Source organism: Diplotaxodon limnothrissa, linkage group LG10 (genome assembly GCF_057381915.1).
Source record: "Diplotaxodon limnothrissa isolate DT_005_m linkage group LG10, D_limnothrissa_male_GT1.1, whole genome shotgun sequence".
NCBI lineage: Eukaryota > Metazoa > Chordata > Actinopteri > Cichliformes > Cichlidae > Diplotaxodon > Diplotaxodon limnothrissa.
This window is the reverse complement of record NC_140605.1, coordinates 2,273,820-2,535,264: the sequence shown is the minus strand read 5'-3', so window position 1 is coordinate 2,535,264 and position 261,445 is coordinate 2,273,820. Positions and strand designations below refer to the sequence as shown.

Here is a 261,445-nt window from a genome sequence, read left to right as displayed (position 1 = left end):
CAGGTGCACACAGGAAAAAGTGTCACACTCATTAACTGGCAACCCAAATGAATACAATTTGAATTTAAGCACACAACAGATATGAAACAGAACTCCTGTGTGCGTGCGTCCTTAGATCGATGCGGTGTATCTGCAGAAGGCATTTAATGAACATATGAATTATTGAAAGCATATGTATGGAGTAGCAGAGAATGTGGAGATTAAAGGCCTGCATGGAAATGAAATATGTTAAATACCACAGATCTTTGTCACTGGTAGTAACTGTAACAGCTGTAACAGAAGACATTGTTCCCTCAGCTGAGCAAAAGATGAGTCCACACATTCTATAACCGCTGGGTCAATATCACGTAACCCACCTCAGGCGGCTTTAGCAGTAAAATGGACCACGGTGGGACAAAGGTGTGTTTATGAAATAGCTTCCTGACTTCATGGCTTTGTTGCAGAGACCGTTCTCCTGCTTTCTCGGAGCATATATGAGACAGCGTGGGACTTCAGGACATTTGGAAAGCACATGTGTAAAGCCTTTCGGTGGCAGTGTGGTGTGGCTTGTCAAGTTCCTCCAGTGAACTTTTCCATCTCTGCTCTGTGTTTCAAAACCAGGGTATGATGTCACAGTGCAGCAACACAGGCCCAGCCCCTCCTTTTCACCTGAATAGAGGGAGGAGCTGTGCTGAGCTAGACGAGGGGAAAAACAAGGAAGAGCCCACAAGTAGGTAGGTGGTGTGTGAGTGTACACTTCCTCTGATTTTGTGGTTGGAGTCAAAGAAGAAAAAGGAGTTTACCCTGCTTGCGGGTTTCTCAACATGGATATGGATATCCCGGATTCTCCACACGGGAATATGGGGCTGTTAAGGACCTTTGATTCCTCTGAGTTTGGAAGCTGGGAGAAAATAGGCTCAGGTGGATTTGGACAAGTATACAAAGTCCGGCATGTACAGTGGAAAACATGGCTGGCTATCAAGTGCCCTCCCTGCCTTCATGTGGATGATAAGTAAGTCACAGCTGTTTAGTGTTCATCTTTTCCTGGTGTTGATGAAAAAAGTAGTATTGTCCTCTGGCATAGTTCAGATGCTTCCTGTGTTTTTGGTCTTTCTAAGTTCCGGATGTAGAAATCAGTCTGAACCAGGTCCTTTTATGTCAGCGTGATCGTTTGAAGAAATCTCTGGGCAAATGCTAGACGCAGGCATGAGAAAGTGAACACCAGATAATGTGTGACTCATCCTCTGCCAGCCTAGAAACACTGTGGGGGCTGTAAAGGTGCCTCAACGCTAAGCAAGAGGGCATGTTTGGATATTTCGACACTGCTGAGTTGTGTTGGAGGGAGCACTGACATGCAGGTTGATCTCTGGGGCAGCTCCACAGTGCTGAGAGCTGTTTGCTTTTCCTGCTATGAAAGCTTAACTGCTGATCTCCCCAATAAACAGTGTTGTGGACATTTCAATAGGTGGGCAGAATGGTCTACAAGTTACATCACCATCTAGAATTCTCTTTCATACTTCAGACTGATAAATCCCTCGTTTGCTCTGCCGGGATCTCACAAATGAAAGGAAAATTAGTGAGCTGTACATTTCTCGAGTGTGTTTGAGGCTGACCTGCCTCAAACCAGCTTTGGAAGAAGAGAAGTTTCCATTTCCATGTAACTCTGCGTACACAAACTGACTTCATCAGCCACACATTAGAAATATTAACTGACAAGATCCATTCATCCATTTTCTTCCCCTTATCCACTTCAGGGTCACAGGGGGGCTGGAGCCTAGCCCAGCTGCTGATTGGTGATAAGACCTCTTCATTTAAAAAAAAAAAAAGTTGGTTTATTGATATAAATCATCACTGACATCAATCCTCAGCTACACTGATGCAACAAAGATAGATTTTCTTATCTAGTCACTGTGACCAAAACAGGAACTTTGACGACGTGACGACTTCCCCCCAAACCTGCGGTGCGACTTATAGCATCCGATGAGGCTGAACCAAAGATACTATCACCCTCAAACATCTGCAGAGCGCATAAACAGTCATTTGACTGCGACCGTCGTTCAGCCACACATAACATCCAGGACTCAAAGCCACCTTTGTGTGCCTGTGTCGCAGGCTGCCACTGTGTGGCACAGACAATACGAGAAGCCGCAGAACCGGTCTTACCGGGCCTCTCTGTTAAAACAGGGACATTGTTTGGTTCAGCAGAGCCGCTGAGCAGCACTTTGGATTAGATGAAGTACTTCGCAAACAAGCGCTAGCCCGTTCTTCCATGACATGTTTGATTATTCCTACCAGGCAGATTCGGGGAGATCCGTACCTCCTTCACTTGTACTGCCACAAAGAACTATTATAACCAGACACACACTTCTTTATATATATATTTTTAATTAATGACAAACTATGTTTCGAACTTTCTTATGTTCGTCTAATTTCTTTTCGTTGATGATACCTTTGCAGGAACAATCTAGAAAGAGTGGTCCATGCTTTTATTACTTCACGGCTGGACTACTGTAATTCCCTCTATGCTGGCCTAGATCGTTCCTGTCTACATCGCCTTCAACTGGTGCAGAACGCTGCCGCTCGCCTGTTGACCGGTTCAAAAAAAAGAGACCACATCACTCCGGTTCTCTGCTCTCTCCACTGGCTCCCAGTTGCTTTTAGGATTGATTTTAAAATCTTACTGCTGGCTTTTAAGGTTTTAAATGGCACTGCACCTTCTTACCTGTCAGAACTCCTTAGTACTTATCGCCCCAGGAGATCTTTGAGGTCAGCCGATCTGATGCTTTTAGATGTTCCCAGGTATAAATTAAAGACAAAGGGAGAGAGGGCGTTTGCTGTGGCTGCACCCAGACTGTGGAACAGTTTACCTCCTCACGTCAGATTCTCCAAAAGCCTAGAAACTTTTAAAACTGCTCTTAAAACTCACCTCTTTTCATTGGCTTTTAGAAAGGTTTAATTTATTCGTTTATTTATTTTTTATTTGATCAGCGAGGTGTTTTACGAAATTGTGTTCTATTGTATTTTTATCTGTATTTACTGTACAGCACTTTGGTCAGCCTTGGTTGTTTTTAAATGTGCTCTATAAATAAACTTGACTTGACTTGACTAGAAAAACAGAAGCCCTACTCCAGCTCTGCCTCTGGAGCACATTCCTACAAATAAACTCATGAACAGTGATTTATCTCTCTCTCATCAAGAGGCTCCATTTTAAAAGCAACCTTTGCTTAAGGCATGCAGTGAGGTCATGAATGGCCCACACAATTGTGTTTGAGGTATGTCAGCAGGCCCGGCAGACTGATAAGGGGCACTGTGCACAAAGGTTGAGCGGCAGAGAACAAGAGCTGGGTTTGAGCTCCACATGCTCTGCAGACCAAGGTGGACTGTCTTGAGCAGAACCACCAGCCGGGGAAGACCTGGATTATAGTTGTATACAGAGGTCACGCCTCTACACCCTTCAAGGTTAATGTTCATAAATATTTGGCATAGCTAAGAGCTCAGTAAGGATGATGTGTGATGTGCAGGAATTTTGGTTAGGACAAAAAGTTATACCAACTATTGCAGCTTAATGAGCAAAGCGTGACTTCAAAGTCATCATGTTAATGTTTTATGGGAGGGCAGGTTTGATAGATAAGCATGAGTCGAGGAATGTGTGAGCCTTTGTTTTAAAAAAGCGATCACCCAAATAACTTCAAAACAGATTTCAGCTGCGGCACCCCCACCCTCCCCCAAACCCCCAGGATGAGTGGATGAGTGGAAAAGCAGCAGTAAACTGGTGGATGTTTTTTTGCACTGTTAAGAACTGCTGGGTCACCCTCAGCGACAGAGCCTGGTTCAGGAAACGCAATAAAATGCAGTGTTGTGTAGTCCGTGATCTTTTATTTTTATTTTCCTCCTTGAACACAGGGATCGTTCCGAGCTGCTCGAGGAAGCTAAAAAGATGGAGGCAGCCAAGTTCCGATACATCCTGCCTGTGTACGGGATCTGTGAAGACCCCCAGGGGCTGGTCATGGAGTACATGGAGACCGGCTCACTGGAGACCCTGCTGGCCAATGAGCCGCTGCCCTGGGAGCTCCGCTTTCGCATCATCCACGAGACTGCGGTGGGAATGAACTTCCTGCACTGCATGAACCCACCGCTGCTCCATCTGGACCTGAAGCCGGCCAACATCCTGCTGGATGCTCACTATCACGTCAAGGTAGAGAGTTTGTGATGAAGCTTAGAAGGGAGGAAACACACGCACACAGTTTGTTGTGATCTGTAGTTTTGACCCAGGTGTGTGTTTGTTGTTGTTTGCACGATCCTTTTGCTTTCTGTAATTTGTAATGGAATAAGCAACTATGGAAATCTACAGTATGTTTATGGAAATGTGATGATGTCATGTTTTAATGCTAGAAGAAAGCTCAGACATGAAGTGAAACCACAGCCCTCTTTGTTTTAAAACTGTTTGTTTGGCACTTTCAGGAGAAATCCCAGTCATGAGGTGCTTTTCTGCTCCCCTTCATCATTCTTAAATTAGTCCTGCACATGTTTTTTGTCTACAGGTGTCTCCTAGCCTCTGTCCAACCAAAACAGCAAAGCTGTACTAAGAGTAATGGGTGGGAACCGTCATTTCTAGTGTTTAATACCTGGATGTAAACACCTCACCTGGGCTTGTCCCAACAGGATTAATTTAGCTCCTATTAAATCTCCTTGTCTGTGTGTGTGTATGTGTGTGTGGGTGTGCACTCCCCAACACAAATCTGAAGGGCCTCTCCTCTCCTGCAGGCTGGGACATGGCTGGGTTGCCCTCATCATACCGCTGAGTGCACATAATAAGAGCTTAGCAGCCTGTCATAGTCAGCGGGCAAAGTTAGTCATCACTGCCGTGGTGTTTCATGAGAAAGGCAGAGGGGTTGCTCTGTTGGAGGGTCTTATCTGATCTCTTTCTGTCTCAGATATCTGATTTTGGGCTGGCCCGCTGGAACGGCTTGTCACGGGCTGATGACATCAGTAGAGACGGCTTCTGCGGCACTATTGCCTACCTTCCTCCTGAGAGCATCATAGAGAAGGACAGAGTGTCGGACACCAAGCACGATGTTTACAGGTTGGGCTTTTTTTTTTCATGCACTTTGCATGCAAGCTTTTTGTGTGAACGCAGGGTTTTTTTTGTTGTTGTTGGGACATTTTGTGTGTTCAGTTAAGCTCTGACTCACACTAAGATTAATCACATGGATTTGGTATGATACTTTGTCTGTTAAGGGAAATAAGTAACTTATTCCTACAGTGGAAATGGAAATTTCATTCCCTAAAGTAGAACTTGTAGAGTAGGGTAAATGTACTTTATTTACACAGTCTTCTGCTGCACAACCTGACATCTCAGACCTATTCCATGAAAGATTTATATATATTTATATGTATATTTTTGCCTGTTTTCCAGTTTCTCCATCGTGATCTGGGGGATTCTCACACAGAAGAAACCCTATCAAGGTGAGCCATCCAACAAGATGTCCATCCAACCGTGTCTTTTATGATCACCAATGTCAGTCTGATAGTTTAGCTAGAACAGCAGGTCTAGTAGTTCGTGTGGCATGCCTCCCCTACCTCTGTAACATCTGTAAACAATCAGTAACAAATAAAAGGTCCATGATGAGTTTGAGAAAACAGGTCAGCGTTGTTATCATCAGAAAACCTTTTTTTTAAATTTCCCCTCAACTTAGTGTCTCCCCATTTTCCACTGGAGTGGCTCTGCTTGACAGATGGACCATAAATGTACTCAATAGAAATACTTTTTTCTCTAGTTTGGCCACAAGAGATGGCTGAACTGGCTAAATAAGTTATTAACAAGTTTGCTTATTTATAACAGAAGCTCTAAACTCCAATTCTACACAATCTTCTACTTAATAAATCGACTTTCAATCTAGTTGTATCATTTTACTTGCTGGAATCGACTCTCTAAATTTCCAGTTAACACAAGGTAAAAATAGTTGCACCTTTCAAGGTGTGTGTGTGTGTGTGTGGCTCTGCACACAGAAGCTGTAGTTCGTGTTTACTCTGTAAATTCCAGAGGAGGCAGGTGGACAGGGCCAGACTGGCAAGCACGATGTTTTTTTCCCAGGCGTATCAGGTAGCAGTTCACTTTCTGAAGCCCGGTGCCAAGGTGAGGTAGCTGGGTTGGCACTGGCACCGCCTCTGTTGATCCAGATATAATTAAAAAGTGATAAGTGGCCTGGTTACCATCCCTTCCCGTTTTCCTCCTCCACCTGCAAAGGGTATTACGGCTACAATAGGAGGTGAAGTAGCTGTAAAGCCTCCACCTGTTTGTTCTGAATCACTGACTTGGCTGATCCCACATTCAGATAGAATTGGCTAGACGAGGAGCTCGGAGTGCTTCCGTGGGAAACAACAGACCACGCACTTCTCTTTCTGAGGACGATGGCGACGATAAAGAAGCGATGATGGCATAACGATAGACGCTGGTTCTATGTGTCATTACCAGAAAAAGCATTATAGCAGACTCAGACCACGTGACCACGTGCTTTTTGAGTGAAACAAAAAGGACTTTTAGAAACTGAAGTACTGCATGATTTTGCCCCTCAGGAGAGAACAATATCCTGCAGATCATGGTGAAGGTGGTGAAAGGGGTGCGTCCAGACCTGGGAGCGGTGCCACGATGTCGACCTTCAGCCTGCACAGGCTTCCTGACCCTCATGCAGCGATGCTGGGCCACAAAGCCCGAAGCCAGACCCAGCTTCCAGGGTAGGTTGTGCCTCTACCTGCTAACAAACAGTGGTCAACCCTCGTTAGCACTATAGGAATGAGCTTGTCCCTTGAACTGCACACTCTGTTCCCTCACTGGCTGTGTGAAAGGCAGTGCTATGGCGCTCTTCTTCCTTTTTGTATTGCATAATCCCATCCCTGCTGTTAATGCAACCTGACCTTGAGACGTTGTTGTTCCAGAAATCACATCTGAAGCCGAGGAGCTCTGCTCTAAACCTCAGGAGGAACCCAAATCACCCAGGTTATCAACATCTGACCCAGAGCCCATGACCCCTAAAGCACTCACGGGTGACCAGGTACGATACGACGGCGAAGCTTTTACTGCTTTTACATGACGAAGCTACATGTCAATGTTCTTTTTGTTTTTTCTAAGACATAGCCATGTACTCTCTTACACATTTTAGCCTGAATTTAAAACGTGACCCCTCTCAGTGGTTCTATACTTCAGTCTCTCTCAGCTGATGTGTTCTGCCATTAATATTTAACTACTCATCCAGACAACGAGAGGCTTATCTTTACAGAGCTCCAGACATAATTCTTATGTTTGATCCTGACCAATCATTGCATCACATACGAGGAATGTAGACTGATGGCATTGTTAAAACTCTGTGTGCTGTTGTGTACGTGACTGGAAACAAACATCCTGTTCACAGGAACTGATGGCTCCTATCAGTAGTGTTTAGATAAATCAGCTGTGTGAACTTTCACACCCATTTCGTATGTGTTACACACTGTATACTGTAACATTGTGTCAAACCGCACTACCCTACCTGCCTTTTTTGCTCTACAGGTTAATGACAACAAGCCAGTGCGTCCAAAGTCAGCCATGTTACCCGAGAAGGATTACAGCCTGTCTGAGCTTCTGAGCCAGGTGGATTCTGGGATCTCTAGGAGCTTTGATCGCGTGAAGGAGGACAGCTGTCACAGCAAAGAGAGCACCTGCAAGAGACTGTCTGGGATTTCCTCTGCAGATTCTGCCTTCTCGTCCCAAGACTCTATCACGCTGTCTTTTGAGAAAGAAGGCACATACGGTAAGCATGCATCAAAGACCTCTCCTGTGAATTATATAAAGTAACACGAAAAAATGTATCATTATTTATCACTTTTCCTCCTTACTGCTCAGATTCTGCTGAGGTCCAGAAACGAAAACTGTGTGAGGCCATCAGGAACAAAGACACTGCCAAGCTGATGAAGATCCTCCAGCCTCAGGATGTCGACCTTCTCCTTGACGGAGGAGACAGTCTGCTCCACCATGCCATCAACTTGGGTAACGAGGAGGCTGTCAAATTCCTCCTCCTGAACAACGCAAATCCTAACCTCGCCAACGGCCGCGGCTCCACACCCCTTCACCTGGCCACAGAGAAGCACCTGAAGTCACTGGCAGAGCTTCTGCTCGGCCGGCGCAGCACCAATGTGAATGCCAAAGACGAGGACCAGTACACAGCTTTGCACTGGGCAGCCCAAAATGGCGACGAGGCTATCACGCGCCTGTTGCTCGACCGGGCGGCGGCCATCAACGAGACCGACGGACAGGGACGCACGCCAGCTCACGTGGCCTGCCAGCATGGCCAGGAAAATGTGTTCAGGGTGCTGCTGAGCCGTGGTGCTGATGTTCAGATCAAGGGCAAGGACAACTGGACGCCGCTCCACTATGCTGCCTGGCAAGGGCATCTGGGCATCGTCAAACTGCTGGTTAAGCAAGCCGGCGCCGACGTAGATGGTCAAACGACAGATGGGCGCACGCCGCTGCACCTGGCTTCTCAGAGGGGGCAGTATCGAGTGGCACGGATCCTGATTGAGCTGGGAGCCGACGTCCACATGACATCAGTTGGATCAAAGACGCCGCTACATGTGGCGGCTGAAACGGGTCACACCAGCACCTCTCGGCTCTTGATCAAACACCAGGCAGATATCAATGCTCAGAGCGCCCACGGACTCACTCCCCTCCACCTAGCCTCCCAGCGGGGCCACCTGCCCACAGTCAAGATGCTGATAGAAGAAGGGGCAGACCCCTACAAAGCTAACAGCGCCCTACGCACGCCCTGCCACATGGCGGCAGAGGGTGGACACTGTGAAGTCCTGAAAGAGCTGCTCAATCACTGTCCAGACGGTGGCAGCCTGTCAGATGAGCAGGGCCTCAGCCCTTTACACCTGGCGGTGCAGGGCGGACACTCGAACATCATTACTATGCTGCTGCCGCAGGACTGCCAGGACTTAGTTACAGAGAGCTCTGTGCAACCAGCAGCCGAAGAGCCCGCACCAGCAGAAGCTAGGCACCTCCAGAGGAAAGTTGTCATTCTCAAACTGACGGAGCACGGTGACAAAGACTGCCCACAATCCATCAGTGCACACTGTGCCTCCGCTCCCTGCTAACAGGAGCAAAAACACTGTACAGGACTGTTTTGGTTTGGTGTTTTTCCATGCTAATCCTCTGCTGCCTCACAAATAGGCATGGGATAGTATTCCAGTCTTTTAATTTTTTTAATTGTGCCCTACAAGCACTGTAATATTGTTGTAAATACATACTGTAAATAGAAAGTATTAATACCATTTTGTGTTTGAATTAAAAATGTTGTTTACTTTTTTTTTTTTACCTAACAAACACATTTTGGTTTCTTTTGTTTTCTTTGTACGTAACAAGCATGTGTCCCGTGTCCTCTTGGAATCCTTTTACACGATCATTACTGCAGCTGGCATGCCTGTAAGTTATTTTTAATAGATTCACAAAAACTGACTCATCGAGCGTTTTAGGAAAAAAGCATTCAGTGTTCTTCAACTTGTTACATATCAGTGCAACATCCATTAAACATCTGAAAATCTTTTGTTGGACCCTGGTGTTTGTTTCCTTTTTGCATTTTGTAAGAAAGAAGATCAAATAAAAACGACATGCATGAAAAGTCAGACGTGGTAAGATCAAACTAACTATAGTTCCTCGTGCTTTAATGGTTAGCTAAATTGTGCATAATTTTCAAGGTAATGTTTGTGCAATAGCCCAATTTATCTCCATGTTCTTAAATCTTTTGCAGCGAGAGAAAGCACAGATTTAACTCGTTCACTCAAAATGGGAACGAAACTTTGATAGCATCAACACGAGTGTTTGTGCAACAAAGTCATTCCACTCTCCTCCACAACATATCTTTTGTGCAGTCTTGTTCCTCTAAAGCAAAATTCAAGAAGTGCTTTCTGAGAAGGTTCTCTCGACAGCTCGTGTCGTGTTTCGCAGTCGGCGGGTCTCTGCCGACTGCTCCAGCTGCACGTGTGCAGGCATTATAAGCCTTATGTCAGGCGCAGTTGGCGTGTCTGCATCTGCAGCCTCACCTGGAGTGTTATTATTATTTTTATGCCTCAGCTCTGCTGAGGAGCATATTCAGCTTGGCGCAGACCATGGGAACTGCCCCTGAGGGGGATCACAGGCTCCAAGATGATGAATGAGCGAGAAGGGGCGCTGATGTGCTACCTGCAATTCCAGCCTGTTGGCTAATTCCTCAGACCACTTTAACTTTTCATCGTACTCTAAAGCTAACATGCCACTGCTGATGCCTCAAGGGCTCAGCTTTTTGTAACCAGAGAAACATTGCGGCTGGCTGATATAATTGTTCTGGGTTTTTTTAAGCTCATGTTTGCAGAGACCCAGAAAATGAGCCTGTTAAATATCTGCAACGTGATGTCTCTGCTTTGTGTACATAGCACTCTGTCTTATGCGTTGCTTGGTGATGCGTCTCATCTTCAGATAATCTTCTCTTGTTGCCCAATCGCAGCATCCAGTTAAGTTTGTGTTGGACAATAACTTACAGTATTGCTTTTTCACCCACTCTGGAGTTTCAGAATAAAACACTCAAAATAACTATTAGCAATGACCGGCTATTTTTAGCTGAGTTTGTTTTGTAGGTGTTCTCTGTTGGCCCATGTATTAAGCAGCGTGTGTAGTTATGTGAAGAATGCAACGCATATAACTCGCTGAGCTCAGCTTTGTGGCTGTCAGCGTGTTCAACTTGTTCAAACCAGAAGTGACCCCGAGTAGGTTTGCAGAAATTTCATAAGGGGATATCAAACGTGAGGAAAGCCAGCTTCAAATGTTTGGACGAGGAATAATATTACACTACCCAAAACTGTCTGACCTGTAAGCATCTACGGCACTAAAACATATGTTATTGTGTTCATTCAGAACAAATTCAGATTAGAGAAAGATGTCTAGCCATCCACTTTATTCTGCTCATCCAATTCAGGGTTGCAGGGGAGCTTAAGCCTATACCAGCTGCCAAAGGGCAAGAGGCAGGGGACGCCCTTCTGTGTGAAACCATTCACACCTATGTGACCTATCTACTTAGAATCACCAGTTAACCTAACCCCACTAACTGCATGTCATTGGACAGTGGGAAGAAGCCAGAGTACGTGGAGAGAACACACAAAACTCCTCACAGAAAGGCCCTGGTCAGACAGCAGATTCAAACTAGGACCTTCTTGCTATGAGGCAATGGCAGTAACCTTCATGCTGCCCAAGCAATGTGTGTTTAATCTAAATTAGTTCATCTTCAGTTACTTAACAGCAATAAGCTTTCTATTCTTGTTGGTGTTACTGAATGCTGACCAGGCAATTAGACCGTACGGACTGACTCCAGGTTAAAGAGCGAGCAATAAAGAAAGAAGCAGCATTCTGCAAATAACAACACCAACAAATTCCTAACATAAGGCAAGGCAAGGCAAGTTTATTTGTATAGCACAATTCAACAACAAGGTGATTCAAAGTGCTTTACAGAGACATTAGAAACAAGAACAAATAAAAAGCATGATTTAAAATTGATTAAAACAAGCAAATAAACTAACTAATTAACAGACAAACAAACAAACAAACAACAGTATATAAAATCAAAACAGATAAAATCAGAACAGTAGATAAAATCAGTAGTTAAATGTAAGTTTTGAAATTTAAGCTTAAAGTGTGGATTTGGTGCTTTATTCAAATGCAGCTGAGAACAGGTGAGTCTTCAACCTGGATTTAAATAAACTGAGTGTTTCAGCTGATCTGAGGCTTTCTGGGAGTTTGTTCCAGATATAAGGAGCATAAAAGCTGAATGCAGCTTCTCCGTGTCTGGTTCTGACTCTGGGAACTGATAAAAGACCGGATCCAGATGACCTGAGGGATCTGGATGGTTCATACTGGGTCAGGAGGTCATTGATGTATTTTGGTCCTAAACCATTCAGAGCTTTATAGGCCAGCATCAGAACTTTAAAGTCTATCCTCTGACGGACAGGCAGCCAGTGTAAGGACCTCAGAGCTGGACTGATGTGGTCCACTTTTTTGGTCTTAGTGAGGACTCGAGCAGCAGAGTTCTGAATGAGCTGTAGTTGTCTGACTGATTTTTTAGGTAGACCTGTAAAGATGCTGTTACAGTAATCAAGCCTACTAAAGATGAATGCATGGACTAGTTTTTCCAGGTCCTGTTGAGACATCAGATCTTTTATCCTTGATATATTCTTGAGGTGATAGTAAGCTGACTTTGTTATTGTCTTAATGTGTTTTTCTAAGTTTAGGTCTGCATCCATCACTACACCCAAATTTCTCGCCTGGTTTGTGGTTTTTAGGTGTATAGATTGAAGTTCTCTGGTGACCTGTAATCGTTTTTCTTTGGCGCCAAAGACTATTACCTCAGTTTTGTTTTTGTTTAGCTGGAGAAAATTGTGGCACAACCAGTCATTGATTTCCTCAATGCATTTACCAAGAGCCTGTACAGGGCCTCGGTCTCCTGGTGACATTGTGATATATATTTGTGTGTCATCTGCATAGCTGTGATAGTTTATTTTGTTGTTGTTTATAATCTGTGCCAGTGGGAGCATGTAGATGTTAAACAGAAGGGGTCCCAAGATGGAACCTTGGGGAACTCCACATGTGATACTTGTCTGCTCAGATGTGAAGTTACCTATTGATACAAAGTATTTCCTGTTTTCTACGTATGTTTTGAACCAGTTTAGTACAGTTCCTGAAAGACCTGTCCAGTTCTCCAGTCGTTTGAGTAATATGTTGTGGTCAACTGTATCAAATGCTGCACTGAGATCCAGTAAAACTAGGACTGACATTTTTCCACTGTCTGTATTCAGACATATGTCATTAAACACTTTGGTCAGAGCGGTTTCAGTGCTGTGGTTCTGTCTAAAACCTGACTGGAAGGCATCGTAGCAATTATTCTGTTTTAAGAAGTAACTGAGCTGTTGAGAAACTGCTTTTTCAATGATCTTACTTAAAAACGGGAGATTTGAGATCGGCCTGTAGTTGTTCATTTGTGTCTTGTCAAGATTGTCCTTTTTCAGTATAGGTTTGATTACAGCAGTTTTTAGTGATTCTGGAAACACACCTGATAATAAAGAAAAGTTGACGATCTGTAACAGGTCTGACTCTAAAGTCTTTGAGACCTTTTTGAAAAAACTTGCAATATATATATATATATATGCAGATACACAGCGATCATTTACATTCAAAGGAGAGCCCTCGATTTGTTTTTATTTAACCTTAAATCTTGTTCCAGTGAACCCTCCAGTCTCAAGTCCTCAAAACGCTGGAGTCGAGCCCAGAGAAGAGGAACTAACTGCCTGACTGATTAAATGCCTCCCCTCAAATATCCCCTGACCAGTCTGACACACCCGTTTCCACACAATGCAAAGGACCCTATCTGAAATACTAGGAAAAAAAAGACACTAAAATCCAAAGATTAGAACGTTATCTGGCCCTAAACGGAGATTATGAACTGGCAGGATGCCGCTTAACTGTCAGAGACAGAGCGCCGAGATAGATCGTAACCAAATACAGTCTCAGTGATGACAAACTTGCAGTCAAACAAGGAAGACTGAGAGGAAGATTGATATGTATCCATCTTTGTGTTACTTTATTGTGATACTTGGCTGAACTGTGAATTTTGATTCTTCTGCATTATTGGTTTTTGGGAATTTTTTATGCCTCTGAATTTAAGTTGAATTGCTCAAACAGGAGACGATCAGAGCTCTGAGGAGAGTTGTGCTCAACCTCTTCCTGTTCACAGGCCTGGACAGGAAACTCACAGGCAAAGAGCTTTGACCGTGTTTTTTTAGAAGCAGTCTCTGAAGAAGAAGTCTGACTCATCGTTGTATTCTTTATGAACCGGTGGGACAGCCTTCACAGCACCAGTATAATATTACTGGGTACACCAGTTTAGATATCGCTAAATATAGATATGAGGTTTAATTATGAACATGTTAAAACACCAAAACCAAAGCAAAGCCTGTATTTACAGATATACACACATGTAGTGTGTAAGTAGTGGGTCAAAGGTCATTCTACGTTGCAAAAAGAAAAATTTGTGCTGCTTTTAAACTGGGTCATGCTTGGACACGCTTCAGTTTCACTCAATCCGGTCCACAGCTTCACTCCTCACACAGAGATGCAAAATCTTTTAGTGAAGTAAGGACACGCTTCCCCTCTCAAACTGTCATCTGCTTTAAAAGAGTTTAGAAAATGATGAGGAAATAGATAAAAATACACAATAATTCAAGCAGTCAAACCGGTAAACAGAAAACGTGAGTGATTTGTGCTCCAGAATGTGTTTAGCTTTAGTCAGTAACTTGATATTAAAATGCCTTTTGGAACTTTATGGATGTTTTATGAAACTTCAGGCTTATTTTATGCCACTGTTCCGGCGTCCCCGTCATCTATATGTATCTGAACTTGTGTTACAATTAGAGAATCGCATAATTGTAGTTTTACTTTGATTTAATGATTCTGATGATGAATGTAATGCATTTCTTTTCCCAACAAAGCAGAGTGGCTGGACAAGGTGGGAACTAATACTACCGCATAGAACAAACAGAACTTGTTTGTCAGTAGTGTAAAGCATGCACGGGTGTATGACAGAGCCTTAAAAACGTCTCCTTTTTTCTTATGCATCCTGTAGCTAAGCGCTAATTCAGGAATCTGGTATATAAATCCGGGCAGTGAGCAAAAGATAACAGGTTTTAGCAGACAGGAGGAAGCTTTGATAACCCAGCTCACAGGCCCAGGTGTAGGTCATGCAGCCAATAGCTCCTTTAATCAGCTCCTGTAAAACAGAGCACAACCCGCAACACAAAAACCAAAACAGACACTTTGTCCTTACGGGTTGTGTGACAACCTGTAGGAACAAAGTGTCTGAGGCGGGATTCCCATCGGGAACCTGGACAGCACCTGAATCAAACATCCTTAACCTTGTCCCCCCTTATTTATACTAGTAAATTCAAAATATTTACTCGTTACAATTTTATCATACTCACCAAATTTACAGCAGCAACAACCCAGCCAGCATGTCCCACTCGGTGACTCAGCAACTCCAGTGCCTGGAGAAGCACTTTTAAAGTTAGTTTGCTGACGCAGAATACCACACATAGTTCGTCTTAGCCTTTAAAAGTAAAGTCAGAGCAAACACAGATGAAACATTCTTACAAAATCTATAACTGCAGTGACCCATGGAGCCCAGAAGAAGCACAAACCTCTTCCTGGTTGCCAAAAATGGATTTTGTTCAGTAGCAGAGTCCCGCAGAATGCCGACAGGTAGAAACTTATACACAACCAGACCAGCAAATGAGGAAGGTTTCTCCCATCAGCACAGCTGAAACATGCAGTTGCACCATTTCCCGTGTTTCAAAGACCTGTGAAACCCTGGTGTAAAATAATTTACTCAGATTGAAATGACAGAAGTGCATTTCTCTCCAAACTCTGGAAATGGGTAATGCCTGGGGTAGGTCAGGTGCCTCACCCGTCTTAGTTGTAAGTGTTATGGAAATCCAAATACCAAAATACCCCATGTCACACATCACTTCTATAACTTCAGGGACATCAGGTATCTCTGCATCTGTGCTAAATGCCACAGTCTGAGTTGGTCTTCCAAGCTATCAGCTAAATGAGCATCAGACTGTTTGCTTTATGCTTACAGGGCGAATCCTACCCTGGGGCACTAAATGCAGATTACTCATGCAATGAGGAGAAAGCCAAGGCCCAGGAGAGACACAGGCCAGACCGTCAGCATTTATGTTACTCATACTGAGCCTAAACCTTTCCAGTTAATTTCATTGATATTTTAGTTTTTGTTTTTCAGTTTAATTTCTCATTGCTGCTCAGAAGCCAACCCAGCCGCAGGGTCAGATGATTCAGCGGTGCCCAATGAGCCTGCAGAATGCAGCTTTTTTTGATCATGAATATGCAAATTCTCATGACCAACTGGCCTCCCAGCCCATTTTTCCTTCAGTGGGCTGGTTTCAGTCATTATGCAAATGTCCTGTTTATAAGATTGGCGAAACCTGCAGTCAGCTGAGACTGAAGACGTCACCTGGATGAGTGACGAAACGTTTCTCCCACTGAAAACGTCCGGATGAACAGAATCAACCTTTGGGGATTTCCTTACCTGGATGATTGAGCGTGCATCAAGACAGAACAATGGATGGAAAACAGCTGGAACCTCACACAACCAAACAGCAGCACTGACATTTTAACTGCCTAAAAGAGAATAAACGGCTCATAGGCCTAACAGGGACAGAACAGTAGCAACCTCATACAAACAGGTGTAGGCACAACCAAGCTCCAAACACACAAAGCACAAGGCAAAGACAGCTCGGTGACCATAACTTCTTACAAAACGGTGTTTTACGAGTCACTACAGCTACTCCAATAAACTCATAACTCTCTGCTCACCACCTGTCAGGGTCTCCGGGAGAACCAGATTATACCCTTGTAAGTCCAAGCTGGTCAACAGCAGATTGCCAGACCACAGCGACACTATCACCAGCACTGTTAACCATTTCAAAACAAAAAGTCAGAGTTTGCCTGTTGAGCAAAGTAGATGTGAAGCCAATTGTTCCACAAAGCTAATTGTGTCACAGTACGGCAAAACAGAGGCAGACAGGATGATGTAGAACCGGGTGGAGAAAAATGTGTTTGTCAGTAGCAAACAGCAGGCACGAGCTGCTACAACACAAACTTAGCTGAGTTGCTTTAACCAAGGAAACCAAATCAAAGCAGTGAGCAAAGAAGGGAGCCTTTATAACCAAGCTCACTGGCCCCAGGTGTAGCACATGCAGCCAATCAGCCCCGGCAGAACGACACAAACCACAACAGAGACGCGTAGTTTCTAGGCAGCTGTCACAGTTGTTAACATCACTTTTATGTCATCACATACTTTAGCAAACAATGTGAGATCTTTGTAAAAGACACTAAGGGTAATTCTACTAACAGGCATATATCAGTATTCTGACATATTACAAGCACTGTAACAGTGCATGGTTTGATATTTTAGATTTAATAGATGAACTTTGTACGGGGCAAGGCCGTGCATCATGATGTTTGTGGGAGCATGCCTCTTTGAACTGTCAAAAGTGAAGCAAAGAGATAGATGTAGTCTGTGCCCATCACTCATTCATGCTTATAGTCAAAATATTGGAGATAGGGATCTTTCTGGCATGCTGACATGTACAAGGCCCCAGCAAGGTCAAGGCTGTTTGCATATATCTCTGACCTTTGCGTCTCAGACTGCTGGGTCGTCTGTAAGAGAGCCTGTGCACTACTGAAAAGAGAAAAGGATCTCTTAAAGGATTTTGCCTGCTCTTGCCCACAGTTTGAAGGAAGTCATCATGCCGGTAAAGCTGACCAACCAGTGCTAATCCCCAGAACTTTGATTAATGTGAGGGATTTGTATTGTTTGTCGTGGTTTAAGATGGACCTAAATTAGTTAACTTTACTGTCTTTGCACAGAGCACGTGTAAAAAGTCTCCTGTGACTCCTTTGAACAGGCACACCACACGCTAGTATTTATTAAACGTCTTATATACTGGTGATGTTAACTAATTCTAGGATTGCGGGAGCTGATTTGTACCTGCTTTGATTTGTATCCACCTTTTCCTTTTTTAAACAAAAGTTCTTCTGCAGCAGTTTTGAATCATGATCAAAACAAATGTTCGCTTCAGTGGCCACTGGAACATAAAACACTGCATGCATATAATCACCAGTTCAATCAGATTTTTTTTTTTAACTATGAAAACGTTTGCTTTCTTTCTCCTTTTGCTTCCCTTGGAAATGATAAATCTCCCACCATCTTTGGTGTTGTGGAATTCTCCAGTAGCTTTCAGGACTGTTCCTGATTTACAAAATCACAAAAGTTATTTGTTTTTCTTCCTGTTGGTTTGTCATGTCTTCTGTTAAGCCTTGAGTCTGTTCTGGTACCTCACGCCCTGATGGATAAAGGATTAAGTCATTCTCTGCCATCACATTAGTCATGTAGCCCGGGGCAAAGGAAACCTCCCTAGGGCTCACACTCCATTATGCTAAGGTACAGCCAAACGGTTACAATAAAATGAAGGCATTAGTCGTCCTTTTTAGTGACAGGATGTTGCACAAGCTATTGTCCATAATATCTGCTAGGCCAAATTGTGTCCTTACGCCTGTATACAGCCTGCTTGCCAAAGTTCAGCCACAGCTGCAGAAAGCACACTTTAGCCATTTCCACAGGCAAAACTCAAAAATCAGGGATTCAAGTATACTGAGCAAAGAGGGAAAAGCTCGCTAGTTTCTCTGTGACATGGAGTTACAGCCCCGTAATATCGAGATGCTGAGTAGCAGGTGTAACGTAAATAAAACCAGAATGCAATGAAGTGCAAACCCCATAAAACTTTATTTTATTTACAACAGAACATAGAAGACATATCAAAAGTTTAAAGTGAGAAAATGTATGATTTTATTTTGAATTAAATAGAAGCAAAGTGTCTCAAAAAAGTTGGGACAGGTTTGTGTTAAACAGTGTGGAGCATCCCAAACAAAGGATTGCAGGAAGGCCAGTTCAGCACACAGTCTGCTGTAATAGATGCAGCGAGCTTTTTAGCACTGTCCTCCTAAAATATGTACAAAAAATAAAAAATAAAAAAACATCACCTGGATGGGAGTATATGTTACACCTGTATAGACCTTAAAGTGCTGATGGCGGCTTTCCGGATGTGAAAACCGTTGATTCAATAAGCACAAATGCACCACCATGCAGTCAGAGATGCAGGCATTTGAACAAGGCTTTTTTTTTTAGCACAAAAGACTTCAGTTTGAATGAGCTTTGAGTCAGAGTGGCATTTCTGCATCGTGTTCATATATGGCTTCTTCCTTACATGTCCTTGCAGGCTGGCTGTAGCCTGCATCTGTGAATGGCACTGCTTTGTTGAAATGTTCCTGAGCCCGTGCAGAGATTCCCACAGCAGTGCTACCTGAGGGCCGAACATCACGGGCATCCAGTATTGATTGTTGGCCTTTCCCTTGCACACAGACATTTCTCCAGACTCCCAGGACATTTTGATCATGTTATGTACTGCAGATGATCAGATATACATAATCTTTACAATTTTGCTTTAAGATACATTTTTCTGAAACGGTTCCACAATTTGTAAATGAAGTGGTGTTTTTTTCAGGCTTCTGCACATCTTTACTTTTGAGCAAACATCTGAGAGATTCAGTCATCCTACTGACCTGCTGCCAGTTCACTTAATTAGTTGCAAAATGTTCCTCCTACTGTGGCTTTTTAGGACCACTTACCTTTACAGCCACCTTTCTGTTTCTGATCATTCAAAATTGATAAACCTGCAGATTGTCATCCGTTCTGTTTTTGTTTGGGTTTTACTCAGCGTCCTTCTTGGAACTGGGGTTGTAAAAATGATGCCATCATGGGTGACAGGGTTATGTGTTAGGCTTTTATTATAAATGTATTAAGATTAAGAACATTAAAGTGATTAAATGACTTTGACAGATTTCCATAAACATACCAGATGCCACTAACGCAGCCCAGAAAGTCTACAGAATCACAGCTGCCCGCACAGACTAGTACGTTTGATCAGCGAGTGCCTGAAAGACTGCAAGACTTCCTTCTTGTCAGGTGTGTGGCTGCTCCTTTGTTTGACGATGACAGGGACTTTTTGGATTGGCTGAGTCACAGCTCATTGCACTGTCTGATCAACAGATCAGCAACAAAGCCCTCATAAAGCACAGAACATTTACTGTGATGCAAGTGATGCAAGCCCTTTATCCACACACTGGCAGATAAAAAGTGGACAAAGACTGTAAACACTACAAAGGGAACAGCATTTTTTTAAGCAGAATTATTCTGCTAGGTCTATTAAACTGTTGGCTGTTAGCAGGCAAACATCTGTTATTTGCTGCACGACTGGCTGCTGAGAGCATGACGCTCACACTGTGTGCTAAAGACTGTTTTCTCCCCCGCACTACTTTTTTTCTTCCATCTGTCCCCTTATTCTAACCTCACAGAACTCGCCGAACAAGCTCAGCCATCACGTCTCTTGAGAAGTGAGGCAAGCTGCAACATGTGGATGTAGCCTCTGGTAAATGTGGGCTCGCTCAGCACTGATGAATAAGATTTATGGTTAACCAGGCGATGAATGTACCACTAAAATGTCACGAAACCACTCAAAGATGCAGAGGAGACCATTTTTATATGTTTATTATATTACTTAGCTGAGTTGTAGTGAAATTATCTGTCTGATAAAAGCATACTGTCAGGGAAAAGCAGTTTCTTGGAAAACATGAGACTGAGGGCGCTGAATGCAGCAAGGTTAAAGTCCACACTGGGGGGGGGGGGGGGGGGGGGGGGGGGGGGGGGCATATGTGAAACAGAAAACATGCCCATGTCGCCACAGAGTAACCCACGTACTGCCACTGTGTCAACACATCTCCCTCCTGTTTGCTAATGGAGCAGCTTGGGGACATGTCAGGATTTGCTCCTTGATGACATCAGTCTTACTTGACTCTGCCTTTGCAATGCACTGACGTGTTTCATTACAAATGGAGTCTGAACTGCAGAAGCACCGCTGATGATGTTAGGTCTGGTGTGACTCGTGACTCCTGACAGAGCATGTGAACGCTGCACTACAGCAAGGTGCTGTAGTGCAGCGTTCACATGCTCCCTCACACACAATTGCATATATAAAAGCTGTGAGTGACTTAACTAGACAGTAAAGTGGCTTCACAGATGACTGTGCTGAGGGGTGCCAGGCGCACTCAAACTTCAGCTGGACTGAATGTATACAGCGTTAAGACAGAGCGTGCTTGGTGGCTGTATATGTCTGCGCAGTCTGAGGAACACGTAGGAGCCACATTTGGTGTGCAACATAATATAGTATATGTGCTACTGTGTTTATTCTGTCCTTTAACTTCCTTGTTATTATATTATGTTAGACAGGCAGAGTTATTTCATTTTATACCTGCTTTACTGGCATTAATGCAAAAAAACAAGGAAGAGCAGTTTTGAGACGGTTGTAATACCGTCTCTTTGGCCAGGAGATGGTGCAAACTCTTTGTCAGAGGTGACTCTTGCAGGATTATTACAACATTCCAGCAGTCTCCAGCACTATCTGTCAAACTTCACTCAACTGTTTTCTTTTTGTTTGTTTTATAGCAGTATTGTGTAAAAGTCTTCAGCCAACTCTTATTTCTTAATGTTTTGCTTGGAGTGAGACAGACTTTGTTTTTCTCCAGGTTTTCTAACATCTTTCTTTGGAAGTTGGCTGTTTTTTTTAATAACAACAACAACAATAATAATAATAATGTATACTTTATGTTAACTTAAGCAAGTTAACACAGACCTGTGAATCATTCTAGCAAAAAGATGCACCTGACTGCACCATCTACTGTTTGCTGACACGTCATCAGAAATGCAAGTTTCAGTCTTAAAGAATCAAACAGCGAGAAAAAGCTGAGTTATGCAAGATTACAGAACTGGACTGAAAATCAGTGGCAAGAGGTCTGTTGTGGAAATTTTGGTCAGTATGTCCGGAGGAAGTCAGGAGAGAGTTTCAAGTTTATATAGCACTTTTAAAAACAACAGTTATTGACCAAAGTACTGTACAATAACACAGTCAAGGCAGAAGACGAAGAAGAAGATCAGCAAGACATATAGGGGCTTGGCCATGTAACGTCTTAAAAACAAGTGTTAAAATGTTTAAATCAATTGGAAAGCTGACTGGCAGCCAATGTAATGATGCAAGTATGGGAGATATGTGATCCCACTTGCACGTCCCAGTTAGGAGCCCCGCTGCAGCGTTTTGGAATAGCTGCAGTCGGCCAATTAATGTAGCGGTAATACCAGAATAGAGGCTATTACAGAAGTCGAGACGAGATGAGGGCAAGGATCGCTTTCTCAAAATCTCTGAAGCAGAGAAAAGGCTTAACTTTAAGATGAAACAAGCTAGTCTTGATTACGTTATTTATCTGTTTGTCAAATTGCTGTCAAAGATCACTCCTAAATTTGTTGCAGATGATTTTTTATAGATCTCTAGATGGCCAAGGTCAAGATGGTCACAAGCACCGAAAACAATGACCTCAGTTTTCTGCTCATTTAGGTTGAGAAAATGTAGCGCCATCCATGCCTTAATGTCTTCCAGACAATCAAACAGACCCTTCAGAGGATTCACAGATTTTCGTCACAGGGGAACGTAAATCTGAGTCATCTGCGTAGCAATGGAACGAGATATCATATTTTTTTTAAATTGAGCCCATCGGAAGCATGTAGATTGAAAAACCGGCTGGGCCAAGGCTAGAGCCCACAAGAAAGCACGGTCTTTGGGTATAATGAGTCTCTGAGTTTAACAGAGAAGGTTCGATTAGATAGGTAGGATTTAAACCATTCCAAAACAATCCCTTTTATTCCAATATGTTGTTCCAGTCTAGAGATGAGAAGGCTGCGATCTACTGTATCAAAAGCAGCACTGAGATCTAATAATATTAGGATGGCAGGGTCTCCTGAGTCAGTAAAAGTTAAAAGCTCATTAAAACTCTGTAAAAGAGCAGTTTCAGTGCTGTGGTGAGTTTTAAAACCAGACTGGAACACTTCGCCAATGTTGTGTTGATCTAAAAAGGCCTGGAGCTGGATAAGGACGATTTTCTACAGAACTTTTGACAAAAAGGGCAATTTAGAAATTGGTCTGTAATTTGATAAAATTGTTGCGTCCAGATTCTGCATTTTAAGGATGGGTTCCACCACAGCATGTTTAAAATCAGAGGGGACGGACCCAGACTGCTATTAACAATAGAAAGCAAACATGTGTCAAAAACTTCTTTCAGTAAGCTAGGTGGAATAATATCCAAAATACATTTTGAGGGCTTCAGGTTCAGAATCAGAATCGTGTTTATTGGCCAAGTATATGTGCAGACACATACAAGGAATTTGGTTCCGGTATGGTGGCTCTCAAGCACAGCAATGTAACACACACACACACACACACACACACACACACACACACACACACACACACACACACACACACACACACACACACGTGTCTATATATACATTACACATGCATACACATACATACACAAGCTGTGTAAACCAACTATAAATAACGAATCTAAACTTGTATACATGAAATACAGAAATCAATGAGGTGGAATGAATACTACAAAATGTACATAAGGTGCAGCTGCAGTCTGGCAGTGGAAGCAGTGTGACAGGTCAACTGTTTAGGAGGGAGATGGCGAGGGGAAAGAAACTGTTCCTGTGTCGGGTGGTCCTGGTCTGCAGGCTTCTGTACCGTCTGCCAGAGGGCAGCAGATCAAAAAGTCTGTGTGCAGGGTGTGAGGGGTCTGTGATGATTTTCCCTGCCCGTTTCCTGGTTCTTGAGAGGTACAGATCCTGGATGGAGGGCAGGGGGGCGCCGATGATCCTTTCTGCTGCCCGTACAGTCCGCTGCAGTCTGCTCCTGTCCTGTTTAGTGGCTGCTCCATACCAGACTGTGATGGAGGAGCACAGGACAGACTCAATGACCAGTGTAGAACTGGATCAGCAGCTCCTGTGGGAGACTGTACTTCCACAGTTGTCTCAGGAAGTACATCCTCTGCTGGGTCTTTTTGAGGATGGAGTTGATGTTGGTCTCCCACTTCAGGTCCTGGGAGATGGTTGTACCCAGGAACTTGAAGATCTTCACAGTCGACACAGGGCTGTCTGATATGGTGAGGGGGAGCAGAGTTGAGGGATGTCTCCTGAAGTCCACTGTCATCTCTACAGTCTTAAATGTGTTCAGCTCCAGATTGTGCTGACTGCACCAGAGTACCAGCCGCTCAACTTCCTGCCGGTATGCAGACTCATCACCATCCTGAATGAGGCCGATGACGGTGGGGTCATCTGCAAACTTTAGGAGTTTAACAGCTGAGTTCTTGGAGGTGCAGTCGTTAGTGTAGAGGGAGAACAGTAGGGGTGAGAGGACACATCCTTGAGGGACCGGGTTTCAGAGGTGATCTCCCCCAGCCTCACTTGTTGCTTTCTGTCTGTCAGGAAGCTGGTGATCCACTGACAGGTAGCTGGTGACACGCTGAGCTGGGAGAGTTTGGAGGAGAGAAGTTCAGGCACAATGGTGTTAAAAGCCGAACTAAAGTCCACAAACGGGACCCTGGCATAAGTTCCCGGGCGGTTGAGGGTCCAGCTGGTGGCCTGTAATGTCTTTCAGATGGGCTAACACCAGTCGTTCGAAGGATTTCATGACCACAGACGTCAAGGCGACAGGTCTGTAGTCATTCAGTCCTGTGATGGGGATCTGTTGAAGATGCGAGTAAAGATGGGAGCCAGCTGTTCAGCACAGGTTTTGAGGCAGGAGGGTGAGACGCAGTCTGGTCCGGAGGCTTTCCTGGGCTTCTGTTTCTGGAATAGTCGGCTCACATCCTCAGTGTGTATTCTGAGTTTCAGTGAGGAGGAAAGGGGGGTGAGAGGTGTGGTGGAGGTCGTTGAGTCTTTGTTGGGGAGGGGGAGGGTGAAGGGGGGAGAGGTGGAAGGTGTGTTGGGGGTCAATGTCTGAAGCAATGTGAGGGGAGGGTGGGGCGTGGGAGTCTGTCTGTCTCAAACCTGCAGTAGAAAGTGTTTAACTCGTTGGCCAGGTCTTTGTTTGCTTCAATAGTGGGTGGGGGCGTCTGTAGCTGGTGATTTCCTGCAGGCCCCTCCACACTGACGCAGGGTCGTTGGCTGAGAGCCGTTCTTCCAGCTTCTGGGAGTAGATGCTTTTAGCTGCTTTGATCTCCTGTGTGTTCCTGGCTTGCTTGTACAGGGCCCTGTCACCACTTCTGTAGGCGTCCTCCTTGGCCTTACGAAGATGTTGGAGTTTAGGAGTGAACCATGGGTCATTGTTGTTGTATGTGCAAAAGGTCTTTGTTGGTACACACACGTCTTCACAGAAACTGATGTATGATGTCACAGTGTCCGTCAGCTCATCCAGCATCTCAGATGCAGCATCAAAAACAGTCCAATCAGTGGAGTCAAAACAGTCCTGCAGTTCCTGCTTTGCTGTGTTAGTCCACTTCTTCACAGTTTTGACTACAGGCTTCGCACGTTTGAGTTTTTGCCTATAAACTGGAATAAGATGGACCATGCAGTGATCAGAATGTCCCAAAGCTGCCCGGGGCACAGAGCGATAGGCATCTTTTAGAGTGGTGTAACAGTGATCCAGTATGATGTTGTCCCTGGTGGGGCAGTCTATATGCTGTCTGTATTTAGGGAGTTCGTGGTTTAGGTTTGCTCTGTTAAAATCCCCAAGAATAATTATAAAGGAGTCCGGGAATTTCCTCTCCAGGGTAGTAATCTGGTCAGCCAGCTCGCACAGTGCGTTGTTTGCGTTGGCCTGTGGAGGGATGTAAACTCCGACCAGCATGAAGGAAGAAAACTCCTGCGGTGAATAAAACGGTTTACAATTGATGAAAAAACTTTCAAGTTGCTGACTACTTCATTAAGTAATGCAGGGGACACTGGCTCGAAGTAGACGGCTGAGGTCCAAAATGGGAGGGATGATGTGAGACCTAATGTCTACAATTTTATTAATAAAGAATCTCATTAGATTCTCAGATGTTATGTTCGCTGCTATATGAAAATCACTGGGAGGATTAAGAACAAAATTTATAATACCAAATAAAATACGAGGTTTATGATAGTTGTTGAGAGGTACAACAGTGAGTGTCTACAACAATTTGTAAAATATGGTGGAGGCTCTGTGATAGTCTGGGGCTGCATTTCAGCCAGTGGTGATGGGGGTCTCTTCAAAACTGATAGAACTGTGAACACGTAAAGGTAGCATCCAGTACTAACCAACCACACAAAACTATCCTGATTGGCAATGAAGAAGTACTTTACTGTGTATAGCAGCCAAAGAGAAAAAACAACTTCAGTCAAGAAAATAAATACATCACATAACAAAATAGAAAATTACACTAAAGAATGAGTTCAACGTAAACAGATTTTTTAAATTAATGATCTGCATGGTTGGGTTTTTTTTTTTATGGTAAAGGTCTTCCATTAGTTACCCTTCCTGATACAACCATCCAAATTTATCCAGGCTTGGTACTGACACTAGGAGCACACTGGCTTATCACTTCTACCTCTTCTTAAAGTCAATAAAGAGTTCTTTTACTGATGGCATGAAGTTGGCTTTAATGTTAGTTGTAAGATCTTGGGGTTGTTACAGCTTCACCTTGATCACAAACTACGCCACCGTCAAACTAAAACATAACATAAAATCCAATGAGATAGTAAGACGAGTGAATTAAAGACATAAAATGATCTATATAACATACAAACATACCTCGCTGGCTGACCCATGCTTTGAGGCAGAAATGAGCACTTTACAGATACTTTTAAGAAACAACTTTCTCTGAATTAAATTGGCTTCTCTTGCTTCAACTTGCCATGCTCACACATCAACATGGGCGTGCATCTCCCTCAGGTGCACCAGTGGAACCAAAATGCAGTACAATAGTTCCTACATGAGAATTTTCACAATAAATGACCTAATGGCATATAAAATATGCATAGTGCAAAACAAAATACATTAACTGAAAGTAAGGCAGTAAAACTGGCTTGTGGCACCCATGGTTGAGAAAAGTCCCAAACATAAATCCACCGCCAGCAGCAGCCTGAACTGTTGATAGAGGGCAGGATGGATCCTTTCATGCTGTTTACACCAAATTCTAACCCTACCCTCTAAATGTCACATAAAAAATTAAGATTAATCAGAACAGGCGATGTTTTTCTTTTCTTCTATTGTCCAATTTTGGTGCAGTATATAGCCTCAATTTCCCATGCTTAGCTGCCAGGAGTGGCACACAGTGTGACCTTTCAAGATTTGATATGTTGTGCATTCAGAGATGCTCTTCTGCACACTTTAGTTGAAACGGGTGGTTTCTTTAGTTACTGTACTTTACTGACAAGGTATTTCTGCTCAGAGAACTGCTGCTTACTGGTTATTTTTCAGACCATTCCTGGTGAGCCACGAGATTGCTGCGCGGGAAAATCCCAGCAGTAGTTCCTTAAATACTCACACCCACCAGTCTAACACATAAATGCATAAACAACCATGCCACATTCAAAGTCTCATTAATCACCTTTCTTGCCCATTCTAAAGCCTGATTTGAACTTAGACAGCTAGTCTTGACCACACCAACATGCCCAAAAGCACTGCAATGAGACTGGTTGATTAGATATTTCTGTTAAAAGAGCAGCCTTATTTCATGTTATTATCAAAATGTCACGAAACAAAGTGAACAGGATGAGTGAAAACGTAATACCAGTGACATGTGAAGCCTACAGCAGCTTGCCATTATAGCAGTTTTTATAGTGATACAGTCACAGTTCCTTGAGAACATACAGAAGGGCTGAAAAGGGGATCACAGCCTTTCAATTAACAGTAACTGAAAAAACGAACCGAAAGCATCAGTGATGATACATAAATATATTCAGGGTCTAATCACACTGTCCTTTCATTTCTGCTTCAGAGAAAAGAAAAGTTATTTTTGTGGAGCAGGTAAATCAAAGCTCAAAACACTATTAAATGCTTTCATGTAGACCTGGAAGCAGAAACTCATTATGTTCTCATTGGATAAATGACATTACAAGGTCCTATGCTTTAACTTTGGCTAGGAGTTTATCTCCTACTGAAATGGGTTTGTTTTGGCATAATTATAGATGATCAGTGTTAGACTGACATGAACAGTTTCCATCAAAGGCATTGGGGTGTACAGTAAGGTTTATCGGCTGACATTACTGTGCCTATTAACTGTTTTTAAAACAAAGTACAAATACAGAGGCACAGACCCAGCGTTCTGCATGTCAAAGCCAAGACTGTTTTCTTTAGCGTTTCCATTTTCTGTCATATATTTTGGGGGAAGTGAGACCAGAGTTGCCCTCGCAGTGCTATAAATGGCTGTTCCACTAGGTCTTCACGCTGGAATTTCCCGCGTGTGACTTCACGTGAAGGAGAATAAAAACAGAAACTAGCAAACAACGCGAGAGTCGCCTAAAACAAAAGTATATAGACTCGGACAAACCGTTAAACGAAGACAAAATGCTTTTCTGTTCCCTTTTTATAGTTATCCCTGTGTTTATCTAGAAAAATCACGTCTTCTACCTAACGCTGAACTGTTTTGATGACGCAAGAAAGGCGTAGATATACTTTGATCATAGGGGTGCATGTATGATATTATTGCAATACGCCATTTGTGTAATAAGACTATTGTACTTATGGGCGTTAGTTATGTTTTTAATATTATAGAGTATCAGTATTTTTTTTGTCTGTGTTAATACTAGAGCCAGAACACTTAATCCTTGAACTCTAAGTTATTCATTTCACCCCTCGCATAAACTAGTGGTTCGTTCCGCGGAGGGGGGGTTTAGAGGTTCCTGTAGCTTCTCTGGATTTGCCGTGACGCGCAGCCTCGTCCTGTGTTTGGGTGCTTTACTCGGGTATAGGAGAACCGTGGAGTACACATAAACTAGGACTAGCTGTCCGGAGCGGATCTTGAAGATCAAGGTGAGTTTCACAAAAGTGGAGTCCTAAAATAGTGGCGGTGTTGTCGTTAAAATGAGTCCATCGGTGTTTAACAACGCCAAATAACGGTCACGAATCAGCCAGACTGAAGTACTCGGAGGATGCCAGTGTGCTGCTAGCTTAACTTCTTGTTAGCAGGAATTTGTTAAACGGTACTTAAAAGGTCGCTCGGGTTACTTTGAGCTGCCAGCATTTGAGGTAGCATTCTGCAGGCCGTTTAAACTACCGACGGGAAGAAAAATGGGCATTGGTGAAGGTTAACTGTGCTTCCAACAGACTGGAAAGTTCAGGTAGAAAACCATTGGCTATTCTGTTGATTCACAGCTGAAGGTCTGCTAATGGTCTTAATCCTGTGTTAGCGTTAGAAATTTAACGTAGTGAACTGGGAGTGCTTGTAGATGTACGTATAATTTTTTGGTTATATGACATGTTAATTATAAAACTCAAAGTTTTAGATGTTTTTGTGTGTGTTGTCTACTGGGATTGGTGTTGTTAACGTTGCTTAGCTTGTTTTCTGTCCTTGATTAATATTTACGTCGTGTTACGACACACGGAGACAAATAGAACAAACAATAGGGTTTCTTTTAGGTTATTTACAAAACATTTTAAATGATTCCAGCTCTACTGGATGATCATATATGTTGTTGCATGTTCTCGGATCAGTTGTTGAGTGAATCCCGCTATCTCGTCCAGTTGTAAAAGGTATTTACTGTGTGGAGACAAACCCCATAATAACTAAAATATTCAGTGCAGAGATCCAAAGGCACATTAATAATCATTCACTCTTTTTGTCTGATGTTGTGCCAAAAAGTAATTGCCAGTATTTAAACCGAGTATATCACCTACAACAACATAGGTTATTGAATAATGTCCTCGAACAACATTCCTGTCAGAAGGTAGAAGCTGCGATCAGTTTTTGGTGAAAGGACTTTTAACAGCTCTATAAATCTATTTTAAATGGCAAAAAAGGGGACTGGATTCATTGTCAAAGGAGCTTTCAAAGAAAAGCGTCTGGACTTCTTTAAGTTGCTTGAAAACGTTTCACCTCTAATCCGAGAAGCTTCTTCAGTTCTAAGGTCAAATGGTGGAGAGTCCCAGATATAAACCTAGTGGGAGTGACCCCCCACAGAGGGACAAAAGGACCCCCTGATGATCCTCTAATCGCCTGAGCCAAGGTGTGAAATTGGGTGTGGGACCCAATCAGCCAGAGTTTCGGCTGATTGGGACCCCCCCCCCCCCCCCACATGCATACATCATTATTAGCTTTTTTCACAGACTTATTGTAATGTTCCTTGAGCTATGCTTGTTATATCTTCAGACAGAGAATCCACAAATTCTTTGAATTCTGAAGCTGAAATTAGTGGCTACAACTCAGTCAACAGAAGAAATATGAAAAAGAGCCTTTGTTTTTGTCTTGAGTTTTGTTGGATTTCTTATGAAATCAAACCTGCCAGTGGGAGAAGTTTTCTTCCACTCTGTCACTGTATTCATGATGTCCTGATTACATGATCCAGAACGTAATCATTGTTGTTATTACTTCTGTCCAGCAGAGGTTTTAAATAGAGCTTATAGTGCAGTCAGAAATCCTCTCCTTTAAAAGGAGCTGAGAAAGCTCAGCATAAGATTGCGCAGTCTTGGCAAAGGCCTTGACTTTCCATGCTCTGGCTAAATGTTACTAGGTGTGGAGGCCTTAGTCTTGGGGCATTGCAGAGCTGAAAGCTGAAAGCTCTCTGCCTGGAGTTTTCCCGTTGAGACCTACAGACAAGAAGGGGTGAAACACGTCTGGTGGCCAGAGCTCTGTCAGCATTGTTTGTTGGGGCTCTTTTTTTTTTTTTCAATCAAACCAAGTGAACTAATCTAAGAGAGCCAGGTCCCTCCTCTGGTAGCAGCTGACAAACGAGCGTACCAACAAGACCAAACAAACTGTGACCAATGAGACTAAAGTTAATTTAGATAATGTTACAAAATAACTGTGCAAAAAATGCCCGGTGGTGTTTCAAGATGGTTACTAATTGGCAAGTTTGTTGTTTTGCTTCTGTTCTTTGTTTTTTTCCCAAGAGGAAGTTTTCAGTCACCTAATGGAGTACTTGTAATTTTGAGTAAAGTTACTGAACATCAGTCTAAACAACTGCGAAGAAAGGATTGGGTAGTTTACATTACTTGCTTGTGTTCATTGTTATATGTGTTTCTAGAGTGTCCTGACATATTTCCCACTGAGACAACAGTTGTTTTAAGACCGGGCCATTAATGTTTGTATTGTTGGTTCAGTGTGGAGGGGTTGGAGCATGTTCACACAGTGTTAAGAGAGTGACTGGCATTTTTAATCTAGCACTTCAGTGATCACATGACCATTTTATCATTTTGGGTCATCATTTTTCTATCATCAACTAAAGATGTATTAAAAAGGACACTGTCCCTTTTACTGTATCTGCACCAAAAATAGTTTAGACCCCCAAAAAAACCATTCCTCCCGACCAAAAAGTACATTTTTAATAAGTTTATATGAAAGTGTGACCTAATTACTAAGAAATACACTTAGAGGTTGTGCATGCTAACCGTGTTATCTGTCACTGATTGTTTGAACACAGGCACACTATGGATGAAGAGGAACAGTTTGTTAACATTGATCTGAATGATGACAATATCTGCAGCGTCTGTAAGCTAGAGACAGAAACGGGGACCTTGTCTTTCTGCCACGTCTGCTTTGAACTCAGCATTGAAGGTAAGGCTGTGGGCTGCTTGCGTGTTCACCAACAAAGTGCTATGGGGGGAAAAGAAAAGAGCTGCCTGCTTTTTTCAAAAAAACATTTTTAAGTGTGACCTTTTCTTAATTGCCACACACTGTCTGTCTGATGGGATTCTGAATTTGCCTTTGTCTTAATGTCCAGCAATTTCAGAGCTTTTATCAACAGGCATGAATATATCAGTGCTGCTCTTAGTTTCTAAGACGTTTTGGATTATGTAGAATCATCCAGATTCTTCTGCGGTCATCACTTCCCATCATGGCAAATATGCCTGCACCAGTTGTTGCGATAAAGTCTGAGAGCCTTTCAGTTTTTCATCGGTTTGATGTCTTATAGGATTGCCTGTCACAGTCGCTTCTTTTATCCTCTCTAGAAACAATGTATAAGCTACATGTGCAGGGTAATGGGACTGCACGACCGAAGCCCTAAGTATGGCAGGCTGTCGTGATTCTCCCGTTTGATGTGCCACTCCAACTCAAGAGCATGTGTTTGAAGTTTTTTCATGTCTTAATTAATGAGTGGCCTATTTGAGGAAGAATAGGGAATCAAAAGGGATTGGACATGCCTCTCATTTGGCACTCGTCTCACAGATGCACAAAGGCTCTTGTTGAAGTGTGTGTATATTTTTTATCTACATATATTGTGATTGTGTATGATGTGTTAAACAGCTATAGAGGATTCTGGGAACTGCCCGAGTGCTTCTATATATATCATTTTGAGATGGGCTGGATTGTTTTGCTCACTTAGGCTGTCTTTGCATATTCTATTTCAGGATGTTGAGTCCAAGTACTAAAAGTCTATCCCCAAATCTGAGGTGTCCTTTGGCACTGGATGTGTCAGAAAAAACCCCTCTCAGATTCAGTTTTTTGGGGTGCAAGTTTTGACATCAGCATGTGTAGCATTGAAATGGCTGTTATGTAACTGTCGGATATGCTGGGAGAAAAGGTAGAGTTTGCAGACAAGCACGTGTTTCTGGTGCAGCTAAGCATATCATTGGTCAGAGAAAAGCCTGCCAAGCTTCATGTGGCCACTTTCGGCATGGCTGATTGGAAACTAAAGCCTAGCCATGTGCTCGCTGACTGCTCATGTAGACTTAATAGCCATAGCTCCCATTCATCCTGCGCCACTGTTTGTTAAAAGAGAAGAAGCAAGGCTACAATTTACTCAACGGCAAATCTGTTAACTCTGATAAACATGAGTCTATATACACCTTCATAGTGGTGTTTATCTCTTTTATACACACACACACACACACACACACACCCCAGAGCCCTTGTGTCCCAGGTCACATCAGGTCACATCATGCTATCACTATCATTCATTGGCTCATTCATGTTGGCTCTGAATATTCAATAAACAGCAGAGTCAGAATTATTTGTTTTTGTTTGTTTATTTATTTACTTTTTTGTGTTAGATAGAGGCCACTTTGTATGTATTACTTTCTACATGAACAGAATATTAACAGAATTATCAAGTAAATTTATTGGTGTGGTTCAAGAAAATGCCATCACCCCAAAGAGCTTTTTTTAAAAAAAATTTTTATTTTATGAACAAAGATAAGTGTTTTCTACAGGCCACACAGCAGGCAGACTTGTAGCTGGCTGAAACTAAATGGTGACAAATGCTGGTTTCAGATGTAGATGGATAGAGATCAAGTCTTTCTGTGTCAAAAATGATATTTTTAGACCAGGTGATTGTGTGAAGATGAGCCACCACATGCACAGTCCAATTGCATCTAAGGAGAAGGGTTTATTTTTTACTTAAACGCACCACATTTGGAGAAGACTGATTTGGTACTGCACTTTTGCAAAGCTGAGTGACCATTAGGGTACACGTGACCCGAAGAATGCTGAAATTTTTCCACAATATTCTATTTATTTTTTTTTTAACATTTTGACCACAGCTGAACATTTTTGTAAAATCAATCAAGTTGCCCTTTTTTTTCTGCAGATGTTTTTATTTTAAAAAAAAAATGTTTCACTGCACAGTGTGGTGGTGACACTCACCACAACTTGACACTGCCACATTGTAGCTAAGCAGTAGCAAAAGAATCCACTATGAGTTACACTCAAGTATTCTTTTCAGTCCACATCCTCCCACAGATGTGATTACAGATACGCATGAAGTGGTGTTGTTCAGACATGTCCGGCAGCTGCTGACATGCAGAGTATTCATGACTGTTGTTGGATAGTGTGCACCAACAAGTCAGTAATGTTGAAACTTTGTCATTTCCAGGCGTCAGTATATTGTGTTCCCTATTTAAAGGCACTTTTGTGCGGCGTTGTTTATCACCAAAATCGCCAATGGTAGCAGCGGGTGCAGATATAAATGTAAATCCTGTTTGTGGCTAAGACTTTGTTCACAGTTTAAAGTCAAATGAATGGACAGGAAGTGCAGTCTTTGTATCTCCAAGTAGCTGTTTCCTGAGGAAATCACTTTGGCCTGCATCTGCTTGTTCTATGAGAAAGCATCAAACAAAATTTTGTACGTATTTATATACTGCTCAACCTGTACTTAGGTTAACACGTCTTATTTACAGTGTTTCCTTTCCTTTTTCTTACTATACCATCTGAGCGGTATTCTAGCCCTGAGCGTCAACACGTTGCAGCAGAGAACAAGGGGGTGACTGCAGTCCCACACCCAGAGCCAGCCAATTACTACTTATGTTCTGTGGAAGAGCTGTTTCATGTTAAAAGAATGTGCATATTTCAGAGGAAGTTTTATAATTAGGACATCTTTATAACCGCTCAGACTAACCTGTCAATAACCAAACCCAGAAATGCCAGTGATACCAAAGATTATAAGATGACTAAGAGAGCCAGAGGGAGGGCTGGGCCATATTATAGTGTTCACGATAATACCGGTACAATGTTAGGCAACGATAAGAAAATGAAATATCGCGATAAAATATGGGTAAAACGCACATGTGCAGTGCCTTTGTTTTCATACGCACATGGCCGATTGTTGAGTGAAACGGATGAACCAGAATTGGTTTGTAAAAATGGTGCAGCTTCAGTGATGTGGAACTGGTTTGGTGTTTGTCCGTCAGATACACAACAAAGCACTTTTCTTTTTTTTAAATTTTTCTTTTTTTTTTTTTTGTACAACATGCAAGCGGGCCATCGTTATTGCCGTATTTGTTGGACTAAGGTGCTCGTAAATCTGGGAGTAATCTGGGTCCTAAACTCCGTTCTCTTAGGGTCCCAAAGCCAAACGAGCATCACTGAGAGTTAAAAACTGTCTAAATCCAATTCATCTTTAATAAAACGATCAGCATTGCTGCTTTACCAGGTGAAACTATGAAGTTTAACATCCAGGCATCCATGAAAACAGAATTTATTACATTTAACGGAGTTAGAAGTTAGCAGGAAGCTAGCGGAAGTTAGCTCGCTAGTTTCGCTAGTTACCTAAGCATGATATAGCATGTTCTGAGAGATTTCTGAAAACATTCAAACGTACAGCTCTGCTATCACTTCCAACATAAATGAAGACAGGAAACTAAACAGCAGTGACGTTTGTAGGGTTACTGAAGTTGGGCTAGCTGGTATATAATGATGTTCTACGTGATCGCTAGCTACACAGCTATGTTAGCATAACATAAACAGTGAAGCTGCAGGATGAACGCCAACCTTTTTCCCCTCGAAAAAAGTTAACGTGAGGGTTCCTGGTGGTTAGGGACAAATGCAATCGCATGGCAGGATGCTGTAAACGGACCAAACTTCAGTCAGGAGAACAACTGAGATAATCCATCCACAATGCGAGGTTAGTCATTAATATACTGCAACAACATGGGAATAGAGCAGCTGCCAGAGAACGCAGCATTAATGAATCAATGGTACAGAAGTGGAGGAAGCAAGAAGAATGAGTTGAGGAAAGTTTGATTTATCTGACTGTTTTGCTTAATGTGCCTTATAATCCTGTGCACCTTATGGTCCGAAAAATATATATTATCGTCAGTTATATGTTATCGCAAATTTTCAAATATATATTGTGATAAATATTTTTGGCCATATCGCCCTGCTCGAGCCAGAGGTCCCTTTCAGTTGTGGCATACTGGTATAAATGTTGGTTTGGTCGTCAGATGTCTATTCTAATTTTAATTACACAACTAATTATTATCACATGTGATCTCTAAAGGACCACATTAAAGGAGCAGAGTACCTTTGGCTGTTATGGTATCGCACACTTTCTATTAATATATTGTGCAAGCTGTGATCTGTAAATACCTGAGAGAACTGACAAAAGGTGGATAGGTGAATATTTTCTATCCAGCCCCCATCACAGACGGTTTCTTGTTATTGGACTCCTGTGGCTCCGTGTCAGACGATCAGTCTGCTGAACCGTCACGTTCAGCTGGAACCCAGAACCATTTCTTTATTTTTTCTTATATAATTCTGAGTGTATTCAAGTCGGGTGTTATTATTATACCAGACTTTATTAGGGCTTGGAATGAATAAAGATCAAATTCCTACACCGAAAGGCTGGAATATATTAGACGGTGCTGATTCTGACTGCAGCATGCTTCTATAAACGGCTCATTTATTGTGGGTGAACTCTTCACCCTGGGGTGTATTGAGAGGCCCAATTATGTTGCAGCCTGTGGTAGCTGTTTGATTGAACACAGCTGGGGTCCAGATATTTGCTGAACCCACGGCGTGGTCTACTAGTTTTGTACTAATACATGGGTTTGAATGAACAGGCTCTTTTTAAATCAGAATCAGAATCAGAAAGGGTTTTATTGCCAAATGTTGATCGGGTTTACAACATTAGGAAATTGCTGCGGTGCTTCAGTGCAAACATACTGTTATAAATACTGTTATAAATTAAGCTTAAATAGACATGAAAATAAAAATGAGAATAAGAATTAAAAGTGCTAAGTAGATAGATAGATATGTATATATCTATCTGAATGCAGGTGGTGATCAGTGCCAAACATGGAATGATGCAGTGAACACAGCGTAGGGTCATGTGTTAGTGGTGGGAACAGTCATACGTTTATTGTTCATGTGTCCAACAGCAGAGGGGAAGAAACTGTTCTTATGGCGAGAGGTTCTGGTGCGAATGGACCGGAGCCTCCTGCCTGAGGGGAGCAGGTCAAACAGACTGTGTCCAGGGTGAGAAGGGTCAGCTGAGATCCGAGCTGCACGCCGCAGTGTCCTGGAGGTGTACAGGTCCTGCAGAGATGGGAGTCTGCAGCCAATCACCTTCTCAGCAGAGCGCACAACACGCTGCAGTCTCTGTTTGTCCCTGATAGTGGCTCCAGCGTACCACACGGTGATGGAGGAGGTGAGGATGGACTCGATGATTGCGGTGTAGAATTGCATCATCGTCCGTGTTGGCAGGTTGAATTTCTTCAGCTGCCTCAGGAAGTACATCCTCTGCTGGGCTTTCTTAATGACGGAGGTGATGGTGGGCTCCCACTTCAGGTCCTGGGTGATGGTGGTACCCAGGAAGCGGAATGAGTCCACAGAGGTGATGGGGGTGTCAGTCAGGATGATGGGGGGAGTGGAGCTGTGTGCTTCCTGAAGTCCACAATAATCTCCACTGTCTTCTGGGCATTCAGCACCAGGTTGTTGTGGCTGCACCAGGACACCAGACGTTCAACCTCCCTCCTGTAGGCAGACTCGTCCCCGTCCGAGATGAGTCCGATAACGGTGGTGTCATCTGCAAACTTGATTAGCTTGACAGACTGGTGGGTGGAGGTGCAGCAGTTAGTATACAGGGAGAAGAGCAGGGGAGAAAGAACACAGCCCTGAGGGGAGCCGGTGCTGATGGTCCGGGAGTCCGAGACATTCTTTCCCAGCCTCACATGCTGTTTCCTGTCCGTCAGGAAGTCAGTGATCCACCGGCAGATGGGATCAGGCACATTCATCTGGGAAAGCTTGCCTCGGAGATGGTCTGGAAGGATGGTGTTGAAGGCAGAGCTGAAGTCCACAAACAGGATCCTGGCGTAGGTTCCTGGGGAGTCCAGATGCTGCAGGATGAAGTGTAGGGCCATGTTGATGGCGTCATCTACAGACCTGTTGGCTCTGTATGCAAACTGCAGGGGGTCCAGGAGGGGGGCCGTGAGGGTCTTGAGATAGGAGAGAACCAGGCGCTCAAAAGACTTCATGACCACAGATGTCAGAGCCACGGGTCTGTAGTCATTTAGTCCAGTGATCCTAGGTTTCTTGGGGACAGGGATTATGGTAGAGGACTTGAAGCAGGCAGGCACATGACATGCCTGCAGTGAGGAGTTGAAAATGCCAGAAAACACTGGGGCCAGCTCGTTTGCACAGTGTCTGAGGGTGGCAGGAGACACACCGTCTGGGCCGGGAGCTTTCCGAGCATTCAGACTCTTAAACTGCTTCCTCACATCTGCTTCATGAATATGAAGAGTTGTGGTGGGAGGAGGTGGTGTGAAATCCTCTTTTGTGTGGGGTGAGGAGGGGGGTGTTGTAGGTGAAGTGTTTGAAGGTGGTGATGGCTCTATGGAGGGGGGAGAGGTGGGGGAATTAGTGTCCAAAGTGTCTCTATTGTTGGGGCCGTTGGAGGTGTGAAGGCTGCCTGATGGCTCGTCAAAACGGCAGTAAAAGTCGTTAAGGGTGTTGGCCAAGAGCAAGTCATCAGTGGAGTGGGGGGTTTTAGGCTTGTAGTTTGTGATATTCCTAAAACGTTTCCACACAGAGGCCGAGTCATTCTCTGAGATCTGCTGCTGCATCTTCTCAGAGTGCTGATGTTTAGCAATGTCCACTTCTTTAGTGAACCTGTACTTGGCCTCTCTGTAGCAGTCCCTGTCTCCGCTTCTGAACGCCTTTCTCTTTTCCAGCCACAGTTTTTTGAGTTTAGGAGTAAACCAGGGTTTGTCATTGTTATAACTCACCCTGGTGTGTGATGGCACGATGCTGTCCTCACAGAAGTGGATATAGGAGGTGACAGTGTCCGTAAACTCGTCCAAGCTGTTAGAAGCAGCCTTCATTGTGTCCCAGTCTGTAGACTCCAAACACGTGCGAAGCTCCTCCACAGCCTCGTTGCTCCACAGTTTTTTGGTCCTCACGACAGGTTTGGAGAGCTTCAGCCTCTGTCTGTACGCAGGGATTAGGTGGCCTTAAGTCTCCTTTAGCCTGACATAAATTGCCTCATGGTGTTTAAACCAGCACATTTCTGTAGTATGAATAAGTAACTCTGATCTTTCTCCACCTTGTGTGGTGTGCATGTAAGGTATAATCCTCGTTTCAGCCACAGTTAACAGACAGTGCTTTAAAAATGATAGAAAATAGTGTACATGGGCCATTATTAGGGCTGCCACAAACCATTATTTTGATAGTCGACTAGTCACCGATTATATTTGCGATTAGTCAACTAATCAGATCATCATCCATTGGACGTAAAACGTACAGCTTATTGCACCAGCAGCATCTGCTCTTATATAACTATCATTAGCTTACAGCTTTAAGTGTTTAAGGTCTGTGCTAACTAAAAATAAAGAAAAGATGATAGTTTATTAAATTTTAATGAAATTTGCAGATTGTTTCGGTGAAGTTTAATAAACTCAGCCGTCTGCTCCTTGCTATCTAAAATATAACAGGACACCGGAGTAAATTCTCGAGCATCTCACACTTCTGATAATCAGCTGTCTGCTTGACGTTTATTCAGCTGTGCAAAAACTATAACTTTAATCTCAGCCAAACCGATTTACTCAGGAATAAATAAAATACTAAAAAAGCCAAACAATAACATTTTTAAGTTATCTAAGTGACTTATATATCCTGTTTAACCTGAGTAGTGAAAGACGGCGGTGGGTTTGAAACCGATTTGCCGGGAGTCCGGTGTTCTCACGGCTCTAATGAGCGTTAAACCCCGGCTAGCTATCGAGCTAGTGGGTAACAGACGTCTCCGAAAATGTCGGAGCGCTTTTGAAAATATGCGGTGTCTTGATAAACTGAGCAGATATTTGAGGTTTACACAGCTACATTCTCGCCTAAAAATATGTTAGCCATTATGCTTATGTTGTTAAACAAATTAATCAGCATTTGTCATGCATCAATATCCTTTTCCATGAACAGTTTGTTCTTTATTTTCTGGAATCCGAGTACTTGTTAAACGTGGAGTTTGTGTTTGAATGTATGATTGTTAGTTCACAACAGTGTCTGCATAAACATAGTTTAGGCATAAGAAATGTTGCTCTCCCTGCCACTCACTGTACTGTGTGCACAGTGTGACTGTAAGCCTCAGGGTAAAAGAGACACGCCTTGAACAGAAGCATTCCTGATCTATATTTAGTTGATTTATATTAATAATAATTAGGGCTGCTCGATTATGGCAAAAATGATAATCACGATTATTTTCACTGAAATTGAGATCACGATTATTTGACGATATTTATTTAACCCTTTAAGACCTACCATAGAACCAAGTCCACCAGAGCTTATATATATATTTTTTTTTTTACATGCTGTAGTGCCATTTGTGGGAGCATTTCAAGTTGCTATACAACAATACAACTGTTATAGCCCATATTTTAATAATATGTATGCATTAAGTCCATAGTAATTACATAAATTGCAAAAAAGTGCAATAAACTACAAAAAAAATTTAAAATCGCTTTTGTTTTGTTTACATATATTTCTACTTGGAGAAATTTAAGAGGTTTATCCCTCAAAACTTTAAATACAATAGAGTTGCAAAAAAATAGTTTCCCACCACAGGAAATTTATTTTGAGTGTCTTCATAGTTTTATTTTGGAGATACAGCAATTTTTATATACTGCAGGAAAAACAAAAAACAATCCTATGATGCAAATTTGCAAAGAAAACAGCATGTGCATCATTTCACTGTGGGAAGTGTTACGAACAGCTGATAGGAACGGCAAAGCGTGTTTCTGGAATATTATGTTTTTGTTCCTGCAAGCGCTTTTTATGCAATTTTTGCAAAGCTATATGTGGAACGAAACCGTGACCGAGGACAAGCTGATGGCATCAGATGTAAGTACAACTCCTCCGGTTTCATATGCAAAACAAATTATTGCGCTAGCTTACACGGTTCAGGTTCTACAGGGATTTAAAAATAGTTACGCAAAACGGAGCGTGCTGCTCTGACCGGCTTTAAAGGGTTAACAATAACTTTAAAAAAATAATATAAAATGGTGTGCAACACCACTGAAGTTTTTTTTTTTTTTTTTTTAACTCTCTTTTCAACCAACAGCAGTCACTCTCCTCTCCAAATAACTTCTGCTTAGCTTTCCGAGCTTCCCTCGGGTCCTCTTAATCAGCGGTCTCCACCCTTTTTTGCGCCACGGACCGGTTTATGCCCGACAATATTTTCACAGACGGCCTTTAAGGTGTCGCGGATAAATGAGGGAGGGGCTAATAATCGGCTCAGTCATTTTTAATGATCGTTGAAAGCCCAGATCGTAATCGTGATTAAAATTCGATTAATTGAGCAGCCCTAATAATAATAATAATAATAATAATAACGGTAATGAACAAGGTCACATTGTGCTGTAGTCTGTTTTTCAACGTTGGCAACAAAACACACACAAAATAAATAAGTCTTTTAAACATGTTTGGATCATGTGCAACTTCCTTACTGTTTTGTTTTTCTGAGCAAATTCTAAGTTTGTTTGTTGTTGGGTTTTTTTTGGTTTTTTTTAATGGCCGCCATACTTGTGGAAATAGAGTTGTGCGCATGAGTGCTTGTAGGTTTCTGTAATCGTATCTGTGTCTTCCAGGCTGAAACAGTTGCTGTTGTTTCGGTTAGATGGGGTTTCCTGCACCTGTGATGGCAGCTAGTCTGTAGGAAGCACTGCAGGACATCTGTAGTGGTTAACATGTAGTCTGAGTTCACGAGTCATTGAGTTCGTTGTTGTTGCCGTGTGCAGCTGCTGACAACACGTTTTCCTAAGCAGTGGCATGCAGCTCTTATTGACACCTCACCATCAGTGACCTGTGTGCCGCTGTCTCCATGCCAACTCCCAACACGTTATTAAAGTGTGTCAAGGATTGAGTGGGCAGGCGGCTCAGAAGTTTGATGAAACAGACATTACTAATATATCACATACTATCCGTATAATGTTCTGCAAACATGTATCATTGAGTTTTCTTTCCCTGATGGAAACCACAAGAACAAATCTGTAAGTGCAGGTCAGAGTTCAGTTTGGCCAAAACGTTTGCCACTAAAAGAAGCTGGCCTGTCAAACAGAGGAAGTAATATCTCTGTGGTTTTGTCTTGTTCCCCAACTTTTCTGAATGCTTGTTTTCCTTGTGACTAAAACCTTGTGATTTAGTTGTAAAGTGTTTGAGTTCTACTGAAACGTAATCCTTGTCTTAAAGGAAACTCTTTCCCACCTGCCTGAAGTCTGATTATTTGATTTTAATGAAACAAGCTACCTGAGTTCTGATTCGGGTGTGGGTCTGAATTGCCTGATTCTACTTTTGTATAATTATTTGTAGGCAGGGATTACTGATTACAGGCCTGGATTTGTTCATTAAACTTCAGCTTGCGTTTGTGCTTTTGTCTACGACAGTTTAACTTCACCCCTTCCCAGACGAGCAGACCAAAACAAGTCCATTGGTCATCAGTGTGACTAATGTCTCTGGATGTCACAGCCTAACAATGTTGAATCACCTCCAGTGAATAGTCTGTGTGTGCCTGTGGCTGTGTGTGCAGCCATGAAAGACAGTAGCGCTAAGCTGCTTAGCTGGTGTGAGGTCTTTTGCTGGTGGTGCACGGCCCTGGTTGTGTGCCAATGATTTTTCTGCTGGCAAGTGGTAGTCACTGTTTTTGTGGACATCCAAAGGCTAAGACTGATCAGATAAATCCATGGCTGTGTGACTGGCACAAAGTTCTGTGTCTGAAGAGTCATTGACTATTTGTTAGACAATTATTCACGCACTCGCACGACTCAAAACTCTGATAATATTTGGTTCCCTCATAAGACTAATCCATTGCAAACATCTGACTTTTTAGGCACTCGGTGTCAAAACCGAACTACGCTGAAGCTAAGAATAGATTTGTGCCACACAGTTGTGTAATGGTCTAAAACCTTCCTATGTGCTAAGGCATTTAAGGTCTATTAATGCAGTCTGTCCCAAATTAGGGATGAACTATTTGATGTGATTCCACAAGGTTACAAAACAGAAGCTTTCAAAAGATACCAAAAGCACTGCCTACAAACAAATTTGTGCAGAAAAATATTTTTGTCTTCCTTTTCATGTGAGCTGCTTCTGTTTTATATAACTCTAGGCAGAAAACTGACTTTTACAATTCATACAACATGCAGCCTCAAACCACTAAAACCAAAATTCTCTTGGTAAATTTTCAGCCAGCATGCTTTATGTCTGTCTTTGCACAACTTTGCTTACTGTCTCTGCTTTTATACATAAAGTTTCCTTTTCTCATGTTAGTTTTGCTAGTTGTTGTTGTTGTTGTTGTTCTCAAAGCCAGTTTTTACAATGACAAATAACTCAACTCTCTGTGTTGACTTCATTAATATTTTCTCTCCATTTCAGTCATTAACATCAGTATGGGTTCTCTTCTTACTTAGACTAAGTGGAATTTGTTGAACCAGCATCTGTGTGTGTGTGTGTGTGTGTGTGTGTGTGTGTGTGTTGCCTTACGTTGTTTTGCATGTGTGTAACTTTAGAGCAGCCCTGCACTACAAACGCCAAACATGAGGCTTATGAGTGAGTGTGTCTGCTGTGGTCGTGTCGTGTAGTGAAAACAGTGACCTGGCTGCTGGTAAAGTGCAGAGAGGCGCTTGTGAGGTAAATGTCTCTGTGTGAGCTTCTAAATCGAGATGAACAACAGTGACTAATCTCCTCACCTCAGACTCCAGCACATATGCCTGTCTACTGAGAAATAGAGGCTGTAAGAAGAAGGTCACCTCTCCATCTCTCTAAAACACACACACACACACACACACACACACACACACACACACACACACACACACACACACACACACACACACACACTGTGTTAACGCTTTCTCTTTCACCGTCAGCCTCCCATTGTTTATAAAGCCACACTCAGCTTAGAGCTGGGCGATATATCGAGTTTTTAAAACATATCGATATATTTTTATACGAGATATAAGATGTGACAATATCCTTTATATCGATATAGACTATGTTACGTTATAATTATAGTTGTGGAGCCGCAAGTTTGCCTCTCTTTCGTCCACTTTTGTCTCTACGCAACGTTACTCCGCCTCGCCTTCACTGAAGACAACTCCCCCTCCTACCCCATCGCTTCACGTGCAGGCAGCGACAAGATGGACACGGCAAATCTCCGTTAACGAGTTACTGCGCATCGCCCCATGCGTGGGGCTGGACGGCGTCAACGTGCTAACGAGCTAAACATGCTAACGAGCTAACAGCGCTAACCCTAAAATCCTTTCATTCTCTCAAAAGTTGATAGCGCGCCTTATGTATGAATTCTGGTTGTGCTTGATGGCCGCGAACCGATTTTATGTGGAACACAGCGCTCAGCAATCTGTCACAAATGTTTGAGTACGACTTTGGTAAGCTACGGAGCTGCACCGCTTGATAGATTGTCGGCGCATTACGGCTACCGAAGAGCTTCGCGGAGTGATACGTACTGTGCTTCAACGTAATATTACCCTACTGTGTATAAGGACCATAAATGGCACCTGTAAGAGACGTGGTTATGAAGTGGATTTCAAACTCCAGGCTGTCAGTCACACAGCAAAACTTGGAAATAGAGCTGCTGTGAAATCTGTCTGTCTTTGTTACTATGCTCAGCGTCTTTTAGTTTACATTTTGACTGCACAATTGTGAGCTCTTTGTTTAGCACAAAAACAACCTTGTTTTCTTTTATTTATGGAGCATGATTATTTAATGAATGCTCATAATTTAATTTTGAGTAATTTTTCATGTACATCTGTGCTGTATGTTAATAAAAGTGCCTGTGTGACATCTGGGACACAGCTTTGACTAAGAACTCTCTTTTTGTTCTTACTTTATGGCTTAAAAAAATATATATCGAGATATATATCTTATATCTCCATCCAGCTAAAAAATATCGAGATATGAATTTTGGGTCATATCGCCCAGCCCTAACTCAGAGGTTATTACAGTTGTGTTCTACTTATTTGGAGTAATTTCCTGTTACACGCAAAACTGAGCACAGTGTGACCCTCTTTTAATTTTTGGATCCATGAAACATTACATTTTATGTGTAAAGGTAACCACAAGGAATGCAGAATTAATTATTTTACACCAGGGAATGCATCTTTTTAGTCTCTTTTTCAACAAGTGCTGTATTGTGCAGTTTTTCAAGCTAAAATGGGTTAAAGAAGCTAAAATGTAGTCACTGCTGGGTAGTGAAGTCATAAAAATATTGTTTGACAGAAGCAGGCACAGGTAAGTCTCATGAATTAATGTAAATGAAGTGCTGCTTCATATGGACAGAGAGACCAATTTCCTCTCATGAATCCTCCGGCTTTAAAAAAATGCTTTATATTTGCATTGAGACTGAGTTAATCTATTATCCCTCCCATCTCGAGCTCTACTGGCTAATCCACTGAGCACTAAGCAGCTTTTACTGAGAGATTGTGGCAGGTCAGTCTGTCAGTTTTAGCTTGCTTTCATACTAGTTTACTTCTTACTTTTATTTGCTGTGGCAAGTTCAGTAGGTTATTAATCCAACAGAATATGGTATACATGCAACATGATTTAAGGCATAAGCTAAAATAGCAGTTACTCTGTCTTCTTGCATTAGCAGGAGGCAGAAAGAGCTTTCTGACAGTATTGTTTCTACTGCATGTGGTAGATTTGGTGTGTGTGTCTGTGTGTCTGTAAGCTTTTGAAGCAGTATGCGGTGGCTGCAATGAAGAAAAGCTGGCATGCTAACATTCTCAGAACTGAGGTTTTCACTGCAGCGTTTCCTGCTGCAGACAACGGACACTCTGCAGATGTTACTTATTAATGTTAATAATTTAGCGTCCAGCCTAGCAGCCCCAGATCAGTGGCGTTTTACTGGCCTTCAGGGGGAAAAAGTCTCTTTATCTTTATAATTATTTTATATCTATAATAGTCTAAATCTGCAAAATAATGTGACTGAAGCCTTGAAATAAACACGATTCAGTACACATGCATGGGGTGGTTGGCTCACAGCAATAGAAAGTGGGACGGCTGCTGCAACACATTATATCAGACTAGTTAACAGTTCATGTTTCTTTTTTTCTTTTTTCTGTAGCTCTACTGTAAGTTTATTTAAGGGCAGCTTTTTCCCACTAAAGGTTTTTATGGTGGTTACAAGAACAAGCACTGCTGTTTCACATGCTAGGAAAACAGGTTTGTCTCCACTTCACCTGAGCTCACTCAATAACGGCTCTTCTTACAATAGAAGCTTTAGCTGACTGTCGTTTTGCACTGTGTCATTGCGTTTGTCGTCGTCTTATTGACTCCCTGCTTTGTCCGTGTGAATGCAGGTGTCTCCTCTGCTACCTTGTTGCACTCCAAGTCCCTGCGAGGCCACAGAGACTGCTTTGAGAAATGTCATCTCATCGCCAACCAGAAGCTGTCACGATCCAAGGTCTCCCGGAGTGCCTACGAGGGCATGAAGCTGGCCCTCAGCCAGAAACTGAACCGCATCATTCAGTACGCCCAGAACAAAGACTCTGTCTCCTCCAGTGGCCCGAACAGACGGGGGGCTAAGCTTCTGTGTTACGGCCAGCAAAATGACCGCAAGCTGCTCCCCCAGTCAGACGCCCAGGTGCCCCGCTACACGCCCTGCTGGGACACCGGCAAATCAACAGGGCCGGCTGACTACACGATGGGTATGCTGGAGCGCCACACAGCCGAGGAGCTAGGACTGCTGCAGGAGTCGCATTCTGACGTTTGGTCCAACGACAGCAGGAGAGGTCTTCACAGCCGGAAGCCATCAGGAGGACAGCAGCGCGCGCACCAGGGTCACAGCAGAGAAGAGTGTAAGCACATTTCTTCTTTTCACAAACAAACTTTAGCAGACTTTGGTTTTATCAAATTGGAGTTGAAGCAGTGGAACGTTTATGCTTTTCTTCTTCTTCTTCTTCTTCTTTTAAAAAAGAAAAATACATCTGTCAGCAGACAAGGAAAGCTGCTCTCGCCTCTCACATTATTCAGTTTTATCTTCAAAAACCTCAGCGTGTACAACAGCAGAACGTTTTTACTGTCCTTCATCTTCCTCTTAGCTGTGATCTCTCCAGAGAGAGGTTAATTTTCCTCTAACCTCGAGATAGGCTGTGTCCTTGGCTGCTTCACGTCTCATCTCCAGTAAAGCTGTTTATAACTACAGATCCTGCAGGATGTGACTGAGCCTGTTAGAGGCCAGCAGTTTTCAAATTCTCTGCTTATAAGTGAAAGATGACAGGCAGTTCACAGGTACACTGTTTAAACTGTGGATATTTCCGCAGGAGAACAGCATCACCCTCTGACACTTGAGATGGCACAGACCTTTGCAGTTATTTAAACAGAGCAAATGAAGTTTTAGTGCGTATTATTTACAATTTCTGACATCGACAAGTAGCACAAGTGTTGCAGCATGTTTAAAGTCTATTCTTATTCTAAATGACATCCACTGTGCTCACACACCATTAAAAGTGATCTCTTTTCTTTTAGTGACTGAAATGAGTGTGGATGAGCTCCATCAGCTAAATGCCCAGCTACTCCTGCAGATTCAGAGTAAGTGGTTTTTACTGATATCCTGATTGAACAGCTCCTTTCACAGAAGGCTCAGCAGTCATAGTCATCTATATTTTAAGCATTTTTAAAAACCTTTGCTTCAGTGTGAAATCCTCCTCTCTGATAAATCCCCACATGAGATTTTTGGTGCCCTCAGGAAAAAAGCTGCTCTAGTGAAAGGGTCTTTTTAATTCCCAGTCTGACTTTTAGCTCCCCGATTCAGAACATAATACTCAATAAATTAGTGCCTGAAATAGACTAAAAGGCTTCTGGTCAACACATCATCTCCTTGAATCCACTGCCGGCTCTGTTAGAGCCATTGTTTGCTGCTTATCTCAGCTTTCTTATCTCAAGAGGTCCAGCGCACCATGTGACCTCTGAGTGACCTATCACACAGCTGCTTAAATGAGCAGCTTAATCATTATTAAACTGTCATGTTATTTTTTTTTCTTGATTCTTTTGGATGAGTAAAATTATCATTCTTCTTGCTGCCAAGAGGCAAATTACCTGAGCTAATGTGAGATATTGTCCTCCCAACGTCCTAGTGGGAGCATGTCCTGCACATTTTTGTTCACCCTTTAAGAGCAGTCACTTCCACAAATGTACCCACAGCAGATGGGGATGTTAATTGCTCATGTTTAATAATTTGAAAGACTACATAAGCCCGCCCGCGACTTAATGATCTGGTGTGTGTGTGTGTGTGTGTGTGTGTGTGCCTTGTGAATAAAAATGCTGATCCCCTCTATCCACCCCTCCTCTCTCTCTTCACAGAGGTCTTTGAGGAGTTGACAGTTGCCGTGCAGGAGAAAGACTCGCTGGCATCTGAGCTGCACGTGCGTCACATTGCCATCGAACAGCTCTTTAAAAATTGCGCCAAGCTGCCCTGGCTGCACATTAGCAGGGCCGGGGTCAAGGCCAGCAGCAGCAGCACTGTGGAGTGAGGTGCTGGGAGGTGGCTTTTGATTGGCTGCTGGGAGGAAACAGACGAACACTTCAGACTGCAGAATGCAGAACGTGTAACCTGGAGGACACTAGAGCAACATTAAGGGCTGGACTGACATGGTGTTTGTTTTCATGGTTGGAGTGATGATGCGAGGTTTAAAGGTGATTTTCTGCTCTGAATTCCAGCCGAACCGAGTTCACATGAGATGTTAGCAGCAGGTAAAAAGCAGCACAGAGGTTCCTGGGACTGGATGAGGCTGTTTTTAATGGACAAGATCACGTTTTTAATTTCAAATATGTTATTATTTTCAAAGACTGAAAAACAGTTTTAAAATGTTCCAAACACATTTGTTATCATCGTACTTTTGTTTTAGTTTTCTGACACATTTCAGTTTTACAGTGGATTTTCCTTTCTTTTGTTTTGGATTCTGAGAGTTTGATTCTGTTTGTTTGTTTGTTTGTTTTTTTGGATGATTTCAAATGAACAGTGACCGTCCCAATCATACTATAAGCCACTGCCAGCAGTTTGATTATTAATGTCATGGAAAGCCCCAACAAGTTAGCATCTACTGACAGTATTATGGGTTGAAATGTCTATTGTAAAGTTGACTACAGACTACGACCGTAACTGGCAAAGTTTCAAATAGTTATACGTGTCACTACAAGCAGTGGCAAGTACTTATATGTGTCTGCTTGCCACACTTATTCCAAATAAGACATTATGAAAAATGGCTACGGGTCATTTCTCATCTGGAAATGTGCACGATGACACCAAGAGCATCAGTTTGTAAAAGACAAATCAGAGTATCTGAAATCCTAAAAGTGAAAACTTTTGATTTAATTCAGCTTCTGGGTTTATTGGAACTATTCTTGCTGACAGGATTTGCTCACTGTATAATACAAAGCTGTGTTTTTTGTTTTTTAACCATTGTGTATGAGAGGCTATGCACTGAATGGAAGTGAACAGGCTGCCAAACCAAAGTTTCTATTTGTTCTGTTTTGTGTGTGAATTACAAACGTTTGATTTTTGAACAGCTTTTGAAACAATTCGTTCCTGTGTGTATTCAGCGTATGTGTTCTTATTTATCTTCACTGTTACGTTGGCTTGCCCTCTCATGTGTTAAAGAGCTAAGTTGATGTCATAGCAACACATATGGGATAGTCTGCTGTACCCTGTGTCTCTGCAGGTCCCTAAACAAGTCAACGAGAGATGTAGAGACAGTTTTTGATTTAGTATGTTCTTCAGGACCCTATGCAAAGAAGGAGACAAATAAATGAGAAGCCTTATAAATATGAAATATATATTGATTATAGGTGTTTCAGGGCTCACAGAGCTACTCAAAATATAATAAGCTGGGAAAGGACAAGGTTAGAGTGATGTTTAGAAAAACTCAGCATTGTAAGTGTTGTGCGTTCTCTTTGTAAGAGATTAAATGTGTTTAGCCCATTTTGGGGTTTAAAAGACTTTATCTCCATTTTAAATTGTAGTCTTGGTTTTAGTTGGATACCTGTGTTCAGTGCTTGAGAGAGTGAATATTTAGATTCCTGGTCCTAAAGCTCAGTCCTTAAGTCTTTGGTTTTTGGGGTTTTTGTTATGTGTGTTTTGCTTGTGAATGCTGTGTTTTTGCGTGCTACAGAAACATGCCTGGGCTCGTGCCCCTGCTCAGCAGGAAACTCTAGCTGCCTGATTTTGATCTCTTGTTCTTTTTTTTTGGTGGTTTTATGATCTTCTACTGTTACCATACCTGAAATACTTCCACTCTCTTTATTTAGACTGGACTGTTGATTTGTTCTCTGATTTTGAAAATCTCTGCATTTGTGGTATTTTTGTGATTTTTCTCTTTTATTTATTGTGTGCATTTTATGGATCTTACACGGATTAAGTGGTTTGTGCTTAAGTGACCATTTGTATATTTTGTTTTTGCAAAATAAAATAAAAACTATTTTTATTACATGCTAGAACATGGTATTGTTTTCTTCATTGTAGCCACTGCAGCATGGACAAAGAAAAGTTACGGCTGGGTTAATGATGGCTAGAGACTAATATATACACATAAGCTCTTAATGGCATTGGGTGAGAGATGAAGATGGATTTCCTCCGTTACTTAAAATGTAAATGATTCAGTCAAATAAGGAATGCTAACTTCTTTTTTCATTTATTTCACTAGATCGTTTATTTTGAGCATATGCATACAGATTTATACAGGAAGGAAAATAGTGTCCCGTAGTACAACAGGTGCTCAAAAAGTCGTGGGAAGAAGTAACACTTGTGTAGTCCCTTCGCTCAGTCATATGGTTGTGCAGCTGCTTCCTGAGTATATTTAATACATGGTTTAACAATAACTTGTCACATTGGAAATATCTATATTGAAAATGCATCTTGTATACAGGAATATAGGATATAAATGCATTGAGAGAACTGGAAACCATTGTTCCCACTGAACAGTGACCACAAGACATTCTAGGTGATATTGATCCAGACAGCAGCTTTTTCAATCATCAAGACTATTTTTATTTGTTACCAGGATAAGCAACTAAATGAAATTACAAATACAGATCAGATGTTAATAAGTCATACTAATAGCAGAAATCTTTATGCCATTTTTAAAACACAATGCATCACAAAACCCACAAGAATAACTTCTTACTGTGCAACATTTTATTTTATTTTACATAACCAATTCAGTTGTCTTATTTCAAATTTTAGTGAGCTGAGCAAAAATTATAAATACTCCTGTGTGAAGCAGTCAGGGCAAATGTGGCTGTCCTGTATATATGAACATGCTGGAGGACAGTTAATAACATGGGCGTGCACACGTCTGCATGCGATGTACAGTTTGAGAATATTGAAGTGAAATGTTCATTTATTTTATTTTGTGTTATTTTATAACATTCTGGGAATCTAATTTTCATAAACAGCCATGCCACCAAAAGCTCTATGGAACGCCAGGACTGCCATAATGAATTAATTAAATACACCATTAAATAATTAATTAAATGTGGCAATAATTAATTAAAATTGGAATTAATTAAATAAATAGTTATGACACATGTAATTAATTAATTATTGACACATTTAATTAATTATTTATGTATTTCACATTTTAATTAATTATTGACACATTTAATTAATTAATTATTGACACATTTAATTAATTATTTATGTATTTCACATTTTAATTAATTATTGACACATTTCATTAATTATTGACACATTTAATTAATTATTTAATGATATATTTATTTATTTCATTTTGGCAGTCCTGACGCCTGGCTCTCGTCATGAAATAATTTTATCTGTCAGCCTCACTCATCAAACTCAGGGGGCGGGGTTAACGCTGATCGAGTCAAAACCATTGCTTTGGCCTGGTGGCCATTGTTTCTAGCACACAACAACCGGCATGTGGAAGCTAACAGAACTGAGCTTTGAAAAACCCTGTTTGTGTGTTACCAAATACCGTTTTAATATTTTTTTAGCCGAGAATGTAGTGGTTTAATCTTCATGTGTCTGGTCGGTTTGTCAAGATACAGCCTCTTTGCAAAAGTGTTTCGATGATTTCGGAGATGTCTGCCCAGTCTCACGGCAAAGCGTGGGATAGACCCGCTCACCTCGCAAGCAATCCCACCGACAAAGCGCAGGCCCCGGTACACAGCTGTAGTAACCCCCGCTGACTTCTTTTACTGAGGTTATATTTATCGATGTTTTATTTCCTGATGTTCTTATGTGTCCTACGTGTTTCAGTCGCCAATTCTGAATTATAACTAACATTAAAAACATGTTTAAGGAGGAGAGAGAGCAAATTAATCTGTTTAACATCTGATCTTTGGGTTTTTGTTCAGTAATCAGCGTGACCTGTGTATAAACACATAAAAGAGATAACGTTGGTGTTTCCGACATGTAGTAACTGCTGGCTTTAACTGTACAAAGGTTGTTCGACACTATGAAACACATACAGACTTCATGATGTTCGGCTAATATTTTTATTGTGAATATTAATCATGCTGACCTCGCTCTGTACACCACGCAGCGAGGTCAGCATATCCACGATATCCTCAGCTCCATGAGTTAACACAAAGTTTCCCAGCTGACTATCTAACTGCCAACTATTCCAGAGACGTGAAAATATACAGCATAAAGAAAAGTGTAAGAGACTCAGCAGCAGATTAGAATAACAGTTATACATTTAATAAATCACCAAATGAATCCAAGAAACGAGCAAACCTGTTCCGACAATTTGAATTTGTATTCCCTCAGCTGCAGACTCGCTGCTGTTTAAATGTTTGAAAAGGAAGATTAGATATAAACAACGTCAAACATAGACTCAGTCTGCCTTCACATTTGATATGAGGCCAGCACGTATAGTGGCCTCAGCAGGCTATTACTGAAATACACATGCTATATCATAAACTATGATATAAACAGGGAGGTCCTATTAACATGTTTAGTTTTAAAGGACACCTTCCTGCCTTTAGTCTCATTCATGAGCAGTATTAGTTTTCTTCTAACATCCAGAAGTCTGCACAATGTGTTTCATAGTTTGTAACAAGCCTTTGACAGGTAAACATAACATGACCGAAAAAGCAAAAAAAAAAAGAAAAAAAAAAGAGAGAGAGTGTTGACATAAGAAGAGAAAATGCTCTCAATTATGGAGACAGACAAATGGTTCATTTATGTTTGATGTGTGTTTATTCCTCCCTAAATATCGTCGGTGAAGTTCGCCATGCACGTCAGATTTTCCTGCGCATTTTTATACCTCTGCCAACAGAGAGAGAAAAAAAATCACATTCTAACAGACAGCTGGTGCTTAGAATACAGTTGAATAACTATTAAAAAACAGATGATATTTAGATGATAGTTCAGTCTAACACATGTGCCAGTGAACCATTAAACGTCTGTGAAACTATGCAGTTATGAAACGTAACTTTAACCTCAGCCAAACCGATTTGCTCAGTTGTAAATAAAACAGCGAAGTAAACGTGACCCGACAGACAGAACCTGAGTGAATGAAGTCCAGCGTTTAACCACTGAGAGCTAAAACTCAGCTGAGGTTTGAAAGCTGTGTGCCGGTGATTGGACATCAGCCGCTGATGAAGTGCTCTGTAAGGAAACGAGCTCCAGCAGCTCTGCGCTCGGGGAAAACACTATATTTACTTATCTTGTGCAGAAAAATGCGCTGACATTGCGTTATATCGAGCACCGGCTGCCCAGTTAAACTGTGACTATCACCAGGTAACTAGGCGTGTTTCTTGAATTAGCAGCAGGTGTTAAACAGCTGACAGATGAGGAGGAGGATGCATGCAGGTAAACTGAGGGTCTGCTGAGCTGATCGCTGGTTTCGTGAGAAAAATGTCAGCTCGTTCTTTATGTTACAGAAGCACAGAGACACAAGACCAGGCGGAAAGAGACGATCGTTCGGTGAAAATGAGAATCTGCGAATGCAACATGTGGAACACGGAGAGTGGAATATGTAAACAAACCGGTTAACGTAACCCCCTCGGTGCACTCTGCATGCTAACTGTTAGCAGAGCTAGTGAAATCTCTGAAAACATCTGAGCACTTTTGCAAGCATGTTCTATGTTGACAACCTGACCAGACATACGTCGCGACATTCGCGGCTAAAACACTGTTAAAAGTGTAGCTGGTGACAGAAAAACGGGGTATTTTAAAACTACACCACCACCATTGCTGCTTGTGATTTGATCTGCATTCTGGGATAACTGGCTGCCCCAAGTCTACACAAGCAATCGATTTTCTAGGATCGACCTGTTTTGACTTACTTTGCACGGCAACCAATCAAATGTTAGAGAAGCTGCATGGGCAGCGTTAACCCCGCCCCCTGAGTTTGATGGGTGAGGCTGACAGATAAAATTATTTCATGACGAGAGCCAGGCGTCAGGACTGCCAAAATGAAATAAATAAATATATCATTAAATAATTAATTAAATGTGTCAATAATTAATTAAATGTGTCAATAATTAATTAAAATGTGAAATACATAAATAATTAATTAAATGTGTCAATAATTAATTAATTACATGTGTCAATAATTAATTAAAATGTGAAATACATAAATAATTAATTAAATGTGTCAATAATTAATTAATTACATGTGTCATAACTATTTATTTAATTAATTAATTCCAATTTTAATTAATTATTGCCACATTTAATTAATTATTTAATGGTGTATTTAATTAATTCATTATGGCAGTCCTGGCGTTCCATAAAAAGTACCTTTGGATTTGAAGCTGATGAATGCATAGACAACGTGAGACAAAGTGCTGGTTCCAGTCTGGGGTTCTGTAGAGGTCTAGCGCACTCAAGTGGGCGAATGGGCGTATTACGTCAAGCAATGCCGCTAAAAAGGGTTATTTCCAGGAAATGGATGCGACAATCCCTGACTCAGCGTTGTGTTAAAAAGTAAATTTAAAAACAAACAAACCCCAGAACTTTAAACTTTTAAAGTCTTTAAAAATAAAAACTATCAAATTGTTATTGTTACTCATTATCACACGTTGTATCATACATAGTTGGTGTATCATAAACTGCAGCTTTTACTAATTTTAATAGCTTCCCATGGCAACCCGCAGTTAAACTATAAATTAATCTTTTGCTTCTGAGCCACACGAAGAACTACTTTCTCTTTCTTCAGTGTTAAGATGAAATTACATCAGAGGATGTAACCACAGTAATAATAAGCAACAAACACATACCTCACCATCAGTCATAACAATCACGTGAATGACTCATTATGTAAGACGGGCATACACTCGACCAATGAACGCGCTATATTGAGTTGGATGGAACCAATAAAAATTATCCGTGGGCGGGGATTGGGTTGTAAAGGGCGGAGTTAATAACAAAAACTGACGGGTTCTTCTGTTGCTTCCTCCTGTTAAGCATCCGTTTTAGTCCGCATGTCGGTGTAGACCACAAGGAGAGGTTAGTGAAATGTTTTACATATTTAGTCTATATTCGAACCTATTAATATAAGCGTTTTTAGGATACAAATATATTTTTTGTAGGATACAAATATATTTTTTGAGTTTGTAGATTTCATCGCCAAATTTATAATGCTGTTGTTAGCAGCATGACCACGTTAGCAGTGTTGCTAATGCTAACAGGTCCACAACGTCTTGAAGGAATAATATCCTTACGCTTTTATTAACAGGCTGTAATTACCAGTGGGGATATAGTTATCATAACGATAACTTAAACCTCAGCTGAAGTTAACTTAAACGCTACTTGGGCCTTATCGTGTTCCGTTTCCGTAAATAGCGCATTTAGAGCAGTAGCTCGTGTTATGGAACGAGGCAAGTGCGTGGCTAAATGGAACCTGTGCGTCTCAGCCCGCCTTTCTCTGGTTCGAACCGTTAACCGAAGGCAGCAGGGCATAAACAAAAGGATGTCCACATTTTAAACTAAAGATGTTTCCTACAACAGCAGGTGTTGCCACGTGAACACAGGCGTATTGTTGATACCGAGGGAGTTTTGGCATTGGATATACAGAATAGTTAAAACGGTCAAACCACCTAAAATAGTGCAGTGATAGACTGTAAAGTGGAATTAGTTTTTTCCAATTTGGGCATCAGAAAACATTTTGTAGGTAGGATCTACACCTGTATATCTATTTTGTTTTACATGATCTGTCACATGCCTTTCATTACAGAAGCTGTCCATACGTGATGAAACACTTGTAAAATATGAGGAGAGAGATTGCAGCTGTGGTGTTCTTTCTGAAGAGGCTTGTGAAAAAGGGGGAGAAGTTGGAAGCGGAGATGGTCGAGCTGTTTGTTGAGAGGCTGGCTGTGGCACTGCAGGAGAAGTTTAAGGGGCACTGGTATCCTGAAAACCCCAGCAAGGGACAAGCATACAGGTGGGGCTGCTCTGGGATGCAAATGAGTAAAACTCGGATTGTTCTGGTGGCACGTTTAAGCTGAAGGCAGTTTATGTTGTGTGTGTGCTTTGAAGGTGCATCCGAGTGAACAGATTTCACAAGCAGGATCCAGAGCTCCTTCGGGCCTGTCGTGAGAGTGGTATCCAGTACAGTGACCTGGGACTTCCTCGTGAACTCACATTGTGGGCGGACCCTGGGGAGGTTTGTTGCAGGTGAGATTAAGAGTTTGTAAATCTTGTACGCTTAAATGTGCTTCGGTTGATTGCTTTCTCATTAATCTAAACCTGGTATCACTCAATAATTAAGGCAAACTGGTTTTTAACGTGAGATGACCCATTCACGTTAATCTTCCTCACATGCTTCATGCGCAGTGGTGAAAGAGGCTGTAAATACAGTTTCATTAACCCCAAGGCTTTCCTGTGATTTCAAACGAGACTACTGGCAACAAGAAAACACTATCTTTATGAAACAGCAGTTAAACATTTTGTTGAAACTTGGATATAAACTGGTGGCTTTGTTTAATTTAAAAAAAAATCTTTTACCTGCATTTATCGTTATTAGATGCTTATGAACAAAGACGGCGCTTCTTGTTTTGTAATATGCTTTCCCTAAACTCTTCTAAAGAAAACCGTTCTTAAACAAATTTCCTACTAAGTGTTTAATTAAAGGTAATAATTATTGATGTCTCTCCTAATTATTAGGTATGGTGAGCAAAATCCTTGCTTCTCGGTTGCCACTTTCTCAAGTGACGATGAGGATGGCAAAGATGTTTCAAAGAAGGTGACCAGTGCACTGGAGAGGGTGACATCAGACTACCACTCTGGTTCCTCTTCAGATGAGGAGAGTGCCCGCACTTCTCCCCTCACTATCCCCAGCAGATGCTCTGCTTCCCAGGTATTCTGTCATGAAATGAGGGCTGCCTACATTCACATATATTCTGTCTTTTATGAGAGGAAACATTTTGCTGCTGTCAATGAATATTTGAGTGCACACACAAAGCAAGACTCCTGATAACACAGGCTAATGATTCTGAACAGGAGACACTGCAGTAAGCACTCTGGCTAAATGGTTAGCCAAGGCCTGGATGAATTGTTTTAAAGAATATTTCATGCATGAAGTTGGTGAATGATGGTGTATGTTTGCATGCCAAATTTGCACCTATGCTTCTTGGGTTCAGCTTCAGCCCATAAATGATCAAAATTATACTTGATCAACTGAGTGAAGGAGCCAGGTGATAATGATAAATGATAACCATTTCAACAATGAAAACTTGGTCAACTAATAGTCCTCTTACACTAGTACCTACTTGACTTGGTCAAGCTTGATGATCTAGCTACAGTATTATGACTGTTTTTTGGTTTGTCCACTATAATTGGCAGCTTATATATATGTAACTTATTTATTTTTCCTCTTTTTATTCGTTTAAGAAAATGAATCCATGTGCTCCTATATGGCATCCCAAAAAGATGGTACCAGGAAAAGGTCATATCCCTCCACAGCCCCACTACAGCTACAGGCCTCGGAATAGAGCCCCACACAGTTTGAGGAACAACCTGTGGGTCCCTCCTGTGTACAGGAGAGGGCCTGGATATTGGGAAACACACAAAAATCTGGCACATTGTTACAGTTAGGAATCATGGTGCTTATTGTTCACACTGGACATTAAACCTGAAGGCAACTTTAATATGACTGACCATTTGTTGTTGTTTCTTTTTAAACATGAACTTTTTATAAATGTTTTTTTGACAAAGTCTGTTTTGCACTTTAGACTATTTGTTATAGTTGGAGGAAATCACTTGTATTAAATTAGATATTGATATTGGAATACTACACGTATAGTCTTGAAGTACTGTATTTTTACTAAGGGAAATGTTTATGTTTGCCACTGACTGTCCTTTGTGATAAAGTGTTTTATTTATTCATAGTGAAGAGTTGTGTCAGAAGTAAAGGCTTAAATTTATGGAGTTTTATTAAATACTTCTAGCATCACAACACACACTTTGATTTTCTCCCCTATACTGTGTTACCTTCTGTTTGTCTTTGTGTTGCCACCTATCAACTTGCTACCAATCAGTGCAAATATCACACTTTCTTTTAACTCTATTGATTTTTAAAAAAATTATTATTATTGTTCCCTCTGTATGTTTTGGTGTCAACTAGAAAATACTCAAACCCGCACACACAGTGTCTCGCCCTGGTGTTGTGTGTATGAGGTCCAATATCAGGACAGAAATTCTGGCTTTTCGGGCAAAGAGCTGTTGCTCAGTTCCTAACTGATCTCAACTAAATGTTGCGTGACTCTTCAGTCACATTCAATAACAGACCTGAGACATACATATTAAAATGGTCACAGATGTGGGGGATGTGACGAAATCTTTTGAGCATCAGCTAACCTGCTGGATGGGGCTCCTACACCAGCGGCAGACTGAAACATTGCACAGCACAGTTTGACAGCTGCTCTCTTATTTGCAAGGGGATTCCACAGTGGGCCCTCTCCTTGCTTGATTTGGTGGAAAAAAATCAAGATATTTGTCTCTGCAGGGGATCAAACCTGTGATCTTTTACTTAATAGGCAAATGTGTAAACTAGATAAACATTTTTCAGAGGATGTGATGTAATAGTAATCATATCAGGGTAAATATTTTGGTAAACACACCTTTGTGGTACAGGTTTAATTGTTTTTACTGGCATAGCCAGGGTGACGGTCACACACAGGGATAGTTCCTCTGGCCTGAAAAGAAAAAGATGTTTCCACAAGTCATTGCATGTTAGTTATGTTTATAGTTTCCTAATGATGAAGTTACTTAAAACTGCAGGCACTCTGGCTGATAACCTGCCATTAGCTCTACAGTCAATTTCTATATATAATTAATAATTGTCATATTCTGCTGTGCACTTATTTAATTTTAGAAGATTCAATGTCAGGACAGATGTGAAACTGAAAATAAGCTTTTAATGCTGATAGTTCAGTGCAAAAAAGATAAAGGAACAGAGCGAGGAGACAAAACTACATGGATGACGTGACAATGACAGAACAGAGGCAGAGGGTTTTATTTTAGTTTATTCTATGCTGTTTTATCTTGTTTTGGGTTGTTTTTGGGGGTTTTTTAATATAGGGCTGTTTTAATTTTTATGTATTTTGTGTTTTATTTATTTATTTTTGCTGTTTTGTGTTATTCTATTGCTTTTAACTTATTTTCTGTACAGCACTTTGGTCCTGTGCTGGGGATTTTAAAGTGCTTTATGAATAAAATTGGATTGGAGAGGGAACAGAAAAACAAAGGACCTAAATAACCTTCAGAGCCATCACTATCAAGAACTGAAGACTCATCATACGGGACTTCTAAATACAATGAACTAAACTAAAGCAACAACACTACAAATAGTAAGAAGAGTAAGTGAATATCAACGGCAGCAAAGACAACTAATGAACCAAACCCAAAAACTCAAAACCACGATCCAGGGACCATGACAATGACCAACACAAAGTAACACATCACTGATCGATGTGCAAAGCTGGGAGAGACTCACTCCAAAAGACTTGCAGCTGTAAGTGCTGATGGTTGGACAGAATATTGGTTCTTCATGTTTGATGTGCAAATATCGATTAACACATTTATTAATTTTTTCTCTAATTTAGTACATTTAAAACACAAGAGTGTGATACATTTTTACAATGAAAATTAATTACAAAGCCAACAGCCTTTCCAGAGAGACCCACTGATGTAACGTCACCTTCCTCTGCTGTAAAACCTCACATCAAAACTGCTTTCTGTAAGAATATGTAGAACATCAGAGCTCAGAAGCCCAACCTGTAGGAGGACTCCAGGGCTGCCACAATACAACAGGGCTCCTTTTAGCCCTCCTCCTGCACCAGTTATCATTATTACAGAGTACCCGAAGACCTTAAGGGGAAGAAGAAGGAGTCTTCTGAAAACTTAGTAAAACTCAATGTAAAGCCCACAGAAACCGATCCCGTGTTTCAGAACAAATACCTAATAACTTCTGACAAAGAAGACCTGAATAATTTAGCAATAATTCTAAATATAAAAACAAAAAACCCTACGTGTATTTCAGCTGTTTATTTCTGCCACCTGGAAACATCTGAAGCTGTGGTGGGGAGGAGGTCAGTAAACAAACAGCAACTCTTAACACACACTGATCTACTTCGGTGTGCACCTCTGTCCTATCTGGCACAGGTTCCCAGTCTGTCACAGGCCTAACACAGAAAGATCACCATTCAGTCATGGCCAAATTAGAACGACAAGCTAACCTAATGTGCATGATTTGAACTGTGTGAGGAAGCTGGAGCATCCAGACACAACCAGTGCAGGCACAAGGAGAACAGGAAGCAGGAACCCGCTTCCTGTGAGGTGACAGTGCTAACCACTGCCCCACTGTTTCATGTTATACACAACATTATTTTTAATTGAAATTGTACAGTACTGTGTCTCTTTTTAAAGTGATCTTGAGCAATACTGTTCCAGATTCCCTGGAGGTCTTTCAAAGTTTACTTTGGACATTGGCTATTTTTTCGCTTATTTTCAGTCCAGTCGTTGTGCCTGACCATTTTCAGAGGAAGGTTAACAAACAATTTAAAATTGTATCTTTAGGAACTCTATTACTACCAGCCACGTGAGATATGCAAAATCACACAAGACCTGGACTAAAAATCAGTGGCGACGACGATGTTATGGGGAGATTAATCCACACTTGAAATTTTAGTTTAAACTGTGTTTAATATGTTTGAAGCTCAGGAGAGAAGTACAACAGTGAGTCTACAGAAATCTGTAAAACACGGTAGAGATCAAAGCCTGGAGAACTATTTCTGAACACTACTTAAAGAAGTTACAGGAAAGCTTGTCTGGGAGAGTTAAGTCTGTGTTGAAAAATAAAGGTTGTCAAACATTGACTTTCAAGCTTTTCAGAAACTCTCTTGTTAGCTTACATACTGTATTTTCTATTTATTTGTGCACTTGTTTCAAAGCTGCTGCAGTGCAGTGTAAAGAAATGACAGTGGTTCATGACATGTGGTATTTCTTTTGATTTCAGATTAGTTTGGATCTTATTAACATATTTGCTTTTTCTTATTCAATCAATTTGCTACACGTTTGCTGTGTTTAACTTATTTTTTAACTGTGGTCACAAATATATTTCCCAGTTTGTGTATTCCTCACACATGTGAGGCTTTTGCTCAAGTTTTGTCTGGTTGTCTCTTATAGTGTGTCTTTTGCCTCCTCTCCTTCTTCTCTTCCCTTTCATCCCAAATTGGTCACGGCGGACGGCTGCCCCTGTTCAAAGGGAGTTTTTCCTCCCCACTTTCACCAAGTGCTTGCTCATCATGATCATCTGATTGTTGGTTTCAACATAAAGCACCTTGAGGCAACAGTTTACCTGATGCTATATAAATATAATGACGGTCATTCCAGCTGGATGGCAGGGAGTCAAGTTGTGGAATGTAGCTGAGAACTGTTACTCAAATGTTTTACAGTACAAAATGTGTCATCGTACTTCTGCTCTACTACATTTCCCGATCATTTATTAACAGCTTTAGTTGCTTACTTATTTTGCAGATTATTAAAGATTATATTCTACATAAAACTGCCCAGCTCAATATAAGTAATTAAAATAATTTTCAGCTGAACAATACAATCAAGAATTCACTGCCATCATCCTTACTTGAGTATGTCTTGAGGCTAAATTTCTTGTACTGTTACTTAAGTAGTCTTGTGATTTATTTATTTCGTTTATTTTTATTTTTATTTTTAACTAAAGTAATGTTGTACGATTGTCAATTGTTGGACTCTGTATCCAATATTTTATATGTCAGTTCTCTTCCAGCACATCGTCTTGTGGTTTCACAAAATAAACTTCCGTGAAGAAAAGTTCCCTGATTGACTGAAGCGGAATCTTTAGAGAACCATTGAAGGAAAGGTCCGTGAGGGCCTCTGGCTGGGACACACACAGAGTAGTGCCGTTGTACCGTAAATCATTCTTCAAAGATCCAGCGGATAAGAAGACACGGGCAGGTTGAGCGAACCGTAGCATGGGCACCGGCAGGGGGCGTCGCTGGTCGTGGGATGGATAGGCCAAGCGGCGGTCACGTGACGCAGTGCGGCGCGCTTCGCTGTGCACCTGCACAGAGTGGAGGACAAGGAGGAGGCGGTGTGGAGTTTGGATGCTGTGTCGGGGCTGAGCTGCCGAGTCTCACTTCAAATTCAGCACAAGTTCTTCACCAAGTTTCACTGAACAAGCGGCGGAATAGTTGAGCAGGAATGGAGCTTTCAGCGGCCCGGTTGTGTGTCTCACTGTTGAGCCTCTTCGCAGGTAAGTTTGTCGACTGAGCTGAAGCTGAGCTACTTTGACTCTAATGAATATTTCTGTGAACCGGGCTCGGAGCGGTCAGACGTGTACAACAACGCTAGCCGTTGACGTGGACACCGAAACTCGTGTTTTTTCGACGAGTTGAAAGGCGCATGATTTTTAAAAGTCGTGTTTTTCAGTGGTTCGACTTGATGACGAAGCTGTAACTTTAGCGGTTAAACACAAAGCACTTCCCAACAGAGCTAGCTGTGACCCAAGGTCAGTTTAGTTGTGTTACAAGCAGAACAAACGAACTGCGAAAGCAGGTTTAAAGTGAAACAGTTAAGTAATCAAACTGAAGTAACTGTGAAAAACATGTCTGTTTTCTGACGAACAGCATTTCAGTCGTTTGTGGTCATATCTCATCTCAGTGACCAGTAAGAGACAGTGGTTTAGTTCACACTTTTAATCAGCTTTACCCAGTGGCTGTGTTTTGTACCTGAGCTGAATGCTCTTTAAAAAAATGTGCTGAACTGGGATTTTAAATGCTCCCGTTAACGAGCGGGGGGATTATTTTATATGAAAAAAAGGACATTTCCCCGGTGCCAAAAATCAGTGTATTTCCCTCCGTGCGTCCATTTCTTTTGGGTTATCGTCGCGTGGCTAACACAATAGCTTGATCCGCTTTTAAACCTGTGGCTGCAGGACTTCAAAGTGCTGCCCCCCCCCGTATGCCATCTGCCCTTACCCCCCAGCCCCAAATCCGGTATCACGCCAACTTGAGCGCATGTTTGCTGCTGCTGTGACGGCTTCCTTCACGTCGGTATCATTTATTTATGGTTTTTAACGCCTCACTGCCAGGACTCTGCTTTGTTGGCCGTTTAGTCCTAGTGACCCTCAGCTCAAAGGGTTTATGTTGTTCTGTTGACAGTGTGTGTGAAACCTCTGATTAGTGTCAATGGTCAACAGTGGACTCCAGTTTTTCTTCACCTTGTTACAGTTTAACCAGCTTGGGCTGTTTCCTCTTAAGGCTTTGTGCATTTGAAATAATGTATCTGGCTGTGCATGATTTCATTTCTAAAACATTTTGTGATGTTATTTGGGTTGCTAGTTGTTACCATCAAAACGAAACCAAATGATACACGAGAATTCATGAGAATTCATCTCATATCTGCATTAGAACGAGTTTCCGTGTTATTTAGGCTCATGGTGTGGGTATAGCTGTTTAGTGTGCTGGAATTTACACTGAAACTAACAAGTGGCTCCACCTACTCTAAACAATAATGTGAAACTTGAGTTCAATATGCTGTGGTACTTAGTGAAAACATTTCTGATCTTTTGATGGGAAGCCACAGAGTCTTGGTCAAGGCATTGCAATCCAGTTGGCTTGTTAGTGAGAGAATTAAATTGTAATAAAGCAATCCTTTATTTAGGATTTCCTAGTCTCTCTCTCCGTATAAAAGCTGTGAGAGTCACAGTGTAATATTAAGGTTTGCATAGTGTGCTGTTTAGCCTTTTGTCCCATCATTCAGTCTTGTGTCTACACCAGTTTGGCTCATTAACATCTTAATGGCACCATAGTCTCGTTATGGGGTCGCTGTTCCACTTCATCAGACAAGAACAGTATCCGGCGGGCTCAAAACATTCTTTGATTGGCTTAGAAATCCACCATAAATGTGCTCACCTCACTTTAATGGCAAAAATAACAAGTGGGGTCTTTCTGCTCCATTTTCTCTGTCCTATTTATATGTGGCTCTTCGTGAGCTATAAAGGGTTGACAAAAGTAATGCGTTTGTAATAGGAAGTCTAAGTCATTTAAATTGTACCATTTATCATCAGGGAATAAGAAGAATCCAAACTTTGGTATCAGATTTTATAATGGCATTAAATGTGGACATGTTTTTCTATTTTTCAAGGTGTATATGTGAGCTATATACACAATATGATCATAAATAAATCAGATAAATATTAGGGTTGTGGTAGTGCTCTTGAATGAAAAAGAATACATCTTTTCTAGATAAATTCTAGATAAATCTATGGGGAAAAGAAATCAGAGATCAAATAAATGAAAATGACACTTTGAACTTGGCTCAGATGATTGTAGGATTATACATATATATTATATAATGAGGAAACGGTCAGTATTTGGAACCAATACACATTTCCAGTAAAAATGATGGTGTCAAATTTGAATGTAATACTATTTAAATCATTTTAATGTTGTGTATTAACATAGCAGAGAACCTGTCATTTAAAACCAGGCTGGTGCTTATTACCTAAATGGTTGAATATATATGCTGTCATAAACTGGGATAGTAGCTGTGCTGTAATATTTGTTTATAGTGTTGTCAGCGTTTATACTCCCAAACATGATTATGTCATTGTTTCTTGGTCAACATCTCAGGGTCTGCCAATGAAACTGAATCTGGTACATTTGATAGTTGGATGCAAGAGTTCATATTAATTCATGTTTTCTACCTTCTAAACCAAAATTTAAAAAAACAAACAAAAAGTCAATGGCAATAAAAGTGATGGCGTCATAATGTCAGATTGACCAGTTTGTCTGTTCTGCTGTTGTTACGTCTGTTACCCTCCTTCGTTTTCTTTAATTCGCTGTTCTAGTACTTTCAGTTTTAACTTTAATTTAGCTGCTTGCTAACTGAAGTGTAATTTTATGGTCCTGCAAATTGTCCGTGTGCTTGCATGTTTCCGTTTGGATGGGATGTGCTCACACGGAGTCCTCCAAGGATTCGCTGGAAGCGTGTGATGTATGCATCTGCCAAATGCTGATTGGTTGAGAAGTGGGCCAGAATACGAAAAGGGAGTATTTGCTGGGAGTCGTGGGGGGAAAAATAAAAATCGAAGATCATTAAAATACAACATGGAGAGCACAGACAGTGGCTGCAGTGGACAGTTTTCATTGTTTTTAATACTCGCTTTCACTTTCAGCTTTTTGTTTTAACTTTGCTGTTCTCTGTGGCTGACTGACAGACCGACAACAGTACAAGCAAGAGTAACCACAGACCACTTAGACCACATACTTTCTACACTGCCTCCATCTGACAGCAGCGCTCTCTGCAGGGAAACACTCCATCACCTGGACTGCAAGCGGACAGCGAATGCACTAATCCTGCTGGACTGCTAGCTATGGCTGGGCCATATTATACTGTTCACGGTAATACCGGTACAATGTTAGGCAACGATAAGAAAATAAAACATCGCGATAGAATATGGGTAAATGCGCAGTGCCTTTGTTTTCATACACACATGGCCGAAAAAGCATGGGGGCAACGGAGAATGAGAAGGGAGAAAGTGGATCGTTGAGTGAAACGGATGAAATAGAATTGGTTTGTAAAAATGGTGCAACTTCAGTGATGTGGAACTGGTTTGGTGTTTGTCCATCAGATACACAACAAAGCACTTTTTTTTGTACAATATGCAAGCAGGCCATCGTTATTGCTGTATTTGTCGGACTAAGGTGCTCGTAAATCTGGGAGTAATCTGGGTCCTAAACGCCGTCATCTTCAGGTCTCAAAGTCAAACGAACACTGCAGCATCACTGAGAGTTAAAAACTGTCTAAATTCTTTCATCTTTAATAAAACGATCAGCATTGCTGCTTTACCAGGTGAAACTATGAAGTTTAACATCCAGGCATCCATGAAAACAGAATTTATTACATTTAACGGAGTTAGAAGTTAGCAGGGAGTTAGCGGAAGTTAGCTCGCTAGTTTCGCTAGTTACCTAAGCATGATATAGCATGTTCTGACTGAGAGATTTCTGAAACAAATTCAAACGTACAGCTCTGCTATCACTTCCAACATAAATGAAGACAGGAAACTAAACAGCAGTGACGTTTGTAGGGTTACTGAAGTTGGGCTAGCTGGTATATAATGATGTGCTACGTGATCGCTAGCGACACAGCTATGTTAGCATAACATAAACAGTGAAGCTGGAGGATGAACGCTAACACTTTTCCACTCGATAAAAGTTAACATGAAGGTTCCCGATGGTTAGAGACAAATGCAATCACATGGCAGGATGCTGTAAACGGACCAAACTTCAGTCAGGAGAACAACTGAGATAATCCATCCACAAACGAGGTTAGTCATTAATATACTGCAACAACATGGGAATAGAGCAGCTGTGATAGAATACAGCATTAATGAATCAATGGTACAGAAGTGGAGGAAGCAAGAAGAATGAGTTGAATAAAGTTTGATTTATCTGACTGCTTTGTTTCACTTAATGTGTCTTATAATCTCGTGCACCTTATGGTCCGAAAAATACGTATTTGACTTTTCTATTTGGCACACTGCAGTTTAATGTTGCAAAGCACCTCTTTTTAACTTCAGTGGATAATATACATGGTTATGCTCAGGATATGTCAGCCTATTTCTACTGGAAATGCCTTTTGGTTAAACTTTCAGCGAGGAATTTGCATTTGCACTGTTAAATTTTTATATGGCTTTAATGCACATAAAAAAACAGCTGCTTGTTTAAGTGAAAATAAATGGATGTTTTTTTTGTGCTTGTAAAGTTGTGGAGTTGTATTTTGTCGTGTCTCGCATCAATTATATACCAGTTATATCGTTATTGCAAATTTTCAAATGTATATCGTGATAAATATTTTTGGCCATATCGCCCTGCTCTACTGCTAGCATAACCAAATACTCTGATTTGTGGTGATGGCTTGTGCTTTTTGTTTACAAGCAGGATGCTTCGACTAGAGAGGCAGTTTATTAGTTACAGCACGATGTTAGATTCACTTTAGATGTTACTGCCGTTACAAGTGGCCTGACAGCAAGCCTGTTAATCATGTTTTAAGGCCTCCGTCATGCTGCATTGGCAGTCTGCAGGTGTTGCCCAGAGTTTTGCGCATCTACCGTTGTTGGTGTCGATATCTACTGCTCACTGTGGGCATTTTTTGTTTTTGTGAAACTTCTGGTAATGCAGGCTACTCTTTTCATGCTGTCAACGTTTCTGTCAGCACCGTCAGTCAGCTGTAACACAAATGTTTTGGACTTGTGTTCTCATTTTGAAACAGAAAAAATAGATTAATGTTTGGTTCCGAGAAAACTGAAGCCTAATTTAAGGTGATTTTGTTGGTTGTAAAGTCCTCAAACTGCTTGACAACGAGTTCAAAACGAAACTGAAGCCAATCGGCAGCGAGGGAAGCGTCTGTGCAGGTTGTCCAGAAATTTCTTGGCAATCACAGAGCACAGAATTATGCTGAGCTCGTGTGCAATGCTGAGAGCATACCACCGAACTGAAGATGCAGTTTTTACATTCTGATCGCAACTTTGTCCACCAAACCTAGGCGATGTCGGTGACGAGCATGGGGAGTGATTCTAATTAAGATGTACAAGGTTGGCTTTTGTAGTTGGTGTTGGTACAAGCAAGTGCTTTAGACGTTTCTGCATAAAGTGACAGATACATGTTACCATGTCTCTGGTATCACCCACTGGTTTGTTTTCAGAATGAACCACATTAAAACAATTTAACTGGAAATGGTTAAAATTCCAGTTATTATGTTGATATATTGCCATATTCAAAAGTGACAAAACAACAACAGTGTGTGTCTCTAATTCCTGACACGCACAAGCTTAAATTGAATGTGTTCCCTGTAGCAAACAAATATTTTTTGCAGTGTGCACTACAAAGTAAGCAGCATTGGTTTGTTTGGCAGACGGCACTCCAGACGTTTTTCTGAAGTGTGTTTGTATTTTGGATTTATGCAGAAATCACCATTAATCTCTTAGTGTTGTCTGTGCCTGTTTCTGTCTGTTGGTGTAATGATAGGACTGAATGAATGTATGTTTGTATGTTCCCCATCTCCTCCAAGACGAATTTGTACATATTTAAAGTACGCATGGGTTTGCTACTGTGTATAATATAAGCACGTGTCCTACTGTGCTTCAGCCATGAGATCTTAAAATGATTTAATGCAAAGTGTTTGTAAAAATTAAGTACAAATGAGAAATACTCATGGGTAAATCACAGGATAAGATAACAATTATATTTGAAACGCTAAGTGTTGTGAGGCTCGGAGGTTTCATACTGAAGACACAGTTTGCATGCCGTTAGCACCCAGTGGAGCTCAAATCACATCTCTAAAATCACCATAAGCCTTTCATGTGTGTGAGGTTTTCCATTTACATCTCTGTGACAGATCAGACGAATAAGTCTGAGGAGGAATGATGTTATCAGTGTCCTGGAGTTTAGTTTGTGGCTGCCAGCTGTTTCTCGGGGTCTTGTGTGTTTATCCTGTTCCTGCAGCACCAGGTAACAGCGTGCTCCATCCATAAGCCGTGTGAGTTGGACACATTTGGACATACAGCAGAACAGCAATACCTTCATTATTTATTTAGAATAAATGAAGTCATGGATTGAACAGGAGCTGATGCTGTGTACTGTACTTTAGACAGGTGCGCTAGCACATACTAAGTCTTGGTGCATAAACTACAGTTTAATACTCTTAATTCTCATGACTGAAGGAAGGAAAAGAAGGAAAACAGTATTTAGAAAATAAATAAAAATAAACGATGGCGCTCAGGGAGATTGGCTCACTGATTGGCTGGTTGCAGTTGGAAATAAGCCATTAGTGTCAATGCTGCAGAGAAGAAAATAGCTTGTTTCTTAGCTCATCAGGGAAACAGTTTTTGTCATAGGTGAAAACAGTGTCCTTAGCTCTCTCTGACAATGGTCATTTATTTGCTTTGGTTACATAACCTGTTGATTTGGATTTGGCAGTCTACACTCTGCATGTCTCGCACAGTCCGAGTAGTCATTCTTCCAGGAAAGGTATTAGAAGCCTTCCCTGGTACTCTCTCAACCCCCTCCACTCCTCGCTTGACCCAGACAAAAGTGACTTTACTCTTGTTTGGGTCAAGAGTGAGGCCACTGCCATAAAACAGAATAAAGCACAAAGCAACCTTGTAAAAATGTGAGCGGGACGGGCACAGAAGGGAGTTACCTGATAAGCCTATAACCAAAGGCCGAGACAAGAGCCTGGTTGCTTGGTTACCTTTTGAAAACAGACACGGGGAGTGCGTGCGTGCGTGCGTGCGTGCGTGCGTGCGTGCGTGCGTGCGTGCGTGCGTGCGTGCGTGCGTGCGTGCGTGCGTGCGTGCGTGCGTGTCTAAATCCAGCCTCCCTCTTCTGTATATGGATCCTCTTTTATAGCAGATCGAAACTCCTATTTCAGATTCATCTAAATGTCTTGAAACGTTCACTGTTATTAGGATAATATCTGTTGTCACTTTTACGTAAAGCTATGACAGTGGCAGCACAACCTGATCCATTATCAGCTCACACAGACAGTAATGACTGGAGGTCAACCTCGTCGTGACCCGTCAGTCTAACGCCACTCCCTGCCTCCCATTGGCTGAAACGTGTTGCAGTCGCCGTTTTTCTATTCAGCCGAGCGCCTTCCCCACCCAAAGCCCCTTGTCCTTGGAAATGAAGCAGGGGCACGTAGAATCGGATTACACTCCAGGGACACTGGTGTGTCCTCCACAATCTCACGATGGGGATGGCCGCGCATGAATATTCACAGCCCACACGTTAATATTTTAGCATGCCAGCCCTGTGCAGGCTCCCGCTCACCTACGTAGAAGTGTGAAATACTGAGCCCACCTTTACCTCGCCACATTACCTCTCTTCTAGCTTCCATTTCGTATCTGAATTATTAAATGAACAAATTATTGCCGGCTAGAGAATAAATGAAAATGATTAATAGTGGTGCCTGTTTGAGAGTCCTGTTAATGGGTGTGAGAGCACTTTGTATTCAGAGCTCATTGCTTTTTCACAGGGTTGAGAGTGAAGCTGCGTTCTGGGGCTGCTGCCAAAGCATTCTTGTAGGAAGATATATTGGCAAGGTTTATCTTGAACCCTTGGTCATAAAGTCAGTATTACACTGACGGATCATCGTCATCTTGTGTAGCCTCTGTCCAGCTTCTATAACACTTTGGCGTGTCAGTGTTGACATGGCATCATCAGCTGCATTACTTCAGTTCTATTATTCATTGTCCAATAATTGATTTGCTGGACTATGTTGTTCAGCTAATTCATTTGAAAAGCTGAGGGTGAATGTTTAATATTTTTGCTCAGTAAATTGTAACGTTGCGTACCCTGTAAGCTCTTAGAAAAAAACTGCAATGAATTGTATACATGTTATAAATAAAGCATAGGGGTTTGAAGGCTAAGGATGATAGGAGAGAGGGCAAGTAATCGAATGATCCAAGCTTGGCTAAACCTGAATACTTCAAATGTCAGCGCTAATTAGCTCCATGAGATGAGATGAGCATGTGGATGCTGACGTTTGTCTCAGACTTATAACATTAGCAAATGTTTTAGTGCAGTTTCTTTGTCTTATGTGGGATGCTCTCATTTTTACAGCAAGTTAGCTGGAACTATGAATCACCATCAATTCATGGCACTAACTATAGCAAAGTAAAATGTCCAAGATAAAGACAATGTTGGACAATACCTCCCACCCACTCCATGACATGCTGGCCAATCACAGGAGCACGCTCAGTGAGAGACTGAGATTACCCATAATGCTCCACTGAACGACACAGGAAGTCATTCCTGCCCGTGGCCACCTCCCTGTACAACTCCTCCATCTAACACACTGTAAACACTGGAATAGTTACAGCCTTTTTGCACACGCTCGTTTCTACTCAGTAATGTTGCTGTCGACATTCTTGATCATTATTTATAATCACTTCTGTCAATCTTTGATATTTATTAGGAATTATTATTAAATCTGTAACATATTGTATTGAATAGTCTAGTCCAGGGGTCCCTGAGGGCCGGTGTCCTGCAGGTTTTAGATCTCACCCTGGGTCAACACACCTGAATCACATGATTAGTTCATTACCAGGCCTCTGGAGAACTTCAAGGCATGTTGAGGAGGTCATTTATCCATTTAAATCAGCTGTGTTGGATCAAGGACACGTCTAAAACCTGCAGGACACCGGCCCTCGTGGGCTGGGATTGGGGACCCCTGGTCTAGTCTGTTACTGTACTGGAGCAACTGTAACCCACATAATGTCCTTAGGGATTAATAAAGTATGCTGATTCTGAAATTGGTCTTCTTTAATCATTTAGTGCGAGTGCATCTCTTAGAAGAAAAATATAAATAAAAATTGGGCCAAAATTAAATCAGCAGGGCAGTGGTTTCACTTTTACACCGTGTATATATTTCTGTTCATTAAAACTTCTTTGGAGTAAAATGATATCTTTATTCATCTGGCCTAAGTGCATTTCCTGAGTAGTTAAATTTCCACGTCCTGTCATGATCCCTGGAGTCTTTAGAAAGTCTTTTGGCTCGTTGCACCGTTTGAAATATCATTGTCTGCCCTTTGTGTCTACCTGTTGTCAGCACACAGCCTCTTGCTGTCCATGTAACCTGTTAGTTAAAACAAGGTCACAGTAGTGCCGATACTCTCCGCTCCGAGTCCATCGGTCATCATCGCCGTGTCGCACCGTTAGGGGGATAACCCTTAAAGCACCATCCACGACCGAAAGCACTAGTCCTATTTTTCTCCCCACATTACAGGTTCATATCCTTTTTGTTTTTGCATAACACTTTGAGCTAGACGTCTCATTGAGGGTACACAGTGTGGCAGACAGACCCCCAGGGTGCTGCAGGTAGTGGTGTGCAGCTTGTTCTAGCTTGCTTGCTAGGTAGATGTCAGCTCGACTCTACGTGTGCTTGAACCTCTGACAGATTCTGTGTGCGGTGGTAAAATAACAGGCCTATTGTGGTGTACTACTATATATTAAAAAAGTCTCCTTATCTTGTAAAGCAGACTTGGAAATTCACTACGGCGATACATTTTCCTCCTCAGCTGTGGTTTACAGTAGATGTATCATTTCCGAGATTAACATTGTGTATTGTTTTGTGTATGTCACATTATTATCAGCTAATGTGCAGGCATTGTCTTACACAGAGCTGGGTTGTGGGGCGATGATTATATTTTGTCCTCCAGCAGCGTTGCCCTCCCCCTCTTCTCCTCTAAGAACATTAGAGTTAATTGTGTGTCTAATCTTGAAAAATATTATGGCTCAGGAAAAAAGCTCCATAAGCAGAAGGTGGGGTGATTTTTGAGAGGTGGGAGAGGGGGTGAAGCAGCTGTTGAAGGAGCCATTTTTAGCACCTCGTCTCATTGAAAAACATTACGCATTGCCAGCTGCAGGTACGGTGAAAAAGGCAAATAAGTGGTGTCTGGAGAGAGCCTCTTTCTTCATTCGCTCCCACTTTTTTTTGCTCCCTGTGGTGCTGATTTCCAAGTGTGTCTTTGTCTGGCATTTAATCATCTTGTCAAATTATATACTTATGCTAATAACTCCAGTCCATGGAAAAAATTGATTTGTAATAAAAGCAAATGCGTGTTATCCTGATCGAAGCAGTTGTTACAGTGCTGCGATGGCTTGTATTTGACATTTGTGAATAATATTGAAGCAGTCGTGTGGTGAAATTTTATGACAAAGTCCCAATCTTGTTACGAGCGTTAAAGGAGAATTGATACAAAGAGGCACAGAATTAGATCCAGGAAATAAATCCAATTTGTTGTGACATTCGTTGCCTCATTATCGAGCTGGTGCTAAACCGAAGCCAAAGACTGTAATGAAAAATGTCAGAATCTCTAAAGAGGCCAAGTATTGTGTTTTATGGCATCAAATGAACGTCACCCCTTCAGACCCAGCTGAGATTATATCTCTCGGCTGGCCTGGGAACGCCTTGTTGTTCCCCCGGACAAGCTGGAGGAGGAGCTGGAGGAGGAGCTGGGCTTCTCTGCTTAGGCTGCTGCCCCCGTGACCCAGCCCTGGATAAGCGGAAGAAGATGGATGGATGTAATGTTTGGGTCGAAGAGATAATTAATATTAGATCAGACTAATCGAGTTCATCTTTGGATAAGGATCAGATAATGATAATGCAGTTTGATCTTCCCATGTAGGTGTGATTGACCTTTTCTTTATCTCGAGGGGCATTGTGTTATATAAAGGAAAAGAGGGCTGGTTTCAACTGGTGTGTTTCTGTTACGGTAGGGAAGTTGTGAATGTTGTGATTGTTTTATGAATTCAACAGGTCTTCATCGCATTTAAATAGGGATGGGTATCGAAAACCGGTTCTTGTTGAGAACCGGTTCCCACTGTTTCAATTCCTTGGAATCGTTTGCCACTTTTATAAACGATTCCCTTATCGATTCCAGTCGCCCCGAATGACGTCATCACGTTGAGTAGCGTCTTTTACCCAGTAGGAAACACAGCGCCTGAGCGGCACAAACGCTCAAAAGTTTGGTTACACTTTATGAGAAAGGATGACAACAGGGCAACGTGCAATACTTGCAAAGTAGAGATTTCATCAAAGGGAGGAAACACTACGAACATGCAAAAGCATTTGCTCAAAAAACACGCGATTGCGTTCAACGAATGTCGTGTTTTTGATCCGCTCCGGACTAGCGAAGCTCAACCCAGCAGCAGCGGTAGCGTTTCCACGTCCTCTCCCGTTAATACTGCAGGTAACTAATCAATTAGCATTGCACATTATGTTAGCGCGATTTACCTTATTACAAAACCTGCTATTACTGTGCATTTAGTGACCATGATGAGAGACACAGAGTCTGGCTGGCTCAGATGCTGGCAGTTCTCACTGCAGTCTACCGGTAGCGTCTCCTTTCAGGCAGGATAGACGAATGTCACCGAGCAGTGTCTAAGTTTGTGGTCAAAGGCTTGCACCCATTTGCCACAGCAGATGCCCCCGATTTCACTTTGGTAAGTGAATGTGTTTAATTGTAGGCAGGGACATTACTGTATATTCTTGTAATTGCTACAGAATAATTTATGTTAAACTTTGTTATTGCTACAGGAGAATATTTATTTTATTATTTTACATATACATTTTTTTTCCTGGGGACCCTGTGACACCCCATTGAAGAGCCGTAGGCTGTGGATCTCTTAAGATCTCACTGTTGGGTTTGTAAGGCCATGTTACTCCTAAATTTCTATCTTGTTCAAAGAGAAGATATAAAACACAGTTCTAAGCTAATCGACCTTAGTGTTCTCCTTTTTAAAAAAAAAGAATCGATAAGAGAATCGATAAAGAATCGAATCGTTAAACAGAATCGAAAATGGAATCGGAATCGTTAAAATCTTATCAGTACCCATCCCTACATTTAAATGACATTCATTTGCTTGCTATGGTTTTATAACCAGGTGTCCAGAACGAGTGTGGCTGTCTGCCATCTCCTCTCTCTCCCAGTAATATTCATTAAAACTGTCTGCTCAACCTCTTCTTCCTCTCAAGTCATTACTTCTGGCTCTTTGTTGGATGTACAGGTATGATGACCAGGACATCTGTTACAGTTGGAATAGAAAAGGCTAAGTGTCCGAACCACAGCAAGGTCAGCGAGCCACAACAGACATTTAATTCCTGCGTTGCATCTTACCGCCATGCCAGGAAATCGACAGCTTGCCCAGCTGCCCTCTGGAGAGATGAGACTGAACTGACATTGGCTCTGTGACTGGCTGGTTTATGATGGTCAGAACTCACATTACTGCACAACCTTAATTAAATGCTGCTGTTTTAATAAGCAGTCACAAAGGGGCAGCCCGGCTGCAGTTGTTGCTGGTAAGTTCCTGAGAAACCAGCTGTTAAGTGTCTTAATGGAGCCCATGTATAATTCATAGGCACATGCAGAGGTGCGTAGCTGGCTGGCCTGCTATGAGTGGCTGATAATTGCAAGAAGAAAAGACCCATCACCAAATCTCCAGTCACACCGGCACACACGGCACCCAGCTCCTTTAAAAAGTGGCAGGGGAGCATCACCTCCACATTTATTTCATTTGAGACAAGATTTATAAATGACAGCTGAAGCTATAACACAACTCAGCAGCTAGACCTGTAGATTAATGACCTGTGAACACATAAAATAGATCCTCTGTCTGCCTTCAATGTCACCCAACATTTTGTCAACTAATACAGCCTTTAGACAGCAGTCCTATGGTGTTCAGCCCACGTTGGTTCCTTACAGCTCTGAAGCTGTGGGACATCGATCCAGCAAGGAAAACTCATACTTGTGTTAGGTGTGTTTCCTTATACATCGCTGCCCAGCTGGGCCTCCCAGATGGATGTGTCTGAACTGTAGAGCTTTGCTTGTACCAGAAAACTTCTACAGTTTGCTAGTTTAAACTTTTCCACACCAAGGTAGGTAAACAGTTGTGTAGATTGTCCTTCACTGACATAATCTACTGTAGCTGTAAGCCTGTTCGAGATGCCCTTATAAGCAGTGTTTGGCTGCAAGTACAGTCTACTCAGGGTTCAGACCTCTTTAGATGTCATCAGGAGCCATCGGGGAGTTTGCTTCTGAGGCAGGTTTCAGGCGGAAACACTCTGCTGCACTCACTGCACACTGAGCTGACCTTGACAAATCTTCTGCAGGTGGAAGCTTGTTTGTAGCATTTTTTCCCTTTTTCCACACAAGTCAGAGGCATGGAAACAGTTACAACTTGGAAATCAAAACAAAAACTTTGAGATGCTGTACTCCTTAGTTTCTTATCAACAACTGACCTTTTAAAATAAGACAACTAGTAAATCATCCATGCAAGAGAAAAATGAAGATATGGTGGAAAATATACCTGAGTATATGTGTGGGACACACTGCACTTGGTTAGCAATCGCTGCAAATGGAAATCAGGAATGTGCAACAAAATTCCATTCATGTTTTTAAAGCGGGTGATGGAAAGTTAAGAAACAACCACAGTGGCCTGTGGGCTGTCGGCACATGGTTTGGCGTGTTTAATGACTTGTTTATTAAAAATAGCGCTGTAAAGAAACATATCTGAGGGGTGCACTGTGGAGCGCGTTCGACAAAGCCAGGCTTTCTTTGCATCAGCTGGCTTATCAAAAGCTAAACTCCAGCCAGAGATGATGAGTGGTTGTTATCAACTTTCAGTGTTAGCCCAGGCTTTCTGCTTCCAGCTCAGATAAAAGGAACATCTACTTCTGCACAAAATAAACAGATTGAGACAGACAAGACTCGCTCATGAAGAATATAAAACATTCTTGCAAAAATCTCCCCGGGGTAAAAGATGCTAACGCATTCCTCTCATTTTATATTATACCACTGAGTTGCTTTATTTTGGACAAATGACAGTAAATGTTCCTTCCTTGTTTAAAAAAAACAGTTATCAAGGAAAATGCAGCTGTTCCCAAATCAAAATGAAGTGAATTCCTGAGGATTCCAGCTTTGAGTCAGTTGTCTTCTCTTTTTAAAGCCCTCTGGGTGGAGAATATTACAGTAAATTAGAAGCAGAAATACAGCATTTGTTACAAATAACGTATGTTAATTTATTTGTTGCTTTTTCATTGTAATCTTGCAGAGATAAGAGAGGTGTGTGCAGTCTCTGCTTCATGCTGTGAAGTCCAGTTTAATGTGGGCTCAACAAATATCGATAGAAAATGTGCCTGATGTTTTCTAAAGAAGTTTCTATTTATTTTATTTCTAATTAGCTGCCAAATTACATAACTGCAGCTCGTAGCGTTCCTCCTGGAATATTAGATGTGCTCAAATCTGAGCTCTGCTTCTTTGAATGGGTTTATCTCGACTGTCCAGACTCTCTGCTTCTCTTTGAGTTTGACGGGGTTATCTCACGCCTGCGTAAAGAACTCAACATGGAGAGTAAATGTCTTCATGCTATGTCATAACAACATTTGTAGGCTTTCCTCTTTTGTACTGGATCGCTGAACTAGTGCTGTGAGTTATTTTTAACATTCCCAGTTGTGTCCTGTCACTTAACGATGTATGTCAACAGGAGCGGTCGTTTGGAGCTCTCTCCTCATGTCGAGGCTGAGAGTGTGAGCTCTGGGCATGAATAAACCCAGCAGTCGTGGTTAAGCTGTAACAACTGACAGTGTTTGCCTGCAGCTTCCTACAGGGCCCACCACTCAGGTGCCTCGACTACACCTGCCTTCAAAACCTCACACTGAAGAAGACACTACAGCATTGAAGTATCAGGTCTGTGTTTATTTCCTGCGCTGAGCAAAAACTGAGAAAAGAAGGAGGATTATCTGTCTTATCTTTTAACAGCAGCCTTATCTGGATGTCCTGCAGCGCAGTTTCCCCCACACAGAGGACAGGAAGAGACTGTCTGTGTTGTTACACTTTCACAAAGACCTCATTCTGCCTGGTCAGGGCTGCTTTGGACAGGATGAGAGGGTTTAGTCAGAAGGGAAGTTAAAACTGCATTTGAAAAGGAATTGATGTTTTAGCAGTTATTACAAAGTACTTTTTTTCATGTGCTTTTTTCGCCGGAGTCCTCGGGCAACTTTCAACACCAATCAAATATGCTTTGAATAGATTGCACTGCAGTTGGCCCCGTTGCCTGTGAACAGCCCAGTGTGGGCTGGATATGCAACACATTTGAAACTGTGTACTTGTTCAGTGTCCAGAAGACCACCATCGTGTAATGTCCTTCAGGCAGGAGACCTAATTTTAGACCAGAACCTGGAGGAAATGGCATGAGCGTACCCAATGACAGCCTCCAGAAACAGCCATACGTTTCTCTGCGCTGCACTGAAAATAACTCGATACTTTAATCTAACATAGCAGAGGACAAATGTGATGCATTCAAAATGTCAGCTGAAATTCTGGTCTTTTACATCGCTGGTATATCAGCTTTCTGAGGAGACTGTGGTCAGATTTAAAGTTTTAAAACATGCTGCACTCCTCCTTGGATGAACAAGGGAGGAATCCAGGAATTCATTTGAAGTCATTTCTGTTTGAATTCTTGTTGTTTTTTAGCCGTTTCTGCACCGTCTGCAGTCTGGACCGACACCTTAATCCTTTTAATGGTTTAGGAGTGCACCGTAGGAGTCTTTAAGTCTCAGTAGGTCTTTACTTAACATACATGTTGTTTATGTGTGGCTGATTTATCCAAGCAGCTTTAAGTTGAGCAAAAACGGCATCTCTGCATTGAAGCCGGTACGGTGGGAATTGTTCTCAGAAGAATGAGGAAATATTTCAAGTCAGACTGAAGTTCTTCTTACTCTTTGTTATTACTCCCACTGAGCATGTTACAGTCATCCACCTCACCTCAGACTGAGCGATGAAACTGCTGATCTCTGAATTTTCCCACCTGGAGTTTTTTGGTGGAATTCCATCACTAATGATTGTGAAAGCAGGCTGGTTGTAATCCCTAATTTAGCTCAGTGTTTCAGGAGAAATGTTCTAGCGCGATGTTCACGCTCTGTTGCTTTAAGCTGACTTCTTGAGTGTTCACCTCTCTCACATAATGAATCACACCCATGAGAAAACCTTTGTTTCGTTCACGCGCATATTTTTGTCGTTTTCTGCATTGCAAGTGCTCGTGCGTGCGTTTGCGTGTTCTATAAGCCATCGAATCTGAATTGGCTTTTAAAGCTGTCTGCCCATCAACAGTCTGAATGTAGTAGTTGCATCTGCTGCGATTGTGTCTCAGTGTTTGATCAGCAGCGCTGCCTCCTGATCGCAGCTGGCTTTGTGCCCTGGGGCCCGGACAAAGGCGGGGGTGCCGGCAGAGGCCTGGTCTCTATCAGACATTTTATTTGTTTAGGGGGTCGAATAGGCAGCAGCATGGCCGTCCCCCGCTCGCATTCATAGAAACTCCTGTGTCAGGAGAGAGACACCCCATCAGTATATCCCACTGAGACATGTGGTTTTCATTTTGTTGTTCATAGTAAGCTGCTGGAAGCTTAGAAGACAAATACCTCCCTTCTATAAACATTGGCGTTTTTCCCCCAGCAGCCTCACCCAACCCTCATTTGTTATGTATTGCATTAAAAAGGTTTTGCTTCACATTCTTAACTGAACGTGTCAGTAAAGAGTATTGTGAAAATCAATGAAACACTGCGGCCATATTTGTATCCGGGCTGTACAGTAGACAAACGACGCATATTTTAACACGTGCAGCAGATGCAGGTTTGATGTTGTTGTTTAGCAACACGTACCTAACACACATGCCATCATTAACCACGGGCTCATGATTGATTTAAATCCTTCAGCTGATCCGCGGCATCTCTTCCTCCACTAATGGGAAGTAAATGTCAGCAGAAACGCATGAATGCGCGTGTGCTGTCATGAGGCATATTTCTGTTTTGCACCCTTTCTCAAGTCATGCAAAATGCTTTCATGTGTTAACTAATTGCTTGCAGAGATTGTTTTTTTGCCCCTTGCAAAATTAGTGGTACATGATTTTGTAATTATCCCTCTGGCTTCTGCGACTGGGAAAAAGTGTTCCTGCTGTTTCAGTGCAACAGCTATGTTTGCATCCAGGTGAAGGGTTTTTATTTTGTTGTTTTTATACCAAGACCCACCAAATGCGCTTGAAGCAGCTTTTATTATTTAGCTCCACTGTGTTTTGCCTCTTTAATGTTTTACTTTCCTCCTCACATGGCTACTCTGGCACATTTGTTAATGTTTCCCACGAGGATGTTATCAGTGGGTTATCTGTGTGCTGCTCCTTGGACTGGCGTATTGCCTATCAGCTTTATGGCATAGCCAGGCCCCACACTGTCACCACCTCACTCTGTCACTGGGCTTCGACAAATCCTGAAGGACACAGGCCTTTTATGTGTGTCCCTGTATGTGCCTGAGTCGGTTTCTACAGGTCTCAGAGATGGTGGAGATGATGGGCACTGTTATCTGACTCTTCAGACTGCTTGAGTTAATTTGCTCTCTTCTCACATGGGGTGTAGGGAGGAGGGGATTTGGAATGGGCCAGTATTGCTTTTAAAGCTTCGCATGTAGCTTTGCAGTAGTTCAGGATTGCAGAGAGTTAAGAAAATCCCCCATCCTGAACTTTGGAAAGGGGATTTTGGTGTCCACACATGCTTAGGAATTCTATGAGTGGTTCCAAGCCTGTGATGACAACTTAATTGTCCATTAAGGACAGAGCTAACGGAAATTGTCCTTTGTGGTCCCTTTCTTCTTTTGTTGCTTCCTTCCCATAGTTCCTTTATTCCCTCAGTAATTTAACATCGGTAATGGTGAGAGTCCAAATGAACTTAAATGTACGTGAAAAATAAAATCATTATTAGGGCTGCCACAAACGATTATTTTGATAGTCGACTAGTCACCGATTATTTTTGCGATTAGTCGACTAATCAGATCCATTGGACGTAAAACGTACAGCTTATTGCACCAGCAGCATCTGCTCTTATATAACTAGCATTAGCTTACAGCTTTAAGTGTTTAAGGTATGTGCTAACTAAAAATAAAGACAAGATGATAGTTTATTAAATTTTAATGAAATTTGCAGATTGTTTCGGTGAAGTTTAATAAACTCCTTGCTATCTAAAATATAACAGGACACCGGAGTAAATTCTGGAGCATCTCACACTTCTGATGATCAGCTGTCTGCTTGACGTTTATTCAGCTGTGTAAAAACTATAACTTTAATCTCAGCCAAACCGATTTACTCAGGAACAAATAAAACACTGAAAAAAGCCAAACAATAACATTTTTAAGTTATCTAAGTGACTTATATATCATGTTTAACCTGAGTAGCGAAAGACGGCGGTGGGTTTGAAAACGATTTGCCGGGAGTCCGGTGTTCTCACGGCTCTAGTTAGCCTAGCCCCCGGCTAGCTATCGAGCTAGTGGGTAACAGACGTCTCCGAAAACGTCGGAGCGCTTTTGAAAATATGCGGTGTCTTGATAAACTGAGCCGATATTTGAGGTTTACACAGCTACATTCTCGCCTAAAAATATGTTAAACGTGTATTTTGTGACCCAGAAAGAATAATAAGAGTAACATTAAAACTAACTAGCTGCCGCCATTGTTGGAAACTGAGCAGGGCCGCGCTATGAATTCTGGGACACAGCTTCTTCTTCGGGGTTTAACGGCAGCTGGCATCGTTGTACATGCAGTGCTGCCATCTTCTGTTTCAGTCCGTTATTACACTCTTAAATCCTGCTACTTATTCCTGCGTCTTTTGGGATCTTACAAAGCTTCAAACGACGCGTCGACTATTAAATCAGTCGTCGACGATTTTGATAGTCGACGTAATCGTGACTAGTCGACTAATCGTGGCAGCCCTAGTCATCATCCTTAATCTGTTTTGAGCGGTTGAGTGATGTCATAAAATACCAGGATTGTTGGTCAGCCTCGCTTTTATAATTGCAGTAATTAAGAATTAGCGCCACATTAAATGCGCATAGACGGGTCACTAAATGGAAGCTTCACAGATACTGTATTAACCGCATCCCCCATAGGCTTGTGTAAAAGCTGTCAGACGACTGAGTAAAGTGCCTGTCATTCGTCACCCCTTCATCATTTAATGTCCAATTATGTCAAAACAGCCTTTAGGTCTTCCGCAATGGGGATTGATGCCTACTCTATGTGGCAAGTGGAGCTTTCAGGCTGCATTACGGCACAATCAGTATGGTTCAACAGTCCCAGCCCTCTGCAACACTACATAAACTCCTGCCAAGCTCGCTCTCAGGGCACCCACATTGCTTCAAATTGAATAGCTCCAGCGGGAATACTAGGGCGAGCATTCAGAGCCGCCTTTTTTGAGCTGCAACCAAGTTATGAAGTTATCCTCTGCCATTCCCAACATAATTGATGTTCGTCAGCATTGTCACAGGGGATCGGCTTGCCTGTTTATGATGGGTAAAGCGTCTGTGCGGTTTAATGTGCTCATTCCAGAGCCCCACAGACTGCAAATGTACTGTAATGAATTGCTAATGTTCATCCCACCGTCATTGCCTCGCTGGAAAAATGTGCCACGTTTTTCAAAAGCTCTGTCGCCGCTGTTTGTTTGTTCTTGCGCATGAGATTATTTTCCTTTCACTCGGTTGGAAATAATACTTTTTAAGATTGTTTTAATGTTTGTTTTTGTGGTTTCCAATGAGCTCGACATATTCCACCCACAGTGCTGCTTATGAGGAAAAAATGTAAATTCATACATGCATGTCTTATTTGTCAGATTGTTTCCTCTGCCATGCACTCTTATATGTGTGTTTTAGCAGCAGGCTGCAATACATCAGACTTGATTGAAATATCAAAACACTTTAAGCTTACGTCAAACCAAATGATAGTGTAACTGCATTAAGGATATGCAAACCTTAAAGAAAGTAAATCTCACTGCAGCGTCATTCACCTCCTTCGTCTAGCCAGGCTTTATTTGTAGCTGTAGTGACTGAAATAGTTGCTGCCTTTATCTCTCAGACTTCACAAGAAGCTTATGGTGCACTCTGACCTGTGCCAAGACTGAGGGTCTTTAGTTTGGGTCAGGAGATGTTAGCTTAGCAAATGGCGGAGCTGCTCTTTGCACCACATGTTGTCTAGAAGAGGGGAAGAAAGAAAAAACTATAAAAGTGATAGTCATGCTTTGAAATTATGCACATGAGAAGCTAATCTGTTCTGACTTCAGATTAGGTTAGTAGTGGACGTTGCTGAGATTTATTATCTTAGAATTATCTTGAATTATATAGATTAAAATAGAGAAATTAAGTTGAAATGTGTAAATATAAAAAATTTGCCTTTTTCCATTTCTTTAAAAACATGTCTTTCATTTCTTTTGTGCATTTGAGTCTGAAAGTATATCATTCGAGGATACATTCACAGTCCTGAGTCACGGCGTTGGTGAGAGGTTACAGCTGTGGGTCGTCTGCTAATCGGAAGTTTTGCGGTTCAATCCCTGCTCCTCTAATCTGCGTTTAGAAGTATCCCCGGGGAAGATACTGAAGTAAGAAAGCGCTTTGAGTGCTCAAATGAGTGAGTGATGAGTGTTCTGCTGGAGGTTTCTTCCTGTTAAAAGGGAGTTTTTCCTTCCCACTGTCGCCAAAGTGCTTGCTCATAGGGGTCATATGATTGTTGGGTTTTTCTCTGTATGTATTATGGTAGGGTCTACCTTACAATATAAAGCGCCTTGAGGCGACTGCTGTTGTGATTTGGTGCTGTGTAATTAAAATTGAATTGAATTCAAGTAGAGTAGAAAACCGTTGTATAAATATCAGTCTATTCAAATATATACTGAGCTACTTCAGGTCGAAGGACTTCTGTGATTGTCACACGTTGGTTGGTGAAGTCCATTTAAAAACTGGATGTGAAGTAAGCAGCTGTTCTGCTGAGAATCCAAGAGACACATTTCCATCACACGATGGGCCCATCCTAAAACCTGCTTTATCGTTTTATTTTATTTTCACACTAATGAGAAGCATTAAAGCAAAAAAAAATCTAGAAAGCTTGTCTTGTCTTTTGCCTGTAGACTCAGTGTAATCATAACCAGAGACGTGTTTGTAGAGATGAAGAGTACAGAGTCCGAGACTCCTCCTGTTAAAGGGGACACTGATGGACAGCTGCTAATGTTGAGTTAGCGAGTGGGTGAATGAGGAAGCGCTGTATGGCCTGGCAAACTGACTGAAGTCTGTACTATGAGCCGGTGTCTGCACTGCTACTTTGTAATGAAACCACGTGGATGTCTGAGTCGGTTCGAGCCGCATAAACACTTTCAAATGCTGAAGTAACATCAACTTCTTTTTATGAATCTTCCTGCCGTGTCCTCCTACTTAACCTCTTTCTACCTCTCTTTACCACACTCGCTGGCTCGCTCACTTTCCCCCTCGCTTCCTCCCATGCAGTCTTTTAAGCACCACGGCAACCTTCTCGGAGGGATTGGTTGCCAGGAGACAGGATTCGCTCCCCATTGTATGCTGACAAAGGTGGCGGTGAGGTGGGGGGGTTACAATCAGCAGGACTGTGGCGAGTTGGAGGCCTGTGGGACTGGCGCTTTACAATTACGGGTGTGTTGGAGACAGAGGCTGGGAGGGACAGAGAGGGGGATGAGTGAGTGAGATAGTGGTAGTGGGGGGGTACAGGGTGGAGCACGCTGACACCCTAAATTCCTTCTGCTCATTCATTCCTGGTCTCCCAGTAACCATGCTGGGTGTGCTGCGTCAGACAGTGAGTCGCTCACAGAGACGCAGACAGTCACGAATAGTTATTAGGATAGACTTTAATTAGCCAGCATGCACTCCCTCATTGCTCAGCTCTCCTCCTACATGCACACACAGCACACATCTTACTACAATGGCAGACTCTGAGCTCAAGGAAATAAATCTGTGGCTGGAGTCTTTGCATGACTGCGTTTACAACCAGCCCATTTTTCATAGTTTTCCTTGGAATTTAATGATGGCCTTCCTTATCACTCGATTATATTACCCTCAGGGAAGAAGGCCTGTTTACTTTTGCTCTGCTGCTGTTTCTCTTAATAAACACTGAAGCTCATCCTATATAAGCCGATGATTGTATACAGCACCGCTGCAGACTTTGACCTCAGTGAGATCATATCTGTTCTGATTGTGGTGTTTCACATCCTGAATACAGTATATGTTGCTCAACACTGTGTGAGCTGCAAACAGTGTGGTGTGTCTTGTGACATAAGGCATTTTTTTTCCTGTTGGTAATGTTGAAATTAGAGCAGGGCGATATGGCCAAAAATATTTATCACGATATATATTTGAAAATTTGCGATAACGATATAACTGACGATATAATTGATGCGAGACAAAATACAACTCCACAACATTACTAGCGCAAAAAGACAACCTTCCATTTATTTTCACTTAAACAAGAAGCTGGTTTTTATGTACATTAAAGCTTTATAAAAACGTAACAGTGCAAATGCAAATTCCTTGCTGAAAGTTTAACCAAAAGGCATTTCCAGTAGAAATGTGCTGACATATCCTGAGCATAACCATGTATAATATCCACTGAAGTTAAAAAGAGGTGCTTTGCAACATTAAACTGCAGTGTGCAGTACGCATTTTTCGGACCATAAGGTGCACAGGATTATAAGGCACATTAAGCGAAACAAAGCAGTCAGATAAATCAAACTTTATTAAACTCATTCTTCTTGCTTCCTCCACTTCTGTACCATTGATTCATTAATGTTGAATTCTCTGGCAGCGGCTCTATTCCCATGTTGTTGCAGTCTATTAATGACTAACCTCGTATTGTGGATGGATTATCTCAGTTGTTCTCCTGACTGAAGTTTGGTCCGTTTACAGCATCCTGCCATGCGATTGCATTTGTCTCTAACCATGAAGAACCTTCACGTTAACTTTTATAAGTGGAAAAGTGTTAGTGTTCGTCCTCCAGCTTCACTGTTTATGTTATGCTAACATAGCTGTGTCGCTAGCGATCATGTAGCACATCATTATATACCAGCTAGCCCAACTTCAGTAACCCTACAAACGTCACTGCTGTTTAGTTTCCTGTCTTCATTTATGTTGGAAGTGATAGCAGAGCTGTACGTTTGATTTTTTTCAGAAATCTCTCAGTCAGAACATGCTATATCATGCTTAGGTAACTAGCGAAACTAGCGAGCTAACTTCCGCTAGCTTCCTGCTAACTTCTAACTCCGTTAAATGTAATAACTTTTGTTTTCATGGATGCCTGGAAGTTAAACTTCATAGTTACACCTGGTAAAGCAGCAATGCTGATCGTTTTATTAAAGATGAAAGAATTTAGACAGTTTTTAACTCTTAGTGATGCTGCAGTGTTCGTTTGACCTGAAGCATACGGAGTTTAGGACCCAGATTACTCCCAGATTTAAGAGCATCTTAGTCCGACAAATATGACAATAACAACGGCCGCTTGCATGTTCTGCAAAAAAATGTGCTTTGTCGTGTATCTGACGGACAAACACCAAACCAGTTCCACATCACGGAAGTTGCACCATTTTTACAAACCAATTCTGGTTCATCTGTTTCACTCAACAATCGGCCATGTGCGTATGAAAACAAAGGCACTGCGCATGCGCGTTTTACTCCCATTCTATCGCGATATTTCATTTTCCTATCGTTGCCTAACATTATACCGGTATTACCGTGAACGGTATAATATGGCCCAGCCCTAGTTGAAATCATAACAATGAGCTCAACTGAGATGTCCTAGTGTATTTCTAATACACCCAGTGGGTAAATATTATTGATTTGTGGTCTTAAAGGCCCTGAAAACATCTTTTCACACTCACGGCTCAGTTAAAGTTTTTATGTATGGGGCAGATTCTTGTCAGTGATTGAAAGAAGATGGGGCCCAGCTAACGTGATGCCATATGCTGTGAGCTGTCGCACTCACAAGTCCTGATGTAGCAGATTGTCTGATTTTAAAGATGTTTCAGAGCTTTATTTTCAGCACATGCTTTGATCTAATTTGTTTTGTCATTTTTGGGCCGCATCAAACAACATGTTAGCATGCGGCCGTGAGTATGTGCATGAGCTGCACTGTTGTGTGCATGTTGTGTGTACACGGAAACACGGCTTTAATCAGACACAGGTGAAGCCAGTAAACTGCTGCATCCCTACTTGTGACATTCATCATCATCTATCACTTTTAGAAAGGTAGAAATCTCCCGTGCATGCTGCCTCTTACATCAAATCCAGTCTGTTTTTTGCTTTCATTAAGTCTAAAACTGTCATTTACCCGCGAGAGATCTCTGCTGGCGACCTGAGCGGCGCCGCTTCTACATACGCAGACTCTGCTGTTAGCTACAATAGCAGGAGGAAATAAAAGCTCAAATTCACTGCAGCTCATGGCAACTAGACCAACAAGTCTATTGCAATATGGCAAAACTCATGGGCACACCCCGGCTCTCTCCATTGTTTTATGTCTAAATGAAGCTTTGGAAAACAGTGACATGGAAGAGACGCTTGGATGACACTCTGGCGCTTCAACAGATCATTAAAGCTAGTTACGTTACACATTTAATGTCTGAAAAGGGCTTATGAATACTCAGATTACCTTATTTGCATTGCACTTCCTCTACTGGAGTTTATACTTCCTGAAGCAGGATTAAATGGATTTATATCATTGTTGGGGGGGGAAGCTGTGTCTGCATGTTGGGCTTGATGAAGAATTAAGAATACACTACCTGTGTTTTCTTTATCATAACATATTCTGTAGCCTATCACAGAATATGTTGTCATGGAGGTGTACAGGCAATCAAATGTGTCTGCCCGTTGAAGGTAAAATATCCTGAAATGGCATTTTTTCTCATTTGTGTGGTGCGTAATGAAAAAGGCCTCTAGCTGCACTGTAATTGAAACAAATGCTACCCAAGGCTCCAGATAGCTGCCATCGATTCAACAGGTGCATCATTACTCATCAGAGAAAGCAGTCGCTGCGATAAACCATTCCAGCTGATTGTTTTTCTCTCCTCTCTAAGCAACTTTAAAATGTGCTGCAGCTTCTTTAAGTGTTTGATGAATCGACACGGCGTTCCTTAATGCAGATGCCAGGCTGAGTATCCGCTTTGACAGTGACAGACACATATCTAGCTTTTCTCTATTTTGCTTCCCATTTCTCGTGCTTCTGCTGAAGGCGGCGGATCGTTCCCATCAAGGGCATCTGTCAAAATCTGTGGGCCGAAACAACCAGCTGCAGCCCCGGTGGCCATGGGAATAAAACTGAGCTTGTGCTATCATATCAAGTGCTCACATTCTCTGAGCTTCAGCAGTAGTGGGTTGGAGTCAGATTGTGACACTCTGTATGTGTTTAAGTTTCATTCTTTCGTCTGCCACAGGGGCATGAAGCCACTGAGGGATGGGGACTTGACTTGTAGCTAACGCTTTCTTTACCTTGAGAGCCTGGAAAACATATTTCCCCTGCAGTGAGCTGTCTCGATGTTAGAATTGCCACAATAGATATCCTGGTTAACCCTACTGTATGATGACATTGAAACGTCGGGGTTAGGCATCCGCGATCAGCTGGTTTGGATAACAGAATACTTTGAAGGTTAAACGATAAATTGTAGTGGTCGTAGTAACATCTACACCTTGGAAGCTGATTTTTTTTTTCCTTCCTTTGATTTTAATTTTTGCTGTTAATGTGTGTAAACAGTTGCCAGGTTTGGCTGCTGTTCCACCAAATACGTGTGCAGATTAGTCCGCTCCATCTGTCAGTTAGTATATGAAAGGAGCTAAAATGAGATGCAGATGTCACTATGGACCCAGCAGATACATTTAGTTACATGTGTTTGATGCTATTTTGCAGTATTTTTAAGTGTAACACGTTTAAAGCACTTTTTCGCAGCAACATATTGAGATAATTTTTTTTTTTTAAGAAGTTCTCCCCCTGCTCGTTGGTTGGACGGTGGCAAGCTGTCAGAAGGATTTTAATACATTGAGGCGGCATGTGACAACTCCAGTCTCTATGGGCTGTGCTCCTGCTGGAGCTTAAATCTCTTATTGAATAAAAAATCTTAACCCAGATGATGTCGCCCTGGAAATTATGTTTATTCATTCTAAGAATAAATGCTTAAGAGGCTGCTTCAGTTTGTCGTTATTATTATTATCACCATTCGTTCAGCTAAGCTACGATCTGCTGCGTTAGTCTTGCTTTACATTGTGCAGATGTAAAGAATATATATATCTGAGACAAAGAAAGATACAAACATGACATGAGTTGTAAAGAACAGAAAAGCAAAAATAATTTCTTTTGCTGTTTTATATTTATTTTTTGTTTTTCTGTCAGTAAATTTAAACCCTTTATGCTGTGATGCAGTGTTTTTAGCACAAGGCTTGCTCTCTTTACTGAAGCTTAGTGCAGTCACCCTTATCACAGACTCTAAGCTCTTTGGTCTCAGAATAAAAACTCCTGTCCTAATTATGAAAAACATGCTTTATTCTCATTTTTTCTTTCAGATGATGTTAAACAGAATATAAAGTCACCTCCAAAACTGTCAGTAAGCTCACAGTTAACAGCTCTTGCAAACGTAGTTGTCCTTGTGTTATTGTATATGTTGCCATTTGTGACTTTAATTAATGTTCTTTGCTTCCAGGGTTGACCTCAGGTCTAGAGATCACATCATCTTCAGCGTCTACGCCCACAGAGGCGGCCAGCGGACAGAGCGTGAAGCTGGATTGCCAGTTCACTCTGGCTTCTGAAGATTCTGGACCGCTGGATATTGAATGGAGCTTGGTGGCGTCTGACAACCAGAAAGACGACCAAGTGGTAAGTGTTTTAAAATGAAAATATGTGTGTGCTGTCCTTAATTCACGACGGTCTCTGGGCTATGAAAAGAGCTTGGGAAGCTTGAAGCCCTGACAGCACGTGGAGATCCTCCATTTAATGGCAGCCTCGTTCAGTGTTTAAATGTGAAGCCATGAGGAATATTAACTATGTCTGAATGAAAGAATGCCATCACTTTAACAGATGAAGCCAGCGGAGTGCCTGAAACAGCCTTTAGAGATGGTTTCTACTGTGGGACGGTCCTCTCCCGTGGCTCTCTGCTCTGCCACCTGTCACAAAGCTTTTTCATCCCTCTCTCCTTTTTTTCCTCCTTCCCTTGCGTTCTATGGCTTTTTTGTGAGCCAAATGTTATAAATGGGTCACAGCCTCATCATTAGGCATCTCTGTCCTCCACCCACTGTTGTTTCTGTCTGCAGTCCCAACCAGCCCCCCTCTCAGTCAGGTAGAACTGACTGTCTGCACAGTTTTGCCTTTAACTCTGTTTCTTTTTGCTGTGGCTCATTAGCTGGAGTGTGGGAGGAAATACACGTTCCTAGTATATTTGTGATTGTCATGATGAAAGCTCATTGCGAGCACTTTCAGCATGTCTCGTTTTTGTATGAACTGGCCTCTTCCTTGTGTCTGAATACAGCTGCAGAAATATATCAAATATCCCCAAAAAGCCTTTGATTCCACAGTTTATTGTCTTTATTACGTGCCATTTTGCTGGCTCCAGTGTCCACATGTGTTAATGTTTCCAAACCTTTGGAGGGATTTGGACAAGTCGGACGTCTCTCTCTGAACATATTTGTTCTCCTTGACCTATCAGATTTTTCTCGCTACATACGCACGCTCAGATTTGTGTAGCCGTTAACCAACGTGAAGTCGTGCGCACAGTAAATTCTTTGTAATTAGTGGCGTGTTAACTCCAAATTGCCATTTTTAATATATGTGACAGTGTTGAATAGAATTAGGCCAACCTGCTAAGAGCAAAGCTGCCGGGCCAGTCGGAGCAATGAAAGTTTTTAGCCAGAGGCTCAGAACCTTTGCTCACCTGAGCTGTGGAAATCCAAACAAAGGGAAAGGCTGCTGTCAGATAATATTTTTAAATGGAGAACTAGTCTGTAAGATCAGGACACAAGGCCGGGGTTGTATGGCATGTGTGGCATATGCCAGTGACCTCATTTGAAGCTTTTGTTCACATTAATGTGCTTTATGTTTGAGCTTTTCTCAGCATCGATGTAGTGGCAGCGCCTTTTATTTGACACATCCTACATATCGTCAGGATCTTTTTCAGGGTGGTGAAGCATAGCTAATGCATCCTGCTTTGTTAGGCCTCAGTGTGAGATGCCAGACATGCCTACAGTATCAGTCATTTGCATTTGGCTCTCATTGCCTGGCTACAGAGCTGCTGAAGGGAGGGCGTGCCCTGACTGAGTATTCACCACCAACGTGAAAACAACAGCAACAGAAAACAATTACGAAACCTGATGTCAGCAGAGAAAGAGCACGCAGCTCTATCACACAACCTGCTTCCTTTATCTTTGAGTGTAACAGCAGAGCCTTTTGTTTGTTGACGTTATTGAAACGGGAATTTCTGTATATTGAAGGATTTGTGTGTAAAAATGTGACAAGGTTTGGTGAAAGTTGAATCGTTTCTATTCAGAAGCTCATGGACGTGTTTTGTTGGACATCTTCAGGTAGAGGTTGAGCGCTAACCTCGTGAATCGGTTTGAGCTCGTCCCCTGAAAGGTGGCGGCGGCAGCACGTTGAGCCATCCGAGTCAGCAGCCTCAGTGGGAGCGCAGAGACAGAAGGGTGCTCCCCTTCAGCTATGCAGGTTGTTTAGATCATACAGGTATTGCTGCTGTGTGCTTTGCCTCTCAAATGAGCTGCAGCTTTTCCTCTTTCACTCCCCGAGTAACAGCGTCACATGACGATGATGTCATCTCAACGTGTGCTCCGTGAAACTGGCCAGTAGAGCTCTTCTTACCTCTGCAGCGGCCTACCGTTCAGTCACATTGAATGGTAGGCCAGCTGGCGCTTGCATCGTTACACAGCCTACCTGTTGTGAGATGCAGCACTTCTGTCCTTCTCCAGCTGGTCTAGTCATTTGCCCTTTAAGGTTTCATGATCTTTTTTTTTTTTTTATTATTCTCAAGGTTATTGTGCAGTTTATTTCTTTATTATTTTAGCTGGAGGTGTGCATGTGCATAAGTACTCCCATCTGTGAAGTAGTTGAGCCCAAGTGAGAGCTCTTGTCTGGCTGAGCTCGGGGCAATTTAATTTCCTCTTCACCGTGGTCTCATCTCGCCCATCTCTGTTATTGCTGCTGATGTTGTGATCCCCAGTGAAGTCAGAAGGATAGGTTTTCCTCCCCTGAGAGCCAAGAGGAATTTTACCACAATTACCTGTTTACATGGCTAATACGTACAAGATGAACACAGCGGGCACTGCGAGTTCGCCTGTCTCGAGAAGCCAGGCGTCCAGTTGGGAATTGAGAGGCAGGGCGAGTCGGCGTAGGCACATTAGAAGCTCGCTGACTCGTTCCCTTTGTTTTGTGCCTTGTGCTTCCTTTCAGTGCTCTGCTTCCTCTGATAGGTTCATTATTCCTCCTCTCCTCCTGCCGCCTTAACTTTCTCTCTGCTCGTCTCCACTCTGGGGTATTGCTGTGTCTGCTGTTGATCATGGCACAGAAAAGCCTGCTGATGACTGTCTCCATGGAAATGTGTAGAAGATGCCAGCGTCTGTGAAAGAGACTGAAAATTCTTTTCATTGTTTGTGTTTCTTGTAGCCTCTGTTCTTTTTCTGTGTGTTTCTGTTCCCCCCTCCACTATCTGCCCACTTCTAGCTACAAAGCCTCTCATTAGCTCCACCTGGCCTTTATTTCTAGGCATTTCCTTGCTGCTTTCAAGACCCAGACAGTTGTGTGCGTGTGTGTGGTGAAGTGGTTGGATAGAATTGGGAGCTTTGTTGACACAGCAGGTGTTGATTTAGCTCCACAGTGCTGGCTTTGTTTGTTCCACCTTCATTCTTCTTACGCACAGAAAGGGCAAAACAGCAGAGGCTGGCAGGCTGAAGGGCAGCCAGAGATAAGAGACTGTCCTTTATTGCTTCTGTGCATTTCAGCTGGTTCAGTAAACAAAGCCAATGCTTGCAGGAAGTAAACAACTTTCGTCTCAGCGGCTTTGTTCACTTTCTTTTTCTAGCAGAGTCTGTTTTATGTTTTCTTTGGTTTAAATGTGAATCTTTCCTTTGCTTTATTTCCAAAACAGATCATTTTGTACTCTGGCGACAGAGCCTACGAGGACTACGATACACCCGTCAAAGGTCGGGTCCACTTCAATTCGCCCGATCCGAAGAATGGCGACGCCTCAATCAACGTTCTAACGGTGAAGTCAACGGACACCGGCACCTACCAGTGCAAAGTGAAGAAGGCCCCTGGTGTCCGCAACAAGAAAATGCAGCTGCTTGTTATGGGTATGTAGGACGCTCACATTAGCATCAGGCTAGCAGTGTCCTAGCACTGTTTTTCCCTCACAGGGTCAATTCTCTCTGCCTCTGCTGTGGAAACGCAGCAGATCATACGCCCTTTGTCCACTTTGGCTGTTTTGATGTAATCCTTCCTAAGAGAGCATGACCTTCCCTGTGGCTGTAGAGCATTGCCCCTACGCTCGCCGCGATGGTGTCTAAAAGGATTATTCAGACATTCGAAAATATTTTTTTCTGTATTTTACCCATTTTAATACCTGCTTTGTACAATTATAACGTCAGTCAGGAAAAGTTATGCTTTTCCACTTAGAAACCTTAATTAACGGCTGAGCTAGCGACTGCATTGCTAATTAATGAAAAATTCCACTGTTACAAATCAGGCTGAAAGGAAGTGAATGCGCTCAGCTGTTGTTTTTATTGCACAGAGTGAGATGGGTGACACATCATAGTTGTATAAGTCAGTCCCGAGGCAAACACACTCACAGTGGCCTCACTGGTCAGTCAGGCAGCTAAATGATGTTGAAAGTGAATCGCCTCCCGAAACCAGCTCGCTATTTGCATGTGGGGAAAAACAGCCTACACGTGTAACACTAGTGTGTGTGTGTGTGTGTGTGTGTGTGTGTGTGTGTTGTGGGATAAGCTGTGTATTTAGCTGCTGTGGAAGCTCTGTTATCAGCACAGTTTCTGTTCTAAAGATAGCTCCAGAAATGGCTGCCTCTCCCGCTGACGCGATATCGTGAAGAAAAGCGAGCGCACCGCACCGACTAGCTCAACCAGAAAAACACGAGTTGGTGAGAAGCAAACTTGTGATGCTGCAGCACAAAGCAGTTCTCTAATAAAGGGTGAATGCTGCAGATAATTTGGCCAAAAAATGTGGCAGCATCTGACTCGAGAGGCATCGACGAGGCCTTCGGGGGGGCAAACAGAAAAACTTAGTCACTGCTTGAGTCGTCGCTAATACGTTTGACTGCGCATATGCTGTGATAGCTTCTCCTGCCAGCTATGCTTCTACATTTTTCACCAGTGAGGGAGATTTTTAAATTCTCATTTATTTGAAATTTTGGTTAGTGTTTGAAAAAAACAGCCTAGTGTCGTATGAAACAGGCTGCATGCAGCACAGGCAGTGGTTGATCTTATGATGCATGAACTAGAGATGGACCGATCTGATATTACGTATCGGTATCGGTCCGATACTGACCTAAATGACTGGATCGGATATCGGAGAAAAATAAAAAATGTAATCCGATCCATTAAATATCACGAAAGCACCTCACAAAACTTGCAACACGCCGTAACTCACCTCAGAACGTTAGCACTCGGAGCAGTATGCATCACGTGATAGAGCGGCTGTGGCATGCGGGACCTGTCGGTGCTCTGGATAGCATTTGGAGCTTCGCTAGCAACCCGGCATTTCATCTCCGACAAAGTTATCCCGAGAGAAGTAAAGCAAGTGTGTAAGTCCATCTCTGAATGTTTGTAAAGCATTCCTGCGTTAAGCTTAACAAGCGACTGCCTCTCCTGCTGCTACTTCAATCGTGAAACTGCTTAACGATCAGCTGATCGGCTTTTCTGTCGCGAGTCCGTGACTCTAGTTTGCTTTTGGCCCACTTTGCACCAGAAAGAGGAAACCAGCGGCTGAACAACAGCAGCACGTTTAAGCTTGATCAGCTATTGTTAGAATGTATTTAATATTACTTTCTACACCAGGATCTTTTTCTACGTAGCTGACGGCTGGTAACTGTGCAGGGGCGGATCTAGCAAAGTTTAGCCAGGGGGGCCAATAGGGCATTAACAGGGAAAAGGGGGCACAAAGACATACTTTTCTTTCTTATTCTCATTTAAAATGTCTAGCTTTTAATAAATAATTATCTGACACCCAAAGTTTTAATTTGATGTAAAATGAATAGAAGTCCATTACTGTATATAGTGACTATTAAGTCTAATATATATACCCTAGTAAGCTATAGTACTTTTTCCTTTGGGAAGGTACCATCTGTGCAGTCTGCAATTTTGTTGAAGAAAGATGTTGAATCTATTTAATATTTCTTGAAAAATAATTGATTTCTGTGCATTTTTTTTCCACACTGCATCAAATTAAGGTTGATTACGTCGATTAAGCATCATGAGGTGGAGCGTGAGGGGTGGTTCCCTATTTTTTATTTATTTATTTTTGTTGTTGCTGGGAGTTGGAACCCTATTAGTTAGGTTGCTTAATATTTATGCTAAGTACTCTTTAAAATACCAGAATAGGGAGGATGGTGTAGGTTTAAGTTTATTAGATTGATCAGTATTGCTGAACTATAAATATTTTTTTTTTGCATACAGGTATAACAGAATAGCTTTAGTGTAGTTGTTGTTTTAAACTTGAGTATGAACTTATACAAAATGCAGCAAGATATTTAAAAAACAGTTTTGTTGATTAAAAAAACACTATATCGGATTCATATCGGTATCGGCAGATATCCAAATTTATGATATCGGTATCGGTATCGGACATAAAAAAGTGGTATCGTGCCATCTCTAGCATGAACCTGCTGTGTTTTATCCACCTGTTTCTACAGATCTGTTACAGTTACACTGCCTCCTGTTAAAGTATTAACGAAACGTACGCTGCTGTTCTAGCTATCCTCCTTATTTTAATCATTTGACTTGTTCATTCTGAGCTGCTGTGGATAAGGGCATCGGCTAATGAATAAACATGTAGTGAGGCTGAAATCCAGATAGCTTTAGCTGCGAGTGTTTGTGTGTGTTTGAGAGACCGCTCGAGGCTACAGGAGCTGACAGGCTGCTAGTTGTTGACCCCAGGGGTAGAGGATGTTAAAAGGAGAGGTGAGGACATCTTGCCTGCTCTGCATTTTACCTTGAGGTTGATGTTGTCACGAGGTGGATGGTCCCCAAGAGCAGGGCAGACGTGCACATGTGTGTCTGTGTGCATGAACATAAGCCGACCTGAGTATATCTACTGGGTTTTGCCGTGGTTTGTCACGATCGCTGCCATGCGCGCACACATGCTCACACCTGCAGTGTACATGGTGTCCAGGTGCTGTGCACAGGGTAGCATGCCTCGTTGTGTATTCTCCTCCGGTTGCAGCAGGACATTGAAGTTAACAGGAGGAGAGTACCCACCTGCAGTTCAGCGCTGCACGTCAGCATCTCTAACAACTGTTTCTGACTAGGCCCCGCCTATGCTCTCGGCAGCCAATCACTCGGCCCTGCCCGTGTTCAGACAATCCTCATCACATCCAGCTCAAAGCTCAACAGCCGATCTCATTAATTCAGTCTGCCTGGCCCGCGAGTCGCTTATATTTCACTTTACCGTTCCACATTTAGCAAAGTTATTTGTGAAGCGGTGCATCTCCTGTCTGTAATGCATACCAAGATCTGTTTTTCTCTTTTCCACACACCTTGTGCACATAATAAATCTGTTCATTTAACGCAGTAGGGCCGCCTGTATCGCGTTGTCTCTGTGCTCTTCCAGCCTCCTTTTGACCTCATCATTCAGGAGAATGAAATCGGCTCAAAGGACAGAAGCCCTAAAAAAAGAGGAGCTGTGCGTTTCAACGCTCAGATGTGTTGACTTGACTTTCACCTTTAAAAGACGCTTTTAAAAATGTCATAACTCACTGACATTTACTGTGTGTGTGTGTGTGTGTGTGTGTGAGCGAGCGAATGTGTGTCTGCAGCAAAGTGCAGGCCAGAGACTTGGGAGCCACGCAGCCTTGGCGTCCATCACTCTACCATCTGTCCATTAGCACCTGCTTCATGTGTGCTCTCCTGCTTTCTGTTTTACCCCCTCTAACCTCGCCCTGTCTGTTTATTAGATCGGGAGGGGCACTCAGTGCTGTCAGTGTACTGTTAATCCTTATGGTTATGCCTGCTAAGCTCCTCCCTTCCCGCCTGGCACCTGGTTCAGATCTGTAGAGCCCCGCTCCAGACGCCATTACAGCACCGTGAAGTCGGCGTCCTGACAGTGAACACAGAGCACAGTCTGTGGCCTTAGATTTCCTCTGTCCAAACATTACCCGTCACTTTCTCTCCCTCCTCTCACTCACCGCGTGTCTGGGCTTGTTTTCGAATCAGTCTCATCTCTTACCAACACCCCGACTGAACGACAGCACACGTGTGCTTGCGTGTCCACTGACGCAGCGCCTTTCTTCCACACGATTATCCTGAGTGACAGCTCTTAATAACTACAGATGTATCAATTACTCTGATTACTGCTCTAATTTGTCAGATGGGCGCTGCTTTGAGTGAGGGAGGAAACTCAACTTTAGAGCTACACAATACACAGACGCACACTGTAAGATTGGAAAATCACTGGGTTGGCTTCCTCTGCCTCTTTGCTCTCCACAGAGAAGCCGTCCAAGCCCAGGTGCTACACTGAGGGCTCCACACATGAAGGCAAAGACGTTGTGCTGAGGTGCACATCTGATGCAGGAAGCAAACCCATGAAATACAGCTGGGAGAAGACTACTGGCAGCAAAGTGCTGCCCGCCTCCTCAGTGCTGGGTAATGCAGCTTTTTACAAGGTCAAACCGTTTAAAGGTCCTGCACATAACTGTTTGTGTTTAACTCTGTCATTTTTCACTGTTTGTTTAGATCCTGTGTCAGGCACAGTCAACGTGAAGAATGCATCTGCCAGTGCATCTGGCACGTATCGCTGCACCGCTACCAATCGCGTTGGCGCCGAGCAGTGCGTGCTCGATCTCAGCGTGACAGCTAGTGAGTACCCAACCGTCTTAATTAGTGTCTATTCAGTCCATTTCACATGTAGAGCTTCCTGTATTCTGGTGTTTAATGATCAGGTTTGGAATAGTCGGAGCAGAAGTTTAAAAGGTTTTCCCAAGGTTATACCCCGTGAGCTGCTCTCGCTTTTAGGACAGCGTTTATACCTACATCAAGGGTGGGGAACTCGAGGGTCGGTGTCCTGCAGGTTTTAGACGTGTCCTTGATCCAACACAGCTGATTTAAACGGCTATACAACCTACTCAACATGTCTCGAAGGTCTCCAGAGGCCTGGTAATGAAAACAGTTGATTCAGGTGTGCTGACTCAGGGTGAGATCTAAAACCTGCAGGACGCCGAGTTCCCCACCCTGACCTATGTTAACAGTATAAACTGTTAAAAAAGGAGGAAAAATCAACACCGACCATCTTGTTGGAATCTTTAGGATGGTGAATATGACAACGTGCTATTTGTTCAAGACAAAAACAGGTCACCATGGCATTAAAATGTATTTATAACATAATTATAGATCGATGTCATTCTTCCTCTTATCAAGTTGTAGAATAGTCTGTAAATCTTTAAAACACGGGGGAGGACGTCAGTGATGTAAATCCTATATATAAACACTTTGCACCTTAATTTCTGTGCTTATTTGCTTTGTTGATATTCAGTAAAAGTTGCTGATTTTATTACTGATCAAATAATCTTCTTGCTTACAGGACAACTGTTACTTATTCTACTGACTCTGTCCTGTTTTGCAGTTGAGTCGGGCTTTGTTGTCTTGTTTTTATTGGTTTGTTCTTTTTAAATGTTAGTGTAAAAAGTGTTTGTGGGAAAACTGCTGTTGCTGTAGCGTGTGTCACTAGATTATGAAAAGTTTTCCTCAACATACAAAGTAAAGGTGAGTGCATGAAAAGCCTCCAAGGTTATTATAACAGGAAACGGATTGCCAGGTCAGCAGGTCAACCATCAGTCAAGTGCAAAGTCTGATGAATTCTGCCTTTGAAAGACGGAATATTAGAGCGACGTGTTGCTGCCGTGCAGGAACGTGGAGCCTTCATTTATGATGTTATTAGATTTCTCCATCGCAGCTTTTGTTAAATCTCACTGAGCCACAGTGTGTGTCTGTGTGTGTGCGTGTGTGTGTGTTAATGAGAGTGTGTATGAAGTACTCGTTCTTCTGATCGTCAAACACCACGCTATGGTTTTGTTTACATTTCACTGGAAACCCAGATGTGCTGTCAGCAAACACAGTTTCCATCACATGGATGCCAACAAGGATATTTTGTTCAGTTCAGCACGTTTCGTGTGTTTCATGTGCTTTATGTGCCTGATTAGGATGACATGCTTGTTATGACTCACGAGTACTCTGCTACACCCAGCACCTTAACCCTCTCCCTTCTTTGTGTCGTCCAGTCCCGAATACTGCCGGCATCGTCGCGGGATCCATAATCGCTGTCCTGTTGATCCTCCTCATCATCGCCATTATCCTGTTCTGCTTCTGCCGTGCCCGTAACAGGAAAAAGTACGAGAAGGAAATCTGCAACGAGATAAGGTACTCGATGAGATTTGGCCCTCAGATGCACACAGCTCCAATCTGATGGATTAATATTTTGTATTACTGTCTAGTGTTTGGTGTGAGAGGTGGAGCGTGTCAAGGTTACGTAATGTTGGATTACAGGGGGCGCCAAAAATGCCATAGGTAACCTGTGATTATTGGTGTCGGCTCAGCGTGTAGCATGATTGGTAGTCATCCACACACACACACACACACACACACACACACACACAACGACCGTGGAAATGGTTTTTATCTCTCAGTGTTTTTATTTTTTTTACCCCTCCTCAAATAAACAGCTGTGGTAATCAGTTTGAAAGCTTTGTTCGTTCTGTGCGTCCTGCTTCGTGTTGCTGCCGGCTGCCCTCCCCCTCAGCCCCCCCCTCCGCCACAGCCACCTACTCTAACTCCCCTCGACGTCCGACTCTTCGTCCGGCCTGTGGGCTCTGCACCATCGCTCTGCCGTGGAATGAATCTGTCTTACACCACAATGTGACACCGCTCGCGCTGTAGGACACAAAGGATTAGACCAACAGTCCTGTCTCGCGCACGCAGACACACATTTGCTGAAACGCCACAGCATGAAAGTACGGACTAAACAAGCGCCGGCCCCTCAGGCTCAGTTTGATTGAGCATTTAACTGGATTATTGCTGCTTATTAGCTGTTAATGTGGTGGCAGAGGGAGTCGAGGGCATGGCTGTGTTTGGATGCTCGGCTCAGTCTCTCCAGGCTTTCGCAGTCGGCGTGACTGAGCTGCGGAGACGATGCCTGACCAGCTGACTTCAATTATTTGCCCTTATTATCGAGTCAAGTCATGTTTCATTTTTAAATGACTCGCAGTCGATTCGTTATGTTCCTCGCTGTTCCTACCTGTGGACTTTCTCTTGATTTGCAGGGCATCACAAAATCATTCTCAGTGTATTTGACACCAAGTCCACGATGACGAGTTTCCAGGTTTGTTGTCTAAACGTGCTGCTGTCTGTTTCCCCCCCTCAGAGAGGATGTGCCCCCTCCCAAGAGTCGCGCTTCAACTGCTCGAAGCTTCACTGTGGCCAGCCAGCGCTCCTCACTGGGCTCCATGTCGCCTTCCAACCTGCACGAGTATGCCCTGAAGCCTCAGTACGACAAGATTCCCTCATCAGAGGAGTACGACAGGCCTCCGAGCCAGGCTCCGGTGCTGCCGCCCTCGGCCGGCAAGATGGCCGGCTACAACCTGAGTCGCATGGGGGGCATCCCTGTCATGGTTCCTGCCCAGACGAGGGACGGTTCAATCGTCTAGCGGATCGTCTTCACGGGAAAGGACTGTGCAAAGAGAGGATGGAACGGAAGGAAGCGGGACAAAAGCTGGGATGGATGCACTCGCCTGATTTTTAGCTCTTTATTATTTACATACGGGAATATTCTCTGCTTATGGAGACCCGGCTCTGCTGTGGTGCTGAGAAGAGAATTTGAGTTGTGCACAACAGAGTAAATGAAGTTTTTATCAAATGCAAAAACATACAAAAAAACTTTTATGAATTTTGTCTCCTGGACGTAAAGTTAGCGTGGGTATAAAGCAGACCGGCAAAGTAAATATCTATTGTATATATGCATGTTTTTTTTGTTTAGTTTCTGTTTCCTGTCTGTTTTTTAAACATACATGGCCCCTGCTGTAGAGTTGTACTGTATGTTTAAAACAGATCCAGGCCCCTGAGTGGCCTGCTGTACAGCTGTATGCATGCATGTATAAAATTACAGCTGTGTGTGCGTGAGCGTGTGTCTGTGAGGCAGTATAAGTTTCTCTTTCATTTGCTTTCTTTAAAATACTAAATAACTGTTTGATCCAGTCTTCACTCCTCAGAGAGGCTCGTTAGGAGGAAAGTCACAGATCTGGTTTAATCCCTGCACCGAGTGCACCGACTGCTTATGTGGGTCAGCCGTTTTCTTTCCAACGCTTCTTCTGTTGTTTGAATTGTCCACTGTGGGGTTGGCCGGGGATTTGAGGGTGGACAGGATTGGCTGGCGGCGAGGGGGAGGTTCAGCCGAGCAGATCTTGTGATTGGGTGTATTATTGCTTCTTGAGTGAGCTTGAAAAGGAGCAGTGTCCATCCCCCAACTCTTCTCCAGAAAACTTTGAAGAGGTGTAGAGAAATAACGGAGGCCGCTGGACAACAAGGTTCACCGAGCACTCGGCGCTGATTATGTTTGACTGTCCGCAGGCCTTTAACCACCCAAAGGACGTGTAGGCGTCCCGAACGGGTTAAACACCAAGTTTGAATTCATTGGTAGTAGCTCACCCCCCTCAGAGCTGCCACGTATGCAGTCCTCTGTATCTGAGGTGCATTACAAGGAGCCTGTATCTTAATTAACCTTCTCTGTGTGGTTAATGTGAAACCTTTTGTGGCTTAATTAAGATGTTTTTTAATGATGTAAAGCAGGATGAAGACAGTTCCCACACAGAGAAACAAATGGTGAATATTCTGTGTGTCTACGTTATAACCAGTCCAAGTTTATCTTGCTCTCAGATCCTGTGAACGTTGGTGCAGTCGGTCGGTTTAAGTTGCCACAGTGACGTCGGTTATTTAATTCCCATTCTTCCACCATTTGGAAGACCAAAAATCTCATCTTCTATTTTCTAAGAAAAATAAAGGCAGTAATTTAGCAGGAAAAGCGTTTCTTTTCACTCTGACGCCTTATTGTACTCCTCGTTTTAGCCTTACAACTTCTCCTCCGTTCACTTCCTCACAGCTCAGTTATGATGACTTCTATCGTGCCTTGTTTTCCCAGTTGAGTTGCGTTGTAGCGCGTCTGCCACTGGTGCAGTAACATCGCCCTGCATGGCCGCCAGTGCCACGACATCAGAAGAACAATAATCTATACGCAGCCTGTTTTGTACCTTCTGTTGTCCCACTCCCACTTACCTCATACGATTTTTCCCACGGCTTGCAAAACCTTTACGACTGTCTTAAACCTATTTTTTTATTCCAAAAACATGATTTTGTTCTTTTTTTTTTAAACTTGATTTTAAACCTCAGTAATTGATGTGCTTTTTAAGAAAAGAGACAAAACAGCTAAATGGCTCTGGCTGTACGTATAAATATTTTGTCAAAGTAACCCTATCTAATCGCAACAAAACGAAAGATGTAAAGACGACACTGTCTATATGGATGTTTGTGATGCTCTGCTGTGCTTGACAAATCTATATCTAGGAGGGGGTTAGTGCAGAGAGCGTGTGCGTCAGGTTTTCGTGTGTGAATCCCAGTATCTAAGAGGAGGTGACAGCTGTAGAAAAGTCTTGGCCCCTGGACTGCAGATTTGATGTAACACCAAGAAAAGTGAGATGTGGGCCTGTCTAGACAAAGAATTACATCTGTCAGATCTACTTAAACACTCTTCTGTGTGCAGGTTTGTGTGTGCAAGAGAGAACTGGCTGATGTGTTGCTGAGGAGTTTGTTGTGGGCCCTTGTAGGATTCTCTTTAGACCCTTCACCTGCTGGCAAAGTGTACAGAGCTCACAGAGGGGCTCCTGCTACTGTCCCCCTCTGTGCTCACAACATTAATAACTAATATTACTAACCGTACTAACAGTAGCTTTGAAATCAACCTGCTAATACTATATGAAGATCTACTTTTGAGGTTTGCACATGCGTGGAAACCACTTTTCTTTTGTGTGTGTATCATTTGTGCTTTATTTTTGAATAATAAAAGTCCATGAAATAAGGAAACGCTTGGCTGTTGTCGTTTTTTGTTTCTCTGAGCACTAAAACGTTTATCTCCCGTCCAGCAGCGCGCTCACTGGGGACCCGGTCTCCTGTCCAGCTGATTGTGATTAATTTCAGGCAGTCGCTGAGTTCCACCCCTTACACCAGGTGAGGTGACTTTCTAACCGCTTAATGACCGCCATTAGTCAAAGAAGCAGGCAGGCGGCGATTGCGCCTGCCATTTCCACTCCACGCCGTTCGAGCTCAGAATAAACACGCAGAGGTTTGAGCCCACCTATTCTGTGCGCCGCTTACGTCGACTCATCGTCACTCCCTGGTTGCGCCGTTCGGTCTCTGGCATCTTTGCCATTTGTTTCCGTGTTTGCTTAGCTTTTTCAATTACAGCCAATTTCCTCCCTTAGTTAATGTGGTGGGTAATTACGTTTACTGCAAGCCTGCACTAATCAAACTTGTGCAAAATTTGCTTCCTAATTAAGTATGCTGAATGATGTGAAACGCCTGGGTAACAGCTGAGGCACACATGTTGGTGTCGCGTCTTTCTATTGCAATCACTGTCCTCAGCCTCTTTATACACTTAACATGCTGGTGATCTTGACATGCGGATGGATCAATAGATGATTATTAGCCAAAGGCTACACCGCGTGCAGGCTGTGGGCAGGTAGTCAATAACCAGATTAAAGCACTTAGCAGCACTGCTAAGTGGACGTCCATCGCTGTAATTGGATGTCAGTAACAGATAGGGCCACGGAGCATTGATCTGTGGCGAGTCCGAGTCTCCCGTGGAACCTAATAGCTCCCCAGCAGTTGTGCACATCGGGGTGTGTGCAGCTGCACTGATACCAGCGCAATCTCAGCCACCTTTACAAATGGACGTGACTGGATGTAATGGCACTTTTATAGCTGCGCATTCCAAACATTCATTAAAAGGATATTAGTGATGTGTGCTAGTGCACGTGTAGAGATGAGATTTATGGAATAAGCGCTGTTCTCTCATTGAATTAATGTACAAAGAGTCATACATCATCAGTCTCCTCCAGCCCAATATCCATTTGTAGCATTTTTTACCTCTTGTCCTCATTCACATAGCTGAGGGGAGAGAGTGGTGGTGCACTGAGCACCTGGGGATTTGTGCCTGCCTCCCACTTCCCCGGCCCTCCCCCCACCTTCTGCCTGGCTAAGGTATTAATTGTTTGTACAGATAAAGGAGGCTGGTACAGCAGAAAAAAAACACCAAAAAAACCCTCATTGGTTCTCCAGGAGGGTTTCCTTGGCAACCTTATCTGGTTGTATACAGTCTAAGCTGGCTGCTAGAGGGATGATTTATCTGCCTGCTAACAAAAGAGGCCTCTAAAAGCACAGGTCTCATCAAAGTCGCTATCCTCCCGCGTGATGTCTCCTGTCACAGACGCTAAGCTTTCTGCCATTTTTAGAAACCTCCCTCAGGTTGGGAGAGGGTTGCAGGGGGAATTCTGGGCAGGATGGTGGAATATGCATAATGTGAAGAGACGGCTCCATCGGCACAGCAGTACATTAAGTTTTTGGCTCGGCGCTCTTAGCACTTTGGATGCAAAAATGGCACACAGATTATGATGTGAAAGTAAGCTTTTACAGCCACGTCGGATGAATGACTGAGGAGTTCAGCCCTTTTTGGACGTGGCCCCCCTCGCGTTTTGGTCTCTATAGTATTCTGATGGATACAGAATCTGGATTCTCCCTGATGTCAAAACGGGAAGCTTTAAGTCGTACGTGCAATGCTGCAGCACTCTTCAGAAGCTTTTAGCTTCACGCTCTAAATCCAGCACCTTCTCATACTTTAATGGTCATAATATTAATGTCACACATGTGGGATACTGGATGTGAAAATACACCTAAAGCTGACAGCCTGAACTTTTAATGCATGTCACCGTGCCATGTCAGAGGAACGGGAATGGGAAAAGGAGGCGCAACATCAATTTGTCACCATGCAAACAGCCACAGCTCTCAGCCATATGTCGCCTTGAACAACCCGCACGCCGAGGCTGGAGACCGCGGAGGATGCTCTGTGAAGAGGGAGTTGAGTCGCAACCTGAGCCAGTCATCCCGCCCTGTCTGCTGTGCCCACCGACAGCCTGGATCTCTCGTGGGGCCCACCCAGCTGGCATGTACTCATTTGTCAGACTTGGAGGAAGAGACCGCTGGTACACCAACCATTGCCCCCTCCCACATCCTCCACGCATCCGTGCCTCGCCATTTGGTCGATACGGAGTCATCCGTTTAAAGGTTGACGTCTGCACACGCTGCATCTCAGCGTCATCTTGGGTCACTATTTTCGACCGCATGCCGCTCACATTTGGATGACTAATATGTGACTTTTGATGAATGACCTTCCCCTCTGTGCTCAAGGGAGGAAAGGGGAGCAGAGGCGGATTCACGCTGAGATTGCACTCAGTCCAACAACATGTTTTTTCCCTCAAGATCCTGTTCTCTCTGCTCTCTCTGGACTGATTTTGGTGAGCTTCATGGATCGGTAAAGTGATGCTCATCTGCACATGTGACATTTTTACTGGCAGGGAGATCACTGTGTGTGGCAAGAACAAAAACGAAGTTCCTTAACCGCACAATGCATTGGAAAATAACCATGTTCAGAGTTGGTCCTCATCACTGAAGCATATGGCAGTGGAGGACAAAGGAACAGTGAGAGCGCCAGATCAAACGGCGTGCTCAGAGAAACGACTCCTGGTTTAATATCCTCCCTGAATACTGTACTAGATCTTCAGTCACCCAGTACCTCTGATCTTTTGTCCCAGCCCTGTGCCGTTATCTCCTATCTCCCTTGGCTGAAGCTGAGAGATTGGAATCGGGAGCACTGCAGTTAAAACCTCACACGGCAAGATGGAGGTTACAGCTCGCCGCAGTCGTTTACAATGTGATTTGTACTTTTAATCTGAACCTCGGCCGGACTCTATTATAGGTGATCAAGCTCCAATGCCGTGTCATCGGGAGGGCACAATCGAGGCCAACAATAAAATGTAGCCTCGGGCCACAGTTTCCCTTCTTTTCTCCTTCTGATGATTGGGGTCATCTTTGTTATTACCACAGTGATGTCAGTGATATATTACGTGCGTGAGTCTCTCAGTGCCTGTCCATGTGTGAGTTCATATATATCAATGCTGGCGTGTGCTTCCATGTTTCCTGTGTGGCCACAGTCAGGGCAAAGGTCAGGTTACTGATTTAAGGAGATGGGGCGATCCCAGTTCCCTCTGCACCAGCACAGCTAACACTTACACCACCTCAGGCTGTTCCAGCTGAGAAATTAAGACGCATGAAGTCGCAGTATATACATGCTTTCTCTCAGCCGCATCACTCAGCTATGCAGATGACACACAGCTTTATGTCCCTGTTATGTATTTAGTAAAATCAGTTTATAGTTTGTGGCACTACTTTCTGTTATTGAGTGTAGAACACAAAGTGTGGTGTATGCGCGCATTGATATGCCTGCGCCTTGTTTTCCTTAGACTGGTTATTAAAGTAAATTCCTACGACTAAAGAAGGCGTCGTTACTTACCAGTTAAGTTATAAGAGAACATAACAGTCCCTATGACAGCAGTTAAACATAATGAAGGATATCTCTGTCCGTAGATAGAGCTTTTCCTCCTAAGGCATGGGCACCAATAAGCAGAGTTCATCCTTTAACATATAAGAAAATTAAAATATTCTCATGCATGATCAACGGGCAATCACGGTACCGGCCGGAGTACCGGGAGCAGTTCAGAAGAACAAGAAGACGCGGAGACCGTTCTAGGTGTCATTCCAAACTGACTCAGAGGTTTATTTATCAGACAACAGCTTATATAGAGGAAAAAGGTTCGTGTGTCAGCAGATTCTCAGTTCAAACCGGTACAGACCAAATAAGGAAACGTCTTCCTGCCTTGTGAGCAGAGAAGTATCCTTTGTGTAGTTTATCAGTTCAGCTACAATTTATGATCATTCCAGCAAAATACACTCCTAGACATAGAATACAGAGTTCTTTCATTAGTGAATTCTGAAACAAACCACCTGGCCTTTAACGAGCCTTTTTCTAAGAGATAAAGAAGGGAGGATGGGAGTAAGGAAGTGGTCTCGTCTCTGTGGTATTTTCGACCTTGGGGTACCAGCCTGTGAGTCTTACACATCAATTCTTGGGTCAGAGAGAAAGAGAAAAACAACTAGTAAATGGGCCTTATTGAGTAACAGTTTTGAGTAACAGTTTTCACTACAAAGCAATATCCTGTAAATGCTACCGTGGTATCAAAATATCACAACACATAATGCTTTAATACAGTAATTAGAGCACGCTGTAGGCATTAAAGGTACTGCGCTCAGTGGTTTGAATTATATCTGTCTAATAGACTGCAGCTTGTTCACAAACTAAGGTTAATAATGGAGATCCACAGGGTTCAGTGTTAGGACCAATATAAGGCAGTGTTCTTCAGGTGCAGAGCATAAATTTTCACTGCATCATAAGCCAAACGATGCACCAGTTAGTTGCATAAACAACCTCTAATTTTCTGCTTCTGAGTTCAGATCAAAGGTCGTTGTACTCAGCCCTAAGAATCGTAGAAATATGGAGTCTAACCAGATACCTCCCCTGGGTGGAACGACCTTTGACTCCAGTAACACTGATGAATCTGGGAGTCGGTTTTGACCAGGATATGTCCTTCACTGTGCACGTTAGACAAATATGTTGGACTGCTTTCTTGCATTTGCAATATCTCTAAAATTAGAAACACCCTGTCTCAGCGTGATGCTGAGAAACTACTTATTACTTGTAGGTTTAACTATTATAATTCATTATCATCATGAAGTCCTAAAACTCACTGATAAGCCTTTAGTTGGTCCAAAATGCTGCAGTGAGAGTGATGACAAACGTCTTCCATCTCAGCTTCTCTTCATAGTTGAACTGAATTTAAAATTCTTCAGCTGACACAGCTGAAATCAGGCCTCATCTCATTTTGAAAACAACATTTTTATGAATCACTCTGCATTGACTCATCAGTTATTATTCATCTCTGGCTCTCCTTCACAGGGCCTCTTCTGTCCCGCCCCTCGCTGAGCCCAGTTCTGCTGAAGGTTTCTTCCTGTTAAAAGCGGGTTTTTCGTTCCCACCGTCACCAAACGCCTGCTCATAGAGGGTCGTCTGATTGTTGTGGTTTTCTGTGTTATTGTACGGTGTTTACCATAAACAGTGCGCTGGGGCAGCTGTTGTGATTTAAAACAAATGTAGTATAGTCATCAAACTGGCACTGGGACGCCAGTGGTGCATCTTGTGGGTTATTCTGCAGGTGTTTTACCAGTTCATAAACTTGTGAGTTTGGATGTTGGGTGATTGCCTCAGGTGTTACTCACTGACCCAGTTATTGATAGAGTGTAATTTAGTCAGGATATTAAACATTAAGTGATAATTATTTTCACTTCTGTCGCTGTAAAGGTAACAGATGTTTTTGGACCACTGCTAAATTAACTGAACTTCAGGAGGTCTTATTTCCAAAGTGTCCACCTGTTTCTGATTCTAAAATTCCTGCATCTTAGATACTCTTTCTCATTTCGAGGTTGCTAACATCTGCTGTCTTACTGGTGTTAGTTAAGCTTGCAGGGCCGTGTAGATGCTACCTGTTGGCACAGTGTAGCAGGCTGAACTGTCTGTGTATGGGCTGACAGGAGCTTTGAGATGTGTTGGTGCTGCAGAACAGAAACATAACGTGGATCTTTGCCAAACTTTTGCTGTTGTTTGAGGAAATTTCTGTTGACTCTGTGCTTGCACATTGACTCTAAGGCTAACGTCTGTTTGCTCACTGGGTTTTTACCGCAGTCTTGTTGACATGTCATAGCAGGAAACTCACAAAGGTTCATAGTAAAATTTGTAATGGCTGCCCATTAGTCTCTTTTAGGATAGTTTACATGCTGCCTCAATGGGATTACATATGAAGTTAATGAATGGAAAAAGTAATTAAGTTATTATTATGAACTTATTTCAGTCTGAGTTTCTGTCTCTTCTGTATCGGCACCACTGTGAATGCACAATGAGACACAATTTACACATTGAAAACAAAGTGTTGCACATGCCACACGTGTATATTCACTGTTTTTCTGCTCAGTATGAGAGAAACTAAAAATTCACATGTAGCTGTTTTCCCTTTTGAAACCTGAGCTTTTGCCTTACAGTGGATTAAAACGTTTCCATGATTAATTTGAGCTTTCACTATAACAGTAACAACAGAATAGAATAGAATGCCTTTGTACATCTGTATAGTGACAATAATGAGATACAGAGCAGAACAAATATATAAAATGCCCAAATATACAATCTGATAAAAAAAATATATATCTATACACAGAAAATAAGGAAACGTGTGACAGTTGCCCTTTAAACCAGTTTGTGATAATTAGCATGGAAGATAATCACTATTTTAGCAACAGCTGCTGAGGCTAACTCCTCCTCTGTGGTTTATCCGATGCTCCTGGAATTATTCAAGGTTAAGAATAATACACTCTCCATACTGAACTAAACTTGGAAAAAATTAGTTACGTGAGAAAAAGACCCACTTTTGTGGCTGACTTTGTGAAACTTGCTTCCATCTTTTCTTATGTGAATATTTTGTGTCTGTAATGTGTTGCATAATATTTTGGATGTAACGGTTCTGATCAGAAATGGGAAAATGTAATTAGGAGCTCTTTCATAATGTGGTCTGTAAATATCAGACTGTTATAAAATCATTTACGTTTCTTTTCCCACACTGATGTTCAGTTTACCAGTAATAGAAGACAAAAAGTCTGGGAGGGAAAATGAACCATTAATCTTAGCTGATTATTTTTCTGTTTGCTAGTTAAAGTCATTATTTCTGCTAGTTACACGCCTGTTTTTTAACATGTACACACTGTGAGTTTGGTTATGTACTATATGTACAGGAGTAGGTGTGACCCTTCTTTCCTCCACTTCCTCTCCAGGTCACTGTTAAAATGAGATGTCAGTGGATGGTGCATGCCCCCAGCAGGCCACTTGTTGTCTTCTTCTTATCCTATAGTAGGTTTCACACTGCAGATGGTGTTCAGCTCTCTCTATTATGACCAGAACTGTTCAGTGTCTGCTCTGCTCGAAGAAGGTCAGAGTCCAGACACCAAATATCAGCTCTGTACATCCTCTGCATTCAGTCGGGATGTTCCACACGAGCTGGCCGAACCGTTGGTGTGCAGCTGAAGCAGCTCCTGCAGTAATTAAAGTTCATCAGTCTGCACTGGCAGATCTGAATCTCACTGCTAATGAGGCCCCGCCGCATCAAACCCATGAAGGTCATCCGAACCTGTCTTTGTTGAAATCAGACGAAAAGAGCGGCAGGATTAGGGCGGGTCATATGATATCTAGGTCAGCGTGAAGAAAGAATACAGAGCAGGTAGGAGTAATAAAACACAGTGTGTCTGAGAGTGCTGCTAAAGCGGCTATCTGGTTGCGTCAGTTGTGACAAAGACTTTTTCCTCTGTTTTCTTCTGCCACACTGCAGCTGTGTGTGTTTCCTTTTGAAGGTCACTGCTGTGTAAAAACACTCCTGTTTTCATTGCCGCCCACAGAAAGCCTGAAATACCCTCCATAAGCCCAAAAACACATTGAAAGACAACTTGAGTATTTCTGCTGGTCTTACTATAGCAGGAACTCTGACAATATTATATAGCATTTTTCCACCATTGCAGCAAACTGTCATTCAGCTATTCAAACCTCTTATGTCCAACATGATGATGCTGGGAATCTATTAATCTATCTGCTATGACCAGGCTGTGCATCCTCCTCTGACTCCTCCTCTTCTCCTCACTATAAACAGAAGCTCTAACCGGCTCCACTGATTGTGTGTAAGATCATATGTCTGAAGAATTATGGTCATTTCCTCGGGTTCAGTGGAGGGCTGTGTGCACTCTGCTCCAGTTCAGCATGTATATATATGAGAGCAGCTCTTCCTCTTTTCATCTCAGGCTTTCCAGATTTGTAATATTACCCCACCAAGCAGCTGTGTTACCATGAAACGACTCACAGTGACAAACGAATGAACTCCTTTTTGAACAGGCTGAGCATTAAGTTAATCCTGAACAGACAGCTTCACTGGTAGGCTCGTGTTTATAGGCTTTCTCTTCTTTTTTCTAAGCAGAGGAGTGGAAAATCTAGGGGAACATTACCACTGAGAGTGGGATGCCTTTCCTTTTTTACAAACAGGAAAATATTTTTAGGAGCGACCGAGCCAAGTTTGTTTGGAGCTGATTAGAAGTGTTGTCAGCGGGGAGAAAATACTGAACCTTCCTCTTTTTTGTAGGGGAATAGGGTGGCGTGTTAGCCAGAGCCAGTGTGTGGTGCTACATGAGATTAAGACGATGTGGAGCTTGTATGATCAGGTGATGGGCAATGTGTGGTTCTCGGATCGCTTTATTATTCTTATGAAATATGATCTTATTTCCCAGAGACTGGCTTTGTTTGCAGTAACACTGAGATATAGCACCGAGGCGTCAGATTCCTGTTTGCTGTGGGTTCAGGTACAAATACAGGTGTGCCTCCAGTTACGACACAGGCTGACGATCGAGGACCGTCAGCCTGCTTAGTTTCTGTCATGTGTTTAAGCTCACAAAGGATATAAATGTCAATCAAGGAGCGTCTGGCACGCAATGCTGTTCTTCAGGTTTGACAGCATGCGTGATTGTCAGTGTTGAAGCAAATCGCATTTGTGCATTGGTCAGAGGAAGTTGACCTCGGCAAACTGGTTCTCTGCTCGTGAGATGACAGGCACAGTGTGTGCTATCTGCTGTGGATGAGCCCTTTGTTGCTCCCTTTGTTTCACCTTGCAGTCCATCAGTGTGCACTGATGCCACCTTGTGTCGAAAAGGTGAATTACATAAGCAGAGTTTTGTGGCCATCAGTGCAGAGGCGGGGACATACAGGTCATACCTGAGGCTTGTTTCAGTGCAGGTTCCAGCATTTACTCAGTGTTAAAGGAAGCGTCCTTTCTAAACTCTATTTGAATATTTGCAGATTGTTACGTGTTAGACGTCACTTGTTACTTGTTGTAATGCGTTACTTTACTCAACCCCAAAGGTTGATGCTGTTCATCTGGATGTTTCAGTGGGAAAAACATTTCACCATCATCCAGGTGACGTCTTCAGTCTCAGCTGACTGCAGGTTTCAACCTTATAAACAGGACATTTGCATAAAGACTGAAACCAGCACCACTGAAAACGCTGCGTCCAGATGAACAGAATCAACTTTTGGGGGATTTACTTACCTGGATGACTGAGCGTGCATCAAGACGTCACTTTACCTAATTACTCCCTACTCGTTACTTTTCTTCTGCATTACTCCATGGACCCGAAACACCTTCCTGTAACAATATGAACCTACACACACACACACACACACACACACACACACACACACACACACACAAATCCCTATCCTAACTAGAAGTTTTGGTCAACACCAGCCTTACATTTACAGTACCACTGCTCTACTGGATGCCAAATATTATAATATTTTCACTATGTTGAAGTCACGTTTCTATCTTGTGAGCCAAAGTCTTCAATTTTTATGCAGTTTTCATTTCCATATGAATTTGATTGTGTAACCTAATTACTAAGACATTTTACACTCTACTAAATAAAATAGGCCCACTTTTTGAGTTTTGATGGTCGAGCAGCATGCTGGTAGAAAACATTACCAGCAACTCTGTTGATGCCAGCTTCATATTTGGAATTTGTTTTTCGGGAGTCTTAGTGAGGCAGCACGTCAGCATTTTAAATTGAGCAGTTTTAGCAAACAAAGCGAAAGAGCAGCGCTTGAAGGAGGAAGGTGGGAGCAGAGCAGTGTTGGGGTTTGTTCTCTAGCATTGTTAGTCTGTACCTGCAGCTGTGATTTGGTGCTATGTAAATAAAACTGAGTTGAAGTGTAACTCCTTATTTTGGAACTACACTAACACCGGTCGTATGTAGAGACAACATTGGTTCACAGTTTTGTGTTCAGAGGCTAAAAACGAGGCCTTTAGAGACCTTCAAGACCAGACTCTGTCTCCTTGGAAGCAAAATATAAAGAAATGAGGTGTCCAAGACTTTTGGATGGCACTATATTTGACACAGCAACGTGTAGTTTATATATAAATGTTAAACTTCATTGGCTCCACATTTCCAAATACCAGAATTGCCTGTTTGAACTTTAGTGATTGAAAACTGAAGACTGGGTCCTGAAAGAGTCCAGATCAAACATTTTCTTCTTTTTAACTTTTGAAATCTACCGTTTTGTGCGTACTGGTCTAGACGGGCAGGATTAATGAGCACCTTCTGTTGGAAACCATAAAAATCACAGTGAGCTTATTAGCAGCCAGGTTTGCACAAAAACACTGTCGTGAATTGATGTAAATGTAGTTCAGACTGCAGGAGGTCGTTGGAGAGAAGTGTTCTCAGCTGTTTTTCACTTTAACGAGCAAAGTAAGAGATTAATGTTGAGTCACTGTCAGGATTTCATCACATAAAACCTCTACGTACTCTGTACACCGCCGGAGCAGGTTTATTATGTCTTTGTTATCAGTCTGATAAAGAAATCACACCACAGGATCCCATTTATCAGACCCCCTGCTGTCACACATCATTAATCACGAGCTTGGGCCTAACAGCGTCTCATTAAAAGCTTTTCTGACTCTTGATAACAAAATCTGGCCATGGAAGATGTGACGTATACTACTATTCTATCTATGATATAGATGATATTCAAAGTCTTCACAATTTCATGTTGGGAAACATAATTCTGAAATTGTTCTAAAATGTGTAGACTTTTTAGCAGATTGGTGAAAATCTGCCCATTTTTGCTGATGCGACGCCAGGTAACCTAATTAGTTGCTAAATGTTCCTCCAGCTGTTTCTTTTGTGCTGCTTAATTTTCTCCATCCAAACGTTTTTGAGACACGACGCTGTCATCAAATTCAAAATTTAAGTGGTCTCTAAAAACGGTCTCTTTTTAAATATTCGACGTGGTTTCTTATGTTCTGTTGTGAATATGAGGTTTGCAAGCCGCTGCCTTCTGCTTTTGTTTCTGAAGCTTCTTAAATGTGAAGTTTTGCTTCTTTGATTTCTCTAAACTCCCCTGCTGCATGTCTCCTTTTCACCTCACGATTTTTAATCAAATGACTTGAAAGATTCATTCTTGTTCTTGTTCTCTATGGGGGCTCTGGCTTCCTTCAACAGTCCAAAGACATCCATGTTAATTGGCTTCAGTAGATGTACGTGTGAGTGTGAATGTGTTGGTCCTGAGATATGGTTCAGGCTGGTTTATAGGCCAACCTTGCGTTTCTTTGACAGTAGTTGTCAAACGGTAGCTCTTACGCAGAGTAATGGTTTGTCTAAAGAGTTTCATCCACGCCATAAGACTTCTTATAGTTTGGCGCCCTCTGCTGGTCCAAAGGCTGAATTACCCCCATGCTGTAGCCCTATATCATTTCATACGTGCAGGTCTGAGAGGAAAAGCAGCGGTGACTGACGCACCCACGCGCCTCAGTCAGAGGCGGCGGCACGAACCTGTAGTTACTCAGTGTAATGCCAATAACTCTTGCATCTGCTCATGATTCACAATTCTGGGGTAACCATCAAGTTTTCTCCTACATCAGCAGGGATGTGACACGCTGTACGTGACAGAGGATTAAAAAAAGAAGTATTAATGGCACACACAACCTGTAGCGCTATAAAAACACTGGTGGGTGAGAAGTGGGGCCAGGACACGTCACATATGGCGTCTGTGCAAAGGCGGAGAAATAAACACCCAAACACAGGGTTAGTACACATTTTTTAATAACATGGCACAATTTACATAACACAAGTTTAAATGAGGAGCATGCTGAAGATTCAGTCGCTTCATTTTTTCTCATTGTACACGATCTAGAAAGACTTCGTTTTTTCCCCTGTACACGGTAAACAGCAAAAGGTTTCTCGTTGAACAATCTTTTTGCGATACGTATCGACTAACCACTATGGCTCGGGTGGACAATTTCATGTTGGATTAAAAAACACTGCACGACATGATATCACAGAGTTTGAAGCGCACAACTAAACCTTCAGTGGACTACTAAAATAGATCTCTGCTTGTTAGAAACAAACCGTCCATGGTTGAGACTTGCTTTTTTTGTATTTTGATTTTGTAGGTACAACAACTTAGGAAAGCACTTTAATACACTGTTTGACCAACAGAAACATGTACTTTACACTCCTCCGCTAGGGCTAATGTGCCGTCATGGTGTTTAATGCGCTGCATTCTCCCCAGAACAAGACTGGTGTTAACCAAGAGGACAACAAAAAAATCCATCCACACATTTGTGCTGCTGGCTTTTTACATCACAATTTAATATTCAGTTCAATGGGATTGTCACCACAGATTATTATAAGACAAAAATCATTTTGTTTTTTGTTAAATCTGAAACCCTGTGCGGATCAGTTAAAGCTGCATCTGTCAGCACGGACGCAAAGTTAATGTCAAGTCTGCGTTGTGGAGAGAATACAGTCCTTGAATGGTACACAGTGGCACGCAGTCAGTAGTGTTGAAGGCCAGCTTTCAGAAAGGGAACCGAGACATTTGTTGCATAGTTGAATCTGGGGATCTGGTACAATGCGAATCACCTGCGTCAACCAAACGATAAAGAAATTGCAAAAAGCACGTTCTGAATCATACTCCTGTATTTACATCTGTCAAAGTAAAGCTTTCGAAACACTCTTTTGCATATTTGTACCATGAATTTGAATCCGTACAGGGCGAGCACAGCGACTGTACACATTATCTACACACTCAGTGCTAAAGTACCTGTACAATCCAAAGTTGCTCATTCTGACTCCACATCACTTTTCTATACAAGAGAAAGAATGCACACGGAAAGCTGGAGCAAAACGGGAAAACAAAATCTCTGAAAAAAAGCTTTTTTTGTTCCATGATTATTGTCTCTTTGTAGTTTTATACAAAAACGATTCATTGCATGGGCATCTGTGTGCCCACATAAATTATTCACAGCTATGTTACAGTCTTGCTTTGCCAAAGCTAAGTGCTTGGTTGTGAGTTCAGTGTTGGTGAGGCACAGGGCTGCAGGGCCACCGCGTCTGCTCGCCTCACCGCGCCTCGATGTCTTTGTGAGCCGGTCTGTCTCTGATATCTGTGCCCAGGGGAGTAGTCCGTCTGGGCGAGCCGGGCCGGGCGCCCAGTGTGGGAATGAGTGGGGGCGGTGCACTCAGAGACGCGGTGGGTGGCGTTTTGTTCAGAATACCATTCTGATGGGCGGTGGCTGCGGCTGCGGCGGCGGCGGCTGCTGCCGCTGCGGGACTCACCCTGGAGTAGTGCATGCCAGCGAGTCCGGGGGCCATGAGGCCCGGGGCAGGGTGGGGGAGGTGTCCGTCGAGGGCGGGATGGTGCACCGCGGGGTGGAGGCGCCCGTGCTCGTAGTCCTCTCGGAGCATGTTGAGGCGATCGCGCTCCTCCAGTTGGGCGCGCTCCTGTTCCCTCCTCTGCTCCAGGACCAGGGGGTGGGCGTGGTCGCGATTAAAGTCGTGAGGCTCGCGGTCCCTGTAGGAGCGCTCTGCCTCGTACAGGCGCGGCCCTGCCAACCGGTGCAGAGGATCGTTCCTCAGCAGCAGGTCCCTGGCCAAAGGGTCTCGCCTGTGAATGTCCAGGCCCCTGTAGGGGTCTCTCATTGGGTCCCAGTGGAAGGGAGGGTAGGGGAATCTGTCAGCTCCTGGGATGGGACTGATACCCATAAAGGGCGCCACGACTCGAGTTCTCTCTAGGCTGCTGATGCTGTTGATGGGGTGGACAACGGGCATGCCCATGGACACAGGCACTGAGGAGGGAGGGTGGAGATTAGGGGTGGAGGACGCCTGTTGCAGGTGCTCACTGGCCCTCTCTGCGCCTCCATCCTGCTCCTCCTTCCTCTCCTCCTTTACTTTCACCTCACTGCTCTTCTTCTGGTGCTCGTATGGCAGCTCCGCCTTCTTCTCCAGGACATCCCTCGTCAGGCCACCGTTGGGACGTTCCAAGCTGGTCTGCCGGACATAGGGTGACGCCGATCCTCTGTTTGACATTTTGTCCTCCGACGCTCGGCCGTCATGGATGACAGGCGTGTCCTTGTCACTGTGCTGGCTGTCTTTGAGCTTGTGGTCGTCTGTGCCGTTGTCTTTCCATGAATCCGAGTGCTCCCTTTCCCTCTCTTTGGCCTTGTTCTCCTTCTCCCTCTGAGGCTCTCCAGAAGCAGGTGGCAGGTGGTTCCTGTGGTGCTCAGGAGGTCGGCTGTGGCTAAGAAGGCTGATTGGATTGACGGGGACCGGGGACGGATGGCTGGGATGACGCTTTTCAACAGAGTCCCTACAGGCACAAACAAGGTTATGAGAGTTTTACGTTTGGAGTTAAATAACTGTACAGAGAAAAAAACATTTTATGGAAAATTATGATTATGTAAAACATACAGGAAACATCTTTAATTTAACCCTTTGCCAATCTGCTTATCACCACCTGACTGATGCTGCTGCTGTCTCGTCTACATGACTCTGACTCAACTAAATTCAATGCTGCTGCTAATTAAGGAGCTGTTATCAAATATGGGCGATGCTAACCTTTTCCTCTCTCCTCCCCCCAGCAGGAGCACGAGCTCGCTGATCATAATTCACGTCGGCAGTGATGACACCCGGTTACGCCAATCGGAGGTCACTAAAATCAATATTGAATCGGTGTGTAACTTTGCCAAAACAATGTCGGACTCTGTAGTTTTCTCTGGTCCCCTCCCCAATCAGACCAGGAGCGACATGTTTAGCTGCATGTTCTCCTTAAATTGCTGGCTGTCTGAGTGGTGTCCCAGAAACGATGTGGGCTTCATAGATAATTGGCAAACCTTCTGGAGGAAACCTGGTCTTGTTAGGAGAGACGGCATCCATCCCACTTTGGATGGAGCAGCTCTCATTTCTAGAAATATGGACAAATTTATTAAACCCCCCAAAATATGACTATCCAGAGTTGGGACCAGGAAGCAGAGTTGCAGTCTTACACGCCTCTCTGCAGCTTCTCTCCTCCTGCTACCCCCCCCAAAAACCCATCTCCATAGAGACTGTGTCAGCTTCCAAAAAGACAAAAAACGAACTAAAAACCAGCAACAAACAACTTAAACATAAACAATTACAAAGAAAGAACAATACAGTATCCACATCTGAACCAAAGAGTAAAACAGTGAAATGTGGATTATTAAATATTAGGTCTCTCTCCTCCAAGTCTCTGTTAGTACATGACTTAATAATTGATCAACAAATCGATTTACTCTGCCTTACAGAAACCTGGTTTTAGCAGGATGATTATGTTAGTTTAAATGAATCAACACCCCCGAGTCATTCTAACTACCAGAAACCTCGAAGCACAGGCCGAGGGGGAGGTGTGGCAGCAATTTCTCACACCAGCCTATTAATTAATGAAAGACCAAGACAGACTTTTAATTCATTTGAAAGCCTGATGCTTAGCCTCGTCCACCCCAGCTGTGAAACTCAGAAACCAGTCTTACTTGTTATCATCTATCGTCCACCTGGGCCTTACACAGAGTTTCTGTCTGATTTCTCAGACTTTATATCTAATTTAGTTCTGAGCTCAGATAAAATAATTATTGTGGGTGATTTTAACATCCATGTAGATGCTAAAAATGACAGCCTCAACATGGCATTTAGTCTGTTATTAGACTCAATCGGCTTCTGTCAAAATGTAAAAGAACCCACCCACCACTTTAATCACACTCTAGATCTTGTGTTAACATATGGCATAGAAACTGAACATTTAACAGTGTTTCCTGAAAACCCTCTCCTGTCTGATCATTTCCTGATAACATTTACATTTACAATAATTGATTACACAGCGGTGGAGAGTAGACTTTATCAAAGTAGATGTCTTTCTGAAAGTGCTGTAACTAAGTTTAAGAATATAATCCACCCACTGTTATCATCTTCAATGCCCTGTACCAACACAGAGCAGAGCAGCTATCTGAACGCTACCCCAACAGAGGTCGATTATCTTGTTAACAATTTCACCTCCTCACTACGTACGACTCTGGATACTGTAGCTCCAGTGAAAACTAAGGTCTCAAATCAGAAGTACCTGACTCCGTGGTATAATTCTCAAACACGTAGCCTAAAGCAGATGACTCGTAATCTGGAGAGGAAATGGCGTGTCACAAATTTAGAGGATCATCATTTAGCCTGGAGAAATAGTTTGCTGCTTTATAAGAAAGCCCTCCACAAAGCCAGAACATCTTACTATTCATCACTGATTGAAGTAAATAAGAACAACCCCAGGTTTCTCTTCAGCTCTGTAGCCAGGCTGACAAACAGTCAGAGCTCTGTTGAGCCAACAATCCCTTTAACGTTAACTAGTAATGACTTCATGAACACAAATAAAATTCTTATCATTAGAGAAAAAATTACCAATAATCATCCCACAGATGTAATATTATCTACAGCTACTCTTAGTACCATTGATGTTAAGTTAGACTCTTTTTCTCTAATTGATCTTTCTGAGTTAACTTCAATAATTACTTCCTCCAAACCATCAACGTGTCTTTTAGACCCCATTCCTACAAAACTGCTCAAAGAAGTCCTGCCATTAATTAATGCTTCGATCTTAAATATGATCAACCTATCTCTAATGATCGGCTATGTACCACAGGCCTTCAAGCTGGCTGTAGTTAAACCTTTACTCAAAAAGCATCTCTAGACCCAGCAGTCTTAGCTAATTATAGGCCAATCTCCAACCTTCCTTTCATATCAAAAATCCTTGAAAGAGTAGTTGTCAAACAGCTAACAGATCATCTGCAGAGGCTTATTTGAAGAGTTTCAGTCAGGTTTCAGAGCTCATCATAGCACAGAAACAGCTTTAGTGAAGGTTACAAATGATCTTCTTATGGCCTCTGACAGTGGACTCATCTCTGTGCTTGTCCTGCTAGACCTCAGTGCAGCGTTCGATACTGTCGACCATAATATCCTATTAGAGCGATTAGAACATGCTGTAGGTATTACAGGTACTGCGCTGCAGTGGTTTGTATCATATCTATCTAATAGACTCCAGTTTGTGCATGTAAATGGAGAGTCCTCTTCACACACTGAGGTTAATTATGGAGTTCCACAGGGTTCAGTGCTAGGACCAATTCTGTTTACATTATACATGCTTCCCTTAGGCAGTATCATTAGAAGACATAGCATACATTTACACTGCTATGCAGATGACACCCAGCTCTATCTGTCCATGAAGCCAGATAACACACACCAATTAATTAAACTGCAGGAATGTCTTAAAGACATAAAGACCTGGATGGCCGCTAACTTTCTGCTTCTTAATTCAGATCAAACTGAGGTTATTGTACTCGGCCCTGAAAAGCTTAGAAATATGGTATCTAACCAGATTCTTACTCTGGATGGCATTACCTTGGCCTCCAGTAACGCTGTGAGGAACCTTGGAGTCATTTTTGACCAGGACATGTCCTTCAACGCACATATTAAACAAATATGTAAGACTGCGTTCTTCCATTTGTGCAACATCTCTAAAATTAGAAATATCCTGTCTCAGAGTGACGCTGAGAAACTAGTTCATGCATTTATTACTTCCAGGCTGGACTACTGTAATTCATTATTATCAGGAAGTCCTAAAAACTCCCTGAAAAGCCTTCAGCTGATCCAAAATGCTGCAGCAAGAGTCCTGACAGGGACTAGAAAGAGAGAGCAGATTTCTCCTGTTTTGGCTTCCTGTTAAATCCAGAATTGAATTCAAAATCCTGCTCCTCACATACAAGGTCTTAAATAATCAGGCCCCATCTTATCTTAATGACCTTGTAGTACCATATCACCCTATTAGAGCACTTCGCTCTCGCTCTGCAGGCCTACTTGTTGTTCCTAGAGTATTTAAAAGTAGAATGGGAGGCAGAGCCTTCAGTTTTCAGGCCCCTCTTCTGTGGAACCAGCTTCCAGTTTGGATTCAGGAGACAGACACTATCTCTACTTTCAAGATTAGGCTTCAAACTTTCCTTTTTGCTAAAGCATATAGTTAGGGCTGGACCAGGTGACCCTGAATCCTCCCTTAGTTATGCTGCAATAGACGTAGGCTGCCGGGGGATTCCCATGATGCATTGAGTTTTTCCTTTCCAGTCACCTTTCTCACTCACTATGTATTAACAGACCTCTCTGCATTGAATCATATCTGTTATTAACCTCTGTGTCTCTTCCACAGCATGTCTTTATCCTGTCTTCCTTCTCTCACCCCAACCAATCACAGCAGATGGCCCCGCCCCTCCCTGAGCCTGGTTCTGTCGGAGGTTTCTTCCTGTTAAAAGGAAGTTTTTCCTTCCCACTGTCGCCAAAGTGCTGCTCATAGGGGGTCATATGATGTATTATTGTGCGATCTACTGTACTGTACTGTGCTGTTGTGATTTGGCGCTGTGTAAATAAAATTTAATTGAATGGAATCTTTTGTTCATTAAACTGTCACTTTGTTGCACTCACACACTGACCACATTACTCATATAGTTGTTACATTGTTCACCACCCACCTGTCCTTGTCCTCTTTACTGACCAACGAGTCCCGTTTGTCAGAGTCTCGGTCCCTCTCGTGTGAGCTCACCGACGCGCTCCTCTCAGACTCTCCGGGTTTCAGCCAGGGTGGCGGCGTGGGGAACGAAGGTGGCGTGCGATGCAGGCGGTTCCACGGCTCCTGGTGGCTGTTGTTACTGCTGCTGTTGAAGTGCTGTGGCGCGTTTGGGCCATCTTTGTGGCCAAACACCGAGTTGGCCCCTGTTAGGGATTCAACACGTGGAAAAACATGGAACGCAAGTTAAATGCGTAGCTCTGCTGATCCTCATATGCAGGCAGCATTACAAACAGTGAGAGGATTACTCCACCTAAACTACAGGTAGGCGACTGATTTTCCCGAGGGACCGCACGAGAAACTGTGACCCTCCACAACAGTCACGGTTTCTCATGTGGCCACTCCCAAGCAAGTGTCTTTCTTGAGGCTGAAACTCACTTAGTGCTGGATTGCCCAATCCCCCGAAGGCCGACGAGCTGAGAGATCCCAGTCCTCCAAACGATGGAGGCCTACTGAAAGGCTCTGGGAGAAGACACAGCATGTTAGCGCTGATGCAATCAACACCCTCGTTTTGGATCGGTCAGACTGAGATGAAGCGTGCTGTTACCTAAATGAGATGCTGGAGGAAGAAAGTTTCCAGGATGGTGCGGTGGATGGCCAAAGGGAGCTGCAGATGGGTGCGTAGGACCTGAGGAGGAGGATAACCACAGACTGTAACATCAGCAAAAGTAAGTGTTAACTGGTCAACTGGTGAAGTCTTTCTGGAGCTGTCAGTAAGAGCTAATCGATAAGTAATTCGTATTTTAAAAACTTTAACTGTAAAGTTAAAGTTCAGTAAAAGACTTCAGAAAAATGTCCTTCAGTATTTTTGTGCAGACAAAAGCATCTGTAAATAAACAGCCACGAACTTATCAGTCGACTGTAGATTACAGGCACAGCCATTAAAGCAGCAATTCGTTTACACGCGTGTTCCTCTTCAAAGTCAACTCTTACATAAGTCCCATCATCACGTCAAAAGAGAAACAACGATGCTCCTGTTAATACGAGATTAATTGCATTTAATGATACTGCGCATAGCAAACAAGGAGAATCAGCTGAAAGCTCCAGAAAGATTTAAGACTTTCCTTGTACGACTTTGGCCCTGAGAGCTTCACACAAAGACAAACAGCACAGGCTCAGGACAGATGTTGTGGGGACAATGGCTACGATCTAAGTTGTTATATATCGCTGCAGAAATCTGCTGCCCAGATGATTTACTGTGCAGCCTGATCATGCTCTCCCAGATGATCAGCTTTAGCTCAGCTGTTGGTGTAACTAATGAGGATAAAGCCAGCTAGTTATCCCAAGATTATCTGCACTAGAAAGCTAATAGTAAGCAAGCAGAAAGCTGCACTGCTTACAGCTTTACAACTTTTGGGATTAATAAAAGATTGAAGTGTAAAAAAAGTTTTCTCAGGGCTCTATGCAGTGAGTACACAGAGTACCTCCCGTACTTCTAAAGGAATTAACAGCAGCCAGGTGCCGATAATCAAATTCACTTTAATAACTGATCATCGGTTTGTGTTAGCACTCAGGTGTGTGGTAATAAAACGCCACAATCTTCCCAGGAGATGACACAAAGCTGCAGGCCTCTGTTAGCGTGCTAAATGTTCCACAGTATTACAGTGTAGTTAGAAAGGCAGGGAACAAGTGTATTTGGAAAGAGTGCAAGGAGACGGCTTGTCCTCTTTAAAGTGAACATGGCAGAACGGCAAATGTTTGAAATGACGTCCGAGTCCTTCAGACAGACGAGACTAAAACAGCTGTTTGGCCATAAAGCGCAGCACCAAACACTGCAGAGAGTCCCGTGAAAACGGTGCTTTTTTCCTGCTGTTTTGTCGTATCTCATCTTTAGTAAAGATATTTTCTTCATTTGTTGGCGTTTTGTCCAGTTGCTGCATTGGACATTATGACAACCTGACATTTTGGGACACTGACGCAGAGCCAAATAAGTAATAGTAGCAGAGGGGGGCGTTGTGGTAGTTTGATGACCTAATCTTGGGATAGTTAAGCTAAACTCAGGAATTCCACACACTGCCTGGAAAACTGTCGTTGTTATGTCTTGATGATACCTGGCTAGTTACAGGCTGAACGAAGCAAACCCAGCACTGCTGCGGCTTGAAGTTTAATAACCAGATCCAACATAGAGGGAAAAAGGCTGACTCACATCTGCAGTCTGTGGATACTTAAACTACACCAGGAGCACCAGAGACGACTGTACTAACCCAAAGTGCGACTTCAAGGTCTGCCTGTATTTAACAGCAAGCGGGGACCTTGTTGACATCACTAAAACCCATTTCATGGACTAATCGAATATCCTCTGCTTTATCCAGTATTCCTTTAAGAGGCACGTTGGATGATCTGTTCTTTCACTCTGATTTGTGCGTGTTGTTGTCACATGCTCATGGCTGTTTTAAACATGAACGTTTCATATACAGGAGCCAAGCGTGGCGCAGTATGAGTGAACTGTAGAGCTGCGACAGTGTCCAAGAACAGAAACAGGAAGTCAGAGATTGACCCAACAGCTCCAACCTAAAGAAAGGTGAGATATATCTCTGATGGTCACTCTGGTGGAGATCATTCTGTCGGGTTTGCTGATTTCACTCATTCACCACACACGATGCTAGCTCTGCACAGCAGGACCGACTGCTGCTGAATATGAGAGGCGGCCACTGATCAATCGGACAGCTGATGCACTCACCTGCAGCGGAGAAAAGCGTGGCGGGCCGCGCCAAGTCGCCGGGGTGGTGGATAGCACCAAAGAGGCTGGGGCCCGGGGGTCGACTCAGAAACTCGGGCTTGAGGCCGAAGTCTAGCTTGTGAGGGTCGACCTGCATCTGCTGCTGAAAGACGCCAAAGGTACAGAGAGAAACACATGTAAAACCTGAGCTATCAGAGGCTCCTTTTGACCCAGCATTTGGTGTTTCTTGTGTTTTTATGACCTTTTGTGTGATGGTTTATTATTCTTAGTGGTAATCCTGAGTTTCTTCTACGCTAACCTTTGCCCTCTGCGTCCCCTTTTGTGCGTCTGTGTTTGTAAAGTTGTGTGAGTTCTTGTGCCGTGTTTTCCCTCCTTGTGTTTTATTCCATCACGTTTATCTGTGTTTGCCCAAGTCCGTCTCGTCTGCCTCTCCTCCTCCCGCATCATCTTCCTGTTTTATTGTGAAGGTCTCGTGTTTCCGTGTTCGTCCTGTTCAGTTTTGTGTCCCCCGTCCTGCTCTCCGTGTGTCCTCACTTCCCTCGTTATCCTTCTGTATATTTACGTCAGCGTCTCCCTCATGGCTGTCTGTCTCTCCCTGTGTTTCCCCCCGTGTATTTGGATTCTTTGGTTTTTCCAGGTTAGTTTTGTATTGTAAAGCTGTGGTTTGTGAGTTCACGTCCTGCCTCTGAGTCTGCATTTGGGTCCTACTCCTGCTGCACACGGAGACGCTGGTTTTAGGCGTGTTGGGAAGGAAAAATAGTTAAAGCCATCAAGGGAGGTGACTGACTGCTAAGTTCCAGTGAGGTGTCACAATCAAAGCATTACACTAACCTCCAGAAGCAAAAGGAGGATGCAAACCATACAATTTAAATGTCAATTTATTATCAACGGTGTGTGAAGCGACTTCTACTGAGTACAACGGTGAAATCAGCTGATCACAGAAGACACGGAACAATTCTGTGGTTTAACTGATGAAGTGATTTTTCCAGAAGAGAAACTAGAGCCAGATCCACAGAGCGAACCATCAGGAGTTTGGGTTTATTTTGCAGTTCAATTAATACAAATGAGTTAACAGTGTCTATAGAGAGTGGAAGTGTTTGTTATTAACCTCTGTCTCTCTTCCACAGCATGTCTTTATCCTGTCTTCCTTCTCTCACTCCAACCAATCACAGCAGATGGCCCCGCCCCTCCCTGAGCCTGGTTCTGCTGGAGGTTTCTTCCTGTTAAAAGGGAGTTTTTCCTTCCCACTGTCGCCAAAGTGCTTGCTCATAGGGGGTCATATGATTGTTGGGTTTTTCTCTGTATGTATTATTGTAGCGTCTACCTTACAATATAAAGCGCCTTGAGGTGACTGTTGTTGTGATTTGGTGCTTTATAAATAAAACTGAATTGAAAATTGGACTTTGCTAAACTGACCCAGTATTAGCCTCCTAAGACCTGAACTCTTTCATGCATTTTTAATTTCTCTTTGCTATTTGGGCTGATTGGGACCTGATGAATGTAAAAACAAAGAATTACTGTATTTTTTTTTACCTGATTTTTGTTTCTGAGAAAAATGAGATCCACATACAAGGACATTCGTTTAAAATTTCGATAGGACAGTGGCAGTATAGTGTCCTCGTTAGTGGATATCAGGCCCTTGTAGAGCAAAATTTAGTATTGTGGTCTAGACAACCCAAAATGTGACGCCAGGTCCTAGGAGGTTAAATCCAGCCTTGGCCACACTGTGTTAGGAGGGGTTAGACGAGTCCTCACCTTTACTTTCTGTTGGTGGTGGTATATCTGCCAGGCAATATGGACATGCATGGCACACCACTTCCCCGGTTTCTGTAAGAACAAGAAAATTTATTTAATTAAGAACAAGAAAGAAAATGGTGTGACCAAAAAACACAGTGTCATCTAATCAATACGGTACTATGACTACTAATCACATATTAAAAGGCTAAGAAATGTAGGTGTGCTGAATGAACCATGCACACGCTGGCGTGTGACAGCGAGGCGTCACTGTCGGCCATCTGACAAGGTTTCATAACACACGCGCTGCAGCGTTCTTCAAAATGAGCCCCGTAAACGAGTACACTCAGCCCCCATTTAATTAAAGACACTATCAACTCCATTAGCAAAGACCTTCAAGGCATCGCAGTGATTATTGCGAGGGAGCAGGAGACGGAGACACTGCAGGGAGCGAGCACTCACCCTGAGAATCGGCCGAAACGGATCCGTTAGCTTCAGGAAGGACGGAGAGAGAGAACATGAATTATTCTGCTGTCAGTCAAATCATTTCTAATTAGTCCTTGTGTGTAGCATTCATTAGGAACCAAATTAAAATGTCAAACTGTTCACTTTAAAATTAAGCGTTTCAGGGGTAATTAACACGCGGGTGTTTAAACGGGTTCCTCCTGCGTGGCCTTCTGCAAACAAACACGCTGACACGTCTGTCAATCTACGACTCACCGCTGATCAATAGATCAGAAATAGACTCTATGTGGTAAATTATTCATATGTATTTTAATGCATTTTTAACACTTCCTGTATGAGAACAGCTTGCTTGCTGAGGCTGCTGCTAATGTGGATCCTAATAAAGCAAACCTATGGAGCCTGTACAGTCCGGTCTCCTGGTGCACGGTGGGTGGCGTGTACGTGCTCTTACCCTGGGGTCCTTCTGTAAGAACGTGTGTGGGACGGCTCCAGGTCTTGCGGAAACATCCAGTGGATTAGAGGTCTGGAGAGCAGCAGACGATCGAAAATTATTCTCTGAATATAACTCGCCCCCTCCCGGCTAGTCTGTCTGTGGGTGTGTGGTGGTGTCTCACCTTGGGCTGAAAGGCCCCCTGCAGCGAGCTGAAGGGCCCGGTTGGGGGGATGACAGGGGGAAGGCCAGACATGGCTGGAGGGTAGGAGTGGAAGAGCTGGAAGAAGAAAAGAGCGAGAGGAGGCGTGAGGACGATTCGGTCTATCGGTGAAATGCGGCTTTATGAGTCAGTCTAAACAGAGCAGGCAGTTTGTGGTGGTGTTTAAACCTCGCAGTTTAATCGCAGTGACTGCTTAGTTACAAATGATTGCCTACGTGTTACACAAACGGCTTGTTTATCAAATATTCACTGCTTGTTCCCGCTGGATTTAAATCAGGAGAAAAAACCTCCTTTGATATGAAAAGCAGAATGTTGTAATACACGCAAAACACAAGTAAGTCAAACAAGCGCTCAAGGCTTTCATAAACGTATCTGTATGTAGAGAAACAGATATGCAATCATCTGCTTTGCATAATTGTCCCTAACAGTCATATTAGCCAAAGTAACGAGTGCGTGTTTGGCAAACATGCTTGCATTGCTGCAGTCGCGCATTGGAATTCTTTAAAGCTGGACTCGAGGGTGTGCTGCAAGCTTTTTAAATGCAACTCCACTCCTCTTGTGCACCAAGTATTAAGATGCCACTATGTTTTATAGAGAAGGAATGCTTTCAGCGTGTTTGCCGGGACCATTATACCAGCGGGGGAAAAAACAAAAAAAGATGAAGCACTTAAAAACAAACTAGGAAGCGGGTCGATCTGAATACAAATAGGTTTTTATGATAGTAAAATCTGCCTCCTAGCTATCGAGGACAAATCAGTTTAATAGTCTGTAGAAAAAGCACACTAGGCAGAAGCACGCTCTGAAAATTTCAGCAAAACGGTAGGACAGCGAGTCCAGTGTTTGAAATCATTTGCTTTTATTGAATAATAATTTTGAGGACGCCACTGCTGGTGACTGGAAAAAAGGAAATAAGCGAGACAGAGAGGTAACGTAGCAACTGTGTTTATCATCACATGCACACAGTAACTGTTAAACTCCAGGATTTAAGAATCCCGATCTGTTGCATCACATCATTAGCTACGGCCGAAGGGTGACATGGAGCAGTAACCGTTAGGAAGCAGATGTACGGTGCATGGGCTGAAATGGCAAAATGGGCAAGCAACAAATCTGAAGCTGGAAGCTAGTACGCAGTAGAGAAACTCACACTGTGTCTGTAGAAGGGGTCGACTTTTGTTGGATATTTGTCAAACTGTAGGAGAAATGAAACAGAGCTAAGTACAAAGATTGGCCTCTTTTGTTTCAGGCCAACACACAAAAAAACATCACAAACTGCATTTAAAACCGAAAATACGATTATAGATGAAGATCTAAGACGTCTACCGAGCGGGATCCAAGTTCAACCACTCCCCGCGCCACAATGTTTTCATCCTCCCCCGTTTCCTGATCATCTGAAGACCTTGTAAACTAGCATGAGCTGGCTCTCATTTGGTTGGCTTTTAGTGGTGCGGCGCAGGCTCAGGGCGAACATTTCCACAGTCAAGACTAAACACTGCAGCCATAAAGAGCCTTTTTATGGCCTCATTAGCTGTCAGAGGCCTCGCTATGCTGCCTTTGAGGTATCATCATAGCCAAGCAAACCTCTGTGGGTCAGGCAGTTACAAATGTGTATGTGTTTGTGAGAGTTTAGGTTCAGGCACCCATTGCCTGTGGTTCTCTCCCAAACTGCGCGGCTCTTAATGCAATACATTTGCCAGTAATGAAAACCCCCAAATGGGACCAAATGATGTCATTAAAATCAGAATGAATTAAGTGTATTATGTTCTGAAAGCTGGCTCTGAAGTTAACATGCTCCAGGGCAAGTTATTGCCAATTTAGAAAATAACAGCGTTCAAGTCTGGAGTCTCAGCGTATGCCAGAGAAAACACTAGAAAGGCTTTGTGGGAGAATAAAGGCATCGCTGTGGCGTGGACGGACGCGCACGGTCATCGTTGAACGGCCGCCACAGAAACCCGCAGGTCCCCACGGCGTGCCGCTCTCACACATGTCAGAGTATTTAAAAAATAAAATACGAAGTCTTCGCGCTCCCAAACCGCAACGCGAAAACACTTTTTGGTGCCATAGCCGCCCACCGCTCCGCACATGTAGAAGTCATTACGAGAACGTAGACCCCTGCCCCGCCCACCGCCCCAACCCAACACAGGTGTGTTCTACTTATCCTCACATTTCTGGCAGGGGTACGCACCATGGGCGGTGCTGGGGTGGGCATGATGGCGTGTGGGAAGGGCGTGAAGGTGTGCTGGTGGGTGTGCTGGTGGGTGTGTTGGTGCTGATGCTGGTGCTGATGCTGGTGGAACTCAGTGCGCAGGTAGGGCGGGGGGCCAAGCGAGGCACCGCGGTCGGCGCTCTGGGACGCCAGGAAACGGGTGTTGAGCTCTTGGCGCAGAAGGTCTTGCTCTGTAGAGAAGAGGGCGGAGCATTAGGACAGCAGAGCGCTATTAGCAATTAGAGCTGCAGACTCAAATAACCCTCATCTGAGAACTTTAAATACATTTCTCTTTAATTAAGACCCCCTACAGTCCGCCCAGCTGTAGGTCACACGCAGACCCCTGGAGGACCTCGCGCTCCCGTGTGACAGCTCTGTACGTCATCAAAATAAGAAGCCAAGCTGTCAAAAAAGGAAACAAGCAGGAAATGGTTGTGATTACCAGCGTGTCATTTTCCCTCGAAGCGAAGCTCGACATGATTAGAACAGTCTGACTGCTGGAACTGTCAAAATGTGGCGATTTGATACACTCGAGCCCCTCTGAGAGCGCGGATCGGCTTTTTCTAATAACCTTTGTGAAGAATGGATTTCAAGTAATCATTGGCTTTTCTTCTAAATTCAACAAACCCAGCCTTGAGAGATTATATCTCCTCCAGAGTAACCTTATCCTTCCTATTCCACAGTGGCTCGCTACAATATCTTCTGCATTCGTTTCAGGCTTTATTGGGCTGGGAGCGCGGCTGGAATTTTCTCTTCATAAAAATTTCATTAGTATCTTTGGAAAACATCCAGCTCGCTCCGTCCCGTATTGACCAAATTGATTTGTTGCACATGATCGCCGTTCCAGGTGAAATGGACGTTCTGGGAATGTTGCTAGAGCCCCTCCCCGCACTGACCCTGACATTTAGCTTGACAGCACCGCGCAGAAATGTGCACAGGCTCTGTGATCGCTTTTGTAATGCGTGCAGACCGAGAGTGTGAACTTGAACTGTCCACACAACTATAAACACACAAAGCGATGGCATGACGTGCACGTGGATCATCTTGGACGTGGCTGCTTATTTCTTTAAATAATTACCAGGGCAGCATGTGCATCGTCTCTGCGTATCGAATGCTTCAAAATGAAATGCCGCTCTGCGTCCATCATTCATTATGTACTTGTCATGTGTCTCGAGCTTCCCGGCAACAACTGGTTTAAATAAGAACCTGCTGATTGCTTTTGCAGTCAAATGTGCAGTCCTCTGTCAAACCACTTGGGGGCGATGTGGAGACATCTGCGAGCTGCTTGTGCTGTTTACCTGAGTAGGCACTCCCAGCAGCAGGATGTCCGGGTACTGGCAGGGTGCTAGACGTCAATGGTGGCGGTGGAGGCAAGGCTGCTGGAGGAGCAAACATATTGGGGTGGTGTGGGTGTGGAGACGACTGCAAGGCAGACGGGAAGCTGTGGGGGTTATTCTGGTTAGTGGGCAAGGCCAAGGGAAAAGTGGAGGCTGCCGCGGCTGCCGGAGGAGGCGGTGGGTGGTGGGGGAGGTGCAGGGAGGGCGTAGGGGGTCCGTGGGGCTTGGTGCCTGGGGTGCTGCTCCTGCTACTGCTGTAAAGATTAAGACAGAGAGAGAGAAAAAGGCAGATAAGTGGTTAAGCCAGGCGTGATCAGTCAAAATTAACACTTGTTCCTCCACATCCCCTCGTCTCCATCTGCTCTGACGTTCAGTTCCTAGCACGCCGTTTTCACGCCTCAGCTGCCTCCCATTTACAAATGCCTCCCCGTCTCTGTCTCGTGCTTCACAGAATCCAGGGCAAACACGATCTGCGAAAACCCCGTTCGCAGCAGCCTCGGATGCAAATAAACCGCCGCTGGCAAACATAACAGAACGAGCATCTGTCTTTGAACAGCTTCTGCTAAGGCACTTCCTCCACAGCCAGGTACAGAACATGTGCATCGGAAATGGGATGAGAGGGCGAGAGGGCGTGTGTGAGCAAACAGTCTTTTGTAGTGTGTGTGGGTTTCCCCCGGGGCAGTCACGGAGCTAGCGTCTCCACAGCTCCACGCACTAAGCCTAAAAGCTCATTTGCAGCGCTCGCTCGTCGCTGTGGGCCCCAGCCGTGATTATTCACATGCGGGTGCCAGGCCCTGTTGGCACGCTGGCAGACTGGCAGAGCTGGCGCAGAGTCAGGCAGAGAAAGCCAAGTCCTGAGAGCCTGCTAGGCAGAGCTGTTGTTGGGACCGAGTGGCTTCTGAAGGAGCTATCTCAAGGTCTAACATTAATGGAGAGGCTCACAGGGTTCGGTGCTTCTCAACTGATACGATAGAATAAGCTTAGCTGCTATTGTTTTCAATGAAATAAACTACATATTTGAATACACAGAAGATCCTTTTAAATTAGGAAAATGTCTCCTGAGCCACTTTTCCTTCTGTTTTCATCCAAAACAGCCTTAAATCCACGAAGCATGAACAATATGGTGATTCAAGGTTACACCAAACTACTGGGAGTCCGAGCTCAGATGTGTGGGTGGATTAAAAAAAAGCCCAGCACTCAGGGTGCAGTGTGGCCCTTTTATTCCGCTGTTAATAATCAGCGCTACAGTTTGGCTGGGGGACTTCCTGATGGCAATTTACATACTGATCGGGCCGTATATGCACTTCCAGCTCAAGAGATATTCTTGAATTTTCAAGTGTGTGTGAATATGGAGGTGTTGCCTGAACAGCTCTGCATGAATTTTCTGCATTAGAGCATGTGAGAACATGAGAGCTGTGGGTGTGTGGAGCTTTTTTCCCCATGCACTTCGAGGCTGTCTGACAGTAGCTTACCTGTGGCCGTTGAGGCTGAGGCTGTTGTAGGCAGAAAGGGGTCGGGGGTGGCAGCGCGATGGGGGCCGGTGAGACCCTGACTGGATGGGGTGCTGCTGGTGAGAGTGGTGGTTCGGAAGGGCGGGAGATGGTGGGTGTGGGTGAAGGCTAGGTGTAGGTGGAGGCCTCGGGTGGGATAGCACTTCAGGCTGGTGCTGGTGCCGGGGAGGGGGGGTTGGTGAGGGCTCTTGGCCCTGGGCAAGAGGCAGGGCTGCGGGTGACTGAGGCCTGGGAAGAGCCTCTGAGCGTGGGGGCAGGTGGTTTAAAGGCTGAGTGGGCCCGTTTGGCTGGGTTCGAAGAGGGGACGGGGTCTGGGGGATGGATGGCTGGGGCTGGGGCAGTGACACGGGGAGGGTTGGGGGGGACAAAGGTGGATTGGGGGTGCTGGGTACAGGCAGCTGGCTGTCTCTGCAACTCTCCTGGCTCCTCTCCTGACTGCGTTCTAGGCCTGACACCTTGAGGAGGCCTGGGCCGTGAGGCTCCTGGCTGCCATTGGTGGAGAGCACATCGATGCCAAAATCTGGAACTGCACAAAAACAAGTGTTAAAAACAGATAAAAGGTGCAGATTAACCGTGACGTGCCACAATGAATGTATCGATGATGTCATTTTAACATGCAACGATATCCTGAGGTGGACCCGAGGAACCAAAGACCGAAGCTTCCAAACAACACACGACCTGCTGTACCTGCAGAGCCACAGCCCCCTACTGCAGACACTACAGTGAGTGAGCTGTGAGTGTGAGCAGCTCCTGTCCTTGTTAGTGACATCTCCTCTGTCATGTTTGGTGTGTGAGCTTATCAGCTGACAGCTCCACAAACAGACACAGTTTTTCCTTCTTCCTCCTCATACTGACACACCTTCCTTAGGCTCTGCCAGCACAAACACCACTGCAGCCTTTAACACCGTCCCCGGGGGGAACGACACGAACCAAAAAGTGTTCTGCTTGTTCAGAGTGAACCAGTAGTGCATTGTACTCAAGACCTTCATTTTAAGAGCATTCTCGTTTTCTGTGCTTTCACTTGTAGGCCACATTACATTTTTAATGAGGCACTTTTCCATGCACCTTGCACAAACTGAGATCTGTTCCATACCAGAGGCAAACTGGAGCTGAATAATAGTGACAGCGTGCAGATGTGTGTGCATAGTTTTTGCCGTTTATCAGGTTTCTGCTGCCTTTCACCTTTTCATCGCTTCTACAGTTGAAAAATTAGCTTATTCAAATAGTACGTGCAGTTGTGCTAATCTTCTCTGGAAACACCGATGCATGTTCTTTACCACATGCAAACTAGCTCAACTGATGATATGCATAAAAAGAGCACTGTGTGGGGTAAAAACATTTCAGGGAATGAATTCAGCTTTGCATGTAGTGTGATAGCCATCTGACATGTAATTGCTAAGCAACAGCAATTACATGTCATTTAAACGGCCTGTTTGGACTCCATTAGTCCAAAATGACTGCATCTAAAGAATGACTAAGCGCTGTGCAATGCTGAACTAAAAAAAAAAGGATAATAAGCTCTGTCTGGGGTATTTCTCTGCAGGGACCTCCTCCTACAGAACAAAGTGCTCAGACATCAGCCACCAGCTTGACTCCTCCAGAGGCAGAGAGGCTCATGGGAGATGACAGTGCATACATAAACTGTAATTAGCTCTCTCTGGGCCTCAGGGGGGTTTAGAGCTGGGGCAAGGGCTCCTCCTCCCCCTTGGTGAAGCAGCTAAATCCTTTACCTGCCAAAGAGGTGTAGATGGGAACCAGTTCCCCTGGGCTGAGGCAGCAACCCGCACTGCAGAGCAGCCGCCTGTCACTGGTGGCTTCCATCTCCCTGACACTACCCCCCTGAGACACTCCAATGGGAGCAGGCTGAGCTAACAGAGCTCTAACATTCAGCATTGAAATGCTAAGCGAGGTATTAGCAGCCCCAGGTGCACGTAATATTACAGATAAGGTCAGGGGAGGTCAATTCTGATGCGAGATCAAAATAACGGCTATTGACTCCCGCTCTACACGGAAGAGCTTCCCGGGACATCTGCCAGCCTGTCAGGAGACAAAAGGACACTTTGCAAGCCTGCCATGTGTTTGTGTTGAATGGTCTCTGTCTCTTTAACGCAGTCCAGAAAGAGAAAAATGTTGCAAAATAGACGAGGGTCTCGTTAAAGCTAGCCAACCACTCCTGTGTGCCGCTTCCACATCTCCGATCTACCCTCATGTGCATCAATGAAGAAAACCCAGCAGCGCTTATATCCATCACCCTAATCTATGTCAATCTTCTCCACTTACTGATGCTATTACCAGTCAAGAGAGGCTGCTGCTGGCAAACAGCTTCACCACAGCAGACAGGGAGAGAAGAAATTCCCAATTCTCAAGGCTCCTGTTGCACCTCTGGGTCCCTGCGGTCCAAGGCTTGTTTTGAGAATGTGCTAACACGCTAAAAAGAAGGTGTCTATTCTGGTCATAATGAATACTCTAGGGCCGTGTGAGGCAGGAAGAAGAGAATATGCCAGCTTCCCTCCCGCGAGGGTTCATTTGTCAGTCTTCTTCATCCCTGGAAACAAATAAGTGCAATTCCCACTTGGGGCTCTGAAAATGTAGAGCCCTGCTGTTTTCTCACTATTGCAGTTTTTTAAGCAGCATGTTGCACTTGTAGGTGCAAGTAAAAAACTGAAGCCTGCGAGTGCGTTGCTTAGCAGGTGAGCCAAAGGCTGGAGGGGCATCGAAGGGCTGTGTGTGTCTGTGTGTGTGTGGAGGAAAGCCATTCATTAGGTGCAGCTGTCAGGAGTCGCAATGAGAGACTTAGAGGGATAAGTCACTATCCAGGGAAGAGCCAGCTTCTATTGTTCACAGAGCATTAGCTGCACAGCACCACGTCTGATTTCTATCCATCTACCTGGTTAAAATGACATGCTGCCTCGCAACGATTAGATTACAGCTGTGATTTGGGTGAAATGAATAAACTGTATTAACATTAAGATACAACATGATGAGCATGGATCAGGAGCCTGTGGCCCTTTTAGGTGTTATTAGAAGCAGAAGTTCAGTTGTACTGCTCTGCTTTTCATCTACCTCGGCTGTAAATGTTCTGCCGTACAGTTTTAATGCAACCCTAATATCACGTTGCTTAATAGAGCGCTGTATTGTTTGGGTCACAGTCCTGCAGGAAGGTGTTTGGTTTGGTGCAGAGAGAGAAACCGATCTACTGCAGCGCAATGCTCCACAGAGGGAGCGACAGCAGGCCTGACAAAGTGAGCTGCACAACATTAGGTAGTTTAATATAGTGTCAGGTCATTACTGCAGCACACAAGGGGATTAATTTAGCATATTATATTTCAATGTCGTTGCTGAATACAGCCTGGCACATGGAAGTGATTAACAACAAGTGGCAACAACATCGCGTTTTAAAAGTGCAACTGGCAGGTCAGCACCTGTCCTTCTGAAAAATACATTACTGCCCAACTCCAGCCAAAGCAGATCCGTCTCTTTCATGTGCGAGTGACAGCTACACCCAGGTCGGGAGGCATCCTGACAAAGCGATGTCTGTAGAGACCTGCGTGACATCCCAGGCTTCTGTTCGTTGCCGTCACCTCTTCCGTCTCACCCTCCTCAAAATAGCCGCTAGATACATTTGAAACCCTCATACTCGTTTATGGGATTTCAACCTGCCAGGGATCTCAGGGCTCCAATCACACAAAACCAACAACCTGACACATAGCAGGAGCCACGGGACTGGCAGCTGAGCCGTGACCGCTGTGTGTACAGTTATGTAGAGAGCAGAGGTGAAATTCAGAGAGACCTGAACCTGCTGTGCTATGCTAGCAGAGGACGACAGCTTTGATGGTCTCATGTGCCAATGAGTACGATAAGAATGCAATAAGAAGTATAATCTACACAATTACTTATTAACAAAATTCTTAAAACTCACTTTGAAAAATTGTCATCTACAAATAAAATAGTGCAGTTTATAGATAATGTAAAAAAAGTTTAAGAAATGTCACAGAAACTGTAATTAAATTTTTCTAGAAATCCCTGCTTTGGTTGATTTTGACTAAGGACAGCACAAGTTGCAATAAACAACATCTCAATCATCACGGCACATGTTGAGAACATCTAGGAAACAGGTGCTAACAGCAGAGGGGGGGTCTGCAGGGACACGCTGCTGCACATTAGATACTAACACGACAGCAGATGATGCAACAGCAGGTAACCTCTGGCAGTGACTGCGAGTTTGTCCTGTACAGAGGTCTTCTGTCGGAAAGGAAGACAGGCACATACTGTTGATGTTTCAGATCATTAAAAAATTTAACACTAGACAAAGATAACCCAGGTAAATATATAATAATGTTTTTAAATGATGGCTTAATTTATTGGGGGGGGGGGGGGAAGCTATCCAAACCCATCTAGTCCCACTTGAAAAAGTAACTGCTCCCACATCAATTATCAGCGATTAACCACGTTTTTTGGACAGCTGAGCTCAATTTCACCAGCCAAAGCCCGGCCTGTTCACCCAAGAAAGCACTTAAATAGAACCTGACAATATGAAGCAGGCTAAAAGAGCTCTGAAAGCAACACATCGGGCTATGATTTAAATAAGCTCAGCAACAAATAAGAAACAGTCAGTCTCGAAAATGTTACAAAGCTAAAACTTTAGGAGTCCAGTGAACCGCTGAGAGAGCCACTTTCCACAAACGGAGGAACTGTGGTGAAGTGGCAGCGTTAGAGTGGCAGCTGAAGGCTAATGTCACCACACCTACATGCTGACATTGAGCTGGTATGATGAATATTTTTAAGTAGCACTAAAATAAAGAAAAACTGAGAGTGATGGGACTGAAAAGTTTTTGACAGCTTTCATAAACAATCATCCGAAATCACTGTAATCCACCCGACACCATAAATATTCTTTATGTTAATCTATCTAATGTTGAAGTGCCAAAAGCCTAAAATATCAAATCAGAGAGAAGATTATTAGAAAAATTATTAGATCGTTAATATCTGTGGCAAATTTAAGGGAAACAGTGTGGATCAACCAACCAACACTGTAAGTATCGTTAAATCATTTAACGACATATTATTGTGTAACTAATGTTTAATGAAATCATTCTGACTGCCAGTCCAGAAGATGTAGGCTGGACCTCGCTGGATATGGTGAGACAAATGTAGCGCGTGGGCTTTAGCACTGCGGTGCATCGATAGGCTGCAAAAGCAAAGCATTAAAAAAAACTATGAACCCCCAGAGAGACCTCTGATGCTCCACTGTCACCACTTCAACACTCTTGTTGTGCAAAAATCAGCAGAGTTAGTGCACTGCAGCGGAGACACTCGTGCTCTGCATCAGGCAATCAGAAGAAACTGGTTCATTTGCTATAGAGCTGCTGATGCTAGATTCAAAGCACTGCTGAGAGGCTGTGCTCGTCCTTCACGCAGCGTCGTCTGAAAGCATCATCCTGCCTCACATAAACAAACGCAGAGAGGCCGTTTGCTCAACTTCAATCAATTAAAGTGCGCACACAGCCACGAACAAGAATTTGTGGCCCTCGCTGAAAACTCTGCCGCTCATTGGCATGCCTCAGTAAACATTAATTATAATCTGGATCTCTCCCTGTGCAGAGCTGGGCTTCCAGACAACTGAAAACATTCCCATTCCCGTGTTTTTCATCCTCAGGTCTTAGCATGGGACCATTTACTCCCTGACACTTGCTCCTCTCCTTTCTCCATATTTTGTTTAACAACAAAATTAGATTGTAATTGAGCAGCAAGTGTTGACAGCGCTCTGACCTCGGGAGTGCTTTAGACAGCATATGTTCCCCAAAGAGCTCCTTGGTGAGGGACCGGTTTCTGTTTATTTGTTCTTAATGAAGCCTGCAGTCGCATTAATGGCAGACATCTTTAACAGATCTCCCTCCCACACAGAAGAGAACAATAAACAGCAGGCCACCAGTTTCTGCCAGAGCTCGCACACTCAGTCCACAGCAAAGGGCTCCTTTCTTTTCATGCCTCTGCAGCTTTATGACGTCCGGGCTCACTGCAATCCAGCCCTTCAATTAATACAAAACTTGCTTCGCATTAGCAGCAAAGTCCATCTTTTCCCAACGTAACAGCATGGAGGATATATTAGCAAAAGACATGTGAGGGATCGCTCACGTTTCGGTCCTGCTCTGTAGTGCTCTTGAGCGCTGGAGAACGCACACACCACGCACAGATCGTGTACGGAGCTATTCCAAGGAAGACAAACGTTGCAAATTATGCAAATTATCTTCCAGATTTGCAAATTATACAAATGTAGAACAAATAAAGATGATCCAGACAGCTGACAACCAGTTCAGCGACTTGAGCTGTGCACAGGATTATCCCCATCAATCAACCGTCACCCCTGCAGAGGCTTTATGTGAGTGTCTGGTGGAGTTTTACTGGGTGGAAGTGGGTATTTCCATTATTCTAACCAAGTATTTCTAAATACGATGTTGGTCAGAAGACTCGAGACTTTGGCCTCACGATATTAGTTCCAGAGAAGCTGAAACCCAGCTGCAGTAACCTTAGCTGGGCAAGCGTTGCCCCTGATCTCACAGCTAAAGCCTCCAGAGAATCTCCCGTCTATTAGCTCCTTATCCCTCCCTGCTTCAGCTCTAAAGACTTTAACAGCATTAGCTGCTTTAAGAGCGGTAACATCACACTCAGTGAAGCCTCTTTGCGTCTTCAGAGTTTCGAGGCACCTCTCAGCAAGGGGGGGTTCACCGTGCACATGTATGCGTATTGGACATTCCCCAGATGGGTGTTTAGGGCTCTGTGGGCCGACAGTGATGAATGCTCCCCTGCTGGCTCTCCAGGATTCTCTGTCATGTCAGCAGCTCTCTAAAGCCAGAGCTGCGAGGGGTGTCGGGTTGCAACGCTTGGACATCTCGCCCTGTGGAGGGTCTTGGACTGGAGCTGTTTTATTAGTCCTAGACTCCCAGGGGTGGCAGGCGAAGGGGAAACCAAACAGAAATAAAGCTGGTGGCTGGGGGGAGGTTTGGGGTGAGCGGGGCAACTATTCTGGCTGTGAGAGCGTGACATGTGTAATCTTTCAGTGAGAATACCACAGCCTGCTGATATCACCTCACAGTAACACAAACTGCTGCTTTAACAAGCTGTGATTGAGCAAAAGGCCACAAGCAGTGGGAGGTGGGGGAGAGTTGTTAAGCCGCCTCTCTGAACATCTATATTTCATGGCTGTCTCATTTAGTTTATGAATTTTGTATTACAAGACGGGAAGCCAAAGCATGAGATGAGAAGCCAAGTGCGTATATAAATATAAATAGTGTGGCTGCGTGTGCGCGTATGCGCGGGGAGGTCGTGGTGCGCGGCGCGTGTGGTTAACCGAGACATAAAACCTCGACTCCTCTTCTGAGAAAGACCGTCTGTGACTGTGATCCTCTGTGAAATGGTAGCAATCTCGGGTAATTGGGCTTCATAAGCCAATGAATGTTCGGAGCTCTTCTGACAGATGCAAAGCCATAGAAGATCAGCTGCCAGACCACAGCCAATAAGCACTTACACATGTTTACAGCATGACAAGCGTACAAGCGGCAAATGGGAGGAGGAAAACACACGAGCGACAGAAAGGAGCAGAGAGGCTCTCTGTCCCGTCTCCTACCTTTGCTAGCATCCGTCGGCACTGCACTGAAACTCTCTTTGTTGACACAATGTGCTCCGTCTCCTCTCTCCTGAGTCATAACGAAGACATTTACTAACAGAGAGCTGCAGCGAAAATATTCTTCCACCCACAGCAGGTCTGATTACAGCTGTTTCTGTAACGCTCTCAACTGCGTCTCGATCTCAGCGCTCAGAACGACAACATGGAAAATCTTTCCGTCTTAGACAAGCTCTCTGGGTCTAAAGTGTTAGGTCACCTTCCCCCTGAAACTGGCCCTCACCCTCTCCACCATCACCATCTTTATGTGCATATGAGGATGCAGCAGTGGGATCAGTGGCGGGACAGTGTCTCATTTCTAGCTCTCCTTTAGAGAGCAAATCTTTATATATCGCCGAGGGTGTGAGGTCAGGCTGAAGGGAACGTAATGGGAGAAGAGCCGGGTCAGGGACTCGATGACGGGCATGCTGGCACAGGTGACCAGCAGAAGGGATGGGTGGAAAGCTGGCCAAAGGGATAGACATCTCCTGCCAGGGGTCTGTGCGGGGCAGCTCTCAGGGGGACACTTGTTGCCGGCGGTTGACAGATCCTCTGCAGGCCTGGCTGTCATGTACTCCGGCTCACTGAGGCTTTGAAATAACAGTAGCGTGTAATGTGTCAGATCCATCCAGTCCGCAGCAATTGGTCAGTGCACACACTGTCACACTGGTGTAAATCTACACTGAGAGACGAGGCAGCTGTGGAGCCAACCAGACCGTTTGACCTCAGACATGTCCAGTGTATGCAAGCGAGCTGCTGGGATTTCTCACAGGGCTTCGTATCGCTGTAAGAAAATGTGACGTGGCCATTTTTTGTATGCGTGTCATTCCCCGAGGCGTATCGCGTGTCAGTGCTTCGCTTTCTCAGCCAGCCATGAAACGCCTCTGATTCCTTTACCGGTTAAACTTAAGCTGGGTGCATTTTGATTTACACAATACGTTCAAGGCTGGATAAACATCACATTGCTTGCCATTAGCTTTATCACTTTGCTGTTGCGACAGGACTTTTGCAGGAGTGCAGAATATTTGCTAACTTGATATTCGAGCATTTTTTGTTTTTGTCATGTAGCAGGTTGTTAAATGTAAGCCGTCTTTCCCCTTGAGGCTTTCCCATGGAGAAAAAAACGGGATGACTCTTTACATTATGGTGTGTGTGTGGTGCATAACCACAAACCACACACACGTTGTTTTCAGTCTTGGAGCCGATGGCTTGTTTTTCAGTCAACAGCATGAAATTAGCAGGGAGGACATTTCCTGCAGGTGAGTATACAGATGCTGTGAAACTATAGCAGGCCAAGCCATACAGGCTTTGCTATGTGGGACTAAAGCCCGGTTTAGATTCCTCTGTGGGGGAATCTTTTCCATTTCATGCACACTTCCCCACAGCTTCAGCATTCTCCCTCCAGGAATTTCCTGCACAGGAGGAATGACGGTAGAGAACAAGCCAATCACAGTAGTCGTGTGCTGTGCTGACGCCATGTGCAGTTACACCCCACGCTGTACGCCGTGGGCTTTCAAGGAGGGGTTTGATTTCCAGCACAAACATGAATCCTCAGCAAAGGCCTGCTGTGAAACACAAACAGATTTATTTGTATCTTTTAAGTTAAATGTGGATGAAACTGTTTTCTATCCAGGAGCTGACATTATTTCAGTCTACAAAACTGGACGGGAATACTGACGTGTGTCAGCACAACTCGAGCATCTCGCAGCACGCCAGCTGGCACCGCGACACGTGTTTCTTGTCAGTCACCGTGGCAGCTTAGAGGAACAATAGACAATCAGAGCGGATAAACTTCAAACACAGACGCGCTTAAATCTCAATTACAGTCACATGCTGATAAAAACCCGGCTCATAAACAGCTTCCTCCCTCTCACACTCACACACATGACATGTCCACTGCCAGCCTGGTTGAGATGCACGGCTAGAGCGCTGGAGCTGCTCAGCGCTGGCCTGTCCTCCATGAAGACCTGTCAGTTTGTCAGCCAAGCATAGTGGACTATACTAAAGCAGCCCCTGGGGAAGGGGTGACTCCTAATTGTGCAGCTGCCTCTCTGAGGTGATGGACAGCTTTGGCTCCCGCTTTCTTATTTTCAAGACTCTGGAGTTGCACTAAGGGGTGCTGACACTCAGCTCATCTGCTGTGTCAAGTGCAGAAAAAGCCCTTTTCCTTCTCTTTTCTTCTCCCTCCCCCCTTCTCTCTGTAGCCAGGAGGTAGAGTATGAGCTGGCTTGCAGCAGTACGCAGAGTGACAGCTCGAGCTGACACGCTGACACCGCCATGATTTCACTGGGGAGAGAAGCATGGAAGGCTGGAAAGAGAAATCTGTCCCCAGAGAGTCATCAGTCTGGGCCTCTTTCACTCTCTTTCAGACGGGGCCAACTGGTTTTACACATGTCCACACTGCGCAGTCGGGCTGTTTGCAAGGACCCGACTCAGTAGAGCCGAGCTGTGCGTTAAAGCTATAGAAGGAAAACTCAGATAGGCAACAGCTTGAACACTTGGATCAAATGTCTAATGTTCTGGTGAAGCATCGATTGCACGCAGCCTCTTTTCTTACATTTTCACTGGCATTACACAAGCAGCTAATGTGTCTGTGCGAGCGCATGTGCGGGTGTGTCAAGTGCCGTCTCATTACCGCCTCGCTCAGGTTTCACTGCAGTCAGTTTAGCGGGGCACCCGGGGCAGAAACGAAGCTGTTAATGGCTGCCCCTTCTCTCCTGTCCTCACGTAGCTGGGGAGTGCAGTGCGGCCTGCTGACGTGGTGGCAAACGTACAAGTTGCTCAGAAAATAAAAAGGAAGCAGCGCGTTTACGCCGGGCCTGAATTCTCACTTTCTCCTGAATCCTTTTTCTCCAGAAAATCAGTGCAGCAACATCAACAAACTATTCAAAATAATACCGCAAATTAGCCGAGAGCCGCTGGCGAGCTTCGGAGTGATGAGCTATGGCTGTTGGACTGCAGCGCTTGGCGAGGGAGGGTTAGTACAGGGGAGGCTGGTTGGGATTTGAACTGTTTATTTGAACTGTGCCGTCGTCCAAACAGTCAGCTGCCTCTCTACTTTCTCGTCAAGCCCCGGAGCTTAAGCTGGGATTTGCTGTTGGTGGGGAGAGAACAACTTGATATCCCCCTCTGGGCAGCGGATGCCCTCAGCTTGGGTTACTTTGGGGGAACAATGCAGCCTCTGTCCACGGCCTCCTACTCAGCGAAGACATGGGCTCAGACAGGCTCGCTTGTGTCAGGCGAGGCCAGGGGATTCATACATCACAACACCACACGGCACACTGCCTGAATGCGGGGTTTAGAGCAAAAGCTTCCAAACATGGCGTCCCAGCTTTGCCTCTAAATGGCCCAGCAGAGCCCCCGTCTCAGCACGCTAAGAGCTAAACCAGACACGAAGCCCAACCCGGCGCAGCGGCCCGTTTGCTCTTGGCTTAAAAGGCCCCCTTCTGGGATTTTGGTTTTTGTACAACAGTGTTTACAGTAAAACCTGACACGTGGAATAAGGAGAGGATGCTCGAGCCCTGAAATCAAATAGCTCCCTCCAGAAGCAGCTTAATCTGTAACAGATGGTGACGGTCCAACCGACGTTGATGGGTTTGGGCAGGCTTCTAAGAACAGTGGCCAAAAGCCAGCGAGGACGAACCAAAGAGAGGGTTTCAAAATGGAACAATGTGCAGTTTGTTATGCTTCTTTTATATCAAATGCACATGCCTTAAAATTTCATTTCCAGGATAGCACATGACCCACCCACACACACACACACACACACACACACACACACACACACACACACACACACACACACACACACACACACACACACACACACCATCCACCCAGCTTAGAGTGCACCCAACACAAGGGGGAGATGTTGACCTGCCATCACTGTGCAGCACATGAATCTCTGCGGAGACGTAACCAACGCCGATGGCCGACGCCGTTTCTGGCCTGCATCACGTGTCACGATGTGGTTGTGTCCCGGTGCTTTAGATATGGAGCCGGCCACGATAGAAACAATAAAATCCTGGGACTTTGTTCCCTCCTGGTTCCCTGCTTTTTGTTGGTCTGTTTTTGGATGCAATCACACGTTACATCCAAAACCATCCAGACGTTTGTTGAGATGTGTGGCTCATTATTTTGTTATTTCTTATAGTAAAGGTTATTATTCTCTCACTCATCCACTGAAAAACACAAAAGAGCCAGAAATAAATAGGACGACTCAGCTGTGTGGAACAGGACAGCTGCAACACTGACGCGAAACATCTTTGCATTTCTAGGCAGGCGAAAGGTTACAGTGTCAGTTCCCATGTAGGTTTTCAGAGGGGTCTGCGGTTATGATGGCGTACGTTTAACACAGAAGCCTGCTGTAAAGTCTCAAGTATATTTTTGTGTCTGCGAGTCCACATAATGTTATTATTAGATGTTAAGTGCGAGGGTTTGTGCAAATGTCGACATGCACCAACTACGCCTGCACCACAGGCGGCCGACAAGAAAAGCAAATTCTAAAGCTTTGTTTATACTCACGGATGGTTGGAGACCCAACAGCCACAGAGTCATCCTGTTATACTTCTTTTGCATCAGCTGTAAGTCCACAGTGCGGCGCGCATGTGTAGTTAGTGCACTGTAATGTAAACTTTCCTTGGTCGAGTCTGCACGGTCACAAAACAATAGGCAGGCATGCAGAGGTGCGCCTGCACCCTCACGGACCCTCGCGCAGCCGCGGATGCGTAAAGTATAACTGAGGCTTAGCAGAAATGTTTGCTCGGCCGTCCGCATCCCCGTCTGCAACGGATTATTATCAAGGCTTTACAGCATGCCGTCTTTCGTAGTCAGTAGCCTGCATAAGGAATGAAATGTGGGCTGAAACAAATGAAAGGCGTGCAGTGTGTGCAGAGCACAAACACATGCAAAGGGATCTACAGAATGTCACTAACAAACCAGAATCCTGCTCTGTAGTCCTCTCTAATCTGCCCCGGGGCTCATCAGGGCTTTATTTCTGTACTGCATATTTATGTGAATCAGAGCGAGTGTGTGTGTGTGTGTGTGTGTGTGTGTGTGTGTGTGTGTGCGTGCGTGTGTGCGCGTGCGTGTGCGTGTGTGTGCGTGTGTGTGTGTGCGTGTGTGTGTGTGTGCGTGTGTGTGTGCGTGCGTGTGTGTGTGCGCGTGTGTGTGTGTGTGTGTGTGTGTGTGTGTGTGTGCGCGTGCGTGTGTGTGTGTGCGTGTGTGCACGTGTGTGTGCGCGTGTGTGTGCGTGTGTGAGAAGGGTAAAACCCCTTCTCTTGTGGGAGCAATTAAAGCCTTGCTTCCATCAAACCTGATCAGAGTCTTTGTGCTCGTGCTCTCTCTTAGCCTTTCTGTCTTCACAAGCTGTTTACACTTTCACTTCTCCCTCTGTATGTTTTACAAGACTGGATCGGAGAGGAAAGAACTTAAAAACACAAAAACACACCACAGCAGTAAGATGGCACCATAATCTCACTCTAAGCTTCTATATCCTGACTTCCTGCAGTGAGAGCACACAGATTACAGCCGTGGTCACTTATGTGATACAGGAGACACGATTACAGACACTTTTAGTACAGCCGGCCTTTCAAAATGTTCTACGACCCTTTGAGTCGTTATTCACCTCCTACTTTATCAGACTTTCTGTTGTTTTTGCTCTTTTTAAACAGACTAAATCCTCCACGCTGCTCAGAGCAACACCAACACTGCAGGAGTTAATCATTTCACAGTGGACAGTAAAATCTTGTGTTAATCCCATCTCCTTTTTAGAAACGTGGCTGCATATTTCTGGGGGGGAAAAAATGCCTCAAGTAATTGAAAAGAACCTAAATCGGTTTGCTCCTGTCATCTCGGGGCCGCAGTTACTTCCAAAACACAAAGCAGAGGGCCTGATGGCTGCAGGGTGAAAACCTTGAGAAGGGAGACGGCTGTCAGACACACATGGTAGATCATGATAAAAGGTAGATCATCCCATGCAGAAATCCTTCTTTTATGCATGCACGCATGCGCTTACACACTCATATGCACATTCACCTCTAAGGCACCATGAGGCCTCATTAAGGCAGCCTGCTCTCTCTCTCCCTCTTTCGCAATGTCACCTCTGCCACAGGGACCAAAGACTGACACAGGCATAATTGGCCTGAACACACCAACAGCACGCTGGGAATGGCTGCGTCTTGATAAGTGGGATGTGTGTGCACACGTGGGGGGGTTTGACCCTGTTAATGCCACACAGTTGGCAGGAGAGTGGCTCGTGTCACAACGGATCAGTGGATGCTGGTGACGGTGATGGGGGAGGACCTCTCCTGGGAACGGGACACTGGTGCCCTCCTATTCGCTTCTGCTACTTCCAGTGTCTCAGTGACACAGAAAAAAACGACTTCAACTACACAACAAATTTTAAAAAATTGCAGCTACATGTTAAAATGACATATATAGACGATTCACATAAAGAATCTGCAACCTCATAGGAGGCAGACACAGAGCTTCTGTATGGTCTTCAAACCCACAGTCATGAATAAACTGAGCATGCTCACAAAATTCCTTCCACCTTATGGCAACAAATGCCAAAATGTTACCTTAGACACCTGAGACAAACACACATGTACAGTAGGAGCCACTCACCATTCAGCTTCTAACCCGCCACATATCTCAGTGTGGCGGACGTGGCGGGGGAGGGCGGCAGGAAAACTAAAGCCTTTCACTTTGATCTCTGGAGTTCAGCCCATTTAAATGTTTGTGTTTGAGATGTAGACCTTTAATTTTGGCCTGATGGGTTCCAGGCTCTCTGGGTTTAGCGTGGCATGTCGGATATGGGAGTGTTTACACAGTCTCCCTCCAGCTCTCCCGGTGCTGAAATAAGTGCATTAAGATGGATGGATTTACTTAGTCTCTAACCTCAGGGACTCGGGGAACAAACTCTGAATGACCTCTTTGTGTTGCAGGAGGGCACCGAAGGAGACTGGCCCACACTGCTGACTGTGTTTCTTCAGTGTCAACAGACCCACTTACAGCACGTCCTTAAAACCGATCCTCAGTCAACAAACTTGTACCGATGGTGCTACAGCCGTGGTCCCCGCCAGCTACAGCCAAAAAATCCACAATAAGACAAGATTGCATAGGGTGACTGCGACAGGCAGACTTGTCATCCTTCAAGCAGTTAATGCCAAACAAATACTTCCAATAAAAACTGTGCGTACACTTATATTAGAAGAGGAAGCAAGGCAGAACCAAGACTCGTTTCAACCAAACTATAACGTCTGGAAAAGCTTTTCTTCATAGCTGCAATCAGGACTAATGAGCTGTGATCAATACAAACATTTACATGGGATTTGAAAATATGTCCAGCTGGAAATGACTACATTTTTCATTTTTCCATGGGGACTTGGGCAATTGTTTGCATCTGCAAGGCACTAAATCAACCAGTGCTTCCTTTGATTTGTTAACCTTTGTTTGGCCGTGTCAGTAGATGAGGCATGGCTGAAGTGGCTGCTTTCATGGCCACATTGTAAGATGCAGCCTGGGTGATTGGTTGTTGCGTCCTTGGGCAAGACACTTCACCCGTTGCCTACTGGTGGTGGTCAGAGGGCCCGGTGGCGCCAGTGTCCGGCAGCCTCGCCTCTGTCAGTGCGCCCCAGGGTGGCTGTGGCTACAATGTAGCTGCCATCACCAGTGTGTGAATGTGTGTGTGAATGGGTGGATGACTGGATATGTAAAGCGCTTTGGGGTCCTTAGGGACTAGTAAAGCGCTATATAAATACAGGCCATTTACCATTTACCATTGTAGCTGTACTCGCTGAGGGGAGGGAGCTTCCCTCTGTGCAGCACAGGATATTGAGCTTCCTTTTTAGCCCTTCCAGCTGTGCATTAAACGCTCCTGGCTGGGTGATGGGTTACCAACAGGAGCAGAGATCACAGGTGAAACGCCTTCAGTCCGTTTCACTTGTGCATCCCTCAGAGTTAAATCTTTCAGAGCGCCATATTATTTCTCCAAACAGGCATGCTTATTAAATATCAAAAGAGAGCTCTGATTTGAATTACAGTTGTGTCTGAGCCAAAGCAGGAACAATGCTTTAGTCTAGAGGGATCGGGCAGCAACCTCTCGGTGACCTCGCGCCCCCCGGCAGAGAAAGAGCTCATCCTCGACTGCGGCTGTTTCTCAGAATGCACAAAAGGCCAACGGTGGTCAGGTCATCTTTCCACCGCGCATCAGGTCAAGTTCCAGAGGCAGCCCTGCTTTCTGGACACCAAAATCCACACAGACGGCAGAGGTCAGCGTGAGGGCGGCGCAGGCAGCCCGGGGCAGTAAACCAACACTGGCGCTGCAAAAGGCCAACCTTCTCTTTCCAGTCGAGTGAATGAGTTAGGGAGCTGCCTGGGTGATTTGTGGCGTGATTGTTGCTCTCTATATCACTTGAGATTACAGCAGGTGGTGGCCCACAGCCTAGAAGTACACACAGCTATATCACCAGTCCTCCTCTCAGGAAACGCCGAGAGAATGAGGCAGGGAGAAAAACAAGCCCTCGGCTGCCTCCCACACAGCAGTAATATGCTCACAGGCAATTCTGCTGCCAGCAGAGCTCTCTATGACAATCCAGGGAGCTCTTCAGCTCTGATATCTGCCACAAAAGTTCACCTCCGCTTCTCTCTTTCCACTATTTTTTTAAACAATGCCATCAGCGCTGCAAATTACACCTTCCACATCGCACATTATTCTCTCCCCCGGTGACAGACGTACTCAAGCCTGACACACTTCACTAGCGCCGCTCTTCACAGTGGCGTCAGCCCCGGGTCTCGCTGTAGCACCGCTTCATTTTCACATTAACTCCAGTAAAGCGTGGTGAAATCAGCGTTGTGCTGAGGGGGGGAAACTGAGAATCACTCCACTGTGCACTTCAATTCACCCCCGCACTGAACTTGGTCTCACATCGCAGACGCAGCTGCAGGAGATATCTCACGAGGGACGAGCTTCTCCAATATATCTACCAGATGAAATTTTTGGGAAAAAAAGGAAAAGAAAAAGGGGAGAGCTGCTCTGCTGCACCCTTAAGTGAAAGGCCGCGATGAAGTCATTGCTGACACTAACGGTATTTTAAAGGAGACACAGGTGAGAGCCAAATACATTTCTTTATTACTGCGCGTTTAATATCAGATTTTTTTACACTTCCAACAGGAAACGCAGATTCTGTTCTCAGTAGATTTGAACAATTCACCCACGAGAACATTCTCAGGCCACCTGATTAAAATGGGACTGCGGACCTTTTTAAATGTCATCCAGCACTGCTTTAATCTGGCTGCCGGCTGCACTCGGCAAACAAGGCAGTGCGAGCTCAGGCTGGGCTCTCCGATGACAAACTTAGCCGCGTTTCTCTGACAGGCTGTCGATTGACGGTATCATAAAAGATGGGAATGTAACCAAGTGACAAGATATCATTGCCCTGGGAGACAGCTTTAATCATGTGATAGATCTGTCTGCAGACCTTTGTGGTGACACGCTGTGCTGCTTTGTCATCATCAGTATGTGTTCAAGCCAGTACTTCAATCCACTCCCTGGACAGCAGTCAGAGGTTTAATAAAACTCTGCTTTCCACCCACGGCACCTTGGAAGCAGCTTAGACTTTACAAAAGTTGTTTATTTCACTGGCGGCTGCTGCTTTCTCGCTGCGGCCAATCCTCCTGCAGAGCACACCAATCAGGTTAGCCGACACCTGCAGGTGCACTGACGACCGTGGTAATTAGAGACAACGGTTAATGAAATCCATTCATGAGCAGAAGTGCGCCCAGGACGAGGAGAACCGCAGAGAGCGACGTACAGCTGACGCCGACAGCCTCGAGGTGAAGCCGCACGAAGAGGGAAGAAAATAAATCAACGTCTGAAAACACAAAAGACGCATTTTCATCAGTTGGATTTTCTTTTCAAAATGCAGCGTATGCCTCAGGCTTTAGAGGGAACACAGAAAATACACTGTAATTATCGAGTAGGTGAGAAGGCTGTTAGATTAAAAGATGAGGGACCAGCACTGAGCCTTCAAAGAGACCCGAGCTCGCCCTGGGCTGATTTCCAGTCTTGCAGCAGTAGAAGGAAAACACACACACACACACACACACACACACACACACACAAACACAAACACCAGCCAAAAGTCAGTCATTACCAAAGCTGCACATCAGCAGCAGAATTACAATGGCCTTTTTTTCCACTTTGTTATTTGAAGGATTATTAGCTTTATTCCAATGAGTCACAAGATTATTAACAACCTCAAAACGAACATTCGGTGCATAAACTGCACAGAAACGCTGTAACAACACTGTGTCACTGAAACGCTGTAACAACACTGTAACAACACTGTGTCACAGAAACGCTGTAACAACACTGTAACAACACTGTGTCACAGAAACGCTGTAACAACACTGTAACAACACTGTGTCACTGAAACGCTGTAACAACACTGTGTCACTGAAACGCTGTAACAACACTGTGTCACTGAAACGCTGTAACAACACTGTGTCACTGAAACGCTGTAACAACACTGTAACAACACTGTGTCACTGAAACGCTGTAACAACACTGTAACAACACTGTGTCACTGAAACGCTGTAACAACACTGTAACAACACTGTGTCACAGAAACGCTGTAACAACACTGTAACAACACTGTGTCACTGAAACGCTGTAACAACACTGTGTCACTGAAACGCTGTAACAACACTGTGTCACTGAAACGCTGTAACAACACTGTAACAACACTGTGTCACTGAAACGCTGTAACAACACTGTAACAACACTGTGTCACTGAAACGCTGTAACAACACTGTAACAACACTGTGTCACTGAAACGCTGTAACAACACTGTAACAACACTGTGTCACAGAAACGCTGTAACAACACTGTAACAACACTGTGTCACTGAAACGCTGTAACAACACTGTGTCACTGAAACGCTGTAACAACACTGTGTCACTGAAACGCTGTAACAACACTGTAACAACACTGTGTCACTGAAACGCTGTAACAACACTGTAACAACACTGTGTCACTGAAACGCTGTAACAACACTGTGCCACAGAAACGCTGTAACAACACTGTCACAGAAACGCTGTAACAACACTGTAACAACACTGTGTCACAGAAACACTGTAACAACACTGTAACAACACTGTGCCACAGAAACACTGTAACAACACTGTGTCACAGAAACGCTGTAACAACACTGTAACGACACTGTGTCACAGAAGCACCGTAACAACACTGTAACAACACTGTGTCACAGAAACGCTGTAACAACACTGTAACAACACTGTGTCACAGAAACACTGTAACAACACTGGTCACAGAAGCACCGTAACAACACTGTAACGACACTGTGTCACAGAAGCACCGTAACAACACTGTAACAACACTGTGTCACAGAAGCACCGTAACAACACTGTAACAACACTGTGTCACAGAAACACTGTAACAACACTGTAACAATACTGTGTCACAGAAACGCTGTAACAACACTGTGTCACAGAAACAGCAAGCTAGTAGAAAATCAGCATAAAGGGATTTTTTTCACTTCGTGATCTGCTGTGGAGTTTAAAATCTACAATATGTTTGATATGTTCACGTATTGAATATTCGAGTAGAATAAACATGTTATGAACCATTTCTTCACTGAGGAGCTTCGTGACAAATAAGGCCTTGCTTTGCTTTATGATGAACTGGTCGGCCTTTAGGGGTTACGCCCGACTTTGTCCAAAAGTGCAAAAAGAAATATGATGTATGAAGAAAGCGCACCAACTGTCAAACAAATGGAGACTTTTTGCACCTGCCTTTGAGCAAATATTGACACTCATCATCCCACAAACGAGTACTCTCTCGCTCTCTCACACACAGACACACACACACACACTATTTTTGATGGAGCTGTTGCCTGTCCAGAGGTTTGCTGCATTAGCGTGCTGGTAATCCCCTCCAACAAAAACCCACCCGACTCTTTTAATCTACCTCAATAAAAATACCAGTGGTCTCTGCTCTCTCTGCACCTGGATTCTTTTACTCGTCTTTTGCAATTGTCTCAGGCATTAGCATATGGCAGGACTGGATGACAGGGGACTGAGGTGGTAAAAGAGAAGAAAAGAGGGCATATTTAAATGGAAATAGGGGCCAAGAGAGTGGGCTATCATGGAGCAGAGAGAAAGCAGATTTTGTGTACTGTTTCCCCAGTCAGATCCTTTCATGGTAGGGGAGAGAGGGTGGCCCTCTGTTGATTTAGGCTGCACAAAGGAGGCCTTAATCCTTTCAAGGGAACCAAATCAGTCTGCAGAGAAGCTTCTTGTCAAGCACGGCCATTGAACACTCCAATGGATGCCACAAATCAAGACCGGGAGGGAATCAAAGGCCAGAATATGGGAAGTGTGTATGGAGGTCTGGAACAAGAATTAAGGGTGGGGGGTTGGGGCTACAAGGACCTATCCCAACTATCTCACCCATTTCTACCAAAGCCCCGAAGGGGTCATAACCTTGGTCTCTTAGCCTCCCTCTCGCCCCGCGTGGTAACTCCCCTCCATTACAGAGGAATGTCCTTTCATGGGGGCACCTCCATTATCCCTGAGCCAGAGAAAATGGGGCTGCTTTTAACAGCAAATTAGTGACTTGATAATGAGGTCACATGTGGTGTTGGCACACTGAGGCCATAAACAGATGCCTTTCCAGCATTAGTACATCCTCCTCCTGCTCTGGCTTCAGCAAGGGTCCCGGTGCATTTCAGCACATTTGAAACAAAGGCTCACCAAAACGCTCACACAGCCTCACAGCGTCACACACCGACACAGAGAAATATTTTCACATTAGACGATAACTGTTTGACTCATCGTGTACGGCGACGTTACATACAGATGCACCCTGGGTAAACTGCTATTGTTTGAAATGCTCACAAATAGGAAATATGTGAAATATGAAGAGAACACCGCACGGAGACAAAGTACACAAATGTCAACGTGGCGATATCTGCAGAAACTGCAATGGTGACAACACATCATAGGAACAGAAATGCATACCTTTAACTGCAGCTGTGCTGAAAAATTTCTCGGAGCTGGCATCGGAGACCTGGAAAAAAAGAGATGAAAACATCACATTCAGCATAGAGTTAAAATTCCCCAGGATGACACTGGAACAAAGCGACTTTGGTTCTTTTCTCCTCCACCAAACTTTGCAGACTAACTCCTTTATGACATTTTTAGAGATGATGTACAGCAATGCCTGTGCTCACCGAGAGAACAAAACACACATGACACTCACAGCAGTCACTAAAACATAAAGCAAACTCTGGTCTTAAATTAGCAGAAGTTTTTTTTTTTTAATATACAATTCTGGAAATGTGTTGCTGGGCTGTGTGCTCCAGTTTTACTGGCACGCATGCAGTCATTGTCAGGGCACGTGTGTGCATGCCGCTTTCCCCAAATCCCGTCCATAATTATCAGGACAGCCTGAGTATCGTGATCAAAACCAACACTGGGCATCAGACTGAAACAAAACAAGTGGGACTTCTTATTCTGGCCACTTGATGGCACTGTTGCTCCGTGCCAATTTGTTTTTAAAGCCTCACGATTCCTCCAAACGTCTCGGGCAGCAGCGCTCCGACACCATCAGCGTGCTAGAATAACATGTGCGGTGATGGGATTTAATCCTGAATTAGACAACAAAAGCCACGCGTAGTTTTTAAAACAGGTCACGCTTAAACTATATTTCAAACACTGATTTTGACACATTTCACATCACCACAAAATGCCACAAAACGCACGCAGTGAAGACAGGAAAGAAACGGAACAACACCCGTTGAGCCCCATGTGAAGACGGACTGACAGCTTTCTCTGAATAAAACCAATTTCTAATAACTGGCTTTGTGGACTCACTCGCTTTGGTTTAATGCTAAAAATGTGAATTCCGGAAGATTACATTTTAAGAGCAGTGCTTTGTTTTCTTCTTGACATATTCGAAATCTGCTGCCAGTCACAGCTTAGTTATGCGCACTTGTGTCTTTTATTTTCACCTTAAGCACGGCAATAAATTCAAAATAATAGGAAATGCTGCTCGTGAGAAAGACATTTTTTATTATTAAAATCATACACTTGTGTTTTTCACTAATGCAGGATGTAAACAATGAAAGCTGCAGGATAAATGGCAACACACAGACCGTTTTCTTTGCACGCTTTAAAAAAAAGTCTCCCTCACGTTATTTTGCACATTACCACACACAATGACAAACACGTCGTGGATTAAGAAGCGGCTCCGAGCCAGCGCGCATACCTTCGATGTGGCAAGGGTAGCAAGGAGTCAGGATATTACTTTTCTCGGTCTGGTAAATATGGCCTCGTCTCACATTCTGCTTTTCAAATAGTATAATCCATACAAGAGGCAGCGAAGTCTACTCCGTTTAAACTGAAGACAGCCATGCGAAAAGAGAAGAAGCCTTTCCAAGAAAAAAAATCCAAAGCCGTTCACAAAGCTACTGCGCCTTTTGGACAAAGAGAACCATGTGTCTCGCCACGGAGAGCTTTTGCATCAGCAATGAGACGAGAAGGGAGAAAAAATCCTTTGATCCACCTTCCTTTCCTGCTCGGGACTCAGTGTGTGTGCGTGTGTGATTTTTTCACGTATATTCTCCTGTCGGAAATATCCGTGAGAGGTAACAAACACGATCCTGAAGGGTTTGTGAGTCGGTGCGCAGAAAGGGGCTGCGTCCGATGGAGCAAACCAATCCAACAAAGCGCACGGCCACTTTTCTCCGTGGAGACAGAAACGCAGGGAAATCACACGAGCAGTGAGCAAAAATTCACTAGGTATAGACCCACTGTCGCGCTGGGTGCTCTGACAGATTCCGATCGTGGGCACGCTACAGCCTCTCCCCGTCCGCTCCTAAGCACCAGACAAACTCCCATTCATCCAGCAACTGCCTGCTTGTGTGCTGCTGCCTTAACGGTCGGGTCCTCCCACTTCCTGATTTCTAGGCGGTCTTGGATTCAACCACAGTAGTCCTCCTTCACAAGATAAACACACTTGTGTTTTTTGGGGGCTTCCGAAAAAGCTTGAACCTTGATTGCAGAAGTGCACATCGGCGCATTTACCTTTTGCGTAAATGGCGCGCAAAAGCTTAGACGGCAGCGCACCACAGAAAGATAAGGAGGTAGGGAGAGAGAGAGAGAGAGAGAGAGAGAGAGAGGGAACAAGAGGGAAGAAGAGAAAGGCGAGAGGGAGGGGAGAGCCAGGGCAGAAAGATAGTCTGTCACTCTGTACAGAGCAAGATGATGTCAGCCGCTAATGAATTCCCCAGTAGGGTGCTGCTACCGGGAGGGGAGGAAAAACAAAACGCTCCTTTATGAGCAGCAAGCACCTCCTCGAAGCCCACAGGCGCTGTCTTCCTGTTGAATCAACTCCCACTCCACTGGCCTGAAGGAAGGTCAACTGGTAATATAAAAAGCACTTTGGGTCATTCAGCCTCCAATTTGAGTGCTGAGCTCTCCGTGGTCCACCCCGACCAGAAAGCTAACTAGCTTCCAGCCCTGAAACTACAGGAAGAAGCCGTGCCCACTGACTGTATGAGGCTCCAAGGCTATGTGAGGTTATTTGTTTGGCTGTCCAGGATAACAGAACATTGCACCTTCTAGTTGTTTCCATGTCTTGGTATGACAGCATGTGTATTCTGAAAGCATCATATTGATTTAGAGGAAGGGTTCCCACTTCTGATCTGAGAAGCAATGGCGCTCATCCTTTTTTGCCAAAATCACACCAAATGAATCCGGACGGAAAGAAAATCCTCTTAATAGTGCGAGCGTTGCATCCTATGGCTTGTCTAATGAGCACTAACCCACTGGCTGGGAGGTCAGTGGATGTACAATAGAGCCACATTGCACAAGCTTTTGCTGCCAGCTCAGCCCGAGCAACCACAGAGCAGAAAACAGACTTAGCTCATAGCTGAGATGCTAATCCGTCCCTCGGTAACGGAGAGACGGAGGATCTGTTGGCTGGCTGGGATAGGCCATACAAACATCAAGTCATGGGAAATGGGATATACAGTGGCCTGAGATTTACAACGGCAAAACAAATCCTCACGTTGAGCTAACACAACAGCATTCCTCCAAACTGGAGTCAGATTCCCAGTCTGATTAAGCAGAACATTTCACATTTAGCAGAAGAGAAAGAAGTAAACACACACTTTGTGGGGATGTTTCTGGACACGGAACAAAGAATGTGAAGTACCATCAGGCAATGGGAGGGAGGTGACTGGGAAAAGTCCAGCCACTTGGTTCAGCTACAGAGGACAAATGCTCGGTCACAGAGGGCCTGGGAGAATGACCAGACCATGTGTTCATCAAGTTAGAGGCTACTGTTAAGCATCCTTGTGTATGCATTGTGCGCTGAACAGCTTTAACTAATGAAATAATAAACGTCTTGATTGCTGCTGCTCATAGGCTGGGAAAACATCTTTGATCGCTACGGTGAAATGATGTCGCTGTACGCCGCACACCCACGAGCTCTGTGTGGTTACATGTAATCAGATCACATGGATTCTTATGTTTAAAGCGGTGATTGTGAGGAAACATCAAGAGCGTTTTGTGGTTTGGCTTCGTGATATGTATTTATGTGACTGCCACTGACAGAAAATGGCTACCAGTCCTTTTCACAGGCCTGTGCGATGCAGCAGCAGCAGCTACGAACAAGCTGTTGTTCTCCATTCGAAATGGTCATTATCAGATGTGAGAGCGACCGCAAGTCTGTGATTACAGCCCCGCTGCCAAACAATCGCCCGGATCTCACATTATTTTTAATTCAAATGAAATGGACAGAGACAAACACACATTCAAATGAGAACTCTGCACAATTTCACATGAAAAAAAAATCTTCTGTGCAAGAGAATGAAGCACCGAGATCAAACGCAATGTCTGGATGAATGCTATGTATCTCAGTAATTGCTGTCTGGGCATGCAAGTTCTATCTATAGAGCATCAGCTTCAGCACTGACATTTTGTCATCTTTTATTCTGTTTTTTGGACGCTGATTCTCCACTTCAAAGAAGCCATGAACATGTTTGTCTCCCCCGCAAGCGTGGTTTAATTTTACAGGAACTCTCCTAGATTACAATCACAAGGGACTGGTTTGCCTTTATGAGCCTTCCTGCCATTACGCCAAACTACCCTCATTTAAAATATTACCGATAAGTGTAAGATGAGTGCTGCCAATGTAATATGTTAAAAGCTCTTACTACATTTGCCTGTTGGCTCCAAACTCTGTTGTTGCTTTGCAGTGCTCGTGCATTCAACCTGACACTGAACAGAGTCATCATCGTCATCATCAGAGGTGAACAGCATTCAGGTAGGTGGGTATTTCAGAAGCAGTTTCACCACACACTGAAACCTCTGTCAGAACGCTGGAACCCTTTGGTGTAACTGTGTGTGTTCAGTCACGTGAAACTGAACCTTTTATGCATTGCTGTGTAAAACTAAATACACACACGCTGCCTCCAAACGGATTTCAGAGGGTAAACTGAAGCCAGGTGCTGACACTGTATAAGCACAAGTTTTGGAAGCTTGCTAGTCTGGAGCACGGAGGAACGACATTAGCAATGATCTTAAGGAAGCACCTGGTATAGCCCGACTCGAGCCCATCAGTCAACACTGACAGAGATTACTCACCAGCAGAAAACATTCAAGACTCCTCTGTGCACCAAAGTGTGGTTGCACCTTAAGAAATAAATGTGTAAACGAATGCCTGCAACCAGTTGTCCTAACATTCCTCCACAAACATGTGAGAAACTGATAAAGTCATCCAGGTGGTCCTAAAAGCCACTGGATCAGGTGGAAGCTCACACTCTCTGAACAGAATACCAGAATGGGAGTGACCACCAGGTACAACCGAGTGTCTGTGGTGAGCCTGCACTGAAGTTCCTCGTTAAATAAGAACAAAGTCTAACTTTTGGACCAAATTAGAAACAAATAAAATCCCAGACGTTTTGCAAATACTGTGTAATCTGAATTTTAATGTAAGAATTACTGATGACATTTTCTGTTCTTCCTACAGGGAAGCTGATTTTGGCATTCTGGTGTATGCTGATTGGTTAGTCAAACATTTATTATATACTTGTTGCCGTATAGTCCGGCTGTCTGAGATCATCAGTGTGGGCGTTTCTAGAAATGTTCTGCTGAACAGCCGACGGCGCACGATGATATTATTATTTACATAAAAGGATGTACTGAAAAAAGTAACTCCTCACGACGGCTCCGTGAATACGTTTCACTGCAAAGAAGAAAGGTTAATAACAAGCAGGGTGAAACCCGCTGTCACACAGGATGTTTAGATCTCGCCTCACTCAAGTGATGAACAACAACATTTAAGACGTGATTTATTCTGCAGCTGTGTACTGCACGACATAATATTTACATTCTAAATATACTTGCTTTATTCCAACAGCTTATAAAATAAAAGGAGTAAATAGTAGGCCGACCCTGAGCCAAGCAGGGAGCGGTGGGGCGGTGTTGCCCCCGCTTTTTTAAAATTTCGCCTCATAGATATGAGTAACGCATTATCAACAACACTACTCATTTCTCAAAGAAAAATTTGTGAAGGTTAAACAACTGAAACTTTACACAAAGAAACACAACCACTGCTCACACCCCAGCGGCTCAAACACCGGGCCTCAGGAGGGAGCTCTGCAACAACAAAGCCAGCCCAGCCCACTTCCTGCCTTTTACACGCACCGCTGAGGTGGAAGAACAGCGTAATATTCCCGTCTGGAACATGGTGCGTTAAGGGGCTCGTGTTAGCGCTGATGCTGTACTCAGCAAGTTTAATATTGATGCTTTTTATATTAGCATGCTAATATTTGCTAATTAGGAAAGGGGAAAAAATACAGGTAATTGGAAACTCATTAGCCCGCAGGTATTTGTTCATGAACCAAAGTATCGGGAAATTAAAATGTTAGTTTGTTGCTACTGGTGGATGAAAAGATATTATATTCCATCCTGAGGGGAACATCATTGCAAGCCGTCCAACAATATTTCAGGGGACTGACTGGTGAACAATGTGGAGCTAAAAATAAGTAATAATTCCACCTTAAAGAAAAGGTTGGAACCATAGTCGTTACACAACCACCACTTGATTGGCAGGTGGCTGAGTTTCTGGAGCTATTGGACTTATCGAAATAATACCTGATTAAAACCTGTTCGGTGTTACAAGGATTACTTTTAAATAAATCCCTGCCTTCAGAAGAAAGGGTGGGATTAGATCACACCCTCCTTGTTGCTTAAGTTCAGAAACATGGAAATGTAGCGCACCTCTAAGAGCTGTGAAATATTTCTAATTGCACAAACCCACACACTTACACATGCCAGCACTGCTTCTCACAGACTTTGGAGGGTGGAGAGAGGGCGGTTCATTTTTTTAATATACAAAATGTTATTGTTTTATATATTTATTTATTTTTATTTTTTTACAGTCATTACATCCGACCTTATCTCCCCGAGCCTGCACTGGTTTGTCATTGACAACCGGCTCTAATCTCTCCCCCCTCCTGACAAGCAGCACTGACAGGCCCTTTCTTTCCAATTCCTCAGACACACAGCCAGACATAAATTAATCTGTCACTCATTGCTAATATTAATGTGGGGATGGCACAGGGCTGCAAGCACACAAAAGACAAACGCGTCCAACATTAAAAACCACTACACAGAATGGGACACCACAGCACTGCCGGAGTGGCAAAAGCCTTTGGAAAAGCTGACAGTCTTATCTGCTGAAATGCATCAATTAAAAAAAACAGAGAGATTTGAGAACTTTTGAGCTCACATCTTCATTTCCATGGAATTGCTTTTCAGTGTTAAACTTGTAACTAAAAATGCTAAAAACGAATCTCCACTTTGCATCTCTGTCCCGCCCTGTTCAAACAGCATGGCATGCTGGGAACATTAAGGCAGACTGGTCGACACAGGAATGAAAGCAGCTATCTGATTCGATGACGAAACCCCTAAAAGCAGACGCTCTGTGTTATAATAAAGATTCCAGAGCCGAGAGATACGACTCTCACATCATGCCGGCCAGTTAAGCAGCAGAAAAGTATTTCTTCCGGTTGTTAAAAGCCTGCAGAGACCATGTTATCTGCTTATCTGTATCTGCTTATCTCCCCATGGTCTGTGAAAGCAGGCCGGGGCCGCAGGAGTTCAAAATAAATGGTCTGATCAATGGCAGACATTATCTGGATCTGGTAGGCAATAATCAGATCCAGTTGACATCGCAGCCGCATAAAGAACCGGCCTGTCAGCGGGAACAAGCCTACTGTGCTCGCTATCGGTCTAATGTCGCCGCCGTGGGACTCGCTTTGGAAAACAATGCAGACAAGAAAATTGGTTTAACCTTTCCTGCCTCCAATGCTTTGGTTACATCCAGATTGCAGCCCCCCCCCCCCGTACTCTGCCCAGTCAGAAGAAAAATGGGAGACCTTTTGGCTAAATTACAGACGTCGCTGTGGAATGTGGTCTGTGGGCAGCAAAGCCGGTGATAATTTCAGAGCGATCACTCCCGTCCCTTCTAGCAGACATTTTCATGTAATCTCAGGATAATTACTAAATCTGCACGTGTGTTTTTTGGCGCTGACGCTTAATGTTCATATGGAGATTTAATGGACTAAGAAAATGATGGCTGGGGAAATCGGAATTTTAATGCACCGAATTCTGAGAAATTATTGGTTTGTGCTGTTTGCTTTCATCTCGACATCATGTTAGGCCTTCAGTGCATCTCTGAAGTATTACTTTTCGCCTGAAACGACGGCATAAACAAGATTTAGTGCTGCTTGACATACAAATTCATTAATTATTGTACTCGTAACTTCACCGAGCTGTGATGTCACGTCAGCTCAATGACAAAAACCTCAAAACAATAAATAAATAAATAAAATAGAGCTTGTGTTGCATTCTTTAATTTGACCCCAATTCTTTCTGTGAAGCTTTGCCGTGGAGCCGTATCCCAGACAGAAACATTCATAACAGATAACCCTCTGCATGACAAAGCCCTAGCTTTCATTTTCTCCCTAATCTGCATGTCTTTATATTTGCAGGGACCCAGCAGACATCTACAACTTAAGAAGTCTGCTGTATGAACCCCCCACAAGGCCTCAACTTAATGCTAACTGAGAGCAGCCGCGCTCGCAGGAATAATATTTCCCCTTTTTGTTTCTTTCTTCTCAGCGGCGATATGAGAGCGAGGAGACGAGGGGAGGCAGGGAGATAAAGGACAGGGAACTAGAGAGGAAAACAAAACAGGAGCAGATGAGGGGAGACAGACAAGACGGGGGGGGGGGGGAAAGCCAACCGGGGAGGTAGTGGAGCTGGGGGGGTAACAGCCTGCTGTGTCTTTTAAGAAGGAATAGCTACAGGAAGCACTGAGGAAGTCACCACTAAGGCGCTGTATTAAAACCTGTCTGACCCTCTGCAGACCCCCTCGGCTCACATAGCACGGTCAGAGGGATTAGGTCTTCTGAAACGCTCCGTCAAGACCATTCTGTCAGGCGCCGATGGAGACAAGCCCCACCCACTCCCCCTGCTTGCAACCGCATGCTCCACTCAAGCAGCCTCTCCAGGGGCCTCTCTATGCTCAACGGCACCAGAGTGGGGGCCTGATGATAGGCTCTCTAGAGGGATACGAGATGGACCGTGGACATCAAAAGCCAGCAGCGTGATAGACAGCAGGGAGGTCTCTGCCCATCCTCAACCTTTCTTCTTTTTGTTGTTGTCCCCCTCTCTCTCCATCGACGCCCCCTGGCCATTGAAGGGATTCTAATTGCATTTTGCAGGGCCCGGAATAAATGAGGTCGTTGTTCTGCCCATAGTAGATCCCCTGCTGGGAGGATGAATGATGGGATGGAGAGAAATTGGAAGTTAGGCCTTTTTGAGACAAAAAAATGAAAAGTAAACAAGGTGCTTCGCAGGTCACCGAGGAGGGACAATTCTGGGTGCCGCCACATCTAGAAGGCAGCTAGAGAGCCTTGCTTTTAGGCTCCCTGTCAGTCGGCGGCAGACGGGTTATCAAATCGCACATCTTTAACTCTCACTGTGATCAGGGCCTCATGCTTGTAGACTGTGTGAGTGAGCATGTGACCTGCAGAGGACCGTCCGCCTCCTTTCCCCTGGTGGTGTCCCAAAAGTGTAAAAAGGAGATGATGGTTTGTGACCTACATGTGAAACTGGTGGTGGGCCAGAGACTGGGGCCACAACCGGGCCGCAGGGGGTCTGTCTGTTGACAAAAAGGCGAGGCCTCTTCCGCTTTGAAGCCCTGTATATTTAAATATTTCATGACCCCCTCATCTCCAGACCCTTTTATCAGATTTGTGCTCTGGCTCGTGGCTGCCTTTCATTAGCGGCACAGAAAGGGAAGTTAGTGTGGATCTAATGCACCCGTCAGCGAGGCAGATCTGAGAGAGCCTCTCCCGTACCCGGGCCCTTTTGGCACTCTCCATATCTGGAAGACGATCTTGTTAAATGCTAGTAACAATTACACCAATTACAGATAAGCCTAACTGTGTCAAAGCCACAACATGATGTTTACAATGATTAGCATGCAGTGTTATCATCAGGGATGGTAATCAAGGCTAGTGCCTGGTACTTCACATGATCACAGGGCTCTTTATCCGTCACTGTTGATAAAAGGCCACCGGCTGGAGACGGAGCCGAGCGGAGCTGTCGTGTTCGGCACTAACTCGTGCGCCGACTATCTAGCTTCAGTTAACGCACGGCGGGTTTGACGGGAGACTTCACAAGAAGTCTTATTAACTGCACAATGACATCAAATAAGAGAAGATCGTTATTGTCAAAGACACTTTTAGGATCTCAGCAAAGCGGTCGCGGCTCTGCTCCCGCAGTGAAAAGTTCCAATAATCGAAATTACACAAACGTGAATGATGCGACTTTATTGCAGCGAGGCGGAGCGTGGCATGTGCCAGTAGATTTCCACGAGGGCGCGTGCTGGCTCGGTGCAGAGCACCAGTCTAGAAATGCATCTCTGAGACTGGTGACCATGACATAAGGCCCTGCTTGTGCGCTTGTAATAGAGATGCCTTTGAGAGCGGCCCGCGTCTGCCTGCGGGACACATTCCACGCTTTCCTCCACAAACTCAGTGCCGCCGTCAGGCTCTGGGTCCTAAATGTGCACATTGTGAGGCTGCCTCGCTGGCTGCCTGACAGCAGAACATTCACCATGGGGTTATTTGAGTGGACCCAGCCTCTCAGGGCACAGACAGAGCGTGCTCTCTCTAACGTGTGTGATACTTTATAAATGGCTGTCTTATTTAAGCGTGTCAAAAGATCCACCTTACAATTTGCTTTTGACACTGCAGTCGCATCAGCGGAGATCATAAAGCGTGTGCGATCACGTGACACAGATGGCCACAGTCATGTGTCGGTGGGGGCCAATCATCAGTGGCCATCTCAGACGGGCTTACCATGCAGCGTGTTTACCAACACCAAGCTTCAACAAGATGATCTGGGACAGCTTGCTGTCTGTCTCACTCGCTCTTGCTGACACTCGCACACAAACACGCCTGTAAGAGGATTTCCAGCAGCAACAGGCTTATCCAGAGAGAAAGCTAAAGCGCCACACACATCGTGACCCAACCTCACATGGTCGGATGCACAGGTAAACAAACACAAGACTCCCCGATGGAAACTGTGGTTTGTGGGTCTTTGCTGCACTGACGCAGGGCTAAACAGTTTGTTACACAATAAAGTTTGAATGCAGATGACGGCTGAATGAACAACATGACAGCCCACAGTTTGGGGTCGATACATGTTGGGCTTCGTGCTAATAGATACATTTTCTGCTAGAGCATGTTATTTTTGCAACAGTGAGTTCTTGACTGTCTCGATGGCGTATGAAAAGCTGTCATCGCATGCTTTAATCGCGTCTTCCTTTTAAAGTCTGTTTGCAAGCCGAGACAAAAAGAGTTTGAATGCAACTGTCGGCAGAAGCACCTCCGGCTGTGTATTTCTTTGCTGTCACCTGATTAGCCTGCTCTGATGGCCACATTGTTACGTGGCAACAGAGGGCACTTAGTTGGCTGGCCCAGTGGAAGTCAATCAGAGCGAGTTCACTGACTGTCTGCCCGGGGATATTAGAGGAGCGTCTTTTAGTCATGCTTGAGGGAGTCCAGGCTCCGACTGCACTAAAGCCTCTGGCGTGCAGGGGAATCTAGCCGGGCCAGGAAAGCACCTGTCATTCAGTAGCGCTTCAGGCACAACAACACCCGACACTGCTCATGAATTCACACAGAGAGAGGCATGCAGACGCTACATATGTGACATACTCGCCGCCTAGTACGCTTCTCCACAAGCTATATGCTGGTGATATGCATTCCCATACCATTTAAAATATCCACAACAGATGTGTGCGAAAATACACGCACAATTCATCACACGAACACAATCGCACACGTCGCCTGCAGGAGGTGCCCTCTTGAGACACCTGAGGTGACAGATGTGTCAAAACAACATATTGGTTTCACTCCTTTTTGTCATGGTGTTGCTTTGTTCCTTTACCCTAACAGCAGAAGCAGGAAAAAAACACTGGATCTGATTTGCACTGCACACTGCTGATGCATTTTTCACGAGTTACTCCGAAAACACCATGTTCCTAGACATTAAAAAGCAATTTAGCACTCCCAGGATTAAAAGCGCATGTTAAATTGAAGGCTACACTTGGTGTGGGTATGAAAAATTGAGTGGTTCCTTATATTAACCAGGTTGAGCGCAGCACACAGGATTTAGATAGACGAAATGGAATCTTTTAGCATTACTAATTCATCCGCAGGAAAGCTGTGGTTGAGATGTTGTGCGCAACTCCACAGCAGAATACAAACACAGTGCCGAGGCTGTGCTACATCTCGTCAAACGATATCCATCAGCAGGGATTGTTAAATGTAACCTACTTTTCTCGGTTCTTTTATTTCTTTTAAGCTCTGCCTCTTCTGTTAGACATGCTGAGAGCCGTGAACCCTTATTCTATAAATCCGTATACTGGCCACACTTTATACTGAGATAACAGAAAAAGGAGACCAGTCAAATTCCAACATGGCATCAGTGATCTCTGTGATGTGAACCATAGCAGGGTGAAGGGCGCTGTGGGTCTGTAGACATCCATGTATATGTTGGCTATGACGCCACAAAGTGTCCTCTACTGTTTCTTTGCACTCCAGTGAGAAAACAAAGGAGAGGACACAAAAAAAAAAGGAGGATGAATACTCATTTAGTGGACCGCAGACCCACTTAAACCCCATGATGGATGCTAATGATCCCGTAATTACCGTTCCTAAAATGGTGATAATTAGAATTCTTTTATGGCTCTTTATCTGCAGACAATCTTGATAATGATTGGTAGAGTGATAAACAGAGATTGTCAGTGTTTGACCTTTGAAAGCACCAACATAAAGAAAAAAGACCTCCAGGATGCAATAAGCGTTTTACTTTAGACACTTATTGCTGATAATCTGCAGTTTAACGTTATTTACTGTTGTTTCTACCTAATCTCATTATGTCGAGGAATGGACAGCTGCATTAGATCCTCCCACACGCTCCCCAAAACCCCCGTGCTACAAAAACCTTTGGAATCTTCCATTTCCTGTTTGACTGTCTGGACCCTCATGGTCGCTCCTCCCCGAGTCTGGTTCTGCTGGGGGTTACTTCCTGTTAAAAGGGAGTTTTTCCTTCCTACTGTCACCAACTGCTTGGCGACAGTGGGATGGGGTCGCCTGAATGGTGGGATTTTCTCTGTAATACTGTAATATGTCTTACGTGGCTGGAGGTGATTGAATCAAGTTCAATCTGAAACTCTGCGCTTCCATCACACTTTGACTGTTTGATTTAAAATCCACAAAGCTGATGTGCTAAAACCACCGTACACAGTGCCTTATGTAGTAAACACGTTTTTGGATATGGCTTTAGCTTTTGATTTATGTTAATATGAAAATACTGATTAAATGATCAGATCAATAGCATTGATCTATAACAGAAAAATGTAAACGTCATAGTTAGTACATTTTTTTGTCAAAAAGACTCGGCAGCCTTATACTGAGGTCCACTCTCTCGCATTCTGCCCAACAGCCTGATGTTGGCCCTGCTCCCTGGTCACATGGCATAGATTACGCCTGTGCTACACCAAATGCCTGATAATGCAATCAAGCAGCTTCAAAGTGCCGTGATTCTCCAGTGCCTGCTGTAATGTGGGGAAAATGAAACCGTTCCCTCAGTGTCTGACTAACCCTCTGATGAGACCTTCATTAGAAAGAGGGAGGGAGACAGACACACTGAGAAAGAGCATTTAAAACGAACTCCTGGAATTTCAGCCAGAGTCCAAACAGGGTTACGGAACAACATCTGTGGAATCGCGGCACCACCTGTACACATACTGTATAGTATATAGTAATCCAGGTAGGAGGTTATGTAAATCTGTGAACTTCTTTATCATTAATGAGATAAAGTCAGCACAGGCTGCAGTAACCTGCTGATGGTCATTCAGGTGTAAGCTGTTACCTTTTGTTTTTAAAGCAGATTTTCCAGTACGTGTGGTGAATATATAGATATATATACTCTGAGCAGTTACTTACTCCAGTAAGCAAAAGAAGTCATGCAAACTAATAATTTCAAGCAACATGTGCAGGGTGTAGCCATTTCAGTTCTGCTGCTGGGCTGCATAAAGCTTTGATTGTGTCTGCACGTGCTGATGGAGGTGCTGATGGAGGTGACTGCCTTTAACTACCAGCTATATTCATGTTGATCACGACACATATCAGAGTTCCACTGTCTGTCTTCTACTCCCCTCTATACCTCCAGGTCTCCTCCCCAAACACAGGTAAACCTTACAAAGCTCCCGGGTGAAAAGTGAAAACCAGGGTGTAAACTCCTGCAGACATTACGCTTACAGTTGTGCTAATCCTGAAAGTACACACTGCAGAAATTACACTTCCACCTTTTTGAAAGAGATGAACTACACCAGGACTTAATGGATATAGTGAAGTTCATTATGCATGAGCACGGTCTGCCAGAGTGAGAGACAACATTAGAGAGTGCAACACCAAGGATTCAATGTTCAGGTAAATTTAAGAGAGCCAGGTTGTGTGCGGCCTTGGTCCTACGCACTCTATGCTAATATTTCTTTAAAAAGCTGAGTTTCAGTGTGAAGCAAAGAACACTTTGTGTTTTATCACACAATTGTTGTCGGTTTGGCCAATCTAGTTTTGTTATTCTGGGTTCGGCAAAAATGATGACAGAGTATATTATAAAGTGAAACATATTGGATTTAAATATTTAACTGGATTACTTTGCACCACATGAGTTAAATTAGTTTTCAAGGACATTCATACTTGAAAGTCTGATTCTGCTGGGTGAACGTAAACAATGTGGAACATTTGTTCTTATGCATATTTATCTGTAACATCCTTTGTACTGTTATGTGCTTTATCTTTGTTCTGTTTCACAGAGCACTCAAAATGACTGATTAAAGAGATTATATATAGCTATCATTGTATGCTTCATCCTAATAATATGCTATTATGAGTGCCTGTTAGTGTGCACACTGAGACACGGTGCAGATGCATGGTCTCATACTGTACCGAGCAAGTTTTTTTGTTTTTATTTTTCTTTGCCTGAATGCCGAAGCCCCTTGTGTGTATGCATGTGTGTCAGAGTCTGACCTCTCAGTCCACATCACTGCAGGATAATAACGCCCCCCAGGAGCCGCGAGACCCGATATCACCCTTCTCAGCAGTGATAGCTATCATTGTTGCTAATACAGCCACACTGCAAGATACCTACGCACATGTCGACAGACATACAGTACACGAACACACACTTCCACACACCCTAAAGACACATTCTGCCTGCACTTCCCTGATCTCATCTTCTGCTTTAATGAAAACCGGGGAGATACGACTGGCCGGTCCGGTCACATCAACAGCCTGTCTGCACTGAGCTACGACCCTCTGCTCTTCTTTCCTCACTGCCTGTCTCGTTCTGTTCGGCTGATGATTCATGACTGCTGATCGATGGCAGCTCTTGTGTCATTTCGAACAACTGCTAAGTCGTGATTATTTTGCTGACACCTGACAGCAGCCGACCCCTGGGAGGAAGAATCTGGACGCCGAAGAGCAAGAAACACGCTAACTGCCTCCCACACCAAAAGCCAACAACAAAGCTGGCAGCGTGCCCCGAATAAGAGCAAATATTTGTTCTCGAGATTTTCAGGGAACACAAATAGCTGCATTTTACCGCCCTTATGTAGGGAATTAAAGCAGGCTTTAAAGAGTAAAAACAAAGGATGACCTGAGACCAGAGCAGCTCTTTCTCGTGTATTTGTACAGTTTGCTGTGTATCTGGATGAGAATGAAGCCTTTTAGATTGTATACTAAAAGTAGTGAATTCATCAGACTAACCTGCTCTATAATTACATTTCCAGCATCAGGGAGTTTGGTGATTATATTTCTTCGCTCTTCCTATTGCCATTTTACAGACTCATATCTGTAAAATATTTCTGTTGTCTTTAAATTCAGTTATGTAAATTGTTTTTTCCGTAGCTTGCCATCTTGATTTTAGTTTTTCTGGTTTTTGGGGTTTTTTTTACATTTCCTTTTGGATTCAGACACATAAATTAACGAGTTACAGGCTTCGGTGGGTCCACTCTTTCATTGCATTTTTCATCACTTTTATTCAGTGTTGTATCACCTTTTCTTTTTCGTTTCAACTGTAATCACACTCTAAAGACTGCTACAAAAATAGGGTTTAAATGACCCTTCAGTACAATCATCTGCAGCCTGTGTGGTGATGGCCAACCCTGAATTATAAAGTTGCTGAGTAAAGGCCGGGTGAAAAGTGATAGCCGCCACTTTCTAGCGACATAAGATCAGGACTCAAACCAAAAACGCATTTCACACTAGTTTAGCATTAGTTATAAGTAAAAGGATAACAGTAAGGATATCACTAGCTGCTGTAGTTTTCATGCTTTTCTCTCAATAACAGAAACCATGACAGAGGATGACCATATTTTTGCACACTTAAAAGCACGCAGAAATCTGTCAAAAATGTTTTAGTACGACTTTGCTAAGCTACGAAGCCGCACTGCTTGATGGATTGTTGGAACATTACGGCTACCTTAGTCAGGAGCCTCGCAGATCTGGGTCCTAAACTCCGTCTGTTTCAGGTCCCAAAGTCAAACGAACACTGCAGCATCACTGAGAGTTAAAAACTGTCTAAATTCTTTCATCTTTAATAAAATGATCAGTGTTGCTGCTTTACCAGGTGTAACAATGAAGTTTAACATCCAGGCATCCATGAAAACAGAATTTATTACATTTAACAGAGTTAGAAGTTAGCAGGAAGTTAGCTCGCTAGTTAGCTAAGCATGATATAGCATGTTCTGACTGAGAGATTTCTGAAAGAATTCTAGCGTACAGCTCTGCTATCACTTCCAACATAAATGAAGACAGAAAACTAAACAGCAGTGACGTTTGTAGGGTTACTGAAGTTGGGCTAGCTGCTATATAATGATGTGCTATGTGATCGCTAGTGACACAGCTATGTTAGCATAAACACAGTGAAGCTGGAGGATGAACGCTAACTTTATTCCACTCGATAAAAGTTAACGTGAGGGTTTCCGATGGTTAGTACGGTGTACATTTTAGGACATCATCAGGTCTCAGGAAAAAGTCGTCAGGTATCAGGAAAAAAAATGTCAGGTCTCAGTTCTCAGGAAAAAAGTCGATAGGTATCAGAACACGAGCTATCAGACAGAGAGAAACTCTTCCTGCAGGTGGCGCTGTTGTTATGTGCCAGCCGAATTGATTTCCAAATACGTCATCAACGTGTGACAGTGGCAGAACGTAAGGTAATTGACCTCACCGGAATTCTACCACAGTTCATGCTCCTAACGACACAATGTAAGTTTAACTTGCTCTCCCTTTTGTCCATACTTTTGCCACAGTTGTGTTAGATTAAGTTGCAGTTAGGTTGTGAAAGTTACATAACACATATCAGAAAAGGAAAGCTAATTTTGTACGATAAACTAAGATCATTAGGAGCATGAACTGTGGTAGAATTCCGGTGAGGTCAATGACGTTACGCTTTTCCACTGTCACACATTGATGACGTATTTGGAAATCAATTCGGCTGGCACATAACAACAGCGCCACCTGCAGGAAGATTTTCTCTCTGTCTGATAGCTCGTGTTCTGAGACCTGACGACTTTTTTCCTGAGAACTGAGACCTGACATTTTTTTGTCTGAGACCCGATGACTTTTTTCCTGATACCTGACGATGTCCTAAAATGTACACTGTAGGTTAGGGACAAATGCAATCGCATGGCAGGATGCTGTAAACGGACCAAACTTCAGTCAGGAGAACAACTGAGATAATCCATCCACAATACGAGGTTAGTCATTAATATACTGCAACAACATGGGAATAGAGCCGCTGAAGAGAATTCATCATGGTGCGCCTTATGGTCCGAAAAATACGGTAAGTCAAAATTTCAAGACTAAATTCAAATGACTATTTTGAGAAAAAAAGTGCAGATTAAAGTAAAACTACCTGATGAACTATCTTGTGATACAACATACCTGCCTCATCAGTATCCTTGCATCTGTTCGTTGCCAGCTATTTCATGTCGCACAAATCTGGCAAACTCTTCCAAGTTTGTGTGGTTTCTCTTTCTGACCAGACCAGCTTGGCCCTAATACTCTGTCGTCATGTTGCTATTTTTAGGCCAAACTGAGCTTTTCTAGACTTAAGCATTTTACATTTGATGAACTGCCATGGCCTAGTTAGCCCGTACACGCACTGCACTGACCTTGGACATTCTGCGTTGATACTAATACTTGCAAGTTATCTAGTGACTGCTGCTCATTTAACAGAGCTAACCTTTGGCACCATTGAGTAGCACTCTGCTGCGTAACACTTCTGGGCCTAGGACGGTAAGAGGCCAGACTCTATATCAAGCACAAAAGAAAGGAAATAAATAAAAGCTAGGGCAAGGACTGGCTGCTGAAAACAACAAGAAGCACGATTCAAGGTCTCTACTTCAGACGGATGCAATTAAGTTTCCATTTAGAGGGATGACAAATTGATCGCAGCAGAGAAGTCACAGCCAGCATTAAAATGAGCAAATAAACACTCTTAATCTGATGCCCCATCTCTTAATAACCTTTTAAAAACACATCATTACATCATGCACAGGCATTTGACTGAGCAACACTTTCTAACTGTACCTACATCTTTCCTCATCTCTGGGTTTACAAATGCCAGCAGGACATAAGTGCAATCAAAAGTTGGGAGTCTCACATGGTTAGGGCTTGAAATAATGACAGAATCTCTGAGCAGAAATGATTTGATTAGTTCTTTCAGGTCTAAAAAGGAATCTGGATGCGTACCAAATGATTGTGGAGAGGGAAGGTGCGACAGAGCTCTTAATTGCTGGAACTGCACCTAGAGACTTGATGATTTGTGACATCTTATCCGGTGCTCTGCGCTAACAATAATAACTGTTAATTAACTGTAGCAAGGATGCCTGAGAGGAGAAGGAAGGGAGGAAAAACACACTCTTTCACACACACATACACGGCCTTGTGTGTTCGCTAGATTAAAGGAAGAAAAACGTCTCCGGGGATGTGCATGAGATGGAGGGAAGATGTTGGAGGTCAGGGCGCTTGCTGTTCTGTAATGCTAATGGGCACAATGGAGCCACACAGCTATCAAATCAGAGAAATAACAGCAATGCCATTATTGTTTTCAGATTGATCTGGCTGTGTAAATCTGTTAGCCCTAATTGGTCCACAAAGACAGAAAACAAAGTCAATGTTCCGTTCCAAGGCCAGCTTCAATTTCCAAAGCAGATGTTCACAGATGTCGTTTTTGTCATCGGAAGCGTCGGCATCTGCAATCAAGCTCTTTAGAGCAATGACGGGGGAACGCGTGTGTTCAGCGCTATACTCATTAAAAGCAAAATGCCTGGTGCAGCCTCTCCCCCCTGTGCGGATGTGCAGAGTGCTATGATGACAAGTGCCACGAGAACCAGCACCGACACGAACGGCCCGGTGCAATGTCACTTTGAAAGGCCGTATTCATACTGATTAATGGGCTTTATGAGCCAGAGTGCTTCATTCTTAGGTTTATGCAGTAACGGCCAATGACGATGAACCAAAACAACGCGTAGCCAGGTGCATGTGAGCAACATGGATTCACTGGTAACCTAATCCTCACCTTCTATTTTTTAGCCCTTGATGTGCAGTTCACTCGACCCTTGTCAGCTGCAGCTTGTGCATGGGCCTTAAACCTAACCTTCACCCAAACGTATATTTCTGCTTTATTCCATCGAGCTACTGGATCACAAAAAATTGCAAAAGGTTTATGAGCAGACTGCGGTGCGACTCGAGCCAAGCTTGACCTTTACACATTTAGATTACAATGACGTCCCGTTTTACAAACAGTAATCAGATATTGATTTCCATTCTTTGTCAGCTTTGCTCACAAGTGATTCAAATCTGACAAAGAATGGCAGCTTTGAATTTTTCCTACATACACAGAAAAGAAAAAACAGAAGACAAATCCAGCAATGCCCTCGCCTGGAGAGCCCGAGCCGTCTTAATAAACAAACGCATCTTCTCCGTTATAACCGCGTTGCCATCTCTCCTCCAGTGCTTACTGCGCTTGTCACAGCAACAGAAAGAGACGTGAGGAGCACGGCCCCGGAGTAGATAAACAAAGAAATCCACTGTCATCTCCTGCTTGGACTGATGCACTGGCTGGAAATTGAGGGACTTGGAGGGTTTGCTGGGAGGCACACACACACACACACACACACACACACACACACACACACACACACACACACACACACACAGGCATGTCTTCTCTAATAGCTTTTCATTTGTCCATGACATGCCTTGGTCAAGCCACCGCCTTTAGATGTCCTGTGCTAAATACCTGGGGCAAACAAGGCTACACATTCTGATGGGCACGTTCACATTTTCAATTGAGACCTCTACAGTCCATTAAGCTCCAGGATGCAGTGCAGAGATGGAGAATGCTCCGAGACAGAAGACGGAGCAAACTGACTGACAAGCTGGCAAGTTGCTCGCTGCTATTTTGCTGGGTCGTCACTGCGCATTTGTGGTAGCGCAGAGCCTCGGTGAAGGACACGGAAGATCACGCTGATGTCTGCTAATCAGAAGAGGACACAGCGTGTTTTGTTTGGTGCCTCACTTCTATCACACATCAAGGCAAGACCTGGAGCGCTTTATGAGCTACGCAGGTGGGAAGCAATTCTGCTTCCCACATTTCAATTTGACAACACCAACGCTCCGGGGCCTTCAAAATTTGTGGATACTGTCAGCGCTTCGGCAACAATAGAAGATATGCCGTGTGATAAATGGAAATGTGCTTATACTCTGAGCTCGGGGTCCTTTTAAGATTACGAGCTAAGAAAAGGGAAAAAACTTTTCTAAGGAACACTGCACATGACAGTTGTGTTTACCTAAACTCTAATTTCCTTGAAAGAGGATTATGACAGGCCTTTCTACTGACGTGTGATCTGGAGTATTTGTACACAGTGTTGAACAACTTGCTGGCATGTGTCGCTTTCATTTTTGAGATGCTGCTGACGTTTTGACAGACGAGCGGTGCCGTTATACAGCCTGCCTGCCAACAGTGGAGCTCAGAGAGATGGAGAGATTATTCCTTACAAAGCCAATTAAAGAACATTTAATGAAGATAGGCTAGATCCATCCGCCCCTCTGTACTTTTGACAAGGTGCTCTAATTTGAAAGAAGACTTGTCAGTTCTGCTGAAAGGAGTCCATCACAGAACTGCAGGCTAAAAATAACAGCCTTTATGGAAAAGAAAAGAAGCTCCTGCCCTCATATTGTCTTGTCATTTGTCTTTATGACCAGCTATAAAACAAACAAACAAACAAACAAACAAACAGATCCATTAAATGAAACTTTACACAGCCCGTGCTTGCGCCCATGTCGTTTTATATTGATCCATACTATGTAGCCTCCGGCTGGACTGCAGGACGCACCCACAATCCAAAGGACTTTCCTTTTATTTCAAACCAGGTAGAGAGTAAAGAACAAAACTGGCTCTCTTTCTCCTGTTTTTCTCTCAGGCGCTTCCTTTCAAGGATGAGGGACAACTGTGACAAACTAGTGAGGAGCAGCCAGATGTGCTCTCATTGTTCAAGAACCACAAAAGTCCAAGGTAAAAAATCTGAAGAGGGGCCTCTCTTGTCTACGTTCTTCTCTCTTATCTTTAGTTCCCTCTCTTCCTTTCACAGTGGGAGTGAAGGGTGACCTCTCAGTTAGACGGGTGAGCTGAATCTTACTTATAGGCCTGACACCCACTGATAGACGACCAGCACTTGAAAGGTCAGGGCAGGAAAGGCTGGGAACACCTGCTACCCCACAGAACTAACACTTCCTTAAATGCTCAGAAGAGCTGTGAGAGTGAGGAATGAGTTATTGAGGATGGGAAGGAATGCCAAAGAGTAAAGTTGTTGTCAGTCAAAAGAAAAGTTGAAAGCAGCAGTTTGAAAGGAAAACATGGTTGAGGAAACTCCTTTTCTATGTAAGCAGGAGGTAAGACTGGGTGAGGTCGTGAGGAACAGTCGAGCAAGCAAAGGTCTGATGAACTTCCAGTTCTAATTTTGTGTTATTGCTCCATACAACCAAGTGGAAAACTATGAATACATGGAAAAGCTCGTAGAACAAGTTTAGCAGCAATAACTTAAGGTATATGTTTTCTGTTCCAGTTCATAGAGGCTTATGGTCATTCTTTTATGCGCAGGTCTCCAAAGGTCACGCATTTTAATGAGGTTTAGGTCTGGACTTGAGCAGCAAGAAGTATCTTGATCTTCTTTTGAACTCACTTCATTGTAGATTTATTGGTGTCTTTGCGATCATTGTCCTTTTGCATAACACAATTTAAGCCAAGCTTTAGCTGTTGGTCAGATGGCCTCACACCTGACTCTAGAGTACTTTGGTACATCCATGGTCCAGAAACTGTGGCTGCAAAAAAAGCCCAGATCATCAACCCTCCACTACCTACCATGCTTTACAGAAGCTAAGCCTAAACTGTGCTGCCATATTCTTTTTTAAAGACCTTCTTCTTTCAAGCCTTTCAGTCTTTTCTAACTGTACTATTATCAGTGTTGGGGAGTAACAGAATACATGTGCCAGTGTTACGTATTTAAAAAACAAAATATGAGTGACTGTATTCCGCTACAGTTACTTCTTAAACAGAGTACAGTTACTTTGTTGAAATAAATGGATTACACCTCTGTCTTTTCCTGTTTCATATGTTAGCGGTCCCCAACCCCCAGGCCTCGGTCCGGTACCGGTCCGTGAGTCGTTTGGTACCGGGCCGCGAGAGTTGAAGCTCAGGTGTGAAATGTATAGTTTTCAGGGTTTTTAATCGGTTTTCAGCGTTATTTTGTTATCGTTTTTATCGTTAACTCGGTTTTCCTGGGTCTTTTCACGTGTGTTATGAATAAATCTTCTTTTTTTGGTACCGGTACTAGTTTTATTTTGTTGTATTTATCCGCGACACCTTAAAGGCCGGTCCGTGAAAATATTGTCGGGCATAAACCGGTCCGTGGCGCAAAAAAGTTTGGGGACCGCTGTGTTAGGCTATCCCCTCTCTATTGTTGGTAATTCCACGCAAACACGCAATAAGAGGCTCTGACTGGAAATCTGACCGTGCAATGCAAACTCTGTTTGCCACCAACCAAGCTGCTCTCAGCGTCCAAAGACTCCAACCTAAAAAAACATCTGGAACTAAGTTCATTTTTAAAAGCTAACGTTAGCCTACTGCAGCTAGCTTGTTTTAGTTGTGGTAGCTACCTGGGTTATGTGCTACTTCAGTATCTTCGATGTACTATTGCTGTGTGATTTATTAGAATTAATGAAGGCTGCATTACAACCTGCTAGCTGCAAATAAGCATGCGCAGTTCTGAAAACATTACTGACACAGAAATAGTTTTCTATACGAGATCAGTGCAAAATGTGCAGCCTTACCTAAAGTCCACCCTACTGTTACTCACTTATATTTTATACTTAAGATTTAACAGTCTAGTTGGTAATACTTTCAGAGCTGCACGTGATTGTTTAACAGAATACGTTACAAACTACATTTAGTGCCATGTATTCTGTAATCTGTAGTGGAATACATTTTAAGTAACCTTCCCAACACTGATTATTATGAACTTTCACATGATAAGTGAGGCCTGTAGAGTCGGAGATGTAGCTCTTGGGTTTTTGCATTGCTGACCTTGGGGTGAATTTGCTGGGATGTCCACCTGTGCTTTTATAGAGAGACTTGGGATCATTGTCCCAGTGTGATCAATAAACCAAATGCACCTGATGCTGCTGCTTACCCTCTTAATTTCAGTGGAAGAAATAAGGGTGTAGTTCAGTTTTCACATGACCGTATTAATGCAGAATATAAATTAGCTGCTAATTCTAAATATTTAGCATTTAGAACACTTTTAAACTGATATCTTGGTGACCTATTGTAAATCTAACAGCTTATAAAGACAAGTACGTTTCTCCATCATTTATTGCCATAACAGTCTCTCATGGTTTTACATTTTCACATTTAACAAGTGGAGCAAAAGATGCATGCTAAGGTTGCACATTACATTTCTTGGTTTGAATCAGTGTTCTGAGGTTAGGCTAAACGGGCAAAGCTAAAACTATATATAATGCACTACTCCAGCACTGATCTGTGTTACTGTTAAAATAAAACTGAACTCAGGGAAATGTGAGCTTAAGAGGAAAAGCCACACATTCCATGCTAACATGCCAGCTTATATCTGGCTCAACACAGGCATACGTTTCTAATCTTCAAAAGCTGGTTTTATAAGTGCATAATGAGTGAGTGAGACCACAATAGAAAAACAAACCATTTATTTTCCTTCCCTGTAGAGTAAGTGGAACCATATGGGCCAACATCTGGGAGGCATAAAGGAATCAAAGCCAAGTGGTGCTGTGGACCCCGGTGAACCACGGCAACCTTCGGCTGCCCCGACAGAATTTTACTCAATGGAAAAACAGGTTGAAGCCGTGTTCTCATGAGCGTCTGAGTTTCCCCTAGCCTTTTTTCTGGATAATTGCTAATCAAAAGGGGACTGTCGGCAAAGCTCCGGGCACGGTCCACAGCAGTAATCACTGACAGCTGGGAGTCTGACTTACAGAAAAACAGCTGGCAGATTCCGGTGAAACGTTTCTGTGATATTGGCTGGAGGTCACAGACAGTTTCATCCTGGGAGGGGATTTGCACCGGTGGGGCAGGCTGTGACGTACCTTTAGCTAGTTAAAAATAAACACGAGCAACCAAAAATATGCATTTATTGCTTTGTCTGATTGCTGAACACAGTTCAGAGAGGCTTTGTTTCTGTTCTTAATACACGATGGAGTGATGAAATCTCCTGATAAACCACTTCCAGGCAAAGCTTGTTTTAATAGCCTTTAGCTAGTCCGCATTACTTTCCAGCCAACAACAAAGAAACAGTCTTATCAGACCAAGCAGGTTGAGGTTAAGAAGCTGCACCTCCTGAGGGCTATGTATTTTAGCTTAGGATTTAACGTCTTACACTAAGCCACTCTCCTCCTTGGTCCCGTGCTCCACTCCTCCCTTTCTCCCCTGGTTCACATTTAGCCACCAAACAAACGACAGGAAACGGCTCTGGAGACAATTTAAAACTTTTACAAGATCAGCAAGTATGTTTATTAACTCACAAACAATATCTTTTTTTTTAATACCACGCTGGTTCAGCAACAGAGTTTATGATCTATGATTACGGGGTGGATGGCAGGATGAATGCACACAAAGGACAGATTCTGTGCATGCCCCGGAGGCGCGATCATGTATTTTAATGCTCAACAAAGATTAGGTTGAGCACTGAGTATACTTGTCCTCTGGGAGGGGTGAGGGGTGGGGCTGCCTCCCTCATGTCCAATCACATTATGCCAGAAGGGTTGTGGCCATGCTAATTTATTCCCGAGTGGTCCCCAGAGAGAGTGTCTAGTCATAAAGACCCTGTCAGCCCCTCCCTCAGTGGGCACCACAGTCTGCAGGCAGAGCCTCCCCAGAGAGGTGGGCCCTGCAGACATATTCGAGAGAGTAATAATCCCACTGTCAGCTGTCTGGGCACCTCCAGGGCTTAAGGCAATTGCAGATACAGCTGGAACAGCAGTGGGGTATGATGTGACATATGACATAATCCGAGTTAAGGTGGTGTTGAGGCTGCAGATGGAGACTGGGTGGCTTGCTCCATCTGTCTGTTTCCTCCTTTACCAGTGCAAACTCTGAAATGGTCCCACCTGGTCCTAGCCCTGGGAGGAAGCTGGTTCCTCATTATAGCAGCCCTGGGAGGGTGCTGCTGGCATGTCAACACGTAGCCAAGGAGGCGGCGGGCTGCCACCTCCATTCAGCTGCACTAGAATAATGTCAAATGAAGTGACTGCAGGGAGCCTGTGAGACACTCGAGAAACCACTTTATCTTCTTCATTAAAACCAGTTTAGAGAGCAAGCGGGGAGGGGGAATCTATCCATTTTTCTTGAAAGTCTCCAGAACAAAATTAATGGCACCATTAGGCCCTGCTATGGCTTTCCTTCACACATGCATGTGTGCCTACACGTTGCTCTTAAACAGGTGATTATTGCATCTTTTCCCACTGAAAAATGTTGGATTTCATGGGCAATAAAACCAGATAGAAAACTGTGTTATTCCAAAGAACTGGAATATTTACATGAGGGCTTTTGGATTGATTTCACAGGTACAGTACATCTCCAGAACCTTAACACTGAACATGATTACTTATTAAATAAGAAAAGCAAGCAAAATGCTGCATTCTGTGCTGTGCAAATGCAAGGTGTCAGCTAAGGCGTGACGGGGGAGTCTAAGTCAGCATACTGGCTTGTAATTTCCACTTAAATAATTGCTGTTGTTTGCCTTTGGCAAATAATTATTGGACTTTCATCTGGTGACTAATTGCTTCTAATGTATCTCAAAAGAAATCTGCACTATTATCTTGGAAGCCATCCTGCACAGCACCGACTCGTTCACCCACTCAGGTAAAAAGTAAATAATTCAATCTCACACTTTGACAGTCTCACCTCTTCCCAAATGCTGTCCCTTTTAAAGAGGATGAGGCACCAATCAGCTCTTTTTCATCTTCACATGTGGACAGGATAAAGCTGTGAGAACACAGTGTATGTGCTGGCCACAGCTAGGTACTAGACGAACGGGCTAAACCTCATTAGTATTCCCCAGCAGCATGCATTGTGGGGTCTGCACAGGGGTATCGCATCTTAGGCCAGGAAACCTTCGCTCCAAAATGATGTCGATTGATGGACCTCTCTGCTTGAAGCTTAGTGCCCTGGTGCTGCGCCACTAAGAAAACATATCTTCTCCCATTCATCGTCTTCTCCAATCCCCCAAACCCCTCGGTCCCATTGCTATAAGCCAGGCGCACCCAGACCAGAAGCTCAGTATGCTATCTGAGGCAGACTGGATTGTACTGAGAGATAAAAGAGATGTAGGGGGTACAGATGGAGACAGCTTGGGGTTGTGTATGTTCATGGAGTGGTGGGCCTGCTGGGCACAATAGCAGTAAGGGCACCCCAGGCCATTAGCACAGGTCCCCAGGACATGGTGATATTGTAGGCTCCCGCAGAGGAAAGCTCAGCTGGAGCTTCGGATCTCACAGCCTCACAGCCAAGAACCGCCCCCATTAGAGTAGATAAGGTTCCTATCGGCAAGCAGCACACACAAGCACGCACTCATTCATGTTCAAGAGTAAGTGCGAGCCACACAGAATAATGTCTTTGCCAGGAGTCATGGGGCGGCTGCAGACACACTTCAGCATTTGGGGTTGTTTGTCAACAGTTTCACTTTCTCTGACAGTGTTGTTGGTGATTTATAACCACGAGCAAAACAGAAATAAAAAACAAAGTTGTATTGATTTTTTTTCATAGTTATGTGCGTCACAAGTTTTTCCTGGTTCCACACAAAATGTGAAAATTAGACTGTAAAGTGACTTCGATTTGAACCCTACTGTCGCTTGTTATTGCTATTTTTCGCCCCGCTTTTTTTATAAGCAACCCGACTGGCAGGCTAAACTAAAAAGCATTTGGGGACTCATAAAAGATGCTATTGTAATGAATTTGGACCGCTGCATACGGCAGACTGGGTGGAATACAACAATTATGAAAACATTGCCTCTTTTTTCCCCAGAAAGCCGGTTCCACTACACGGCACTTCTTCAGGAATAAAATGGTTCCATCTCTCCTCCTGCAGCCTGCCGTCCTCCCTCTCTTCCTTCCTCCTTCTCTTCCTCCCCAACCCTCTCTCAATCCCTCCCACAGCCTGGCGCTCTCCTTTAATGAGTAGCTGGAAATGACAGCTTTAATCACCGCCTGTGGCCACAGCGAAGGACCCGTTAATGATAGAAAAGAACAGAGGGCCATTTGCATCAATCAGTCCTAAATCACTTTTTATGATAATGCAGTAGAGAGGGAGGAGAGGCTACCCAGATGACTCCTGCATGATGATGATGAGGCTCTTCTCTCCCCACCCTTGTACCCATTCTTAAAGGGATACACTAACAGGTACTGACTCTCCCTTTAGTGTTCCCAGCCCATATCAGGAAACCATAGTTCAAACCAGTTCTAACGCAGCTTTCAGACAAAACAGCTTTCAGGTTAGCTAGTAATATCTTTTTAAATATTAGTTTAGTTACTTGCAAATATTATTGTAGCTTTAATGGAAATTACACCTAAGCTGATTTAAGTACAATAAAAATGTAACGAGTGGGAAACTATGGCAACTGGTTATATTGACAGATGACTGGCTTTATAAGGTAATGCATGCATACTGGTACCAAGTGAACCAGTAACTGTGTTTGAGATCACGCTTACATTGCTGGTGCACAGACAGCTGCAGACTGGCACAGAATCAGATATGCATACAGCTGATTGGTTAGTGTGTCTGCAGAGAACAGCAGCTCCAAGGAAAAGCATTAGGTGATGTTAAAGCAACATGTGTTGCTGCTGACTATCAGTAAGTCTTTATTACGCATTTATATGGAAACTGCAAAAGAGTAATTTTATTTGGTGTGTGTTTATTGCAAGTTAAATGCAATAAAAAACATTTCATTCTTTAATAACCTTTATGCGTGCAATCCAGGCCAGAAGCACAAAATTCGCAGCATGTGCACTTACAAAGAAACAACAACAACAAAAAACAAGCCCAAAGCTTTAAGCAGTCAAAATATATTTGGTGACAGATATGTTAAAAGTAGTGCTGTCAAAATTAACGTGTTAACGCAAATTAAGCCGTCATCACGATTAACGCGGTTAAAAAAATTGACGCATCTGGGGAGCAGATCCCTGAAATGTTTCTGTCAGCGCATTTCGGGCAGTTCGTCCAAGCAGAGTTACCTTCGCACATGTGCAAATGGGAAGTTGATCTGGTAGTGACTGAACCAGCATAATATAATGACAGTGACAGTATGGTGAACCTATTCCATACCGTCACTGTCATTATATTAATGCTGCTATCCTGTATATATTGTACATACTATTGTTTGAGTACTTACTATTGTTTTTTTTTTTTTGTTTTTTTGTACTTTTTATATTTTACATTTATATTTATTAATGAAACTTGCACCAAGGGAGCGGCACTCCAATTTCGTTGTAATCTGTACAGTGACAATAAAGGCTATTCTATTCTAACCAATCAACTCAATATGGAAGATGATAAACGCACATCGGCCTCTCGATGGGAAATTTGAGTATTAAAAAACAAGAAGTCGACCGACATAAAGTCTCATGGACGTTGTGCAAGAAGGAATTTTCACCGAAGCGCTTCCAGCTTAAAATATCACATTGACGCGAAGCATACGTTAGCCAGGATGCTGCTAGCACTTTGGCTAACGCATCACCCAGCTTGGACAAACCCATCACGGAGCATCGGGGACTCAGTAAGTCGCCCTCGGACACATCGACTGACGCCGAGTGGATTGCAACAAACTGCAGACCTGTTAACATCACTGAGAACCTTTACACAGCTTTGGGTCCTCGTTTCAAGGACTTGAAGCCTCCCCAGGAGTGACAGAGAGAGGATGAACGTTTACAGAGGTTTCTGTTAACATGAATGTTCCAAATGTTCAATAAAGTTCGTATATTTTCCATTTTTTCTCGAGTCTGTTTGCTCATGCAAAATGAAATGTGATTAATATAGAATAAACATGATATTTAATCATGATTAATCAAAATGAATCCACAGTAACCCTGTGATGAATCTGATTAAACACTTTAATTGTTTGACATTACTCATATATATTATATATTAGTTTAGTTGCATTTCACAGAAGAGAGCCTGTAAAAGACTGAACTATTCAAATTCTCTTTGAATTTAAGCATTTAACATTCTTTGTGTTTGTTCTACATTTATTTCATTATATTGCATAAATGTCTGTTACAAGCTCAAATATAAAGTTATATAAAGGCTGTTGATCAAGTAATCGCGATTAATCGCGATTAATTACAGAAAATTGTGCGATTAATTAAAAGCGTTTTTTTCCCAGCAAATCATCTGGGTCTCGTCCGCCACAGACAACATGTCAGCCGGTTTATGAATGATAAAACTGAGTAAAATAATAAACAACAACAAACAAACACTTCCACATTATGTGTGTTGCTAAAGGAGAATCACAGGTACAGTCGATCCAAGAAAAAAATAATCAGACTGCCAACAGTTGTACAACAGCTGGCAACTGCAGGATTCAATAAAGAGTTTTATAATCATCCTCACGACCTCTCGACTATTTCACATAGTACTGCGAGCAAAAACAGCATTGTTGTGTTTTTCACTCAGTCAACAAGCTATCCAGTGTCTAATTACGAGAGACGTGACATTCTGTTTCCATAATTAATTCAAAAGTGTTCTGATTAAATGCAATCAATTCAATTGTTAACACGGCAGGGGTTCGTGAACAAAGATCATCTGTGGAAGTATAATGAATGTAATCAGATGACATAACGTCGTATCTGCATATTGTTATATTAACGCGCACACAAAGAAACACGAGCGTTAAATGGTACTAAATAGTGACACTGCATTAGGAATAGTTTGGTAATAAATGCCGGATTCATGAACTCACCGTGGAAAAGTTTTGCACCTGATGCGCGTCTCATGAAAGTATTTTACATGAGGTCCAGTAAGAAATGATGAAACACAGTAAAACCTTACCTTAGACACCTCTAAGCCATTTCTGTAAGTAATGATAATCGTAGCTTCTACGCCAAACACAAGGTGAAGCGAATATCAAGGCGATAGTCCAAGAAAAAAAAGGAGGAAAGGCACTCCCATAAAAAATACATAAAAATAAATAAATAACCAAAAAAAAAAAGAGTCAAAAATCCACGAACGCTTGAATAATAGGTTCATACTGTTGCCAGCGCCTGACGGTTTAAAATGGCAGAACAAAACATACCAATTTGTCACAAAAGGAGACTCTGACAAGCGCAGAATCCTCACCAACACACAGACAGGCGTGACCATGCCCCTTCGGGGTATTGCCTACTTCTGCTCGCTCGCTCTCTCACCTAATCTCTCCTCACCACAGATGGCTTCTTGCGAGTGCAGGGGAGGGCACGGCAGTTCCACAGTAATCCCCAGCCACACAGACGGAAAAGCTTGTTAGAGCACTTGCTGATCACCACAAAAAGTCAAACCAGAGCCAAGGAAAGGTCACCAGAAATTAGGCTACGCTCAAACTCCAAAGGCTTGCCTAATTCCCCTGATAAGCCCCTTTGAAACTCAACCTGTTCTGGCTGTGCCACGGGCTCAGCCTCGCCTACAACTAAAAGCCTCCACTAAATCTAGCTGGAACTCATTTACACAGAGGAACACACACACACTCGCAGCTGCTCTCACTACTGACAGGCAAGGCTTTTCCTGATGACTAGACTAGAACAATCGACTGAAGAATCAATGATTCCCAATGTGTGTGAAAGGAATTGAAGATGCTTAGACACAGTGCTGGGGCTCTAAGTCTGAGCTCCTTTGGACGTGAGAAAGCTTTGAAGCTGGAAAGGGCCTCGGTTTGGACTTCACGCTGCTGCTGTTGTCAATTATCCACTTTGGACAGGACACCAGAGGAAAAAACAAACTACTGGAAGGCAAAGGCAGTGTGGGCATGCTGCTGAGTTATTCAGGATGTCAGATTTTGCAGTTCTCAAACCAAATGCATGAAACAATTTGTGCGGAGCGTTTGAAAAATACGAGCCCTCGGGCAAACAAATGTAAACTGGCGAAGCGCAATGTTTTCACTTTCACAGATACTGTTTACATTATTCTAATGTCCAGCCTCAGACTAATTATTACAAGTACACACTCCTTCTTCTCTTCCACACGCACCACCCAAAGCCCAGAGGTAAAAAAAAAAAACTCCAAAACATTAGGAAAAACAGAAAAAATCAAACAGGAACGAATTATGTACCATTTATTCCAACAGAAAAAGCACCAAGACTGACACAAAGGAATACAGAAAGCCTTGCAGCCCTGCTGCCCGTAAACTATGAAATATTTCCTTTGATATTGGCCCCAATTTTCTCTTCAGCCAAAGCAGAGTGCAAATACATGCTCAGTGCAAACATGCTAAATCCTGCCTGTAGATGAAAGAGCTGGTGGCAGTCGCTGCCATGCCAGTCCACCTCTTCTTTTGTGTGGTTTCGTAGGAAAAACAAACCATCTTTTTAATGATCCTCTCATTTTCATCCGTCTATGAGTAAATTGTTGCATCTCTGGTCAGTATGTGTCTAAAATAAGTCTTCCAGCAGACGCTTATTTTATCAAGATCTTAATTATATGATACAAGCCCAACACTTTAAGTGCTGAATTCCCTGAGCGAACTATGGCGCCCGCTGCCAATAATCTGGCTGTCGTGATCACGTGACGAGCATGTGACACGGGACGATGACAGCACTTGTTTTACTGTCACTGCAGAGGAGTATGTTTCTCTCCGTCACGTCAGATTTGATGCTCATCACCACCACGGAAACATTAGCTGTGCCACCACCTGACATAACAGTTGTGACAAGAACGCTGGCTGTCGCCTGACATAAACAAACACACACAAGCTTAAATTACATTTTTTGCCTCTTCCAAAGTACAGATGTAATGTTTCCATGTTTGCTTGCCAATAAGTTAAAAATACGCCTACGCTTTAGTGCACACCCGGGTATTTTTCTTCTTGACTGGAAATCAGATACCTGTACTTTAGTTTGTCAATGATGAAAACAACATTTTTAAAAGTTGGTGTGAGTGTGAACCAGGTTAGTGCAAGGTGGGGGCAGTTAAAACTGGCACAGGAGTAGATGCAGCAGCATGATAAGCAATTAATGCACATAAATAGACTAGCATTACCTCTAATAGGGCATATAGTAACATAGTATTTTGCACAGCACCAAACTGCACTGAGAATACACCTGTGAGTCAAGGTGCAGCATCACATCTTAACAGAGCAGCTTCATCATAACAATGTTGGTCAACCCTCAACACATCGTCTGAGCATTCAGTTAGTTTATAACAGTATTACCTATCACAAGCAAAACATGTGTGATGTAAATTTGTAGTAAACTGTAAACATGATAACATATTTGTTGCATAAATAAAAGAGTACCTGGAATGCTTACAGCTTTTTCCAGGAGAGACGTTTCTATAAACAAATTCTTTTTTCTTCTTTTTCCTCCACATTCCAAAGCCGTGACATCACAACAACATCATTGGGATTAGAGATGGGTACCGGTTCTGACATAAACGGTAGTAACCAGACCGAAAAGCAGCGCACATTTCGGTGCTTTTTTTTTTCCCGAGATGTCACACACTTTGGATTCCAGCCAATCATTTTACGTTTCTGAGGATAGTAGGCGGGTCCAGGTACGTACGTTCTTTTAGAGCAGAGCTACAGATTAAAAATGCCCAAGGCGAAGCGGTCAAAGTCTGGCTGTACTTCACAGCAAAATATGCAAACTCAGCAGCCTGCAACAAGTGCTTTAAGCTGATACTGTGACACTGTCTTTTTTTTTCTTCTTCTTTTTTTCTCAAAAGGTTCCTGGATACAAAAGTCCTCCCAATATTATCTGTGCAGGTGGATACAACACAAATAAAGGATCATGTCAGGTATGTTTTCTGTCCTTTCCTTGAAAATTCTTGCTAACTGCTCTGTGGTTGAGAAATATATGAGCACTCTGCATTAAGTATCACATGAAAAAAGTAAATACTTCCTCCTTACAGGGTGATTCTGGTGGCCCTCTGGTCTGTAAGGGAATGGCTGTCGGTATTGTTTCTTTCAACAAGGCGATTGGTGAAAACTTGGGACAGTGTGACTATCCGGATGTCCCCAATGTCTATACAGATATCTCAAAATACCTTAACTGGTTCAGGAGGATTCTCCAGGGGGAAAAAAGTTAAATCTTACACAAAGCTTTGCATCAGCACACTGTAAGTGTGCAAGCTATGCCTCTGTCAGTGTTTGCTCTCAATGCAGAATAAAGAAAATGTTTCAAATATTGTTTCTGTGCACGAACAATATCTTATTATGACTTTAAAACCTATCTATCCATCTATCCATCTATATATTGAAATTCAGGTTTACCATGGAAAATTAATTCCATGCAATACTAATATCTGTAAACTAATTTTTAATTTCTACAGTACATTCATCCTGATTTTTTGAGTACTATAATAAAGACTAACAGAGGATGTTTCATTTACCACAGAGAATTACCTGATGTGGTTTTCAGTTAAATCTCTAATAAGTCAAAAAACTGAAGCCATGACAATTTAATACTAGAAATGGCTCTAACTACAGTAACACTACTTTTCTAATTTAATAGTAAGATCATGAACATTGAACATCCTGACGTCTTCTCTTGGTTAGCGGGTTGGATGCCCGCCCTTGCTTCCTTTTACCTCCCACATTCTTCTGTTGTCTGTCTTTGGTGACCCTGCCGGTAATACTGTGATACTGTCAAAGGAGGTAACACCTGGAATCCGATGAAACACCTGGCGACGCATAGCGTTTTTTTTAAAAGCCGAGAAATGCGCCGTTTTTGATAGCTTGCTGCGAGACCTCACACCGTGCACATCTACTGCGGGTGTGGTGCCTGTTATCTGACCCGGAGTTAGCAACATCCCCCAAGAACCCGAGGAGGAGAGTCCTGGCCCCTAGCCCTGCCAGTGTAGCAGAAATGATGAGGATGATGATGCAGCAGCAGCCGTTCTTCTCTGCGTGAGTAGCTTAATGTTGTTCGTGTGTAATTTACTTTGAGTAGGCTAACCACGTTATTACATTAATGCATGTAAGGTGAACTAGCAAACACCATCATAGCTACATGCGGCTGTCTTCTTGTTTGATGGCAGATACTCCCTTCACCCTGACTAAAAAGGCTAAAATGACCAAAGAAAAAGTGGAAAACAGTTAAACATGAGAGGTTTTTGGACAAAGTTTGTGTTTTTTCCATTGTTTAAGCACTGCTTCCAGCCAAGAGTGATACCATATATGCCCCATAGCTGCAGAAAAGGCTAACATTGTTATCTTTTTACAAAACAACAGCTGAACATGAGAGGTTTTTGGACCAATTTTGTGTTCTCCATTCTTTAAGCACCGTTTAAGCACCGTTTGAGCACCGGCACCGTTTCAAAAGTACCGGTTTGGCACCGGTATCGGATAAAACCTAAACGATACCCATCCCTAATTGGGATGTTACAATATTGATCCCGGACCAACGCTATGATGGAACAACACCAACACGGGGATATCAGGTACAACATCTGAGCACTGTCATCACAAAGTGGACAGCTACGCTGAGTCTGCTGTGTAGCAGCTACTGAGCTCAAAGAGCCGCGACAAACTGAAGAACGTTTCTAACCCTCACTGTACCGCCAACGGATCGATAGATGTTTTTCATTTTTTCATAATTACTCGGCTACCAGGATGTTGTGACATCACCATTTTAAATCTTTTGGCGCTTCCATTAATGTAATCGGATACAACCTTTATTTCAGCTACAGATCCAAATGTGCGATGTAATAATGTGCACGGTAGTACAAGAAATGATCGAACTGAACTCGACATTCATTTTACATTAAATGATGACAAGTTGAAACATGTTAGCTAATGTCACCCAGTAAGATGCCAGCGGGGATGCTGTGGTTCGCGGTTGGTGCATTAACACCACACAACAAGAAAATCTCACCTTTAATCAATCATCAAGTCCAACCTATCACCATCTAACATCAAAAGAAGACTTTTGTCATACTGTACATAATCATACTGTACATAATCATACTGTACATAATCAGTGTTAATCAGTGAAGCAAAAGAACTTCAACAGAGGGCACTACATCGGAGGTGATAGACTTGGTCTTATTAACACAACATAATGTAACAGCGTTTGCTTTTGCAGCCACAGTAAAAAAGTGTGGTCTCAGCTTGGGAGGTGTCATGTGATTGTTCTTAACCCGAGGTACTGCTAAAAGTCTAGCCCTTCTCTTATAATTGCAAATGGCAATTAAAGCATTTACAGAGCTTCAAGTGCCACCACAATGCAAATGAAGTGATAGGAACTCCAGTGCTGAGCAAGCCTCAGTCGCTCAACAGCGCAAAAGCCGTTTGGCACAGGCTGGTGAGACAAAGGGAAAAGACAGATGATTGCATTTCAGAGGCGGAGAGGATGAGAAGTACATGCTTAAAAAAAGGCAAAATAATCCTGAATATAGAACGCCTGCATTTAGCTGGGACGTGCACTTACAAGTTGTTGAAGTGGGCAATCGGACATTATCAAAAAGAAAAGTGGTGCGAAGGAGTGCAAGCATCATCAGGATACAATTTGCATTTATAGCTCCCGAAATTCACATGGAAGGCAAAGTGAGCTAATCAAAAGGTAATCAAATACAGTGAAATCTCTCTTGGATTTCGATCAGCAGAGGCCACTGGCCCCGTTTCACATTACAGTTATCCAACATGGCAAACAAAGAGTTCAGGTGACCGTGCCAACCTGAACAGAGAGCGCGTCCTCACAACCTGCTCCATCGCACGGTCAACAGGTTCAGCTGGATTCGCTTTCCCAGCCAAGAACAGGTGAAGCGCACAGCGATTGGCTGACAGGGGGTTGGCCCGTGGACGAGACGTGAAGGCCATTATGGTAATAGGGGACTAGCCTGCCAGGAGCGTGTCAATAGCAAAGAACAGAGGATTCCTACATGAGGCTGGGGGAGGTCATCCAACTGAACACGAGCACATCACCTGGGAAATAGCTTATTAAAATATGCTGCTTTGTGCTAAATAGTGTGGCGTGAATGCTCTGTTTCTAGAGGTGTTAACAGAGCCCGATTTAATATGTATGAATGTCCAACAAAGTGTGTGCGCTTGTGTACAGTATGTATCTCTGCGTGCAGGAGATAAAGGCAGCAGTCACTCATGGCAGGAGGCCTAGGCCGGGCCTTTCTCGAATGCTCCTCATTAACAGCTCATAATAGCTGGCAACTTCCTCGTGCCACCCTGGCTCATTCTCATTAGCAGCTGGCAGCAAGGTGGGGAGATGAGTGGACGCTGGCATCAGCCCACCGTCACTTCAGCACAGCGCGGGAGCAAGCGGGAGAGTGGAATAGCAAGGGAAAGAGCTCGAGATAGGTAGCATGAGAGGGAAAAATCCTCATCTCTGTAGATTTAATTAAAACTGGGGTGAACAGATGGGGAAGATGGAGTGAAGTCCAACAGGAGACAGCTCATCTGTTTGGGTTTTCACATTTCTCTTTCCATCTCTCCCCATCCGCCTCCCTCTCTCATCTCTGCTAGTTTTTTCTTTTTTAGATAAATTCTTGGCATTCAGAGCGTCCCAATTCAAAGCTTGCACACTGGCAGTGTGACAGGCGACAAAAACAAGGGAAAAAATAAATAACCGAGCTCACATGGGCTCTTGAAGGAACGCGGGCCTTCAGTTTGCTGCGGATAATTATGGGCTGGGCTCGAGCCGGCCGGCCCAGCGCTGGGGCAGGGATGTTTTGCTGGAGAGCGGCTAAGCCCTTATTAAAAGGTAATCCTGGCAATCCCTGTGTAAAATAAAAGAGCTATTTGTTTAAAATAGAGAACCGCTGAGCACAGACAGAGGCAGACAGAGGGGAAGGTCACTCAGTGTAGGGTTTTAGATCAGAAAAAAGATCAAGCCTGCCCGTGGCTCTTTTTTTCTCCTCTCTCCCAGAAGAAGTCACTTTTCATTCAAATGTAATCATCACCGCGCAGTAATACGACCTTCATGGCTGCATGTTAAAAGGAGAAAAAGCAAAGCATTCAGCTCCTTCAGTCCCTGTGGCCATTTCAGAGTATACAAAGGGATCATAGACGCAAGCAGAAACCACTAAACGCATTCAAAGCATCACAGAATAATAGCCCTTTGACTATGCGCAGGAATGTAAATTTGCGTGCAGCGCATGTGTGTTAAACGCTGCTACAGTTTCTGTGTTTGACACACTGCATCTTTTGATTGACATTTGCTGCCAAAGCATTATCATAATCTCCTAGCAACCACAGTAGGAATCAGAAAAACATAAATCATAGAAGGGGAAGGAAAAACTCCCCACATCCACCTTGTGCAACAATGCCACTAGTCTTGCATTTTCTTCTGAAAATTTTCTGCCTTAGCTCAGTTCCCTGCTACATTAATCTCATTATCCTTTGAACCTTTTCACTGTTAATGCCAAATGCAATTTGTATTCTAAGGCCAAGCAAAAAGCTCTAAACTGATTATCCCAATTTGAACCGTGGCAGTCCTAGATATTGTTGAGTCTGAAAGGGCCATCTAGCTGCTGAATGGGCTTCTCATATGCCTTCTGAGTTTCATGACACAATGTTGCGTCTGCTTTGCAGGGGATAAATTAAGCGTGTGAAAGTCTAAGCAAAGCCCTCATTTTCCAGTTAATCAAATCTTCCCCTAATCAAATTAGCGCACATAATTCCTCTGGATGCGTGGTACAAAAACAGCATTATCCCCCCTCTCTGGAGCTGAAAGGCAGGGAATCAGCGTGGTGCCTCTCTCTCCTCTGCATGAGCAGCCCTCAATGGAAGAGGAGGGCCAGGGTGAGGTGGGGGGTGGAAGTGACCAGGGCGAAGGGGGAGGGCACGGCTCTTCCCAATGGCCTAACGGAGAAAGGCAAGGCCGGGGTAAACTTTGGCAGCATTTAAGTTCCCAGCTCATTAAAAAGCCTGGCTCAGTGGCCACCTCCAGGGAGCACTGAAGCGTCGGCTAATGAGGTACTTGTTTAATTTTCTTTCAAAGGGCTGGACATCTGTGACAACCCACCCCCACCCCCGTCAAACCCCACACTCCCTCCCGTTTCTCCCCTCAGCCTTAAAGCCCCATGCCTCATCGTTCTTCTTCAAACCCCACACAAAGCCCATCTATCAATAGGCCGCGGGGTTCTCTCTGGTTTGATGAAGTGTCCCTCATTGAATGAGGCAGATAATACATTTGGAGGAGAGCAGAACAATCGCCATTAACTCTGATCTCTCCCTCTGAACAGTCAAAGCCCATCATGGAAATTCAATAGTGGTCAAGCTAAACGGATAAATGTTCACAGTCCACCGTAACGTTCTAATTGATTTCCCTTCATGAGATAATCCACCCTCTTCAATAGTGGTGCTCGCTCCACCCTTTCACCCCTGCCACCCCTCTGTGGAGGTGCTGAACATATCTTGGGGCTACGGGGAAAAAGGGAGCAGGTCTGTATTTATCTGATATTCATATCTCCCTTTTGATGCATTGAGAAGAAGCTCGAGTCTATTTCCTGTGACCTGCCGACCCCTGCCACGCTGACCTTTACGTGAGTCTCAGTCTTCATATCCAAGCCCCACGGTGACTCACAACACATTAAAGGCCCCTCACTCTCTAGCAGTTAGCCTAATTGGAATTCAAAGCAGCTAGCGCAGCGTCTCTCTTCATTGGTCACTTCCACTTATTTCATAATGCGTCTCGATTCTTTCATTATGAGAGCTGTCTGACTCGTATTTGCACCTTGATGCCCCCCTAATGTCTAAGAACATGGCAAGAATATAAATGTGCTCTTTCCACTCTTCCTTATTCTCATCTGGGGTCCTTTCAGGTGATCTTTTGTGTAACGAGGTAGGAAGGATGAACCGGCTACAGAGGAAGTGAGAAAGCCAGAGAGGGAGAGAAAAAGACTCTGGGAGCCGGACAAAAGGCCTCATGAAAACATTTGTCAATTTGTACAATGTAAACAGGCTGTAACAATGTGTCCTGGGGTCAGCGGGTCAAACCCATGGATCACGCATCAGCTGGCGCGTGGTTATTGTTCCGCTCGTCCCGTCGACGCGGGGGCCGAGGGCGTGAGCCTGAGTGTGTGTGACAGAAGGAAGATGTGGGGAAGAGGCGCAGAGGCCTTCAGGGCCATCAGAACTAAAACACTGCGCTATTATTAGGATGACACTAGAAAGCACCATCTGGGTTGTTTAATGAGCCTTTACCACGGTGTTAAAAGAGCCTCAAGTTAATTTCCAGAAACAATATGCTTAGAAAAGACTCGAGCAGGTTGTAAACTAAAAGCACCGAGCATCACCAAAGCACGAAAAACTGCTTCTAAATGCTGCAACTCGTAGTTTTTATGTACATTAACCAGTTTATCTGACGATGCTCCAACTGGGACATTCTGGGCTGAAACTATTTCTTGTTTTTTTGGGAGGTGGGGGCTCTTTCAAGTCTTTCAGCATCTTCAGGTAAATGAATCCCAGACAGAAAGGTCACCAAACTGGATTTGAGGTATAATCAGTTAAGACAGCTTTGTTTAATGACAGGCTCTATACATGTTCACCAACAGCACCATTTGTTTCTCACCCATGCATAAACACAATAAACTGTGCTGGTCACACAGATGTAGGCTCCCTCAAACGTGGGCCCTTCTTGGCCAGTGAAATTTGTTTTTTTATTTTTTACTTTTTCTACACAGTTTTTCTAGAATGAGAGTTCAGGAGTAAATACAGAACCAAGAATAATGTGTCCTGATTTGGCTTTTTGCAAGAACGATTGTTTTTGGATTCTTCCAGATTTACTCAGCAGGGATCGTACAATATTGTAGAGCAGCGCGGCCCCCAAACAGTTCTGCTCCACGGACCAGTTTAATGTCAGACGGTGTTTTCACAGACCGGCCTTTAAGGTGTGGCGGATAAATACAACAAAATAAAACGATACGACCAAAACAAAAACGGTGGTATTTTGTAAATATAATAATAAACGCGAATTCACTGTGTAACTTCATCAGCAGCGTCCTCCTGAAATGCGGCAACAACACTGAGAGTAACGTCCTCCTCTCTTAACGCTCTCTGGTCGCTATGGCAACGCGGAGATATTTCTTTCAAAATAAGACGCACAACTACAACACGGGAAAGACCCAGGGAAACCGAGTTAACGATAAAACCCTGAAAACCATAAATTTCACACCCGAGCCTCAACTCTCGCGGCCCGGTACCAGTGTTGGTCAAGTTACTTGAAAAAAGTAATCAGTAACTAATTACTGATTACTTCCCCAAAAAAGTAATCCCATTACTTTACTGATTACTTATTTTCAAAAGTAATTAATTACTTAGTTACTTAGTTACTTTTTAAAAACACGATTTACAACCTGAAGAGGTGATAAAGCGATAGATCTTTCAGCCCAATTCTACTTTTTCTGCATAATCCATCATACAAAATGTAATCAAATGGAAAAGTCTCTTTTTTTAACTTGTTTTATTAGTTTTAATCTTTTAACTTTATGCATCAAGCAAAAATTTAATTATATGCAACATTCTCTGACTTGAATAAATTAGTTTAACATTTAAACCTATTTTCTGCACATTCCAGCTCATAAAATAAAATATTTTTTGTGTTTACACTCAGTCTTTCAAATAGATGCAAGTAAAACACAGCAGAAAATAAATAAAGTCAAAGACTCAGCGGTCCTGTTGCTCTATTTTCACCTGTAAAGCAGGACTGCGGTAGGCGGAGGTTTACCCTGGTGCAGGTGTGCCGCGGTCAGTGGAAGAATCCGTGAGTTTCTCTGTGAGTTTCCCATTACGTCGTAGCTACTCGGTGCTTGCTCAGAAGTTTAGGGGTTTTTTTCGCTGTAAAAAGAAGTTTTCTTCCCACGCACAGCGGACACTAATGTTTTTGTCACTTTTTATGGAATCAAACTCAAAGTAAGGTCAGTACTTCCACGCTTTAAACGCTGCACGCTCATACTCTCTCCCACACTCGATATATTATCCATTGTTGATCTGCACACAGCTGTTGTCACGAACGTCGCACTCGCTTACCTCACTGTCGTGAGACATTCTCGCAAAAAAATCACGGTTTTAGTAACGCAGTAACGCAGCGTTCCTACGGGAAAGTAACGGTAATCTAATTACCGTTTTTGCAATACTTACTTTACTCGTTACCTGAAAAAAGTAATCGGATTACAGTAGCTCGTTACAAGTAACGTGTTACTGCCCATCTCTGCCCGGTACCAAACGACCAGGCCGGTACCGCGCCGTGGCCCGGGGGGAGGGGACTGCTGCTGTACTCCATAGTGGTACATGTACATGGTGAGAACTGCTATGCTATCATTTCACAATATTACAAGACGGACAGCTCATTACGAAAAAAACGTTCTTTCGTATACTGTATTTATTGTGATTAGAACAAAAAATGCTTGCAATGGAGCTCAGGTACCTCCTGATAGCAGCTCCACAAAACTGGAACCCAAGGTGGGACACGAAACAAGGTTATCTGACTGGGTGTTGACCCAACATGTTTACGCAACCCTGATTTGGGCAGAACTTTGTAAAGTCAGACCGATCTTTAGGGCATCAGCTCAAATCATTTAAAGTGAGACAGTGTTCATAATTCAATCAGAGTCTGGGCGAGAATGGGAGAATTCAAAGGCAAAAATCCCTGATAATCAAAGCAAACACAAAGACTCAGCTTCCAAAGAACATCTCGATGATCCCCAAGACTTGTGGAAAATATTGTGGAAGATTTGCATCCTGTTACATCTGGAGTGAAACTAACATAATTTTAAAAAACGAACATCACACCAGCAGTCAAACATGGTGGAGGTAGTGTGATGGTCTGGGGCTGCTTTAGTGCTTCAGGACCAGAAAATCCCCAAAGAGAACATCGAGCCACCAGTTTGTGCCCCGAAGCTCAAACGCAGTTTGGTTAAGGAGCAAAACAATGATCGGAAACACAAGTGCACCTCTGAATGGCTCGTAAAACAAAGAAAACAGAGGTCTTGAAACGGCCTAAACTTAAAGCCGGCTTAAATCGGGCAGAAATGCTTTGGCATGACCCTAAACAGACCACATGCTCAAAAATTCTTCACTGTGACTGAATTAAAACAATTCAGCAAAAAACAGTGCGCCTGAATTCCTGCAGTTCTTGCATAACGGTGGCCGTTATTGGGTTTAAGGAGGCAATTAGCTCTCTCCACACTGAGCCAGGTAGGTTGGATAGCTTTTCTTTCCCTCTTAATAAACAAACTCATCATTTAAAAACTGCATTTTAGATTCATGTCTTTATCTAATATTAAAATGTAGTTTTGTTTGAGAGAAAAACTGTATATAACCCAATATGACATTCATCACACTAAGTGCCTTTTTTTTCTTGTGGCACAACCCTTTAATCAGCAGCTGGTAATGTGGTGGTGTGAATATCTACTGGACTGGCTCATGGTGACCTTTGGCCTTTCACCATGCTGGCTGATTTACCATGCGGCCTCGGCCTGCGGCAGTGCTGAACAGCAGCAGGCAAAGAGGCTGAGATGCTGACCACGGAGGTGGAGGTCAGCACGGGACTGATAGCACGAGGTCAAGGGTGTATGGCTGATGCTATCCATCTCCCTCTGACAGCCTCGGGGCTTTCTATAAAGTGGGCTGGCTCGTATCGGTCTGACTGCAAAGGAATGTACACACTGTGAAACTATGAATCAGCTTGTCCTTAAGATTAGAAGCAGTATTCGGCTTTTCCAGTACATTTCTGAGAGACAGAAACTAGTGTAGCACAACTGATCAGGCTGCCTACGACCAAAGTTGGACTTTTAATGAAATCCCCAGTTTACGCTGCAGAGAACTGGTTACCTGCACACCTACAGCTGTCAAACAGTAAGTAAGTGGAAGTAACTCGAAGCCAGGAAAATCATTCAATGGAGTTGTTAGTGAGCAAATCGTGTTGACTAAGTATAAACCCATCAGTCAAGTTAACAAAAGGTCAGTATCTCCCAGACTGCAGCCCACAGTACATCTTTTTCTGAGCGGAGGATGTTAGCCCACTACTGTGCTTGATCAGGGCATTGCCTTCAGCTAGGCTGCTGCCCAGAGCCAACCTAAGCGGTAGGAGGAGATCAGTTTCTTGGTTTTGGACGGCTTGAGGGGGGTAAAATTGGCTCCTGGAAACCTGCCAAGCCTTCGACTGACTCATCAACAAGAACCCAGGAGGAGACAGACAGAGTGTTCATCCTTTCAAGCCTCGGATCTACCTCAGTGTGGGGTTAAGTCTTGATAGGTTGGCGTACGGTGTTTTGATGCCCCCTCTTTTCTATAACTCCTGTAGGCATCATGTAGGCAATCACGCATGACACAGCCGGAGGCACAGACACATGGGTCCAGCGCTGGCCCATAAGTCCTTGGAATCTATGTTTGTATTTGAGCAGACTTTATTGGACCAGACAGGACAGGAAAGCCTTGTCGGATCAGAGGAGGGAAAAAAGAAGCAGATGCAGCATGAAAACAAAAACAAAGCAAACCACTTGCACAGAGCTATATGAAAGATGGATTACAGTCACGCTGTTGCTGAAAAGCCGGCAAAGTTCAGGCTGTAAGCCGCAAAAACTGAGCTTAACAAAATATGTCCACAATTATGTCCATCCAAAGCCAATAATCAAGCAACCTCAAACATGTCATTTCATATTTGTCTTTTTTCATACTGAGTGACAGGCAGAACAATCAAATTAAGTTCCTCTCAGCAAACCCGCAAGTGTAATTATGCACTAAGTGGGTGCAAATCAACACATGCAGAGCAGTCGTATAGTAATATTGACACACAGTATTTTCTGAAGTGAGAGAGAATAGAAGTTACTAGCTTGAAAGTAGCAGTTATCTTTTCCGCTGTCGCTTTCAATTAGCAATTTAAGGAACAAGCTTCCTTTCATGAAAACCAACGGTAATAATTTTTGTAATATGAAAAGAGCAGCTTCGGTATCCATTGTGATTGGAGAGTGGCGTTTCCTCTCTTTTGTTTTTAATTCTGCCCAGTCTCATATGAATTCTTATGTGGCAGGTCGGCGTGCGAGCAATTTGTGGCACAAATGAAAAATGTGCAAATGGGGAAAAACTGTTAAAGAGATTGAGGAGATTAGCTGTGTGATCAGAACAGAAACCATGTTGTGGTCAAAACACGGGAACATAGCAGGAACTAATATTCTCATAAGGGATTTGAATGATGCTTCAAATGCTGTAGGTCTATGTAGGGCTGGGCGATATGGCCTAAAATTCATATCCCGATATAATTTGAAGCACGTGCGGTAACGATATACATCATGATATATTCTTTTCTTCTGTATAACGTATTTTCCACACTATAAGGCGCACTTAAAATCCTTTAATTTTCTCAAAAATCGAGAGTGCGCCTTATGTATGAATTCTGGTTGTGCTCACTGACCTCGAACCGATTTGGGCATACAGAAATCTATTAAAAAATGTTTTAGTACAACTTTGGTAAGCCGCACTGCTTGCCGCACTACTGCTGCCGTAGTGAGGAGCTTCACGGAGTAATCTGGGTCCAAAACTCCGTCTACTTCAGGTCCCAAAGTCAAACGAACACTGAGAGTTAAAAACGGTCTAAATTTTTTCATCTTTAATTAAATCATCAGCGTTGCTGCTTTATCAGGTGTAACAATTAAGTTTAACGTCCAGGCATCCATGAAAACAGGATTTATTAAATTTAACGGAGTTAGAAGTTAACAGGAAGTTAGCTCGCTAGTTTCCACCTAAACATTTCATACCATGTTCTGACAGAGATTTTTGAAACTAATTAAAGCATACAGCTCTGCTGTCACTTCCAACATAAATGAAGACAGAAAACTAAACAGCAGTGGCGTTTGCAGGGTTACTGAAGTTGGACTACCTGGTATATAATGTTGTGCTACGTGATTGCTAGCGACACAGCTATGTTAGCATAACATTAGCACAGTGAAGCTGGAGGATGAAGCTAACTTTTTTTCCACTCGATAAAAGTTAACGTGACGGATTCTGGTGGTCAGGGACAAATGCAATCGCATAGCAGGATGCTGTACACGGGGCAAACTTCAGTCAGGAGAACAACTGAGATAATCCATCCACAATACCAGGTTAGTAATTAATATACTGCAACAACATGGGAATAGAGCAGCTGTGAGAGAATTCAACATTAATGAATCAATGTTACGGAAGTGGAGGAAGCGCAGTTTTTGGCTTTTTGCCATGACTGTCGCCCAACGTAATTTGCAGATGATAATGGTTTTAGCCGCTGAGATGCTTTCGACCAAAACCGGCGCAGCTTGATGACATCATCAACATGCGCTATCGCGATAGAGCGATATAGTCAAAATCTCTATCGTTGGCCAAATTTATATCGTTTCTATCGTATATCGTTTATATCGCCCACCCCTAGGTCTATGTAGAAAAAAAGGATTTAATCACCTGCTGATTTATGAACGCCTCTTATGAATCCTTGATTTTAGTTTCTGCTGCCTTTTGTTGTATTTTTGTTTTTTAGGGCCCGTGCTGTGGCGAGCGGGTGGACTGCTGAGGTTACTGACCAACATTAGCAAGCTTCGTTAGCAGGTTGCACGTACAGGTGGATCTCACAGGATCAGGTAACTTCGTGCTAAGTAACATAAATGAAATGGTAGGAATTTAAGTCTCACAATTATCTGCAACAAAGTCACGTTATCTGCCAGACAACTGGATTAAATGCTCAGCAAAACACATCAACAGTAGAAACAGAGCCAGATAAAGTTGTCTGTGTTGACATCGGTATACTCTGAAATTTCATTAGATCTAAAAGCATTTTAACACTGTGAAGGACACCACAGGCCATAGGAGAGATCTGTACAACACCCACATTGCCGAGCCCCAACACAAAGAAGCAGAATATGATTATAATGTGACAATGTGTTGAGCACAGATAATGGTGATACAAGATACGCAGCTGAAGGAACTGCCCATGTGAAAATCCAGCCAGTGTTCATCACTGTAAGGTAAATTTGGAGCTTTGGATGTGATGCACAGCCAGACTTCTGAATATTTCTTTTAATTCAGAGGAAAAAAGTTAGCTGTTAATAAACGAAAAGACACAAAAGTCTGTCTGGGATCACAGTTACATCTCTAAGACCACAGTGACTATGATGAGCGAAGGAAACAACTAAGAAACGCTGTCACCTTTCACGCCTACAGTGCACCTGTGTTTGTTCAGATTGGTTTGAAGAGATTTGTGTTTAACACAATCTTAGAGACTAAGAGAAGAATGGAGAAGAAGTGTACTGGTACCAATCTTCAAGTACAAGCGTGCAGAGCTGTAGTATATACAGAGCCATGCCCTGAAGACGTGAACGAGTGGTTGAAGCTCGGTTAAAGAGAGGCGACGATCAGTCAGCAGCAGTGTGGCTTCATGCTGAGAACGAGCGCTGCAGATGTGATGTTTGCTTCATGAGTGTTGATGGAGGAGTATAGAGACGGCCAGGAAGTCAGAAGTGGGGCTGGTTCTGGACATGTATGAGGACGGTGACACAGTGGTGACGAGATTCCTTCAGGGATCTTCTTGTTTGCAGCGGTCAGACTGACAGATGAGGTCAGGCAGGAGTCTGTGGACTATGTGTGGAGATGACACTGTGATCTGGAGTGAGTGTAGGTAGCAGGTGAATGAGAGCTCAGAGAGGTGGAGTTATGTGCTGGAGATAAGAGGAATGAAAACAAAAGGAAATGAGACAGAACAGGAGAAGGTGAACAGATAGTGAACGCAGATGATTTTGAAGACTAAATGCTTCAGAAGAAGAAGAATCCATCGTTCCATGTTTTATCCCCTTATCCACGTCTGGATCATCGGGGCACTGGAGCTTATTTCCAGCTGTCATAAGGTGAGAGTTGTAGACGTGGCCTGGAGAACTTACCAACCAATCACAGGGCTAACACAGAGACAACGATTCACTCCCACATAAAAAGAAAAAGAGCAAAGTTCAGATCTTTCACACAGCAAATCAGTGCGAATGAACCAATCCCAGCTTTCATTGGGCAACAATAGACAGACCCTGGCCAGTCTATATGGGGACAGACAATGATTTGTAAACTGGTCATACACGTGAACACAGTAACTGTTAGGGGTGCAACGATACTCGTATCGATATTGAACCGTTCGATACAGTGCTTTTGGTTCAGTACGCATATGTATGAACAATACAAAATTTTTAATTTATTTTATCAACTTTCCTTCTGACGATGCTGTCTGTGTTGAGCGCTCAGTGGATCTGCGCTCGACAGTGCAGCCTAGGCGGAGTAGTCGAACGCAGATTCACTGAGCGCAGGGCAAGCTAGCGAGACAGAAGCTAAGCTCGTTGCAACATGGCAAATTGAACCTCCCCCACCCTCATTCAGATCTGGCGTTTGGAACTATTTTGGTTTTCATGTGACGTATGACCCTGAAGGTAAGCGAGTCATGGACTAAAGTAAAACAGTATGTTGGATGTGCCACGCAATGCTCAATTACATTGGAGGGAACTAGTGTGTTAGCGCAGTTAGCTCGTTAACGTGTTGGCCGTCCAGCCCCACGCACGGGGCGATCCGCGGTAGCTCGTTAACGGAGATTTGCCGTGTTGTGGCGTTAACGTCATTTCAGATTAACGCTGACAGCACTAGTGGGAACACAACGAATATGACTGCACATTTACTCCGACAGCATCCTAGTGCAAAGACAAGTGGAAGCAGACAAAAACAACAAGCACGCATGCTACAAACTTTACCCGAGTCATTTAGACAGCTGTTAGCACAGGATTCTCCTTATGGGGACCTGATATGTTTAATATGCTGCTGAGAATATAGCCCAGAAGAAGCGTATAGTATAGCTTTTATTTTGAAAGAGCCATTTCTCTGTAATAAACTCTCTTTTCCAAAGATGAGGGATTTCTCCATCAGATAGATTTATTATTTTATTACTTTGTTGTTTCAGCAACATTAAATTTAAAAACTGTACTTTTGAGTTAAAATATATATTTATAATTTTAATAAATGACAAATTAAAAAAGCATGAACATTTTTTTGTATCGAAAAAATATCGAACCGTGACACCAAAGTATCGAACCGAACCCTGAATTTTGTGTATCGTTGCACCCCTAGTGACCAGTTAATTTAACTGTGGGAGGGAGAGTTTGCTCCCCAACGCAGGCACAGGGGGAACAAAGTCCACAAACACAGGCCTCACAACACATCTGAACTTGCACTACTGTGATGCTACATCTCATTAGCATTATCTAATTTAACAAGCAGTATGGCAAGCACCATTAAAACTCTGCAGTTATTGGTTGCATACCTGCCACGTAATACCATCACTGCACGTGAAGTGTAGGTCAGTGCTCTTAAAACATCAGCCCGCCATGTGCACCTGACAGGCTCAGAGGGTTTCAACTAGTCAGCAGGATAATTTGCCATCTGTACAGGGATGCACTGTTTACAGTGTGCTTCCCACTGTTTAATGTAGCTACTAATTGGGATGACCCTGGAATCTTAGTTTCTCTTCAGGGGAAACATTTTTCACATGTTATTCTTGGGATGTGTGAAGGTAAAATGTATCAGAACGTGAGGCAAATACATCATTCATTACATCCTGAGCCACACTATTTCGACACATTCAGGGGCAGAATTCCTAGATCTGTTAAAGCTGTGAGGATTTTATCAAAACAACAGTTACTCCTGCGTCACTCTAAACCTTTTATGCAGATGATGTAGTTGCCATTTGCCACACTGAAAGGTGGCCACGGTGGCAGGCGAGGGTAGTGACGTGATGAATCAACTGGCGGGTGCAATCATTTGAAAATTCCCCTGGCAGATGTGGCTGCGTGCGCGTCTTTGATTAACTTCATTAATATACATGCCTCGCTCTGATACACAGGCAGTGGCATATGGTAAAAAGCAGGAACAGGAAAGAAGTGATTTGCTGTTTGCTCTGGAAAACAAACAAGCCAACAGGTCCTAGCAGATGGCGCTGTATGCGATGCTGGTGGGAGGCAGTGTGCTGCATTGGTGCAGCCGCCAAGCAGGAGCTCTCCTGTGGATGAAGAGAAGCCCGACTATCGCCCTCGGCCTGCCGCATGGTAAACAAATAAAGCGTCCTTCTGCTTTCCTGTGTGCTGAGCTTTTTATCCTGCGCTGATCTTACCTCCTGATTTCAAAGCACAAATAGAGCTAGTTTTTGGCACGTTAAAGTGCTCGAGGCTTGATGCTCTTCAGAAAGCAGCTTAAAGAAGAAATGTGTTTAATAATGGCTTGTTTGTGTGCAGCTCTCATTTCCCTCTTTGCTCCTTACGTCTTCCCCCAGCATGCCTGCGAGCACACTTTCCACTTTGTTCCCATTTCAACAGCAAAGTTGGAGGTTCATTTATACTGATAATAGATGTTGGTTATGCGTCAGCGAGAAATAGTTTCAATGTTTTTGCACCGTTTCCTGCTATGCCACACAAAAAAGTGCATAGAAAACTACAGCTGAATAAACAGGAAATCATCAAGTAAAAGTTAAAATAGTTAAAACAGTCGATTCAATGGCCAGCAGTTCTCGATGGACTCGTGTCTAAAGTATAAAAACACTGAGCGTCGGCTGTAGCTGTGTTTGTTGTGGTTCACAAAAACATTGCCTGCTCAGCATCAGTTTACATGAGCTATTCTTTCTGAAGCAAACCAGAAAAACTTCTAATACTACACAGTTGTTGCAGTACATGAAATATTTACAACACAGAACAGCACTGTTCCAATGGTTAGTCACTAGTTTTTGCATTTGCAAGCACAAGCAGGGGACACCTGAGGCACGTGGAGCAGAAGTAAAGAGTGTTGGGTCGCTTCTTCTGGAGTTAACATCTTCGATTCACTCTGCATGAAAAAGGTGTTCATTTGGTTGGCTGTAATCTTTTTAACCCTCGAAGGTGCCACCATCCGTCTCTAATGATGTCACACAAATGGGAAAACTCTCCAAATAGAGCGAGTAGTGTAACTATTTTACACAACACCAATCTACTGTGTTTATATCTTATGTTTACACAGTACTGGCAAAAGTACCAAAGCACCTGGTAAAAAAGGATTTTAACGTCAAATTACACACACACACTGATCGTGGTGTATCTGTTTCCTAACTCCTCCTCCTGTAGTTCAGGTGGTAGAGCAGGTCACCTACTAACTGGAAGGTTGGTGGTTCGATCCCAGTCTGCATGCCAGTACCCAAGATTCTAACCCCATGTTGCTCTCCTATGCACCCATCAGAGTGTGGATGTGAGATAGGAAGCACTTAGAAACAGCTAAGGAAAAAAGTGCAGTGAAGAGCTTTGAGTTCTCCAATAGAGTAGAAAAGCACTATATAAGAACCATTTAACATTCAATCTGCATGAAACCAGGGTTATTAATATAGCTTTTGGGATTTATTCAATCACCCTCAAATCGTTAAAAATTTATATATTTGTATGTGTGTAGTAGCCAATCTCAAGACAAATGGCAGCATTCTGGTTTTTGCTAGTACATAGTTCTAACTGTGGATGCTCATATTAAATAATACAGGCAAATGCCAGCACACAGAAATGCCTGTGAGCAACAAATTAAGGCCTTAAACTGAAGGATAGTAGGAGGGCAAAAAGGAGAAATAATACAAATGTATAAATAACATTATAATGTGATATACATTTATATTCATGTTCTGGTCTGAACCCGTGCTGGATTCACTTACAGATACATATACAATATAATTGGCTATACTCAAAGTTCAGAGCTGTAAAGCAGACTTTCTCTCATATATTCAAGGTTCTGATTAGGGCTGGGCTATATCATACGGTTCACGGTAATACTGGTGTAATGTTGGACAACGATAAGAAAATGGAATATGGCGATAGAATATGGGTAAAACACGCATGCGCAGTGCCTTTGTTTACATACGCACATGGCGGCAACGCAGAATGAGAAGAGTGAAAGTGGATCGTTGAATGAAACGGATGAACCTGAACTGGTTTGTAAACATGCTGCAACTTCAGTGGTGGAACTGAGCATCTACAGAACATCTTTTGACTCTTTGCAACTTCAATCTCAGACTCCAGCACAAACGTAACGAGGTTCCTTTCCAAGTCAACGTTTTGGGTGACAAAAAGCTGTGGATGCATACAGTCATAAAGTGTGTGTATGGAATCAACCATCACTCTCTTTTACTATACTGACCACATATTAAATAAGTGATGGGACTGGTGAAAAAACAGTTTAAAGTACAAATACAGCAATCTAATAACCTGTGATCCAGCTGCTTAGTCTGTGTCTGCCATCCCAGCTAACCGGACAATTAATTTCCTCATCACCAAACTGTTTGTTGTTTATGTAATTTAATGCTTTGGTAGCCTCCTCCACGTACAGTACATTACAAATGACACATTGTCAACAACGCAGAGATATTACCTGTTATTTTTTTAATGATGAGGCTGCTTTCTTTCTGCGAACCTCCCTCCAAGCACAACTACATGAAAGGACAATCTCATCCTGAGCCTCAGTCAGCAGGGTGAATGTGGTTTTCTGCAATCTCTCGTATCTGCTGCTTTAAACTGTATGGCGGGGCGGAATTCATGCATAAGAAAAAGCTTTCAGAGGCTTTTATGTCTCCTGCATGTTCGTTTTCCAAGGCTGCCATTAAGATGCTGTTGTTCTAGTCTGCAACCTTGATAGCAGTAATTTTATCACTCACACTGAACGCTGACTATCATTACCTTGCACTATACATCAATTAACATACACTGTTTGGTAGTGCTAATGATTAAGAAAGTTGCACGCACTGATTAAAAAAGGAGATCTTGATTAGAGAAGGGTAACAACCCCAGTGTGGCCACTGCTGATGAACGTGTCACTGCAGCCAGTGGCTGGGGGGGGGGGGCAGAAGGAGTGATAAAAAGAAAGAGCAGGAGCCGCATAACTGAAGGTTTGGAGTCCATAATTAGGCAGCAGTTTTCCCTTTCTAACCATTTTCCCAAAAGAAAAGAAGCCTGACTACTTAATTGGAGGAATCAAATTTAGTCAAGCGCCCCGTCGGCTCAAACCTACATCATTAAAGTTGCCAGCTAACAAACATCAAACACGAGGCAGCATTAATGAAGCAGATGTATTAATTTCCCATTTATGAGCAGCTAAGCAACTCGCTGCTGCTCCCCGCTCTCCCTCCTCTTTGCTCCCTTTCTCCCTCTCTTTCTCTGACAGCACTATTAATGATCTTTAATGCCCCACAGGCAGTAATAGGCCCCACTGGGAGAGCTGAAACACTGCGATTTGTATTGAGGATTTAGACATAACAGGGGGGAAAAGGGAAGAGAGTGAGATCTTGGGGACAGCTCCGAGGCGCTTGATCAGGCCCAGGCCTCGCAGGGGCGGCTGCCGCTCCAGAATAATAAATGACAGCCTCGCGATTAAATCAAACCTTCTGTTCAAAAGGGCCAGAGCGGCTGATTGTCACTAACAATCGAGCTGCTTTTTTAAACACCTCTGGGAAAAGAAATCAAAAGCAGACAGCGTAGGGGGGGAAAGAGGAAAGAAAAAAGAGAAGCTTCAACGGCAGTCTGGCTCTCGGCACCTGACAGTTAACACACATTGGGAGAGACAGAGCAGAGCCAAGTCCAGGGAACGAGGACCTGTCACTGGTAAATCTCAGACCAAACTCATTATGCCGCTACCCACAATGCACCGCTCAGCAACAATGCTTACGATTCAACATCATGCATCATTAGTGCTAGCCATATGCACGCGATAAGCAAACACATTTTACTGTCTAAGTGGCTATTTGATTAGGATTTGCAGCACAATATCACATTCTTTATTCGATTCTCATCTTTTCAAGTACTGCATTGAAGGCGATGTAAGCAAATGAAATAATAATGGAACCCAACCAAGGCAATCTCCATCCAATTCAGGCCTAATTTTAAAAATTGACAGCAACTCCACAATATGCTCCCGTGACAGCCAAGGACAGAAACAATAAAAGCTACAGATGCCAGACACCAGTCATGCCTCTGTTGACACTGTCCCCGGTGCTGCATGGGCACATCTAATTATCTGGTGCAGAGGATAACCTAGATAAATAAGCCGGCGCAGACATTAACCTACAAATTAGATATGCTATGCTTTGCAAAAGTGCAGCTTTCTGAGGCTCGCCCTTAAAGCTGTTTGTTTGTTTCTTCATTAAGCTTATTCACAGCTCTCTGGAGACTGATCTGAATGCTGTCTGCTTGCAAGTGTTTACGACAAAGTCATGATGCTACATATAGCCAGCCCCACAGATTTAAGTCTGCACTCTGTAGATTTACATACAAGTGTGAAAAGGAATATACGTTAGGCGTGGGCGGAATAAACAGTATACAGTAGAAACGATATGAATTTGGTCAATGGTAGAGATTTTGAATATACCGCGATAGCGCATGCTGATGGTGTCATCAAGCTGCACCTGTTTGCAGCATCACAGCGGCTGCAAACAACATCACCTGCAAATTATGCCGGGCGACAGTGAAGCACTTTTGGAATATGGGGAAAGCCCATATTGTTTCCCCATATCCCATGTTGTTGCAGTATATTAATGACTAACCTCGTATTGTGGATGGATTATCTTAGTTGTTCAGAGCTGTACGTTTAAATTTTTCAGAAATCTCTCAGTCAGAACATGCTATATCATGTTTATGTGGAAGCTAGCGAGCTAACTTCCTGCTAACTTCTAACTCTGTTAGATGTAATAAATTCTGTTTTCATGGATGCCTGGATGTTAAACTTAATTGTTACACCTGGTAAAGCAGCAACACTGATCATTTTATTAAAGATGAAAGAATTTAGACAGTTTGTAACTCTCAGGCGGTGCGGCTTCGTAGCTTAGCAAAGTCGTGCTAAAACATTTTTGACAGATTTCTGCGCGCTGTGTAGCACATAAAATCGGTTCGAGGTCAGTGAGCACAACCAGAATTCATACATAAGGCGCACTGATGATTTTTGAGAAAAATAAAGGATTTTAAGTGCGCCTTATAGTGCAGAAAATACAGTATACAGAAGAAAAGAATATATGGCAATATATATTGTTACATGCTTCAAATTATACCGCAATATGGATTTTAGGCCATATCGCCCAGCCCTAAAATCAGTTTTATACAGTATGGCTAAAGGATGCATGTCTAACAGTTTTCATATCCATGTCAGAATCAGGATTTTACATTTTGCTGATTCTGCTTCTCTTCCTAGAAATCAATTACAGCGCTCAAGTTGCTGTTTTTAGGGTCTTGTCAATACAAGTTGCATGCACAAATAATCTGAAGTGGAGGGCAAAACTGTTTTAAATGAAATCGGACCCTTTTACATGCAATAATATGGATCTAAGACACCTTTGCTAAAAGCATGACATAATTGTGATAGCAAAGTAGCAGCATCCACATAGGTGCTCTGTATTTCCTTCCTCCCAGTCTCTATTTAGACAGCAGTATCATCATTTCCTCTGTGCTTTACTGTGGCAGGCAGCAGTGGGGTTAAGCTGCCAGCGATGCAATGATAGTGAGAGGGTGACTGCAGCTGGGGGCTGCAGATAGCACATTCTGTCAAATAGCGTCAGACTGCCTGCATAATGAAGTGACGAGAACAACGGTGGGAGACGAAAAAAAAAGAAAGAGAAATGTGGGATAGCATCATTTGTTATTGCTGAAACTTATGCAGCTCCAGCACAGAATGAAAAGCTGCAGGAACTATAGCTCATAAGCAAGATTCATTTGTAGGCTGATTAATGTTGAGTCTAAGGGGCGCTATTTTTTTCCCTAAATAATGCATATACATGGGTTGTGTCCTTTATTTAACAACCAGTGTTTCTGAAACACTACAGGGTCATGGAAGCACATCAGTAACACATTTGTTGTGTTCACAGTCACAAAGGTTTTGAAGGACTGAATCACCAAACCTTCAGCACAAACATTTTTTAATTAAAAAAATCCACATTAGCTTTTACTGTGTCTCCAAGCAAGAAGGTGATAGTTTAAATGTCGAATACATGGACAGTTTATCAATTATGGCCTATGTGGTAATCTGCTGATATGTTCCCAAATGTGTGAAGGTCTTTCTTTCAGGTGAGACCGCCCAGTTATCTGGAAATGACACCGTTGTTAGGAGAGCAATCTTAAGCCTTTTCCATCCGGTTTTGATGTTTTTTCATGATATGATACTTACTGGAAGGACAGATGAAATCTGGTGTCTTTCTTTCCAAATATCACGCATTTTAGATTTTGAACATGTTTCAGTCAAATGTTTAATGCAGATGCCTCCATCAGTTACCTGTGTGTGCACCGGTAGTCTTTTCTTTCAGTTGATATAATGTTTCCTTCCCAAAATAAACAATGAGCATAAAAACCAACGTCAGATGGAGCACATAATATGAGCTATACATAAACATTTATATATAAGACTAACATTTCATTTATTTAATTGCACAAAAAACTGTGTTCCAGAAACTACTGCAAAACCTTTCCAGAAATCACTCTGTCTACCATGTGTACAGTACCACAGTAACCATCTGAGAGTCTTACTGGTGATATTTCTTGCCCAACTTCCTCTCGGTGATCCGTTTTCTAGATTAAGGCAAACGACTCAGTGATGTCGAGCAGCAGGATAATTCATCCGAACACGACGATGACGCTGTAGCTGGAATTTACAGAAAATAGTTTGCAAAGGTGCAAAATCAGACATGTGCACCAACTGAACTTGCATCTATCATCCACACGACATCTTCAAGACAGCCTCGAGGAGCTGCAGGCTGAAGGTACTGAACCACGCTTCTGTTATCTCAGAGCTGCTGCATGTGTCATCTTTGGATTCCCCTTTATCGCTGCCTTCTTTATCGTGATGTTTCACCATAAACTGAACCCCCCCAATCGCCTCCACTACCACTGACAAAACACATGTTCTCATACACATGCACACGCTTCTCCCCTCAACACCCAACAATTTCATTACTTTCATATTAGGATTGATGGGGGTCTTCTGTGCGATATAAATCAATTTGAGAAGATTTTTCTAAATCTCAACCTGCAATGAAGCCATCAAGTGTTGGGGTGGCGGAGGGGCAAGAGGCTGGAACAGCCGCATCATTGGTTTTGCTTTTCTGGGAAGGAGGGGCAGGGCTGGGGAGTAATTTTGCTTTCGGGTTTATGATGGAAAGAGCTCTCCCTTCTCGCTCCACCCACCCACCCGGAGAAGGTTCCCCCCTCTACCCTTCTCCTCTTCCACGGCCTTCTTTTGCTCTCATTGCCGGTGCCTTCCATAGCGCTATGATTTACAACTAGTACTCATGTGCCTTCTGGGAATTGATTTCCAGGGAACCATGCCTTGTGCCCATCCTTTCTGTGGGGGCCATAATGATCACGCTGTGGATCATTAGTCTGGACCACTGTTTTCCACTGCTCTGCTGGCTGGGCGCCATACATCTCTCCCCTCTCCTCCCGAGTCACAGCCACTGCTAAATTGCCTGTTCCTTTCTCTCCTTTTCCTTTCCCCCACCCTCCCCTGTCCCAATCACACCTCACGATCCTCATCTGTCCTTTTTTGTACCGCGGCATTTATTGAAAACCAAGCTGCACTGGAGTCAAAGCAGGTGGTGAGTGTTTATAGGCCATTTAGGATGGAGGAAATCCCACTCGTGTTTCTGCCATCCCGGCACACTGACCTTTACTCCAGCAGACAGACTGATGACATGTTATTTTGTGAAGGAAGTGACCGGATGACAAACACGGAGGCCGTATCAGCGCAGATGGCGGAGACTGACTGACTTGGGTAATATGAATAACAAACTGATGGAGTCAGTTTGTCACTAAGAGGGCAAAAGCAGAGCGGGGAAGCTCACGGTTCAAAGGCTCTTATTATGCCCCCCGAGGAACAATATGTTCTGATTTGTTGCATTTGCTTCTTGACAATGTGCCAAAATGGAAGGCATGATTGAGCTTCCAGCGGTAGTTTCAAAGTCCAAAGCCGGTATTTTTCCTTGAGTGCTCAGCAAGCTGCCATTTTTCCCTCTTTTCCTCTCACTCTGCAATCTTGAAATTGACAGAACAATAGAAGAACACTCAGGTTTAACTCTAGTACTAATCACACTGGCTCAGTCTCAGGGCCATAATCAAGCGTGGCAACGATCTGCGACACTCGCACCGAACCGAACTGATAAAATGGCATCGTGGTATTAATAAAGGTTCCTGCACCTTAAAGCTGAGATGCTCATTCCTCATCTCAGACGCAGAAACCGCTTCCAGCTGCTCAGCTTCTTCAAACTCAACCTGTCTTGCAGCTGCTGGATTAATTGCATTTTCATCTGGGAAACGCATCCAAAAGTGGTCAAACAACCGTTTTGCAGCATTAATAGGCCGAGCTAAAACAAACAGCAGCACAGACCAGCAGCCTCAGCTGCCTCTAGTGGCTCTGCACTGCGCACATGCTTTGGCAGTGGAAGCTTCTCGAAGTAAAGCCCGGGCCTGGCAGCGTGCACTGGCAGCGATGATTTACAACAGCATTTAAGTGAATCTAATAAGCAGAGTGAATGCTTCCCGTCGCTTTGGCATAGCTCGTGCCTGGGCCCTAATCATTCAAATATTTTGGCAAAAGGCAGTGCCCCGTTCCTCTCCAAAACAGAATAATGAGACACGGAGCTCTTAATCACAGCAGATCAGTTCAAATAAATGAAAAGAGAATCAAAAGCATTCTTTGCCGAGGCAGTCCTCTCTCTGTCCAAATGAGCTGACGGAGGGCCAGATCTGCGAGATGGAGATTTACCCCGGAGACGGAGCAGATTTTCCATGACTCGTGAAGCACCGACTCACTCTGGCAAAGCACAAAGTAGTTCTGGAAGAAACGAGGGACAGCTTTTGTACCATTTTCTTTTGGATGTTCAAAGTAATTATATACAGTATGCACACATATACAGACATACAAACACAAATAGTCGGACCAGCCCAAGAAAACGATGCCCCGCGTTTTTCACAGCTTTTTAATCAAGCACTCCCCCACGCTTGTTCTCCTATCACACCTCAGATGCTTTCTGGAAAACCCACGCAAAGCAATGCGGTAGCTCTGACACCTCATCCAAACTCAATAATTCACCATGCTTCCACTTGCCAATTCTTCCCTCTGCCAATCTGAAAGCCTTCTACACACTGCGCTTGCTGAGACAGCGCTCTAACAAACGATGCTGTCAGTTAACAAGATGGAAAAACATTCTGTTAATTTTTTCTCTCCCTTCTTCCCTCCCCTCCTCGGCGAGGAGTCTTGATGTGCCGAGACGAGGGCTGGATCACAGCTTGCCTGGGGGAAGCCTGACACAAGACAGGCTGCCGCTGACATGATGAGCCTCGAGACTGCTGGCGAATTCTTGTGATGTCACTTCCCGCTCTCGACAGCTCTGACACCCTGGCGTTGGGTACTGGGAAAAAAGAGGAATAGAAGGAGCCGCTCGTGGAGGTGGTGGTTGGGATGGTGGGGCGGGGGGGGCTTGATGAGAAGAAACACTGGTGCGTCGACTGTGCGGCTCTTCTGTTTTCTTTAATGTTCCCGCTTTTATCAGCAGTCGGAGCTGTCAGCGGTAATCACGCTTGTAGTGAAGAGCTGCGGAGACGATAAGCTCGGCCTGTCAGCGCCGCATCCTCTGCCACAGACATATGCTGCTGCCGCTCTCTTTCTTTATGCATGATGGTATTCTCTCCAGAGAGGGGGGAGAAAGAACAGAAAGGGGTGGATCATCCACACCGGGAAGGTGGGAGGAAATTTATTACATCTCGTCCTCACTTAAACTGAGGTGGCTTTTGTCACAGTTAAGAGATCACGATACGTTTGGAGTCTTAGTAATGAACTTGTGTATGAGGGAAAAGCACATTTGTTTTGATTTGAATCAGAACTGCTTTGATGAAAAAGCCATTCATGAAAAATTGTGAGTTTTATTTAAAGGTGTGTAGGTATATACAGCAGAGGCCTGATTTCAACTGCATCTGTGATACTGTGTGCAGTTGATCCTTTTTATAAAGCCAGTGCGAGTCTTTGGAAACCTGTGGAGTAGCTAAAACAAAATCAACAGACTTTTCCTTTATCATGTTACAAACTCCAAAATATGACTTGAACTTCTGACTAAACTTTGTTGTAAGTAAAACCAGTGACCCAGAAAGTCAAATTCAAATGAAATCGATCCTCTGATGTTGAAGTTTCATTTGTTTTTGTTGGGTTTTTTGTTTTTTACCTCTGCCATGTTTGCGAGTTTCATCGTTCTATGATTCTTTCTCATTCTATCTCTGTGTGCAGCGCTTTGTGACTACCTGTCTATGAAAAGCGCTTAATAAATAAACTTTACTTACTTACTTAAACACAACAGCTCCAAAAGCTTTGGCTGTAATCATGGTCATGGTAACAATCCAAGTTTCCTAACATCCACGAGGTCTTTGACTTAAAAGCCTTGTAGGAACCTACGATTCTGTTGTAAACATACAGAAAGTCCTGTGTAAAGATACAAAATATCATGTCACATTTGACCTTTGACCTCTCACTTAAGGTCAGTAGACTGGTTTAAATGTTAAAGTGATAATAATATTATACAGTTTCCAAATGCAAATGTTTGTCCGGGCAGCATATATCCATTTAAGATTCAAGACCTTTATTGTCAATACACAGCGTACCGAAATGCTGTTTCACCCCAAGCCCCCCGTAGTGCATTTGTAAGTATATAAAATATATATGTCCATTAGATATAAAACTAGGATTTACAGATAAATAATGTGCTATATTTCGGTAAAATTATTGTAGACGAGACAGGACGAAGATGAAAAATGTGCAAATCTAGTAGAATTTAGACGTTCAGTAATTATTAGTGTGCAAATAAGCAGATTGCTCCCAGGTCCCGTTTGCAGTGGATTTGTGTTTTTGAGCCTGTTGGTGAGTACTGTCAAAGATGAGGATGATATATGGGGACTGATTTTGTTATGTACATTACAGTAACAGGTTATTTTAATATTAGGGGTAACAGCAATATATTCAGTGAATACTGCCCAGAGACTGAGCTGCCCTGCTGAGGTTTGTGCTTCATGTTTTTCCTGGATCGGATCCATGTGAGGAGACGTGCCATTAATAAGTGACACATCAATCTGCAGAGATGATGACAAATGTGGCTTTGTGTCAGAGCTGGTGCAATATATTTCATGGCTACATGGCATAATTATTATAGAGATGAAAGTAATTACATGTGCAGAAAACGCTGTGACTTGACATGCATGAGAGGTGGCGTGCAGTGGATAAAAACAAAATGCGCAGCAGTAAAAAGTCACTCGGCATTCGGTTACCAATTATCCTTCTCTTGTGAGCATTAAAGCGCTGTGCATTGTTTACCGTTAACAGATGTAATTGAATAATAATGCCACGGTCCCACCTGTTCCCGTGGTTGGAATAAATGAGCTGTGCTTTGCTCTTCCTCCCTGGTCCTCCTTCCTCTTCCCCCTCGCTCGCTCTGAGAGCGGGGTTGAGAGGCCTGCCCCCGCAATGGCTATTAAAATAATGTGGCCTAACCTAAGCAGAGGTTAACCAGCTAATGTCCTCAGTACTGCTCCTCTCTCGACATGAATAATGCAGATCAGGTTTCTAAACAAGCACACAAATGAATCTATAAATCACACAGGTCGGGGCAATCTTATTAGCTACCCTCCCCCCACATAACCTCCTCCCATCTCTCCCTGATTTGCAGCCGTCAGGCTCCTGCTGGGGGGGCTCCCTCGTATAAACATGCAGTGAAATGTCCTGTTGGTTTAAGATGTAGGACATGGACTAACAACCCGCCATGCAGAACTTAATGCATTCTGCAGAAGCGCACTTGTTCACCTGAATACAACATCATTAAACAACAAGATGATGTCACTGCTAAGTAAATCATGGCTTCTATGAAAACGTGCTGAATCAGCAATCTGGCTCCCGCCATCATAAAACCAGTTTGATATGTTGGCTCACCAGCAAAGAGCTGTGGGTTCAAATGCCACCAACACCATAACAGCATCTTATCATAACAGAGGTGTTCCAGTCCATCTCACAGGCCTACAGGTCATATTATACTTATCAAAAACTTCTTGGGTTGTAACATTAATACATTTACTACATTATTTGACATGTTTCATGTTATTTTAGTCATTCCTTGTATTTGGAATGAAATAAAGAATAAAATGTGGCTTTTTCTGAACATATTTGGCTTAAATCGTCATTACTCCATGCTACTTGCCCAAAACTTTTTTCATTTCCTAAAAGAGTCATTTCCTCAGTTTTTAAAACGTTTATTGTTCTAAACACATGCAGAGCTTATGTTTTGCCACAATGGCACTTATGGCTATCCTAATCCCCTGGGATTTGGGGGGATAACAAGCAAATCACAACTAATCTGCAGAGCAACGTCGTGTGGACAATGCAAGGGGAGAAAATAAAAAACAAAACAAGGAATTTCAAGTAATTAAAAAAATAAAGAGAATAGGAAATAATCAGCAACAACTTTCCCGATGCTGCTGGAATCAAATGTGAAAAAGTTGCGAGTTATGGGTTGAAGAACATAATGTAGTGTAACCGTCACGTTTGCTCGCAGAATAATTACCAAAACAGGCAAATACCAGAAAAACACCATGACAAGCACATTAATCTTATAGGTGAACCCAGTCCTGTGCTCCTCCTGTCCTTTAGTCATACATGAACAACGTGCTGAGGGTAGAGCAGGGCGATATGACCAAAAATATTTATCACGATATCATTTGAAAATTTGCGATAACGATATAACTGACGATATAATTGACACGAGACAAAATACTTTACAACTCCTCAACTTTATTAGTGCAAAAAAAACCAAAACAATGTATTTTCACTTAAACAAGCAGCTGTTTTTTATCTGCATTAAAGTTATATAAAAATGTAACAGAGAAAATGCAAATTCCTCGCTGACAGCCTACGACAGCCGTAATACTCCAACAATCCATCAAGCGGTGCGGCTTCGTAGCTCAGCAAAGTCGTACTAAAACATTTGACAGATTTTCGAGCGCCGTGCACATAAAATCGTTTCGAGGTCAGTAAACACAACCAGAGTTCATACATAAGGCACACGGGATTATAAGGGGCTCTGTCGACTTTCAGAAAAATCAAAGGATTGATTTTAAGTGCGCCGTATTTTCCAAAAATCACGGTAATAACGACGGCCCGCTAGCATGCGCTACCAAAAATAGTGCTTTGTTGTGTATCTGACGGACAAAAGCTAAACCAGTTCCACACCAGTGAAGCTGCAGCATTTTTACAAACCAGTTCAGGTTCATCGTTTCATTCAATGATCCGCTTTCGCCCTTCTTATTCTGCGTCGCCGCCATGTGCGTATGTAAACAAAGGCACTGCGCATGCGTGTTTTACCCATATTCTATCGCCATATTTCATTTTCTTATCGTTGACCAACATTATACTGTGTTGGTCAACGATACTGTGAATGGTATGATATGGCCCAGCCCTACTGAGGGGTAAGTGTTTTACCATTAAATCTCAAGATCTACAAAGACCCAGCGATCCCCAACCAGCCAGTTTCAACACCACCATCATCTGTAAGAAACGGATTCTTCAATAACTGCTCCTGCACATCATCATCCTTAAACTCTCAGCTCTGCTCCACCTTCATCAAAGGATAATATGACCAGACTCCTGGAAGTCGAGGCAGGAAACGGAGGACGGCGATGTTTAGAAGCGTGCACACGTATGCAGTGATCCAGGAAACGAGAGTTTAGTTCACATACAACTAACCCATTTCATTTGTCACATCTAGAATGCGCTCCCCCATACTCCATCAAACAAAGCCACTGCTAGCTCACAGTCATTTCCCTCTCTCCCAATTACAAATGAGTCCATTAGTGTGTCTGCAGTGAGCCCTGCGCTGTCTCCCAGTAATGGCTTGTGAGATTTCCATCATAATCATAATGGCTCCCAGAGCAGCCATGAGTGCAGATGGAAGGTCGCTCATAGGTAATGAGCTATCTCACCACCCAAAGGGCACGTCTTTTAGTTATTTAGAACTGCATGCCTACGACTTCATGGCTGACATGTGAGCTCGCTTGCGAGCATGTGCTTTGTGGACTCTGGTGACATGTTTCTATGTATGAGGACGCGGGGGCGGATTTAGGAAAGCGAGGGTAGACACGGCCCGGCGCTGATTAACATCATGAAATTGGTGTCTGGGCTGCAACTGTAGATGCTAAAGCACATAACTCAAGCCGACACATGACAGCTAACAGCAAATGCCATCCAGACATTAGTTTGCACGCTGACATCCCGTCTCCCTCCCCTGGCTGTGGAGCATTGCCAAGCAGAAATATCATTAGGGCCAGCAGTGTCAGGATGACTCACCTCCACTTGCCATTCGGAACACATCACATTCTTTTCTCTGGCCTCGGATTGCAGCGCATCTGCATCTTCTGCCAATTATTCTATGAATGCTGGTCTCGGTAACATTTCGAGTGCGCACGCGCTCGCTGTACTAGCCAGCTAGCTGCCTGCGTAGCCACAGGGATGTGGGACTGGGAGGAATGGGCTAATACAGGGCTGACCCGTGCTTGATTGACCTGAGAGCTGTTGCGATGTGGGTCGTATCAATGAGGTGACCTGACATTTTCCTGTAAGACCTGGTTTTTTCCGAAGCTTTGGTGTCTGCTCTTACAGACCTTCATAAGAGCAATCGATGGCGGGTGGTCACAGTGGGAATTTCACAGGAAGATCTGACCTATATATATGCTGCTGGCTGAGGCCACGTATAGAACCCTGTAATGACAGACTGGACATGTAGGGACAGATCAGGCACAACACTATGTCCACTGATGGGTGAAGTGAAAAACACTGATTATGTCTTCGTCATGGCACCTGTGACTGTGTTAGGAAGCAAGCGAACATTTTGTCCTGAAATTTGATGTGTTAGAAGCAGGAAAAAGTGTAAGGATTGGAGCAAATGTGACAAATTTCTATGGGTCAGAGCATCTTCAAATCTGCAGTTCTCCCAGTTATCGATCAAAAGTGCGACAGCTTCATGGGCGGCAGATGCACCAAATATTTACACATGAGCATCAGAACCAGACCGTGGAGCAATGAAAGAAGGTGGCCCGCTCTGATGAGTGACATTTTCTTTTATATATATTTTATATCACATGGATGGCCAGGTATGTGTGCATCGCTTACCTGGGGAACATCTAACACCAGGATTTGCTATGGGAAGAAGGTAAGCCAGCAGAGGCAGTGCTGGGATGTTACTCTGACACATACCACCTACCCAATCATTACTGCAGACCATGTACACCAGGGGTCTCCATCTCCAGGCCTCGAGGGCCGGTGTCCTGCAGGTTTTAGATATAACTGTTGGTCAACTCACCTGAGTCACACGATTAGTTCGTTACCAGACCTCTGGAGAACCTCAGGACATGTTGAGGAGCTAATTTAGCCATTTAAATCAGCTGTGTTGGATCAAGGACACATCTAAAACCTGCAGGACACCGGCCCTCGAGGCCTGGAGTTGGAGACCCCTCATGTACGCCCTTTCACGAGCTCAACGATGAGTTTCAGGTGTTGACTTGGGCTCCAAATTTCCTGGATATCAATCCGGTCAAGCGTCTGTGGGATCTGTGGAGGCCCCCCCTCAAAACTTGAAGGATCTGTTGCTAACATCTTTGTCATGGTCCTGGGTCATGTGACCCAGTGTGTTATGCTTAGCCTATTTTGATGTTTATTATTTGTTTAGGTTCTCTAAGGTAGTCCAGCCATTTGTATATATCACCCCTGCATTACGTCTCCCTTGCCCTTCGTGTGTTTATGTCTGTGTGTCTTGTACTGTCAAGTTCATGCTGTCAGTTATGTCACCTCCCCCTGTACTACGTCTCCCCGGTTCATGTCTCATGTTTCCTGTTTTACTTTGAAGGCCTGCATTCACTGTCAGTGTATTCAGTTTTACTCCTCCTGTCCTGTCGTTAAGTTCATGTGTGTCAGCTGCGTTCCCATGTGTGGTCACTTCCCCTGATCATCCCTCATGTGTATTTAGTCTCTGTGTTTCATACAGTCTGCGTCGCGTCGTCTGTGTTACCACCCCCTGTGTTCCGTATCTCCAGCCATAGCTTTGCCTTAGTTTATGTCCAGTTTAGGTTTCTGTTTAACTATTACTCTTATGCTGCCCTCACTCTGTTTTGTTCCTTTCATCAGCCAGAATAAAAGGCTCGCTTTTGTTTAACTCCACTCCTGCATCCTCGCTTGTGTTCGCTCCTGGGTCCACCACACACATTTCCGCACGGTCTGACAATCTTTGTGTCAGACACCACAGCACAGCTTCAGGGGTCTCGTGGATCGGGGCTGTTTTGGTAGCAAACATGGGGCCAACACAATATTAGGCAGGAGGTCACAGTGTTACGTCTGAACGGTGTCAAATCTTTGGTCTGTTACTGTTATTGACTGTGCTAGTGACTCAGGTGGAAGAGTGGGTTGGCGGTTTGATCCCTGCTCCCGAGTAAGACGCTTGTGATGTCATCAGCCACACATTATTCACTTGGTTTGGTTTGCAGTTGCTTCACTGATAGAATTCATTAATCATTTACTGATATTATGAGGCGTGTGCATCGTAGCATTGTGTGGTTTTTCTAAAAATGTTTTGTGTCATATTAACCAAGTTTCTCTCTGAGTTACCTGGTGCGGCTGTTTCCTGTCTGGGCGAAAGACAACAACATGCCTGCTCAGCAGCACTAACATGTGCTTATCAGGAACAGGGGTGTTTTCGGTTTACGCATGTTATCTGTGCTTAGTACTGGTGTTTGTTTTTGTTCCCCCCTATTGTGTGTCAATGGTTTGGCCAAACCACTATAAAAGTGACCCATAGCTCAGTTTGCGAGTTGTGTCCACTTGTTGTTTAAGTTTTTGGAAGTTACTTTTTGATTAGAGTTATATTTAGTTGGACCTGCTAATTTTATTTTGAAATCCTGCACTGCCACACGGGTGCAATTCTTAAAAAATATGTGGACTACACGTGTTTACACGACTCTCAAAGCATTATATACAAGTGCAGTCAATTTATCACTTTCTAACCATAAGAGATAACAAGATCCAAATGATGCTTCATCTTATAACATCATACAGTGAACTATGAATGCTGGTGAGAATGATCGGACCTCTGGGATCAGGCCTGCCCCACAGTCAAAGACCACTAACGTCCTGCTGCGCTGACTCAAGAGGGATTGTTTATTTACAGCGTATGCAAACTCTTTTCTTTACATCAGTCATTAGGGTGTTTTAATGATAGAGAAAAACAGAGGGGGGTCAGCCACAGTTCTATAGCCAAGCTCAAACACCCCTGGGAGGTCTGCCATCTCCCTTTAATTTGAAATCATTCAGAGGCAAAATGGTAGCTGTTTGATTTATCCCTTATTACATAGCTTCTTAAGAATCTGTCAGGCAGCCTCATGAATTCATTCATCTCCATAAGCTTTCTCTGTGCCACTTAGGCCTTGTGTAATCTGGGTGAGACCCCCTTATCACTTCATTTGCACAAGCAGGAGACTATCAATTCCTGTCCAGTATCTGGAGCACAGGAATTAGAGGTGTTTGGATGTGTCCACACAAAGCTGCAGCGAAAAGAATCTGATTACACAATGAAACACCACGCAGGTGCTCCAATTCACACCCTACATTTACGATATTAGCGAGCATTAGTTAAATATATTTGCTGGTTTATTGCTCATGCTCTTCGGCGTAGATCAAAATCGACAGGCAATTTTCCACCGTGAGTCATTGATGTATTGCCACTGTGAAGAGAGAGACACTTAAAAGCATTTAGCTGGTGCCGAGCTCCACATAGCTGCCTCATAAAAGCAGACAATGGCTGAGCTTAATAAGAAACAGAATGGATCCCATGAGTGTGGAGGACCCATCAAGCTGGGGAATTTCATTTAATTTCCCCGGGGCCATCTATGTCTTGTACACATAATTAGAGCCCAACATGCAATGTTCCTTGTGTTTTGTCAATAATTCCCCGAGGAGCAATCAGGACAAGGGTTGGACATGCCTCTGTGACCTGGGCTACTCGCAACAAGCTCAGCCACCTAATTACACTGCCTCTAACAAGCAATGCGGTGGTGGCGGTTTAAAGCAAAGGATGTGGGAGGGGTTAGGGAGCCGGGCCGAGCCCAGGAGCCGACAGCATACAGCCTCTCTTCAGAGCCCCTCGTGTCATTAAGATTGTTTGTGGCTGCCGCCATGCATGCTGGGACGTCGCTGTCATTATGACAGGCTTGCTTTCTATTTCCCTCATTAAGGATCTACTTCTGTAGTGACTCACTCCCTGTGGTGAAATACACAGCAGGATATTAGAGTTATGGCCCTCTACAGCAGCTGTTTGCTTGGGAGATTTGCAATACAGGCATTTCTGTGGTGTATAATAATCTCAAGTCCATGACTACAAATGCGGCTACTCGAAAGATGCTAGCCAGACTAAATATCGCTGTACAATTGTCACGGGCTGGGTGTGCGACCCAGCATTTTGAGGTTATTGTATTTGTAGGCATATTGTACGGAGGCTTATCAGGTTGCTTTGAGTTACGGGTTTAGTTTAGGTTACTCTGTTTCTCTGTTTGTGTTCACTACATGTTCTCGTCCTCAGTGGACTCTCAGCTATGCCCGTGGTAGGTTCCCCTTGTTGTTCAGTGTGTCCACCTGTCATGTTTCATGTCTGCGTCTTATTATGCTTCCTGTTTTATTTTGAAAGAGTCTGGTATTCTTTGCTCGTTGTATTTAGCGTTACTCTCGCCTGTGTTGTCATTATGTTTCACTCCAGTCAGCTGTGTCCCCATGATTACACTGAAAAAAAGGGACTGGCCATCTCTTGGATTTATGTAAGCATCTTGCATGTATTTAACGCAATTGCCTCATGTTTTAAAGATAAATGTAACTATATAGTGTAAAAACTACATGATATGCAGAAAGGGTGTATTAAATTGTTCATATCATGTTCAGGTGAAGTAAGTCAATAAGATAGCAACGTTAAATCTCGTGAAACCACGCGTGATTTCATCTCGCGGGCTTTGGATCGTGGTTTAAAAAATGCATCCATCTCAGTCAAGTCGAGCAGCCAACTCTACGTTTTTTGGTATGTCTTGATTTTTTGAATTAATATTTACCATATTTCAGCCAAATGTAGTTAAACGTCTAGAGTGCCGCCATGTAACATGCTAAAAAAGAGCCGTTAGCTGATTTGCTGTTTTATCTGTTGTCAAAGAATTGGCGCTTTTTCATTTGAATTTGTCTTTGGCACAAGAGCCGTAATATCACATTAAACCTAATTACGAGGCACTCATAACATAATTTGGTTTTCTGTGTGAATAGATTTGACAACTGACTCTTCAGTTACATTGTGTATTTACTGCACCGTGGTGTTAGTGAGATTTTGGACATTGAACAGCTTTAGCTAATATCATCAGCGGCATTATGCTAGCTTACATCCCTACCCCTCCTGCCCTCACCTGCTGTCCTTTTGTTTTTGTTTTTTTTTGCTGCACATTGAGAGACGACCTCTATTCTGCATTTCACCAGGAGTCAGCTGATGGATTGTGGGTTCAAGGTGTTATGGTAAGAAAGTATATTCTATTTTCGCTTAAGGTTTCTGTAACTTAATTATAATAGGTTTTTTATAATTATTAGGTGCATGCATACTCAAATAGACCACCCTATTAATACAACTGAGAAATCCAAAATCTGCCATAGGTTTAACCTGTATGTATTGTCAGAAAGGTGATTACTGGACTCACATTAATGCACACTTGAACTGAAATGAGGTTGTAACTTGTGGGTTCTTGGGTTGCAAATCAGAAACAAACATCTTTGGATTTTTTTAATCCCATAAGATCTGGAAACACAGTTTTTATTCAACAAAACATTACTGATTAACCAAGCACAGTGCCTGCTGTTATTTCAAAATAATTTTATGTCATTTTAGATGAAATGCAGCATTCCAGTGCATCCCAACCATGCATACAGTCAAGGTTTCTGACGGAGCTGAGTTTCTCTCTGACAGTCTGCTGAAAGTGTTTGCAAAGTGATCGGGGGAACAGTGCACAAAGCTAAAGGATGTAGCTGCCATGATGACAGTAAGAACTTTAAAATTCTTTAACTACAAAGTGTATATGTATTGCATTAGGTCAGTAAAAGATTTTTATGCTGCATCCATTGAAACAGTCAACTATTACCCGTGAGTACTGATTCCACCGAAAGGATGCCATAATTTTCGTTATGCATTTACTGGCCCACTGAGAAAAATTTATCTTTTTAAAAAAATAAATGTTCTGGAAACTATATATCCATAAAGTTGATGTCAAACAGAAACTTTTGATATTTCTTTGTAGATGCTGGTGTTGCATGTTGACTGGTTTAAAAAGTCAAGAGTTTTTGTCTGGGATCATTTTCTTCTGTGCTACTGAAAAGTTCACAAATCTCTGTTTTCTTTGTTATAATACTTTAGGATGACATTAATGCTCGGAGTCCCTCATCAAAGTGCTCCGCATCTGTGTGAAAGACAATTGCAACATCTTGGTGCAGGAGTTCATGGTGAGTGTTTTATGAGTAGATTGTGGCTTTGCAACATTTAAAAATGCATTTAGTTATCCACTTGATCCTCATTGGACTGGTTAGGACCAGTAGTCCTCTTTAATAATTTGAAGTTCACATGAGGCCTGGTAGTGAACTCGGCCGCCCCCCCTTGAGGCCCCACCCCCCTATATTAGGGGTCACATCAGTGTGAAAAAACTTTAAATTTGTCATTCTAGTGAACAAAGGAAAATCCCACCAGTATTTACATTAGCTTTTGTTTGAAAAAAAAAAAAAGACCAACAGCTAACCAAATTGTGGGGCTGAAAGTCTAAATTCTAACATCTTCTGAGTGACAAAACCTGGATTTCTGATGGGCCGGTGTCTTTCTAACAAAAACTAATGTAAAGCATTTGAAATTATTATGTTTTTCACTCTGTCTTAGAAACTCTGTTAGACCATGAATGGCAGCATGGCAGGCAACTCTTTGGCTATAGCTATTTACTATGTTGCTTGCATTGGTTTAAATTACTCTAACATTAGAACTGGTAGATTCAAAAGAGATGAGTTTAAAAAGGAATCTTAAAGAAATGTTTTGTGTTTAACCAGGACTTGACTGAGGCCACTGCACAGATTGAGAAAACCACAATGAACATCTGTCTCCAGAGATGCGGCAGGCAATGACTTTTCTGATGTTGGCATCATCATCGAGGGTATAGTAGTTCTTCAAGATCTGGATAACGTGACCTTTGCAGTAGCCATGCTGTTTGGACCTTTTTTATTCCTTCAATATGAGTTACCCATCACAACTCTGCTACACTTTTGAGGTGATTCAAAGGGTGGTAATGGAGTTGGATGCAACTCAGCTCTCAAGAAAAGCTCACAACTGAGACAAAACTGCTCCTGCAAGGAAAGCTCACTGTTATGCATGCAAGCTGATCAGCTCTAGGTGAGAGGACATTTAAATCTCACACTTGTTCTGCTGCATTTTGAAGCTCAATTCCAGAAACGGATCGCAGGGTTCATTTTTATAAACTCTGCAACTGCCATGAGGACGAGCCGTTTTTGTTGTTGTTGTTTGTTTTTCCTTTTGCTCTGTACAGCATTTTGGCAGCATTTTTAAATTTCTCTTTGTATTTTTTCTTTCTTTTACTAGTGAAGAGATGTAGCATGAACAGTTATACAGTCTAAATATCCCATATGGGTCGTGTGAAATGGTATTTTCAGTTTCATTCAGTTGAAGTAAAGAACGTTGAATATTTCTAAGTGTGCTGTTTTGAACCAAGATGTCACAGTATGATCAGTGCCGTAATTTTTGACAGTCACTGTATCAATGTTATTTTTGCATCTCTTGAATAAAGGTTTTGACCTGCAGGTGCTAATTTCTTTAGTTATTGGGGTAAAATGGGTAATGTTAATAGGAAGGTGTTTGCCAATTCAGTAACCTAATTTAATGTTAATGGAAACTAACATTACCTCAAATTGTTTAGTTATAATTGTTGTTTAACTGAATCTTGACGTCAGAGGCCTTAAATAGAATGTTTTGATTTGTTCTTTCCCAACATTTTTCAAAAGAAAGAGTCTAATTTCTTTGCTGTGATTGATTCCAGAGAACACGGAAGAACTGACATTATTTAACTGTTGATTTATGTAGATTCAGTGGAGGAGTAATGTCAGTTTAATTCTTTACCTACTGTCAATGCAGTGAAATTAGACATTTTGTTTTGAAAGGTTACTGGTGGATGCCAGCAACCATCTTGGAAGAGAACAATACAATCTGTTATAAGGCCTCCATTTGAAAATTGTGTATTTGATGCTAGAATATAATAGCAAAATGTAATTTGAAGATAACATGTAGCATTTAAGTGACCAAGTAGTATTGGGTAAAAGTTATTGAATGGTGTTGGGATAAAGTGAGAAAATTGTGAAGGATTAAAATATTTCAAGAGCTCAAATTACTTCATCAAAACATGTTTAAGTCACATTTTATCAACACAAATTGCACAGGTTTATTGAACATGAATAAATTGTGTTAATTTAACTCAATTGTTTAAGTTGCTGCCAAAGCAAAACATCTGTGTGCAACAAATGTCCACCATTGAATTAAGTAAATCCAACAACATATTTTTTTCAGTGTACCTCACGTGTGTATTTAAGTCCCCAGCGTCACGGCGTCTGCCTACGTACCGCCTTGTTTCCCTTGTTAGGGTCGTAGTTTAAAAAGTCATAGTTTAGTTCATAGTTGAGCCTTGTTTTATTTATTTGTGTTATTAGTCTTATTTTTGAAACTTAGGCTACGTTCACACTGCAGGTGAAAGCGCATCAAATCCGATTTTTTTGACCCTTTGCGACCCATCTATCCGATCATGGTCTGACAGTGTGAACGGCACAAATCTGATATTTTCAAATCCGATCTGGGTCACTTTCGTATGTGGTGCTGAAACCGATACATATCCGATGTTTTAGAAAGCGACTGCTGCTTGATGGTCATGTCGCATTAAATCCGTCTTTTACGTCACTGACACAAGACAGACGCTGATTATCAGCGCCCGAGAAGACATCGTGAACGCTTCCTGGCCATCCAGTGTAGATGTTGGGAAGGCAACGTTGGAGAAACGTGAACATTTTCTTTGTACTGTATAATCTGCAGATTCTGACAGAAATCTGTAGCTATCCTTTGAAGCACAGCTCCTCTAAAACAGCAATAAGGATCATTATTAGGTTATTTACATTATTATGTAAATAACAAAATAACTTAAAGCAAAAATCGGGAAACGTAAAGTCCGAAGTCTTTATATTAAGGGCCATCAGTCAAACTTACTGTTTGTTCTGGGTCTAAACAGAGCGCGTTGTGTGTGACGTCTTCTTTTGCGCATGCGGCCGCTTTGAGCGTTCACACTAGAGCGCGTTTGCTGTCGCATTTTATTTGTAGTGTGAACGAGCAGACAAAAAAATTGGAATTGAGCATTAAGACCTGCAGAGTGAATGTAGCCTTAGTTTTGTCTCCACCGTGTCTGCTTCTGGGTCCACCTCATCATCGCACCCCGCCGTGACAGCAGCACTGAAGGTGATTCTAGAAAACATCTCCTGCACAGTTAAAAGCACTGCTGGACACCGAGCTAACAACTGTTACTGATGTATTAAGCAGATAACAGTAAAACGGTGGTTTTAATCTGCAGCCTTGTTCATTTGGTACAAATATCACAGGACTTGACATATGACAACCCGCCTGCCTTACATAGCCGGGAAGATTCCACTTCCTGTGAGCTGATCCTGATGTGCACAGCGCAGAGAGCCAGTCAATTCTGCAGAAATCACCGGCTTGACAAAAGGGCAATAACGGGGCAGAGGGGGGGAGTCACCGGCCCAGTTGTTGGGGGGGCTTACGTGCAGGTGAGCCAGACTTTGACTGACATTCACCCAGTGCGCTGAGAAAGTTTAACCTTGGTGTGCTGGAGAAGCCGCTCTCACAGGGAGACAGTGAGGGATGAAGAGCGAATGTGAGAAAAACTGATTTCCTGCATAACAACCGATGTTTTTTTTCATAAGCAGCCTGTTTCCAGAGACGCTGGTTTGAACCCAAGGTCTTGCTCCATGTTTTATTAAACACGGTAACTGGCAACACTGCCTCATAAATAGAGATGAGCACAGACACCTGAGGAGTCGGGGCACTGCTTGCTCTTGATCATCCAGCCCAACACGACCCAGAAGGCTCTGCATGCGCAGCACCGCGCACGCTTCTGCCTAGCTGCCCTCTGTTTTGTTAGCATCGCGGCAGCTGATAAATGGCACCATATGGAGCAGGTTCGTAATTGGGAAGGTCAATGATGTTAAAAATGTATGTAATTGAGTTTGACTCGACATGTTTGGCTATTTTTAACTCGGAGCTAAGGCCAGTTTTAATAACGCTGCTTAAACAACATTAGTGCAACTATTAGAAATATGGGGAGAGCTAATGAGGGGTTTAACAGATGGTTATAAAAGCAGTTCAATCATTTACCAAGAATAATACGCCTTCTCTACTCTGCTGATAAAGAATCTCTCTGTTATATCATGTGTGCAAAAGCGAAACAGTGGGAAATAAGCGCCTCATTATGCTTATCCTTAAATATAGACTGGACTTGATATTTCTTTAACTGGGGTTGTGTTTCCACTCTAAAGCCTCTTTGTATGAGGACAATCTCATAAAGTCTTTGATATATGGACACAATTTGCCTGAGAGATTTTTCTTTTCCAGGTCAGGAAAGATGGAAATGGCTTTTTCTTTCCACAGGAGTAAACATCTCAGTCAAACAGCATATTTATGGTTTTTGTTGCTGATAGAATTATTTTCCATCCCCTGTGTTCTCAGCTTGCACTGGGAATTGAATCATTGCCTTAGAAACATGATTCACTGCTGTGACTGTTTTTCCCCCATTCAATTTCAAGGACTTGGCAACCTTGTCCTATTCAAACGTGTGCATTATTACATTTTATTGTTGGCCATAAATGAATGGGGAGGTTGAGCACTCTAGAGGCAAGTGTAACACACATTAGGGCTTGTATAATATCGCATCTCAAGGTAAGAGTCAAACCATCTACAGTTCTGTGTTTCGACACCAAAACCGACACACTATTAGCAATCACAAAGCATCGGGAGGCAATCGAAAAGGCAACGGCGATGCAGCCACGTAGGTTTAGATCATTTTTCTCCTGAATAAGCTGGAAGCTTTCAGGGGAACTACTTTGAATTGTGGACTTTAAAAGCTTCTGACAAACGAAAAACATTTCCAGCTCGTACTCTGTGCTCTGACTCTAAAGGTTGCAAAGCTACACACTTACAATGATGTAAAAATTGGCTTTCACAGATCCCAACATTAATGACGTGCTGATCCTGTCCACCTCAGAGGCTGTGAATGCTAGCAGGAGATGACGCTGTGACAGAATGAGGATTTACCTGCTGGGACAATGAGGAGGATGTGGAGCTACTGTAAATGGGTCACAGTGACTGTAAAGGAGAATGAAGGGGGGGCGAACCCCAGAGGCTAGCCATACTGCTGACTCTCAGTTCACTATCACAGCTCTGTAAGTCTCACTGGCTGTGCTCCATTAATAACATTAGCGCCGGCTCGTTTCTCTACGTTCTAGATTTGTCTCATTTACAAAAATGTGTTACAGAAAATAAGGTAAGAGGGACATTACACAGCAGGAAAAACATGTCGACAAAAGAAATGTTTAGCACGTTTAGCACGTGCATAGCGACGCTAAATCGTGGAGTGTAAAGTCCATCAGAACTAGCTGTGGGCGGGGTGGGTGAGGTGACAGGCGCTAAGAGGAGGGGAGGTAGCGGGTGGGACGGCGTGTGCGTATGTCTGTCTAGGGAGTGATGCTGCCTGCTGACCTGGTCATCCATTAGACAGGGTCCATCCATCCAGCCCCCAGCACACACCGCCACCTCCTCCACCCCCCCCCACCCGAGGCCCATCATTGCGGCTTTCTGCCAGGCCTGGAATCTCCACATTAATTTCTCATCTGTGGCGCCCTAATGAGCTCCGCCTGCTCGTCCACCTCTGAGACCTCAGTGATTATCAGACAGGGGGGTGACCATTTGTCAATGGCAAGAGGTGGCATTTACACTGCTGACCTTGCTGCCAAGGAGAGTGGAATCAAAATTAGCGGAGCAAAGAACAGAAAAGCCATCAGAAGCTCTGGAGAGCAGCCGCCGCGCGCAAACACGATCCGCTCAAGGATGCTGTCCAAACCTCCGTCTGTCTTTTGTTGCTGCTCCTTTTGGTGAAAACTGCTAAACTTGTATTTGCACATTCACACAAACTTGATAACTGAAGTGTAAAAGCAGAATAATCCTATTGTGCTTTTGCGGCGGTGAGCGGAGGCCCTCGGTTTGCTGCAACACAGAGCGGTGGGCGGTGCGCACCCCTCGGTGGGAGCAGGGATTTGCCGGTTATTGGATGGAGGGGAGCGGTGTAGGTCTGTGACACCCGCTAACCTTGGCCAGTGCTGCTGGGACTTGGAGGGTATCCATCACCGTGGCAGCCCCGAGACCCAGAGCGGGGGGAAAAGCCACAGAAGTTGCCGGGGGAGGGAAAAAAGCTAGTAAAAATTTAATGCACTCCGCAGAGCAGTCATGTCATACTTGGTTATGGAAAATAATCCCAGATGCCTGCAGTGCTAAAATGGAGCTGTAATGTGCTCGCCTCCTAACCCGGCCTGACAGCCATGATGTACGACTACCATTACCGGAAAATATCACTTCAACTAACCCGTGATCCGGCTCCGCTAAGGGTCATATTATCCATGAGGAACAAATTACACTCCCCCAAAGTAAATACAAATTTCCTACACTGACTGGGTACAAAGCACAGAGCGGGGAGGGGGCAGGCGGGAATGTTACCTATGACAACGCTCTGCAGAGTGACAAGGATGATAAAGTACATGACAAATCACTGGCTGACAGGGTACTCTAGTGCAATCAGCCTCAGCCTCGGCCTAGCGAGCACCCACTCAAGCCTGTAAACACTACTCTCTTCCTTTGGAGGGGGCAAAACACATAATCTTTTAACGCTGACAAGTTGCTCTCTCCTTTTTATTACTCATCCTTCCCACTGCGGCGGAAGAGGAAGGGTTTGGGGTGAGGCTGTGTGGGGGGATGGAAGATATAAAACGGTTTTATGTACAGTGCTGCTGAGTGATTGAGAAACACGACTCTTCTGCTATAATTGCCCGAGGGCAAACACAGCAAAACAATAAAGGAGGAGAAACAGCAAATATATTACTGGTTCAGATCTTTATTTTATGTCAAGGACAAACAGGTTCCTGCTTGGATCCCTTGCCTCCAATAAGAGCAAAGCACAGCGAATTACAGCACTCTGCTGCGCGGCCGTTAATAAGACGCAGAACATTTTCAGAATGGCATTTACAGCTTGTGGCTACTGATAGAGCGAGTAAATAACACTTAGGAAGGTGTGGTCTATAAAAAAGGCCGGAGGCAAGAGGAATAAAAGCTGCGTGGTGATAAAGTTGTGCAGATTACAGTATAGACTCATTGTCTTCGCTGAGGGCCTAAGTGCATGATTGGGGAACAGGAGCACTTGAGCATTAGCGCACATCGGTGCGAAAATGTTTGACGGGCAGTTTCAAGGTGCCACTTAGGAAGAAGGAAAAAAATCACTTAAGCATTCGTGAGTCCAGACAGAGCCGGAGCCTCTCGACTATATTACAAAGATCCAAGACGAGGTGGAGAAATCTACCACTGCTAGATTAAACGTTGAGGGAATGTTTCCGTTTGAAAATAAATGAGGCAGGCTGCACTTACACTGATAAAAAATCCACATTATTATTAATATATTTAAAGTGTGTGGACCTGTCAGAGGCTCCTAAAAGACTTCACTGCTTATGGACCTTTGGAGGATGAGCGATACCTGATGCTACAGAGCTCAGCGAAGTGGAAATGAGCTGTTCTGCACGAGTCCAGGCCCGTGTGACCGCCTGATCCTGTTTGGACACCTCGATTCTGCACCTTGGAGCAAAGGAGGAGCCGAGCCATGACAGACGGTAAACAAGATCATTATTCAGGAAGAACGGCTCACTTCCCCCCACGCATAGTTTCAGCCCCCCAAAAACTGTCCCCCATGAAGGGACAGTTTCATGCACACTGGCTGCTGGGAAAGAGATGCTAACAGTACGAATACAGGGCTAATAATACCAGTGTTGTGCGGCGAGTGACTGCTGATAGGCGTCCTCCTACCTGTCTCCCAGCATGCCATTAACATGTCACGCTGCAGAAGGCCCTGTCCTACGGGTCACTTTGTAATGAGCAAATGCTCTGACAGTTTCCAGCACACGCAGAAACACACTCGCACAGCGACACGGGATCGCGTGCACACGGAGAGCTGTCTCTTATCAGAGCCCGGCAGCTCCACGGCAGAGGCCTTCTACGCCAGGCAGAACATGATTTCTCCTGGGAACACTTTTTCCATTTCCTGCTTTTGAAGGGAAACGAAATAAGCCACGTTTGTCCTCATCTGAATACATTTGACCCATTAAAATGACTCTGCTCTGCCGCGGCGTTGCAAAGGAGACCGCCACGCTCACAGAATGCAAATGACAGCAGCGGCACTGGGCGTAGCGTGCGAGGCTCCTGGCAGGAGCAGATAGTGGCAGGTGACGTGGACTAAGGAGGGCCGTTGAGTGGGAGCTCCAATTACTCCTTACGTTGAGGAAGAACGCGTGAGTCAGCCCTGTCATAGGGGTCCCCGTTTACTAATTCAGTCCTCTGTTACTTTAACACACAATTAATCAATGACAGGAAGGTGTAGTCGGTGCTGTTCATCAGGAGCGTAACGTGAGCCAGGGTGAATTAATACAGTCACTGGGGGGATTACCGTGCTCTCGCTCTCTTCCTGAAACAAGAAGGAATTGCCACCGAGACAAGAACAATTTAAATCGACAACACTGAGTAATGACTCAATTTGCTGCAGAGTCTAAACACTACAAGCAAATGGCATTACTAAATCATTAGAGCACATCTAGCTCTCTGGTTAGAATTCAGTGGCTAATATGGCTGCTTTTACAATCTAAAGTACGCTCAAACTGAGACCTGGATTTTAAAGTGCTTTACAACCAGAATAGCAACAAACGTTTAAACGCTTACAGGTGCTTTTATTTTACCCAACCGTGACCATCCTCATCATTGCATCACCACATGAAAGAAAAACAAGAACCCAGAAGACGAAACGCTGCACGGGCGATGCACGTTTACGCAACGATGTCCAGCGTCTCGTTTGAGGATTCGATCGTGGCTCCTCAGAGCGCTCCAAAAGTAATCGCCGTGACTCGAGCTCACCTCGGGGACATTTTAAAGACAGAGCGTGAGCCTCTCGTACCCGCCTCTTACACAGCTGAGAGGATGATGCATTTCCTCGGAGGTCCTTTACCTTCTAACCAACAAAAATGTCCTCCCGCTCAGTCACCTTTAGCTTTCGGACCTCACACAGAGAGCAGAAGCTCTACCACTGAATCAGATCTGAATCTCATTCCAACCACATACTCATAAACTCATATCATGTCTATGGTGTCTGGGTACAAAGTCACTTCAAGCATACAAACCTCTGGATGCCGTTCATTTGATTCCTCAGGTTCTGACACTGATGATGACTCCTTTTAGGCTTCTTCTTCTTCTTCTCTCTGGATGTTGAAAAGCTGCTTTTCAGCGTTTGTTTGCAAAATAGGTTAAGAAGCTCGCAGCACCTCTTTGAACGGGGCCAAGAACTCCACGTGTAACTGATCTGATGGACATCATTGACCTCAAAACAACGCCACTATATTCTTACTTACAGCCATAAACGGGCACATTAGCTTCTTTACTTGTGTAACCTTTAAACGTTTGCCAACATCTGTTATGATTTCTTTTCTTCTCTGAAATTACAGGATGCCCAGTACTTGCTCTAGGACACGAGAACACCAAAGCTTAATCACTTTTTCTCCCAGGAGAAAAAATGTATATGAAAAGTTGCTATTCCTGCATCTGGAGTCATTTAGCACTACAGTTTATAGTTTTTGCAACCTTGTAATTGTGTATTTTCCCAGTACAGTCAGTTTAATTTAACCCAAAAACCACTAAAGTAAAAAATAATTAAAGCAAATGAATACATTTAAGAAAAACTGAGGTTGTACACAACTCAGCATCATCAGCTTTTCCACCATGGCCCATGACTTATGTTCTATAACCTGTTGAAGTCCATGATATTCACATAACTCACATTATTTTGGCTTTTTCCCTGAAACACTTCCGGACTTTGTTAAATCTGTAGAGCCTGTTTGCTGCTAATCACTGCTGTGTGTTTCGTTGCTGCTGTAACAATGTAACTGCAACAAAAGTGCCAAAACTGACGCAATGAAGCTCCAACACAGGAAGACGCTATAGATCCTGGCAGGAGGTGGTTTTGCTGGGATTACAGAAACAGAACTACAGTGAAGACAAATGCAGGAGCAAAAAGAGCGCGTCACAGAAACAGACGGGCAGACACCAGCATATAGGTGGATGGATAGATACAGAAATAGACGCCGTGCTGCAGACACGCTCGTCTGTGCTTTAAGTAACAGAAAGCCTGGCTGCCGGAGCAGTCTCATTTAAATGTCATTGAAATCCTAAAAAGCCAGAACAGTTCAATTTAGATTTTGCACATCATTAAGTCATTCATAATTAATGCGCAACTAATTAAGGTTTTGTCATACTTATTAACAGGATGTTTAATTCTAATTACATTCAATTCTCAGTCTTAAAGTAACATTTGGATCTTTTTAAAACACTGATAAAAGACGCTCGAAGGGATTCAAGCACATTCAGCCCAATGTGAAAGTCTTACCTTGTCGTCCTGGTCACTCTCAGTGTCGCACTGCGAGAGAAGGAAAGAGAAAGCTCAAATTAGGAATAAGATGTCCAGTTCGTGGGGTTTTAAACAGTTTGCATTCAATCCCAGTGCGTGTGGTCACCATAATCTCATTCATCTTATCAACTTTTTAATGACAAATTTATCACATAACTTGTATTCTGGACCTGGATATCATCAGATCAGTTCATTAGCTGATCCAAGCAGCAGAATGTGAAATAAAGTGAATTTCTCATGAGCGCCCGTGCCCTTGTTAACACTGGGCACCATGTAAAATTCAGACAGAGCTGGAATCTCCGAACTCTAATCGCCACTGGAATTCTAATAGCATGATGTTGTTGCTGCTTCAGGCTGGGGATGGCAGATTGACACGAGGAGGAAGGGAACTTGGTAATGGTGGGAGGAAAAAGGGGGCTAGATTTCAATTTTTTGTTCCAATTTCAATTTCAAGGTCCACTTAATTCTTTATCAACTAATTAGCGTGATGCTGGGTGAATGGCGGCCCTCGTAGTTGTGCATATGGCTGAGGTGCAGGGAAGCACTGGAGTCAGTAATGAAAAAGGCACTGGGGGGGAATACGGGCAGGGGCTGGTACAGCGTGTGGGCAGGAGCGCGAGGAGGGGTTGGTGGGTGACGATTAAAGTATGGCAGGAGTGAAGGGGGGGGATGATTGACGGCCCACGGAGTGAGCGACAGAAGGCCGTGTCATTTCTTCCTTCCATCTTGTGCTCTTTTTTTTTTTGCTGATCTGGGCCCTGCAGAGCTCAAAGGTAGCTGGCTGGGTTTGTGGCTGATCTGCTTCTCGGGCTGGATGGTAAAAAGGGGGCTTGCGAGCTCAGCAGGAGCATAGCATCCAATTTACAGGCCTGTCCCGCACAGCCCAAGGGGCTGCCTGCGGCACACTGCCATGATGGTCAGCTCCAGCAGCTCATAAATTATGCAGAGGCAATAAACGCACTGGGCAAACACTCCTCAGACGTTCCCTGCTCCATTTCGCTCTCACTCCTTCTCCGCCATACATTCCAACCCCGTTTTAAGACAGCGCGCAGGAGCCCTGATAACAAATAAAGATAACGACAGACGACGGTAGATCACGATCACGCGCGGGTGTCTGTGTAATATTAAAAGCTCCAAACTGCGTGCATTTATGCATCTCTTCCAGCTCCTGAGTAAATAGGCGTGTCTGCCTGCATCGCTCTCTCGTGGCCTCCCACACAGACTAACGCCGCAGACGAGATCAACGGCGTTCAGGCTTTTGAGAATGTAGCAACAGCGACGCGACCGAGCACTCATTAGCCGCTTCTCTGTGCACGACGCAAGCAAGCGAGGGGTTCAAATAATTGACATAATTTCAGTTTTCTGCATTGTGTTGTGATCCACGAAAAAAAGGAGTCTAGCCTTTCTTCCCCGTGTTCCCTTTTTGTTCTTATTTTGCTCTCCCTGCTTCCCCCGCTCCTCGGCTGTGCAGCCAATTGCTTTGATTGCCAAGATAGAAGCCGGCTGGAATGACTTGCCCTTGCTTGTGAAGCAAATGGAACATGCTAATGGAACTCATCGTATTACCCGATGCAAAAGTGCCATAGCTCATTACTTTAAGATAAAGGGATATCATTGTAGACGGCAAGCAGAATTGACTTTCTGTGCTGCGACTTGATGATGATTTAATCAACTGCTCTCTTTCACTTCTCATCCCCGAGCCTGTCGCTTTCGCAGGTGCCGCTAAACGAAGCACTCACACGGCTAGTGGGGGAGAGAAAAGAAAAGAAATTGCTGTCATTACTTTCCCCCCCTAGGAATAGAGGTATGCAAATTTCCCAAAGCGACAAAGGGTGGGGGGTGGAAAAGGTGGAAAACTTAATAAAATGGAAATGCCTTTATAATGAGCAAAGTAAAAAAAGCCTAAGATCAGGCCTGACAGCCGAGAGCAGGCGATCTGAACGTCCACGACGCCAAAGCTCCCGTGAACTCTGTGTTCGAGCTCGGGCAGGAAGTAGTAAATAATAATATCTCGAGAAGGATAAAAAACAGGTTTGAGGCAGAGCTGTCACTCACTGAGAAGTGATCATAGTGAACGAATGTTTCGCTTCATGCACAACCCGAGGTGGGGAAAAGTCTGAGTACCTGATCAGGAGCCGAGGTCTGCACTTCACAGCTGGAAGTGTCAGGAAACATCGGTACACCTCATCATTAAGACTGAGCATTGTTTTTACAGGTCAGCACGAGCTACAGCTCTGTGTGATACAACAGCTGCTGACATGCGAGCATGAAAAAAACAAAAACCCGCAGCTATGATTAACCACGTCAAAAACACTTTAGAGCAATCCTGGGACGCCGCGGCGACTGAAAAGACATGTGTCAGGCGTTTAAAACGAATCTATTGTACCGAACAGAGAAAAAACAACAAAAGTGGTGCCACTGAGATCACTGACAGGCCGAGGTAGAAAGTCTTATTTAAAGCAACAGTAATGTACAGTAAGGAAACCATTAGTCCTGGGAGAGGGCTGGCAAAGGAAAGTGATAGTCTACCAGGCCCGGTGCCATTTACACAGGACCTGCATTATACTGTACAGCTAGACCCCAGTGTTTAGTTTAAGTAACACAGGAATGTCAAACATTAGCTTCAGCTCTAAGAGCTGTTGATGTTGGCCTGTATCCGGACCACTTCTGATTGCCGCTCTGCTCTCACCCGGGCCTCTCTCTTGGCTGAGTGCTCTTACAAATTTCCCTACACTCTGTCCAAGCATTGAGCCTTTTGTTTATATTGGTCTGAAAGTAGAAGTAAATTATTCTTGTCCTAAATCCTCTCCAGCTGAGAGCAATACTGGCCCAGTAGAAGGGGAACAGAAGGAGCCACGGGCCGAATGCTAAACGACGCAGCCGTGCTATCGTCTGTAACAGCAGGGCACGGCAACGTCTCCTGCCAGAGCTACCCACAGCGAAAAAGTCTGCACTGAAGAGGTAACCACATCACACATGTTTGCGTGCAAAGCAAGTATGCCATGATCTCTTTTCCAGCATAACCTTCTGGATATCCACTGGTCCACAAATACTAACAGATGTTGGAGCAATCAAGAAAAAAATAACATGACAACAATAAAGGTCCAGCAGAGTGTGTTTAGCATGTTCTTGTAATTCCTGATTGGCTGTCTATGTTGCTGCAAGTTGAACAGCGCTCTCTGCGTGAAGTTAGCCTCGGGTTATGCTTGAAAAACTGCCATCAGTATTAACCTCTGCCCGTGCCCTTGGAATTAATTATCATTGATATGGTCTTCATTAAAGCACACTAGTGCACAGAGGAAGGTGCCTGTTTATCAAACCGACACTGGATGTCCTGCAGCAGCGCTGAAGGGGTTAAAGCCCAGGGAGGACGCCAACCTGCCTGCAAGCCTGGGAGCTGGAAAGACAGCGTGAAGGATGGCAGCCATTGCCAGGGTCAGCTCTGACACTGCCAATGTGATGTGCTGTCGTCGAGGGCTCCTCAATCCCTCCTCCTAGCGGCTCCTTCCTGATATAGCTGCATGTCCTGATGGTTTTGTGATGCAAACAGTCACATGGCAAAATGGTTTTCTCCCTTCCCGGTGCATCCTCCTCCATCTGCTGCTGGGGCCTGGATGCCTCAGACCGCCTGCCTGTCACAGCGTGCGTGGAAATTAGCTGGGGAGGAGGTGCTCGCTTGTGCTAATTACATTTTAATCATTGGAAATGTGTTGGCAAATCAAGCCTTGATTGCCATCTTGGAGCCCAGTGCTCTTCTCTGCAGGTCGGGGATGGGGGTGGGATGACTTCTGGGGCTAGAATGCGTCTGAGCCCAGACTCGGCAAGCTGGACACCTCATCCTCCACCGCAGCTTGATATGGCGGCGTGCCTGGCCTACTGCTGGGTAGGGGCTGTGCCACATTATTCACTGGGAATAGAGAAAGACCAGGATGGTAAAATGCGGATCTGTGCCATGCATATTCTCCAATCCCCCACTCACACCTCCCATATTTATCTCTCTTTCTCTTACTCCCTTTCGCTTTTGCACCCACACATTACTAAGTCTGCCAGTCCCGCCGCTGTGAATTGAGGAACAACAAACAGAGATGAGCTAGAGGCGACTGATGAGCTCAGGTTTTGCTACACAGCAGCTACTTTGGCAAACAAAACTAGAAAATGAGACTTAAAAAAAAGGCAAAAAACAAACTGACGTAGTTACATTTTCAGCTTTTAAATAAACACAAAATGATCAAGGTTGACAAGAACACTTTGCTCACAGAAAGCTGATTCAGTTTTGATGAACATCTGTGAAAAGCCACGTTTCCTCCGTGATATCCAATGTTACACAACAGACTGACTCACAGTAATGAGCCCCGAAAGGACGCAACATATACGCATCCGGACCCGCATCGTGCTCAAGGGACTTCACACCCACGTGAACCTCAGATAAACTCTGGGATTACTTTACTTTAGCTGCCCGACACACATTAGTTATTACAGGTTGCCTATAAAGGACACCTATAAGTTCAGGGAGTGGAAGAAAGATTAACAAAACTCGCCTCGCTGGGACGGCTCATTTAAAGAAGCCGCGTTCTGTGGCGACGAAATTGTTTCTGCAGCATCTGCTTGATGCCGAACTGCAACATGAACGTACGACGGGAAAGGAAAGTCCCAAAAGAAATCACAGGCACAGCCTGAGTGTTTCAGACTGTCTATACAGTCACATAAGGAAAGTTCTTCTTCTAGGAGCCAAGAATACTTCGTCAGGGAGGACCAGATTTCTGTCTGGACTAATATAAGCAGGTCTGATCCACATGTGCAATGCTGGCCAAATGCAGCAGGCCAACATCTGAACGCAATTTCCCTTCAAATGTAAAACTTCATCCAGAAGATATTCAGTGCGACCGCAAACTCCAGTTTCTAGTCAGGAGGACAGACGAGATAAAGGAAGGAGGGAGGCCAGAAAAATGAAGCTTTCCACAAAGTAACAACAACATTACAGCCTCTGATCTTTGCTTTCAATATTCAGCACCACAGTCTTTTTATTTTTTATTTATCTGGGCCGTTCCCAAATGTATGGAAAGAATATCTGAGAGAATTTTCAACATCTGACGACTCTCTCTCGTTTTAAAATATCAAATTCTTATTATTTCCTCGTCGTTAGATCTCTTTTCCTTTACATCCTGATCACCAATAATGTCAAATCGGACTGAGACGGCTGCCTGGACGATAAGATTTCCTCTGAAGGCGTACAAGCTCTACATGTGTATATTACTTCCCTTTTTAGTGTGGACGAAGGTAGGACATTTAACTCTACTGGAGAGGAGGCACCGCGGGGCTGAAGTGATGCTTAGCAGGGTGAAGCTCTCTGTTGATCAGTCCCATCCACCCACCAAACACGCTCACAACACCACCTGACAAAAGGACCGGGGTAGGAAGAAGGAACAGAGGTGCCACGTTCTCAGCGTCTCAACGTTTTTTAAGTCATATCAGCGCGTTTCTCCAGGCTCTGCACAGCATTTGGGGTTATGTGATAAAAGCCTAAAACGCAGCCCTACACGGACCTTCGTTCAGCCCGGCTCTGTTTATATAAGCCAACAGAGGCCCGAGGCTCAAAGCAGATGCTGAATTAATCAAAGATTAATAGAAGGGTTCTGAGATAATTACATACATCAAATTGCATTGTTTGCGTGGTTATGGCGACTCCCACGAGATGAGTCCGCTCGGTGTGCATTTTAATTACCCCCCTCATGCTCGACATTAATAGTGATATGATTTGGCATCCTCGTTACAGCAATCTGGTCACGCACACAAGAAGAAGAATTTCCCAGATGAAGAAGTGGACCCGCAGCTGAGCACATGAGGCTGAGCAGGCAGATGTTCTTAGAATCAGTGAAGCCCTGAGCATCACCGAACCACCCTGGTGTCAGAGCACATGTAGTGACTGCACTGAAGAAGGCTACGCCGTAAAGAATGGCACAGATTCTATGACCAGCTTTTAGAAAGAACTGCACTGCAATGAGCACATCTCATGCTGCCGGCATCACTAATTTTCACACGATCCCTTATGAAATAACACAACTGCTAATATTAATCGTGCAAAATGGAGCCATAATACAGAATTACCTGCAACATTTGCAGTTTACACGCACTCGCAAGCGCGCTGTGTACGAGCTGCAACCTTCTGCAGGCGAGAGATATAAACCTCATCTGCTCCCCTAACCTCCCACTTTCAGCCCCTCCCCTCCCTCCTCTCACACTGACTCATCGCTAAGGGGGGAGAAAAACATCAGGATTAGGTTCTGTGCCTCTAATCACTTAACTCCTCACACCTGATGGCACACTATTAACTTTGACTGTCTCCAGTGACCCCGTGGGTCGTTGCCCATCACATCAAGTTTTTATTAGGGAATTTTCCTCATCATTAGCCATGGCCTGGAAACGAGCCATTAATATTCATACTGGCAAACCAAAATGAGGTCCCACTGATTTTCCATCATCCAGGCTGTCTGTGCAGCTGCCGCTGTTAACAATCACCCCAGTGCTGCACATTTGCCACGTATCATTATAGGGCTTCATAAAGCTCTTTTTCTGCTTCTGCCATGATGGGAAGGAGAGCAAGGTGGTGGCGGAGGAGGAGGTGGAGGAAGAGAAGGCCGTGAGAGCTGCAGCCAGCTGACACCCGTCTGAGAAAAACTGGCTAACTCTGCCAACAATCTGCCTGGAAGTCTCATTCATATACCGGCGCTGTCAGTGCTAACAACCCCTGCAGGCTCTGCCAGGTACACAGCTGAGATACGCCGACTTCCCTGTGCTCTCACATTAGAGCACACATTGTTTATCAGTGTGTAATGGCAGCCAGGAAAGCAGCGCTTTGGAATGGACTGAAATCGTGTACAAGATGCTGACATGTCTGAGGATCACGGAGGGTTTTTATTTAGACAACGATCCTTTTCTGCTTCCCAGTAATATAGAACAAGAACGCAGCATTGTTATTGGTTATTATTACAGGTTTACAAGCAGGACTTTCTTAAACATTAGACTTGTTTAGCATGCACTCACAAACTGGTTGTTCCTCCTCCTGTTAGCAAAGGAGGAGCATCTCACATTACAGCTGCTGGTGCTCAGGCTACACGCAGCGTGAACAGATAAGTTGCGTCTCCCGCTGATGAGACTCCACCCTATTCTCCATCCACCTCAGCTAAGAGTAGCTGGCCCTGTCACGAATGGCAGCAGCATCCATGCCTGATATTTACATATTTGCTATTTGCACCAGCAGGTTCTCCTCCATCAGTGAATAAAACATCCATCCATCTTCTTCCATTTTTCCAAGTCAGGGTACGCCCTGGAATGACTGGACGACTAATTTAAAATCTCCAGTTAACCGAACCCCTCTGACTCCACCCCTTTGTGTCTGCGTGGCTCCTCCCACAGCCCAAACTCCACACAGGAAGGCCCAGATGGTGGATTCAAACACAGGACCTCCTTTGCGCGAGGCAACAGTGCTAACCACTGCTCCACTGTGCCACCCTACATAAAACAGGGAAAAATAAATCCACGAACTCGCGTGACGTAATGAGACACAACACCTACTAAAGGTTATTTAGCTCAACTGTGATAATTTTGTGAATTTTGGAAGTAATTCTTTGGGTGAAATCTAGTTACTCGAGTATGAAACTGGTTGTCTTACTATGACAAACAGACTGCACAGTTGACAATATTCAGTAAAACAAGGACAGAAGGTGAGACGTTCTAACAGATGCAGCTGCTTCAGCACCGTCTTCCAAATAATTAGAGCCGCAGTGACAAAAACACTTTGTTTTTCCTCTACTATGATTTGCTAGCTGTCACAGTGTACATCTGAGTCGCCTCATTATACAGAAAGTACTCAAATAAAAGCAGACACTGCACGCTCCTGTCAGGAATCTGTCTACCACACATGCAAACAAGCAAAGATGAATAAACATTAGTTGTTGTTGAGGGCTGGTCTTTGAGCCGCGAGGCTCACAAAGATGCGCTTTGTACAAAATAAAAATATTTAATTTGAAAGACTGATGCAAGGCAAAATGAAATTAAAAGGAACCCATGCTAACTGCTAAAACAAATTACTCGCAGCACGCTAAATTACATTTGCTCCTCCATCAGCGAGATCAAACGAGCCTAGTTTGACTCTCCTGCGCTAATGATTTCCTGCATTCACCTCCTTTTTCATCCCAGGGGTGTTAATAAACACTCTGTCTGTTTTTGTGTTTGTTTGTTTGTGTGCTTTATTTATACATTTCCCAGCCCCGCGTCTCGCTCCCTCCCTCTCTCTCGCTCACGTCGCCCATGCCGGTGGCAGGCTGGGTGAATTAGAGGGATCTAATGTAATCCCACAGACAGCGGGCTCCTGAAAAACGTGCTCAATTAAAGCAGGATGAGCCCAGTGGGAGCATCCCTGGCGGGGTGCGGGGTGACTGACATGGTCCTTTGGTTGGGATTAATTAGCATGCTAAATGGTAGAGCACGATAGCAGCCCCAAAGCCTAAGGACAGCCACCTGACATCCAGCAGCTCCCACAGCACCGGTACAACATCATTATGGCTGCGGTTCGAGCCGGTCACGGCCTCATTTCATTTCCTGACAAATGCAGGTTCAGACTAAAACAACAGCACCCGCCACAGCATCTCGTTGACATAATTACAACTAAAATTTCAAATTAGCTGATGTTTCCCAGGCTGTAATTCTACCTTTTAAAAATAATCCCAGTTTCTGTCACCAGGCTGGATTACACAACATTATTACAACATGACAGCTGGGATTGTGCGTCACACTTACAGAAGAACTTAATGAAAGACGGCCCAGGTTTGCTCAGCAATCTGGAACCACCACGACAATTTTAATCTTTTTTTTCCAACACAGTATTCTTGGTCTGCAGATTTCTTTCAGGGTCAGCCCCCAACCATCCATCTGGGGGAAATAATGAGAACTTATGAGGCTAATCATCACAACGCGACTGCGTCAGAGCGAAATAGACTCCATCCATCTCGAGTCAAAAGAGTGGAGCGCAGAGCTTTTTGGGTACCTGGTGTCGTGTCAGTGAGTAAGGGTCAGCTGTCACGAGGACCACCGGTGTTTTTCTAAGCCACCGGTTTGAGCTCTGTAATTAGCGTCTCTGAATAAGCAACCAGGTTCCAATACAAACTGACCTACCCTCACCCACACTCCCCAAGCTTCAAGCTTGCTCAGCACAATATCCAACATATAGTTTATGACAGGCCTCAGTGGGGCTTTCTTACAATCCACAGACACTGCAGAGGGGAGAAAAACAAAAAAACTGAGTATTTTGTCAGCTGTAATTACTCTCCAATTATATGGTCAAAATATGTCATTACAGGGCACTTTGTTGTCCAGGATGTCTGGCTTTGATCAAGTTGTGGCACAATGTGTTTCACATTAGTGGCCCTACTGTGATGTATGTTTCCTGTCACAACAAGGATAACAGTGAGGTCAGCAACGCCATCCATCCCTGAAGTATACCCCCTCCCCTTTGTTCTGGCCACGGGGAGTAAGAAAGTAATGAGGAATAGAAACAAGTCAGTAACAGAGAGGAAAATCAAGGAGTTTAAAAATGGATCTTCATCCTATAACTAGTGTAAAATATAATCCACCTGTTGTGTAACACGAAACCGTGACAGTAAAACTTCAATGCTTCCCACCAGAATAAGGACATAAAATATTTAGACAAGCTATCTCTATTATCTCTATTAAAGACTTTTTTCCTTTGCCTTTCAACACATCCCAGCACTATTATTGGTCAAATTCCCTCCGGGTGCCTTTAAACAAATGCCACGGTTGAAGTGACCCCTGAGGTTTGTTTCAGCGGTGTGAAGCTGATGGACCATTCATCACTTACACACAAAGCCAAGGTCAGAGACTGTTGCCCCGCAGCTCTGCACTCAGCATCATATATTAAGAGTGAACGTTCAAGGAAAATTACCACATACAATGACTACACTCCCTGTGGAATTAGCAGCACTGGCTTATCGAAGATGAACGAGTCAATAAAGAAAAACTTTCCACTGGAACCGCTCAGAGCCGAGCAGAGCTGCCGGGCTTCTGCTGGTCATCTGCTGAGAGCCAGTGTGAGCTCTTCCTGGGGGATATCAGTAGCATCCCAGGCCATGTATGGTTTGTGCTCCTTCCAAGAGCTCCCCATCCCACCCTAGGCCCTGCTGCACACTGGCCTACGCTGCAGACACCACCATCTGTGCTGCCTCCTGTTGGTAAATTGGCAAACGAGGCTGCAGCCCTCCCCTGATTTGGGCGTTTGGCCCAGGGGTTGAAGGAGGAGGAGGGTGGCTGGGGTGCAGTGAGGGAAGCTCCCTGGTGTTTCAGAGAGCCACTCCATAACACTTTCCTCATGAGCGCTCCTCCGGAGGGCTGCTGGAATGTCTTGGAGCCATCTGGGGAGAAGTGGAGCGTGGCAGGGAGCAGCTGGACGCGTACAGCTGCTATTTAAGCCCTGGCAACTGAGCTTCATATCAGTCAGTCAGCAGGAAATGCAGGGAGCACAGCAGAGCAGAACCTAGCAGATGAGAGCTCGCTACACAGAGCTCCTGCTCGACACTCCTGGCATAAAGCTGCTCCGTCTTTCATTCACTAAACCCTACAGAGTTTTAAAAAGTAGGAAAAAGACACAAAAATGACATCGAAAACTGCAGAAGACTGAAAAGTCAGCGTAAGAAACAGCAACAGAAAAAATTACAGTGCAATGCATGCATATGCACTGTAATCATTTGCATCATATGCAATCCTTTTTTGCATGTTTCAATTTTATTTATACAGCACCAAATCACAACAACAGTCACCTCAAGGTGCTTTATACTGTAGGGTAGATCCTACAATGATACATACAGAGAAAAACCCAACAATCATATGACCCCCTATGAGCAAGCACTTTGGCGACAGTGGGAAGGAAAAACTCTCTTTTAACAGGAAGAAACCTCCAGCAGAACCAGGCTCAGGGAGGGGCGGGGCCATCTGCTGCGACTGGTTTCAGATCAAACTAACTTTAATATTAGACAAAGCTATGACGGGAAAATATGACCAACTTTTCCGAAACTATGTGGGAAAGATGTATTATGTATAAAGATGTAATTTCACTGGCCACACCCTTGATTGTTCACTTTAATAGAATCTGTCTGACAAAGTGAAGCAGCATCAACATCCATCAGTCTGGTTACACGGTCATTTCTAAAGCTTTCGGACTCCAGCGAACCACAGTGAGAGCCATTATCCACGATGGAGGAAACAGAATAGTGATGAACCCTCCCGGAAATTGCCGGCCAACCAAAGTTACTCCAAGAGCACATCAACGAGTCATCCAGAAGGTCACTAAAGAACTGCAGAACTTACTTGTCTCAGTTAAGGTCAGAGTTCATGATTCAAGAACAACACGAAAGAGACTGGCATCATGGCAGAGTTCCAAGGGGAAAACCACTGCTGACCAAAATTGTTGCGTCTCATTACATGTGGTGTAAAACTAACAGCATTTCATAAAAAAGAACATCACACCAACGTGGAGGTGGTAGTGTGATGGTCCGGGGCTGATCTGCTGCTTCAGGACCTGTTTCAGGACCACTCTAAAACACACCAGCAGCTGGACTTGAATTGCATCGAGATGTTTTGGCGTGACCTTAAACAGGCTGTTCATCTCGACAGCATAGACGAATTAAAAGTTTTGCAAAGCATAACATAGTAACATGAAAGTCTCACTGCCTGTTATCACAAACACCTGATTGCAGTTTCTGCTGTCAAGTGTGGCACAACTACTTATCAGGTTTAGGGGCAGTTACATTTTTATATAGGGCCAGGTAGGTGAGGACACCTTTTTTCCTTTAATTAAACAAATCAACATTTAAAATTGTTTCTACTTGGTTTGGGAAAGGGGGCAAATACTTGTTCTCAACACTGCATTTCCGATCCTGTGGATGCAGAAAAACAAACAAAATAGATGAACTAGCCTGGAGTACAGACTACTTGTTAAATGTTACAGTTGTTACCATTTTAATCATGACTAGGAGCTATAAATAATCCATATATAAAAAACAAACAAAAAAAAACAAAACACCCAGCTCGCCCCTGCGGGCGGTTTATCCTTCAAGCTCGGGTCCTCTACCAGAGGCCTGGGAGCTTGAGGGTCCTGCGCAGTATCTTAGCTGTTCCCAGGACTGCGCTCTTCTGGACAGAGATCTCCGATGTTGTTCCTGGGATCTGCTGGAGCCACTCGCCTAGCTTGGGAGTCACCGCACCTAGTGCTCCGATTACCACGGGGACCACCGTTACCTTCACCCTCCACATCCTCTCGAGCTCTTCTCTGAGCCCTTGGTATTTCTCCAGCTTCTCGTGTTCCTTCTTCCTGATATTGCTGTCATTCGGAACCGCTACATCGATCACTACGGCCGTCTTCTTCTGTTTGTCTACCACCACTATGTCCGGTTGGTTAGCCACCACAATTTTGTCCGTCTGTATCTGGAAGTCCCACAGGATCTTAGCTCGGTCATTCTCCACCACCCTTGGGGGTGTCTCCCATTTTGACCTCGGGACTTCCAGGTTATACTCGGCACAGATGTTCCTGTACACTATGCCGGCCACTTGGTTATGGCGTTCCATGTATGCCTTGCCTGCTAGCATCTTGCACCCTGCTCTCTTTGTTACCATCCGACTACACTTCTCCAGTCCGAACGACATCCCGATGTCATTGCTGTATAGCCTGGTAGTGTGGATCAGTGAATCGATGTCTCGTTCACTCTTGGCATACAGCTTGATGTCATCCATGTACAGGAGGTGGCTGACAACTGCTCCGTTCCGTAGTCGGTATCCGTAGCCAGTCTTGTTAATGATCTCACTGAGGGGGTTCAGGCCTATGCAGAACAGCAGTGGGGACAGAGCATCTCCTTGGTAGATCCCGCACTTGATGGTGACTTGTGCTATGGGCTTGGAGTTGGCCTCTAGTGTTGTACACCACATCCCCATTGAGTTCCTGATGAAGGCTCTTAGGGTCCCATTGATCTTGTACAATTCTAAGCATTCCAGTATCCAGCTGTGGGGCATTGAGTCATAGGCCTTCTTGTAATCAATCCAGGCAGTGCACAGGTTGGTCAGTCTGGTCTTGCAGTCTCGGCTGATTGTTCTGTCTACCAGTAGCTGGTGTTTTGCGCCTCTGGTATTCTTGCCAATTCCTTTCTGTGTCCCGCTCATGTATTGACCCATGTGCCTGTTCATCTTAGCCGATATGATGCCTGACAGGAGCTTCCATGTAGTACTGAGGCAGGTTATTGGTCGGTAGTTGGAGGGGACCGGTCCCTTCTTGGGGTCCTTGGGGATCAGGACCGTCCGACCTTCGGTTAGCCATTCCGGGTGTCTCTCGTTAACTAGCAGCTGGTTCATTTGTGCTGCCAGACGCTCGTGGAGTGCAGTCAGCTTCTTTAGCCAGTAGGCGTGAACCATGTCTGGGCCTGGTGCTGTCCAACTCTTCATACTGGAGACCCTTTCTTGGATATCTGCCACTGTGATGGTTACTGGACCCTGTTCAGGGAGGTCGCTGTGGTCTGCCCTCAGATCCACTAGCCACTGAGCATTGCCGTTATGGGTTGCGTCCTTCTCCCATAGGCTCGCAATATCGCTAGCCCGACGTCCCGGGGCTATCTCTGCCCTGCCTGTCGGGCTATTGTAGGAAGGAAAAATATATGTCAATGCTTTTGCATTCTTTCAGAAATGTAGCTGGGTAATTATGTCATTGGCATCGGTGAGCCACTGTCAATATGTGACATATTGAAATCGTGTTTGAATTTGCGCTTGTTTTTTGCTTTCACTTTGCAATCGCGCGAACTGTGTATAGAGAGCGACAGCACTGATCTGTGAGTGATGATAATTTGTGCACCAATTCCTCTGACATCGTCTTATTAATTGTTAGCTTACTATGCAAACATGACAAGTGAAATCTCCCGCAGCTTAAACATGTGAGAGGTTGATCGCGCAGAGAATCGCTGAGCTTATGTGAGTGCGGCAGGATATATATTTCACTACGATGACCTGGATGACTGAGAACCTTCACAGACAGATATATATTTTAGTTCTGCTGAGCCAAATAAGACAGGTCAGGGTGAAGAAGTGACAGCCAAAGAAAAGCTTACCACAAAACGGAGAAGTTATGACAAATCAGACTATAAGGCAAAAAGAAAGTGCAGCTTTATGGTTTCATGGACAAAAGAATTTCTGTGGCTGCAATATGACGAGCTAAAAAACAACACGCACAAGGGTTAGGGTTAAATTTAAAAACTGTACTTTTGTGTTAAAATATATATTTATAATTTTAATAAATGACAAATTAAAAAGGCATGAACATTTTTTTTTGTATCGAAAAAATATCGAACCGTGACACCAAAGTATCGAACCGAACCGTGAATTTTGTGTATCGTTGCACCCCTAATATATATATATATATATATATATATATATATATATATATATATATATGCACATACATAGATAGATAATCTATATGATGTATGCAGTCACCAGTTTCAAACTGGGGGCCAGAAAATAATGTCACAATGTCTTCTGACAAAATGTGAAACAGTCACAACTTCTAACTCTGTGACTTTGTTATGGGATGCATTTATGTTCAGAAATGTTAACTGTTATGAGAGGTGAAGCAGCAGTACTTCAACTAATGGTCAGAAGTGTTTTTGCATAACATTACAATGTGAGCAAAATTTACCTTTGAAGTTTTGTTTGTATAAAGTTAAAGCGTTGTGACTTTGTAATGTTATTTTTAATATGATAGATATTCAGGTGAAATCGTGTCAGAGTCAGTGCATTCGTTTTTGTGTATTTTGACAAACAGATGCTAAATTCCTTCACTTGATAAACTTTTCTCAAATTTAGTGAAATAGAAAAAACATGGACATGTCCTCCAGCCATGGTGGAAAAGTAATCAACGTTTAAAACTTGATTTCTAATAAAGACACTCGTAGTTCTGAATGTGTTACACATCAGAAAGATGTAGGCTGCTGTGCATTAGCCTGTGTGAAGAGAAATTCACAAAGCCAAGAAATAAAGACTGTCTGTGTGAACAGGGTGTAATGTCACACTCTCAAGTTCACATGAGCAGCAGTGCATGCAAAGTTAACTCTGAGTAAACATTTCCAGTAGTTTGAGAAGAACAAACAGAGAGAAGTTTGACGACTATTTCCTCCAAATGACGCATCTGTCGCCATGCACTCATATTTGTAACTGTATCATTTTTTCCATGTATCCGTATTTATTTTACAAGTTGAAACATTTCGGAGCATCAGCAATGCCTTTTCAGAAGAGCTACCATATTTTCAATGATGAGGAATCCAACCATATCCTATCACGGTCCTGACCTCAGGATCGACACTCGTTACGTTTTCGTGAGAAACGCAAACTGCAAGGCTACGACATAACCTGCATCTGGACAGAAGGCAGTGCTCATAAGAGGCAGTGCAAAGCTCAGAAGAAAATGAAACATTTCATAACTGGTGGCGAGAGTCTGCAAATACTAAAAAACAACCAGAGCCAAAGTGAACGAGCGTCACACAGACAGGCAGAGAAATGTGCACAACAATCAGCAAAAGAAGAACTGGATTCTCTGCAAATGTCGATTGGCCACCAGAGACTACATGGGAGGTTTTCTCACTAAGCTGTACACGTCTCGATTCTCGTGTGGAGTGCCCCTCCCTCCCTCTCCACCTGCGCACACACACATGCACCCACCCCCCCACCCATGTGAAGCTATGGGACAAAGTGCTTGTCAGGAGAACATTAATTAAAGTGTTAAAGGTAAAAGAAGTATCGACTTCCTCTCTCCTGTAACCTCCTCAACCACTAGCAGCCAGCAAAACCCACTGCCCCCTGAGGTAACATCTTCTACTAGCTCAGGCCCAGGAGCTAACTGAAAGAAAAGCCCCACTAAGACCAATTAAGGCCTTCACTAGGAGACTGAAAGGAAGACAAATGGAGGCAGAAGGCCCGATTACAAGAAACCTTTGTACAGATGTAAAGCAATTAGAGCGGTCTCAGGGGCCAGACAGTGTGGTACCTGTGAGTCATGGATCCTACAGCCAGTCGAAAGTCGGAACAATCCCTCTTTTCTGTTTAGGGCCGCAGTCAGCCTGTGTATTAGTGTCATATATCAGCCGATAGGCCTGGTATTGGTTTCTCTAGTGCAGGGAAGAGGCAGCAGTCTGCCAAAGAGGACCACTCCACCCTCCATTATCCGTCTGTTGGGAGAACAGGGGCTCTATTATCCATTCAGGCGGGGCCTTTTCGATAAAACAAGGGCAGATAGGAAGTGTGGAAGCTCTCAGGTGTCTCCTTCCACTAGGGAAGTTTGTCAGAGAGGTCACTCTGATAAAAGCTGGGGTAATTATACTGCACAGCATCCCCGTTTACCAGTCAGAGCACATTTAACCAGGACAGCACTGTGACCTCTAGATCGGCAGTAAATCCACACCGACTGAAGCTCATCAATGGAAAAAAATCAATAGGGAGCAATTTATAGGATTATCGAAGCGTGCGGAATTTTTAATTGTAAAGGGGATTTCTGTGCGTAATGAGCGTTGTCACCTTTTTAAATGGCTGTTTATCAACTAACGCACACGCCGGCTGCTTAAACGTGACTAATTCTATGTATCTTTGCTGGCCCTGCTGTCACTGACAGTCACAATAAAGAGCAGACAGGGTCACAATCTGCGTAGTAACAAATCGATCGCTAATGGAAATTTATGCTCGCTGCTCCAATCTACAATTAACTAAAGCAAAAACCCTCCTCCAGACACGAGATTATGAAATAATTTTGACAAATGGAGGCTCGCTTCATAATGACCTTTTTTCCTTCCTCCACCACGAGCCGAGCCGCAGCCCTCATTATTTATGGGAGGTTTTAAAAAGCAGGTATAGGAGAATGAATGTGCGGCTGTCAGTGTGTGTAATGGGGCTAATAATGGTGTCCGGTGCGCCGCATAATGAACCCCACCCTCACAGAAGAGCTATCTCCCCCGCTCTCGCCGTTTGACGAGCACTGCATTCTTCAGCAGTCTCCTGCTTTAAACGCCTCCGTCTGCAAGTGGCAGTGTGGCCCACAGAAGCCAAGACACACGAGCCACGGCTAGCAAAGACATCTCTGGGAAATGACTGCTGCAGCTGCTTCAGCCATTTGTCTGCACCCTTATTTGCAGATACTTAACACGTACCACCAAAACTAACACAAATAGATGTCTTGACTGCTAAAAGTTAAGTGATTTAACAGGATTCGAGAGTGACTACTTCGTCCGATTTAACTATATTTTAATTTTAACAGCATGAAACAGCTCTGGGAAAACCTTTGCTGTCATTAAGTGCAGAACCCATAAATGTGGCTATGTACTGAATAATAAAATTTATGTTTGATTGCCTGGAATTGCCAAAGCAGTAAATCTGCACAGCAGTGCCTAGCTTGATTTGGGAGCTGAAGAAAACCATTTGACTTCACAGTTCAAGCTTGATGAAGTCCCTGGATGCTGCTGGTTAAGGACTTAAGCAGATGGCCAAATGCTTGGCGCGAGAAAAGAGCTGCTCTGAATATTTTTTGGCAAATCTACAGGCATATGGCAAAAGTTCATGCCAAATACTCTATTTCACACACACACACACTAAAAGATACAGCCTGTGGGAAAGAAAAAGCATATTAGGAAAGAATAAGAGCGAGAGAGATGAGCGAATGACAGAACAAAGTCAAAAGTATTAGAAATATGACACAGTTTGCTGCATAGGCATCACCGGCCCCTCCAGCTCTCCTCAGACTTTAATAATCAGTGTCATGACAGCATTAAGGGGAGGAGATAAACAGGCATAGCTGCACAGTCTGAATGAGGGCTGGGCCACAGCTCGGATCCTTCAGTCTGAGACCAAAGTATTAGGCTTTGATGACATTTTGCAGTGCATGCACATTTAAGATCGCTTGGTATCAATTTGGTGCTAATAAAGACACAGAAGCGAAAATACAAAAACACCACAAAAGAGAAAATCAAATACAAAGCTGATAAACCCCGCCCAATATCACGCTTAGACAACTGAATCATACATTCAAGACTCTGGATAAGCCGCATGTATTTTTAAAACACAGACATGACAGCGAAGGAAAAAAATAGTTGGAGCTCTGTAACCACTGAAAGACAAAGGGTGAGTGGCAGCAGATGCAACATCAGTGGGAGGAAATCTCTCTCAAGGGTCTGACAGGAGGAGAGAGAGTATCAATCATCTACAGAAGCCACTTCCAACAATACAAACCTCCATCACTTTTATCCTGCGAGTGGTCCTGCTCCACCGTGTTACACGACGTGCATTTGTTTTGATCTGGGACACCAGCCTCAAACATCACAGCGCCGTCGACACAATATAGCCTTTTTGTAAGGTCTCGAAAATGTCACTGCCATAATAGATGACGTTGTTTTAATAAACATAGACTAAAACCCAATGATTGCTTGTCTAACAGAAAACAGGAAACTGTCATTCCTGTGCGTTTTCACCTGGCTCTTGTTTTCATATGCTACTGTCATATTTAACCCTCTCAAGGCAGGCGTTGCAGATTTGCAACAAGCTAACAACCTGATTACCCCACATACATATCTTATGAGTTTTTTTTACTCAGAAGTACCACTGCAGGTATTCTTTTGTGCATTAGCAACAAAAACATAATTTGAGCCTGAGAGGGTTAAAAGAAGAAGCGAAATAAAAACAGTAATGTGTCTTATTTTGAAAAACTGCAGGAAAAGCACCTGAATGAAGAATGTTTGCATCCCTGACATGAAAGTGAGGCCAAGGACGTCGTATCCCAAGCGTTAGATTGCTTTCACATCAGATGATTAGCTTCATCCATGCTAATTACAGTGAATGGAAACTAATTAAGAGGAACTACATGTCAGCTAATGAGGATTTGGGGCTGTGTCCATCTTATAGCACAATTTCCACTCCACTGCCCACCAGCTATTTCCAGTCTTCTTGAAAATATCTTCTCCAAATTGGCCCTTTTTATATCCGTACCAATCAGATAAACTGTAATTTGAACGTCAGTTGCAGCACTAATAGGACAAGCGATTAACACCTCAGTCAGAGGAACAACGCATGTGTCTGTTACAATGAATATCTAGAGAAAAGTTTTCATTAAAACTAGGAGAGCATCGATTCCAGGCAGCCTGTTCTGCAAAATCTCCCTTCAGTTCTCCCACTTTCCTCTGTGGCAGATCCTAATGATGTGCATACTGCTGGCGTGACGCTAATAAGCAGCTCTGGCTGGACAGAAAAACTCTCGGGGAAACAGCAATTACTTAGTTGGTGGTGATGGTGGCAGTTCCCACCAGATCCGCTGCCACCTGCCTCCACCTGACAGTACCTGCAGGTTGGAGGGGAGGTCATCCGGGGCAGGACCCCCGACTCTAAACTGCTGAGCTGTTACATCTGGTTCCATCTGGCCTGATTGGGGCTTTTCTCACCCGAGCACACAGAAATGCAATTAGGGCAGGAGGACATGGGTAATGCTGGTTGCTGAGCAACAGTCAGGGAAAGCCAGGGACCCTTTCCGGAAACGACCGTCCCGCTGACCTCACTGACGAGACCAGAACATTAACCGAGACGTAACAGCGGCTACGGCGAGGACAAACACCGGCTCGTCCTAGAGGCAGCTGGTGAACTTGGTGCAGGGGAAGCCTTTGAAACACGGTGTCATCATGTGGCACATTAAAGCTAGCTTATTAGCGATGCTAATATGCAACTACAGCTCGACAAATTCCCTCTTCTAGATTAATCCCCATCTAATGCCATTAATCTGAAAGTAAGCATGCCGTTCCCCTTCAGCCAGAGCCGGTCCTTAACGCTTTCATTACAGGAGCAGTTGCTTAGCCAGCTGCAGGTTTAATTCCCAGGTATTTACCTCCTCATCTCGGTTCTCTTCGTCGGGATACCAAACACAACTCTGCAAATTCACTTTGCATTTTTAATAGATGAAAGGGGATAAGTGATGTCAATCACACGGAGCCACAAATGAAGTAGGCCACAGTGGCTTGTTTGAATACACACAATGTGCACGGAAACTCACACAAACAGGCGCATACCTAAGCTCTGCCTGGCTTCACCGGGGAGCTCAGGCTTGTAATTAGCCACACGAGCTGCAATCAGAGTCCAATGACAAATTTTTGTGCAATGGCTTGTTTTCCTAACCTCCGCAAGACCTCAGGCAGAGGTCCACTTACCCTGTCAGAACCAGCCCACCGCTGAAATCACAACACTGAAATCACTCCATTCCACTGCAGCGCCACTGATTAAATCTGCAGAGTGTAGAGTGCAATTTGCTAAATTACAAGTATTTTGCACATGTAAATATACTTTAATTACAGCAATTAAAGAAGATTATGGGAGATTGGCAGATGGGGAATGTAATGTTGTTTTAATTAGAGTTTGAATGCACTGTAACACAAACAGAATGTTAACCCCTCAGAACAGAATGGGCTGTTAGGCCCTGACAAATTGTATCCTGATGCAGCTTTTTCAAAGCTTATAATCACCTGCAGCTACAATGTGTGCGTAGCAGAAAAAGAGGCTGGCGAAAACAAAGAGAGAAAATCACGGCCGAGAGATGGAAAAAGTGAGCGGCACAGAGGAGGACGATGAACAACAGATGGAACATTCCTTGACCGTGCGTCGCAGCGAGCTGAATCAGGGTGACATTTAAAAATATTTTGACAAGAGTTAATACGGAATTAGAGGCAATTAGACAAGATTTAGACCCGGAGATCAATCACAGAAAATTAGAAACAGCTCACACGCTTGGATACGAAGGACCCTGGAAATTAAGGCTAACAGAGGATCTTGGAGCAACATGAAAGCTTAGTGCAAAAGAGGAGAATCAACTAAGCTGATGGGGAGGAAAAAATCCAGACCACAAGTAAAAGGATACAAGGATCAAAAGGCTTTAATGGAATTACCATAGATTAAAAGGTAGGCCAGTATAATGCAGTTATAATGCAAAAAAGACAAAAAGTTACAGATGATTTCAAAAACAAACCTTCAGGTGACGGCGCTGAGGTGTTTGTGCATCTCACGCTGAGGGATTTTGGGGTCGTGCACTGTGGATCCAGGAAAAATCCCCTCGCTGGATCTATATAGCTGTGCAGCAACATTTAATACATTCCAGTCAATAGCCTATTAGAAATTCTAATTGAAAGTTCAATGGCCTTACGTTAGAGCTTGCAATAAAGATTGCCTTTGGAAAGCCATTTAAAGGCTTAATCTCTTTATCATGCAGTATTTGGAAACCTAACTTTGTTCTTGTTAGACAGATCAATTGCATTAATTTACAAAATGGGAGAAAATGTCACCCTTTATCCTTTAAATCCCAGCTGGGTGAAGAAGGCAAATTAAAGAGGGGCAGCACTGCTTTTCCCCTATAGCGGGAGAAATAGGTGTCATAGCAGACTTGACCTACAAATTTTAATTAACACATGAAATATTCAGCCTCCGAGATGAAGCGTGTCACACAGAGCAAGCGAGGTCTTTGCCAAGTTAACTCTTTCATGACCAGCTTGAGTTTTCAACACACACACACACACACACACAGTAGTGGCATTGCCAGCTAACACTTAATTGTACCTACTATTGTTGGCAACTTCAGTGGATTAATAAAGTTAATTATTCCTCTTGTATTAAACCATCTGTTATTCCGTTGTGTTTAAGCTTAATGCAGAAGAATAAATGAATATTTATACATTTAAAACTATAGTGCAATATTAGTAATATTTTTCTTTAATCGGCCCACTAATCAGATTTTTGTCCGATTTTCTGTCACTTGTTCAGGATTCTTTCTTCACATCACCACAACACGTTTTCATAATAATTATAAAATTACATAATATTGGGCTGGCCCCTCTTTTGCTGACCCATCGAGGCATGGACTGCACCAGACCCCTGAAGCTGTGCTGTGGTGACTGCACCAACATGTTAGCAACGAGGCCTCCATGGATCAGACGTCCTGATGTTGGACACCTCAAACTATTCCTGAACCATTTCTGCCATTTGGTGCAATACCCCGGGTCTGCAACAATGCTTAGGTAGGTGGTACGTGTCAAAATAACATCCACAGCACTGGCTTGCCTTCTTCCCATCGTGCATCCTGGTGCCAGGTGATCCCCAATTTGATCTACAGTAGCTTCTCTGCTGTCTCGAACTATGCAGGCCACCCTTCAATGACCCTGTTGCTGGTTCACTGTTCCTTCCTTGGACCAGTTTTGATAGACACTGACCACTGCAGACTGGGAACAGCCCACAAGAGCTGCATTTTTGGAGATGCTCTGACCCAGACATCTCTCCATCACAGTCTGGCCCCATGTCAAACTTACGCTTGCCCATTGTTCCCACTTCTAGCACCTCAACAAAATGTTGACTTGCTCCCTAATATCACCCACCCACTAACAGGTGCCATAATGATTGTCTAAAAATGTCTTAGGGGAAGAAAACGTTGGGATATGTCACGTCTCTGTGCCTTTCTAGATTTTCTTCCATCTTCACACTCAAGTCCAGTCCATTTTGTCTGAACCCTACCCCAATGCATAATTAGTATTTGCAATATTAAATGTCATTGCAGATTTTTGGAGAGCTGTTCTCTGAAAGGCTGTTTCAGTTTTATTATCCTGTCCTGACACTGGCCATTTTTTTGTTTAGCTGCCCTTTAAAGAGTGCCAGAAATCACCCCGGAGTGCTCGGCACCATTTAAACCTTGAACTCCTGCATTGTTTTTCAGGACAGTGCGTTACCTTGACTTTCATTTCAAAGACATAATAGCTTTTAACAGTTCGCTGCACCTCCATTGTGAGGTTCTTGTTCTGTATGTGCATCAGGGACAGCTCCATGGTTAGCCGGTAATGATTAATCAAACGCCGGTGAGGGACGCGGCTCTGTGGAAGTGGTCTAACCTGTTTGTGTGTCTGTGTGTGTGTGTCTGCTGTATCTATGTCAAAATGCTTGCGTGCACAGGGACCTTTCCATTGTTGACTTGTAAAAGACTAATATCAATTCTACATCCTGGCTCAGAATTATGGAACGATATTTCTGGCACTGCTGACAGTTATTACTTTGGAAATAAAGAAAGAAACAAACCGGTGTTAACAATAAACTGCATGGTAAACATCTTCCATTGTAGAGTTTTACTGTGCCCACTAGGGCATGTATGCAATCTAGTGAGACATGTGAAAGCCTTGTCTGGGATTTTACCATGTATCCCTGTGAACTATAAAAAGAGAGAAGCCAAGTGTCACATTTGGCTTGCTTTAAGAGTCACTCTAGTGATCAGAGCCACTGAATGAAGCATAACTCATGTAGAAATGGATACATTTGCCAGCACCAACCGGGAAGCAAATCAAACCTTCGCTCCTGTTCCAGTTCTCACGCTTTCTCCAAAATTAAAGTCACGTGAGCCTCTTCAGAGCGCCCTGGTCATCTGTGAGGAGCTCCCACCAGGGTGCCCTCTCTGAAGCCTTCAGCTCGCTTTCTTCATCCTTTTCTTTCTGGTATGACCATGTGAGGAATGACGGGCCGATCGCAGGGCACGACAAAATAGCCATTCAGCAGTCGGTGGGTTAAAGAAACGTTAACATCCCGAGTCTTTAAATTGTCACATAAGTCAGCAGCTTTCAGACAAATTGAACGAAATCGACGCTTTCAGGGGCCCCAGTGAGGCAGCATTTCTGTTCTGGGCACAAAGGGAGCCCCTGCTAGAAAGAGTCTGAATGGCTGCATTATCCCTTTGGTGCCTGCCCAGTCCAAAGGCTCATTTCACACCGACCACCACCTACTATTAGCTTTCTTATAGTTCTTATGGGAGGATGATAATCGATTCCACACTTCTAACAAAAACCTAAAAAGGCGTGGCAGTTCTTATTAATCACAAAAAGCCATCAAACTCGTCATCCTCGGCTCCAATTTCTTATAATCGACAACCGTTACACAAGTTTTCTTTGCGAGCAGGAGACAGAAATGTGAGCAACCACAGGGTTGATTCGTAGGTAGTCTATTCACAACAGATGAGGAATTGTATGTTTGATATGTAAGCATGTACCGAGAACCAAAGGGCAGTAGAAAGCTGAATAAGTCACCAAATACACCAATCAGCTGTGATCACCTGCCTAACATTGTGTTGGCCACCTTTTGCCTCCAAAGCAGCCCTGCCCATCGCGGCGTGGACACCACCAGACTCTAAGACTGCTACAAACCATTATTCTGATAGTCGACTAATCAGATCATCATCCATTGGACGTAAAACTACAGCTTATTGCACCAGCAGCATCTGCTCTTATATAACTATCATTAGCTTACAGCTTTAAGTGTTTCAGGTCTGTGCTAACTAAAAATAAAGACAAGATGATAGTTTATTAAATTTTAATGAAATTTGCAGATTGTTTCGGTGAAGTTTAATAAACTCCTTGCTATCTAAAATATAACAGGACACCGGAGTAAATTCTGGAGCATCTCACACTTCTGATGATCAGCTGTCTGCTTGACGTTTATTCAGCTGTGTAAAAACTATAACTTTAATCTCAGCCAAACCGATTTACTCAGGATAAAATAAAACACTGAAAAAAGCCAAACAATAACATGTTTAAATTATCTGAGTGACTTATATATCAAGTTTAACCTGAGTAGCCAAAGATCGCGGGCGGGATCTGAAAATGATGTGCCAGGAGTCCGCTGTTCTCACCGGCTCGACCTCCCAGTCAGCTATCGAGCTGGTGGGTAACAGACGTCTCCGAAAACGTCGGAGCGCTTTTGCAAATATGTGAAATTTATTTTGTGACCCAGAAAGAATAATAAGAGTAATATTACAACTAAGTAGCTGCCACGTTTGTTTGAAACCGGGATTGGCTGAGCCACAATTCTGCAGTGCTGCCACCTTCTGTGTCAGTCTGTTATTACACTCTTAAATCCTACTGCTTATTCCTGCGTTTTTCGGGATCTTACAAAGCTTTAAACGATGCGTCGACTATTAAATTAGTCACACAATGCACAATGACATAGACACAGGCTGTTTCAAAATAAAACAGGAAACACTGAGAACATACAATAGTCAAAGAATAAAACTAAAATACACAAAACACTGTGAGTACCGTGTCACACTGAGACAAGCAGCGATATTTTATGGCGACCAGCCAAACTAAGAAAGGTATTAATTCAACTAACTAGCGCATCAGGTAAATGAGGGTTTCAGGTGTGACATACTGTGGCTACGAGCTGATAATCTTCCTGGCTCAGCAACACCATGACTGCTTAATGTTTCACAAAGATGCAGATAAACTGTTAAAACTGTATAAATCAGCACAGTTTAACATTTTGGACAATAAAGGCAAAAAAGGGTTTGAAAACCCCCCAACATTGTGAAAGCATTGATATTTCTCAGGTGTGTATAAAGCACAAATACAAACAAATGCACTCTGTTTAAATTAAGCCGCCCCCTCCATTCTCACAACCGAGTACTCTCCGTGTCCATGATATAATTGCAGAAATTTATCTACAGTAAGCTTCAAGTCTAAACCTGCTCGTGGCTGAATTTACCCATGAGGCTTATGACATCTGAAATTATTCTTTTCCTAACTCAAGTTGATTTCCTGGTCTTAACAAGGGGCCCTTCATGGCTTTTTAATGTGATTATGCTGCTGTATGTAGCATGCTGGACCTCTCTTCCACCCACAGTCCTCCCATCAGACACCAGCTAATTGAATCCCTGGCTAAATTAAAAAAAATTAGTCATGTGTGTAATGGAAATGATTTATCATGTCCACTTAACCAAAACGGATTTTAAAAGCATTAAGCATCTCTAGTTAACTGAAGCTTGTTTTTAGGCACTTACTACTGCTCTCCTTGGAAAAGATACGCATATTGAAAATGATGACACTGAGCGAAGGCCGTGATAAATACGGCATGGAAACATCTCGCAGGGATGAAAGGTAGTCCTTATCTAGCAGAAATCGCTCTCTGGCCGCCGGGCCGTGGGACCCACTTTCAACTTCAAACCGTAAAGATCAAGGTCCAGCCATAGGCCATGCACACACAGGCTGTTCTTTAGCTGTGGGGGACGGAGTGGAGAGTTTTCACCTGGCTCCTCCTCCTGACATTTTCAAGCTCAATACTGAGCCTGCATTCTCCTTCTCCAGGCTGACAGATAACCTCACGTCATAAGTCCGGTGAAGCTATTTTTAGCTATTTTAAAATGAACCTCTCACCTGGCCTGCTATGCTGCAAGTGCTACAGTGTTGACTCATTTCCCTTTAATATGTCTTTATCCCTTCAACTATTTCCGAGGCTGTAGCTCAGCAGAGAAGCATTATTCAGTGTAGGGCTGCCACGATTACGTCGACTATCAAACTCGTCGACGACTGATTTAATAGTCGACACGTCGTTTGAAGCTTTGTAAGATCCCAAAAGACGCAGGAATGAGTAGCAGGATTTAAGAGTGTAATAACGGACTGAAACAGAAGATGGCAGCACTGCATGTACAAGGATGTCAGCTGCCGTTAAACCCCGAAGAAGAAGCAGCTGTGTCCCAGAATTCATAGCACAGCCCAGCTCAGTTTCCAACAATGGCGGCAGCTAGTTAGTTTTAATATTACTCTTATTATTCTTTCTGGGTCACAAAATAAACGTTTAACATATTTTCAGGCGAGAATGTAGCTGTGTAAACCTCAAATATCTGCTCAGTTTATCAGGACACCACATATTTTCAAAAGCGCTCCAACGTTTTCGGAGACGTCTGTTACCCACTAGCTCGATAGCTAGCCGGGGGCAAGGTCACTAGAGCCGTGAGAACACCGGACTCCCGGCAAATCGCGTCTTTCGCTGCTCAGGTTAAACATGTAATATAAGTCACTTAGATAACTTAAACATGTTATTGTTTGGCTTTTTTCAGTGTTTTATTTTATCCTGAGTAAATCGGTTTGGCTGAGATTAAAGTTTTTACACAGCTGAATAAACGTCAAGCAGACAGCTGATTATCAGAAGTGTGAGATGCTCCAGAATTTACTCCGGTGTCCTGTTATATTTTAGATAGCAAGGAGCAGACGGCTGAGTTTATTAAAAGCAATCTGCAGATTTCATTAAAATTGAATAAACTATCATCTTGTCTTTATTTTTAGTTAGCACAGACCTTAAACACTTAGAGCTGTAAGCTAATGATAGTTATATAAGAGCAGATGCTGCTGGTGCCCTAATTCAGTGACCCTCAAGAATCAGAGAGCTAAAGAAGTCGACCTCACATCCAGCTCAATTCACCCAAATAAAAGATTTTTTTTAAATCCATGCAGTGGGCCACACTGTGGGAAAAGGTACTAGCAAACGACTAAAAGGGCGAGTGTCTGTCAATATAACAAGACCCTGCACCAGCAAAACAATTTGATGTCTCTATCCAAAACCCTACATCTTACACTCACACACTGTGAATGAGCTGAACTGTGTTGGTCTATATGTGTGCGAGCACATGCTGGGTTGATTCTCCAGCCGTGCTGCATTAGAGCAGCGATCACACAAACAGACATCTGTACTCCCGAGGGAGTCTGCAATCAGCCTGTGCAGGACTGCCTCTGTCCTTCAACAGGCAATTAACACTGAGTCCATTATAGCTCCCAGGGGAGCTACTGGCCAGGGAGGCCAGGAGAGGCATCATCTGAAAGGTCAGTGCCTGGAGAGGAAACAGGAGGGGCAGGGTATGATGGAAGCTCAAGGATGGAAGTGGGGGAAGACAGGGAGGAGGGCGTGAGCTGCCTCAGACCAAATGGAGTGTAAAGCAGGAGCTATTTGTCACCCGCAGGCTATTCACTTGGGAAGGCTGCAGTATTTTCCACTGGACAGGAGTATGCGTCAGCAACAAGAGATATAAATTAGGAAAACCACTGAGCCTCACGGTCTAATAGTAGCCTTTCATGCATCTCGGGGCACAGTAGGTCCACTCCAAGTTCAACAATCAGATCAGGGATGTTTTCCCACAGGTCGGATCCGTCACATCTCATAAATGTTTCAAGGCCTCTTCCTCCTGTTTCCTTTTGATTCAAGTGTAAGCTGAGGACAATTTCCTCACATTATGCAATGGAATACCTGGTTCCTCTGCAGGGAGTTGACACACAGTGTGGGATCACCAATAACCGGCATGTTTCTGGTGTGTCACTAGCTCTGACTTTTGTGCAATTAACAGCATTCCAGTTCTTTTCCAATAAGCACAAAGCAGCAGACAGGATGGGATAAGACAAACTCTGTGATTTCGTTTGGTGTTTTCATTAGAAAGACTGAATGAAAAAAGAGGAATGCAGACCGCAGCATAAAGACTTGGATATGCTACAACGAGGAGCTTAACTACTTCACCGTCAGGGCACCAGGGAAAATCCATTCTTGGCAGCGGAGACTGCTGCTGCTAAGCCTGCGTTTCAAAATGCGAATCTGTACTTAGTCTTTGAAACTCCCAAGAGCTGATCATTAAGCAGGTCATTGAATCACAAGTT

At 43.7% G+C, this 261,445-nt stretch overlaps 6 protein-coding genes across 6 annotated transcripts in view; 4 read left to right on the top strand and 2 right to left on the bottom strand.

The window, feature by feature from the left end:
• Positions 1 to 723: 723 nt before the first annotated feature.
• Positions 724 to 9,520, top strand: ripk4 (receptor-interacting serine-threonine kinase 4). The gene is made up of 8 exons (XM_085364261.1): positions 724 to 991; positions 3,883 to 4,174; positions 4,914 to 5,062; positions 5,396 to 5,445; positions 6,556 to 6,714; positions 6,916 to 7,031; positions 7,526 to 7,766; positions 7,859 to 9,520. Exons 1-8 carry the CDS (start codon positions 804 to 806, stop codon positions 9,106 to 9,108), a joined length of 2,445 nt encoding a protein of 814 aa, XP_085220387.1. The 5' UTR covers positions 724 to 803; the 3' UTR covers positions 9,109 to 9,520.
• Positions 9,521 to 28,456: 18,936 nt separating this feature from the next.
• On the top strand, positions 28,457 to 49,821 carry lg10h21orf91 (linkage group 10 C21orf91 homolog). Its single transcript, XM_085364258.1, has 5 exons — positions 28,457 to 28,554; positions 31,161 to 31,294; positions 45,751 to 46,248; positions 46,919 to 46,981; positions 47,753 to 49,821. The coding sequence occupies exons 2-5, from the start codon at positions 31,168 to 31,170 to the stop codon at positions 47,920 to 47,922; spliced, it is 858 nt and encodes a 285-aa protein (XP_085220384.1). The 5' UTR covers positions 28,457 to 28,554; positions 31,161 to 31,167; the 3' UTR covers positions 47,923 to 49,821.
• A 5,001-nt stretch (positions 49,822 to 54,822) lies between these two features.
• btg3 (B-cell translocation gene 3) lies at positions 54,823 to 57,602 on the top strand. The gene is made up of 5 exons (XM_085363290.1): positions 54,823 to 54,866; positions 55,594 to 55,800; positions 55,896 to 56,033; positions 56,523 to 56,715; positions 57,249 to 57,602. The coding sequence occupies exons 2-5, from the start codon at positions 55,628 to 55,630 to the stop codon at positions 57,450 to 57,452; spliced, it is 708 nt and encodes a 235-aa protein (XP_085219416.1). The 5' UTR covers positions 54,823 to 54,866; positions 55,594 to 55,627; the 3' UTR covers positions 57,453 to 57,602.
• Positions 57,603 to 61,974: 4,372 nt separating this feature from the next.
• cxadr (CXADR Ig-like cell adhesion molecule) lies at positions 61,975 to 102,550 on the top strand. The gene is made up of 7 exons (XM_085364257.1): positions 61,975 to 62,148; positions 88,959 to 89,131; positions 92,403 to 92,607; positions 96,973 to 97,128; positions 97,219 to 97,341; positions 98,760 to 98,898; positions 99,899 to 102,550. The coding sequence occupies exons 1-7, from the start codon at positions 62,097 to 62,099 to the stop codon at positions 100,179 to 100,181; spliced, it is 1,131 nt and encodes a 376-aa protein (XP_085220383.1). The 5' UTR covers positions 61,975 to 62,096; the 3' UTR covers positions 100,182 to 102,550.
• An 11,871-nt stretch (positions 102,551 to 114,421) lies between these two features.
• On the bottom strand, positions 114,422 to 139,818 carry auts2a (activator of transcription and developmental regulator AUTS2 a). The gene is made up of 14 exons (XM_085364260.1): positions 139,478 to 139,818; positions 131,815 to 132,379; positions 130,304 to 130,596; positions 128,964 to 129,196; positions 127,947 to 127,991; positions 126,764 to 126,859; positions 126,601 to 126,672; positions 126,147 to 126,176; positions 125,706 to 125,777; positions 123,951 to 124,092; positions 121,818 to 121,898; positions 121,649 to 121,732; positions 121,176 to 121,416; positions 114,422 to 116,971 (listed from the first exon to the last, which is right to left on the bottom strand). Exons 1-14 carry the CDS (start codon positions 139,554 to 139,556, stop codon positions 115,726 to 115,728), a joined length of 3,279 nt encoding a protein of 1,092 aa, XP_085220386.1. The 5' UTR covers positions 139,557 to 139,818; the 3' UTR covers positions 114,422 to 115,725.
• Positions 139,819 to 232,779: 92,961 nt separating this feature from the next.
• LOC146623700 (autism susceptibility gene 2 protein homolog) overlaps positions 232,780 to 261,445 on the bottom strand; it is a 227,844-nt gene continuing 199,178 nt past the window's right edge. The window contains exon 4 of the mRNA XM_085364259.1: positions 232,780 to 232,901. Coding sequence (XP_085220385.1) covers positions 232,839 to 232,901 — 63 coding nt within the window. The 3' untranslated portion in view covers positions 232,780 to 232,838. The remainder of the gene's footprint in view (positions 232,902 to 261,445) is intronic.

Excerpts from the sequence above, each read along its gene's own strand:
- ripk4 (XM_085364261.1), top strand. The coding sequence starts at position 804 with ATGGATATGGATATCCCGGATTCTCCACACGGGAATATGGGGCTGTTA. Across the intron at positions 5,446-6,555 it reads ACAGAAGAAACCCTATCAAG|GAGAGAACAATATCCTGCAG; the intron begins GTGAGCCATCCA and ends TTTGCCCCTCAG. Across the intron at positions 6,715-6,915 it reads AGCCAGACCCAGCTTCCAGG|AAATCACATCTGAAGCCGAG; the intron begins GTAGGTTGTGCC and ends TTGTTGTTCCAG.
- lg10h21orf91 (XM_085364258.1), top strand. The coding sequence starts at position 31,168 with ATGGATGAAGAGGAACAGTTTGTTAACATTGATCTGAATGATGACAAT. Across the intron at positions 31,295-45,750 it reads CTTTGAACTCAGCATTGAAG|GTGTCTCCTCTGCTACCTTG; the intron begins GTAAGGCTGTGG and ends GTGTGAATGCAG. Across the intron at positions 46,249-46,918 it reads GGGTCACAGCAGAGAAGAGT|TGACTGAAATGAGTGTGGAT; the intron begins GTAAGCACATTT and ends CTTTTCTTTTAG.
- btg3 (XM_085363290.1), top strand. The coding sequence starts at position 55,628 with ATGAGGAGAGAGATTGCAGCTGTGGTGTTCTTTCTGAAGAGGCTTGTG. Across the intron at positions 55,801-55,895 it reads AGCAAGGGACAAGCATACAG|GTGCATCCGAGTGAACAGAT; the intron begins GTGGGGCTGCTC and ends TGTGCTTTGAAG. Across the intron at positions 56,034-56,522 it reads CCTGGGGAGGTTTGTTGCAG|GTATGGTGAGCAAAATCCTT; the intron begins GTGAGATTAAGA and ends CCTAATTATTAG.
- cxadr (XM_085364257.1), top strand. The coding sequence starts at position 62,097 with ATGGAGCTTTCAGCGGCCCGGTTGTGTGTCTCACTGTTGAGCCTCTTC. Across the intron at positions 92,608-96,972 it reads AATGCAGCTGCTTGTTATGG|AGAAGCCGTCCAAGCCCAGG; the intron begins GTATGTAGGACG and ends TGCTCTCCACAG. Across the intron at positions 98,899-99,898 it reads GAAATCTGCAACGAGATAAG|AGAGGATGTGCCCCCTCCCA; the intron begins GTACTCGATGAG and ends TCCCCCCCTCAG.
- auts2a (XM_085364260.1), bottom strand. The coding sequence starts at position 139,556 with ATGACTCAGGAGAGAGGAGACGGAGCACATTGTGTCAACAAAGAGAGT. Across the intron at positions 126,177-126,600 it reads TCTTACAGAAGGACCCCAGG|CTAACGGATCCGTTTCGGCC; the intron begins GTAAGAGCACGT and ends TCCTTCCTGAAG. Across the intron at positions 124,093-125,705 it reads ACCACCAACAGAAAGTAAAG|CAGCAGATGCAGGTCGACCC; the intron begins GTGAGGACTCGT and ends GGCGTCTTTCAG.